The following is a 288,358-nucleotide window of genomic DNA, read 5'->3' on the forward strand; positions in this document are numbered from 1 at the left end:
GCAGTGCTTAGCTAGATAACTTATCAATATTCAGACTTATCTATTTAAGTTAATTGGATAAGTTAGAAATGCCCTATAGCAGGTCTAACTTATCAGGATATAACTTATCCAGCAGCTTTATTGCTGTATCCACGATTCCACTCATGATTTTATAGATCTCTATCATATCCCATCTCAGCCATCTCTTCTCCAAACTGAAAAGTCCAAACCTCTTTATAGGGGAGCTGTTCTATCCCCTTTATCATTTTGGTACCTTTTCCAGTTGAGCTATATCTTTTTTGAGATGTGGCAACCAGAATTGTACACAGTACTCTTAGTTGCAACATTGAGCAATACAGAAGTATTATTTATTTATGCATTTAAAATATTTTTATACTGCATACTCACAAAAAAGGTCGCAGAGGTTTACAGGTGTAAAGTCACCTACATAAATATGAAATAAAACAGTCACAGTACATTTCTATGTTGGACTCTAAGAAATGTTACATGCACCACGGGTTCATAGATAAAAATGATATTATGACATTCTCTTATTTGTTCTCCGTTCCTTTCCTAATAATTCCTAACATTCTATTTGTTTTTTTGACCGCTACCACTCACTGAGCAGAGGATTTCAAAGTATTTTCTTTAATGATGCCTAGATTATTTTCCTGGGTGATAACTCCTAATATGGAACTTAACATTGTTTAACTACAGTTTGGATTACTTTTCCCCATCTGCATAACTCTGCACTGCTCCACATTAAATTTCATCTGTCATTTGGATGCTTAGTCTCCCAGTCTTACAAGATGCTTCAGCAATTTCTCACAATCTGCTTGTGATTTAACAACTTTAAATAATTTTGTGTTGCCTGCATATTTGATCACCCTTTTCCAGATCATTTATTAATATATTAAAAAGCATGGGTCCCAGTACAGATCCCTGGGGTATTGCATCATTTACTTTCCTCATGGATATTACCTTCTATTCCATGACTGTTTAATTTTCTCAAAAGTTTCTCATACGAGACTTTATCAAATGCCTTCTGAAAATCCAAATATTCTATATCCACTGGCTCACCATTATCCACATGTTTATTAACCTTTAAAAGAAAAGGATCAGATCAGTGAAGTAAGGCCACCTTCTAATCTTCAGATACAATAGATGATTTTAATGATAGGTTACAAATTACTAGCAATAAATCTACAATTTCATTTTTTAGTTCTTTCAGAATTCTGGGGTATATAACATGACTTGCTACTCTTTAGTTTGTCAATCTTCCCTATTACATCTTCCAGTTCACTGTGATTTGTTTCAATTCCTCTGAATCATCACAATTAAATACCATTTCCAGCATGGGTATTTTCCTAAAATCCTCCTCAGTAAACACTTAAGCAAAGACTTAAATTAATCTTTCTGCTAGGATCTTGCCTTCCCTAAGTGCCCTTTTGATCTCTCAATCATCTAACTGACTCCCTAACAAGTTTCCTGTTTCAGATGTATTTGAAAAAGTTTTATTTTGAGTATTTTCCTCTATGGTCAGCTTCTTTTCAAATTCTCTTTTGCCTGCCTTATCAATATTTTGCATTAACTTTGACAATGCTTATGCTTTTTCCTATTTTCTTCAATTGGATCATCTTTTCATTTGTGAAAGAAGTTCTTTTGGATAAAACAGTCTCTGTCAGCCTTAACCTTTAATCATGTCAGCAGTCATTTGGCCTGCATGCTGCCTTTTTTAATGCATGGAATACATTTGATCTGGCTTCCAAGATGGTATTTTTAAACAATGTCCACTCTTAACCTTTGCAGCTGCACTTTTTATTTTTTCTATTTTCCTCAATTTATCAAAGTCTCCTTTTTGAAAGTTAGTGTTGAGTTAGACGGCCTCTAAAGGCCTTGCATTCTGTTGAGAAGGGTTGTTTTAGTGTGTCCTTGGGACTCAGCCCGACCCCAGACGGATCCAATACCGAACCGAGGGTTGACGGCGTGTTCCACCATGGCTGACGGTCTTACCCTCTGCCAGGCTGGCAAGCTCCCATGGCCAACAACAAAAGATGTTGGAATGTGAATGGTCCTCCGACCATTCCGAGCTCTTTCGGACCTGCTGCATGGAACAGTATGGAGCAGCAGGTTTGGCCTGAGGTCGAGGGCAGACGGGCCTTGACACAAAGATATAACAGCAGACTCAATGCACTGGCATCGCGGATGAAGACATGACACCAGAATCGATGCAACGGCATTGCGGATGAAGACAAGACACCAGGATCGAGGCAACGGCATCACGGACAAAGACAAGACACCAGGATCGATGCAACGGCATCACGGACGAAGACTTGACACCAAAGCTGATGTGAAGACATCACGGAACAGTGGTTGATGCGACGGCATCCCAGACCAGGGTCGATGCGATGACATCAGGAACGAGACGTGAAAGCAAGAGTGATGCAACGGTATCCAGGACGAGACGAGGAACTGACGATGTCCAGACGAGATGAGAAGCTGGGCAGAAGGACATTGGCACTGTCTCTCAGGGCACCCTACTCAGCCCATCAGTGGGACTGAGTCACGGACCACCCTGTCCCACTGCGCGCTCTACACAGCCCGAGGAGGCTGGTCATGGATCACGCTGGGAGCGGGACAAGCGCAGGGAAGGATCCAGTCGAAGCAGAACTCCAACGACGGAGCCAATGTCGTCCGAAGCTCCACCAACAGCTGGCAGGACATGACGGCTCAAGAGCACAGGACACCAGTCCACCTGTAGGCTAGTCCATGCTCAGGCAAGACATCATCCGAGGGACCCCCCGGCCTACAGGACCAAAAGGCTCAGGAGCGATGATGAAACAGCAAAGGGCAGAACATCGAGGAACCAGGAACAACAGTAAGCGGAGGATCAAAACAAGACACCAGGACACCTGGACGAGGACCTCAGGCACAAGACATGGCATAACATGACGAGACAACAAGAACTCCATGGAGAAGACAAAGAAGACCTGACGAAGCTCTGGCAGGCAGGAGTCTCCAGAGTGAAGCAACTCCAATGCAAGGCGAAGACTGAATGATGGAGTGGCCCTTTATAGGGCTGGGCAGGAAGTCCACTCCCTAGGTGGGGCCAGCACACTTCCTGTGCCTGGCCCTTTAAATCTTGCAGAGAGGCGCGCGCTGGTGCCTAAGGAGCAGGAAGCAGGGCTGTGCAGGACCGCGGACAGCGGCCTACACCGCCGACTCCACACGCAGACACAGGGCTGGGCCTGGACGCAAGGCCCTGAAGATGGCAGCGGCTCCAGCCACTGCAGACAGCCTCAAGGGCAGCTCCAGCTGCCAGGAAAGACCGAGGCTTTTGGCGGCCTCCAGCCGCAAAGATCAGGTGATGTCGGCGGCGGTCCCGGCCGTGCAGGGAATGTAAGGAAGTCCGCGGCTCCAGCCGCGGCGAAGAGGAGCAGCATGGGCGGCCTCCGGGCCGCAAGGGAAAACACAGTCCATGGCTCCGGCTGCGTGGGAAGCCTGACTTCTGGCAGCACCAGCCGCGTCGGGCAGAAAGCAGCATGGGGTGAGTGAGCCTGCTCTTGGGGGAACCTGCGGGCAGCGAATTCATAACAGTTAGCAATAATATTCCTTAATGTCCTCCCTCTAGTTACTGGTCAAATTTGATTACCTTATGATCACTATTGCCAAGTGGCCCCTCTACCATTACTTCTTGCACCAAATTTTGCATTACACTAAGAATTAGGTCTAAACTAGCTCCCCCTCCGTAGACCCAGTTTCTCCATGAAACAGTCATTTATTTGAACTAGAAACTTTACCTCCCTAGCATGTCCTAATATGACATTTACCCAGTCAATATTGGGGTAATTGGAATCTTCCATTATTACTGTACTGCCACATATTTTAGATCTTCTAATTTCTGTTAGCATTTCATCATCTTTCTGTTCATTCTGGCCAATTGGACAGTTCTAAACCCACACTGCTTTAATTTGTTTGTATGAAAATACAAACAAAAAACATTCTGGCCAATTGGACAGTGCTAAACCCCCACTGCTTTACTTTGTTTGTATGAAAATACAAACAAAAAACAAACTTTGAAATGTTTGTATGCTATGCCAGAAGTCTAAGAAGTAAGATGGGAGAATTAGAATGTATATTTATTTATTTAGCACTTTTATATACCGGTATAGCAGTGAATGATGACATAGACTTAATTGGCATCTCAGAGACATGGTGGAAGGAGGACAATCAATGGAACAGTGCTATACCAGGGTACAAATTATATCGCAATGACAGAGAGGAGCACCCGGGAGGCGGTGTGGTGCTTTATGTCCGGGATGGCATAGAGTCCAACAGGATAAACATCCTGCACGAGACTAAATGCACAATTGAATCTTTATGGGTAGAAATCCCTTGTGTGTTGGGGAAGACTATAGTGATAGGAGTATACTACCATCCACCTGGTCAAGATGGTGAGACTGACAGTGAAATGCTAAGAGAAATTAGGGAAGCTAACCAAATTGGTAGTGCAGTAATAATGGGAGACTTCAATTACCCCGATATTGACTGGGTAAATGTATCATCGGGACATGCTAGAGAGATAAAGTTCCTGGATGGAATAAATGATAGCTTTATGGAGCAATTGGTTCAGGAACCGACGAGAGAGGGAGCAATTTTAGATCTAATTCTCAGTGGAGAACAGGATTTGGTGAGAGAGGTAACGGTGGTGGGGCTGCTTGGCAATAGTGATCATAATATGATCAAATTTGATTTAATGACTAGAAGAGGAACAGTGTGCAAATCCAAGGCTCTCGTGCTAAACTTTCAAAAGGGAAATTTTGATAAAATGAGAAAAATTGTTGGAAAAAAAACTGAAAGGAGCAGCTACAAAAGTAAAAAGTGTGCAAGAGGTGTGGTCATTGTTAAAAAATACCATCCTAGAAGCACAATCCAGATGTATTCTACACATTAAGAAAGGTGGAAAGAAGGCAAAACGATTACCGGCATGGTTAAAAGGGGAGGTGAAAGAAGCTATTTTAGCCAAAAGATCTTCATTCAAAAATTGGAAGAAGGATCCAACAGAAGAAAATACGATAATGCATAAACGTTGGCAAGTTAAATGTAAGACATTGATAAGACAGGTTAAGAGAGAATTTGAAAAGAAGTTGGTCGTAGAGGCAAAAACTCACAGTAAAAACCTTTTTAAATATATCCGAAGCAGAAAGCCTGTGAGGGAGTCAGCTGGACCGTTAGATGATCGAGGGGATAAAGGGGTACTTAGAGAAGATAAGGCCATCGCAGAAAGATTAAATGATTTCTTTTCTTCAGTGTTTACTGAAGAGGATGTTGGGGAGGTATCCGTACTGGAGAAGGTTTTTATGGGTAATGATTCAGATGGACTGAACCAAATCACGGTGAACCTAGAAGATGTGGTAGACCTGATTGACAAACTTAAGAGTAGTAAATCACCTGGACCAGATGGTATACACCACAGAGTTCTGAAGGAACTAAAAAATGAAATTTCAGACCTATTAGTAAAAATGTGTAACCTGTCATTAAAATCATCCATTGTACCTGAAGACTGGGGATAGCTAATGTAACCCCCATATGAGATCCTTCTCATAGCTCATGACAACAACAAAGTCCTTCTCAACTTCCCAAGTTCATCCCAACTAGCCAAAACATCAGTTAATCACTCACCACATGTGAGAGACCTAGGCGTTCTGCTGGACAACCAGCTTAACTTAAAAAAAATTCATAAATAACACCACCAAAGAATGCTTTTTCAAACTGCAGGTACTAAGAAAACTCAAACCACTCCTACACCTCCGAGACTTCCGCTTAGTGCTCCAAGCTATCATCCTGTCCAAAATCGATTACAGCAACTCCCTCCTGCTGGGCCTCCCCGCCAACACAATCAAGCCGCTACAGATGGTCCAGAACGCGGCGGCCAGGATCCTTACCAACGCTAATAAAAGAGAACACATCACCCCTATCCTGCAGAACCTCCACTGGTTACCAATCAAATACAGGATTCTCTTCAAAGCTCTCATGTTGATCCACAAGGCCTTGCATAATATCTCCCCCCTCAAACTAAGCTTCCAACTACGGCCGCACATTTCGAACAGACCTATCAGAAATGCATACAAAGACACTTTGTATACCCCACCAGCTAAAACATCACTAAGGAAGCGTGCCCTGTCCACAGCTGGTCCTCCCATTTGGAACTCGCTCCCTCCAGACCTACGACAAGAACCCTGTCCTCTGGTTTTCAAAAAGAAACTCAAAACATGGCTTTTCAGTCAGGCCTTTGCAGAGAGATAACCGCCCTCAGAGGTCTCCCTGGTTCCTCCTAAGGACTACTCCAAAGCTCTCTTCACACCCCTCTCGTCCAATCACATCATATCCAACCATGGACTAGCCAACTGACTCTGAGCCCTTTTAACTTAATTGAACTAACCCTGCAACCCACAAATCCTCTAGCTCTTTAACTTCCCTTGAGCCAGAGACCATTTTCAAATACCTATGCTAGATGCCACCCTTCACACAGCCAGAATTGAGCTTTGTCTCCTTAATTTGAACCTGTAAGCCAGTCGTTTTTTTAATGTATTATTTCTTTTTTTTCTTTCTTTCCTTTGTAACCCGCCTGCTAATATGTATTAGCTTCACCCGTTACCCTTTAGCTTCTCCAGTTTTCCCATAATTTCTGCGTTCACCAATAGTATATTCGAAGTGATATCATGTATAGCCCTATGTTTTTTTGATTATACCATATTATAATTTATTTGTATAACCCTATGATTTTTTGATAATACTACATTATAATTTATTTGTTTCACATGTTCCATGTACTCGCCCCAAGGCGACAGTTCAGTTCCTATGTAAACCGGTGCGATATGTATCCTATACAGGAACATCGGTATATAAAAGTTAAAATAAATAAATAAATACATAAATAAATATTTTAAAAGGGCTCCAGGGGTGATCTGGGAAACTACAGACCGGTTAGCCTGATGTCAGTGCCAGGAAAAATAGTGGAAAGTATTCTAAACATCAAAATCACAGAACATATAGAAAGACGTGGTTTAATGGAACAAAGCCAGCCTGGCTTTACCCAAGGCAAGTCTTGCCTCACAAATCTGCTTCACTTTTTTGAAGGAGTTAATAAACATGTGGATAAAGGTGAACCTGTAGATGTAGTGTACTTGGATTTTCAGAAGGCATTTGATAAAGTTCCTCATGAGAGGCTTCTAGGAAAAATAAAAAGTCATGGGATAGGTGGCGTTGTCCTTTCGTGGATTACAAACTAGCTAAAAGACAGGAAACAGAGAGTAGGATTAAATGGACAATTTTCTCAGTGGGAGTGGGCAGTGAAGTGCCTCAGGGAGCTGTATTGGGACCCTTACTTTTCAATATATTTATAAATGATCTGGAAAGAAATACGACAAGTGAGGTAATCAAATTTGCAGATGATACAAAATTGTTCAGAGTAGTGAAATCACAAGTGGATTGTGATAAATTGCAGGAAGATCTTGTGAGGCTGGAAAATTGGGCATCAAAATGGCAGATGAAATTTAATGTGGACAAGTGCAAGGTGATGCATATAGGGAAAAATAACCCATGCTATAGTTACACAATGTTAGGTTCCATATTAGGTGCTACTACCCAAGAAAGAGATCTAGGCGTCATAGTGGATAACACATTGAAATCGTCGGTTCAGTGTGCTGCGGCAGTCAAAAAAGCAAACAGAATGTTGGGAATTATTAGAAAGGGAATGTGAATAAAATGGAAAATGTCATAATGCCTCTGTATCGCTCCATGGTGAGACCATACCTTGAATACTGTATACAATTCTGGTCCCTGTATCTAAAAAAAGATATAATTGCAATGGAGAAGGTACAGAGAAGGGCGACCAAAATGATAAAAGGAATGGAACAGCTCCCCTATGAGGAAAGACTAAAGAGTTTAGGACTTTTCAGCTTGGAGAAGAGACGGCTGAGGGGGGGATATGATAGAGGTGTTTAAAGTCATGAGAGGTCTAGAACGGTAGATGTGAATCTGTTTTTTACTCTTTCGGATAATAGAAAGACTAGGGGGCACTCCATGAAGTTAGCATGTGGCACATTTAAAACTAATTGGAGAAAGTTATTTTTCACTCAATGCACAATTAAACTCTGGAATTTTTTTGCCAGAAGATGTGGTTAGTGCAGTTAGTATAGCTGTGTTTAAAAAAGGATTGGATAAGTTATTGGAGAAGTAAATTACCTGCTATTAATTAAGTTGACTTAGATAATAACCACTGCTATTACTAGCAACGGTAACATGGAATAGACTTAGTTTTTTGGTACTTGCCAGGTTCTTATGGCCTGGATTGGCCACTGTTGGAAACAGGATGCTGGGCTTGATGGACCCTTGGTCTGACCCAGTATGGCATGTTCTTATGTTCTTATGTTCTCTCCATAAAAATTCCACAGTACATTTAATTTTCTGCAAGATCTCTACCCTGCTTGACTCTATGCCATCCTTAACATATAGAACTACCTCCTTCTACAAAGTTGATCCATCTTATCATTGTGATTGGTTATCCTTCTTCCAACAGGTCTCTGAAATGCCAATTATGTCTACCTCTTCATTCAGTGTTTTGCATTCCACTCTACCATCTTATATCCAAATTTTAAAAGGCCTGCACATATAAATCGGGGATTACATGTGTGGCTGGGCCTTGTGTGTGCCGCACACATTTTAGAATGGTCCTGGCCACACGTGAAACCCCCAATACGCACACAAGTGCCAGGCCTGCTGAAAGGGATGGGTTAGGGTGGGGTTTGGGTGTGGAGGGGCGAGCCGGGAAGTGGGCCAGGACAGTGCCATTAGATGCTCTCCCAGGGAAACATGTGGAGTTTACTTCTGCTCCAGAGGAGCAGTAAATATAAAAAAAAAAATACAAAATTGGAGTTAGGTAGGGTAGGTTTAGGGGTCAGGGAGGCGAGGGGAAGAGGGAGGAAGGATAGGGTTAGGGTTAGGGAAGTTCTCTCCTAGTCCATTTCTTAATTGGAGTGGACTGGCAGGGAACTGGGAAAAAGGCCAATCGTATTGCTGCGCATAATAGAAAAATCTCTCCCCTTGCGCATGCGAATGGGGCAGCCATCTGCACATGCACGAGCCGATCATAAAATCAAGCACGCGTGCACACATGTTATAAAATCAGCGCGTTTATGTGCATGTGCCGGGAACCGGACGCACGTGCACATCTTTTTAAATCGACCCCTTTGTTTTTTAGACTTCTGGTATTTGCATATAGACATTTCGTTCTAACATTTGATGTCAGATAAAACCCTCAAAAGTCCATCCAGTCTGCCCATCAAGTTGCTGGGTGATAACTGCTGCTTTGTTCACGTTACCTCCTTATGCCTTCTGTTACGGGTAGCAACTGTTGCTCTTTGCAGGTTACCCCCATTCAGACATGTTTCATCTAAGATTTAGCAATAGGTTACCCTTTTTGTTTTCATTTCCATCGTCTAAACATTGGGGATTCTCTGTGTTTATCCCATACCCTTTCTAATTCCAGGACCGTTCTTGTCTTCACCACTTCATCTGGGAGGGCAACCACCTCCCTTTCTGTGAACAAATATTTCCTGACATTGTTCCTGAGTCTTCCCCCACTGAGTTTCAAACCATGATTCCTAGTTCTACAGCTTCCATTCCATTGGAAAAGGTTTGATTTTTGTGCATCATTTATACCTTTCAGGAATTAAACTACATCTGTATCATATCTTTTTTGTCTTTTCTTTCCACCAGGGAATACATATTTGAGTCTTATTTCTTAAGTCTTTCCATGTAGAGCGCAGCAGGGCACACCATTTTGGTTGCCATTCTCTGGATCGTATTTCACCCTGTTTCTATCCTTTTTGAGATACAGTCTCCAAAACTAAACACAGTACTCCAGCTGAGGCCTCACCAAAGACCTCTACAAGGGCATTATTACCTCTTTTTTCCTGCTGGTTATGTCTCTTTCTATGCAGCCCAGCATCCTTCTGGCCTTAGCCACTGCCTTGTCACATTTGTACAAAGGATTAGTGTCTATAGCTATAGTTATACTCAGTGTCCCTGGTTTACTGTGGCAAATTTTTCAAGATTCTGTGGCAAGAGTTAGCAAAGTCTGTGGCAATTATGTGGCAAATTTGCATAATTTTGCTTATATTTTCATATTTATTAATATCCTTTTAAATTAAACTTTTTATAAAATCAAGTCCTTTTCTTACATTTCTGTGTTCAGTGAATTTTAGTTCTTTTTTTTTTTTGGGGGGGGGGGATGGATCTTAGTGATGGTACTGGGAAGGGAGGTTGGGGATAAATAAAAGGGGATTCAGGGGGATGGGGGATTTCCCAGAAGGAATCAGGCAGGAGATGTAGAAGGATAAGAAATGGAAGGACTTTAGAGATCCATTAGGAGGGGAGGATGGGGGAATCAGGGATCAGAGGGAAAGAGAATTAGTGGAGGAGAGGTAAGGGGGAATCAAGGAGAAAGAAGGGATCCTGTATTGGAGAAAGGGACCCAGGATCAGGAGATGGAAGGATGATTCAGTCACACCTCCTCTTCTCAACACCGATCCCTTCTTTGACATCCCTTTGTTCCCTTCATTCACAGCCTCCCATATCACCATGTTCTCTCACTACACTCACTCCTCTGATCCTTCATTCACATTAGAGATGTGAATCGGAACCGGAATCGGTTCCGATTCCAGTTCTGATTCACATGTGGGTTTTTTTTCATCGGGACTGATCGCGGTTTTGTTTATCGGCTGCGCCCGAGCCAATAAACAAAAAACCCACCCGACCCTTTAAAACTAATACCTTAGCTTCCCCCACCCTCCCGACCCCCCCAAAAACTTTTTACAGGTACCTGGTGGGCCGGTGGGGGTCCCTGGAGCGATCTCCCGCTCCCAGGCCGTCGGCTGCCACTAATCAAAATGGCGCGATGGCCCTTTGCCCTTACCATGTGACAGGGTATCCGTGCCATTGGCCGAACCCTGTCACATGGTAGGAGCACTGGATGGCAGGCGCCATCTTGTGCTCCTACCATGTGACAGGGGCCAACCAATGGCACCGGTAGCCCCTGTGACATATTAAGGGCAAAGGCTATCGGCGCCATTTTGATTACTGGTAGCCGATGGCCCGAGTGCAGGAGATCGCTCCCGGACCCCCGCTAGACCATCAGGGGCTTTTGGCAAGTCTTGGGGGACCCTCCTGACCCCCACAAGACTTGCCAAAAGTCCAGCTGGGGTCCGGGAGCGACCTCCTGCACTCGGAACTTTTGTAAATATTGGTACTCACATAGTCTATTTTATTTTTATTTTTCAGTGATAGGGTATACTGAACTAGTATCATGTTTTTCTTTGGAGAGTTGTCAGTAGCGATATCTAATATGTTTTTTAAATAATAAGTAATAATTATCTATTCTGTTAAATTATTATTGAAAGATGTATCATGTATATGTTATATTTTTTTTCTGTTTTGTTTTTTTGAGTCTATATTTTCAAAACTGGTGATGATATAAGTCAATACTCAGATTGATATACTGACTTGCAGCAGTGAGAGTTTCTTACAGCACAAAGGTAATCACTTTCTTTTATACATCAATTGCTCTTTTATATATGTTTATTTATTAATATGGACTTTATAGATATGAGGTATGGATTTAATTTTAATATAGAAACGAATACATCTTAAACAATATTTTTAAAGATTATGTACTACTGTACAAAAGTGTCTTATTATGGATGTTTTATATAAATGTTTTTATGATATAGAATATGGGACTCCAGATAACAATGGCAATTAATATGCTCTTGTGATATCTTAAAAATATTTATTCATTTTTTAATTTTTTAGCCCCTGATGCAACCTTGGTTGGCGAAACTCGGCCTGAGTCGGGCTTCTTTTAATAAAATCTTCCACGGTGTAAGGTAGTCCCTTTGTTGTTTATTGCGTTGGCTACGTGGGACCGCCTTCCGATCTGTTTTATCATAGAGTGCTGACCATGTGCATGATAGGAAAATTAGATTGTGGGAATAAACTGTAGGGAGGTCTGCACATGTATGATATGAAGAGGTTCTATTGTTAGGGTAAGTCATATAAGAGTAACACTACTTCTAAATCCGACCCAAGATGCATGTCCACTTTCAAGAATGTTAATGTAACTGAATTCCTTTTATGATGACCAAAGAATTCTTCCACTTTTGTCAGGGGAAGAGGACACAATGCCTGCATATTTTGGGGAGCTTGTATCAGAATGATACCAAAGTACAAACCTTAGATATGATCAGGCATGAATCTTTAGAATACATCAGCATGAAAATAAACAAATATCTTTATTTCATGATTTCCAGTAAATGTAGATTTTTTTTTCTTTTTTTTCTAATGAATGTAAGAAAATAGCATAGTAAATCAGGTTGTAAGTATTAGAATAATTTTCAGGCCTATCAGAGTTAATAAGGCTTCTTTAAGCTATTTTTAAATCCTTTGTTGCCATAAAACCTTGAAAAATTAAAGGACAACCAAACTGGCAACTTATTTATTTGTTTGTTGTTTATTTATTTATTTATCTATTTCAAATATCTATAGCTGTTTCATTTCAACATGGGCAAGAAAACACAAGATTTGTCTTCATGTACGGTGCTTGCTCAGATTCATAGCCTTCTATATCTCTTTACAACATTTGATCTTGTAAAGACTATGCCACAAGAAGCAGGAACCACATGCGACTCAGCTGATGTTGCATCAAGCTGTTTCCCAATGGCAGCTTAGGTTGGATTTTTCTAATACTGAGAAAATAAACGAGTGAAGTGATGAATGAAGTAGTCATGTGTTACCTAACATATTTCTGATGCTATCATTAATGCTCATAAAGTTATACTATGAACAAATTGCATCAGTATGGCAAGCACAAAACATGCATATGCTTTCCAGGCTTGTTGGCTCAGTGAACTAACATAAGCAACACAACACAGAGCTACTGCTGCTTTCTCAGAATGTTCTTCAGCATAAAAAGCTGTACAATGCTTATAAATTTCTAAGTTACATAATATTTTCACTTCACACAGATTTACTGAAACTTAAGAATTAAGCTGTAGAAACATAAGATAAAAAATTGGTATGAAATTAATATACTGTAATAGCAATTTAAGAAGTTACTTATCGGAAGGGTAGACGATGACATACACCTGAATTGCTACTTTTCTATCCTCACTGCAGGGTAAAGAAAGGATAAACTCCATACAACACTTAACAGAGGAAAATTTAACACAAGAAAAAAGAAAAAAAAACCTTAATTTAATCACAGTGATAAAAAAAAAACCCACATTGTACTGACCACTGAAATGTATCTTTCAATACAGCTTATAAATGCAAATTTTCATGGGCTTTGCATTATATCTAATCCTTTACAATCATTCTTGGCCATAGGGAAAAATTATGGTTTTGTACAAATTAACTGCATGCGTTTTGTTTTTGTTTTTAAGAAAGATTGGCATTGTATATATTAAGAGTAATTTTCAAAGCCACTTAAACAGGTAAAAAAAAGGTGCTTTACTCATGGAAATGCTTGCCCTACATGAGGGTAAAAGTACATGTGTAGCCTACACAGTAGCTATGGAATGTTTACACCCCCTTCCAAAATGTTCGCCTTTTGTTGCTTTATAGCCAGGAAGTAAAATACATTAAAACATTGTCCCATGTATCTGCACATCCTGCCTTAAAACTGCCAAGTAGAAAATATATTCCTATATTCCTTAGAAAATGAAGTAGAAATGAAAACATGGAATAGTATGATTGGATAAGTATTCACCCCCCCTTATAAATTCTGTAGCAGTTCTAAACACTTAGGGGTAGATTTTCAGACGAGCGCGAATAGCCTACTTTTGTTTGCGCTCCAGGCGCAAACAAAAGTACGCTGGATTTTAGTAGATACGCGCGTAGTCGTGCGTATCGGCTAAAATCCTGGATCGGCGCGCGCAAGGCTATCGATTTCGTATAGCCTGCGCGCGCCGAGCCGCGCAGCCTACCCCCGTTCCCTCCTAGGCCGCTCCGAAATCGGAGCGGCCTAGAAGGGAACTTTCCTTTGCCCTCCCCTCACCTTCCCCTCCCTTCCCCTACCTAACCCCCCCGCCCGGCCCTGTCTAAACCCCCATCCTACCTTTGTTGGGGGATTTACGCCTCCCGGAGGGAGGCGTAAATCCCCGCGCGCGAGCGGGACTCCTGCGCGCCGGGCCGCGACCTGGGGGCGGGTACGGAGGGCGCGGCCACGCCCCCGGGCCGTAGCCACGCCCCCGTACCCGCCCCCAAAACGCTGCCGCCACGCCCCCGAAACGCCGCGACGACCGGGCCCGCCCCCCGACACGCCCCCGACACGCCCCCCTCCGAGAACCCCGGGACTTACGCGAGTCCCGGGGCTCTGCGCGCGCCGGGAGGCCTATGTAAAATAGGCTTCCCGGCGCGCAGGGCCCTGCTCGCGTAAATCCGCCCGGTTTTGGGCGGATTTACGCGAGCAGGGCTCTGAAAATCCGCCCCTTAAAGCTCTGGTGTAACCAATTGCTTTCAAAAGCATACACCAAGGGGTAGATTTTCAGACGAGTGCGAACAAGCCTACTTTTGTTTGCGCTCCAGGCGCAAACAAAAGTACGCTGGATTTTAGTAGATACGCGCGTAGTCGCGCGTATCTACTAAAATCCTGGATCGGCGCGCGCAAGGCTATCGATTTCGTATAGCCTGCGCGCGCCGAGCCGCGCAGCCTACCCCCGTTCCCTCCTAGGCCGCTCCGAAATCGGAGCGGCCTAGAAGGGAACTTTCCTTTGCCCTCCCCTCACCTTCCCCTCCCTTCCCCTACCTAACCCACCCGCCCGGCCCTGTCTAAACCCCCATCCTACCTTTGTCGGGGGATTTACGCCTCCCGGAGGGAGGCGTAAATCCCCGCGCGCCAGCGGGCCTCCTGCGCGCCGGGCCGCGACCTGGGGGCGGGTACGGAGGGCGCGGCCACGCCCCCGGGCCGTAGCCACGCCCCCGTACCCGCCCCCAAAACGCTGCCGACACGCCCCCCGCAACGCCGCGCGCTCCGGCCCGCCCCCGACACGCCCCCCGACACGCCCACTCCGAAAACCCCGGGACTTACGCGAGTCCCGGGGTTCTGCGCGCGCCGGGAGGCCTATGTAAAATAGGCTTCCCGGCGCGCAGGGCCTGCTCGCGTAAATCCGCCGGTTTTGGGCGGATTTAGGCGAGCAGGGCTCTGAAAATCTACCCCTAAATGTCCTGGCGTGGCTTAGTCAGAGCCCTGACCTCTAGGGATGTGCAGAAGGACACAATTTGTTTCGATTCGTATTTGTTTCACTGGGACCCAAATTCATTGCATTCGTTTCGTTTTATTCGTTTTCCGATTTCCCATTAAAGTCAATGGGGAAAGTATTTGCAGCCTATTTTTGGCTGCAGAATTGGGGTTTTCTTATCAATTCAGATGAAACGTCTGGGGAGCAATCATCAGAACAAGAAAAGAGCTCCAAGGTAGACTGTGGCAAAGTGGCACCAAAGGCATGAATAGCTTAAGGCACTGTAAAGGGTCAAAGGGGTACCAGGAGTGGCAAACAAATGCCCCCAGCTGAACAGCTCATCTCCGGCGGCAGCTAGCAGCGCCAATCTTTATTTATTTATTTATTTATTTAGATTTTTTATATACCGGCATTCGAGACAGCAGTCACATCATGCTGGTTCACATAAAACAGGGGTGCAAAGTAAACATAACAATAACAAAGTGCTGAAAAGGCAGTTACATATAACAAGGTGATAAGAACTTGGCTTAGAGGAAGAGAAAGGACAGGTTATTAATTAATTAATCTTCTTTTCTTTGGCCCTGTTGGCCTGCTCTCCGGTGGCGGCTGGCTACGCTGATATTCTTTTCTTCGGTCCCGCTGGCCTGCTCTTTGGCGGCAGCTGGCAGCGCCCATCTTCTTTTCTTTGGCCCCGCTGGCCTGGTCTTGGGCGGCGGCTGGCTGCGATCTTCTTTTCTTTGGCCCGGTACCCTCAAATGTGAGCAGGAGCAGAGGAGGCCACGTGATCAGCTAGTCCGGCCCACCGGGGGAAGCCTGATCCCCTGATAGGCCAATTCGCCCCTGGTGGATACTCTCACATGGCCTTCTATTTCAAACGACCACTAAAACACCACGGCGCGAACCAAAAGAATGAAACTAATGATATGTTGCATTTGTGGGGGTTCGCCATGCGTTTTGCGGACCAACGAATGCAACGAATAGGGACCTATTAGTTGTGGATTGCGCATTCGTTCAAAACAAATGCACATCCCTACTGACCTCCAAACCTATTGAATATCTGTGGCATGACTTGAAAATCACTGTCCATCAATGCCCCTGAAGACCCTTGACAGAGTTTGAACAGTTTTGTATAGCAGAATAGTCTAAGTTGGTGGAGACCTATCCCAACAGAGTTGTAATTGCTGACGAAGTTACTTCTACCAAATATTGACTCAGGATGGTGGAGACTTATCCGAGGTGGGTGGAGGCTTTTCCAATTGTTAGATTCCGGCTATGTTTTTTGGATACGCATATGCTTTGTCCCCCAACAAAAATAATTTTGGCCCTGAAAAGAGTGGAGTATGATGTGTTAATTTGTAGAATAAATATAATGCATGTAAGTCTGATGCACTGATACAACAAAATGTGAAAAATTCAAAGAGGTATAGACTTTTGATAGCCACTCTGTGTACATATTCTGAGCGAAGGTATTCCTGGGGGTGGGGATGGAGATGTGTTTGCATTTATGTACAAGAATGTGCTCATTTTTACCCCAAAAATCTATGCACACACATTAGCAGGTGGGAAATGTATGCAGATATATTTTACAGGATAATTTTTAAATGGAGAGTATGTGTGAACTTTCTCTTTGAAAACTGGTATAAAGTCTGCAGATAACTGACTTTGAAACAATGTGGGCAGTTATAAAATTACTCCCATGACATTTATTATACAAAAACAATTTAGATTTCTATAGAGAGCAAAGGATCTTCACAGAAAGAGCCCAATTTTATAACATTGTGTTTAGGACTTCAGTCATAATTTTCAAAGGGGACTTAACACGCATAAGTCCAATTTGAAAATTAGTAAATATGTCTTGTGTGGCATGCACGTGCACATTTACATCTCTGTGGAACACACAACAAGGTGCAAGGGGTCACTATGGAAGGCCACTTAGCATTAACAATCATAATGCAATCAAATGTAATACAATCAGTGAAGGGAATAAAATAAGAAAATAATGTAGCAGCATATACCATAACTATAAAAAGGGAGTAGATATTCAAAACCCATTTAGGTGGATAACTCACAAGTGTGTCCGTATAACTTTAGACTTAACTGGCTATATTAAAAAAATATAGCTGGTTAAGTAACGTTCCTATTAAAAAAACAGCAAAAAACTAACATTGCGGCCTGTCTCCTGCCTCCCTCCCACCCAAGTTGCAGAGGCCCTATGGGGGTCGAACCAGCCACCCCTTCCCCAAAACGGCCCATTTCATATTTAAACAAAAATTCTTGAGGCCGCGAGTCCTCCCTCCTCTACCTCCTGCTCCTACTTCGCCTTTTCATTTTTTGTGTATCTCGCCGGCTCAGATCCCTCCCCCTAATGTCCACCCCGACACTTTCCCTTCTACTCCTCACCCCATACCTTTATTTGTAGTGGGTTTTCTCCAGGATCACAGTAGCCTCCTACCTCAATCCAGGACTGGCGCTTCAGCTGATACTTATGCCGTTGTTAGGCTACTACGATGGATGCATATAACCTCACTGCTACTGTCTTCTCATCCCGAAAAGCCAATCCAAGGGCCGCATTACTCCAAAGCTGAATTCTGCTTTGTCCCCAACACCATCAGTTGAGCCACACTCCAACAACCACACTGCTGCTGCCTCTCCGGCCCAAAAAGCCAATCAAAGGGCCAAAACACACCATGCAGATTCCTGCTGTTTCCCTAATACTGCCAGTTGGGCCACATTTCAGCAGTCTCATTGTTTCTTCCTTTCCATCTCAAAAAGCCAATCCAAGGGCCAAATCATACCAGCTGAGTCCTGCTGTGTCCACAACACTGCCAGTTGGGCCATACCAACAACCACACTGCTTCTGCCTTCCCAGCCCAAAAAGCCAATCCAAGGGCCAAAACAAACCATTCTGATTCCTGCTGTGTCCCCAATACTGCCAGTTGTGCCACACTCCAACAAGCACACTGCTGCTGTCTCACTGGCCTGAAAAGCCAATCCAAGGGCCACAACACAGAAATGCTTAATCCTGCTGAGTCTCTAATACCACCAGTTGAGCCACACTTCAGCAATGACACTGCTGCTTCCTTCCTGGTCTGAAAAGCCAATTCAAGGGCTAAAACACACCATGCTGATTCCTACCTTCTCCCCAATACTGCCAGTTGGGCCACACCACAAAAACCACATTGCTGCTGCCCAAAATGTCAATCCAAGGATTAAAACACACTAATGCTGAGTCCTGCTGTCTCCCCAGCACTGCCTGTTGGGCCACATTACAACAACCACACTGTTGCTGTCTCCACAGCCTGAAAAGCCAATCTAAGGGCTTCAACACACCAATGCTGAGTAGGGATGTGAATCGTTTTTTGACGATTTAAAATATCGTCCGATATATTTTAAATCGTCAAAAATCGTTAGGGCCACGATACAATACCAATCCCCCCGATTTATCGTTAAAAAATCGTAAATCGGGGGAAGGGGGAGGACAGGAAAACCGGCACACTAAAACCCCCTAAAACCCACCCCCGACCCTTTAAATTAAATCCCCCACCCTCCCGAACCCCCCCCCCAATGCTTTAAATTACCTGGGGATCCAGCGGTGGTCCAGAACGGCGGCGGTCCGGAACGGCCCCCTCAATTGAATCCTTTTGTCTTCAGCCGGCGCCATTTTGCAAAATGGCCGCCGCAAAATGGCGGCGGCCATAGACAAAAACGATTCGACGCAGGAGGTCATTCCGGACCCCCGCTGGACTTTTGGCAAGTCTTGTGGGGGTCAGGAGGCCCCCCCAAGCTGGCCAAAAGTTCCTGGGAGTCCAGCGGGGTTCAGGAAGCGATTTCTTGCCGCGAATCGTTTTCCATACGGAAAATGGCGCCGGCAGGAGATCGACTGCAGGAGGTTGTTCAGCGGGGGTTCCGGACCGCCGCTGAACGACCTCCTGCAGTCGATCTCCTGCCGGCGCCATTTTCCGTACGGAAAACGATTCGCGGCAAGAAATCGCTTCCTGAACCCCGCTGGACTCCCAGGAACTTTTGGCCAGCTTGGGGGGGCCTCCTGACCCCCACAAGACTTGCCAAAAGTCCAGCGGGGGTCCGGAACGACCTCCTGCGTCGAATCATTTTTGTCTATGGCCGCCGCCATTTTGCGGCGGCCATTTTGCAAAATGGCACCGGCTGAAGACAACAGGATTCAATTGAGGGGGCCATTCCGGACCGCCGCCGTTCTGGACCACCGCTGGATCCCCAGGTAATTTAAAGCATTTGGGGGGGGGGGTTCGGGAGGGTGGGGGATTTAATTTAAAGGGTCGGGGGTGGGTTTTAGGGGGTTTTAGTGTGTCGGCTCACGATTTTAACGATTTTCACGATAGTTTACACACCCAAACGGCAACAATACGATTCCCTCCCTTTCCCAGCCGAAATCGATCGTTAAGACGATCGAGGACACGATTCACATCTCTAATGCTGAGTCCTGCTGTGTCTCCAACACCACTAATTGGGCCACACTTCAAGAACCACACTGCTGCTTCCTTCCCAGCCCAAAAAGCTAATCAAGGGCCATAACATGATCATATTTAAAGTAATAATTGGAAAGGGGACAATAAGTAAATCTACAACTCTAACACTAAATTTTCAAAAGGGAAACTTTGATAAAATGAGGAAAATAGAAAAAAACTGAAAGGTGCAACTGCAAAGGTTAAAAGTGTTCAACAGGCATGGACATTGTTAAAAAATGCAATCCTAGATGTGCAGTCCAGATGTATTCCACGCAATAAGAAAGGAGGAAGGAAGACAAAACGATTACCGTCATGGTTAAAAGGTGAGGTGAAAGAGGCTATTTTAGCCAAAAAAAATCCTTCAAAAATTGGAAGAAGGATCCATCTGAAGAAAATAGGACAAAGCATAAGCATCGTTAAGTGTAAAACATTGATAAGACAGGCGAAGAGAGAATTTGAAATGAAGTTGGCTGAAAATATATCCGAAGCAAGAAACCTGTGAGGGAGTCGGTTGGACCGTTAGATGACTGAGCAGTAAAAGGGGCTCCTAGGAAAGATAAGGCCATTGCAGAAAGATTACATGAATTTTTTGCTTCTGTGTTTACTAACGAGGATGTTGGGGAGATACCAGTTTCAGAGATGGTTTTCAAGCGTGATGAGTCAGATGAACTGAACCAAATCACTGTGAACCTGGAAGATGTAGTAGGCCAGATTGACAAACTGAAGAGTAGCAAATCACCTGGACTGGATGGTATGCATCCTAGGGTTCTGAAGGAACTAAAAAATGAAATTTCAGATCTATTAGTTAAATATTGTGACCTATCATTAAATTCATCCATTTTACCAGAAGACTGGAGGGTGACCAATGTAACCTCAATATTTAAAAAGGGCTCCAGGGGCGATCTGGGAATCTATATACCAGTGAGCCTGACTTCAGTACTGGGAAAATAGTGGAAACTATTCTAACGGTCAAAATCACAGAGCATATAGAAAGACATGGTTTAATGGAACACAGTAAACATGGATTTACCCAAGGGAAGTTTTGCCTCACAAATCTTCATTTTTTTGAAGGGGTTAATAAACATGTGGATAAAGGTGAACAGGTAGCTGTAGTGTATTTGGATTTTCAGAAGGCGTTTGACAAAGTCCCTCATGAGAGGCTTCTAAGAAAACTAAAAAGTAATGGGATAGGAGGCAATGTCCTTTTGTGGATTACAAACTGGTTAAAAAACAGGAAACAGAGAGTAGGATTAAATGGTCAATTTTCTCAGTGGAACAGGGTAAACAGTGGAGTGCCTCAGGGGTCTGTACTTGGACCGGTGCTTTTCAATATATTTATAAATGATCTGGAAAGGAATACGATGAGTGAGATTATCAAATTTGCAAATGATACAAAATTATTCATAGTAGTTAAATCACAAGCGGATTGTGTAAATTGCAGGAGGACCTTGCAAGACAGGAAGAATAGGCATTCAAATTGCAGATGAAATTTAATGTGGACAAGTGCAAGAAAAATAACCCTTGCTATAATTACATGATGTTAGGTTCCATATTAGGATATACCACCCAGGAAAAAGATCTAGGCATCATAGTGGATAATACTTTGAAATCATTGGCTCAGTGTGCTGCATAAGTCAAAAAATAAAACAGAATGTTAGGAATCATTAGGAAGGGAATGGTTAACAAAACGAAAAATGTCATAATGCCTCTGTATCACTCCATGGTGAGACTGCACCTTGAATACTGTGTACAATTCTGGTCGCCGCATCTCAAAAAAAATATAGTTGCAATGGAGAAGGTACAGAGAAGGGCACCAAAATGATAAAGGGGATGGAGCTCTCACACAGCCACACTGGCTCACATACACACATACATGGGCTCTTACCCACACACAGGCTGTCACCCACCTACCCCTCCCCACACACACAAAGGCTCTTAACGTCCTCCCCTCACACACCCACACAGCCTCTCATCCACACATACACAGGGTCTCACCCACAAACATGAACCCAGCCTCTCATCCACACATACACAAATATTATCCACCCATCCAGGATGTAATACACACACACGCGCGCATTCACACATATACATACACCCCCACCCCCACATACAGACACTCACTCAGCCACACTCACCCACCCACCCACAGGCATCCACCCACAAAGGCTGTCACTCCTGCACACACACACACACACACACACACACAACTCACATATACATTACCCATGCACACACAGAAGCAGTCACTCACCCACCCAGCCACACAGGCAGTCACCTACACACCCAGCCACACACACACATATAGGGCCTGAGCCTCTTCTTCAGCCGCCAGCGGGATGGGGTCTGCTGGCAATCATCGTGTCCTCCTTCTAGTTTGGTCGCCAGCAGGATGAGGTCTGCTGGTGGCCACCGTGTCCGATCTCTCTCTTCAGCCACCTCTGGTCAGGCTCCACGGTGGCTTGCTGAGTTGTAGAGTGGGCAGCAGCAGAAGTCGCATTTATTGAAACATCATTTCCTGCTCCCGCGGGGTTGGTCTTGCGGTAAGAGCTGTGGGATCAGCCCCATGGCAGCAGGAGATGGCGTTTGGATGAACGCAAGTCCTGCTGCTGCCCACCCCACAACTTAGCAGGTCACAGCAGAGCCTGACCCACGGCAGCTGAAGAGAGAGATCGGACACAATAGTCACCAGCAGGCATCATCCCACTGGCAGCTGAAGAGAGAAGAAGGACATGATGGCTGCCAGTGGACCTTATCCAGCTAGTGGCTGGAGGGAGGTTGACAAGGTGTGATGCCATTGGGGGGGGGGGGGGGGGGCTGTTCATGAGGTGTGATGCCATTGATTGGATCAGGCAGAGGTTTGGTTTATCCCTGCACAATGTGATATATAAATTTGGGGTGGCACTTGCCACCCTGTAGCGACGCCCATGGGGCCCTGACCCCACGCCATTGAAGCCTGTCTTGCTGCAGCCATGACCTCTGTGACCTGACATTTCCAGCTGCAGCATCCCATGCTCAACCATATCCACTCAGGCCTGACATATCCTGCTTAAGCCTGTTTTGCTCCAACCACAATCCCTGGGACCTGACACTTCCAGCTTCAGCATGTTGTCCTCCAACCATATAAAAACAGTTTTAGCAAGGCTCAGGATCTTTAATTATTTCCAATAAACTTTGCAGTCCCTAGGAATGCTACATTTTCTACCTAAAATGATATTTCACAAATGCTACATAGACCTAAAAATGACAACAACACAGTTTTGGAGCTGTTACAGCTACACTCCTCGCTGCATTGTTCTGCTCCTAACATTCCAATTTTTAAAAAATATTAACTGATACCATTTCTGGTGCCACTGCTCCAAACCATTCTTGCCACATTATGATGCTCGCTCGCTCGCTCCGCTGCTTTATGCATGTGCAAGAACTGGCAAATGCCTTTGGGAGTATTATACGGATGTCCTTCTAGCTGCATTGCTCTGCTCCTACCATTCAAGTTCTTAAGATATACCAGCACCACTACTGCCGCTGCCATTCCAAGCCAGTCTATGTACCTGAGGGCGTTTCCTTCCTACTACTCCAGCTGTGTTTAAGGTGCTTGCCACATATCCTTCCCCTACAGTACCTGCCCACTTATCATCCTGCCCTGGTCATACATTGCATTGCAAACTTACTGAAACAATGCCTCAGGATTTCAATACCATTCTTCATCTGTCTTACTCACCTCCTTGCAATCGCTTGATCTTCCCACGGCTATCCATTCTTTTTCACACTTGCGGCACTGCTCCATGAACAGTAACTGATTTCATGGCCCACTAGCAGTTCCACTATACTGTGCACTTGGGTACCTACCTATGACCTGTCTATGATGTGCATGGCTTACTTCATGACACAAACATATCCTAATGAACTGGTGGATCAGCCAGATGCAGCCATACTTCGACAAGAAACTCTATAGTTGTCTGAATGCTCCAACGGAATGACTGACATCTCCTATGTCACTTTGCCTTAATGCTATGCCCCCTCATCCTACACCTTTGGATCCTTGTGCTACTCAGCCCTGCTGCCTTGTGCAGATTTTACACTTTGATGTTCTTCACTTCTTTCTGCCTGTACCTTACTGGCATACTCCAGCTCTTACACTTTGAGGACTTCTTGCATTTCTGGGGTGCTGCTGTGCACCTTTCCCATGCTTTTGAAATCTTGATACCACTCTGATTCTTGGTCCCTTTATCTGTACCTTGGGACTTTTCTGCCACATTTTCTGCTTCATTTGTTATCTCTTATATAGACAATCCTATCTTCCTTATGTTAAGGACTTGTTTTATTTACTTTCATTTGTTGTTAACTTAAATTTTTCTACGCTGCTCCTATGTTCACCCCCTCCTAGTTCTTACTCCCTGTTAACATGTACTTTCAAATCTGCTGTTCAATGTGAACCGGTATGATGTCCCTACTAATACCGGTATATAAAAGCATTTAAATAAATAAATAAATAAATGGTGCCTTAGGGTCTTGATGCCAATTTTGGTGCCACTTTGCCTCTCGTGATGCCTTCAACTGTTCATGACACCATTGGGCCTCATTTTCTATAGTATCGCAGGCCTGTGATACTTTAGGTAATGAGGGGCGGGGGGGGGGTCGACCCGGGGGGCGGTCCTGCGCTAGCTGGCAGCGATCGCACCGCCGCGGTGCGATCGCTGCCAGTTTCGCACCCAATAGCGCCACCATAGAAGGTGTAGCTATTGGGCGCGAATTCGGATGCAAAAAGGCCCTTACCTTTTCGGCATCCGCGGCGTCTTCGCGGAGTCAGCCCCGGTGACGCCCCAACTCCTCCTCTTCCGGGGCCGACTCTGCCCCCATCCTGGTATCGCACGCGATAAGGGATATCCTGAGAGGGACCACCAGCTAGGCTTGAGTATGGAGACAGACACACAGTTCTTTTATTAAACAGGTTTTTGAAACCACCAGAGGTGGCAGTAGTGAGCTGATATGCCCAGCAGGGCTGTAGTCCCTCAGGTACTGGAACAGCGATCCAGGATGGCTGAGCTGTTGAGAAACTGTAGAAAGTGAGTAGGCAGAGTAGGCAGAGTTCATGAACAGAACTAGATGACAAAACTCACATAAGGTCTCAAGGAAGCTCAGGAGCTGGAAAGGTTTAGGCCCTCGAGGAGCGAGTACCTGGTTCCAGGGGAAGCTCTGAGAGAGCGATGGTAACTCACAATTGTTTGTAGCAGCGATAGCTTCCAAGCAGTAGAGAATCTTCAGAGTGTCCAGGAACATGGGCCCTCGAGGAGCGAGTACCGGTTCCTATCTGTAATCTGAAAGTAAGAAAAAGAGCGAGGCCCCCAGGAGCGGGTACCTCTGGAAAGTCCGAGGAGGCAGAGTAGTTTGGGGGGAGTAGTCCGTAGGTAGTGAGACACATTCCCATACCCAACCCCTTGCTAAGTCAGTTAGATAGTGAAATAGAGACCTTTAAATATTGGAAGCGGATGATGTCATCTCAGGGGGACGCCCCTGAGGTTCGCGCTCTTGCTGGTACTTCATTCAGAGCGTGCGCACGCCCTAGGTGATCAGGCAACATGGCGGAACTGCAACGTCGAGCCAGTCCAGGGACGCCGGAGGGAGATGGCAAGGAGACGCCGCGGCATCCAGCTGTCCATCAGACCCGGAGGGAGTCGCCACACAGGTAAAGAGGGTGGAGTGAGGATGTTGAGCAGCGACGGTCGCAACAGTACTCCCTTTCAAAGGGCGATCTCCTCGTCGGGTACCAGGCTTAGGTTTAGAAGGATGCGCGATGTGGAACTGATGAAGCATCTCTTTGTCCAAGATATTGGTCTGAGGCTCCCAAGAGATTAAATCGGGGCCGAAGCCTTCCCAAATCAGAAGGTATTCAAAAGTCTTGCCTCTTTTATGAACATCCAGAATCTCTTTGATCTTAATTTCTAAGTCGTCTTCTGCATTGATGACAGGTGGATCTTGAGATTTGGAAGAATCTTGCAGAGTGTTATTGATGATATCAGCAGCAATGGATTGAGCTGCTGTGGACATCACTGAAGGTTTCAGTGGAAGTGGTGATGTTGGGGTATGTCCAAGACCCACGTCTAAAGATGACTCTCCAGTAGAAGTTGCTGAATGAGAGATGGTGTAGAATTCAGCAGTAATAAGTAGCTGCTATGGATGTCACTGAGGCTTCAGTGGAAGTGGCGATGTTGGGGTACGTCCAAAATCCACTTCAAAAGATGGTGGCATTACCAGCGGAAACAGACTAGCTGGTTGCCAGAGATATCTTCTTCGGATCTATATGTGCTGTGGCTCATCAGACACATCCTCTGAATATCTGTAATCTGAAAGTAAAGAAAAAGAGCGAGGCCCCCGAGGAGCGGGTACCTCTGGTAAGTCCGAGGAGGCAGAGTAGCTTGGGGGGAGTAGTCCGTAGGTAGCGAGACACATTCCCCTACCCAACCCCTTGCTAACTCAGTTAGATAGTGAAATAGAGACCTTTAAATATTGGAAGCAAATGACATCATCTCAGGGGGACGCCCCTGAGGTTCGCACTCTTGCTGGTACTTCAATCAGAGCGCGCGCGCGCGTGCGCCCTAGGTCATCAGGCAACATGGCGGAACTGCAATGTCGAGCCGGTCCGGGGACACCGGAGGGAGACGGCAAGGAGATGCCGCGGCAGCCAGCCATCCATCAGACCCGGAGGGAGTTGCCACACAGGTAAAGAGGGCGGAGTGAGGACATCGAGCAGCGACGGTCGCAACACCGAGAACCCCAGGATCCAGAACTCAGAATCTGCTGTATTTAGGAGAGGTGCCTTTCCCTTTGAAAGGATTGGAGGAGAAAAAGAGGTGTCAGCAAGGAAGAATGTATTCACATCCATTTCCAGGGAGCAGAGGTTGAGATGTGGTGTAAGAATTATGTATAAACTCAGGGAGAAGCACCAAGGAAGATTGATGTGATAAGGTGTCTATCAGATGCCACAAAATAGAGAGTGAAGATTAGTGAGGATTTTGGAATAGGTTTGAGGAATGGGACTTTGTTATGATTTCTGGAGATAAATGTCTTCCTTTCCATTTCCCTAGGAGGATTTGAGTAGTAACTGAAACAAGAGAAACTGGGACAACGGTTTCTGGGACAAGAGGGATTGGGAAAAGAATAATTGGTAAAAATATGAGACCTGGAACTTTTGGTGTTGATATTGTGTTGGGATAAATACCTTCCCATTCCCATGGGAAGATTGGGGACTGAAATATAGAGAGGATTTTGAAGTAAGGAGAAGTAACGAGTTACATCACTAAAGGAATTGGCTGAAATAATTGAAGAACTGGTTGACAGAGAAACAAGGTCACAAATTTATTGCAATTCAGTTTGTGATATCCAGTTGAACTATTTATACTTTTCAGTTTGTAAAGAAATCATCAATTCACTTTTGCAAACTTATCAGCAAATTGAGTTGGAAGCCACACAGTTTCCAGTCTGGTTATTGCTGCTGCTAAGAGGTTGTCAGTGCCATTTACAGGGGTGTGTGAAGAGAGACTGGAGTGCAAATAACACAAAAGAGCCTTGAAGCTGAGCTTCCCTCTACGGGGAATCCTGGAACTCAGAGTGGTATGCTATTCTGGTGAGAACTACGCAAATAGGGTCTATATTTGAGATGTCAGCCTTTTGGGCTTTTTCTGGGTTCTCCTGCCCAAGAGCTACTTCTGCATACTAGAGATGTGAATCGTGTGCCCGATCATCTTAACGATCAGGTTCGGATGGTGGGAGGGAAAAATCGGATCGTTACAAATTGTGAATTGGAATCGTTCCGATTCCAATTCACATTGTTAAATTTTTAGTGAGGCCTGAGCAGATAAACAAAACCCCACCGACCGCCCCCCCCCCAAAAATGTTAAATTACCTGGTGGTCCAGTGGGGGGGGGGGGGTCCCCGGCAGCGATCTCCTGCTCTCGGCCAGTCGGTAGCCATTTTGGCTACCACTGATAAAAAGGCGCCGATGGCCCGAAAAAAAACCCCCACCCCGACCCTTTCAAATTACCCCTTTGCTTCTCCCACCCTCCCGACCCCCCCAAAAACCTTTTAGATGTACCTGGTGGTCTAGCGGGGGGTCCAGGAGCCATCCCTTCAATCGTGCCGGTGCCGGTGCCGGTGCTGGAGGTTTCAAAATGGCGCCGATCGCCTTTGCCCTTACCTTGTCACAGGGAGCGACCGTCGCTCCCTGTGACAAGGTAAGGGCAAAGGCGATCGACTGCCAGTATGGTGCCGATCGCCTTTGCCCTTACCTTGTCACAGGGAGCGACGGTCGCTCCCTGTAACAAGTTAAGGGCAAAGGCGATCGGCGCCATTTTGAAACCTCCAGCACCGGCACCGGCACGATTGAAGGGATGGCTCCTGGACCCCCCGGTAGACCACCAGGTACATCTAAAAGGTTTTTGGGGGGGTCGGGAGGGTGGGAGAAGCAAAGGGGTAATTTGAAAAGGGTCAGGGTGGGGTTTTTTTTTCGGGCCATCGGCGCCTTTTTATCAGTGGTAGCCAAAATGGCGCCGATGGCCCGAGAGCGGGAGATCGCGCCGGGGACCCCCCCCCCCCCCCCCACTGGACCACCAGGTAATTTAACATTTTGGGGGGGGTTCGGGAGGGTGGGGGAGTGTAAGGAATTTGTTTTAAAAGGTCGGGGTGGGTTTAGAGGTTGTGTTGGTGTGCCGGTTTTCCCACCCTCCCCCAAATAATTCCCGTGCCCTATTTAACGATACAATATAAATGCTCCTGACGATAAATCGTGGGCATTTGTATTGTATCGTGTACTCCAATGGTTTAGAACGATTTTAAAATTATCGGACGATAATTTTAATCTTTCAAAAATGATTCACATCCCTACTGCATACCAGTTTTCCAGTCACAAGCCTCTCCTAGCTGCTAGTCCATGGCTATAACCTAGGAGGAACAGTGAGACACGGAGTCATAGGCTGCATGTGCCAAGACTTCAGTGCCATTTTTGTAGCTACCTCAGGTTTGCTAATGATCTCCTCTTTGATCTGTTGACACTTCTTCATGGCCCTAGACACACATACTGAAAGCACTGCAGACTGCAATGACATAACAGTAGGTCCATTTCAGTTTCATCTCCAGTTCTATACTCAGTGGTACTCCTTTGCAATGGTGGAGACCTCTATAGCAGAGGTTCCCAAACCAGTCCTGGAGGGCCCCTAGCCAGTCAGATTTTCAGGATATCCACAATAAATATGCATAAGATAAATTTGCATGCTGAGGCAGTATGAGACCTGGAACTTTTGGTGTTGATATTGTGTTGGGATAAATACCTTCCCATTCCCATGGGAAGATTGGGGACTGCATATTCATTGTGGATATCCTGAAAATATGACTGGCTAGGGGTCCTCCAGGACAGGGTTGGGAAACTCTGCTCTAGAGGAATAAACATTAAATTATTTCAATAATAATGGAATCCACATTAAGGGCCTTGACTCACAGTTATTCCTCCTATCCTGTTCTAAGACCAAACTGCAGATTATATTTACTGAATAGTTTCTACCATTTTATTTCTGGGGGAATGATATTCGGTGACAGCTGTTCATCTATGTCCAGACTTAGAAGCAGCTAAAAGTTCTACTGCTCAGAGAAAAGGAAGCTCAACAAAGGCAAGAGAGCTCCTTTGGCCTAGGATCTGAAGCAGATATATAAAAATGAACAACTTACATGTATACCCCACCACTTAGATCACTAACGGTGTTCATCTTTGACAATGAACTACTATTGGACATGCCAATAACTTCACACTCTATAAAAAGATCCTTTTGTTCCCTGCCCTGACTATTATAATACTTCTGGATACAGCGACCAGAGAATGTGCACAAATAGAACATTTATTTCTGCCTCAAAGCCTATTTCTAAAACATAAATAAGCACTTCAACAATAATTCTGTGTTTTAATGTACTATATGACTTGCTAAATGATCCATAAATGGCAAGAGTCATGCTTTCAATGTTGCTCAGTCTGTTAAGGTTAAGTACTTCATTGTTCAAAAGCTGATCTAACTGATTGTACATAAAAATTGTTTTCAGCATCCAGATAAAAAAAAAATATAACAGTCTGCTTGAGGACAAAAACTGTTGGAAAAATATTTACCTATTGAAGACCATTTACATGGCTTCTAAAGTGTCAGCTTAGGATGTTGCAGCTCATACAAAATTCAGCTACTGGTTTAATACTTCTTGTATCCTTCCACTTTTGTACAGGCTTCATTGGTTACCGGTGGCACAAAGAGATACTATTAAGCTGATCACTTTGATTTATAATACTCTTAGACTGGAAGGTCTTTAAAGAGCACCCCCCCCCCCCTTCAAGAGACTCAAAGATGTCCATTTTCCAGTAAAACGCTGTGCATATGGAACGCTCTTCCCCTGTACATTCACAATATTTCTGACTATAGAGATTTTTTTAAAACGCTAAAAGCTTTTTACTATCAGCAAGTTTTCTCTTCGGGCTCTTAGAGGCTGATATTCAACCGCTATCCAACTGAGCGAGTTAGCCAGATAAACATATCCGTTTAACTTGTCCAGGATATTCAATAGTGCAGCTGCATTGCTGAAGATACCTGGATAACTTTGAGTTAGCCAGATAAATTTATCTGGCTATCTTTAGACATGCTCAATAGCAGATCTAACATATCCAGCTAACTTAATACCTGATTTATTAAGGGTTTTTCCGATGGACACGAAATGGGAAACAAGCTTTAATGAATCTGGCCCTTAGCCGGATAATGGCTGAATATTGCCACTTATCCAGCTAAGGGGACCTCAGCAGTGGAATACCCCCATCCCGCCCACCAATTAGTCAGCTAACTAGCTGGATATAAATAGTTATCTAAGTGGCCGCTGCTGACCATGGTCGAATGTTCATATGTTGCCACTTATCCAGCTAAGGGGGTCATTTTTTAAAGCTAGCGCATGTGAAAAGGGATGTTTTGCACGCAAAAAGTCCCTTTTCGTGTGCGATAGCTAAAAAGGGGCAGAGTCGGGGCGGTGTCTGCCCCGGAAGAGGAGGAGTCAGGGCGGACGCCGCAAAGACAGCGTGGACGGCGAAAAGGTAAGGAACCTTTTCACTGCCCATTTCGCGCCAATAACACCACCTTTTATGATGGCGCTATTGGGTGTGAAAGCTGGCAGCGATCGCACCGCAGAGGTGTGATCGCTGCCGGCTTTCGCGGGACCGGCCCCCGCTTTGCCCCCCTGCACCGCACGATTCACGCCGCCGCGGTGTTTTTGAAAATATAGGCCTAAGTGGCGCAGAATATCGGGCCCTTGGAAATCCATATTCAGGGGCATTTAGCCTGGGTAACTCACAAGTTATCAAGTTAAATGCCGACTTTTGAATATTTTGGGCACTTATCTGTCTGCATGTTAGCTAGATATCTCATTATCTGGCTAAAATTTAGCCAGATAAATTGGGACTTACCAGTGGCATTTCTGGGGGGGGGGGGGGGGGGGGGGTGTTAAGTTAGCTGGCTAAGTTATTCTTATAACTCTGATATTCAGAGATAGCCAGATAACATATTCGGCTAACTCTGGCTGTTCTGTAGAGCAGCCGGAAAAATGTATCTGGCTATTTTAATGCGACTGAACTAATGAATATCCCTCCCAAGTTAACCAGATAAGCTGTGCCCCCGGTTTCCTGTGGCAAATCTTTCAAGATTCTGCAGCAAAAGCAAATTCTATGGCGGGTTTTTTAAATTTCTGTGGCAATTATGTGGTACATTTTCATAATTTTGCACATATTTTCATATTTATTAATGTACATTTTTAATTTACTTTTAAAAAATAAAGTTTTTTCCCAGATTTCTGTGTCCAGTTAATTTATTTGGCTCTTTATTGGCAGGGAAGGGGAAAGGGGAATCAAGGGGATGAAGGGGATAGGGGAAAAGGGAATCAGGAGGATGAGGCGGAACGGGGAATCAGGAGGATGAGGGGGAGAGTGGATTTTAGCGAAGAAATCTCAAGCAGGAGCAATAGAAGGATAGAGGATAGGGGAATATAGAGGCACAGGAGGGAGGGGAGGATGGAGGAACTCAGGGATCAGAGGGAAAGGGAATGAGTGGAGGAGAGGTAAGACAATTTAAGGAAAGGGAGGAGAAAGAGATCCTGGATTAGGGAAAGAGTGCCAGAATCACGAGAGGGAGGGATGATTCAATGACACCATCTGCTCAACAGCGATCCCTTCTTTTAAACCCCTCTGTTCCCCTCAGTCAGAGCCCCTTTAATCACCTCACTTTCTCTCTGTTCCCCCGACTTCAAAGGGGCGTGGGATAAACACTGTGGATCCATAAAGTCAAGAGACCGCCAATGTAGAGTGGGTGGCTCACCAGAAAGATGGCTACTGCCCGGAGACAATACCCTTATTAAATAAACATACAGATGCTTACTGTGACTCCAACATCGCTCTAAGCTTCAACGGCAAGAGGAAATGTGGAAAAAAGGATTTGCTATCACAAAGAGGGGAGTAGCTGGCTTGTTACGGCGGTTACTACCCCAAACCAAATAAGCCTAATACTTCACTTTCCAAGCATATACAGCATAGTTCTCTGCTTCAACGGCAGGGGAGAAGAAAAGAGGGTTCGCACTCACAAAGCGGGGAGTAGCTGGCTTATTACGGCGGTTACTACCCCAAACCAAATGTGCCTGATACTTCGCTTTCGATGCATATCCAGCATGGCTCTCTGCTTCATGGCATGGGAGAGGCTGATACATCAAGCATTTCCAGCATAGCTCTCTGCTTCAACAGCAGGGGAATAAGAAAAGCTGAGGCTTCACGCATATCCAGAATAGCTTCAACTGCAGGGGAGAAGAAAAAAAAAAAAAAAAAAAAGGATTCGCACTCACAAAGCAGGGAGTAGCTGGCTTGTTACGGCGGTTACTACCCTAAACCAAAAGGGCCTGATACTTCACTTTCAATGCATAACCAGCATGGCTCTCCGCTTCAACGGCAGGAGAGAAGAAAATCAACCAATAGGGGCTGTATGACATAGTCTGGGTAAAGGGAATAAACAGGGGTGTAGCTTGCTTATTGCAGCAGTTACTACCCCTACTACCCCTAACTAATCAAGCTAGGTATTTCACTTGGGTGCAGCTCCATCACTGCTCTCTACATTAATGGTGGGGGTGGAAGGGAAATAGAACCAAGAGTTAAGAGAAAATGATAAGTATGAGAGAAAAAAATGTGTGAAGCTTGCTGGGCAGACTGGATGGGCCGTTTGGTCTTCTTCTGCCGTCATTTCTATGTTTCTATGTTTCTATGTCTTCTGATCCCCCTCACTCAAACCTCACATCTCCTCCAATCTCCTCATTTTTGGCCCAGTCCCTTCACTCACTCTCCATCCTCCTCTTCTGATTCTCTCACTCACTCTTGCCCTATCCTCTTCCACCCTCTGTTCCTTTCATTCACACTTATCCCATCCACACACTTTTATCCCATCCTAATATTCACCCTCCCTCTCCCTGCTCTCCCTCCAATCCCCTCATTTTCAATATATTTATAAATGATCTGGAAAGAAATACGACGAGTGAGACAATCAAATTTGCAGATGATACAAAATTGTTCAGAGTAGTTAAATCACAAACAGATTGTGATAAATTGCAGGAAGACCTTGTGAGGCTGGAAAATTGGGCATCAAAATGGCAGATAAAATTTAATGTGGACAAGTGCAAGGTGATGCATATAGGGAAAAATAACCCATGCTATAGTTACACAATGTTGGGTTCCATATTAGGTGCTACAACCCAAGAAAGAGATCTAGGTGTCATAGTGGATAACACATTGAAATCGTTGGTACAGTGTGCTGCGGCAGTCAAAAAGCAAACAGAATGTTGGGAATTATTAGAAAGGGAATGGTGAATAAAACAGAAAATGTCATAATGCCTCTGTATCGCTCCATGGTGAGACCACACCTTGAATACTGTGTGCAATTCTGGTCGCCGCATCTCAAAAAAGATATAATTGCGATGGAGAAGGTACAGAGAAGGGCTACCAAAATGATAAGGGGAATGGAACAACTCCCCTATGAGGAAAGACTAAAGAGGTTAGGACTTTTCAGCTTGGAGAAGAGACGACTGAGGGGGGATATGATAGAGGTGTTTAAAATCATGAGAGGTCTAGAATGGGTAGATGTGAATCTGTTATTTACTCTTTCAGATAATAGAAAGACTAGGGGGCACTCCATGAAGTTAGCATATGGCACATTTAAACTAATCGGAGAAAGTTCTTTTTCACTCAACGCACAATTAAACTCTGGAATTTGTTGCCAGAGGATGTGGTTAGTGCAGTAAGTATAGCTGCGTTTAAAAAAGGATTGGATAAGTTCTTGGAGGAGAAGTCCATTACCTGCTATTAAGTTCACTTAGAGAATAGCCACTGCCATTAGCAATGGTTACATTGAATAGACTTAGTTTTTGGGTACTTGCCAGGTTCTTATGGCCTGGATTGGCCACTGTTGGAAACAGGATGCTGGGCTTGATGGACCCTTGGTCTGACCCAGTATGGCAATTTCTTATGTTCTTATGTTCCTCCCGCACCCTCTCATTCATTGTTGCCCCTCCACAACCCACCCCTAAACTATTGTGCCCCATCACCTTTCCTTCATTTACCTGTTTTCACTCCTACCTCCTACCCCATCTTCTTCCCCAGTACTTCTCACCCTCCCCCTTCCCTGTGCTGATCCAAAGGCAGGAAGAGGATTAGAGCAGTAGGAGCACATTCAGCTACTTCCTCTTCTCGTGCCGCTGGAGCCCAACTGCTTTCGACTGTGTGGCTGTGCGTTCAGCCAGGTATTTCAAAGCTGCAGTCCTGCTCCAGTGGCAAGAGAGAGGGAGGCAGACCGATGTGCTCCTGCTGCTCAAATCCTCTTCCTGCCCTCTGATCAACGTATCTGGGGGGGAGGAAGGGGTGGGGACTTAGATTGTTACCAGCAGATCACTGCAGCAAGAAAGCAAGAAGAAGCCTGATATGCTGTGGCTGTTCTAATCTGCTTCCTGACCTCAATCAGCATGCTGGGGGTGGGGGTGAAAATTAGACTGTTGGTAGCAAGGATCCCAGTCTCCTGTGGCAATTTTGCTAACGGGCAAAATATGTGGAAAGATGCAGATATTGCAGCTCATCCCATGACTGCGGAATTGCGGGAGAGCAGGGTCACTCAGATACGTTTATCTGGATAAAGGCCTGATTTACTAAGGCTTTTCTCCCATTCTGTGTCATTATAAAAACCCACAAATAAATAAATACCGTAAATAAATAAGGGAAAAATGCTAGGTAAATGAGGCCCTAAATTTGCCGGCAGGCCAGTGAATGAATATGGATCTCTTAGTGTTTTTATTCTTACTGTTAGTTACCCTTTTATTATTATGATATGCACTGCATTTTATTGTTTATGGTTGTCTCTATGTTTTCATGATGTTGGAAATTTTTATTTTGTTTTGAAATAGGCGGAATCTAAAAAAATATTGAAAATAAATAAATAAGTCATTGAAATCATTGAGCATACCAAAAAGCTTTTCCCATCTTTTTTCATGGTTCTGGAATACATTTGGAGGTCAATATTCAAAAGCCATTTAGACGGAGAACTTAAAGTTCTCCATCTAAATAGTAAGGACAATTTATTTATAGTAGGGACAATTTATTAAAAAACAATATCGGTAGGAGTCACATTTCCTTATGCAATTGGACTGCTTTTTGATTGGTTAATCAAACAATTTACAAAGCTGGAAGGAAGCACACCAGCCGCAGCCATTTTTTGAATAATATAGACATCACACACACTTGGAAGTTTCGTGGTTAAAAACAGCATGCACAGCTTGGTAAGTGGTGCTTTTCATAACCAGATAAGCGATTTGGGATTTCATCATATAATTCATAGATTTTTGTTTTAATCAAGCAGCAAAATGTCGCCTGCCCTCCTCTCCCTGACGCAGCCCATTATGGGTGAAATGCTGACGACCTCGGAAGTTAAACTCTTGAGAGAAAGGATGGCAAGCTAAGTATTTTTCTGCGCTTTAGGTTCCTTTAAACTTTTGTGATTTGCCAGGCTGGGACACTTGCACATTGTGATACTATTTTCAAGAAAGGTATAATTTTTCACAACAAAAATCCAAAATCGATTTAAAAAAGAAAATAAAAAAGAAACTACTATGATTCATTGGAGGTTTTTTAACTAAAGATGGTGCTTTGTTTTACCTAATCATAGGCAGTTATTGCTGAGATTGGGCATCTGAAGTTTTTCCTCCAAGAATAATCAAATTTTCTCACACTGTGTGCTTATGAATGATTTTCTGAATGCAATTTTTGTGACATTGATTGTATTTTGCATTTAGTTTTCTCCTGTTTTATGGTATAATAAAGTGGCCACAGGTTTTGAAAAAGCACTTTCTGGTTGTGTCTTTTCATTGTGTGGTTTTTATCTTAAGGGGTGACTAAGTAAAAGGTTTGGGACCCACATGACCTTGCATGCTAGAGTGCCATTGGCCATTTCAACTAGGCATATTTCTGGCATGCAAGACCATATGGCCTAGGCCATACAAGTGAAAGCTCATTGTATGCTCCCAAGGAAGTCAGCAAGAGCTAAATGGGAAACTCCTTATGATGGAGCTTCACTATTGGCTCCTGTTGGCTGTTCCAGAGAACATATTCTTGGGTACACCGTCTGGTGGAATAGAGGTAGAAATGCTTGGCTAGAGGTGCCATAGCTATGTCTTCACTCTGTTGGGGACCAATAGGTTGTATGCTCTGTGAAGCTCATAGTCCAGCTATAAAAATCCATTGCCCTCGTCCTTTGTGCAGATATATCACCTCTGACCAAACAATGGATCTTTTCTGTGGCTCTAGCTTCAACTTCTATCATGACATAGGTCTTTAGTGAGAAGCCCACCTGATAAGTATATACCTGTTAGCTAAGGATCATCCCTAGTTAACTGGTATTATACAGATCCACAACCCAGGCCAGTACAGGGATGGTAGTTAGTCTGTGCAAGTCTGCCTGGTCCCAACCAATAGCAGATCTCTTAGCTGTCTGCTCTTGGCCTGTGGGTGTTCTCTATCCTACACAATTCCCTCGCTCCTCCTCAGCAGCTGAGACGATGATAGAGAAGGCTGCAAGTAGACAGAGGTGCATAATCATGAGGCCGCATAGTGGACAAGTGATATGTCTCCTGTTAGTAGCTGAACCTGCCCCTATAATTTGCTGGAGCTAAGTGGCCCCTATATTATGGACCCAATACTTATGCTACTACATAAGGGTGGATCATTTGTTGGCCTAAGGCAGCGTGTACATATGGCAGAGAAGGAAATGAGTGAAGAGGGCCTTGGGAGCCAGGCTCCAGGTCTAACTAGGATAGGTTACACAGAAAAGTGCTGAAGTTGGCATCAGTCTCTAAAAATATAACCTCTCATAGGGGTGCTGGTAGGCCTCCAGCCACACCCCACCCCACACTCCACCCTGGGGTGTTCTGTGCCAGCATGTTGATGATAGCAGGGGTGGGGTGTGGCTGGAGGCCTACCAGCACCCCTATGAGAGGTTATATTTTTAGAGACTGATGCCATTTTGCCTGCCGGGACTGGGTGTGATGCAGCCAGCAGGATTCGAGCAGGGTCGATCACGTACACAGGAGGATCTGGTCCCATATCTTCCTCGTAGGCCCTCGAGAGGGTGTTGGCTCTGAGATTCTTTGCTGCTGGTCAATATTTCATCACAAAATCAAACCGATTGAAGAATAGGGACCAACGTGCCTGGCAGGAGTTCAGTCGCTGGGCTTGTCGAAGGTGCTCTAAGTTCTTGTGGTCCGAATAGACCGTGATGGTGTGTTGGGCTCCCTCCAACCACTGGCGCCATTGTTCAAAGGCCAGTTTTATGGTGAGGAGTTTCTTTTCCCTGATGTTGTAGTTCCTTTCCGTGGGGAGAAATTCCGGGAGAAGTATGAACAGGGAAAGAAGTTCCTTTTTGGGAGAGTTGGTCTAGGACTGCCCTGGCTGCGATGGTGGAAGCATCAACCTCCAGGATAAACAATCAACACACCTGTCTTGGTGTTGTGGTGTTGACCCTTGGGCCAAGGCGGGGTTGACGCTACCTACAGGGGGCAAACCCCACTGTAGGTCCCCGCTGTTGGCAGGCGGCCCGGGGTGATGCAGAAACCCTACCAGACCTTCACCACTACCAGCCCTCGTTTCCCATGGGTTGAGCCCTTGGGTGCCAGGGCCGGCTGGACTTAGGTTCGGGTCTCTGTGCGAAGGTTCCAGGTGGATGTTGGACGAAGGCAGAGTCAGATGGGCCAGAGTCAGGGCAGCGAGCAAAGGAATCCAGGAGAAAAGCCAAGGTCAGGTCAGATAGCAAGCAGGGGAATCCAGGAGACAAGTCGAGGTCAAGCCAGAAGAGCAATCCGAGGAGCAGAATGAGGACTGGAGCAGGAGCTGAATCAAGAACTGAAGTGGAACTGGATCAAGAACTGAAGCAGGAGCAACACACTACCCACGTGGAGCTGAGCCATTGCTGAGGTGATTTTGGGAGGGCTGAGCTGCTCTTATATAGGGTCTCCTGCTGATGTCATCAGATGGGGCTACGGGTGAGTTTAAAGCTTGGGGTGAGCCGCGCGTGTGCGCCTAAGGGATCCTGTGGGGGAAGGCGTGCCGACCTCAGCATCACGTTGCTGTGGAGGAGGGTGGCGGCTTCCTTCGACTGCGTCTTCAGGGCGAGGTACACAGCCTCGGTGGGGGGGAGTAGGGCTTGCCATGGAGAATGGCACAACATACAAAATGCTAAAACACCATAGGAGATGCATCCTATAGAACATCTACTCTGCTGTGATGGCCACAAGTCATGCCAGCCATGTGGACAAGCAAGGGCCTCATACCTGAATCTACCTGAAAGTTGGTAACTCTGCTTGGAATTTTCACATTCTGCAAGCTTACCTCCCTGGGAGTCTGGAGCCTAGGTGCTTTAAGGGTGGTCACAGATAGCATAAGGAGTGTAACAGCTACTAACAATTTTAACAAACCACTACTCTGCCTATTTTTTATGTACCTACAGAAAACAGAACAACATGACCAGCCCTGAGCTACACAGGCTAAGGCACAAGCAGCACCCTCACATCTCTATATTTCTCAAAGGCTATCTGTGACATGTCAGGCTAGGTGCAGAGCTTAAAACACAGCTTTGCCTTGGGTTGAATGAGGGGAACCTTTTGTTAGGTGACATGTGGGTGCTATTATATTCCTCACCAACTTACTCTGACCTATTCATTTCAGAGGTGACTTTGCAAAACATGTGAAGGCATGATAGTATCCTAGTCCCAAGGCAGCTTTCAGATACTCAGCTCAGCATTCTCGTCTAGCCTCCCCGAGCAGCCAACAGAACCAAAATGGGAGGGCCAAGGCCCTTACTTTCTGTACATGGAGAGTTGACAGGTTGCTTATCTAGTTGTAGCAGGGCCCAGTGGTGTATGGCTCTGTCCAATCCCAATGACCTATGCTAGCTTGCAATGACCTGTGAGAAGTTAGGGATTGCCACTATCTTAGACATGTGCTTTCTAAAAGGCTCTAAGTGAAGGGCTGCTAGGTCAGCATTCCGATGTCAGCACTGTCTCTGAAACAGCTGAGGCAGCGCTCTCATCAGGGTGTTTGCAGGACCATGTGACACAATGCATCTGATGTACAGGCGATTATCTCAGATGCACATGGATGTCAGCTAAAGAATGTAGCTGTCAAATGGAAAGTCTGTGATTGATACCTTAAATCTTCAACCTGTAGCTTTAGGCTGTGCCTTTAAGCAGCTGAGCTACATGTGATTTATATCATTTCTAGATCAGTTGGGGTCCATGTACAAGGCCCTGTTGGAGTTCCCTCATACCTTTGCCACTATCTCGCTCACACATGAGGCCTTGGACAGGGTCCAAGCTGTGAGGCTGGCAGGCAAGACAGTACAAGCTAGGGCAAGCTAATTATGCTGTGTTGCCAGTCCTACAGGAACACTATTGTGAGACATGGCAGTTTTAGACTCACTATTTGTAAGGAAACATTAAGCTTGCCACATGTCTTTGGTGTAATCTTTACTTTTTAAACTATAGACTTTTGCTCCTTTGTCAAGATGTAGTCTAACTAGGCATATGTGGTTTCTGTGACACAGTGAACCAGACAGAGGAGCAGTAAGTATAAGAAAGAGAGAGAGGAGCGCAATCGGAAACACTCTGCTAGGCTCTTTTCCATGGAAAGGGAAGGGATAGTTGCGGCCTAACAATTAAAGTAGCATTGTATGACGCTTTGCCGAAGCTGGCTGCCAGTCAGTGTGGGGTCTTCGACTTCTGTGGGTGGATATGAGGGATCCTTGGGTAGATCTGGAAGTATGTCTATTGGGATACCATGGTGCTGAGCAAGATTATGGAATACACAGCAGAGCAGCATTATATCCGCTACTCTGGGTGGGGCATAAATTAAAGCTCCCCCTGTTTTGTTCAAACAGCAAAATCTACTTTTGAGAACCCTGATGGTGTGTACTATGATACCGCGGGTAGAACATAAGGCCTCGTTGTACCTTGTCTTCGCCAGAGTGTTGGGAATAGACACGGGGGTGAGAAGCCAGGTCCTGCAACCATATCCCGAATCTCCTGTGGCAAACACAACACTGACTTTCTGATATCGCTGCCAACCCACATGCTAACCTAGAGCCTTAAAAGCCTTTTTCCCAAAATAAAGTCCATGGCACCTTTTTCTGTGACACTATATGAACAGTATAGCACTTGCTTATGCTGTGTTAGATCTTCCAGAATGGGAAACTGCATCTGGGATTCCTACCATATGTGTGCAAGCCTCTCACTACCAAGCTATCGCTACCCATTTGTAGCTCTCTTCAAACAGTAAAGCTGTACATGAAAGCTGCTACACATGTCACAGCAGCAAAACATCCACCTGGTGGTATGCTTGTGCAAATCCCTGGCTGTTCTGCAGTATGTCCTTCAGAGAGATACATTTGTCTGACCTGTCACAGTGAATATGATAGACCCTAAATGCACTGGCTGCAGCTTCTGTTTTACCAGTGTGATGGTCAAGACAAACTGTGGCTGACATCCTGGCTAACCGATCACTAACAGGGTACACGTGATCTGGGAGTCCCTGCAGTGTGGACACTAAAATGTTGTGATTAACAAGTGAGATTTCAACTGCGCCAAATGGGAGGATTAGCAAAGCCTATTGTTTAAAGTGAACCGTAGAAAGTGTGTGTTGTGGCTGGTCAACCACAAAGTTGTGTGGCAAATTCATTGTTTGGGTATGCAACATTATCTGGCCTCTCCAGCATGGAGAGAGAAAGCCAGCCCTGGTGCGCTTGCTTTTAGACCTAACTGTATAAGCCACTTATCATGTGTTTGATGTTATCATAAGAACATAAGAACATGCCATACTGGGTCAGACCAAGGGTCCATCAAGCCCAGCATCCTTTTTCCAATTGTTTCCTGGGCCGTCCTCTCCTTATGGGGGCAGAGGCACCAGTCCCTTGGACTGCCCAAGTCTGGTGCTTCTGTGCAGCAGTGTGCACTCACTACTCACAATGTCTTTGGAGGCCATAGATGCTGAACGCAGAGGCAAAGGGTGCTTCTGAGAGTGTACATTTGAGGTATCAGATGGTAATATCCTGCCAGCACTGATGTGCCTCTCCTCTTCAGTCACTACACAAGATGAAGCCATTCACATGTCAGCAGAGAGTGATGTCCCCACCTGTGCTCTCATATAGGGAAGCCTTCCTCTGTGATGGTGGAGAAGCATCTGTGGAGGTTGTGGAGCCATAGGAGGACAAGGCAGCATTCTGGGTGGTTTTGGACATACAAGGGGAGTCTCCCACCAGGCTGGAAAAACTACAGTAGGCTGAGAAACATGTCAGAGTGGTGATAGTGAAAATTCTGGGGAGGCAGCATCTAGGAGCCCTGTGGCTCCCAGGGAACATTCTTTGCTGACTGTGGTTGACATGGAGACATCTGTTGGAGCATCTCACTCCAGACAGCAGTCATGGACTGCAGTTTCTCCTTCAGTTCCCAAGACCCTGCATCTCCTGTCTTATAGCATTTCTTCCTGCATCACTTCCTTCAGGCCCTGTGTCTCCTGCATTAGGCCTATAAGCAATTCTACCATTCTGTCATTTTGGAACAGCATGAAGCTCTCAGCTGCAGTTCAAGGTATCTCATTCTTCTCATCTCTAGCAGAAGAATTGGCCTCTTCCATTTCTCTGACTGCCCCCTCATCAACAGCTTGTCTCAAGACATCAGAAGTAGGTTCACAGTACATGGGCATGGGTTTGTCCTGGGAAAAGCCTAGGTGTGCTACTCATCTGTTGCCACATCCCTTTCAGGCTCCTCTCTGTCAGCAGCAGACTCTGCAGACCCCCTTCTCTTCATCCTCATTCTTTTCCTCTAGACTTTCTGGCACCTCTAAGCCCTTCCCAGGCCACTGGGTCCTGGCCCATCTGAGTCATGTTCTGTGTCATCCCCTGCAAAAAGTGTACTGTAAAGTGCACAAACTGTCACTACTGACTCTTTCTATCTGGTCTTCTCTATTTCCACCCACTGAACCTTCCTTATAGACATGGAAAACAGCTAAAGGGGCCCTACTTTATGGCCTCCAGCTACTTAACAAACTTCTGGTCTAGCATTCCCTTGAGTGTCAAAGCTACCAATATGCACTTTTTATTAACCTACAAGCATGGATAGAAAGAAAACTGACAGCTAGTTGTAGCTCTTGACTGCACGCCCTATCAGTCTTTTGAACCATTGACTATCTATCTGTAAATTTGTATACATATGTACAGTTAGAAAATTTCTTACCAAGACTGCTCACCTTATTGCCTATGACAGCATGAGTTGTCCAGATCCCCAACCCCTTTCACTGCTGCCTCTGATATGGTGCCGAGGACCATCTGTTCAACTTGAGTGAAGGTTATCTGGCCGGGAGGCCCCTCTACCCTCATTCTGGCCTGTTTCTCCTTGACTTTGCATCTAAGGTTTCGCTACTTGTGACTGAGATTTTTGCATACTTCTATTATTATGGAAAAAAGCATTCAGTCTATGATGGATTTTCTCCTAGATATGCTCTTTTCTGTAGGATTCCACTTTCCTGGAATCCTTCCCATGCAAGATGTTCTGAACCTTCATAATCTCCTTGACAAGAAGGACCATCGCCCGTGGCTGCAGTTTAGGCTTCCTAAACAGGGGTCCCCTTCTTCCAGACATGGTATAATTAGGAAGGTAAGCTATGAGACCTGCCCTTATATACCTACCTTTTCTCATAAAGGCAATGTAAATATGCATATAATGGGGCAGATTTTACACACATAAATTGTTTATGTGAACTTTTATAAAATACCAATTTTTTACAAGGAATCTATTCATGCATATATTCACTGAATGCATGCATGTCCAGTAACTATAAAGAAGTGCTATATGCATTTATTTTTCTTATATGTATGTGCAGAGTTGCTCCATAAGCTATAAATTGGGTATAAGGAAAGCAAGATATGCTTGAATGATTAACTATTTAGCTCAAGCCTTGTACATTTTTTTATTGGCCTTAGTTTTTAATCTGTAAAGGTGGTATTCAATCAGAGGGAGAGACCCTTCATTCACCTATAAACAATCTTTTTTGCTACTATATGCATCCTGTGTATTAGAAGTCATCTGGGTATTAGTTTCTACAGATTCTCATTTGCTATATTTACCCTACAAATTACATTTAGTGCAATTGATGTCTGGATGGGAATCAGCTGAGGGAACTGACAGTTCAGTCTCAGCTACAGATGATTGCCATCAAATTCTGAAGGATTGCTTTGCGTGGATCCTTCTCCATTGTAAATGGTGCAGAAGGGTGAGGGGATGAGGTAATGGAAACATCAAGGAGTCCCTAAGAGCTCACATCTGGGAGTTTTAATGTAAAAACCCTCAAATACTCCTTTTGCCTACTTGTCCGGTAGAAGACAGGGATCCATGGGAAACCTACTGTATGTTCTGGTGGGCAGACTTCCAACGCCATGTGTGGCTTCCAGAGATATAAATGTTGGCATGGTAATGAAGGGATTTCCTGCTGGAAGCTGGGAGCCTTGTAGAGGTTAGCTGGCCCTTACCTCGAGGAGAGCCAGTGTAAGCAGGGAGAAGGTTAGCCATCATCACCATGGGGTAAGACTGACTTTTTGCCCTGTTGCTTTCATTGACATAATCGGCTTTTGGGAGATAGAGGTGAATGATTAGAACTTGATGCATACAGCTTGTGTTGGAAGGAGTTCCTACCTGCATCTCTATATGACACATTTTCTCTGCAGAAAAGTTTTCTGCTGGAAAAAGGGCCACTAGCTGTCATGTCCTTGTCTCCCCATTTTGTGGTGTTAGTAGTGATGCAGCTGCCAAGATGTTTCCCTCTGTAAGGTATAACATTGTGGCAGGGCTGCATTCACATCTCTGGCACTTCGAGGAGGCATGACCTTTGTGATGACTTACTGCTGTGATGCTCTCTGCCCATTACAGCAATGACATTCAGGAGAGCTAAGTATAGAATGCTGAGCCAAATAACCTGGAAATGAAACGGAGGCAGTTGTAAGGGTAGATGAGTGGAGGGGAGAGGAGAGAGCTGCATGACTAGCTACATGCAAGTCAGTGTGTGGGTGTGAGAGTGAGTGTCGTAGGCTCTCCTGAAAGGGGCTAGATTCTCGGATGACATGGTACTTTGCAGGTATAAGAAGACACGCACAAACGTAAAAAATGTAAATGAACTTTTTATAAAACTTTTTAAAATTTAAAAAAGATGTATACAGAACAAAAAGGCAGGTTTGTAATAGGAAACCCTAAGGCAATAACTATTTATATAAATTAAAGGACCCTAGAACCTATGGAGACAAATCTTGATAGGCCTAGGAGGCTGGGGGCTGTGGTTGCCTCATATTCTCAGCTCAAGAGCAGCTGTAAAATCTTCTTGAGCCTGGACAAGATACTTCACCAAATCCAAAAGCATCCTGAAGTCTGCTTGCAGCTCACAGACATCCTCCTCCATCCTCTATACTACATCCTCGATAGCTGCTAAAACCTTAAAGCTGGTGCTCCAGCCATAGAGTCACCTCTGCAGCTATGGGGTGCAGACCAGTATGAGGGGAAGCTGCCCTGCAAGCTGCTTACCTCCCTCACTCAGCAGTGGTTGGATACATCATTACCTGCATCCAGAGGTCCCAGGGCAAAATGGAAAGGAGGCTCTACAGGGGAGGGGAGAGGAAGTGGTGCCTGGTTAGGCTGAGGCCCAGAGGTAGTGGTAGCTGCTGGCTGTTTGTAGCCGGCACAGCTGCTGCTCCAGTAGGAGGGGCTGGGTGCTCTTATCCCTCCTCCTCCGCTTCCTCTTCTGATCTGGTGGGGGTTTGTGAACAGAAATAAAAGTGTGTCAGGGTGCAAGATAATGCTGACTTGAGAGAGACGCTCCTGTTCTTCTCTTTTAAGTTCCGGAGTTTATTTTTCCCCCTCTAATTCTTTATCGTGGTGAAAAGGAAGAGTCAGTTAAGGAGGGCTCCCCTGCCATCCCTTCCCCTTCCCAGAGAACCATTCCACAACTTTTGGGAGGAGTTTGAGAGCTTACAGGGCCTGGGCAGGTTCCTCATTGCCAGTGCTGGTGGAGATACGGTACCAGACCGGCTTTCAGACAGAGGCCACGCTTAGTCCTGAATGCTGTTTACCTCTTGCAGCCCCAGGCTCTGGTAGCGCTGTGCTGAGCGGAGCACCTGGTGTTGCAGAGTATGGGCTAGCAGTCAGTGTTTGAAAGGAGCCACAAAGTGCCATCAGTGCTCTCACGTTGGCTGTGGTTTCCCTGCTTCAGGGGGCTGCAGCAAGCTCCTGCGATCTGTGGGAGGTGGATACCACCTCTGCTTTCAGCGGAGAGAAGGGAGCTTGGGGAAGAAATGTTGCTTCTCCAGTCTCCAGGAGTTCCCCATACGCCTCGTGGACTTTGGCCCTAGTAAGGTCTTCAGACATTAGTCATGAAGATATTTGGCAGGTGATAACGAAGCTTGAATTAACTGTGAGTAAAAGAATGAATGATTTTGATCAGTCTCTGGAAACTGTTACAGGACAAAGCTCTGCAGTTGAAAGCTCTGCTATTGGCCATGATGGGAAGATCAAGGAGTTGGCATCTCAGTCTTTGGCTTTTCAAGAGTTTAAAGCTGCATCCGTTAAGGATAGTTCTGCTATTCATAGAAAGTTGGAAATATTTGAAAACAGATGGAGGCGTTTGAATTTGCAGATTCTCAGCCTCCCCAGATCTCCTTTAATTGGCCCTAGGGAACTTACAAAGAAGTACATGAGAGAGGTTTTATGTATATCTGAAGATTTGTAACCCCCTTTAAACAAAGCATTCTATTTGACAGTTAAGAAAAAAAGAAAAACATGTTCTGGTTACATCTCCAATTTCCTCTGAAGGTTTGGAGCTGACTGATTTTCTAGAACAATCAACTGAAGATGTGAAAGATCTTGCTACTTTGTTGATTTCATGTGCTTTTGAAGCAGATAAAAATCTCATAATGAGATTATTCCTTTGTAATATAGAAGCTTCTTTTCTGGGTCAGAACGTTTGGGTATTTTCAGATGTCTATAAACAAATGCAAAGTAGAAGAAAGTTTTCCTTCAGTTGCATGAAAATGTGTTACCTTTTTTTTTTTTTTGGGGGGGGGGGGGGGGGGAGGGGAAACAGTATTTTCTTAGATACGCTGCAAAATGCATGATTAAGCTATCCAACAGTAGATATGTCTTTTATGAACCTAATCAGCTGAAATCCTTTTTAGATGATAAAATTGCTCTGCTTCAGAGCAGGTCTGATATGGGCTGTATTAGAAGCTATATTTAGTGATTTTTGCTCTGAATGCCTTTTCTTATGTAGTACTATTTGTTTTTGAATATGCTCATCCCTTTTGTTTTACTGATGTCGGGGGGGGGGGGGGCACTATTGGGTGCGAAAGCTGGCAGCAAAAACACTGCGGTGGTGCGAAGGCTGCTGGTTTTCACAGTCCCGCCCCCCCTTCGCTCCCCCGCCCCCCATTTTCACTGGATTCACCATTCTACGATAGAATGGTGAATCCAGGCCTAGGTTTGGAGTTATTTTCAATAGTGCAGCCGCATTATGGAATATAGCCAGCTATCTTAAAGTTTAGCTAGCTAAGTTATCTGGCTAATTCTAATATTGGAATTAACTTGATAACTTAGTCGGCATCTCAATTCCTCCCAGTTACACGCCCAGAACGCCCCTAACTTATCTGGCTAAATTCTAGCCGAATAGAATTTAGCTGGATAAGTACCCAAATCTTCATTTAGGTGGATAATGTCTGAGTTATCCTGCTAAATGCTTTTGAATATGGACCTAAGTTTTTCTTTATTTTATTATTGAATTATTATGTATGTACATATTATCTTATTCTCTGTCAAGTGTTTTGCTTGCAAATTTATTAAAAAAAAAAAAAAATAAATAAATAGTTTTAAAAAAGTGTGTGTCAAGCCATTGGCTGTCTTGCCAGGTGTGGGGGAGAGGCATTTTGGAATGAGCCTGCCCCAGCAAAACCGGAAGTGTGAGCGCATGTGTTAAAACATACATGTGTACGACACTTCCTGCACATATGGACATTTGCATGCCCTTTAACTTATACATATATTTTAGAATCTGAATGGATGGATCCATGCAGATTCTAAAATACCATTGCAAATCTGCATGGACCCATATACGTATGTATATAGAACTATGCAGAGAGATGTTTGAAAGTTATCCTCCAAGCTTATAGATGCAGCAGCTCTGCTGTTCCACAAAGTCAATACTAAACAATACAAATTTATTACTGCAGAAATATGAAAAGCACAAATGCTGTGACAATAGTAAAGAAATGCTGCTATATAATTAGTATTACAGTCTCAATAGCAATAAGTAAACATCAGTTGTATGGCAACACTTGTGTTTGTTTTTATTTGGAATCATTTGCAGTCTGTACAATTGGGAAGGGGTATACTGTGGCATTATATCCTTAATTAGGCATTTGTAAAATAAACAGCAGCTGCACTTGAAAAAGGTCCAAGGTACTCAAGCCGAGAGAAGTTAGTGAGTAGTAAGTCTGGGCAGCTTGAGGTGCAATTTTAAAAAATGTGATTTCAATGTATAAAGTATAAAACCCAACATGAATCAGTAGTACAGACAACACTTACTATCTAGTAAGGGCAATAGAACCAACAGAGCAGTCCAAATTCAGAATAAAATTGTTCCTTTTAAATACATTTGGAATTGAGAAAATGACCGGGTAAGCCTTGTTGTGCTTTCTTTTCTAGTTATGAGTAGGGTTATCAGATGACTCTAGGTAATCAGGGACCTCCATTGTGCAAATTTTCAAAAGGTAATGCTCAAAAATGAACTTCTATGTAAGTTAGCCAGATATGAGTTATCTGGCTAACTTACATGGGATATTCAGCAGAACAGCTTTCATACTTATCCATTAATTTAACTGGATAACTTTGAAAATTGCTACTTATCTGGCTAAGTTAACTGGATAAGTAGTCCTGCCTCGATCTGCCCACTACTCACCCACAACTTATCTGGCTATATACTAAGCCAGATAAGTGACTTACCTGGATAAATGGCAGCAACTGAACATAGCCGGATATTCAGCAGCTGTCACTTAGCTGGATAAGTTCTATTTGTTTGGCTACGTAGCGTTTAAATATTGGCCTCCTTGTATTTCCTCACCACATCTTCTAGTGATATAGTGGATGATGCTAGATAAAGACCAAAGTGGCCCATCCAGTCTGCCCAGGTCTTCCTGTCCACACTGAAAGGATATATCTCAGCTGCCAACTGTAGAAGCTTGACAACTTGTTGTACATCATGTCTTATCTATGTCGGTTTCATAAATATTGCCGTGACTATGTGTTACTAGTATTTTTTTGTCTGATCCTGGGCCTACCAAAATCTCACAACATTTGCTTTAATAGAGACTATAATATTACACCTTTGCTGAGGAAACAGTTTGTTTTTGCAATAACAAAAGAATAATTTAATTTCACAAGATTATCTGCTGTTTCCAAGTGGTTTAACATAAGAAACGCCATATTGGGTTAGACCAAAGGCCATCAAGCCCAGCATTCTGTCTCCAGCTATGGCCAATCCAGGTCACATATACCTGATAGGATTCCAAAGAATAGATTTAGTCCTTCTTGCTTATAACCAGGATAAGCAGTAGCTTTCCCATGTTTACATGTTTAATTGTGGTTTATGGACTTATCCTCCAGGAACTTGTCTAAACACCTTTTAACCAACTACGTAACTGCTTTTATCACATCCTCTGGAAACAAATTCCACAGTTTAATTGTGCAGTAAGTGAAAAATGCTTTCTCTGATTTGATTTTAAATGAGCTAGCTATTAGCTTCATGGAGTGTCACATAGTCCTAGTACTACTGAAAAGGGTAACCTTTACCTATTTACCCTTTTCAACCCACTCATGCTTTTATAGACCTTTATGATATCTCATTTCAGCTGTCTCTTCTGCAGGCTGAAGAGCCTTAACCTACTACTACTACTACTTCTACAACCAGTTATCATTTCTAGAGTGCTATTCGATGTATGCACCTGTTTAGCCTTTCCTCACAGGGAAGCTATTCCATCACCTTTATTATTATTATTATTATTATTATTAATAAAGGCTTTTATATACCGACTTTCTTGATACAAATCAAATCAACTCGGTTTACATCGAACTAAGCAGGAACTATAAACCAACCAATCAACAAGAGACAATTTAAAAGGAGCATAAAGTTACATTATAACAAGGATGCCTTAACTGGGAGTAGGAAAAAAAGAACGGGAGAACGAAGATAAAGTACTATATTCAATAGAGTATGGGAGGGAGGCAAGGAGCCGACCTCATGATAACTTGTAAGCGTGATTTAGCGTTTGTTTATTTACATAAGTGATGGAATAATTCTAAGTCAGGCTGTTGGGCTAGAGGCGGGGAAGGCTCGGCAGAACAGCCATGTCTTTAGTTTCTTTTTAAAAGTTAGTAGACAAGTTTCCTGCCTGAGGTCCAGAGGCATGGCGTTCCAGATGGAGGGACCTGTAATAGAGAATGTCCTGTCTTTGATGTTTGAATGGTGTACAATTTTGATTGGAGGAACATGTAAGGATCCCTTGTAGGCATCCCTTAAGGGTCTGGCCGTCGAGTGCAATTTGAGAGGGTGTAGCAGATCGAGGGGTCTGATGGTGAATATTTTTGTGGATAATTGTGAGTGATTTATGGAGAATCCTGAAGTTTACTGGGAGCTAGTGAAGATCTTTTAGAATGGGATAGATATGCGCTCTCCGATTGGTATTCGTCAAAATTCTCGCCGCTGCATTTTGGAGCAACTGGAGGGGTTTTATAGTAGAAGCCGGGAGACCTTGCAAGATGGAATTGCAGTAGTCAATCTTGGAGAACAAAATGGATTGGAGGACAGATCTGAAATCGTAATGGAATAGGAGCGGTTTGAGTTTTTTGAGTACTTGTAGCTTGTAGAAGCACTCCTTTGTAGTGTGTTTTATAAATTGCTTTAGGTTCAAGTGACTATCAATTATGACTCCAAGATCTCTAGCGTGGGATATTTGTATGTTAGATTAGCAATAGTTCTGTCTTGGAAGTGTTGAGCTCCAGGTTGAGGCTTGAAAGGTGATGGTTGATCGTTTGCAGGTGAGAGTTCCATAATTTGAGTGTTGAGTCCAGTGAATTCGATATGGGGATTAAAAATTTGAACATCGTCTGCGTATATATAGAACTTAAGTTTTAGATTTGAGAGTAAATGGCAGAGAGGGAGTATGTAGATGTTAAACAGGGTGGGCGATAAGGAGGAGCCCTGGGGGACTCCGAATGGGGCATTAGTGTGAGAGGATTCCTTGTTATTGATTTTAACCTTATAGCCTCTATTGCTAAGGAAGGAGTCGAACTATCTAAGAGCTGATCCTGCAATTCCTATGTCTGATAGCCGGTTTAGAAGGGTGTTATGATTTACAGTATCGAAAGCTGCAGAGATGTCGAGAAGGGCTAGGAGGATCGATTGTCCTTTATCAAAGCCAATGTATATTTGATCAAGGAGTGAGATGAGGAGGGTTTCGGTATTGTGTTCTTTTCGGAAACCGTATTGTGACGGGTGTAGGATATTATGGTCTTCTAGGTAATTTGAAAGTTGCTTATTTATGATTTTCTCCATGATCTTAGCTACAAACGAGAGATTTGAAATGGGGCGGTAGTTGTTGAGGTCGTCCAGGTCCAGGTTCGGTTTTTTGAGTATGGGTTTGAGGGTGGCCGATTTGAGAGCATCTGGGAATATTCCATGTGAGAGGGAACAATTGATAATATCAGCTAGATATTTGGAGATGTATTCTGGTATGAGAATCAGAAATTTGGAAGGTATTTGGTCCAGAGGGTGGGTCGAAGGTTTCATTCTTTTTATCAGATTTTCCACCTCTAAAGTGTGAGTAGGATCAAAGGATTCTAAGCTTATGTCTGTGTTTGGTAGGTGGAGGGTATCCGGAAGCATTGAGTTTGAGCTGGTAGGTAATCTAGCCAGGGTGTTGGAGATTTTGTTCTGAAAGAATAAGGCCAGATCGTTGGCCTTCGATTGGGCTGTATCGTCTGGGATGGTAGGGGGAGCAGTTTTGGTGAGTTCCGATACGTACGAGAAAAGAGCCTTCGCGTCAAACATCATATCATGGATACGGTGGGCATAGAAATCTCTTTTTGTTCGAAGCGTTGCCGTTCTGTAATGGTGGAGGGCGGCTTTGTATATGGTTAGAGAATGGGGATTGGGATTCTTCCTCCATTCTTTTTCTTTCCATCTTAGGTTTTGCTTCTGGGTACGGAGCTCATTAGAGAACCATGACTGCTTGTTTTTTTGAGAAGGATTTATGTTTTTTTTTTACAGTGGGCATAAATTATTGGCTATCGTTTCAGTAATACTTTGCCAGGAGATAATAGCAGAATTGGGGTTAGATAGATCCAGGTTAGGAAGTACTTTGATTAGAGAGTTGCCGAGGTGTTCTGAAGGACATGGTTTCCTGTAGTACAGAGTGGTCGCCTGAGGGGGCGCAGAAGATCCTGTCAGTGACCTGATGGTGGAGGTGATCATGAAATGGTCTGACCATGGAACGGGGAGGCATAGAGGGGGTGAAAGTGGAATGAGGTTGGAATTTGTGAAGATAAGGTCAAGGGTATGACCTGCTTTATGTGTGGGTTGGTTGATGTATTGTTTGAAGCCCATGTCCGAGAGGGCTGATAGGAAGGCTTCGCAGTTAGAAGATCGAGGATTGGCATCGATGTGAAGATTGAAATCTCCAAGGATTATGGCTGGAGAATCTAGTTTTAAGTATTTGGCTATGATTTCCACCATAGGAGAAGCGTCTTGATCTAAAAGACCAGGGGGAGCGTAAGTGAGGAGGATTTGGAGCGACTTGGATTTGAATAAGCCTACCTCTAGTTTAGGTATAGTATTGATAGATTGTAGAGTGAGGTTTAGAATTTTTTTGGCAGCTATGAGGAGACCTCCCCCTTTTTTCTTTTTTCTGGGTAAGGAGAAGACATCATATATCTGTGTAGGAAGTTGATTTATTAAAACTGTGTCTGAGGGCTTCAGCCAGGTCTCCGTGATGGCACAGATGTCTGGCCTGGCATCAAGCAGATAGTCGTGAAGTATGTGAGTTTTTTTGGTAATTGACTGGGCATTGAATAGTGTTAAAGTGAATAGGGCCAGCCCAAGTAGTTGTGGAAAGGGGGAGATCATCACCGGAGTTAAATTTCTACTAGTTATGGGTTGGTATCGTAATGTTGGCTTCATCTTGAAGCAGGTATAGTGATGTAATGTGTGTATTGGGAATCCTAGCATCATGATAGAACTAAAGAGATCACTTTGATGGGATTTGCCAGCAGATGATATTCTATGACGTAATGGAAGTGAAGAATTGTGGAAGTATTCTTTGAGGGGATATGACTAATGAAGCATGGCAGTGCCGATCCTTAGCTGAATGAATGGTGGAGAGGCTAGATGAATGCTGAAGTGCTGGATGGATGCTGGGGTGGTTGGATGAATGCTGCGGAGCCTGGATGAATGCTGAGGTAGCTGGATGAGAGCTGAGGTAGCTGGATGAGAGCTGAGGTAGCTGAATGAATGCTGAGGTAGCTGGATGAATGCTGAGGTTGCTGGATGGGAGCTGAGGAGGCTGGATGAATGCTGAGGTAGCTGGATGAATGCTGAAGAACCTGGATGAATGCTGAGGTGGCTGGATGAGTGCTGAGGTAGCTGGATGAATGCCGGGGAGGACCTGAGTTAGGTGTGTGTAGGATTCTCAAAATGGAGTGTAGAGAGTGGCTGCCACTTCAAGGTTCTGGTGCACATGAAGGGGCGCACAAAGGGGCTAGCCCCTTTGTCGCGCGGCGCCTAGTAGGGCTCCGGTTAAAGCCCGGCAGGGCTGGCTCTGATTGGGTGGGCGCTCGTTCGGTGGGTGGGCCTTGGCGCGGTTTTAAATTTTTTTTTTTTTTGCTTTTACGTTTGTGCGGTTGTGCGGTCGGCGCTGGAGCCTCCCGGGTGGGGAGCAATTTTACTGACCTTCCCCCAGCGGGGCTTTGGCGCCAATTGCGCAGGCCTACCCCGGCTGATCCATTTCCAGCAGGCCGAAGACTGAAGAGATGGCGCCTAGCAGAGCTCCGGTTAAAGCCCAGCAGGGCTGGCTCTGCTTGGGTGGGCGCTCGTTCGGTGGGCGGGCCTTGGCGCAGTTTTCAATTTTTTTATTTTTTTGCTTTTACGTTTGTGCGGTCGCGCGGTCGGCGCTGGAGCCTCCCGGGTGGGAAGCGATTTTACTGACCTTCCCCCGGCGGGGCTTTGGCGCCAATTGCGCGGGCCTACCCCGGCTGATCCGTTTCCAGCAGGCCGAAGACTGAAGAGCGATTATAATTTTGGTTACCTTCCTCTGTACCTTTTCTAATTCTGCTACATTTTTGAAATGGTGTGACCAGAACTGCACACAATAATCAAGCCGCGGTCCTACCATGGATCTATACAGAGGCGTTATGATATTTTCTGTTTTATTTTCCATTTATTTTCTTATATCTAACAATTCCCCAGTCTTGCAAGGTCCTCTTCACAACTGACTTGTATTTTAACTGCTTTGAATAATTTTGTGTCATCTGCAGATTTGGTCATCTCACTCATCTTCCTTTTTCCAGATCAGTTATAAATATATTAAAAAGCATTGGTCTCTATATATATCCTCAGGCACTCCTCTATTTACCTTTTTTCATTGAGATAAATAACTATTCAGTCCTACTCTCTATTTTCTGTCTTTTAGCTAGTTTCCAATCCACAATAGGACATTGCTTCCTATTCCATTATTCTTTAATGTCCTGACGAGCTTCCCTTGAGGGACTTTTGAAATGCCTTTTGAAACTCCAGATACACTATGGGGCAGATTTTCAAAGGGTTATGCACGTAACCCCGAAAACCTGCTCCTGTGTGCGCCGAGCCTATTTTGCATAGGCTTGGTGACGCGCACAAGCCCTGGGATGCGCGTATGTCTCGGGGTTTTGAAAAAGGGTCGGGAAGGGGAAGGGGTTGTGGGCGGGGTGACGGTCTGGGGACGGTGCGGGGTGGGATTGCGGCCTCCGGCACAGCAGCTGTGCGAGGATGGCGCATCGGCAGCTGGCTGGTGCACGTAAGTTATGCCTGCCAGAGGGGCACTTTGATTTGGGAGGTGGGTTGGGGTTAGGGGGGTGGTGTTACAGACACATTCAGAGGTATCCATTGTAAAATTGACATCATTAAAGAATTTTAGACCGTATAAACGATGACAATTCTATCAAAAGGAGTTGATTTGTACTCTGCAATCTCTGCTAGCTGTATTGTACAAATCAACTCCTTTTCATCACTAATAAGGTCTAAAGGTGACCCCTCACACTGGTGCATTTATTGAGTGTCAGACTGACTTTTATAAAGAGTCTCTTTCTCTCTCTCTCTCTCTCCCCCCTCCCCCAGTACATGTGTTACAGCTGCAGACAGGCCCATGAAGAGTATTTGATAAAATAGCATGTATCTTTGCGCAAGGTAAGATGGGGGCGCACACGCATCACTTTTAAAATATACTGGTAAGGGGATAATTTTCAAAAGATTTACATGCTTAAATCTGGGTTTTATGCAAGTAAAAACACTTTACATGTGTAAGTGGGCTTTTGAAAATTGCTACAATATATGCTGTTGAATTGTCAATAGGTTTTACATGTGCACGTGCACTTTAAGCATGTAAATGACCTCTTGAAAATTTCCATGATTTCTGTGTAAAAAGCAATTGATCCTTTGAAAATGTGCCCCAAGATGTATACATTGGGTCTTATCTCTATTTTTTAAATGACACTTTTATTGTTGTCAGTAAGAAAAGAATAACACTTGTATGATGTACAAAAATAAAGAAAATCAGAAATATAACAATCACTGGATGACAACAATTGTTTTACAATTCGAAACAGGATGCTGGGCTTGATGGACCCTTGGTCTGACCCAGCATGGCAATTTCTTATGTTCTTATGACACCAACCTCACCCTCTCCTTATTTCTGCCCTTTTACATTTAACAAAGGCCTAGATATCAATAGATGACAAGCTTAACCATAAAGACATAGAAAGATACCCGCAGGTATATGATTAACATTAAACAAGTTTTCTCCAGTGCATATAAAGACCCCAAATTAAATCAAATTTCCGGAGATTATGTCATTTAGAGGCAGTTATTTTGCTTAATGTACAGACTGTATCTAATCTAGATAACACCCCTTTTAATGGTGGAGCATTCTTGTTTCCAAAAGCCAGGCTGCGGTGAAAATCTGTTGAATCAAAAGTTGAGAAGCAAGACTTGTACACTTGGGAGGACAATTCAGAAGAACAACCCCTGCTGGATGGCTTCTTTAAGGACCTCCAAGATGAGAGCCATCATCTGTTGCCAAAATGAATGATAGGACAGTCCCACCAAATATGAAAAAATATGGGCCCACCACATTATATCCACAGGTTTACGCACATTGTCACCCGCCATTCTCCCAGGAATAAAGCCCACCTGGTTTTGACATGAGTTGTCCAATAAAATTATTAAGATGGTCAGCTAGTATTTTGGCCAGTATTTTGAGGTCAAGGTTTATTAAGGAAATAGGTCGATAGGACCCACAAGCCATAGGGTCATGGCTAGCTTTGGCTATAATGGTAATACCTGCCACATTGGAGTCCGGAAGCAAAGACTCCCAATTCTCAAAAAATTAAATACTTTTTGCAAGTGTGCCACAATAAAAGGTGCAAATTGTTTATAAAACCTAGCGGACAATCTGTCAGGGCCGGGTGCCTTACTCACTTTAAGGTTCTTAATGGCTAAAGGATCTCTGGGCTAGAGATTTCTCTATCCATCTCTTCTCTCATATCCTCTGTCAATTTCGGTAAGGGAAGATACTGAAAATAAATCTCAATCATAACCGAAGAGATGGAAAGATCCTTACTATGTATATCTCCATAAAATGTAAGCAACCTATTCCTATTCCTAATCTCAAAAGTACTGGTCAAAATCATTCTGGTTTTATCCGTAATTTTTAATATATGATTTTGAAGGGTAAACCTTCTTTTATTTATTAGCCAACAGCTTTCCTACTTTCTCTCCTCCTTCAAAATAATTCTGTTTAACAAGTTCTAGGATATGCGTAGTGTTAGATACCTCTAATCGTTTCAACTCCTCTCTGGCACAGGAAAGCAAAGATAGGATTTGCTTGAAGCCATCTGAGACAACAATTGAATTTTATATCATAAAGTCATGCAATTTCTTTCTTTCTGTTTTTTAAGGAAGGAGGCTTGAGAAATCAAGAGGCCATGGGCATAAGCCTTCAAACAGTCCCATACTACAATAGCGGAGGAGTCGCCAGTATCATTTCTGATCAAAAAATCCTGAATATAAAACCTTGGAAACATCATATTAAAGCCCTGAGCAAAAGGTAACATCAGCGTAACCCACAAATAAGAGAGTAAGAAAAAATAAACCATGCCCATAGTTTGTGGGAAAAAGGAACAAAGCACATATGAAATTAAATACCTTTGGTATAAATTGTTTTGTCAATGGATAGAAAAATAGAAATAGTGCCCTATAAGAGTGGAAAGAAGCCCCCCGCCCCCCGAAAAACATCCTCTCATAAAACTAAACAATTCTGCTGACACTTCCACGCAGACCATCTCCACTTTCTCCAGCAGAGGAAATCTGGTCACCAGTGGAATGGAGCTCTCCCACTTCCTAGAAAAAGAAAGGTAGAAATAAGAAAAAGATAAGTGGTAAATTTTAAGACATACGCGCGGGTGTACATGTGCGTGCGCTACCCGGCGCACGCACATGTTCGCCCGATTTTATAACATGCACGCGCAGGTGAGCGCATGTTATAAAATCGGGGATCGGCGCGTGCAAGGGGGTGCACACTAGTGCATCTTGTGTGCGCCGATGCCCGCATCCTTCCCCGTTCCCTTCCCCCTACTCTATCCTTCCCACCCCTTCCCCTAATCTTCCCACCCCCTAGCCCTATTCTACCCCCTGACCTTTATTGTACCTTTTGCGCCTGCCTCCAGGTGCAAATCCATAGGATTTATGCGCGTAGGGCTTTGAAAATCTGGCCCATAGTGTATATTTGTAGTTAGGCGTATGTTATGTTATACTCCTAACTCGCTCTGCCCTGATTCGTCCAGTGTACACACATTTTTTTAATGCATACATTTTAGACATATGAGTGACTTGTACGGTTAAGCGGCAGCCGCTGAACATGGGTGAGTAATCAGCAGCTAATACTTAGCAGCATAAGTCCCGCTTATCCAGTTAAATTGCACTGAACACACTTTGAATATTAACCTCCAGGTAACTTGTTCCATAAACTAGGACTAGCAATAAAGTTTGCGTCCTTGTGTTTTGCAATCTGTGGTCAAGGAAAAATGAAACCACAAGTACATTTTGCTCTGATCAATGCAAAGTTCTAGAAGGTGTATAACAAAATAATAAATAAGTTAAACATTATAACCATCAGAATTTATAGCCTTATGAACTAGTTAGTGTTAACACTCTAGTTAACACTGCGATCTTTGAGGAACTCTCAATTTTGATGTAATCCAATTGTTCCATCTAATTCATTATGACTCTTGGGTAGATTTTTTAAAAATACGCGCGCGCGCATGGACGCGCAATTTTATAACATGATCACGTCCTCTGGCAACAGATTTCACATCTTGATAGTGTGCTGAGTAAAAAAGTACTTTCTATGATTTATTTTGAATCTGTTGGCTGTTATTTTCATGGTGTGTCCCCTTGTTTTAGTATTATTTGAAAGGGTAAATAACCATCCTTTATATACCTGTTCCACTCACTCGTAATTTAATATTAAAACTGTTTATTAAAAACATCATACAAGAGACTTGACATACATTTGAATCTCAACAAGTGTACAAAGATCACATTTTATACATATTTTATCTCCCTGCCCCCCCCCCCCCAATCTAAAACCCATTTCAAGCTTAGACAAAAGTAGTTCCGGGGATACAAGCACACCTTCTTCTCACAATATTATAGAAAATTAATCCCATCCAAATCACTTAATTTGAAAACCACAAGCAACTTTACCTCTCTCCACTCCCTCCTCCAAACCCTCATCCAGCCAGAAATTAGCATATGTGCAATCAAGTGGAATATATAGAAGTATATGATCCAACACCCTTTAGGAATACCCTAAGTCAGTAAGATATCTGACATCCTTCAGGGATAATTAAGCATTTTACTTCTGGCTACTGGGGAGAGCCGTAGCAAATAGGGATAGCATACTGCCATAAATTTTTGTTTACATTTAAAAGAGCGAGCTGTGAGTTGGTTTTCCATTATCATCAAACCATGCAAACTATTTCTCCAGGACTAATAGGAGGGAGGAGTAAAGTCACACCATGTTTGCAAAATTACTTTTTTCCCAATCAGACATGCTTTTCTAACAAATAGATTAGGGCCCCTTCCATTTATTTTGAAGGAGGCATTGATATCAAAAAGAGCCCCTTTAGCCATCAGGTTTATAGTCTGCCTCAGCACCAATACCAAGAAATGTTGTATCTTGACCCAAAAATTTTTATAAGTGGGCATAACTAGAAATTAATCCCCAATGTCCCCCTCTCTTGTTTGCACTTAACACATAACTCCGACTCCAGAAGGCCCGCTTTGTATAATCGAATAGGGGGTAAATATGCTCTATGTAAAAATTTATATTGGACTTCCTTTAGAGTCACATCCCCATCAACTGAGGGATCCTATCAAAGGAATGAGAAAGCAACTCATCATACCACTTATTAAGAAGTGCTCCATAGTCCATAGTATTCACAAGCCCAACCAGAGCTGATAAATACCCAACTGCCTGCGTTTCTCGATCTGGAAGAATTCCTCTACCTACATGGGAAACCCTCCAGTAAATTGACTCTAGACAATGCATGTGTACAGTGATATAATTGAAAATAGGCATAGAAGGGAGAGAGATTAAGCACAAAAGGGAACCACTTATAAAACATAAAGCCATTGGGGCCATAATATCATGTTGAATAAATTAGCACAGCCAGTAACTGAAAGAGGTAAATTGTTCCAAGCTAAAAACTTGTCCTTCATAGTCCTGAGCAAAGGGAGGATATTTAAATGATAGTTTGGACAAGTCAAATAGGAGCTCTATACCGAGGTAGTTAAAGGAATCCCCTGCCTAACAAAGAGGAAAATGTGTACCTCAGTGATCTCTAACTGCTGGGGCAGATGGACGCCAACGCCTCTGATTTGTAAAAATTGAGCTTAAAGCTGAGAAAGAACCAAAGCATGTAAACTTCAGCATCAATTCCTTTAAAGAGGAATGAGGTTGGTGAATATGTACAAGAATGTTGTCAGAAAAAGCTACTATTTAAACTCCTGCTTACCAATCCATATGCCTGCAGTATTAGTGATTCTCAACAAAGGTTCCAATGACAATAAGAATAATAGCGGTGAAAGAGGGCAGCCCTGTTTTGGCCCCTATGCAAAACAAATTCTGTAGTGGGTACACCATTTACCAGTATCTGCACTTTGGGGTTAGAATATAAAAGACAGACTACAACTAAACAGGTCTCTGAAAAACCAAGCTTTTCCAAAGCAAAAAAGAGGTAGTCCCAGGTAACTCTATCAAAAGCTTTTTCAGCATCGAAGCTGACAAGCATAGATGGAATGGCATGGAACTGGCTCCACATTATGGAGAATAAATCTTTATGAACATTCAGGACCAAATGCCTACTCCTAACAAAGTATACATGGTGTTCCAGCACTATGTCCGGTATAAAAAGGGCCAGACAATCAGTGAAAATCTTTGCCAGTAGCTTAAGATCAGAATTTAACAAAGAAATAGGCCAATAGGATTCCAGCAGGAGGGGATTTTTTGCTGGTGCCCAATGAGATAAGTTTAAAGAGCCTGAAGGGGAGAAGTAAACTTTCCTATCAACATTTTATAAAATTTCCCCCATAATCATTAGGTCCTATTGCCTTATAAAACGAAGCCTTCTATAAGCCAAAATAAATCTCCTGGGGACTAATGAGAGCATTCATGACCTCAAGCTGCGCTGCCATGAGCCTCAGAAGAGCAAGATTCTTGAAAAATTGCTCTCTGGCCCATTCATTACCAGATTCCTTAGAATAGAGTTGACGATAATAATCATAGAATACCTGCTAGAGCCCCTTTTTGAGAGTTAACAACTCTGTTGCCTTAATCGCAAACTGCAGCAATAAAATTAGCACCCATTTAAAGTTTAATCATATAGGCAAGTAATTTACCGATCATGCTCCCATATTGAAACAATTGAAATTTATAATAAAATATAGACTTCTGAGCCCTCTGGTGAATTAAATTGAAAGCCACTAAAGAGGATATGTAATTAGATTTTGTCAGCTCTGTTGAGTTTTTGGCCATGCATAATCTATCAATTTGCACTTGATATTCGAGTCTTAGAATTTTCTACTAACAATATCTCTACGTTGTTTAACCATAAATGCTATAATGTCCCCTTGGAGTACTGCCATGGCTGTTTCCCAATAAAGGGTGGGTTCCTCTGCATGTTGCCTTTGTGGTCATGGAATTCATTCCGTTTACATTCCAGATATCTGAAAATCTGGATCTCTTACTAGGTAAGCAGGAAATTTCCACTGCCTGCTCCCTAGCTATTCCCTCTACCAAATTATATCCACCCAAATGAGGACATGATTAGAAATTTCCAAAGGACCAAACACTCCATTAGCAACCCCTGAAAACAACTGAGTAGATACCAGTATATAGTCTATACGAGATCACGAACTGAGATACATGAGTATAATCCTGTTTAGTGGGGTGCAATGTGCGCCATGTGTCCAACAGATCTAACTTTGAACACAAAACGTTCTAGTATTATCTGTAACTTATCCAAGGCAAGATCGTGCACAAGGTTAAAGTCACCCCCACAGATGATTGTCCTCAGTTGTAGGTCCCAGAGTTTATGAAGAACATGCTTAAAAAATGCATGGCCATAAGTGTTTGGAATCAGAGGCCCCACCCAATAGGATGCCTTTGAGAATAAGAAATCACCCTCCAGGATCTTTATTTGCCAACTCAACCTGAAATGAAAGTGTTTTGTTGAGCACAATAGTGACACCTGCTTTTCTTGTGCCAGAAGAGGCCCAGTAGAACTCACCTACCCACCACCTATGCAATTTACAATGCTCAATATCATTTAGGTAGGTTCCCTGAATCATGGTGATATTGGAGTGGTACCTCTTTAATAGCTTTAAAAATATTTTGCCTTTTAACAGGGGATCCCAGACCCGAGACTTTCCAGGATGTGAATCTGATATCTTTCTTTCTTTCTTTCTTTATCTATCTATTTATTTATTTATTTAATTAACAGTTTTTCTATACCGATATTAGTAGTGACATCATATCGGTTTACATCAAACAATAGATGGAAAATACAATGAACAGGGAGAGGGGAGGGGGACAACATAGAGTAACATGTTGCAACAATGGTGTTGCAGCTAGAGGAGGCTATAATGGTGAGCCTGAAAAAGAGAACTGGAGAGGTAACATATTAACGTAATAACTTAAAAAGGCATGAGCTTAACGGTAAGGTGAGATAGGTGAGGGAATGGGGTACATGGATCTAGTCTGGATATGCCTGGTGGAAAAGCCAAGTCTTTAGCATTTTCTTGAGTTTAAAGGGGCAAGGCTCAAGGTGGAGGTTTGTAGGTAGAGCATTCCAACGAGTGGGGCCAGCAATTGATAGGGCACGATCCCTTGTTGATGTGAGGCGAGCATTCTTGAGGGATGGGATATGCAGGATACCTTTGAGGTTTGCTCTGGTTGGGCGGGAGGAGTGTGTGAAACAGAAAGGTTCATTGTTTATTCATATGGCAGTACTAAGAAAGATGGATCTGAATCAAAGAAACTAGGGCAAACCCTCTCCAACCCAACATACATAGATAGTCCCAGATAAACACGAAGAGAAAGTTGTACCTCTGACACAACAATAGGCAATCCCCCTGTTGCCTTATCTCCCTGCACATATCCCATCCCATTCCCATATCCACATCCATTAACCCAATCCTACCTTTCCTGCCCCTTAACCTTCTTACTCACCACCTCAAACCCTACCAATCACCTCCTGTTCCATGGGACAAGGTATATTAGTGATGTTATGGGGGCCTCCCAATCCTAGCATGTTTTTGTTATATTTTATAGAAGTAATTTTATGATATTTTTTAGCAGCTAATATATATATGTCTCTTTTTATTAATTTTAGCTGTTATCTCTTTTATGATATTATTGTATTTCTCTATTTTAATGTAATTGTAAACCATTGTGATGGCATTGCCCATGTGACGGTATAGAAAACCAATAAACTAAACTAACTAAAACTAAACTAATGAGCCTGCAAAAGAAAATATCCAAGATTCCCCCAAACACCAAAATAAGATCAAGTAGCAGAACTGATATAACTCACGAAAAGTCTGCAGAAAGAAGAATGTAAAACTGTCCACTATTGAAATGGAGTCCTCCTAAAATTGGGAAACCCAAACCAGAGCTTAAAGGTCACTCAAAGGACCCAGAGTTCTGAGACCAGCATAGGGTTGCACCACCAAGAGACCAAAATGTGTGTGGGGGAAGGGGGGGAAGAAAGACCCCTCAAAGTCTATACGCTTCTGTGGGACAATTAAAACTACTCACACATTAACTATAAAAAAGTAAAGTGAAAAATAGTTAAAAAACAAAACAAAACAGGGCAACCACAGTTCCAGAGCATGAAAAGCTTCACCTCAGTGTGCCTGCAGTCCACAGCCATCAAGCACAAGAAAGAGAAACTAGCAAGCAAAACAGCCGTACACTCTTCACCCAAGGACTGTAAAAAACCCTGGGCCTCTGAGGGTGTATCGTAGAGCCAGATCTACCCTCAAAGAAGACCCAGTGTTTTGCTGGGTATTGAAGTGAGAAACGTATCTTCTTTTGAAATAGAGAGGTACATATGGATGGAAAAGGCCCTGTGCAGGCCAGCCAGCTTTGCAGAGTAGTCCCGAAAGATCAATATCTTATAATCCCCCATGGCTGGATTGATACTCTTTCTGAAGGCTTGCAAGATTGCTGATTTATGTACAAAATTCACAAAACATGCAATAACTGCTCTAAGACACTCATGATTCTCTTGTCTGGGGCCTATCCGATTAGTTCTTTCAATCTGTAACTGGCCAAGGTTGTCCAGAAGTTGCAGAGCTGCCAGCAGACGCTTCTTCAAAAACTCTCGCAGTTCAGCATCAAGCAATGTTTTAGGAAGACCAATGAAACATAAAGGGGTGGATTTTCAGAGCCCTGCTCGCCTAAATCCGCCTAAATCCGGGCGGATTTAGGCGAGCAGGGCCCTGCGCGCCGGTGCGCCTATGTTCAATAGGCCTACCGGCGCACGCAGACCCCGGGACTCGCGTAAGTCCCGGGGTTTTCCGAGGGGGGCGTGTCGGGGGTGTGTCAAGGGGGCGGGCCCGATCCGCGCGGCGTTTTCGGGGCGGGCCGTAGCGTTTTGGGGGCGGGCCCAGGGGCATGGTTACGGCCCAGGGCGGTCCGGGGGCGTGGCCTCACCCTCCGGACCCGCCCCCAGGTTGCGTCCCGGCGCGCTAGCGGCCCGCTGGCGCGCGGGGATTTACGCCTCCTGAAGGGAGACGTAAATCCCCCGACAAAGGTAAGGGGGGAGTTTAGACAGGGCCGGGCGGGTGGGTTAGGTAGGGGAAGGGAGGGGAAGGTGAGGGGAGGGCAAAAGAAAGTTCCCTCCGAGGCCGTTCCGATTTCGGAGCGGCCTCGGAGGGAACGGAGGTACGCTGCGCGGCTCGGCGCTCGCCGGCTATACGGAATCGATAGCCTTGCGCGCGCCGATCCCGGATTTTAGCGGATACGTGCGGCTACGCGCGTATCTACTAAAATCCAGCGTACTTTTGTTTGCGCCTGATGCGCCAACAAAAGTACGCCAAATCGCGCTATTTGAAAATCTACCCCAAATTGTTTGGTCAGCACCGATTTTGAAGATCCTCAACGTTAGCTTCCAAAGCAGTGATCCACTCTCCCACGTTCCTCATTGTGACTGCGGCCTTGCATGCACCGCCCTCAATGTTGGACAAATGCTGCTCCAGGGTTTCCATGCATTGTGTGAAGGTCTCCACTGCACCTGATAACGCATGAATTTATTGACAATTACATCAAATTTAGCATCCAGTTTTGTGTCAAGTACCCCTTCCACAGCACAAATTACCATATTGAGCAAAGCTCTGTTCTTGATTGATGTGGGTGACACTGCTGCTTTTGCACTATCTTGGTATTGCACCGGCTTGGATTTTTCTTTTTCCCTATTAGCCAGCTGGCTGGACATGTCCCGTCTCAAAAGTCTACAAGCTGGCTCTCTTAACTTTGCTTAGAAAAAGAGAGGAGAAGCCATCCCAAGAGATAGTAAGATGGTCCGAAATCAAAGTGGATGGCGGGGAGGCCCGAGGATCAAGGCAAAAACACATCTAGCTCCTTTCATCACATCACATGACCTCTTTCATCCACTTGTGATTTTAAAATTCTCCTTTCAGCCATCTCTTTTCCAAGCTGAAAACTTCTTATTAGCCAAAATGGACATGGGTCTAAACACACAGGGGTAGCTTTTCAGAGGCTTGCGTGTAAGATACGTGCGCAACCCCCGAAAACCTACCCCTGCCTCCCCCTGCGCACGCCAAACCTATCTTGCATAGGCTCGGCGGCATGCACAAGCCCTGGGACGTGCGTAAGTCCCGGGGCTTGAAAAAATGGGCATTCCAGGGTGGGGCCGTGGGCAGGGCGCCGGCCCGGGGGCAGGAACGAGGCCTCCGGAACAGTCACCGGGCCGGGGGATGCAGAGCCGGCGCACGCAAGTTAAGCCTGCCCGGAAGCAGGCGTAACTTCTTCAATAAAGGTCAGGGGGTAGTTAGTAGGGGTGTGCATTCGGATTGACCGCATTAGTAAAACGCAACTCATATTTTTTTTTTACTTAAAAAATTGATTCGACATAAACGATCGGATTTCCCACATATCGAACATAGATATGTTCGATATGTGGGAAATCGCGATTGTTGAGCCAAAATAAAAATATAAACCCCCTCACCCTCCTTAATCCCCCCCCCCCCCGACTTACCACAACTCCCTGGTGATGGAGCGAGGAGTGAGGACGCCATTTCTGCAATCCTTGGCGAGAAGCATGTGACGTCGGCGGCACGTCGAGTGACGCCAGCGTCACGTGATTCCCGGCTCGTTCGCGCCGGACGGCTCGTTCGGCCCAAAAAGAACTTTTGGCCAGCTTGGGGGGGCCTCCTGACCCCCCCAAGCTGGCCAAAAGTTCTTTTTGGGCCGAACGAGCCGTCCGGCGCGAACGAGCCGGGAATCACGTGGCGCCGCGTCACTCGGCGCGAACAAGCCGGGAATCACGTGACGCCGACGTCACGTGATTCCCGGCAAGTTCGCGCCGGACGGCTCGTTCGGCCCAAAAAGAACTTTTGGCCAGCTTGAGGGGGTCAGGAGGCCCCCCCAAGCTGGCCAAAAGTTCTTTTTGGGCCGAACGAGCCGTCCGGCGCGAACTTGCCGGGAATCACGTGACGTCGCGTCTGAGTGACGCGGCGCCACGTGATTCCCGGCTCGTTCGCGCCGGACGGCTCGTTCGGCCCAAAAAGAACTTTTGGCCAGCTTGGGGGGGTCAGGAGGCCCCCCCAAGCTGGCCAAAAGTTCTTTTTGGGCCGAACGAGCCGTCCGGCGCGAACGAGCCGGGAATCACGTGACGCCGCGTCACTCGACGTGCCACCGACGTCACATGCTTCTCGCCAAGGATTGCAGAAATGACGTCCTCACTCCTCGCTCGATCACCAGGGAGTTGTGGTAAGTCTGGGGGGGGGATTAAGGAGGGTGAGGGGGTTTAATTTTTTTTTTTGCACATATGTACATATACCCAACTCATTGGATTTTTTTTATGTCCATATTGGCCGCAAGTGGGACCCCCTTTCGGACATAAAAAATATGAACATAAAATTTTGCTCTGCACATCCCTAGTAGTTAGGGCTGGGGGGCGGGTTAGATAGGGGAAGGGAGGGGAAGGTGTGGGGAGGCGGAAGGAAAGTTCCGTCCGAGGCCGCTCCGATTTCGGAGTAGCCTTGGAGGGAATGGAAGTAAACTGCTCGGCTCGGCGCGTGCAAGTTGCACAATTGTGCACCCCCCTGCTCGCGCCAACTCTAGATTTTATAACATGCGTGCGGTAGCGTGCGCATGTTATAAAATCGGGCATAGATTTGTTCGCGCCGGGTTGCGCGAACAAATCTACACCTGCGCACATGCTATAAAATCTGGCCCACTTGCAGCTGCCTTCACTTGAAAAAAAAAAAAAGGTTTTTGTGATGTAAAATTTCCCATTTTACTGCAGTAACATCATTCATTTCTCTAGTTTCACTTACTGCTTCATTCTTTAACGTAGGTTGAAGCAGATACTTTTTCTTGGGAAAAAGTCTGCAAGTGTTTCACAATCTGGTTTATGATCATCTAATTTGTCAGACTTTTTTTTTTAACAGATGTTTTTCATTACCAAATAATTCCCATGGTTGATTTAATGAATTCCTTATCTATTAAAATAAATAATAATAAATAAATAATATAAAGATTTTTTAGCTTCCACCATAGACAGTCTATAGGAATTCAGTGCTATCGTATACTGATCTTTATCAGATTGTTGTGAATTTCACCAGTGGCATTCACACTTGTGCGCATTCTTTCGCTGCTCAATTAACACATCTGTGAAACATGGAACTTTCTTAGGTGTTTCCTGATCAATTTCTCAGAAGCTACTTTATTATAAACCTCAACTAAAGTAGTATTCATCAACTCATCTACTATTTCTAGCTTCATAGTCTGTTTGGCTTATACCAAAATTTTCAAAGGGATTTAAGTCCCCTTTTGGTCTCACTAGCTTCTCAATGACGGTTTTTGGTTTACAGTAACACTCATCTGACATATCAAATAGAAGCAACTGGTAATCTGACCAAGGAATTAATATAATTTTAACCTTGGAGATATTCGGGTAGATTTTAAAACCCTTGCGCGCGCTGTATGCATTTTCAAAGGGGCCCGGCCATGCGCGTAACCTCAGTTACAAGCAGAAGTGTCGAGCCCAGAGAAAGGGGCAGTCAGGGGACGGGAGGGGTGGGGCTGGAGGCAGCGGGTACAGCAGCCATTTGCTGCTGTGCCGGGGAAGCGTGCACTGGCGTATGCAAGTTAATACTGCTCCAGAAGAGGAGCAAAGGGTAAAATAAAAATTTGGGGGTTAGATAGAATAGAGATAGGGGGTGGGGAGGAGAGGGGAAGAGGGAGGAAGGTTAGGTGGTTTTGAAAGTTTCCTCCCAGTCCGCACCTTAATTGGAGGGAACTGGGAAAAGGGACCATTGCGTCGCCATGCGTAAATAAAAAATCCCCCCCCCCCGCACGCACAAGTTGTGGGCCGCGCGCACATGCGAGCATGGTTGTTAAAATCCACTGTGCATGTGTGTGCGCCCCTCGTATTTTATAACATGCTCGCACCAACGTGAGCATGTTATAAAATAGCAGGGTCCATGTGTGCACGCCGGGAAGCGCATGTACATTGACATGCGCGCATAAATTGAAAAATCTACTCCTATATGCTTTGTAATAAAAAAAAACCCTCTTGAGCAAAAATTAAATCCAAAGTATGTCCAGATTCATGGGTTGCACCTTGCACTATTTGGGTCATCCCCACTGCAACCACAGAAGTGGAGATTAATGTTTTAATTGAAGTGCTGACTATGGTGCAACTCAAAATTAAGGACCTGCTTATTTTAGATTATTTTTAATTTACATGTTGACAACTGTAATTCAGTACATGCCCAAAAATATTTTACATACTTAAAACCAGATGGTAAATAAATTAAACAAAATGTCCAATTTAAAATTGTTAAATTCCCTCAGTACCTAGATTTAAACACATTGACCAACACACTTTCTTCTTTTTTCCTTCTTTAGCCATGTCTTCATACACAAAACTAGGAGGACATGTCTAAATTAAAATCAAAACATCTTTGCTTGTGTTCCAAGATTTAGTTGTAAAAAATACATCAAGATTATATAATCTTGAATAAGATCAAAGGTTTGATTATCTTTTTTTCTAACTGGTCTAACATTTATATAATCTATCTTTAATTTACTGATGTTAAGCATAACTTGTAGCTTTCGATTCATAGCAGGATACACGATACATTATGACGGTAACTTTTAAACAGCCATGCAAGTGTACATGTGCGCGCATATGCCAGCTCACACCAGTGGATGCGGCCATTTTAAACCATACACGCATATATGCGTGTATGATATAAAATCGGAGATATGCGCGTACATGTACATGCAATGTTGCATGTACATGTACATGCAATGTTGCATGGACGTGCATTTGTGCTCGCAAATGCCGGCTCTACCGCGTAAATGGGGGGATTTTATTAGATAAGCGCACTGACAAAACTACCAGTTTGCCCAGTCCATTCTCAGTTCTCCCAGGTCAAGCCTAGGACTTCCTAACCCTCCTAATTAACCTTTCTCACTTTTAGTTCCAATCCTTCAAACCTTGCTAACTACACTCATTTTTTTAAATTATACTAATTACACACCATCCTTAGCAGAAGTAAGGATATGCAGATAGGGACCCCAGCGCCCGCTTGTGCGCGTAACTAGTTGTGCTCTGTTTTAATGGTAAAATTCCAGAATGTCCAAGCCCCAACCAGACCATGCCCATGCCCTGCCCTTTCCCCCCCAAAATTTTGTGTGCACACCGGGAGATAAGCATGCACTCACGTGCTTTTTAAACTCCATGTGGCATGCACTGGCCCGAGAGACGCGTGAATCTCCCGGCTTTGGTGTGTGCCAAGATTTTAAAATGTACCCTTATGTGTGGTATAAATTATCACTTACCTTACGTCTTCTTATTCTGCCATAATGACCCTGACCTACAATTGAAATCTGGTCAAATCTTAATATTAAAAATGACAAATCTAAAAACGCATGCATGGTCCATGGAGGGGCCCCCAGGCAGGCCATTTGGTGGGCCCGTAGGTAACAGCATATTAAGCAGTGACCCACTGCGAGCCTCTCCTTTGTACTTGAGTGGTGTTGATGCTTCGTCTCGTCACCCTTCTGAAGTGGTGCGGCTTATTTTCAGGACTTGGTTTTGGATTGGGACACAGGTGCAGCTGATAGCAGTGCTTTTCTTTGCTTCAGTAGTGAATCTGCTGTTTCATCAGATTTTTATGTGCATACTGAAAAGGGGTTCTGGTGTGTGTGGGGGGTGGAGTTTCCAAAAGTGTGCATTTAAATCCACATGTACAAAGTTAGCAGGTGTAACTTCGTGCATGTATGTCATGGAGAGTTCCACGCACACCTACAGATTTTCAGAGCAAATTTAGGTGCATAAATCCACTCTGAAAATTTTGAATAAAGTCTCCAGGTAGAAAGTACCTTCAGGCTTTAGCCTATATCGCTGTTTGAAAAAAAAACTTTCTGTATTTATCACAATAACTGCTCATGCCATAGGAGCCCTATCTCAAGATTGAATATACCTGGGAAAACACGGGATTGTGAAATGGTTAAACTTTGGAATGACTTACATTTACTGAGCCTGATTTTTGAACCTACGCACGGGCGTGGATTTGTGCGCGCAATCTGGCGCGCACAAATCTATGCCTGATTTTATAACATGCGTGCGCAGCATGTAACTTTCCTTTCGCCCCCCCCACCTTTCCCTCCCTTCCCCTATCTAACCCACCCCCCAGCCCTACCTAAATCCCTCCCCACCTTTATAATTTAAGTTGCGCCAGCCGAGTGCCGGCGCCCGATCCCCAGGCCTAGCAGGCCTTTGGAGGCCTCTGGCCACGCCCCCACCCCTCCCTGGTCCGCCCACTCCCCGCCTCTTTTTTCAAGCCCTGGGATATACACGCGTCCCGGGACTTGTGCGCGTCGCCGAACGATCCCCTATCCTCACCTTCTCTGCTCCCATATGGACTTCCATTCTTGCAAGCCCCCAGACCCTTCCCTATAGACTTCTTAGCTCCCAAAGCATGGGGAAGCTACTAGGTTTGATGGTGGTGGTAGTAGCAAGCATGGAGCACAGAGACTGAGCCAGAATGTGCTCACAGGTCCCACCCCCTCCTGCTTTCCACATGGGAGATGGGCCCTAGGAGTACATGTTGGCTCAGTTTCTATGTTCAATAACTGTGGCTACTGCTGCTGGGTCCAGAAGTTTCCACCCGCTTCAGAAGCCAGGAAGTCTGGGGGAAAGCCATGAGGACTAGGAAGAGGGAGATTTAATCAGAAAGAAGGAGTCATAATACTCTGGGGGAAGGGGACAAAACAACATCAATAGTGTGACACAGATCCAGACTGAAACCTTCTGGCCTTGGCTCCTCACTTCTAGAAAGACTTCTGCACCCTTAAGTGACAGTATTCAAGTCTATAGAAGAAGGAGTTATTATTTTGCACTTGAAATTACATCAACAATACCCTAGTGCTGCAATGGGAGAACTGATTATTTCACATCATCTTTAGTAGAGAGATACACAATGTATGCAAAAAACCCTGCAAAAAGACTTTTTGTCTTTGTGATATTATTTGTGAACAGTGTTTTATTTTAATTAATATGTTCTCCATACAATTTAAAGAGAAATGAAAAGTACTGATGTTGAAAATTAGTCTGGGCAGAAGAGTGGAATGTACTTTCTAGCCAGACAATTTCTTTTTCTAAGTTTTTAGTTTGTTTTCCAATTCCTGCAACAGCGCCTGAGCAGAGCCCTCAAAACCAGCTGGCGTGCGGCGTCTCGAATCGCGCTGACATCATCCAGTGTCCGAGTAGAGCCCTCAAACCAGCTGGCGTGCTCCGTTTCGTCGAGGATTCCTATTCTGCCTGCGGCCTACTGAGGTTATCATAGCCTGCTGATGTCATCCACAGAGTGCTCAAAACCAGCTGGCATGCGCCCCTTGTCTCCACTTTCCTGAACATGGGAAGTAAAAGAAAGGGGAATATAATCGCTTCCTTGATGGCGTTGACCCCTGTTGGAGGACTATGGTTAACCGTAAATCATCATACTGCTCCTACAACCCCTCAGGTAATTGGTTCTGATGGGTCTGGGGAGGTTTCTCTAAGATTGAGATCCACCCCCACCTACTTTGTTCCAGCTACAGTCACCAGTGGAGGTAGAGGATAGTATCTCTGTTAACCTGGGTACTGTTGGTTCCATGCTCCCTGGTGTTACAGAAGAGTTACCAGCTGTTTTAATTAATCCTCTTCCTGGACCCCTTGTGGCTGTTAATTTGGACTTCACCTCTACAGAGCCTATTTTTCAGGAAACTTAGTGTTTCTAGGCTTCCAAATCCTCATTCTGTTTCCTTTGGAGATAGACCAGATAATGGAGATAGACCAGATAATGGAGGATGTCTCTTTAAAAGACATCTGGCAGATAATGCCTCAAATGGAAGCTTCTTTAATGCACACAGTTTCTCAGTTATGTACTTATTCGACTAAGATCTCCTCTTAGTCGAATAAGTTGGAATATTGAATATTGTTGGAACTTTAACAAAGACTAGAAAATATCAAGTCCAAGGTTGAATCTTGTGGTTCTCCATCATCATTGCAATTAGAACTTGTAATTAAGGAGTTTGTTTTTGCATTCTAAATTAGAACAATTAGAGAATAGGATCAGAGTTAAAAATCTTAGAATTCTCAGTTTTCTAAAAAGCAGACTTCAGTCATGTATTGAATTATTTAAAAAAATATCTAATAATTGTATTGCAGTTTTCTAAGAAAGGTTTTTTTCTAATTGGTATTAGGTTTCAGATGTTAAAAGATCTTCAAATGATAGGAATGTTTCATTTGATGGGTTTGAAGCTATCATAAATTTTGACTTGTCTTCTTTCTTGCAGAGATCACAGGACATTGTGCCTACTTGAGCTATTCTTATTGTTTCATTTATGTCAGACTCTGATAAAAATCTTGATTTCCATCAGTACTTTAAATTTGATGCCTTATTTTGTGGGTCTAAGATTCAAATATTCCTAGATATTTCTAGGGAAACACAGGAAAAGAGGAAGCTTTTTCTAAATCTGAAACAACGTGTTTCTGCTATTGGTGCTTCCTTCTTCTTCAAGTTCCCCTCTAAATGTGAGGTTGTTTATCAAAAGAATAAGTTCTCAACCTTTTTTTGGCCGGGACACACCTGACAAATGGTTCTCACATGTGTGACACACTGAACATGTGACCATCACGGGGCTAAATGTAAACATGCACTCTGCATCCACAGGAATCCCCTCAACCCCCAGCAATGAGTGCAGAGCAGATCTAGGACGTTACCCCGTACAACTCGCCATACAAAAAAGATATTCTGGTTCTGATGACATCTCAGTAAAAGCAAAACAAACTCCCTTTACTACCAGGCACAATAGCCTTCCTTATGAAAAGACAGTAATTTACCACCTATTGAGAAAACACAACAAATAAGATTGATACAAATGCCTCCTACATGCTAGTAAAATACTAGGGATGTGAATCGTGTCCTCGATCGTCTTAACGATCGATTTCGGCTGGGAGGGGGAGGGAATCGTATTGTTGCCGTTTGGGGGGGTAAAATATCGTGAAAAATCGTTTAAAAATCGTTAAAAATCGAAAAATCGAAAAATCGAAAAACCGGCACATTAAAACCCCCTAAAACCCACCCCCGACCCTTTAAATTAAATCCCCCACCCTCCCGAACCCCATCCCTCGCCGGAACATCGTGAAAAATCGAAAAATCGAAAAACCGGCACACTAAAACCCCCTAAAACCCACCCCCGACCCTTTAAATTAAATCCCCCACCCTCCCGAACCCCCCCCCAAATAACTTAAATAACCTGCGGGTCCAGCGGCGGTCCGGAACGGCAGCGGTCCGGAACGGGCTCCTGCTCCTGAATCTTGTCGTCTTCAGCCGGCGCCATTTTCCAAAATGGCGCCGAAAAATGGCGGCGGCCATAGACGAAAAAGATTGGACGGCAGGAGGTCCTTCCGGACCCCCGCTGGACTTTTGGCAAGTCTCGTGGGGGTCAGGAGGCCCCCCACAAGCTGGCCAAAAGTTCCTGGAGGTCCAGCGGGGGTCAGGGAGCGATTTCCCGCCGCGAATCGTTTTCGTACGGAAAATGGCGCCGGCAGGAGATCGACTGCAGGAGGTCGTTCAGCGAGGCGCCGGAACCCTCGCTGAACGACCTCCTGCAGTCGATCTCCTGCCGGCGCCATTTTCCGTACGGAAAATGGCGCCGGCCATACGCGTATGGCCGGCGCCATTTTCCTTACGAAAACGATTCGCGGCGGGAAATCGCTCCCTGACCCCCGCTGGACCTCCAGGAACTTTTGGCCAGCTTGTGGGGGGCCTCCTGACCCCCACGAGACTTGCCAAAAGTCCAGCGGGGGTCCGGAAGGACCTCCTGCCGTCCAATCTTTTTCGTCTATGGCCGCCGCCATTTTTCGGCGCCATTTTGGAAAATGGCGCCGGCTGAAGACGACAAGATTCAGGAGCAGGAGCCCGTTCCGGACCGCTGCCGTTCCGGACCGCCGCTGGACCCGCAGGTTATTTAAGTTATTTGGGGGGGGTTCGGGAGGGTGGGGGATTTAATTTAAAGGGTCGGGGGTGGGTTTTAGGGGGTTTTAGTGTGCCGGCTCACGATTCTAACGATTTATAACGATAAATCGTTAGAATCTGTATTGTATTGTGTTCCATAACGGTTTAAGACGATATTAAAATTATCGGACGATAATTTTAATCGTCCTAAAACGATTCACATCCCTATAAAATACCTCACCTCGGTCACACACCCAGAACTGAACTTCACCAAGTACAGAAAAACCACAAATTATAAATATGGAGACAGAAACTGGAATGGAAAACCAAAAAAAGCCACTCTGCAAGCAGTGCGAACCTGGAGAAATGGAAAGAGAAATATAGCACCTAACAGACTCTCAGGATTTGCAATAATGCACACAAACTAACCTGCAGAAAGTTACACCTGTATTATGGAACACACTCAAACAGTAACAACCCTATCTAAGAAATACAACTATTAAACCAGGCCCTAAACACTAATACATTTCCTATTGGGAAAACAGAATAATCCAAGCCCCTATAGAGCCCCAGACAGAAATAAATGTAAAGCTATACTAAAAATGTTAAAAACAGCTGCTGAATAGAATAATATCCAACAATTAAAAACTCATAAAAATTATTAAAACATGTCTAAATATCAATAAAATATTTCAAAACAGCAGACCGCATAATACCCAATAATTAAAATGGCAGTCAATCAAGAAAAATACATTTAAAAAGCCACCTTTACTTACTGTTACGCACTCCATCCGCGCCCGGCCCGCGCACGGGCCTGCTCACCTCTCTGGTTCCATGGCAGGCTCCGGGTCGGCCTTCCTAGCGGCAGCTGCAAGCTCTTCCAGGCCTCGGCATCCTGCAGCGGCAGTCGCCAGGCCTTTCACTGCGCACCAGGCCTCACGCCGGAGCTCAGCGTCCTCGGTGGCGTTGGCCACGCCCCTACACATGCGCGGACCGCCCAGCCTCTTGTAGGGACAGGGGCGGGTCCTAGCTCCGCGGCGTGTCCTGATTGATTCCCTGATATAAGGAAGTCCCTGCCTGTACTTCCTTGCCTTGGCAATCGGGTTAGTGTCTTGCTAGATTGTCACTGCGTCTGAACCTTGTTCCAGTCTTGTTCCAAGTCTCGTTCCAGGATCCATCTGTTCCAGTCTTGCTCCTGCCTTGTTCCTGCATCCTAGTTCTCCAGCGTCCTTCTGTTCCTGATCGTCTGTCCATCTCCCCGGGTAGTACCTCTGGACTGTCTCACTGGTACTGACCTCGACTTGCTCCTTGACCTGCCTGCCTGTTGCCTGCCTTCTGACCTCGGCCTGCCTGTGACCTTGTCTGACCTCTGCAACCTGACCCCTGCTTTGTTGACCACTCCTCGGACTGACTCCCGGATTCTGACCTCTGCCTACTTGACCACGTCTCCAGATTCTGGTTTCTAGCCTTGTCGTCACCTACACTGTTCTGGTCCTCCCTGCTCCATCTGACCTCCAATCTCGAACCTGACCATACTCCTGTCTATGGGCATGTTGGACTTCCATCTCTCCAGGAGACCCTTCGAGGCCCACCTAAGTCCAAGCGGCCTGGGTCCCTACGGGCTCCTCCCGGGGGGACCGCGGGCTTCCAGTGGTGAAGCTCATCCAAGTCTCTTCCAGTGCTCTGCCCCCTGGGGACAGGTGCTTCCTGGTCCCTACCAGGGAGCCATTCTCCACTGCTCCAGGACAAGGGTCCACCCCAGAGTGCAACACTTACCCTCTCCAGCAACTTTCCTACTCCTTTCCTTTCCAGGCCAATAGCACTCACCGGAAGCAGCAAGGGCTGCTGAAGCTCTGTACTCACAGTTCTCTTCCTTAGCACCCACAACTAGACACACACACAGACACACATACACACACATACACACACACACCCAATTAGACCCCACGACTAGTCTCGGTCTCTCTCATCTTCCTGACCAGTCTCTCTCTCACACAGAAACACATCACCTCCCTGACCAGTCTCTCTCTCTCAATCACACTCACATGGAATAGACTTAGTTTTAACATGGAATAGACTTAGTTTTTGGGTACTTGCCAGGTTCTTATGGCCTGGATTGGCCACTGTTGGAAACAGGATGCTGGGCTTGATGGACCCTTGGTCTGACCCAGTATAGCATGTTCTTATGTTCTCTTATATACAAGCTCTCAATCACACACAAATGCTCTCACACCCTTGCACACCAGCTTTCACCCAGGCACCGATACACACCCATAAGCTCTCACCCAGGCTTTCATTCACACCCATACACACAAGCTCTCACCCAAGCACTCATTCATACCAGCTTTCACCCTGGCACCCATTCACACACACACACACATGCTCTCACCCAGACACCCACACACATGAGCTCTCACCCATTCACACCCACAGACACAAGCTCTCACCCAGGCAGCCATTCACACCCATAGATATAAGCTCTCACCTAGGCACCCATTCACAACCACAAACACAAGCTCTCACCCAGGCACCCATTCGCACCCTCAGACACAAGCTCTCACTCAGGCACTCATTCACACACAGACACACAATCTCTCACCCAGGCACTCATTCACACCCACACATACCACCTCTCACCCAGGCACCCATTCATACCCTGAGACACAAGCTCTCACCCAGACACTCATTCACACACACAAACTCTCACCAAAAACTTCTTCTTCTTTCACTGCAGGGATGGGCTCCAGTTCCGTCATGGCTTTACTCCGGCGGGCCTTCTTTTTTCGCCACCATGGGGATGGGCTCCCGTGGTGGCCTCGGTCAGGGTCGGGTTTCCTCTTCGCCGCCATGGGGATGGGCTCCCGTGGTTGCCTTGCTTGGTCGGGGTCGGGTTTTCCTCTTCACCGCCATGGGGATGGGTTCCCGTGGCAGCCTTGCTTCGTCGGGGTTCGACACTGCCATTCCTCCCACCCCACCCTCGGGCTATGCGATGCCTGCCTCACCGGCCAATCAAGGACTTCCTCCCTTCTTCCTACTCCCACTGGCAGGTAGAAGGGAGAAAGCTTCCAATTCGCCTGTGCGGGGGCAGGCAGAATGAAGGAGGCTTCCCATTGGGCAGTGGGGATAGGAAGAAAGGAGGCTTCCAATTGGCCCACGGGGGCTGGAAAAATGGAGAAGGAAAGTACAACAGGGCAGTGGGAATCCGGGAGATAGGACACACCTGTCAATGTTTGGCGACATACTGGTGTGTCGAGACACACCAGTTGAGAAGTGCTGATTTAGAGTCTTTCCTCAATGATAAAGCACAGGTGACGGTCTATATGGGTTGGTGGAAACGCTTGGACAGTTATGCATATTGTGGCTATATTTGTTTGATTTTCCTTAATTTCTTGCTATATTATCCTCCAAGATGAGGTCTTGTGAAATTGTTACTTATATCCGTTGCCTTTGTATTTTTATTCATTTATTTTGAACTAAATCTTTAATTGTATTAGTAACCCAACTATCAATTTATGCCCCATACTAAAACTATTTTTGACAATTATATCTGTTGCGCGTCCCATCTGCGCTCGGCCCGCACACCGGCCTGCTCACCTCTCCAGCTCCTCCGGGGGTCCCGGGTCATCCTCCCCTGCTATGGTGGCAAGCACGGCTAGGCCTCGGCGTCCTGCGGCTTTGGTCGCTGGGTCTTCATCATCCAGCCAGACCTAACGGTGGGGCTCGGCATCCTCCATGGCGTCGGCCCCGATCCTAGACGCGCGGGGACCGCTCAGCTCCTCATAGGCCAGGGGTGGGTCCCCGCTCCGCGGCGTGCCCTGATTGAACCGCGTATATCAGGAAGCTCCTGTCCTGACTTCCTTGCCTTGGCAATCGGGTCAATCCTTGTGATTTCTAGTTTGCCTCTGCATTCCAGTTTGTGTTCCAGTCTCATTCCAGTCTTTGTTCCAGTCCTCTTCCAGTCTCATTCCAGTCCTCTTCCAGTGTACTTCTGTTCCAGCATCATTCTGTCTCCTTGTCTCCCCAGGTAGTACCTTTCGGACTGTCTTCTTGGTACTGACCTCGGCTTCCCTTGACTACATTTGATCACTGCCTGCCTCTGATCTTCTGCCTGCCTCCACAACCACGTCTGTTTGCTGCTTGCCTCTGACCTACTGCCTGATTACCGACCACGTCTGCACAATGCCTGGAACTGACCTCTGCCTGACCTTGACCATGTTTGATTGCCTCCTGGAACTTGACCTCTGCTTTGGCTGACTACCCACGGTCTGACTACTGGTAACTGACCTCTGCTTTGCCTGACTATCCACGGACTGATTACAGGCTCTGACCCTCGCATTGGCTGACCACGCTTTCTTGAATCTGGCCTTCATCCTTGCTATACATTCAGAGACTCTCTTTTGGCCTTCTCAGGTACCCAGGACTTCTGGCCTAAGTATTGACTGTGCACCCTTGATCATGGTGGGCACACCCCTGAACTTCTTATCAAGGAGATCCTGCGAGGCCCACCTAAGACCAGGCAGCTCAGGTACTCAAGGGCTTCACCCGGGGGTACCTAGGGTTGCTAGTGGCAAAGCTCCAGCTAGTCTCTGTCTCCTCTTGTGCTCTGCCTCCTGGTAGCAGGCGCTTTCTGGGTCTGACCAGGGAGCCTACCAATCCTGCATTAGGCCAAGGGTCCAACTCCTGGTGCAACAATATCTGAGGGTACAAAATTGATGCCTGGTGCTGACCTAAGTCCAGAAGGAGTCTCTGCTGCCTGGCATGGTTCCCTGCCTCCACAGAAGAGAGGCTGGAGGGAGGGTGAAAGACTAGAGAGAGAAAAAAATCCTAAAGCAAAGAAAAAAAAAATAAAACAAAAGCATGAAAACAAAACAAACAAAAAACAAGCAAAAATGAAAAAAAAATTCCAAAATATAGACAAAACAAGAAAAAAAATCCAATAAAGTCCAAAAGAATATTCAAAACAAAAATAACTGAGCATAAAAGCAAACACGATTAAATGGAAATATAAGCTTTTGCTCTGGCTATGAAACATTTTGGCTAGCACCCAAGTTGTCTTAATATTTTTGTACCCCTGATTACACCTCTTGATCATACCAGAGGCAAAACATGTACATGTGTTATATCACAAAATAATTCTATAAACGTCTCAATAACCCTCTATCCATCATCTAGATGTCACGGAGATCGGGGCTCAGTGATCAGGACCATCCTAGAGGGAATGTGTGTGCCTGGAGAGGCAAGGCTGAGTCACGTTTGTGGAGCCCAGGGATGGAGAGTAGCCAGGGGAACTGCATGGAACAGGACACCAAGCAGGACACCAGAAACTGGACTTTAAGACAGGAAGGTTTCTAGGACAGGAACACAGGAGCATGATTATAAGCAGGAGTACTGAAACAAGATTACAGTGGGAGCACTGATAGGAGAGGCTCACCTTCGGGCCGATACAGTAAAAACCGCGGTAGAGATAGGCTCCGAGGCGAGCGCCCGCTCTCCCGACGCGTGCCCAGGCCACTCAACTGGGCGCACGATCGAGTATTTAAATGAGGGTCCGCAGTAAAAGGAGGCACTAGGGATACTAGGGCATCCCTAGCGCCTCCATTTTGACAGAAGCGGTGGCTGTCAGCGGGTTTGACAGCTGACGCTCAATTTTTCCGGCATCGGTTCTCGAACCCGCTGACAGCCACGGGTTTGGAAAATGGACGCTGGCTAAATTGAGCATGCGTCTTCCAACCCGCGGGCAGGTTTTACTTTTTTTTTTCAATTTTTAATTTTTTTTAAATTTTGGGTCCTCCGACTTAATATCGCTATCAAATTAAGTCGGAGGGTGTACAGAAAAGCAGTTTTTTCTGCTTTTCTATACACTTTCCCTGTGCCGGCCAAAATTAACTTCTGCCTTTGGACAGGCGTTAATTTCTGAAAGTAAAATGTGCGGTTTCACTGCACATTTTACTTTCTGTATCGCGCGGGAAAAACTGTATAAGGGGTAAAAATAGCGCGTCGAAAATGCGCGGCCAAACTGGGGCTAAAGGTGTGCTCGGCCAAGCGCACCATACTGAATCGGCCCACTTGCTGGTGGCTGGAAAGAATCAGTAAGTACTGCTTGGAGAAATTTTTAAAACTTATTTATTTATTTCAGAGCTTTTATATACTGGTGTTTAGCAATTAGGCTTCATCCCAGTTTACAGTTGAACAACTTGTTACATCGAAATGACATTGGAATAGAATAGAACAGATATTTACAACTGAACGATATATGCTTATTGATCAACTATAACATTTTAACAGAGTGATAATAATAATAATTTCTAGCAACAAGCTAATAGAACGGTGTGTATGGCCTGAGGGGGGGATTGGGGTTCGGAGGCGGGAGGATCAGGTCGGAATGGGAGGTGGACAGAGGAGGGAAACAGGTGAGATGGGGATGGAGAGCAATTGGTTAGTTTAGGGTGAGTAGTTGACATGGATATTGGATGTTGTTCGAGGTCTGTCGCTTAGCCCACGCCATCTCTGAACGTTTGGCTGAATAACCATGTTTTCAGTTCTTTTTTGAAGGATTTGCTGTCATTCAGTGAGCTAAGGTATTGTGGCAAGGAGTTCCATAAGTTTGGTCCTGCTATGGAGAAGGCTCTGTTTCTAGTGTTAGTAAGCTTCGCCATAGGAAGTGAGGGTATGTCTAGGAGTAGTTTGCAAGCAGTTCTGGTAGTTCATTGGGGTTTGTGTTGTTGAATCATGTTGTTGTGTGTGGTGTTGTCTGCTTTGTACATGGCATTGCGGACTATTGTTAGGGTTTTGAATTCGATTCTCTGCTCGATTGGGAGCCAGTGGAGGTTTCTCAAAACAGGGGTGATGTAGTCTGATTTCTTCTTGCCGGTTAGGATTCTGGCTGCGGCGTTTTGTAACAGTTGCAGTGGTTTTATAGTAGATTTAGGAAGGCCAATCAGGAGTGAGTTGCAGTAATCAAGGCTGTTGAAGATCAGCGATTGTAGTACTGTTCGGAATTCATGGTGGTGAAGTAGCGGTTTTAGATGTTTCAGGATGTGAAGCTTGTGAAACCCTTCCTTAGTTTTATTTGCTATGCTCTTTTTTAGGTTAAGTTCATTGTCGAGCCAGATGCTGAGGTCCTTTGCAGCTTTTTTTAGTGGGATGTTGATGTTATCGATTTGTAGGGAGTGAGTAGCTGTAGTTTGTTCTGAGTTATTTCTTCCTATGAGGATACTTAAAAGTATCCTCATAGGAAGAAATAACTTAAAAGTATTGGGGAAGAAATACTTAAAAGTATTGGGGATAAGTATTGGGAAATACTTAAAAGTATTGGGGATAAGTAAACTATTGGGGTATATTATTTAGTGTGTTCACCATCCCTGTGAGGGAGTTGGTTGGACCGTTGGATGATCAAGGAGTTAAAGGGGCACTTAGAGAAGATTAGGCCAACGTGGAAAAATTTAATGATTTCTTTGCTTCAGTGTTTACTGAAGAGGATGTTGGAGAGATATCTGTTCCAGAGAAGGTTTTCATGGGTGATGATTCACATCAACTGAACCAAATCACGGTGAACCTGGAAGATGTGGTAGGCCTGACTGATAAACTGAAGAGTAGTAAATCACCTGGACCGGATGGTATACAGCTCAGGGTTCTGAAAGAACTAAAAAATGAAATGTCAGACCTATTTCAATTAATTTGTAACCTATCATTAAAATCTTACAATGTGCCTGAAGATTGAAAGATGGCCAATGTAACCCCAATTTTATAAAGGGCTCCAGGGGTGATCCGGGAAACTATAGACCAGTGAGCCTGACTTCAGTGCTGGGAAAAATTGTGGAAACTGTTAAAAAGAACAAAATCACAGAACATATAGATAGACATGATTTAATGGAACACATCCAGTATGGATTTACCCAAGGGAAACCTTGCATCACAAATCAGCCACATCATTTATTTATTTATTTTTCTATCACGTTTTGGATACCATTGTTCGGTTATTGCCATCACAACGGTTTACAAAGTTTCGAGGTTTTCAAAGTTTCGGTGTTTAACATTGTGTTCAAAAGGTTCATGCTATTGTTAACATTTTTAATGTGGGTGTTATAAATGTAGTTCAGATGTCAAACTGTACAGGTTATATTACATGCTTGCAAATGTCTTTATCCACATGTCTATTAATCCCTTTTTGAAGGCATGTGACAAAGTCCCTCATGAAGGCTTCTAAGAAAACTAAAAAGTCATAGGATAGGAGGTGACGTCCTTTCATGGATTGCAAACTGGTCAAAAGACAGGAAACAGAGTAGGATTAAATGGTCAGTTTTCTCAGTGGAAAAAGGTAAACAGTGAAGTGCTTCAGGGATTTGTTCTTGGACTGGTGCTTTTTAATCAACCTAATAAACGAAGGTTGACAGACGTGCCGCAAATGCGCAGTAGAGAGCAGCTCTACCGCGCATGCGAGCACGTCGGTCACAGTGTGCCTCTTAAAAATAAAAATGGCGCTGTAGGAGCGGCGGCCCGAAGACCCGGAGCGGCGGCGGCACCGGCCCGAAGACCCGGAATGGCGGCCCGAAGACCCGGAGCGGCGGCGGCACCGGCCCGAAGACCCGGAGCGACAGGAGCGGCGGCCCGAAGACCCGGGGCGGCGGCCTGAAGACCCGGAGCGGCGGGAGCGGCAGCGGCGGCCCGAAGACCCGTGCAGGAGCGGCGGCGGCACCGGCCCGAAGACCCGGAGCGGCAGGAGCGGCGGCCCGAAGACCCGGAGCGGCAGGAGCGGCGGCCCGAAGACCCGGAGCGGCGGCGGCATGCGCGCGAGGGAGGGACAGACTTCCTGTCCCTCCCTCGCGCGCATGCCGCCGCCGCTCCGGGTCTTCGGGCCGGTGCCGCCGCTCCCGCTGCTCCGGGTCTTCGGGCCGCCGCTCCTGCCGCTCCGGGTCTTTGGGCCGCTCCCGCCGCTCCGGGTCTTCGGGCCGCCGCTCCGGGTCTTCGGGGGAGATCGACTGAGGGGAGGAGGGAGGGGGGAGAGAGGAGTGACTGAGGGGAGGGGGGAGGGAGGAGTGACTCAGGGGAGGGGGGAGAGAGGAGTGACTGAGGGGAGGAGGGAGGAGTGACTCAGGGGAGGGGGGAGAGAGGAGTGACTGACTGAGGGGAGGGAGGAGTGACTGGGGGGAGGGGGAGGGAGGAGTGACTGACTGGGGGGGGAGGGAGAGAGGGGAGTGACTGAGGGAGGAGGGGGGAGTGACTGAGGGGAGGAGGGAGGGGGGGAGAGAGAGGAGTGACTGAGGGGAGAGGGGAGAGAGTGGGGGAGGTGGGAGGGAGAATGAGGGGGAAGGAAATGATCCAAAAAAAAATGTTAATGTAGCCTGTTTTAACGGGCTTAACGGCTTGTATATTTATAAATGATCTGGAAAAGGGTACAACAAGTGAGGAAATCAAATTTGCAGATGACACAAAATTATTCAGAGTAGTTAAATCACATGCAGATTGTGATACATCGCAGGAGGACCTTGAGAGACTGGAAGATTGGGCATTCAATGGCAGATGAAGTATAATGTGGACAAGTGCAAGGTGATGCATATGGAGAAAAATAACCCATGCTGTAGTTGCACAATGTTAGGTTCCACATTAGGAGTTACCACTCAGGAAAAAGATCTGGGCATTATAGCTAATATTACATTGAAATTATCAGCTTAGTATGCTGCGGCGGTCAAAAAAGCAAACAGAATGTTAAGAATTATTAGGAAGGAAATGGTTAATAAAACGGAAAATGTCATAATGACTCTGTATTGCTCCATGGTGAGACCGCACCATGAATACTGTGTACAGTTCTGGTCATCGCATCTCAAAAAAGATATAGTTGAAATGGAGAAGGTACAGAGAAGGGTGACCAAAATGATAAAGGGGATGGAACAGCTCCCCTGTGAGGAAAGGCTAAAGAGGTTAGGGATGTTCAGCTTACAGAAGAGACGGCTGAGGGGGGATATGATAGAGGGTGTCTTGGTTACATTTGTTTGTCCTGGCCATTTTTAGATCTTGATTTATTGAAATTATATTTTTATGTTATGTTTTAAATTGTGGCTCAGCTAAACCATTCCCTAGTGAGCGTAGGATGTGAAATTAGTTGGGTGTTAGAGGATTGTAATTAATTAATGAATTGATTAATTAATTTGTTTATTAGATTTAAACTCTTCTTCAACAAGTTGTTGTGTATCCTGGCTGCGGCAGGCCTCGACGCCCGGGTCCCAGACCTGGCCCTTCCGCTTTGGCAGCAGTAGGCAGCTGCCTACCCGCTCGTGCTCCTACCTCATCCCCAGGTTCCTCCGGCTGCCCTGCGGCTTCCTCTGGTCCCAGTCGGGTCTCCCTACATGTGTGCAGGGGAGACGCCGCCACCATGTAGTCTCATATCATCTTGCCTTAGGTGCATGCAAGTGCCTTCCCCAACTTTAAAGGGACCGCGGCGTGAAACCTTCCCATGGCACCAGATGATGACGCTGCTGGGCCCTGCTATTTAAGGCAGGCCCCGCCATCCGGTTTTTGTCATGTGCTTAGTTGCTACTCCTTCATGCTCCTGTTCCTGCTCCTGTGCTCGTTGTTCCAGTCCTGTGTTCCTGTTCCAGTTCCCGAGTTCCAGTACCTGTTTCCAGTTCCTGACCTTCGTTGTTCCTGTTTACCTTTTGGACGGAGTCCTGGTTTTGACCCTTGCTTGCTTCTGACTTTGCTTTAGACAGCTTCCTGGCTTTGACCCTTGCTTGTTTCTGACCACATTTTGGACGGATTTCTGGCTTTGACCCTCGCTTGCCTCTGACCATGCTTTGGATGGATTCTCTGGCTCAGACCCTTGCTCGCTCTTGACCTTGTCTCCAGCCGCCTGCCCTGACTTTAGCCTGTACTTGACCTTGTCTTCAGCCACCTGCCCTGACTTCAGCCTGAACTTGACTTTGCCTCCAGCTGTCTGTTGGACTTGGCCTTTCTTAGGCTTTTGCCTACTTACAAGCCCGAACTTAACTTGTTCCTGTTCTCTAGCCTGCCTCAGCCTGTCCGGGCTTCTGGATCCAGGCCCTGTCTTGAACTCAGCTCCTTTGGACCCTGTGTCTCTGCTGCTTCCTGGCTCCCTGCCCTGACCATCTTCGTCGGGTTCAAGCACGCGGAGGCCCACCTAACACCAGCTGGCCCAGGCTCCCAAGGTCTCAACCTGTGGGGAACGATGGCTGGTATTGGCAAAGCTCCAGTTGGTCTCCGCTTCTCGCTCTTCTCTGCCTCCCAACTGTAGGAACCTGTGGCGGCCTCCCCACGGGTAGCGTCAACTCCACCTCGGGCCAAGGGTCCACCTCCGCAACACAAGTCTTCCAAGCAAGGTACACTAATATAATCTACGAATAAAAATAATAACAATATAACAAAATATAACAACTAATTAAACTAATACAAAATATAATAAAGCAATTAAAACAGACAAACTAAAACAAAACAATCTTAACAAAAAAATAAGCCCAGTAAGATGTAAAAGAATAAAAATGACATCTTCACTCTTCCCCTTCTCCCCATTAAGCACCACAATCTACATAAATCTGGAAAAACTACGGAAAACAGCTATGCTTTAGCCTGTTTTCGAAAAACCTGTATTTTTCTAATCCATTAAAGCAAATGCAATCTGTTCCATAAAATAAGTCCAGCACAACTACAAGCATGATTCCAAAGTGGATGTCAAATGAATGGGCAATTTTCCATTAGAGGATCACCTACAATGTGACCTGGGAGGACCTCAACAAAGAAGTAGGACAATATGCCTGAATCAGATTTCTTAAATAATCTGCATCTTCTTCCTTCAAAGCTTTAAAACCTAAGCAAAACCATTTAAATTGAATCCTCTACATAAATTGATAGCCAATGAAGATCGTGTAATACAAGCATTATTCTCTCTCCATAAGCTATTCCTGAGCTGACCCAGCTGCTGCATTTTGCACAAAATGAAGGCAATAAATAAGTTAATTTGGCAACCCAACCAAATAGTCAATGCGAATCATTATCAAGACATGTATTATAAGCTTTAATTGATACCTGGTAAAGGAAATGATGGGCTAGTCTAATAAAATTAATTGTTAATTGTAAACCGATCCGATATGGTTATTTACTATGAAGGTCGGTATATAAAACTGTTAAATAAATAAATAAATAAAATTTAAATAGTTTGAACTTGGGGAGCAGTCCAGAGATTCTCATCCAATATTACCCCAACATTTCTTACATGCATGCTAGTCTGAAAGATCCACTAATCATCAAACATATTCACCAGTCTCTGCCCCCCCCCTCCCCTTTATAATCTACTCATTTAAAGGTCAGTTTTCTTCATGTTAAATGCAAAAATGTGTTATTGCTTTGCTTTTTGTATCTGAAGACGGAGGGTGGCAAATATAACCCAGATATTTAAAAAATGGATCCAGGGGTGATCCGGGAAACCATAGACCGGTGAGCCTGACTTCAGTGCAGGAAAAAATAGTAGAAACTGTTATAAAGAACAAAATCGCAGAACATATAGATATACATGATTTAATGGAACACAGCCAGTATGGATTTACCCAAGGGAAGCCTTGCCTCACAAATCACTAAAATCAGCTGCATTTTTTTGAAGGGATTAATAGACATGTGGATAAAGGTAAACCAGACACCCTAGCCCACAGGATACCCCACTTCACAAAACTACCTCCTTAAAGTGACAGCATAAACTGGAGCCGGCTGCCCCTATCACGTGACATTTTTTTAAAAAGGCAACCACCAGGTCAGGAGGCACTCTGGGCTCTCACTTGACCACCAGGGCTACTTTCGTAAGTCCAGGGAGGAACTGTAGGAAGGGCTAGGGTGAGAGGGCCTCTGGAGGTGGGAGTCAACTTTCACTGAAAGGGGAGGGGTTGGGGCAGAAGTATTATACACAAAATCTTTTTTTCACTTCTTCCATTTCCATGAGCAGCAGGAGGGTTTGGGGGGATGGGGGGGACAGGGGTTTATGGAAACCCCCCAGGGAGTTTGACATATTTGGTGGGGGCGTGTCAGTTGGGGCTGATTGGTGGCCACACAGTCTCAGGGCCACCATCATGTGGAATTCAGAGAGGAAGTAATGTCGTGGTATTTTTCCCAGCAGTATTTTACCTCCGGGAAAAATGCTGTGGGATTTACAAAGTGGCAGTGCTGAGTACCGCTGCTTAGTAAGCCCCATGGTATTGTCCCTTCTGGGAAAAATGTTGCAACTTAGTAAATGAGGCCCTTAGACTATAAGCTCCTTGCACTAGGGGATACCTACCTACTGCATCCAATTTGTAACACATCTTGAGCTTGAATTTGGTGAGATGAGTACCTAAACCCAAAATATCTTTGTACCTTATTATAGATTACCCGTTCATTTTTTCAACATGTTCCTTGTAAATCGCCTCCCCGGCGATAGTTAACTCTGTTAAATGTGAACCGGAGTGATATGTATTGTATACAGGAACTTCCGGTATATAAAAGCTAAAAATAAATAAATAAATAAATAAATATCCTTTATAAGGATAATTAATTGCTGTAAACCAGCATTGCATCTCTGTTCTGCCCTTGTTTGGCACTGTTTTCCCCAATATGAGCAAAGCAAAAGGCCATCATTCAAACTGTAGCAAGTCTACATCTCAGAAAAACATAATATATTACGTATATTCTCATATAACACTGTACCCATATGTTCAGTTACTCTAATTTTTTACACATGGCAGAAATAATAGACTCTTTTTTTTGTTTTTGCGCAACCAGCACGGTTTCCATTCTCTTCCAATTTGCCTTTGTTTGAAGTCAATGAAACAGCTTGTGTTGTTGTCAGGATAATCCTCTTTTAGCTGAAACTTTCCTCTGTTATTTCCACAAAAGAAGCATTAAGTGCACATCATTAATGCTTTAAGATATACGCTTCAGAATGTTAATGTGTGAGCCTGAAGCTTCTAAGCTATTTATTTTCTTCTAACGTATGCATCAAGACACTTTAACAGGAGTTAAATATCATAAAGGAAGGAAAAAAGAAAAGCAAAAAATGTACATGTAAAAAAACTGAAAACCTAAAAATATGAATTAGAAAGTAAAATTACTGTTCAGACTTTACTATATGTTAGTTATTATCTAAAGTACACTCTAATGCTATAAAATAAAGTGTTCTTTTCATTAAAATACAAGGGTTTATATTCAAAAGAGAAAAAGTTGCCATAGATATTTCTAAACTTACATCTTGAACTGGTTTTGCTTTCTCCACACTGTCCTTTGCTGGAGCCTTTGACTGATCATAAGGAAGTTCCAAGCAGGGAAATCCATTCAAAACATATGACTCAAGATGACAGAGTTAATTTCTCTCTTTCAAAATACTGTATCCATATAAACATACCTAGATTCTCATGTGTATCTCACAGATATATACATTTCTTATTTTATTGGAAAGGATTAATTAAAACTATAATGCAAATGGATAGGTATATTGATTTAATGTTGTTTTAGATCTGAAGAAGTAAAAAATAAATTTACCAGTAGTCTAAAACCTATTTACATACCCCACCCCTTCAACCCCCCAAAATACAATTTCGCTTAAATTTAGTTGTTTCTGTTAGGATTTGCATGTTTAGTGGTTTTTTCCAACCATTTGTTGTTAGAGATGTGCAGCCCCCAAATTTTTGGTTCAATTCATTTTCCAAACTGAAAACAAATTAAATTAAAAACCAACCCCCCAAAAAATGGACTTTTGCTAGGACCAGGCCTCAGCCCCGCATTGGGGCCTAGCTCAAGACCTGGTCCTGTTGCCATAGTGAACTCACTGTGGCAACTCTCTCTGTAATGGATAACCCCATTTTGTTGAACAGCCATTGAAATGTATGGACATACATCAAAATGCAACTGTCTTCTCTGAAGGAAGGCACTGCAGTGTATCCTTCAAGCAGATGGAGTCATTTTTCGAAGATCAATGAAGAAAGAAGACTGGTCCTAGGTATCTGGAACAGGCGTAGGTGATGTATCCAGGCCTTGGGCCAGGCCCTAGTGCTGGACCTAAGTCTAAGCCTCAGTGATGGGATCAGGCTTCATGCCAAACCCTGATACCAGCCTAGGCCTAAGCCTTAGTGACAGGACTAGGCCCTCGTGCCACGCCTAGGCATCAGTGTTGGGACCAGGCCTCACGCTGGGCCTTGGTGCTGGGCCTAAGCCTCAATGGACAGGACCAGGTCTTGGGCTGGGCCCTGGTGTTAGGCCTAATCTAAGCCTCAGCATTAAGAACAGGCCTTGGCCTGGTCCCACCAGAAACCCATTTTAAGTGCACAAATACAAAATACACAAAAATTTGAGGGTATTTGTGTAGGAGGTTCTTTTTGGTTCCTTCAATTCAGAATGAACCAAAAATGGCCTCATTCATTGCATTTTATGCAACTACTTGTTGTTAATTACCTTTACAAACCTGTGCTCAGAACGAGTTACAATTCAGGTTCAGTAAGTAGGTCCCTATGCAAGAGTACATGCAATCTAAGTTGGTGCCTAAAATAATAGAGGGTGAGGTGAATCACCCAAAGTAACAAGGAGGATCAGAGGGAGAAGCTGAATTGAACCCTGATTTCACCCTGCTATTCTAACCATTGCCAGTTAATTGTGGGATAGCAAATTACATCCATTTACTTCCTTTAACTTGCTGTACTGGTGATCAAATTTGCCTGAACTACTCAAAATGCAGTAAATACTGTGCAGTAAAGAACACTGAATAAAATCCTTAAATCTACAGCTAAATGTCTGGAGGGGGGACGGTGAGGGGAGGGGATGCAGGGGGTGGAGAAATTAAGAAATGTGCAGACATTTATTTATTTCCTGAAGGAACAACAAATAATTCCATTTTAAAGTTTTCCTGATCCCACTGACTATCTAGTGCAGTTTAAATGACTGCAACTGAATACAAACGAGTTGCATGATGAAAATAAAAACTGTTTAGGATGACATTTTTAAAACAAAAATTGTTGGAATTTCCTCATGATCTAGTCATCGAGCAGGAAATGCTTTCAGAGTTTTATTTGCTGTTTGTCTAGAAATGGCTAAACTAGAAGTCTTAAGGCCAAAGTTTAAGGGCACTAAGTTTTGCTTGGCCAAAGCACAAGCTGAGCTGGGGTGCAGTTTTGAACAAGGCAGCAGTGCATTCTTTTCTGGGCCAGAGAGCAGGGGGCACTCTTGGGTCTGGTGAATTTTCTTCAGTTCCAGGCAAACTCTTCAGTCTGCAGATAAGTGAGCACAGTTTCCCCGGACCAGGATGAAACTGAGCAGTGACAGCAGAGGGCCTGAGTAAGAAACCGGGCTTGGACATGAATTGGCATAGATGGCAGCAGATGGAATGTTTTCTCTGGAATGAGAAGAGTTTCCAAGGGTCAAACTTGAGTAGTGGCAATAACAAAAACATTTTATTCAGGCTGGATCCCCTTGTGGAGGTAACCTCTGCTTCCTTTTAGCCTTGGTTCAATACCGAGGTTTATGAGATGGTAAAATGTCTGTGTACTGCCGTTTGTGTTTTTATGTGTGTGTTACCCCTTATAAATTTGGAATGGCTGAAACGAGCTCTGTCTAGCTCTCTAAGGTAGATCCTTAGAGAAAGACATCTAATCTTTTCAACTTTTCAAAGCTGACAAGTGATTTAGGACGGGGAGGGGGCACGGCAAGGGGGCAACATTGGCAGCTTTCTCATAAATGCATACCGTTTTTGTGCGTGTTCCTGTCTCTTTTAAAACTTTGAAATGGATAGACCTACATCTTTGTGTGCAGGTAAGTCTTTTGGAGGTCATCAGACTTTTCCTCTTTTTAAAGTTGGTGAGTGATTTAGGAAAGCAAAGGAGGGGGCCAAAATTGATAGATTTGCAAAAGAAATGCATGGGGGGGGAGGGATTTGAACCAAGGTCTCTAGAATGTCACATACTAGCCTAAACACTGTAGGAAATGTACTATAGGAAACTAGATATCCCATAGCCAACCTTCTGACTGACTAGAGCAGGAAGAAACTGATGGCACAAAATAAAATAAAATTGGCTGGAATGCAGTTTTTATTAAGGCAGAACATGCCCCTTTGCCCCCATTCCACAAAAAATAGTCAAGTCTTCATTGATTCGGTCCTTGGTTAAAAAACAGCATCAAGATTATGGTTTGATAAGGTATTACCTTAATCCTAACGTATGCCATTAAAGGTAAGGCAGCACTAATAGATGTAACCCAATCCAAATTAGCTTTACCGTAACTGGAATAAGTATCAAAAAAATCTTGCATGTCCAGAGCTGACCATTTGAGAAGCTTTTTTTTTGCCTGCTGTCTTTCCTTCCCCTAGTCAGCAGGAATAAATATTGAACATCTGGGTGTCACAACATAAAGACATTATTTCATAACTTTGCTTTTGAATACTATAAAACACCTTGAATTGTGTTACAATCCTGAAACTAGTTTGGTCAAATGTAAAACCTCTGTAACTCTGTAACTCATCTGAAAAGAGTCTGGAGGCAGCTGCATCCAGTGAAACACAGTACATTGGTAGGCATGATGTAAGTCACCATAGCCTTAAATCATTTATTATTTTAAAGTGTTCCAGATTGCAGAAATGGAGTACCCTGATAGACCAGAAAAAATACAATTAGTTAAAATAAGAACTCGTAAAGTAGTTGGGCAGAGATGACAGCTTTATAAAATTGAGGGTTTCGATACACAAAACGTGGTTTCCTTCCTCAAGAAATGTGAAGCTGAAGTGACTATAAAAGAAAGAATAAATCACATATTTTAAAGCCATTGATCCAAGCAAAATGTGAAGCAATTGGTGACCCATTGTAATATGCTGTATTTGTCCTGTTGTAATGTACTGCATTCAATTTATAACTAATATCTGTTATTATCCTCAGATTTGTTTTGCACACTACTAACTATGCTATACATCTCTACTGTTTTAGCCAACCTAAAGCACCACCTATTACTATTCATAATGACCCTGTCTGTAATACCTATCCATATATTGTGCTCCATTTCCTACGCTTCACCATCCCCTTTGTTACTAGCCACTATGTCCTATTGCATCACAATGTACAAACGCTTCTATCTGTAATGCACTTTGGATTCCCTGGCTGAAAAAGCATGTCATAAATAAACATTAATGATGATGATAATTATGATTTCAATCCTATAGTTTTATGTTGTTGTTTTTTTTTTTATCAGCTGCAGTTTCCTTCTGTTCTTTTGGCTTTCCAGCAAAACTGGAACCGGGGCTGGGGTTCTGATGACATGAGCCTTTATTCATAATTAGCCAGGAACTTTTCCTCCATTTTATATTCCCCACCCCTTCCAAAATTGTTTTTAATTTATTTAGTTCACACCTTAACATATCAAGTCTGGTTACTGCAGAAACAATCCTGGCCTGGATGCTATGCATCAGGGCTCCTTCCACAACCATGCAATCATGTTCCCTGAATCTGGCCATTAAGCAACACCCTTAAGTGATGATCACAGCTCCCGCTTGTCCTGAGGGCTGTGAACATTGTATCCCCAGGGAGCAAAAAACCCAACATGAGATTGAACCAGCAATTTTCCGCATGATAGAGTGCAGTACTGCCACTGAGCCACAAGGCTAACCTAAGTCACTTTAATACTACAAAAACACATTTCCATACTCTTAAGAAACTAAACTTTGTCACATCTAAGTCCTGAAATGTATTTCTGCAATGCAAATACTAACTCCAGGATAATATGAATCGAGGTGGCCGCCCAGGCCTGGTGCTTTCTGTAGACTCGCTTCCATGCACAATGCCCCTCTCTGGCGTGATCGTCTTCCCCTCCCAGTCTCAATCCTCTTCATAACTATTCCCTCTGGTTCATCTTACTGGTGTCTGCCTCCTCCTCTGCCACTTTCAGTCTGAATATGCCATGCACCATAGTTAGCGGGATGTGTCAGCACCACACCTACAGATAAAAAAGCAGAAGATTCAAATAAGAAGCACTGCTTCCCTCCTGCCTTTAGAAGGAAGGAGCGGGAGGGACTGTTAGAGGGAGACAATAGTACTAATGAGGAATGGGAGGGGATAACTGCACAAGTGCATTTGGGTGGATGTGTGTGGTGTGTGTTGGGGCAGAGATCAGATGAAAGAAGATTATGTGTGAGGGAGGGAGGGAGGAAGGAAGGGGAATGCTGACAGATGGAGGAGTAGCCTAGTGGTTAGAGCAGGGGGGGCTATGAACCAAGAGACCAGGGTCCAAGTCCCACTGTCGCTCCTTGTGACCTTGGGCAAGTCATTTTACCCTCCATTGCCTCAGGTACAAAACTTAGATTGTAAGCCCTCTGGGGATAGAGAAATACCTACAGTACCTGAATGTTATATACTGTGAAAAGCAGAATATAAAAAAAAAAAAAAATCAAAATGATTGTGTAGACCAGGGGAATAAAAGGATCATGGTGATGGTTTTTTTTTTTTTTAATTATATGAGCTTCTTTTTAATTATATAAAAATGTTAAGGGGGTCCTGCAGGGACTCATTTAGTCAGGCCCCTGCACCTTCCTAGGTTTGGCCCTGACAATATCTAATAATATCCTGTCCACTTAATCATTTACAGGTTCTTAGAAAAAGTAGTGTGGCTGTTGTGTTAGTCCACTTGAAATATGGGTATCCTATTCATGCTCCTCCTCTAATGTAGAGAATATTATTCAATGCTGAAAATGTGGAGAAGCACAATATATTAGTGAGACAGGCCAAATGTTAAAGGCAAGAGTCAATTCACAAAGATGCAAAGTCAAATACCACAGGGAGGACCAGGCTGACACATCTTTGGGGGAGTGTTTCTCAGAACCAGACCACTGCATAAATGACCTTATGATCAGAATAATCAAAGGAAAATTTAAAACAATCCAGAACCAAAGACTTTGAATTAAAATGATTAGACACCTTGTAGCTGACAAAAAAGGACTCCGCAAAGACCTTGGTTTCCTATCACATTATGAGCCATATAAATTATACTGCCTGCCACCTGAACACCCATCAAATCCTTCTCATCCATTCTGCTCCTTCTCATTCATCCTATTACTGAAATGCCTTTTATGGTTGACTTATGGCAGCCACATTACTTTATATTTTCTAGTAATAAACAACAAAAGAGCAATATCACCCAATTCAAAAAAGAACCAAAGTTCCACTAATCAATACACATTCAAGCTCTGCATTCTCAAAGTGAACTCTAAACTTGTGTAGTAACTGAACACAGCATCAGTATTTTCTAGTATTGTCATCTTTTGTTTATTTGAATTCTGACCTGAAGAAGAGTTTTAGCTCTTGAAAACTAGTCAAGAAATGTATTGTTAATCCAATAAAAAGGTATCACCTAATACATAATTTTTGTTTTATTTGTTAACCTCTTAGATACTAATTTTGCTATTGGTAAGGTTCCATACAACACATTTTCAGGAAAAGCTGTCTAGTCACCCTTTCAGACTTGTGGTAGCCTCACTGAATCCTGTAGTAAGCAGGATGTGCACGTCATCTCTAAGCTGAAAGCAGCTGCAAATTGCTAGCTGATTGATTACCTGCTGAGAAGAGTTGAAAGTTTGAAGATGTTGAGCTTGTTGCAGGAAATAAAGCAAGCCAAAACTTAAGCTAGAAAGAGTGTTCAGGCAATATAGCTGCCAGGAAGGCAAGGTGGCACAGAGTGCCCTGCTTGGATTATAAACTGTGAATCATTGCTCTTTGAGCTATACATTTGAGCTGTGAGGGGGCAGACCTGTGTGGAAGGGGAAAAAGCAGAGCAAGAGAGAGAGAGATTGAACATAGCTCTGTTATTAACAAAGGGGCTGATGTAATAAAGCCCACTCCAAAAACAGAGGTGCTATGCTGGTGGACCCTTGGACCCAGGGGGAGGAGCCCCACAGGTCCCCACCGTTGGTAGGCAAAGCTGGTGGGAAGCAGAGGCCAGCTGGAGCTTCACCACCACTAGCCCACGTTAAACCTTAGGTTGAGCCCTCGGGTGCTGGGGCTGGCTGGACTTAGGTGGGGCCTCTGCAGCGATGGAAGTCCTGGTGAAGAAATGTAGCCAGAGCTCAGACTGAGGTTAGTATCAGGCAGAGAGCTCGAGGTTAATGTACAGGCAAAGGTCGAGGCAAGTGGCATAGCTCGTAGTCAAAGTCCAGGCAAAGGTCAAGGCAGGCAGCGTGAAGCGAAAGTCAAGGTCCAGTCCGAAGTCAAAGCCAAGATCAGACCGAAGGAACAAATGAGGAAGGCAAGGAACACAGGAGGCAGGAACTCAGAAACGGCAATCCACTATTCAGAAGCGAGGAGACCTATTGCCAAGGCAAAGGCTGAAGGCAGAATCCAACCTTATACAGTCCTGGATTGCTGATGTCATCAGCAATGGCTGCAGGGATTTTCCCGCCCGGGCCCTTTATTTATTTATCTAAAAATGTTTATATGCCACTTTTACAATATAAAAATTAATCAAAATGGTTTACATTGTTATGCCTGTCAGCTGAGGAGGCTGACTCAACTTACCCTCTCTGCCCATGATCTGACGCGTTGCTGATTAACGGGGGCTGCCGCGAGGTCAAGGGGCTTGCGACCACGTTTGAGACGCGGCGGAAACAAAGGCTCTGCCCCCAACGTCCTCTAGACACATGCAGCAAAGCCAGCCCTGGTTTTAAAGAGAACTGCTCAGGAAGGGCGGCCCTTACCAGTGACTCCGCCCCTTCCTGGGAGTATATTAGTTTGCTTCACTGCTGACTGAATTGAGTTAGCAAGGACTCGCTTGGTCTTAGCTTCTCTGCCGCTCCTACTGTTACTGGAGGTCCTCTCCACCCTCCGGGGTTTTTTTTCCCTTGGGTACCCGCTCCTCGGGGGCCCTATGCTTTCTTTACCTACTTTGTTTATTTCAGGTACCTACTCTCTGTCCAGGTACTCACTCCTCAAGGGCCTGAGTGCATATCTTGGTATCTGCTTCATCTACCATCTGCTGGAACACCATCCTCACAGCTATAAGAAGAGTGAGTAATTACCACCATCTTGCAGTACCTTACCTTCAGCCTTTCTGGCTATCTGCATTGGAACTGTTTTTCCTCCATTGTGGAACAGGACTCCTCAGCACTGCTGTAGATTGTACTCACTGCTGCCCTCTGTGGTTGCCTGTTCTACTAGCCTTCAGCTCCAAGTATTACTCACTACTGCCACCTCTGACGAACATTAGAACTGTTAATAAAATCTTTTTTCTGTGTGTGTGTCTCCAACGCTGAGCCTGACCTGTGGCCCCTCTCGGGACTTCCCCCCATGGGCGTGGTCATCTGCCACTGGTCCAAGGATCCACCCACAGCCTTTACAGTTTATAACATACATACAGTGCATACATAATAAAATAGGGGTTGGGTGCAGGAGCAAGACATCGGCGGTGTTCCAGCTGCGAAGGTTGGCTGCAGTGGCATCAGTGGCCCTGAGCCATGTTGAGCAACAGTGGTGCTGAGGGTAGCGAAGAAGAATTGTGCTGGCAGCGGCTCCCCAATGCTACTAGGGAACCTGGGCCTGCTTTCACCACGGTGGTGTGCATCAGGAAAGTGAGGCCGGCCAAGAGGCTCCATGGCTGGAAAGCGTAACAGTATCATGTTTTATTGAATTTCGCAAGCCACCTAACCAGGATGATTTGACTGAGAATATTTCAGAAGTAATAAGATAATATAGATTATAGCAATATTACACAGCTGTTTCATCATGGGTTACATGTACCACTTCGTTAGCCAATAAAATTAGTTCCCTAACAAAAAATAGGAATTAACCCACCCAAAATATGAATGCCCCTTGGTACTCTCAGGAACTTAGAGATTTAAAGAAGGGTTTATGAAAAAAAAGATGTTGGCGAAAGATTCTTAATCTTGATACCTTAGCGTCTTACCGTTGCCTACTTACTAACTACAGAACCAAACTTTCTAATGCTAAACGTGAATTCCATGCAAAAAGGATACATGATTTTATATATAATCTTAGAGTAATTTTTTCATATGTACAAGAATTGATAAAACCAAATCCCGTTTTTAACATAGACTCTACTGATATAAAATATCAAGAGTTTGCCTCTTTTAAAGATAAAACTGATAAATTAAGTAAAAATTCACAACCAATAAAGGAACAAAAGATTGTTCTTGTGAAATCAACAGATTGTTAATGGACATCATTCGAACTATATCCTCAATGGAAATAGAGTGTCTCATCAAGAAATTAAATCCTGCTATTCACCCTTTAGATGTTTTTCCAATTAAATACCTAAAATGATTTCTAATGTTATTGTAAAACCTGTAGCAGATATAGTAAATTTATCATTAGAAGAGGGGATATTACAAGATATACTAAAAACACCATTATTAAACCAATTTTGAAGAATAAGAGTTTGGATATTAATCAACCTAAGAATTTTAGGCCAATTTCCAATCTTCCGGTTTTATCTAAATTGATAGAGAAAGTAGTTCAAAAGCAACTAACAGACTTCACTGAAGATCATATCATCCTTTATCTTATTTATTTATTTGGTTTTATATACCGACATTCAAAATAGATATCACATCGGTTTACACTAAAAATAATAAAACATAAAACATGAAATAAACAATTAAATAAGCATATTAAACAATCAAATAATTAGAATTAAAAGAATCCCTCACAATTTGGTTTTCGTCCATCTTGTAGTACTGAAATACTTCTTTTATCCTTATCTGACACAATCTTTAGAGCAGTGGTTCTCAACCTTTTTTCTGTCGGGACACACCTGACAGATGGTTCTCACATGCGTGACACACTGACCCATGATCGTCACGGGGCTAGATGTAAAAGTACAGTTTGCATCCACGGGAACCCCCCTGACCCACAATAATGGATGTAAAGCAGAATTATGACATTCCCCATACAACTCACCCTACAAAAAAGATATTAGGGATGTGCAGACAAAATGTTTATGTTGATAAGTCCATAAGTTGAAGGTGAGGGTCAATTTCGGTCAATATGGACATATGGAGAATTCCATAAGTTGAGGCTATGTCCATATGTTCACCGGTTCCCTAAATAAAAATTTAAACCCCTCACCCTCCTTAATCCCCCCCCAAGACTTACCAAAACTCCCTGGTGGTCCAGCGGGGAGTCAGGAAGCCATTCCTGTATTCCTTTGCGAGGAGCACGTGACGTCGGCGTCATGTCGGAGTGACGCGGACGTCACGTGATTCACCGCGCCTCCGCTCCGGGACCCCCGTTGGACCCAACCGGAACTTTTGGCCAGCTTGGGGGGGCCTCCTGCTGCGGCAGTCAAAAAAGCAAACAGAATGTTGGGAATTATTAGAAAGGGAATGGTGAATAAAACAGAAAATGTCATAATGCCTCTGTATCGCTCCATGGTGAGACCGCACCTTGAATACTGTGTACAAAAAAGATATAATTGCGACGGAGAAGGTACAGAGAAGGGCTACCAAAATGATAAGGGGAATGGAACAGCTCCCCTATGAGGAAAGACTAAAGAGGTTAGGACTCTTCAGCTTGGAGAAGAGATGGCTGAGGGGGGATATGATAAAGGTGTTTAAAACCATGAGAGGTCTAGAACGGGTAGATGTGAATCAGTTATTTATGCTTTCGGATAATAGAAAGACTAGGGGGCAATCCATGAAGTTAGCATGTGGCACATTTAAAACTAAGCGGAGAAAGTTCTTTTTCACTCAACGCATTAAATTCTGGAATTTGTTGCCAGAGGATGTGGTTAGTGCAGTTAGTATAGCTGTGTTTAAGAAAGGATTGGATAAGTTCTTGGAGAAGTCCATTACCTGCTATTAATTGACTTAGAAATTAGCCACTGCTATTACTAGCAACGGTAACATGGAATAGACTTAGTTTTTGGGTACTTGCCAGGTTGTTATGGTCTGGATTGGCCACTGTTGGAAACAGGATGCTGGGCTTCATGGACCCTTGCTCTGACCCAGTATGGCATGTTCTTTTGTTCTTATGTTCTTAGGTGAAATGTATTTTCTAGTTCTGTTGGATTTTACCGCTGTCTTCGATACAATCGATCATAACATTTTACTCCATAGGTTACTAGAAATAGGCATTGCAGGAAAACCTTTTCATTGGTTGAAATCATTTCTTAGTAATTGTACATACAGTGTCAAAATAGGGAATTCAGTTTCGAAACAAGTGCTGCTAGAAACAGGTGTCTCACAGGGGTCCACCCTATCAGCCACCCTTTTAAATTTATACATGTTGCCAAAATGTAAACTTCTTTCTGGTTTGGGTTTAACATACTTTAGATATGCAGATGATGTACAATTTGTGGTTCTGATAACACATTCTATAGACACATTGAAATTGTTAAGTGTATATTTTTCCACCATTCAACAACTGGTTCTAAATGAGGAGAAAACTGAGATTATATTACTAAGTAATAGACCAAATAATGACCGTATCAAGACATAAACAGTTGATTATCAAATTTTATTGTAACAGATCATGCTAGAGATTTAGGTATTGTGATCGATTGTTAATTTAATATGAAAACATTAATTTCCAAAACAGTAAGGGAAGGTTTTAACAAATTTCATATTTTAAAGAACCTAAAACCTCTTTTACTTTTCAGTGATTTTAGAACTGTTTTACAATCCCTTATTTTTTCAAAGCTAGATTATTGCAACGTGCTTTTATTAGGTTTGCCTTCATCATCAATTAGACCATGTCAGTTACTGCAAAATGCGGCAGCCAGAGTTCTACCTGGATCTAAAAAATTTGACCACATTACCTCAATTTTACAAGAACTCCATTGGCTCCCCGTTACATATAGAATACAATATAAGGCACTGTGCTTAATTTATAAATCCTTGAACAATAAGAATATTGAATGGTTAAATGCATCATTACACATTCATGTTCAAAAAGAAATCTGTCAGGGAATAAGGGCCTCAACAATTCCATCACTAAAAATGGCGCGACTCAATAAAGTATGAGAAAGATGTTTACCATTAGCGGACCGAAACAATGGAACTCAATGTCAATGGAATTAAGATTAGAAACCAGTTTTTCATCTTTTAAAAAGCATCTCAAAACATGGCTGTTTAGGCAAGCATTTGAAGATATGAAAGCGAGTAATATATAACTTTGTTGGCAAGCGTTTGGGGAAGAGAATGAGAATACTTTTTAGCTAGACTGTAATGGTTATCGCTGGACTTTATTAAACCTTTTATTATTGTGTTTTATGTTTTAGATTTTATTTTATTTGATTAGCTTTGATTTTTCTTTTATTTTTTAAGAGGTTATTTATTTATTTTCTATGTCAAAGGTGTATTTTCAATGATGTATTTTATGCTATATTTAAATTTTGTAATATTTGTGCTGTATACTGATGTGATTAATCCAGAACACCGGTATATAAAACCAAATAAATAGCCTCTTCTCTAAGCCCCTCTCCTGAGGGTCTTGCCTTCCTGAGATGGGAGGCATATAGTACTGCTTGATCAGGTTTTTATCTAATATATTCGAAGCAGACTCCCAGGTATTCTCCTCCGGGCTGTATCCCTCCCAGGAAAGAAGAAATTCCCATCTCCGGCCACGTCTTCTCATGTCCAGTACTTCATGTACCTGGTACGAGGTATCACTCTCAGAAGCAATCTCTTTTGGCTGTGGCACCCTCCGAGAGGACCATGAGAGTACCAGGGGTTTCAAGAGAGAGATGTGGAAGGAATTATGTATTTTTAAAGATACAGGTAGGCGGAGTTGATACATCACTGGCCCAAGTTGTCGTATCACCGTAAATGGCCCAATATACCAAGGAGCGAGTCGCATTATTGGAATCTTGAGTTGAATACAACGGGTGCTGAGCCATACCTTTTCTCCTCGTTTGAACTGCAGTGCGCGTCTTCATTGGAGGTCAGCAAATTCTTTGGCCTTTAGACCCATTTTCTTCGGCATCTGCTGCGTATGGCTCCAGAGTTTTCTCAGCTCTTCCGCCGTCATCTGAGCTGCAGGTGAGGGTACTGTCAGAAGAAGCTGTAGAGGGGGTAGTGGCTGCTTGCCATAGATGACCTGAAATGATGATGCACCCAGGCAGTGCAAGGATGAGAGTTAAGGAAAAACTCTGCCCAAGGAAGCAGAGCCGCCCAGTCATCTTGACAGACATTAAAATAAGCCTGGAGAAAATGTTTTAGTATCCGATTTGTCCGTTCGGATTGACTATTAGCATGCAGGTGATATGCTGTGGTGAAATACAGTGTAATATTGAACTTTTTACATATGGATTGCCAATATCTTACAGTGAACTGAGTACCTCAGAGATGATGTGTTGGGGAAGTCCATGGAGACAGAACATGTGCTGAATGTAAAGTTGAGATAACTATGGAGCCATAGGGAGACCAAGCAATGGTGTGAAGTGTGCCATTTTTGAGAAATGGTAAACTACCACCCAGATGACCATATTGCCATTTGAGAGAGGTAAATCCATGACAAATTTGGTGGAGTTGTGAGTCCAAGGTTCTTTGGGGCTAGCAATGGCTGTAACAACCCCCAAGGTCATCCTGCCAATGGTTTCTACTGCACGCAGAAGGGACAAGAGTCCACATAAGCCTGAATGTCCTTCTGCATGTCAGGCCACCAGTAGAATAGTTGTAGCAATGCGAGGATCTAGGCTCATCCAGGGTGGCCTGCGATGCAGGAATTGTGGGACCAGCTTGACACTTTTTTACGGTGTTTACGAAGAACAACCATCTTCCCTGGAGGGACAGTCATGGTAGAAGTGTTGCGCTGGAGGTAGACCCTTGGGCCGAAGTGGGGTTGACCCTACTCGTAGGAGGGATCCTATAGTCCCCACCATCGGCAGGCAGAGAGGGCTGACAGATGGAGGCCAGCTGGCACTTCACCAATACCAGCCGTTGTTCACTGTGGGTTGAGCCTTTGGGTGCCAAGGCCGGATGGACTTAGGTGGCCTCCATCAGTGGTCGTCGATGGGTGGATCGATGTCAGCCCGGAGGCAGCAACTAGTGTATTAGTCCGTACTGGACAAGGCAGAGTCCCGGAGACTCGGGTGCTAATAGGAACACAGTTTGACAGAGGGCGCCTGAGCAAGAGCAGGCCGAAGCCTGAATGAACCACGTCCAGGACAAAGGCTGAAGAGGTGGCCTTAAACAAGCTGGGTTCAGGGCTGGTGGCAGTCTGGAAGCAGTGGCAAGCAAGGCTGAGGTCTGGACAAGGAGAGAGTCAGAGGATGGTCAGACGGAGCAGAAGTCCAGGGCTGGAGAGAAGCAACGGCATGGTCAAGCAATGCAGGGGCCCGGGGTTGGACAGAGGCAACGGAGTAGTCAGGCAATGCAGAGGTCCGGGGTTGGAGAGAAGCAACGGAGAAGTCAGGCAATGCAGAGGTCCAGGGTTGGAGAGAGGCAATAGCGTAGTCAGGCAATGCAGAGGTCTGGGGTTGGAGAGAGGCAACGGCGTAGTCAGGCAATGCAGAGGACCGGGGTTGGAGAGAGGCAACGGAGTAGTCAGGCAATGCAGAGGTCTGGGGTTGGAGAGAGGCAACAGAGTAGTCAGGCAATGCAGAGTTCAAACCAGGTTAGCAATCCGAAGGAACAGGAACTCAGGAACAAGAAAACAGGAACGAAGGCAATCATGATCAGGAAACAGGGACAGAAGAAGCAACGAGCACTCGACTAGTGAGGGGACTTGTTGGAAAGGCAATTAGAGAGAGTGGAGCCCAGGCTTATGTACTGAAGCTATGCCAACGTCATCATCCGGGGCCGTGGTCAGGTTCCGCCGCGGGCCCTATTAAAGGATCAGCAGTGTGTGCGCGCACCTAGGGAGGGGTGCAGCGCTGATCTGGATGGCATCTCTCCGTGGGCCACGTGGAGAGGCCTGACACAGAACATTAGGCACTGCAGCAGAGTGGGAGGCCCTGGGGGCGGCCCGAGGACAGAGCTGGCGGCCCACAGCCGCCAGAAACGAGGGACCAGGTGCTGGATCACTTTGAAAGAGGTGAAGCAGCCGAGCCGTGGGTCTACTACGGCCGACATGTGTAACAGGAAGAGAAGAGGACCCAGGCAGGGTCTATGATGTGCTGGAATGCTTCAGTGGTATCCTTGTTCAAAAAGGAGTGAGAAAGAGCATATGCTTGGACATTTTTGGCTACAGGCCTGTATTTGAGTTCAAAGTCAAAGTGGGTGAAGAAAAGTGCCCAACGGACCTGCCGAGGGTTTAGACGCTGGGCATGGTGGAGGTGCTCCAGGTTTTTATGGTCAGTATAGATGGTGATTTGATACTGAGCCCCCTCCAAACAGTGCCACCATTATTCCAATGCGAGCTTGATGTCCAGTAACTCCTTGTTACCAATGCCATAATTATGCTTAGCTGGGGAAAACTTTTAAGAGAAAAAGGAGCAAGGATGCAAGGTTCCAGAGGATGAGTGCTGGCTCAAGATGGCCTCTATTCCTTCAGAAGAGGTGTCCACATCCACAACAAAAGAATGCTGAAGGTCTGGGTGATGAGGACAGGGCTCCTGGAGAAAATCAGCCTTTAACTCTTGGAAGGCTGTTACAGCCTCAGTCAGCCTTAGTTTGGCATTGGCCCACTTGCAGGTCAGGGCAGTGAGCGGAGCTGCCTGCTCGAGTATTTGTTAATAACACTGCGATAGTAATTGACAAAGCCCAGGAACCTCTGTAGGGCTTGTAAGCAACTCAGCTGAGGCCAATCTTGTATGCACTTAAGCTTCTTGGGGTCCATGTGAAATCCTCGTTTGGAGACTATGTACCCCAAAAATGGGAAGCTTTCTTTTTCTCTAGGCACTTCTCGAGTTTGGCATAAAGTCGATTATCATGAGACAATGGAGACCTTGAGAGATGTCTTGGTGATAAGTAGACAGATATTTTGAGAAGACTAATATGTCATCTAAATATATGACTACACACTCATAGAGGAGGTCTCTGAATATCTTGTTCATCATGTTTTGAAACACGGCTGGTGCATTGCCTAATCCAAATGGCATGACCAGGTATTCATAATGGCCATCTCTGGTATTAAAAGCTGTCTTCCATTCGTCTCTCTGTTGAATGTGGATCAAGTTGTACACCTCCTGGAATTCCAATTTAGAGAAAATCTTGGCTCCTTGCAGGTGGTCAAATAACTCCGAGATCAGAGGCAAAGTGTAATGGTCCTTTCGGGTAACGGAGTTCAGACCTCGATAATCTATACATGGGCGGAGGGTCCCATCCTTCTTCGCCACAAAGAAAAATCCGGTGCCTTCTAAGGAAGTGGAGCGACAGGTGAATCCTTTATCAAAGTTCTCTTTTATATATTTAGACATGGCCTTTGTCTCTGGTAGGGACAAGGGTTAAACCCTTCCCCGAGGAGGTTTGGAACTGGGAGGCAGATCAATGGCGCAGATGAAGGGGTAAGATGTCAGCTTTCTTTTTTGAGAACACATCAGCGAATTGCGCATACTATGGAGGAAGACTAGGGGGAACCTCAGTAGTTGTGAGACATGGCCAGGTGGCTACCTTCTCTAAGCAAGTCATATGGCAGTTAGGACCCTACCATGAAAGTTGAAGAGCAGTCCAATCAAACTGCGAAGAATGTTGTTGGAGCCAAGGTAATCTCAGAAAAACAGGATGTATGGATTTATCGAGAACATGGAATGACAGGTGTTCCATGTGAGGAGAGCTGGTGTGGAGCTTCAAGGGAGTGGTAATGCGGGTAACTTTCTCTGGGAGAGGATCCCCGTAGATGGAGGAGAGAACCAAAGGAATCGGGCAGAGATCCATAGGACTCTGAAGGTGTTCCACAAGAGCTTTCATTAGGAAATTTCCACCTGCCCCTGAATCTATTAAGGCTAGCGAGCTGAATTCCTGGGTACACACAGAGACCGTCACTGGATGCATTAATGGGGGTGCTGGAGATATGAGGCCAAGGATCAGTCCCCCACTGAGTCCTAGGCCTGTGAGTTTACTGGCTTTACTAGGCTGTGAGTGATTACGTAGCTGGCCTCACCACAGTTTAGACAAAGTCCAGCCTGGCAGCGCTGAAAGCATTCTTCCGGAGTCAACCGGCCACAGCCCAGTTGCATTGGTTCCTGTCAGAGTTCTGGGGGAAGGAGAGGCTCCTGGAGGAGGACAGGGACACAGAGTGCGGTTGGTGACAGCCGTACATCTCTTAGCGAATTGTAATTCTCAAGTCTGCTCCTGGAGGCCATGGTAAATCTTCCTGGCCAACTCTATAAGGGAGTCTAGGGAGGCAGGTAGTTCATGAGCCGCTAGTTCATACTTGATTCAGGATGGATAATCCATCCAGGAAGATGGAGTGAAGGCAATCCTCTGCCCAATGAAATTCTGTGGCCAGGGTCCGAAACTCAATAGTGTAATCAGAGGGAGAACGAATGCCCTGGTGGATATGGAGGAGCTCGGAGCCGAAAGTGGCCTGGTGACCTGGGTCATAAAACACGGTCTTGAAAAGTTCCAAAAACCGTGGGAGGACATGAAAGATAGGGTCAGAGTGCTCCCACAAAGGAGAGACCCAGGCGAGTGCCTTACCATCCAACAGGGAAAGAATATAGGTCATCTTAATGGTGTCATCCTTAAACAAAAATGTATGTTGCATTGGTTGATGAATCCTCGACAGAGTTGAGGCTCCCCAGAATAGCGGAGAGGAGATGGAAGCAGTATGATGAGACTTGAGGAGGCACCAAAATGGTAGGCACTGGTGTATATGGAGTCGGCATGCCCACTGGAACAGAGGAGTCTAGGCAGGCACTGAGATGCTCCCTCAGGTCCCCAACGTTGGTAGAAAAGGCTGGTGGAAAGCAGAAGCCCAGCTGGAGTTTCACCACTACCAGCCCATGTTTCCCTTAGGTTGAGCCCTTTGGTGCCAGGGCAGACTGGACTTAGGTAGGGCCTCTGCAGCGATGGAAGTTCTGGTGAAGAAATATAGCCAGAGCTTAGGCTCAGGTTAGGAACAGGCAGTGAGCTCAAGGTCAAGGTCCAGGCAAAGTTTGAGGCAGGAGGCATAAAGCAAAGGTCAAGGTCCAGTCCAAAGTCAAAGCCAAGATCAGTCCAAAGGAATGAAGGAGGAAGGTGAGGAACATGAGAGGCAGGAACTCAGGAATGGCAATCCATTACTCAGAAGTGAGAAGACCTATTGCCAAGGCAAAGGCTGAAGGCAGGATCCAACCTTATATAGTCCTGGGTTGCTGATGTCATCAGCAAGAGCTGTGGGGCTTTTGCCGCCATGGACTCTTAAAATTTAGAAGAGAGACACTCGCGCATGCCTAGAGGTTGGGTACTGGAGCGGTGTTTCAGCCATGAAGGCTGGCTGCAGTGGCGTCGGCATCCCCGAGTCACATGGAGCAACAGCAGTGCTCAGGGTTGCGAAGTAGAAGAGTTGTGTCAGCAGCGGCTCCCCGCCGCTACCAGGGAAACTGAGCCTGCTTCTGCTGCAGTGGTGTGGCGTCAGGTAAGCAAGGCTGGCCACAGGGCTCCATGGCCGGCAAGTGTAACAAGAAGGTCTGAAAGAAACACAGTTGCACTCTTCTTCAGGCAGAAAAACATCCTTGAACACCAAAAAGAAGATCTGGGAGTGCATTTCCAAGTATGTCAGCAGCCTATCAGTGATGACCAGGATAGTGGACCAGCTGAAGCATCAATGGCAGGACACCAGGGAGGCTGTCAATGCCAAGCTGGTACAGATAGAGAGTCCAAGCACTGGATGGGAGGAGGCCCACCGTGTGACCTACAACTGATGCTGGTAGAGGAGCTGGTCCTGGGGACCCTGCAGACCTGCGGATTCGCTACAGTTTTATCTTATTTAGCAGAGGTTTTGGGAGGGGTTGGGGTGCACAGCCCAACAGGGCCATATATTAAATCTGGGGGAGGATAATCTTCCACAGGCCCCTCTAATATCTTTTTTTTTTTCAATTTTGACAGTACGGCTTAGCCAGATATTTTTGAAGATATCCAGTTCAGTAGCAAGTTATTGGCCACACAAGGCCAGATGACTAAAAAACTTAACCAGTTATGGTCATATACAGCTGGTTAGGTTTTTCAGTTATCCAACTGTATGTATCCAGATAAAATTAGGTAAGGATATTCAGCAGGAGATTTATCCCACTCACCAGTTTACTAAACATTAGGGTGATATCCCAAAAATTTATTTCATTTTTTAATTGTTTTGTGGGTGGGCCATTTTGGGTCCTCCCTGGATCATTTTTTTAATTTTCATTTCATTTAAAAACGCCTTCCAAAAAACAGAATCTTCCCCTGTTATGATTCCTGCCCGCGGAGCTACTCTCCGCGAGCAGGCCTCGCCACCCACCTGTTTCCCTTGTGGCAGGGGACACTACCAGGTGAGTCTCGTTCCGCGGCAGGATGTCGCCGACCCTGTCTCCTGCAGCCCGGAGGCCGTAGCGGTTCCTGCCTTGTTCGGCAGGGCCGGCCCCACTGAGCAGCTATCTCTCCCGATGCCTTCGCTGGGTCCCATGCGGCAGGGCCACCGCCGGCACCATCTTGCCACGGCCCTGAGCCGCCGCCGAGACCTGAGGTCTGGAAGCCGGGTCTGTCTGCCTCTTCTTAGCGGCCTGGAGCCGCCCCGGGTCGGCCTCTGTGGCAGGGAGCCACGACATCACCTTCGAGGTCTTCTTCAGACGGCAGGAGGCCGCCCTGAAGCCTGCCTGCCTGTTTCTATGTCCCCGCACTGAAGTGCAGGAGAGCACCGCTGTCTGTGCTGCTGCATCTCTCTTCAGCCTTCCTTAGGCGCCGGTGCGTGCTTCTTCACAGCATTTAAAGGGCCAGCCACAGGAAGTGTTGCTGGCTCCTCCCGATGATGACTTCCTGCTTCAGCCCTATAAAAGGGATTCTTCTTCAGTCTCTCGTCGCCTTCGGATTGAGTCTCATAGTCGTCTGTGCTCCTTCGTCAATTCAGGTCCTCCATGGTCTCCTTGCTTTGATGGCTTCGTGTTCAGTGTCTTCATGTTCCTTGTTTCCAGTCCTGATGTCGGCCAAATCTGGATGTCCTGGTTTTCAGCTGTCTTCATGTTCCAGATGTTCCTCGTCCAGGTCTTCAGCGTCTTCAGGTTCCTGACGTCCTCTGTTCCTGTCTTCAAGTTCCCGGTACCTGATGTTCTGCTTTTCTGTTGTCTCGATACCTCCTGTTCCATGTCTTCGACTCCTGAGGTCCCTCGTCCAAGCTTCCTCATGTCTCAGCCTTCCTGATGTTCCAGCTCTTCCTGATGTTTTTTCCTGTGCTCTTGAGCCTTCTCATTCTGCCAGCTCCTTGGATCTCTGGGTGACATGTTTCTGTCATGGGAGTTGCCTGCAGTGGATTCATATCCTGCGCTCCTGAGCCTTCCTGACTTGCCAGCCCCTGTGGTTCTCTGGATGACACCGGCTCCGTCATTGGAGTTTCACCTTGGCTGGATTCCTTTCCTGCACTCGTTCCGCTCTCCGCGTGGTCCGTGACCAGTCTCCTCAGGCTGTGTAGGGCGCGCAGTGGGACAGGGTGGTCCGCGACCAATCCATTGGGTCTGCCCGTGAAGGTGGGCTGTGTAGGGTGCCCTGAGAGACAGTGCCATTGTCTACCTTCCCAGCTTCTCACCTCATCTGTGATGTCTTCGCATCAGCCCTCGTTTGCGATGTCTTCGCTTCTCACCTCATTTATGATGTCTTCACTTCAGCCCTCGTCTGTGATATCTTCGCTGCTCGCCTCATTTGTGATGTCTTCACTTCAGCCCTCCTCTGTGATGTCTTCTGTGTTCCAAGGACTCCATCTGCCCTCATCCTCTGTCCGGCCTGCCGCCCATTGCCGTACCCAGTGGCAGGTCCAAAAGGGCTTGGAATGGTCGGAGGACTGTTCATCAATCAACATTGCGTTGTTGGTTGTCCGAGGCATGCAGTCCGGTTGAGGGTCAGACTTTGGCCCTAGTCCTTGCTTCAGCCTTGTCTTGCCTTGTAACCCATGCTCGCACCAGCCGCAGCCCAAGTGCTCACAACCCTGTTTTAGAGACAACCACGCCTCCGTGCCTCAGAGAGTAGCAGCTGGAGGTCGCGCTCGTAACAGAATCCAAAGGCCCTCAAGCCTTCGGGTCGTAACATCCCCAACTCTTCCTGTTTATTAAAATATTGATTCCCTTCCCACCAGTAGACCCTCCTCTCCCACACAAGCTCACCCTTCTGAGCCCCCCAGGACTCCTCAAAATTGCTCTGATGTCTAGCAGGGGGCCCAGGAACAATCTCCCACTCCCAGCCCGGCGATTGCCATTAGTCAAAATGGTGAAGGCTGCCCTTTGCCCCTATCTTGTGACAGGGGCTACCGATGCCTTGCTTTTTTTGGCTCCCCCCAAAAAATGATAGGAAAAACAACACAAAATTTATTGTTTTTCCTATCATTTTTTTAAATTCCGAAATGCAACGAAATAGTAAATATTGTCAGTGTTTCCTATTTTGTTGCAAATGACCACCCCTACTAAATAGCTTCATACACAGGCATATCATACATACACATACTCCTTATCCCTCTACACATGCATACATACCCACTACACATATTCCTACACACCTCACCATGCAAATCTACAAATTCGTCATACCTACTCTCATACCCACTCCACACACTTTTACACCCCCACACATACATAGCCATAGCCACATATCCCTCACATACACATCAATACCCGCATACCATACCAACTCCTCATAAATTTCCACTCATCTACCATTCACCTATCGAGACTTGCATCACACTCTGTACATGCCACATACACTCCTACATACTCCCACTAATCAGTTCCCCTATTCCCCAAATCCTCACAAACCCCCACACATGCTACGCCACAACTCCCATACAAGCCTACACATTCCTACACCCCATCAACCCACAACTTACACATTCCCAGGGCTGGTGCAAGGGTATTGGGCGCCCTAGGCGACCCTTGTGCTGCCGCCCTGCCCCGGTCACTCCCCCCCTACCTGTTTTATTTATTTTATTTATTTATTTAACACTTTTAATATACCGACCTTTGTGGAACACATCAGGCCGGTTTACAAAAAACTTAGGCAGGCAGAAAATACAATGAACACGGAGGGGGAGGAGGGGAGTAGGTGAGAGCAGGGAGTAGCGGGGGGTAGGGGCGAGAGCAGCTGGAAAGGATAGGGCAGCAGAACGAAATGAAAATAGGAACTCTAATTGAACGAAGAAGTAACAATGACAAGATATCGCAAAATAGTTTACAGCATTTACAAGAGTTCTTTACGAGGGGAAGGGAGGGGAAGGGGCTGGGAAACAGGAGGGTAAGTGGCAGGGGGAGGGACAAGGGAGGGTGGGGGGAGGGGAGGGGTCAACTGAAGAGGGGGGTTGACTAAATTCAAGAGTGGAGGACGGGGGGGGGGGGGGAACAGAGCTATGTTTGGTTGGATTCTGGGTAGGCTTGCTTGAAGAGCCATGTCTTGATGCCTTTTTTGAAGGTTTGCAAGAAGGGTTCAAGACGTAGGTGGGGGGGAAGTGAGTTCCATAGTGTGGGGCCGGCAATGGTGAAAGCCCTTTCTCTGGTGCTGGTGAGGTGCGCAGTTCTGAGAGGTGGAGTGTACATGGTGCCTGCAAGGGCGGTTCTGGTGGGGCGATTAGAGGTACGGAAGTGTGGTATGTTGTTGAACCATGCAGCCTTATGTTTGTGGAGGGCATTGTGAAGGATGGTGAGGGCTTTGTATTGTATGCGGTAGGGGATCGGTAGCCAGTGTAACTCCTTAAGTATAGAGGTTATGTGATCAGATTTACGGCTTTAGTTATGATTCTTGCCATAGCATTCTGTAGGATTTGTAGGGGTTTAATGGTGGAGTAGGGAAGGCCTAATAGGAGTGTGTTGCAGTAGTCGAGTTTAGCAAGGAGGGTTGTCTGCAGGACTAGTCGGAAATCCTGGGCGTGGAGGAGTGGCTTGTTTTTTAAGGATGTGGAGTTTTTAGTAGAGACTTAATGTGAGGTTTAAAGTTGAGGTGTTGGTCTAGTGCGATTCCAAGATCTCTAACAGAGGGTAGTGGTGTGCGGGTTAAGGAGGGGGCGGTGGCAGTGGGGAGGGTCGCATATTCCGGTTGATTGGAGATGATGAGGATCTCAGTTTTCGTAGCATTAAGTTCGAGGTGTAAATTGGCTAAGAGGGAGTTGATGGTGATGAGGCAGGATTCCCAGTATTGCAGGGCGTCTTTGAGAGTAGTTTGAATGGGAATGAAGATTTGAACATCATCGGCATACAGGAAAAAGTTCAGACCGAGGTCTGAGAGAAGGTGGCAGAGGGGCAGAAGGTAGATATTAAAAAGCATGGAGGATAGGGAAGATCCTTGGGGGACCCCTTGTGACAAAGGAATATGTGAGGATTCGAGTTTGTCAAGTTGTACTACATATTTTCTGTGGGTGAGATATGAGGTGAACCAAGATAGAGCCGTGTCAGCGATACCTATCTCTGCCAACCGAGAAAGAAGAATTTGGTGGTTGACAGTGTCAAAGGCTGCCGAGATGTCAAGAAGGGCAAGGAGATATGATTTCCCTTGATCCATGCCTAAGAGGATGGTGTCGATGATTGCTAAGAGGAGGTTTTCAGTATTACGACCTTTCCGGAAGCCAAATTGCGATGAGTGGAGGATATTGTGGTCCTCAAGGAAGTCAGTGAGTTGTATATTGACTACCTTCTCAAGGATCTTGGAGATGAAAGGCAAGTTGGAGATAGGCCTGTAGTTTGCTGGGTCAGCGGGGTCAAGGGTAGATGTTTTGGTGCCGACTGGGTCAGCGGGGTCAAGGGTAGATGTTTTGGTGCCGACTGTGTGCTTCTCAGGGCGCCGAGCCGTAGGGGGCGCCACGTGGTGCCGCAAGCAGGGCCTATCCCGCTCGCGGCAAAGAGAAATAGAAACAGTTGGCGCCGAAACAGGTAGGGAGGAGGGGGGGCAGGCCCTGCTTGCGGCATCACGTGGCTGCTCTTTGGTGCCCCCTACGGCTCGGCACGCTAGACGACCACCGAAGTTTGCCTAATGGACACGCCGGCCCTGCACATTCCACTCACATAACCATATACATCCCACCCATCCTTGCACAAAACACATACATACAGTTATGTACATCCTTCTCCATACAACACCACCCACTCCCAAGCACAATTCACTCTCATACACAGGTCACACTCCAACATAACCCTATCTACAAATCTATGTTGAAAAACATTCCTGAAGCAATGCCTCTACCTGCTTTCCCTACTTGTTTACAAAATGTGGGTTGGGGGTGAGAAACTGTCACTGATTTTCAACCTCTTCTTTCAGTAAAGCTTCAGTAAAGTGTATTCTGTGTTTACTGTGCCATCCTGAAAATAACATTTTCTCCAAATACTGCATATAAAACTTGCAAGATTGTAAGTTTCCAAACAAAAAATGCACTATTTAAGGGTACAACAGGCATGGGTGATAGAGCATTCAGACATAATTGTTCACAAATGAGAATTCACAGTAACTCTATTCTTGTTTTACATTGACAAATACTTTGTAAGAACACTTTAGATGTTGCCCAAAGTGTAATTCTCCTGACTTGCTGATAGTAATCAACCAATCTGCTGGGTATTAAGTACTTGTTATCTTAGTTCTGCATTTTTTTCCTTTCAGCCATATAACATGTTGCTCCCTTAACTATAGAAGCAGCCGCAAGAGCACCGACTAGAAGCCCCCCTCCTCCTCTCAGATTAGTAACATCTGTAAATGAAAATAATACACTCATTCCCATCCTATTCAACTTCCCATGAGCCTGCACATATTTTAAAAGTTTAGCTTGTTTAATTTTTGTTATGTATGTAGAAGTTTCTTCAGATATTTAGTGGGTGCTGTTGTTCCTTAGGGTTTAATTTACTAAGGCTTTTCACCCATTCAGTATCTATGAGAAAAAGGCTTAGCAAATAGCAAATCAGTGCTGTGAATTTATATACTGGAAATGATATGAAGGTTGAACTGTATTATAGATGTGATGACCCCCTTGAAATCACTACTAGATGATGGTCCTAACTTAGGATATAAGTTAGGACAGGGCTTCCCAAACTATTTGTCATTTTGACCCCATTTTACATTTGAAAATTCACATGACCCCCAGGGGATGACCGAAAATAATTAGCAGGGATGCGGTTCCCCCTCTAACATTCACTCCACTCATCCTTACCACATTCCAGCAGATTCTATCTCTCAACTTCAACCCTTTTTCTCAGCCCTTCACTCCTTCAGAGGACTCCCTCTTGCAACCTGTGCCCTTCAGCTGATCCCCTCTTACATCCTTCTAGCTCCTCTCACCCTCAAGCTCTTCTGATAAAAATTAAATGATCCTCTGTCATTTCTTTCCTCTCACCCCATCCTCCATTCCCTCCTCATACTCATTCTCTATTCCCTCTTTCTCCTCCCAGCCTTACATTCTCCTCTCCAACCTGTCTCTCATATCCCCCATGTCCTCTCGAACATTCTCCAATCTTTCATTCCCCCTTTCTTACGCTCCGGGTCCAATCCATCTCTAGCTGACCCAACCCTCAAACTCCTCCTGCATCTGATCTCTTTTTCAAACAGCCCTATCTCAAAACATCCCTATAGCCCAGGGCCAATGACAACATTTTCCTTTGGGCCCTGGGTCAAAGTGGTGAGAAGAGAGGACAGTCTGAGGACTTGGGTAACGTTTTTCTCTTGGCTAAGTTCAGTGGTAGTTGAGGAGAGAGAAGCATGTTCACCAGCCCATGCATACTCAGCCCTGCCCTTCCCTCCCCTCATTGCTGGCTCCAAGCCAAATGATGATCTGCAAGTGGCAGCGGCATTAGTAATGAAAGTCAGCATGGGGCTTGTGCATAGTGCAAGCTCACGGGCTCTATAGAAGACCCAGTCCCTCCTCATGCAAGTCTTCCTGTTGCATAGAAACTCATGCACGGGTGGGGCTGCTGCAGGGCTTGTGAGTGCATGCTAGCTCACAGGCCGCACACCGCCGTCCACTACTAATGTCGCTGCTTCTGGCACCTGAGGAATGCTGCCATTGGAGGCCCTTGTGACCCCAGCTGAAAGTGTTTTGACCCACAGTTTGGGAGTCCCTGGGCAAGGAAAGTAGGAGAGGAGTGTACCATTCCTAACAGCACCTCTTCTGAGAGTGCCGAGTTCCTGTCTGCATGACAGCAGCTGGGGAGATAGAACGGTATGGAATTTTTGGTTAGCTTTTGAAGGAGTAGGATCTGCTTCTTTTGTACCCCACCCCAGACTCCCTGAAGGGCAGGTAATAAATAGGAATAAATAAATATGAATGAATAACTAAATACATTTAGATTTGTCAGCTTACTCGTGAATATACACCTGCTCTTTATCTGGCGTAAGTGACAGTAAATGTCTTTAATGTGAAATGCTGACTGGGTGTCCTGTTTGGCTGAATTGGGGGGGGGGGGGGAGTTCAAGCTGAAGAGCCAGGAGGGTCTTGATGATTGGCAAACTGGTAGACAAATTGGTAATTTCACTGACGCACGCATGTTGGAAAATCTACCAATTTATATTCTGTAAAAGCCAATTTGGGGGGGGGGGGGGGAGGTTAATGCATGTAAATTACACAGCATAGAAAAAAAAATTAAGTTTTCAACCTCAAGTTTGTGATGCTTGCCAATATTTATCCTGCTAAGTATTTTAGAATGGATCACATAAACATGTCTTTCAAGAAAGTTGGAAGAGACTGCTCTTAATTTTGCAAATATGATACAAACTATTAAAGATGACAGAAGTCAAGTGGCACCTTATAAAGTAACCAATTTATTAAAGCATGAGCTTTCGAGGACAGGGTCCACCATCAGATGCATGCAGTGATTCAGTGTTGCCAGATAGTTCTGAAAGAAGAAGCATGCTCTGCTGGAAAAACAAATCCAATACAAGCCCAAACTCGCAAGATTTAAACTACTTTTATTAGAAAGTATTTATGCACAGAAAACACCTAAAAAACACTTTCATAACGGAGGCAAAAATTGTCACAGTTAACTAAAAAAAGGTGTGACAATCAATGACAACAGCCAGTACTTCTTCATCCTTTGTATTGTCAGCATTGTCATGAGACTTATTTCCATTGAATCGCTTCAGCTTATTACTGGCTGGCGTGAAGTTGGTACAGCAAATACCCCAGCGTCTCATTCCATTATGCACTTGCAATATTGCCCAAAGAGTTGCATTGGCCTTACGGTTTCTTGTCTTGGACTTAATTACATTTACTTAAGAGAAGATGCTCTCAACATCTGCATTACTCAGAGGCAGTGATAAGAGCGACGAAGCAATTAATGAAAAATCCCCATACGCACGTTCACTACTATCAGCTCCTCAAATCATAGTACTGGTAGCAAAAGAGGGATTACGAAATAGTTAATAAAAATGTAACTATTAGTAAGAAATGAATGCACTAAAGGAGATCATTTACAGTTTATTACAAAACTTAAATGCACATGCACTTACTATTGTATATTCCCACACTATGGTAGATAATTCATTTAGGGGGTCATTTTTCAAAATGCGATAAGGCGTTTCCGCATGCGTTAAGGGCTTATCGGACTCTCTACCTGGGTAACATCAAGCTAGGTTGAGAGAACCTTGCCCAAATCTCATCTTGGAGTGAGTTTCCTCACTTCGAAGGCCAGCAAATATTCACAAGAGACCACTGTTCTGTTCGTAGGTGTCACGTAGAATGTCACAGTGGCCCCTAACCCCCTACACTCTTACCTAATCCCCACCTCGAGTTACTAGGTGGGCCTACCATAGGGATACAAATACCTGCCTATGGGCCATGATATTATCTCTCTCTCTCTCTCTCAGTGGTTGAATGCAGGAAATACAACAGGTCTGGCACTTATTGCAGAATCTGAAATGGTATTGCAATTTGCGCTAACTTAGCTCTTTGCACAGGTAATTTGCGATAAATGCTATATTAGCATAAAACATGCCCCTTTTGCTATCGCATGCGGTACTTACCGCATTTTGATAAATCCACCCCTTAAATGGCTACAAAACTTACACACAAAAAATAAAGATGATAATACTATCTGACACAACTGGACCAAAATAAGTTCAAGTTTTAACTTCATCAGTACGTGCAGAAGAAGTCAGCTTAGATTTTCAAGGATCGTGCTTAATAAATGTTCATCCATTCACCTTGGTCACAAGAATCTGCAGTAACTTCAGCCAGGTAGACCATTCTATAAAGTAAGAGATTATGGATCCCCACTCTGAAACAAGGAAGTTTATAATATTACATGTAATTTGTACCATTAATGCCAAAAGGAAGTTCAAAGTCATAACCAGTTTACAGGCTGGAAACAAGTGGCTACCTCCCAGGGGCCTGAGGCAAGGGATGGGTTGGCACCCCCCCCCCCCCCCCCCCCACACACACACACACACTTCACCTTGCACAGGTCAAATCATCAAGAGGGGAGTCTGTATGCAGTCTGGCCCTTTTAGTGATTTGAAATGTTTCAGAAGGGTAAAGAAGGGGGATCAGAGTTCCCAGAGGAGTGGCAGAGTGATGTTTCTAGGAAGTTGGCAAACCCATCATACTCCCAGGAACCCTCAGACCTGCCTCCCACCTTTCCCCAGCATTTACCGCCTGGAAATGTGGGAGATGGGTGAATGGTGGTGGTCTGTGTGTGGCACACTATCTCCGAGCTGTTGCAACGGCATAAGGCAGACTGGGCCCTGTACAGCTTTGTGCCCACACCCACCAGCCCTCACCACCCACAATTACAAATTCTGCATTTATAATAACTAATTTGACATGAAAAAGGACATTCAAAATACAGTCTTCTGAGGTAAAGATATCTCAGCATATATTATTTGTACATGCATTGCTGTGTGCCAACCAGAAAACCCTGCAAAAAAGTAAAAAACACACTTGGAATACATATGGTATTAGACTATTACAATGCAAGTTTGGTGTGGGCTTTGTCCTCAGAAAGCCATGAGTAAACTGAATTACAGTTACAATATAGTAAGCCTTCCATAATAAAAAAAATAGCATTAATTCAAAAAAGTAAAAACCTTATCTATGAAGAGGAAACACTGCAAATATTACAGCAGGCCCTAAACACCAATACATTTCCTATTAGGAAAAGAGAACAAACCAGGCTAATATAGATCCCTACACAAACTTCACACTAGCAGGATACTTCACCTCAGTCGCACTTTTATTTATTTGTTTGTTTGTTTGTTTATTTATTTATTTATTTATTTAGAAACTTTGTAGACCACCAATTAAAAAATCTTAGTGGATAACAATAAACGCACATAATAAAATTGGCAAAATGCAAAGCAATCAACAAAATATCTAAAAGTACAGAGCACAAACAAATTAAATGTTACAAAAAATTACAAAGGCAGATTCCAAACAATAGGTAAAGCAGCATAGAAACCCATAGTAAATCAGCAATGAATTTACCAAACGCACACATGCAGTACACAGACAGACCCTCTCCCAATACAGAATAAAGAGATCATAAAGCATAAACAAACATGTAGACAAAAACTGAACTGGAAAGTACAAGCCAAACTATGGGGTAGATTTTTAAAAAAAGCGCGATCGTGTACTTTTGTTTGCGCAGCAGGCGCAAACAAAAGTACGCTGGATTTTATAAGATACGCGCATAGCCGCGCGTATCCTCTAAAATCCTGGATCGGCGCGCGCAAGGCTGCCGATTTTGGGCAGCCGGCGCGCGCCGAGCCGCGCAGCCTGCCTCCGTTCCCTCCGAGGCCGCTCCGATTTCGGAGCGGCCTCGGAGGGAACTCTCTTTCGCCCTCCCCTCACCATCCCCTCCCTTCCCCTACCTAACCCACCCCCCCGGCCCTAGCTAAACCCCCCCTACCTTTATCCATGGATTTACGCCTCCCGGAGGGAGATGTAAATCCACGCGCACCAGCGGGCTGCTGGCGCGCTGAGACCCGACCCAGGGGCGGTTCCGGAGGGCGCAGCCACGCCCCCGGAACACCCTGGCCCGAAACCACGCCCCCGGGCCCGCCCCCGAAATGCCGCGTCCCGCCCCCAAAACGCCGCGTCGTTCGGCCCCGCCCACGACACACCCCCGACACGCCCCCTTCCAAAAACCCCGGGACCTACGCGCATCCCGGGGTTCTGCGCGCGCCGGTGTGCAAGGCCCTGCTCGCGTAAATCCGGGCGGATTTACGCGAGCAGGGCCTTGAAATACCATTCCTCATAAAACATCAAACAATCAAAACATTTAAAACACTCATAATAGTACAATGATATTAATAAAAAGAATAAATGTTTCTAAACAGCTGATGAATAGAACTTTCAGTAATTAAATCTCATATAAAAATTATAAAAAAATTCAGAAATACCAATAAAACATTTCAAACCAGCAAACACATTAAATAACACCCAATAATTAAAACTAGTAAGAATAAAACAATTCCTGCTTTTCATACCTAGGAACTTTTGATTTCCACTCACCCTAAGATTTCTGTGGATTAGTGTGGGGGGAACCAGGGAGAATGAGGGAACTTTCTCCTTCCTCTCTCTCACACAAGTTCTTTCATGCTCATACATGCACTCACATACACATAGATGCTCTCTCATACATTCACATGCTCTTAACCACACCCCTGCTCTCACATTTCCTCTTTCACACACACACACACACACACACACACACACACAACACATGCCCTCTCATACATACACATGTTCTCAAGCATATCCATGGATGCTCTCTCTCGCACACATGCAGATGCTCTCACATACACAGATGCTCTCTCATACATATACATACACTTGCTTTCAGCCATAAACATTGATGCTTTCACACATGCTCACACAGGCACATGCTCTCATACCGACATGCACACACACATACAGATGCTCTCTCTCATACAACCCATGCTGTATCACATACACACCCACACATGAGGTCCACCAGGCTTAGTCTCTCCTTTCTGTTATGGTGGTGAGAGGGATGAGCTCAGCAGGCAGATGGGGGCCTCTTATTTTATTATGCTGCTGCTAGGCCTCTTCTTTCCTCCTGCCACTGGTGGGCTGTGCTCCATTGGTGGCCACAAAGCCTTTTCTCTTCCTCCTGCTCAGGCCTGGTGCTTACAGGTAGGGGGTAGGGGCGGGGGCTGACCAAAAAAGAAAGAAGAGGGCTGCCGGTGGACCCCTTGCCTCATTATAGAATCGCCCCTGGGTATAGGGTTATAACCTCCACCCTACTTGCCCTAGGACACACACACTTCCTTATCCAGGATAAAGGGTTCTGTACCCCCAGGACATACATACATACACACACACACACACACACATACACACACACACACACACACACACACACACACACACCACTCCCCTTATCAGAGGTAAAGGGTTCCAACTCCTCCAGAACACACAAATTTTCCCCTGATCCTGCGTAAACTCCTTCCCCCGCCACTTGCCCCAACACAAACACACACACACAAAACCCTTATCTGGGTAAAGGGCTCCAACACCTCTCCCCTCCAGGGCACATACACATATGCATTTCCCTTATCCCAAATAAAGGGTTCCAACTCCTCCTGGACACACATATAGAGACACACACACACAGTACCCTTATCCCAGATAGTGTTCCAACTCCTTCCCTCCATAAGAACATAAGAAAATGCCATACTGGGTCAGACCAAGGGTCCATCAAGCCCAGCATCCTGTTTCCAACAGTGGCCAATCCAGGCCATAAGAACCTGGCAAGTACCCAAAAACTAAGTCTATTCCATGTTACCATTGCTAATGGCAGTGGCTATTCTCTAAGACTAAGTGAACTTAATAGCAGGTAATGGACTTCTCCTCCAAGAACTTATCCAATCCTATTTTAAACACAGCTACACTAACTGCACTAACCACATCCTCTGGCAACAAATTCCAGAGTTTAATTGTGCGCTGAGTAAAAAAGAACTTTCTCTGATTAGTTTTAAATGTGCCCCATGCTAACTTCATGAGACAGACATACACAAAAATACCTTATCTCTGATAATGAGCTCCTACCACCCCACCCCACTCCCATCACATACTCTCCCCTTATCCCCGATAAACAGCTCCAACCCGAGCCCCGTGACACTCACATGCACAATCCCTTTACCCCGGATAAAATTATCTATATTGCCCACCTGGCCCCTGGTGACACGAACACCCCTTATCTAGGATAAAGGGCTCAAACCCCCTTAGATATGCATACACACACACCCACACTCCCTTTTTCCCTTTCTCCCGTGCACACACACATACACACACACACACACACAAAAACACTTCTCTTATGCCGGGGACAGAGTTCCAACCCCTCCAACTGGGACATGCATACACTTCTCCGAGGAGAGTTCAAATCCGCACACACTCACACCCCTCCCCCTGGAAACAGCTTCACACCCTCTCCAGCCGGGCCACATTTCTCTTCCCCAGGGTGGACAAGGGTAGATGGAGAGAAAATTGGTGGGGGCAGAACGGTAGGTTTCTAAGCTCCAGCAACCTTCCTGAGAAATGCATATCCTCACCTCCGAGTGCTCTCACATCTACCAGCTCCATAGCAGCTTGCTCCCCTGCACCTCTTTTGGTGGTACTTTCTGCCCCGCCCCTTTCACTGCTTCCGCCAACTGCCATTCTTTTCCCTAGTCGTGCGGCTCGCTACACTAGCAAGGGCCACCTCTCCCGCCGCTTCTACCCTCCTCCATTGGCTGTTTCCAAACAGATCTCCTGTCTCATTGGATTTCGACACAGTTCTCGCCCCACACAGACACGCACATTGTGGGGTAGATTTTCAGACCGTGTGAATAAGCGTACTTTTGCTGGCGCCTCAGGCGCCAGCAAAAGTACGCGGGATTTTAGTAGATACGAGCGTAGCCGCGCGTATCCGCTAAAATCCTGGATCGGCGCGCGCAAGGCTATCGATTCTGTATAGCCGGCGCGCGCCGAGCCGCGCAGCCTAACCCCGTTCCCTCCCCTCCCCTTCCCCTCCCTTCCCCTACCTAACCAACCCACCCGGCCCTGTCTAAACCCCCCCTTACCTTTGTCGGGGGATTTACGCCTCCCGGAGGGAGACGTAAATCCCTGCGCGCCAGCGGGCCGCTAGCGCGCCGGGACGAGAGCTGGGGGCGGGTCCGGAGGGCGCGGCCACGCCCCTGGACCGCCCCGGGCCGTAGCCACGCCCCGGGCCCGCCCCCGGAACGCTCCCGACACGCCCCGAAAACGCCGCGCGGTTCGGGCCCGCCCCCGACACGCCCCCCTCAGAAAACCCCGGGACTTACGAGCCCGCACCGGTAGGCCTATGTAAAATAGGCTCACCGGCGCGCAGGGCCCTGCTCGCCTAAATCCGCCCGGATTTGGGCGGATTTAGGCGAGCAGGGCTCTTAAAATCCGCCCCTGTATGTTGAGTTTGAGGCTTGCCAGCACAAAAAGTCTCCAAATTGTTTCTAGATTTACTGGAAATGTTTCTGCTTCCAGCAGGGTGAGGCAGCAGCTATAAGAGTTTGGGGGGCAGTTTTTGCTGCTTCCAAACAGATCGATACTCTAAGGCCGCGGTAGAAACAGTGCGGCAGTGTCAGGTGCACCCTCGTTCCCCACACGCACAGTTCTCTTCACCTACCGCTCGATACTCTATTCAAATTGCATGCAAATGCATGCCGCGGCTGCGAAGCCTTAGGCAAGCGTTAGGCCCGCGCAACCCATTTTATTGTATAGAGCGCCTATACAGTATCCTGGGTTCGCGGGCCTAACGCTTCACGGCCGCGCTGGTATCTGTCATTTCAAATGTCATTTCAAATGACAGGTACCAGGAAGTGGACAGTTATGTTCCCCGATGCTCGGCAAACTTTCCCCCAGCCCCCGCTCACCTGCCCTGGCAGGTGACCGTGCATTCATCCAGGCAGAGGGAGCCGGGGGCCGCTTTCGCCGCCGGCTCCCTCTGCCTGGATGAATGCACGCCCACCTGGCCTCCTTGAGCGCCGAAATCGGGAGGAGAGGAGAAGGGAGAAGGGTCTACCGTAGCAGGCCCGAGCCTTGCTACTTTTTCGTTTTTTTTGCTTCGGGAGGAGGGGACAGGACTGGGGCTGCACCGGAGACCGGACGGGGCCTTGAGCGCCGAAATCACCCCCATTTTTTACACTTTATTCCCATTTTAATTTTCTAACTCCACACTAACACCACACTAACACCAAGTAGAGGGTAGGCGGTAAACTAACAGGTTAAGGACGCGGCAAAATAGCGGGTTACAAAGGAGATAATCTGAGTGCGTGTCACAGTATCGGAGGGGAATAGCTAATTCCTTCATTATACAGCTAATTCGTTCATTTACATATCATATACATGCTGCGTGCGGAAAGGGTTATGCGTGTGTTTTAAGAAGCGCTAAGGACGCGTGAAACTGGAGACTGTATCGCTGGATCGCCTTACGCGTCCGAATTGTGCGCTCCCAGCACGTTACAGACGGGAAATCTTCAACCGCACGTTACAGTATCGACCTGAAAGTTTGCTGCCTGAAGCGGCTGCCTCACCCTGCCTCATTATAGAACCGCCCCTGCTACCTCCAGTATATGTGGGCCTCCAAGCAGCTACAAGGCAAGCAAGAGTGAACCGTGAGGGAGTCCTGGCCTGGGCAGCTCCAGCTGCAGGGAGAAGGTAGCAGACAGAGGGGGACTGGCAGCCTATCAAGCCTGAAAAAAAGGAAATAGGAAAAGAAAGAGCCCCAAAATAAGCTAACTACGAGTTGCAAAAAAAAAAGTGATTCCCCAAAAAAACAAGTCCAAACTTACTTTAAATAAATGAGGTTAGCAACACTGAGTGATGTACAAGAGATGGGTAAAATATATACAGAACAGAGAACGCATTGCATTAGAAAGGACATGGTGTGGAGAGAGTGTTAATAGCATTATAGTAGCCTACTGACAACTGAGGTAAGTGTGAAAAGACAGAATGATCTGCTAAAGGTTAAGTTCATAGATAGTTGTAGTGAGTCATGAAGCCATTGTCTCTGTTCTGACCTAGGGTGAAGGTGTTAAGTTTTTTTAATGAGTTTCAATCCAGCAGTTTCATGCTGGAGTGCTCCTTTGAAGTTTCTTTATAGGAGTATGGCAACCTTAAGGTCAGAGAGAGAATGTCCCGGAAGACTGAAATGTTCTCCTATTGGTTTCTGAATGTTGCCATTTCTAATGTCAGATTTATGTCCATTTATTCTTTTCCTTAGGGATTGACCTGTTTATTCTATGTGGAAAGCAGATGGACATTGCTGGTAGGTGATGGCATATAGTACATTGGAAGAAGAGCAGGTGAATGAGTCCCAGATGTTGTAGTTGATATTGCTGGGTCCTGAGATGCTGTTGTTCCAGTTAATATGTGGAGAGAGTTGGCATTTGGGTTTCTGGCAGGGTCTGGTTCCTGAGCTGGTGTCATTATACAAATAGGGATTGCTGGCAAGCCAGGATAGGCTTGCCACCCATGGCCTGTGAGAGGGTGGTATCATTGTCCAGGATGGGTTGCAGATCCTTGATGATATTTATTTATTTATTTATTTTATTTATATATCATCACTCTGTATACAATCGTGGTGGTTCAAAGCAGCATTAAAAAAAATACATCATCATAATGTTGCATTGGAGGTGGACCCTTGGGCCGAGGTGGGATTGACGCAACCCGTAGGTCCTACCTACAGGTCCCCATCGTCAGCAGGTGGAGTGGGCTGAAGTTAGAGGCCACTGGAGCGTCACCTATACCAGCCCTCGTTCCCTTCAGGTTGAACCTTTGGGTGCAGGGGCCGGCAGAACTTATGTGGGCCTCGAGATGAGTTAGTAAAGAGAAGGGGTTCAGCCCAGAGATAGCAGCCAATAGGTGGCGTAGTCCTACCCTGGACTGGGTTCGGTACAGGAACTCAGGTGCCAAAGGAACGGAAGGTAACTGGAGGTGCTCAAGCAAAGAAAAGCTGAAGCATTGTAAGTCCACGTCCAGAGGATAGGCGAGAGGAGGCGTCACTGACAGACTAGGATCAGAGCAGGCAGCAAGTGAAGGCCGTGGCAAACAATGTAGAACTCTGGACACGGAGAGGTCTGTAGCGTGGTCAATCAAGGCAATGGTCAGGGCATGGAAAAGGCAGGCATAGTTGGGCAAAGCTGTAGTCAGGGAACAGAGAAGACAGGTGTAGTCGGGCAAAGCTGTGGTCAGGGCATGGAGAAGGTAGGTGTAGTCAAGCGTGGCTGAGGTCCGGGACTGGAGATAGGCTGAAGAGTAGTCAGGCATAGCAGAGGTCCAGGGCTGGAGATAGGCTGAAGAGTAGTCAGGCGTAGCAGAGGTCCGGTGCTGGAGAGAGGCTGAAGAGTAGTCAAACAAAGCAGAGTCGAAATCCAAAGAGTCAGTCCAACACATAGATGAGACAGGAACAAGGAAGACAGGAACTGGGAACCACAGGAATCAGGAACATGAAGTAGAGAGGATTCTTTATCAGCAATGAGTACTTGGAGTACAAGGAGATCTGTTGCAAAGGCAATGCTATAGAGCGAGGCTTGAGCTTATATATAAACTGAAGAGTCTGACGTCAGCATCCGGGGCTGCGGCCAGGTTCCCGCTGCGGCCACTTTAAAAGAACTAGCAATGCGCGTGTGCGTGCCTAGGGAGGGGCCTGGTGCCAATGGCAGCATCTCTTTGCAGGCCACGCAGAGAGGAAGATGAGCAGGGACATCTTGGCTGGCAACACTGGGGACCTTGGCAGAGCCGGAGGCACCGGAGGCGACCCGAGGTTGGAGCTGGCGGCCCACCGCTGCCAGTGAAGAGGACCCAGGAGCTGGAGTCCGTGTAAGAAGGTGAGAGGGCACTGGAGAGGAGAGGGAGTCAGGAGGGAAGAAGGAGGGAGAGAAAGACAAAAGCATGGGGAGGGAGGAGACTAGAGACAGGAGGGCAGCACAAGAGATGAGTGCACAGAGGAGCGGGAGGGCATATTGAAAGACAAGTGGCACAAGGGGGACACAGATGAAAGGCTGAGAAGGTTTTAAGAAAAGGGGAGTGAACCACCTGTATCTGAGAGAGGAGGTTGTATTATTGGGAGTGTGCATGTGTGTATGAAAGAAGAAGTTGTGTGTTTGGGAGTGTGTGTGTGTGTGTTTGTATAAATAGGATGCTGTCAGGGGGATTTTAAAAGGCCAAGCGCATTTTCAGAGTGGCCAGGCCATACGCGTATCTCCTGGTACGCTCAGAAGTGCCGGGCCTGTAAAAAGGGGCAGTTTGGAGGTGAGGTCTAGGCGGGGCGGGGACCGGTAGAGACAGCGCCATTAGGCCCTGTCCTGGGAAGCGTGCGCCGGCAACCGGCTGCCACACGGAACTTACTACTGCTCAGGAGAGCAGGTAAGTTCCGCAACAAAATAAAATAGGGTAGGTAGGTCGGATTTAGGAGTCAGGAAGGAGAGGGGGAAAAGGGAGGAAGGTTAGGTAGAGGGATAGGAAAAGTTCCCTCCCAGTCCGCGTTGCCGTGTGTGGTTTAAAAAATCCTCCTCCCACGCTCGTGAGTGGGCACCCGCGTGCACATACGCATGCCGATACAAAATCGGGCGTGCTTGTGCGCGGGCATTGGATTTTATAACATGCGTGCGGCGACATGCGAATGTTATAAAATCGGTGTATCCATGTTGCGCACTGGGAACCACGCGCACATAGACGCCCGCACGGCCATTTAAAAATTTACCCCTATGTATGGGAAGTATGGAGGTGAGTATGTATTATAAAGGCTTTAGCTGTGATAGAGAACAAAACTGCGTGAGAGAGGCTGCGGCTGATGTCTTTATGAGGATAGTTGAAATAACATTTTCTAAAACAAAGTATATTGAAGGGGGTGCTTGAAAGCCAAGTAATGAGTGCATTTTCAGCTTCCTATCCCGCCTCCCCTCCCAGAGCATTAAATTTAGTGGGGTATCCAGTTATAGTACATGGAAAAGTTGGCCACTCTACTCAGTACTAAGAAATCATCTTCTACTTAGTAAGTTTTCTCAAATGCTTGTTGTTGAGATCTGTCTCCTGGATAAGCTCCCCACCCCAGGTCCTGGATAGCAAACATCCTGGAAAAGTTCCTAGAATCGCTTCTAGAACCCACTCCAACAACAACCAAACAGATGGGAGAAATATACTCTCCCAATGGTATGGAAAGGCGGCTGTCCTTTATTCTTCTGGCACTCTGAAAGAGCACAGCCCATCTGCTGCCTCTCCTAGCTCCCTGAGAAACATCATCTCCCTAGGACTTGAGGAGTCCTCTTTATTACATTAATTCACTGACACACCTTTTGGGGGACGGATCTTCCTTTTACCAGACACACATCTACATCCCTTAAACCTCCCACTACTGGAAGATTTTTTAAAGAATACTAGAGCCTAATCAACCCTACATGTATAAAACCCAGACATTCTGCAGACACACTCACACTAATTTATGAGAAAGGATGTTAAATCAATTCTGTGTAAAAAAGGTATATGCAGTGAATTTGGACAGTGTCAAATTTGTTTCCCCTCCACCAAGAAAAAAACCCAAATTTACTGACTTTCACAAAAATTGTAAAAAGTCACCACAATCCTCGCCAGATTCAAACAATAATTTGTCAATGGATTAGCAAATCATCTTTACAGTCAAAAACATCTGACAAGGAGACTGCGGTACATACAATCTTATTAACTCTTACAGCAGTAAGAACCTGTGGGTTGTTAAGAACATAAGAAGTTGCTATACTGGGTCAGACTGAGGGTCCATCAAGCCCAGCATCCTGTTTCCAACAGTGGCCAATCAAAGTTACAAGTACCTGGCAAGTACCCAAACATTAAATAGATTTCCATGCTACTAATGCTGGTAATAGCAATGGGGCTATTCCCTTAAAGGTGGATTTTAAAAGATGCACCAATTTTACAACATGCACGCATCACCGTGCACATGTTATAAAATTTGATACACATGCGCACGTGTGCCAGATTTTATATTGGCGCACGCATGTGTGGGCGGGTTGTGATTCACGCACACAAGGGGGGTGAATTAAAAAAAAAAACCATGTGGCGACATGAACGGCCATTCCCAGTTCCCTCCCAGTCCGCTCCAATAAAGGAGCGGACTGGGAGGCAACTTCCCTAACCTCCTACCTATTCTGCCACCCTTTCCCCCTCTCCTCTCTGACCCCTAAAATCCCTAATCCTAACTTGTTTTCTTTGTTTTAAAACTTATTTGCTCTGATGAGCTGCAGTAAGTTCTGCATCCCGGCAGCCAGCCGGTGTACACTTCCCCAGGACAGGGCTTAATGGCTGCTGTCCCAGCCAGCCTCTGCACCTGGCCCGCTCCTCTCAAAGAGCCCGGCACTTCTGCGCGTACCGGGAGATATACACGTGGCTTGGCCATTTTCAAAATGTGCTCTGCGCGTGCATGGCTTGGCCATGTGCGTATCTCCTGGTATTTGCATGCTTCGGGCTGTTAAAATTTAGCCATGAATCAACTTGATTAATAGCAATTTATAGATTTCTCTTTCAGGAACTTTTCCAAACCTTTTTTAAACCCAGCTACACTAACTTCCCTAACCACATCCTCCAGCAATGAATTCCAGAGCTTAATTGTGCATTGAGTGAAAAATAATTTTCTCCGATTTGTTTTAAATATGCTACTTGCTAACTTCATGGCGTGTCCCCTAATCCTTCAGTTATCTGAAAGAGTAAATAACTGATTCACATTTATCCGCTCTAGCTCCTTTCATGATTTTATAGACTTCTATTATATCCCCTCTGAGCCGTCTCTACAAGCTGAACAGCCCTAACTTCTGTAGCCTTTTCTTTAGAGAAACCATTCCATCCCCTTTATCATTTTGTTTGACTTTCTCTGTATCTTCTCCAGTGCAATGATATCTTTTGTTGAGATGCAGTGGCCAGAATTGCACACAGAATTCTAGGTGAGGTCTCACCATGGAACGATAAAGAAGCATTATGACATTCTCCATTTTATTCACCATTCCCTTCCTAATAATTCCTAACATTGTTTGCCTTTTTGATTGCCACAGCACACTGAGCAGACGATTCAATGTATTATCCACCATTATGCCTAGATCTTTTTCCTGGGTGGAAAGTCCTAATATCATGTAACTACAGCAGGGGTTATTTTTCCCTATATGCATCATCTTGCATTTGTCCACTTTAAATTTCATCTGCATTTAGATGCCCAGTCTTCCAGTTTTGCAAAGTCCTCCTGTAATGTATCACAATCCACATGTGATTTAACTATTCTGAATAATTTTTTTTGTCATCTGCAAATGTGATCACCTCACATGTTTTATCCCTTTCTGGATCATTTATAAATATATTGAAAACCACAGGTCCAAGTACAGATCCCTGAGGCACTCCACTGTTCATCTTTTTTCACTGAGAAAACTAACCATTTAATTCTACTTTCTGTTTCCTATCTTTTAAACAGTTTGCCTCCTATCTCATGACTTTTTAGTTTTCTTGGAAGCTTCTCATGAGGGACTTTGTCAAACACCTTCTGAAAATCCAAATACACTACATCTACTGTTTCACCTTTATCCACATGTTTATTAACCCCTTCAAAAAGTGTAGATCTGTGAGGCAAGACTTCCCTTGGATAAAGCCATGCTGACTTTGTTCCATTAAACCATGTCTTTCTATATGTTTTGTGATTTGGTTCTTCAGAATAGTTTCCACAATTTTTCCAGGCACTAAAGTCAGATTCACTGGTCAATAATTTTCTGGATCACCCCTGGAGCCCTTTTTAAATATCAGGGTTAAATTGGCCATCTTCCACTCTTCTGGCACAATGGATGATTTTAATGATAGGTTACAAATTTTTACTAATAGATCTGAAATTTCATTTTTGAATTCTTTCAGATCACTGGGGTGTATGTCAACTGGTCCAGATGATTTGCTACTCTTTAGTTTGTCAATCAGGCCTACTACATCTTCCAGGTTCACCATTATTTGGTTAAGTTCATCTGAATTATCACCCTTGAAAACTATCTCAATAACCGGTATGTCCCCAACATCCTCATTAGTAAACAGGGAAGTAAAATGTTCATTTAGTCATTCCACGATGGCCTTATCTTCTCTAAGAGCCCCTTTAACCCCTCGATCATCTAAATGACTCCCTCCCAGGTTCTCTGGGGAGCGTTGAGACCAGCAGCGCTTTTCCCCCAAAACTGAAAGTTCTTACAGGTCATGTGATCTTGATCCTGTCCATCTTGCTCAGCAATAATCCTTTTCCCCCCAGCTGGAACATATCACCAGCACAGATATACTGTACAAAATCACCTCTCAGTCAACATGTTATTAACCTCATTATCCAGCAGTTTCAAATATAGCTTGCAAAGGATCATTCACACTGTTTTAGGAGTTAATGGAACAGGAACCAAGGAAAATTCCTATTTTATTACATTCCCCATCAATCAGTGCCAACAGTCTTACCTTTATAGGGAAGAATTTGCAATAACCTAGAGAACTTTCTTCCCAAAGGCCACATGTCCTGATGCTCATTTGTCCATTCTGTAAATGGTTCATATAGGTGTGATAGATGGGATGCTATACATATCTCTTCCACAGAAGCATACACATTCTCTGCATTTGAGGCAGAGACTACCCCAAGTGGAGTTTTTTTAATGAGAAAATTCTGAAAAGACTTATGAGCTTTCTCATAAGAAACTATGATATAAGAATGAATTGCCCTTTAAATGAATGCCTAAGATGCTACTGGTAATCCTCTTTTACAAGCTCCAACAAGTTGTGCAGAAGTACACAACTTTGATTCTTGAGGGCCACACACCAGTGTGGTTTTCAGGCTATCTATAATGAGTTTTTATGAGCTATCCTGGGAACAATGGGGAAGGAGAGGAAACATTTATGGAAGAAATAGCTTGCTTTGAGGTGAAGGGATAGCAGTAGTTTGTTCTATAATTTTGGCCCATAGCAGCTGAATGCACAAAGTGCCAGTTAATCTGCCAGAGGAGGGGGAGGATAAGAGGGCCATTTGGGGGGAATGGAGTTCTCTTGTAGAAGTATAGGAGAACAGAAGCTGGGATAGGTACTCAGGGGCCAGTTGTTTAAGTTGAAAACAAGGCAAAGAGTCCTGAATTGTATCCTGGTTTGAAATGGGAGCCAGTGCAGTTACCTTACAATTGGCCTTATGTGGTCTGTAGCTTTGACTTCAATCAAAATTACGGCAGTCATGCTCTAGAGGAGGTTGAGGTGCTTGAGACTGGAATGTGAGATGCTGGTAAATAGAGAGTTGCAGTAGTGTGGTTGATGATTAAAATATGGATAATAGTAGTAAGACTGCATTTCTCGAAGTAGTTACAAAGCTGGCGAATGGGGCACATGAAAGATGTCCTAACTACCTTTCAGATGTGGGCTTCCATTGTAAAGTTATGATCAAGTTGAAACCTTAAAGGTGAATTTTAAAAGCCTGGCACATGCCAAATTTGAGAGATACATGCACAAGTAAGGCTGGCATGCACTGAGCGGATTTTAAAAGCTAAGTACACGCATACTTGCTGCTAGGTGCACAACTGAAGGTTCCAGAAAAGGGGCAGGGAATGGGCATGGGCATTCTGGGATTTCACATTGAAATCTGCACATAAATACTTATGCTCACAGGCATGTACCGGGGTCCCTTGTTGTGTAACTTTACTTCTGCTATAGATGATGTGCAAATTATAAAATAATAACAGACAGATCAATGGGGTTTTAAGAGTCAGGGCTAACAGGGGAGAAGTGAAGCTATTAAACTAGGGGGATTTGGAAGTCCTATTTCTTACCTGGGAGAACTGGGAACAAACTGGGAAAACTGATAATGGCATTGGCACACGTCTTTTAAAATCCTCCCGCATATGCAGTAGAAACAGCATTTGCGCATAGGCGCACGTTCACTTAAAATTGTACACACGTGTGCGAGGTCAGGTTATTTTATAATATGCATGCATATATGCATGTATGTTATAAAATGGCTGCGTCCCTGTGTGTGGGTTGACAAACGTGCACACATGTGCACCCGCATGCCTATTTAAAAGTTCCTATACCTGGCTCCGTACTGAGTCTTTAGGTTGTAGAGATCTTCCTGATAGGGAGAGCAGTAATAGCAAGGGATGTCCATGATGGCTTAGTCAGAAGAGTTCAGATTTGGAGGGGTTTAAGTTTAAATTTGTGTTTTTGAGCCATTCAGTTACTGCTGAAAGACGCTGATTGAGATTAGCGATAGAAGAGGTCCAGTCCAAACCTATTTTGATGCAGAGTTGGTTGTCATCAGCAAAAAGGTGACATTCTATGTTGAATGACTGCATAAGGTCCCAGATAGGACAAATAAATTTGTTTAATAGGATCAGGGAAAGTACTGAGCCCTGTGGTTCTGCACAGGTGAGGTCTTTAGGTGATAATGATGCATTGGACAATGAGGTGGAGTGGAACCTGTTATCCAGGAAAAATTCAAACCATTTGAGGGCTATGCCATCAATACCAATGTTCCTTAATCATTGAACCAGGAGCTGTGATTGACCATGCCAAAGATGGCGGAGAGATCTAGTAGAAATATGAGGGGGTTGCCACCTTTGTAGGTATATAGGTGAATACTGATATGAGGTGGGTGGCGCCCCTTATAGACTAACCAATTTATTGAGGCATGAACATTTGAGGACAGAATCCATTTCATCAGATGAATGAAATATAATACAGAGGTGGTTAAAATATTTGGGGATGGTGGTAGGGGGTGGGGGAGGAGAAACAGAGCAAAATGAAGGCATTAAATTAGGCAGGCAGGGCCTATAAGGTGCCACCCGCCTCGTGTCATTTTTGTTATACCGGGCTGACAAGGCTATCCCACTGAAGAATCAAATGGAAGGCACCAGATTCATTCGTATGAAGTGTAAATCCATCAACCTTATGAAGAAACTTGCTCAGATACAGATGGATATCTTCTTCTTATCTAAATCCAAACGATAGGACATCATCTCTAAAGGACTCAGGATAAAAAATCCTCTAAAATCCAGATACAATACAATCTATGGAGACACACTGTGGACAGAAAGTTCCCGATGCAGGGAGGAAGTTGGGGAAAGGTTATAATGTTTTGCCACAGCCCCAATGTAAGGGAGGCCGTCTGGCCATTGGCAAAAATCTAGGCCTCCTGCACTTGAGTTATAGACGAGGTAGGGCTCGTGTGAAGGGAGGCAGTAGGAGCATTTCCCGCCGCTGCAGAGATGAGGGATGAAGGGATCAATCGAATACTACATTGGTGATGCCATGGGATTAAAAAAAAAAAAAAAAGGCAGGCACATGTCACTGCTGGGAAAAATAAATCAGAGGTTCAGGCCCATAGAGCCACAGCTCCAGCTGCACAAAAAACAAAAGTAAAGAACTAAGCAGAGAGCCTCAAGGGAGCCTCCCTTTCTACCAGAAGAGTTGCTGCGAGGCCTGATATTGATCGCAGTGGCTCCGCAGATATGGGCTGCTGCGATCAACACCAGTCACGTGACTGGCCTGACTGGCCCACTGGGGCATGCTTGAAGTTCCAATAGGCCAAACTGTCCTGATTTTGAGGTTAAAGTGACCATTTGCTGTAAATATGTGAACAGACTTTCATGTGTGAATATAAATATATAATATAAAACAGTAATAATTCAACAGGAGACAAAACTGAAATGCTTAGTTTTGAAAAAGTAACTCTACCCGCAAGTAACTCTCCCCTTATTCTTGCCTTGTTTCTGTCTCTTGATTGTAGCATTATTGTCCAAATATTTAGACTGGAGGTATGTTTCTTTTGTGAAATACTATTTAGATAAGCACCCTCCCCTAGCAACTCAACCCCCCCCCCCCCCCCCCACTGCCTGTCTTGGTCAGTTTATGCAAATAGCCCAGTCAGACACAGTCTGATAAGCTTTATGACACAACAGGGAACGTGCATGGTTCTAGTTACTTCTTTTTCTATTCTGCTTTTCTCAAATAACTCAATGCGGCTTACATTAGAATATTTAATGATATATTTATAGAATACATAATACCATAAAAAAGAAATACAATGAAATATCAACCCAAACAATATATCCCCAAAACTTACATTTATACTAATCTCTCTCACAGAGGGATAGGGAAATAACTAGTACACCCTCCAATCATTAAAATACTCCCACATTAGGTAAGAGCCAACAATTCCTTACAGCAAACCTCAGGAAATGAAACAAAGTGAAGTGTTATTAAGCAGGCATACATGACTTACCTGTGCCCGCTAAAATGCTATCCTACCATTCCACTAGGGGGCAGGACTAATTCATTCATTCCCAGTGGGAGTTAAAGAATTTGCCACGTGAATAGCAGTGGGATTATCAGCAACCCAGTGTGTTCAGACATGCATACTTCAGGAAGACTGTAGTATAACATTACAGTGCTAATCCCACAGATACTTTATCTGCACAAGGTGCAGCTCCCTACTAGGGCTCATGGTGCTTCAAAATCCTGCTTGCAAGGAAGGTACATTCTCATTTATGACCCGCATTTAGTCAATTGGATAAGACACTTCCAATGCATGTGCATGGCATTTTGTCTTACAGGTTTGTACACTTCCATCAAGATATTCCCATGATGTTCACAAGTATGTACAGTATCTCTCTCTCTCTCTCTCTGTTCAAATATTACTGTTGAAAATGTCAAACCATAAAATGAAGCAGAACCAGCTCCTGCCATATTACTGAACTCATGCAATCCCAAATCTGTTCTGTTATTTCATCAGAGCTCTACCTAATTCCTATTTCACAATGTCAGTACTAAGGCCCTTTCTGAAAATATTTCCATGCATTCTTTAAGTTGCCTGAGATTTTGTCAGTTAGGAACAGTCAAACACACATGAATATCAATTTTGTTTTTGGAAGTTATTTTTTGATACCGTGCACTGAATGTGGTTTTCATATTATACCAGAGGACAAAGCTCCAAAGCACTACAGAAAGTTGCATTTCACATACAGAATACACATCCTATAAAGTACCACAGATGAGGTCTTTGATTTGCAATAAGCATGACAAGGTTTATTAGGGTTACATCACACATTGTCAAATTAACTCTGACATTATTAAGGCTAACAAGTCAATGCTAGATCAGTTTCCTTATTAACTTAAACACAGCATATGTGAAAATGGAAGGTGGGGTAAACTCTAGAACATCTGGAAAGCACCTGTTAATTTGCATGATGCTGCCATTTGTGAATATTCTTGGAGCCCTATGTTAATACTGAAACTCACTTGGAAGGTTCATTGCTGCAGAGCTATGGAAATAGTTTCCAGAAGTGTCCTTAGGAGCTGCAGAATAACTATGCCAAAAGGTGAAATATTATTAAATAACTGTCTAGAACCTGAAGATGTTCTCCATTTTACCCTTCAATTTAAATACAGTTTATACATCAAGACAACAAAAATGCTCCTTTAAAAATGTAAGCTTTCATTATAGCACGACACAGATTACATAAAATACAGTTTGGTAACAGTTTTCTGCATGCACATTTAATGAAATGAATACTTTCCCCAAAATTACTTTTGTAGAGTGTGTTTTTTTTAGCTATAACTTTGTGTTATTAAAGGAGTATAATTTTCTAAAGCATTTCCACAGGTAAAATGATGCTTTACCCAGGGAAATGGCTGCCCGGTATGCAGGTAAAGTTACAAAATGGATACGTCAAAGGGTTATGACTGGGGAAGTGTTTGCACTTACATGCATACTTTTGCATTTCCAGATGAATGGGTGTACATTTTCACAAAAAACTTTTTTTGTGTGCAAATTAGCAGGTGTAATTGTCTGTAGGCAGTTTTGGTGTGATCATTTTCAAACCGAACTTCCGTATGTAAGCTCGCTTTGAAAACTGGTGCAACGTATGCTCATTGCTCATATTTGCCGTCTACTTTATGAGGATGATTACATAAAATGCCCCAATAACATATCAAATCATATTGCATGATTTAAAAAGATATTTATCAAAAACTTAAGAAAATGTATAGATTATTTTATTTACTGTGCGCCATTGCCTAAAGATCCCTTGGTGCCAGGCAGTAATCTCATCTTCCATTAGGAAGGGCAGAGAGGAACATACCAGTCTCAACCAATAAAATGAATACCAGCCATCTACATATCTATTAAAACAACAAGGATAGGACACTATCGAGAATAGATGACTTATCCAATGATGAATACTGAAATTATAACAAAAAAATGTGCTACGGGGTATTTTACATTTTTTTCACAATATTTCTAAAATAGAAGCAAAAGGCATGGACATTCCAAAGAGTTAAGCCAATGAGATAGGAAATTTCTAAGGGACTGTTTTCCATTCAATCAAATTTCTTGGAATCAAATGTTTTATTATATTTAGCCTATAAATTAAATACTGAGGTTTAGCAATCTATGCTTTGCTGACTGATGCTGGCACACCTGGGGTTCATTCCTAGAAGTGCTGATATCTCACTATAGCATACATCCTGGAGTGCCTTATTACAATCAAATAACAGTTTATTAAAAAATGCATTTATTAGCATTTAGATCCAATCGTACTATTAAGCTGGGAAATCCATACTGGGCACACTATTAGGCAGACAATATTAAAGCAAAGATGCCATTTTATAATAACCATTAAGAAATGGCTGAGGTACATGGGGGTCAATTTTTCAAAGGGTAGAGGCATCTAGCTTTGGGATTTATATACCTAACCCATCCCCATGGAAAACTGAGTCAGGCTAAATATCTAAATTTAGGCACCTTGTTTCACAAGGCACTGTAATTTAGGAAGCTGAAAAGTGGGCAGGATTAAAGCCAGGGATAGGGTGTGGAAAACAAGTTAGGTATTTAGAAATTATTTTCAATGTTCTAACTTAGTTGGCCAAATAAATAAATTCCATTGTCTCCAAATTTCTTGTTCTCCCAATCTCTTTAAACAATCCTTCCCCTCTCTCAAGTGTTGGCATCCTCAAACCCCCCTCCCCTCCAGTATAACCTAACAAATGCTCCTCAAGCTAAACTGGGAAAGGACACAGTCATATCTCCTCCTGGCTCAGCATTCAGCATTGATCTGGCAATACTCAGCATCAATGCAACACTGGATGCCAAGACAGGAAGAGGTAGGCCTATGTCCTTCTGGTTTAGTTTGGGTGAAGGAGAATTCGAGGGAAGCTGGCATGAGGAGAGGGGCTTTTGTTTAAAGAAATCAGAAGGGACAAAATGATTAGCAAGTTTATTTTTTTGAAGTGGGGTGAGTGAAGGGCAGGGGGAGGGCAGTGAAAATCATCAGCTTGGATTTGGGGGGGGGGGGGGAACGACTTTCTTATGAGAGGATTTAGGTGGGTACCACTGAGTTTCAGTGCTAGCCAGCCAAGTTTACGTACCTAAGTCAGAGTGACTTAAATCTAGAGGCCTGCATTTTGTCTTCCTAGATTTAGGTGAACTTTTAGCCAAACTTAGGTGATCTAAGTCTGTGGCAGAAAATTTGCCTAAACCTACTTGGCCAAAATATGTCTTCAAGTTTGGGCATTCAGCATTTTTTGAAAATGCATCCCATGGTAACTATCTTATTAAAATTCAAACCTGAACCTGAAAGGACAATAGTTATAATTGTGACCATGGTCTAAATCCTGTGTCTTATAGGTGTAACATAGAAACATAGAAACATAGAAATGACGGCAGAAGAAGACCAAACGGCCCATCCAGTCTGCCCAGCAAGCTTCCCCCACCCCTTCTCTCACACTTATCTGTTTCTCTTAGCTCTTGGTTCTAATTCCCTTCCACCCCCGCCATTAATGCAGAGAGCGGTGATGGAGCTGCATCCAAGTGAAATATCTAGCTTGATTAGTTAGAGGTAGTAGGGGTAGTAACCGCCGCAATAAGCAAGCTACACCCATGCTTATTTGTTTTTACCCAGATTATGTTATACAGCCCTTATTGGTTGTTTATCTTCTCCCCTGCCGTTGAAGCAGGGAGCTATGCTGGATATGCGTGAGGTATCAGTTTTTTTTCTTCTCCCCTGCCGTTGAAGCAGAGAGCTATGCTGGATATGCATCGAAAGTGAAGTATCAGGCACATTTGGTTTGGGGTAGTAACCGCCGTAACAAGCCAGCTACTCCCCGCTTTGTGAGTGTGAATCCTTTTTTCTTCTCCCCTGCCGTTGAAGTTATGCTGGATATGCGTGAAGTATCAGTTTTTCTTTTCCCCTGCCGTTGAAGCAGAGAGCTATGCTGGAAATTCGTGATGTATCAGTCTTTCTCCCATGCCGTTGAAGCAGAGAGCCATGCTGGATATGCTTCGAGAGTGAAGTATCAGGTACATTTGGTTTGGGGTAGTAACCGCCATAACAAGCCAGCTACTCCCCGCTTTGTGAGTGCAAACCCTTTTTTCTTCTCCCCTGCCGTTTAAGCAGAGAGCTCTGCTGGATGTGTGAAGTAACAGTTTTTCTTTTCCCCTGCTGTTGAAGCAGAGAACTATGCTGGATATGCATTGAAAGTGAAAGTGAAAGTGTATATGTAGTTAATCACTACCTAATGTTCATTTAACTTCTACCCATATAGATTCAGTGGTAGATGGTGTAAAAGGGGGATTTTGTGTTGTGTTTGGTGGTTTGTGGTCTCCTGCACGTTGCTGCACTTACCTTCAGACCTGGATGAGATCTGCACCGGGGAAGACCTCTATTGGTGTGCGCGGCACCTCGCAACATTCTGTCCGCGTTCCCTGTCACGCTTCCCGTCGCTGGGCCAAGTTCCTTGGACCGCGCAGCAGACCTCTGCCCAGGCCTTGCAGCTGATGCAGCTTCTGCTTCTGGCCCTCCTAGGATCGCATGTGCACCAATGTCATCCCTCTTAAAGGGCCAGTGGTACGAAACAGCCGGTGGCACTCCCCAATGACATCATCTGGCCAGGAATATATAAGGCTGAGCTTGCCTCCCATCCGGTGCCTCAGCAATAGATCCACTAGCGTCCAGTAGAGCTAGTTGCTACAGCATTGTTCCTGCATGCCTGCTCCTGGTTCCTGGGTACCTCTTTGTGTTCCTGAGTTTTTATCTTCGTCTCCTTCGTGGTCAGTATTCAGCTTCTCATCTCTGAGCCTTTGGTGTTCTCTATTCCTGCCTGTGTTGCACCTCACCTCCTCCCTCCTCTCTGTTCTTTGTTTCCCTTGGATATATCTCTGGCTTGATTTCAGCTTGGACTCTGGCTCTGATTCTTCTCCACCTGCCACCGACCTCAGCCTGAGCCTGACCCTGTTCTTTGCGGCAGGTCCTCTTGCCATTTCTTCGTACATGCTGGCCTGCAATGACTTCATCTCCATGGATCTCCATCACCACAGAGGCCCGTACCTAAGCCAGCCAGCCCTGGCAACTTAGGGCTCAACCTACAGGGAACATGAGTGGTATTGGTGAAGCTCCAGTTGGGCCTCTGCTCCAGCCAGCTCCACCTGCTGATGGTGGGTGCCTGCGGGGCTCCTCCATATAGGTAGCGCCAAGTTCCCTTTGGTCCAAGGGTCCACATCCACAACAGATTGCCGAGGCCATGGACCCCAGCAAAAGCCACCACATTACAGACCATTCTGGGTTTGGCCCAGAAGATTCAGGAGCAACAACACTTCCTTGAGGTTCTGGCAGCCTCCATGGAGCACCTGCCTTTATTCTTAAGATTCTCTAGGCACCCCAACACCCACTATGCCAGCACCCACTGCACATCCACAGTCTACCATTCTGTTGTCAGCTCCTCCCTGTTACACCAAGGAGCCAAGCCAATGCTGGGGTTTCGTCAACCAGTGCTAAATGCACTTTGCCCTTCAATCAGCACGGTTTCCGGATGATTCAGTGAAATAAACATCCTCTCCCTTCTGGATAGCAAGGCCCTAGTCTGGACTTCTCCCCTCTGGGAATGCTCCAGTTCAATCCTTCGGGACCTCCAACATTTCATCACAGCCTTTAAGACTGTCTTTGATAGCTCTGGTTGCCAGGCGGCCTCAGGCTCGGATTTCCTCCACCTCAGCCAAGGGGATCGACTCCTCTCTCACTATGCCATTGAGTTCTGGACCCTGGTCACGGAACTCAATTGGGAAGAGGACTGTCTACACTCCATCTTTTTAGAAGGATTACAACCTCGTGTAAAAAAGATATATTGGCAGCCCGTGAACTCCCAGAGTCTCTAGAGTCATTTATTGACATGGCTAGCAGGATTGACTGCTGTATCCAGGTGCATAGCTGGGAGCTTGAACCTCCTAGAAGGTGCGTGGCCATCGACCGCCACCCTGGCACCTACTCTCTTCATCGAAATCACCTCCTTCCTCTGGGACACATGCTGAAGAGCCGATGCAATTAGAGCAAGGGCATCTGACCCCTGAAGAGTGCCTCTGGTGCTGCTAGGCTGGGCTCTGTCTCTACTGTAGCAGGCAAGGCCACCAAATAGCCCACTAACTGATAAAGCCTGTAAACTCTTGGGCCTAGGGCACAGTGGTTGTGATGGTGGGGGGCTGACCCTAAATCTTACCTCTCTGGCTTCCTCTAACTCTTCTGGTAACAATCTCCTTGGGCAAACATAACTTTACTACCTTGACTCTAGTGGATTCTGGAACAGGAAGGAATTTCATCATGAAGGCCCTTCAGATACATATATTCTTGTGCCCAGTCCCACTGGTTCTTTCATCCATCCATGGAGATCTGTTGCTGGGTAAAATTACCCGCACCACAGTTCCTGTGAAACTATGTACCGGTTCTCTCCACATCAAGCATTTGGCTTTTCACATTATAGACAAGGCCATCCACCCCATGATCCTGGGGTTAATATGGCTCCAGCAACATTCATCTCAGTTTGACTGGGCTTCCCTACAGCTTTCCCAATGGAGCCTCCACCCTTTCCTGTCTGGAAAGAGTGGAGACCCCTCAATGTCTCTTGGTGTCTGCCTTCTTGTCAGGCCTTCCTCCACAGTCCACAGAATTTGCCAATGTTTTTTCAAAGAAGAAAGCCGACTCCTTACCCCCTCACAGAGAATATGATTGTGCCATCAAATTGCTACCTAAAGCCTAACTACCCCATGGAAGGGTATACCCCTTGTCTCTTCTGGAAATGAAAGCAATGTTGGAGTATATTCAAGAGAACCTGGACAAGGGGTTCATACGTTACTCTACCTCTATGGCAGGCACAGGGTTCTTCTTCGTTGGTAAGAAGGATGGGTCTCTCCACCCCTCCATTGATTATCAGGGCCTAAATGTGATTACCAGAAAGGATTGCTATCCCGTACCATTAATCTCTGAGTTGTTTGACTGGCTGCAGGGAGCAAAAATCTTCTCCAAACTGGATCTATTGGGGGCTTACATTCTAATTCATATCTAACATGGTGACGAGTGGTAAACAGGCTTTAACAGAAGAGATGGTCACTATGAGTACCTGGTGATGCCCTTCAGCTTACGCAGTGCTCCAGCCAGGTTCCAAAACATCATGAATGAGGTCTTCCGGGATCTTTTCTATAAGTGCATTGTAGTGTACCTCAGTGATATCTTAATCTTCTCCAAGGATCTTGCGTCACATCTCTGGGATGTTTGCTGGGTACTTCGTCTCCGAACAATCAGCTGTATGCCATGCTTGAAAAATGCTTGTTTGAACAGGAAAGCCTCCCTTTTCTTGGATACATCATCTCCAGTAGGGACTTTAAAATGGACCCAAACAAACTTAAGAGTATCTAGGACTGGCCTAGATACTGATGGACACCCATAGGTCAGCCACAACTTCAAAGGCAACCCCCCTTTCCTTAATACACCACTGGATACTCCTTCAACAGCTCATCAGTGCTGCCTGCTACCTTCCCTCCAGGCACCCTAAGCTGAATGGTGCAGCCTCAGGCCTCTATTAAGGCCAAGAGAGGAGGTAAGGAGGGCAGTGGCAATCTATGGCCTACAATTAATATGGTTGGCTACTTTCTGTCTTCATGCTGCAAAAAAATTTGCAGGTTCAGCATTGCTCAGTACTTCTCTATGGACTGTGGGGAGAGGGTAAGCAATCTTCTAGGACAGTAACGCATAATCATCTCATCCTCAATATCATGTACTATTAACAGCAGAGTTTACAGATTATATTCTCCTTCTAGAAGTAGATGACGCCAGTACAAGAGAAAAAACTGCATAGCTATTCTTGAAATACCCATCCAGATGAGATTTCCTTTTTTTGAGATGCAATTGTTATGAATCAGAAAGTGGACCCCTGTTTCAAGGTAGAGTCAGTGCTACCTAAAAGGGAAGAAATCCCCTTAGGTCTCTACCGTCGAAGGGCAAAGGCCGCAGGCTGTGGTTGTGCACGAAGACTTCACCCTGGAAGCTTGAGATTCCCCCCAGGAGAAGCCCGTAGGGATCCGGCCGCTGGGACTTAGGAGACTCCCTTGAAGACTGAAGAAAAGTCTGGATGCAGGCGCCTCCTGTGGGTCGTGGGTTCCAGACAGCTGGTGCCTCCAGCAGGTCGTGGTAGTCTAAGGATGGAGTCACAGAGTAGTCCAAGGCCGGTCCGAAGGTTCGGTACCCAAGAGAGGTCGATGTCCAGTCCAAGATCAACGCGGCAGAAGGGTCCGAAGCCAGTCCAGGAGAAGTCAGGAGAAGGGTCGCAAGCCGTACCAGAATCAAGCCAGGAAAACACGCACGCTGGTCCAGAGGTCAGAAGCCAAGAGTCAATCCACGGAGCAGGGAAGCAGAGCAGGGCAAAGAACCAAGAACAAGAGCACAGGAACAAACGCAGCCAGGAATCTTGATACCAAGGCAAGGTCTGAGGATCAGACCTTGCCTTAAATGAAGGAAGTCGAGGGAGGAATCTCAGGAGGAGCCATGACAATTTCCTGTCATGGCTCCTTTAAGAATTCAAGTCAGCTGCACGCGCGGCTCATAGATAGTCAGAGGGGGAGGAGCCTACCTGGCCGAGGACCCAAGCGGCTGAGCCAGATCACAGAGGCAGTCTGTCAGAGGACCGGAAGGGACACCCGAAGCCTCGAGTGGTACAACTGGATTCAAGGGAGATAAAAGAAGCTGATTCAGGAGGGGCACTGGAGGCAGAGGTAAGGAACAGATTTTAACAACAGAAAAGGAGGTAGGGGAGATGGCTGAGGCCTGGAAACATGAAAAAAATTGTACAACCCTGTTATAGACAAAAGCTGTGGAATATGACTTACACAGTCACTGCTGATTAGGTACCTGAAAGACATTATCCCTTGACAGGTTTCCACCTGTGGTTCAACAGTGATGTAATTTCCTAATCTGGCAACAACAGGCCTTCTATGAAATAGTATTAAGCAATTAAATAAAGGAAATATAATTATTACATATTTCAACTAATCAATTCATGACCACATTTCCAGCCAAAACATCTTATCCCTTGACATAATCTGATACTGCATTTTGACAAGCTGCCTGACTATGAATTTAGCCAATGACAAAATTATACAATGTGGGCAAGTGGGCAACAGTTCCATGTAATTGCAAGGTCGTGTGTGTGTGTATATATATTGGATCTAGGCTTTAAATAAGCTTGCTACATTAAGTATCTTTCAAATGTTTTAAAATATTAGTGGTGTCACCCTTTTTTGGGGTTCTCTGATGGATATATATATTTTAAAAAATCATCAATATATTGATTTAGAAAGAAAAAGGCAGTAATCAAAAGAAGCAAAACTAATACAGGAAAATAATGAACATTAACAAAGAAAATGACAACACTGAATATTGCTCAATTAGTGCTTGAGGAGGTGGGGGAGGCTGACCATAAAAAGTATAAAAAAAAAAAATAGGAAATACTATAAATGCCTCTCCCAGGAAAAAAAAAATAGATGATGTGCACATGAGGCATTAAATGTTATCTCCTAAAGCAATTAAGGAGATGCCCCATTAGCTGAGCGGTTTGTTTGTTCTTCCAAGAACCTTTCCAATTAAGCTGATCATAGAAAACAATACCTCCCCCCCCCATATAGAACTATATTCTTTACCAGAAAGTCAAGGAAAAAATAGGCACTTAACTGGACCATTTTGAACGAATTGCAATAAACTTCTTCCTTTTTCTTCAGTAATTTACAGAAGTCAGGAAAATCCTTGACCTTCTGATTAAAAAACAATTTATTCTTATCATTAAAAAAACAAAACTCTTAAAGGTGAGTTTTAAAAGCCCAGCACACACATCAATTAGGGGATGCGCGAAGAAGCTGGGCTTGCCCTTGCCGACTGTATTTTAAAAAGTGCCCATATACAAGCGTAAAACCTGCTGTGCGCACATCTGAAAAGTTTCCAAAAAGTGGCAGGGTGTGGGCATGGTCTGGGTGGGGTCTGGCCAAGAGATGTGCACGTAAATATACGTGCCAGTGTGTGCCAAGGTCCCCTGCCTTGTAACTTTACTTCTGCTATGGATGACGTGTAAGTTATAAAATAAAAGGATCAAGCCATTTCTGAGGGGTTTATAGGGTGTACGGGAGGGGTTTATAGGGTTTACGGGGTTTATAGGGTCTACGGGAGGAGCGTAGGCTATCAAACCAAGGGGGTTTGGAGGACCTAGCTTTTAACTGGGTGAACTGGTAATGAACTGGTAAATTGGCAAAGGTGTGGGCACGCGCCCCTTTTAAAATCCCCCAACTGATGTGGTAGAAGCGAGATTTGCATGCCTGTGCACATGCCCACTTAAAATTTGGCACACATGGCCAGGCTATTTTATAACACGTGTGCATATACGCATGCAAATTATAAAATGGCTGCATCTGTGGGCATGGGCAATGCAGTGTAGGGATGTGAATCGTGTGCCCGATCATTTTAATGATCGGGTTCGGCTGGGGGGGGGGGGGGGGGGAATCTGATCGTTAGAGATGTGAATTGGGATCGGTTCCGATTCCAATTCACATCACTAATTTTTTTTAGTGAGGCCCGCGCCAATAAAAAAAACCCCACCCGACCCTTTAAAATTACCCCCTTAGCCTCCCCCACTCTTCCGACCCCCCCCCCAAAACTTTTTACACATACCTGGTGGTCCAGGGGGGCCACGGGGAGCGATCTCCTGTTCCCAGGCCATCAGCTGCGCTAAAAAAAAATGGCGCCGATGGCCCTTTGCCCTTATCATGTGACAGGGTATCCGTGCCATTGGCCGGTCCCTGTCACATGGTAGGAGCACTGGATGGCCGGCGCTTATGTTTTAAAATCCAGCCCATTATAAATAAAGAAAGAGTTTAAAAAAAATAAATCAATAAGGTTATTCTAGACACCATGTCCTCTTGCAATTGATCCACTATCTCTGATTTGAATATCAGCACGTCATGGGTAACTAGAAGAGCCATCTCCTCTACCGTCAGCCCCTACAGCTGATTGAAAAAACAGATATTGAACTCTTACAGTCAGAGGACATGCTTCAGATGAAAAAATTCAAAACTTCAGGTATCTATGCAGCATCTCTCTCAGAGTAACATCAACACTTTAGGGAATTGTTCTTTACCATCTCAAGTCTATGGCACAACCTGAGATTATTCCTAACCAAAGTTGCCTGTATAGTCTGAATAAATAAGATATTCTCCATACAATGTTGAAGGACTTCAGAATTAAGGGAAATTTATTTCTTGATCTTGTATCTTCTAAGAGATTGCACAATTGTTTCACTGTCCCAGTTAGAGAGGTTTCAGTTTGGGCTACCACAGCCCACACATCCTACAAGAAGATGTTGGCAGCAGGGCTGGTGTGTCCCATTAGGCAAAATAGGCAGTTGCCCAGGACGCCAACCATTAGAGGGCAGCAAAAAGCAGCCATGTTGGGCTGTAGGCAGAGCCTATCTTACTTGCGGCTGAGAGGAGTAGAGACTGTGGTCCACGAGTGGTGCCCATCCTGCTCGCGGTCCAGAGAAGCACAGAATCAGCTGGCTGCGAGCAGTGCCCATCCAGCTCACAGCTGAGAAAAGCAGAAACTTGGCAGGCCATGAGCAGAGTCTCAGTGAATGAAGTCAGGGCCTGGGCCAGGACCAGGAGGGGAGGGGGGGGGGGGGGGGGGCGGGCACAAGGCAGAAGGTTCGCTTAGGGCGCCTAGCACCCTTGCACCAGGCCCTGGCTGGCAGGAGCCTGAACAGCAAAATTGATCACCTCTGGAAGAGGCACTGAAATAGGCCATTCTCCCTTCCCTGACTCCTCAACTTCCATATGTAGGGGGAGAATTGTTCTTATCCCCTCCAAGGAATCCAGAGATAGAGCCAGTGGATCATCAGCTTTTTATTTTATTTATTTTTTATTTAAAATTTTTATATACCGCACGAATAAAACAGGTATCTGCCCATCTTGGTGGTTTACAGTGATACTTCTTTATTTATTTATTAATTTAAGCATTTTTATATACCGAGTTACGTTGGGAACATCACCTCGGTTTACAGGTAACTTAATGCAGCAAAAAGCTTTCCAATAAAACAGGTAACCTAATGTAGCAACAGGATAAAATATAGCAGTAAAAATAAATAACTATGTAGAAAGGGTATATATTAAAGGCATGGGGGGGATGGCGAATAGTATTAACCAAACATAAATGAGTTGCCATGGCCTGGGGGATATGTACAGGAAGATAATCATGTTCAGGAAAACAAACAACATTCAAATACAGTTTGGGTACCTCAGGTGCGGTAAATATGTATAATTGGTCTTACTAAAGTTATTGAATGTTAAACACTTTTTGTCCCTCTTGCACATTTTCCTTCTTCACTAACTGTTCCTGTTCCTCAGCAACCCATGGCTCTGGTGTGTGTTCTCCTACCTTGGGCTATTGGCATCTGATGTCATCACTTGGCAGTGCAGCCCAAGGTAGCACTGGCACCTTCCCTGATGTCAGCTGTATACATCTGCCTGTGGAGCTTATGGAAGACTCAGTGAGAGAAAAATTCAAAGCCACCTGCATCTCCTCCTTCTAAGCTCAGCCGCACTGTTGTGGCCAAACGCTGCTTTCCAAGTCACACAAATCTATCGAATCATTTAATGGTGAAGAGACTGCTGATACAGAATGCTATCCTTCGTTTCACATCCTAAAGAGAGAGGTCCAGTAAGTAAATTAGAGCTCCTAGAGTTAATATCTTGTGTCCATCATGTTGGTGACTCCTCCCCCTCATATTTTTTTTTCCTAAACTATTTGTTTTTCATGTATGATTGCCCAGAAATGCAGTGATCTTACAAATATAGCCTGCATAAATGTTATCATCTAATAATCTGCATTCTTCTCTATCTCAACAAGTTTGGAATAGATTGAAACATCAAATTGCAATTTACTTCAAAGAATTATATTTTAGCTTCCTTAGATTATGAACAGATATTAGTTTTTAAATCAAGGAATGATATGTGTTTTAATTATACCAGGTAGGAACTAATTCTCTCTCTCTTTCTCAAGATGGAAGGCAGCTTTGGGTGATATTTTTGAAGATGCACACACAGTCTCTTTTAATTTTCAAATTTTTAGGCCAGAGGCCTAGGACAGTTCAGAGTTCATGTAAGTGGATGAAGATGGCTCCTGGGTGCCATCAGGATCCCAAAGATATTAAAAGTAAGGAAGAAAGGTACATGTGCAAAGCCTAGTCATACCAAAAATTATATATATGTAACCCCCCTCTTTTCTGGGGGTCACCTTTTTCACTGCAGGGGTGAAAAAAAATGTCTGCAGCTCTAGAATAGGGTTCCTTCCACTGGGGAATAGCTTTTGCTCTGGGGCTCATGGGGAATGACACACCAGAAAAAAAAACATTGTGTCCAGTAAAGTCAGTAAATAATAAGTAATAATAATAATAATAATAATAAGTAATAAGTAAAGTCAGTAAAGTAAAGTCCAGTAAAGGCAGAGAAAATTCCAGTCATTAGCCCAGGCTGCAAACAAAAAAAAAGAGTTCACACTTCTTAATCAGTTCACAGAAACTTACACAGGTTAGTCATTCATTGTCTCAGGCTCCCAACAAGGCCCATTACTTTTCTCAGGCCCCAGATGAAACAACCTGAAGACACTTTATTTATTTATTTATTTATTTTTAATTTTTATATACCGAAGTTCTTGTAAGGACTACAAATCACTCCAGTTTACATAAAACGATGGTATGCCCAAAATAGAGAAAGGGGCTTTACATGGAACAATAGAACAGAATGCCAATTTAACATAGAAATATTAAAATATATTATAGATACAGTATAAATACAATATAAGTAAGAGAAACGTTTGAACTCAAAATCTTTGTACAGTTAAAAATCATAATAGTAAAACTCAGTGAGGAATCCCATAAATTGGGTTTATCCTCCCGTCTGGGCAGCATTAAGAGTCTGGGAAGGCTTGGTGGAAAAGCCAGGTTTTTAGCTTTTTTTGAACTCCTGATGACTTGGTTCCAGTCTTAGATCTGGGGGGAGCGCATTCCACTGGTGGGGGCCTGCTGAAGAAAGTGCTCGTTTACTCAATGATGATTTTACCTGAGGGGCATGAAGTGTGCCTTTGTATGCGCTTCTAATTGGTCTGGAAGATGTATGAGGTTGAAGTTGAGTGCTTAACATGATAGGAGCTAGTTTGTATGTCGCTTTGTGAACGATTGTGAGTACTTTATAGAGGATCCTGTGTTTAATAGGAAGCCAGTGTAGATTACGAAGGATTGGGGTGATATGGTCTCTTTTGTTAGAGTTTGTGAGAATTCTAGCGGCGGAGTTCTGTACCATCTGTAATGGTTTGATGGTATTAGTGGGGAGACCGAGAAGAAGGGAATTGCAATAATCTAGCTTAGATAGTATAATGGATTGGAGTACTGTCCTGAAGTCGGTGAAGTAAAGGAGGGGTTTTAGTTTTCTGAGGACTTGCAGTTTGTAAAAGCAGTCCTTTGTGGTGGTGTTTATGAACTTTTTTAGGTTTAGATAGTTGTCTAGCCAGGCTCCAAGGTCCCTGACGTCAGGTGAGAACATGCTGTTTGAGTTTGGTTGCGTGGGGCTTGATGAGATTGTGAGGGGGTCATGGGAGATAATGAGCATTTCTGTTTTATTGGCATTCAATACTAAGTTGAGGCTTGAGAGTAAGTCTTTAATTGGCTGTAGGCATTCATTCCAGTAGGTGATGGTTTTTTGAAGGGATTCTGTAATCGGGAGAAGGATTTGTATGTCATCTGCATAGAGGTAATGGGTAAGCTTGAGGTTTGAGAGTAGGTGGCAGAGGGGGAGGAGGTAGATATTGAAGAGGGTGGGTGAAAGTGAAGATCCTTGCGGGACTCCTTGATCTGTAAGGACTGGATGAGATTCCTTGTTGTTTATCCTGACTTTGTAGACTTCTATCCAAAACTCAGTCTTCCAGCTGTGGACTTGCCAAGGAAGAAAAGGGAACCCTGTTGACTCAGGAATCCTTCACCTCCAAGTTGCTTCTTAGCTAATCCTGGGTAAACTCCCTTTGCTTCTCCACCCTTTTCCAACTTCTAGAACTCCTAAGCCCTGAAATCCTCAAGGGCCAACTTCCAAGGCTATACTCCTCAGCCTCAGAACTCCTTTCTTTCAACTCCTTCTCTGCCTCTGCCCATGCCTTAGGGGAAGCACCTTAAATAAACCTCTCAAGACCCAACCCCTTTGCAGGAAGGAACCTACTGCCCATCACTCCCTTATGCCACACCTCCCTGATATCTCCCATACTGGAAACCATTGTGGTAGCTTGACTGGTAGTGGCTTGATAACAGCCAGAGAAAACAGGAGTCAGACTCTGGCTGTTCCTTAAATGCACTTTATTTACAGTGAAAACAAACTCAGAACAAATTTTGCAACACACCTTTACTTCTGGCATTTCACAAAAGCCAGTGCAAAGCAAAATAATCAGTTTAGACAGTTCACCTTGACGTCAGGCAACTCACAGTCTTTAAACATAACAAGTTTTAACTTTCATCAACATAGCAGGTCTTAAACTTCATACAGTTCTCTAACCTTAAAGATAGCAGGTCTTCGCATAAGCTGAGAATCTGTCAGCTCCCTGGGGTCCATCTAACCCTTCTAGGCCCTGAGGTCTTTATACTCTGGTGAAGAACTCATCTCTTCATCCAGGATTCCCTGTGAGTCTCACCCTTAAGGAGGACCAGGCATGATAGCTGTGCTCAGTCCTTTAAGGTAGTCCGAGGGAGTTTTCCATACTCTCCCTCACAGTAACCAATAATACTTTGCTAGTAAATCCTGATCCAGACAGGATTATATTATGGCATTTTTCATTTTATTCTCCATTCCTCTCCTAATAATTCCAAACATTCTTTTTGCTTTTTTGACCGCTGCCACACACTGACCCAAGGATTCCAAAGTCTATGATGCCCAGATTCTTTTCCTGGGTGGTTACTCCTAATATGGAACCTAACATCGAGTAACTAGTTTGGATTACTTTTCATCATGTGCATCACTTTGCACTTGTCCACATTAAATTTCATCTGCCATTTCAATGCCCAATCTTCGTCTAACAAGGTCCTCCTGTAATTTTTTACAATGTGCTTGTGCATTAACAACTTACCGTATATACTCGTGTATAAGTCAATCTCATGTATAAGTCGAGGGTATTTTTTTGGACCCCAAAATCAAGAATTATCTGTCACCTGTGGATAAGTTGAGGGTAAAACCTAGGGGGCTTATGAAATAGTGAAATCACACTAAGAAACAAATTGATAACTTAAAAAAAAATCACTTTTATTTATTTTTCAAAAACAGAATAAATTGTCTCTTTTAATCAAATCCTTCTAAGGTCAATTTTTTCATTGTTGGACTGTTTGAATAAATTGTGGAACTGTTCTTTGGTGATGCCATCAGCATAAATGTTGTCTTCGCTGTCTCCATCTGTTGAATCAACATCCAATGGTGATTCGTCTTTGTCTTCATAGATGGCATCATTTTCTGATCCATCCATAGCACTGCTAATGCCGCATTTCAGGAATGATTTCTTGACCATTTCTGGTGGAATTGATTCCCATGCATCCTTTACCCATTTCACTACCAAATCAATGTCTGGTGTTATCAGATTCCCTTCTTTTGTTAACTTTGTTTGATCAGAACACATCCATTGTTGCCACAAATGCCACACTTGGGCCTTGAAAGGCTTGTTGAGACAGACATCTAATGGCTGGAGCATTGATTGATTGATTTATTTATTTATTTAAATTCTTTTGCTATACCGATACTCAAGACGCGGTCTTATCGTACCGGTTTACAATATAACATGGGGAAACCAATTAACAGTATAGAAGGTAAAGTTACATTAAACAGGGAGCGAAAAACATGGGAGCTGGAAGACAGGAAAGATTTTAAACGCTAACAACTGGAGAGAGATAAAATAATGATAATAGTCAATGAGAAACGCTAGAGTAGCAGGACATCAAACAGATTGATTGAACTTGGATTGTGGATTTAACTTAGGTGATAATTGACGTAATGTATCTTGTGGATGGAGGGCAAAGCATGGGGAGGTAGGCATGGGGGTGGGTGAAGGTGGGGGAGGGGCAAGAACAGAGATGGGGAGGGGGGGAGGAGTAAGAGAAGAGGTGGGGGGTGAGCGTCAATGTTGGATTGGTAAAAGTTCCTTCAGCGGTAAGCTTGTGTGAACAGCCAGGTTTTCAATTTCTTTCTGAAGGAAAGATGGCATTCTTCCAGACGTAAGTCAGGGGGAAGAGAATTCCAATGGATCGGACCCGCAGTTGAGATTGCTCGCTTCAGAATGGAGTTGTGGACCATGGATTTGTTAGGGGGGGCCTTGAGGGAGCCTTTGTAGGCTGATCTAATCGGCCTTACTGAAGTGTGCAGTTTGAGAGGGATGGTGAGTTGGAGTGTGGATTGCTGGTATACTGATTTGTGGATGATGGTGAGAGCCTTGAATAATATTCTATATTGGATGGCCAATGAAGGATTTTTAGGATCGGTGTGATGTGGTCCTTACGACGTGTGTTGGTGAGGATCCTGGCTGCTGCGTTTTGCAACATCTGTAGGGGTTTAGTAGAAGAGGCGGGGAGACCGAGTAGTAGAGCGTTGCAATAGTCTACTAATGCGATTGCCATTTTCTTTGCATGGACCTTCACATCCTCTGTTATATGTACACGGAACATATCCCATACCAATAGTGATGATCGTTTTCTTAGCCTAACCATACATCACACAGCCACCATTTTGCTCCATCGATCCAGCCTTTAGGATGAATGAACAGTTACGCCTGCTGGAATTTTTAGGTTCTTTGGCATCATTTTCCTCTTGAATATTACTACTGGATGCAGATTTGTGCCATCTGCCAGGCAAGACAGGACCACCATGAAATGGGTCTTTTCATGACCAGTTGTTTTTACAAATATGATCTTCTCACCAACGCCAGCTACAGTATGATTGCCAGGCATATCAAATGTCATTGGTGTTTCATCCATATTATCACTGTTATTCATATCAAAATGATTCTTTAATCTCTGCCAAATAATGAATTTATGGAACGAACAGATCTTGTCATCAAGCTCTTTAGGCAGTTTCTATGAAATCTTTGTGCACTGATGAAGGCACGATCCATATCGGTTCATGAACCGCGAACACCAACCAGACGATGCTGTGAATTCTTTCAGACCTTCATTCGCTGAATATTTTTCTTATTTTGCCATTTAAAGGGCACAAATCCTAATTCTCAAGCGAGTCACAATGTAGCCATTCTGTCTGCATTCCAGTCATGCAAATCCTTTTCCATCCGTCAAAAGGCACAATTTTGAAACGTAAGGCTTTCTTTGATTTTGGCATTTCTGGCAGCTTTTCTTCATTTTTTCTCCAATCTTTGACGAGTTTTTCGCTAGTATCAAATTCTCTTGCAGCTACACAATTATTGGCCTCCTTTGCATGTTCTTTAACCTTCAGTTTCAGTGATGCAGTGTAAGATGCTCTCTTTTTCATCTCAGCGCTCATTTTCCTGAGGGTAAGTTGTCATTATTCTAATAGCTATCCCAGCTATCTGAATCCTTCTCTCCCTCCCCCATGGCTGCCTGCTTTCCCTGTTTCAATAATTCCCTCCCTCCCCCATGTCAAAACCCCAAACCAGCCCCAACCTATCAAAGCCCCCCCACCCTCCCTCCTTCCCTCCCTCTCCATGTCAAAAAACAAAACCAGCACTAAAAGTCCATGGTGGTCCAGCAGGGTCCCAAGAATGATCTCCCGCTCCCAGGCCATCAACTGCCAGTAAATCCCTTCCTCCCCCCATGGCTGCCCTTCCTGTTCAATCCTTCCCTCCCTTCCGAAACCCCCCAGACTCATTGAAGTCCTTGGTGGTCCAGTAGGGAGCCCAGGCATGATCTCCTGCTCCCAGGCCCTCGGATGCCAGAAATTAAAATAGCGCCCGTGGCCCTTTGCCCTTACCATGTGACAGGGACTACTGGTGCCATTGGAGGGAGGGATTGAACAGGGAGGGCAGCCATGGGGGGGGGAGGGAGGGAGGAATTTACTGGTACTAGCAGCCGACGGCCTGGACCTGGGAGCGGGAGATCGCTCGTGGGCCCCCCACTGGACCACCACTGACTTTTGGTGAGTTTTGGGAGGGGGGGTCAGGAAGGTGGGTGGGCTGTGTACAACATGCATACAGTATGCATGTATAAGTCGAGCCATCTAATTTATGCTGATTTCTTGGCATAAATTTCTTGACTTATACATGTGTATATACGGTAGAATAATTTTGTGCCATCTGCAAATTTGAACATGCGATATTCCCCTTTCCAGATCATTTATAAATATATTAAAAAGCACTGGTTCTAGTATAGATCCCTAAGGCATTCCATTGTTTACCCTTCTCCACTGAGAAAACTAATCATTTAGACCTATTCTCTGTTTCCTTTTAACCACTTTGCAATTCACAATAGGACATTGCCTCCTATCCTGTCACCTTTTATTTTTTTCTGGAGTTTCTCATGGGGCACTTTGTCAAATGCCTTTTGAAAATCCAAATATACTACATAATGTATATCATTATCCTCATGTTTATTATCCTTCAAAAAATGTAGCAGATACTGCTACAGGATACTGCCTGCCCTCTATTGTTGTTGAGAAGGGGGTGTTTAGTGTGTCCTTGGGCCTCAGCCTGACCCCAGATGAATCCAGGGCCGAACCGAGGGTTGATGGCGTGTCCCAGATGGCAAAACACGATCTTACCCTCTGCAGGGCCTGCAAGCTCCCAGAGCCAACAACAGATGATGTTGGTAGGGGAACGGTCCTCCGACTGTTCCGAGCCCTTTCGGACCTGCCTTTTGAATCGGCAAGGAGCAGCAGGCCGGCCTGAGGTTGAGGGCAAACGGAGGCCTAGACACGTAGACAGGACTAAGATGGATGCGAGGGCATCTCGGACGAGACTGGGTTGATGCGACGGCATCACAAGCATGACGAGGAACTTGATCCAAACAAGACAAGACATAAGGCAGGAGGACAATGGCACTGTCTCTCAGGGCGCCCTACTCAGCCCACCCGCGGGCCTGAGTCGCGGACCACCCTGTCCCAGGAGAGCGGGACAAGCGCAGGGAAGACCCAGGCATGGAGGAACTCCAATGACGAAGCCAGTGTCATCCGAGGCTCCACCCATGGCTGGCAGGAACAGAGGCTCAGGAGCACTGGGACGAATCCCACCTGCAGGCCTCTCCATTCTTGGGCACGACATCAACCGAGAACCACGGCTCTGCAGGAACGGAAGGCTCAGGAGCACCAGACGAAGACGCAGGGAAGAACATCCTGGACAGGCAGACACATCAGGACGTGGAAGATCATGACGGAACATCAGGACATGGTCAGGGACCTCAGGCAAGACATCAAGACATGAAGACGTGGTACGAAGGCAGACAAGATGAGGAGCTCCACGAAGAACAGAAGACCTTACAAGGCTCTGGCAGGCAGGAGCCTCTAGAGGGAAGTTAATCTGATGCAAGGCAAAGACAGATTGAAGTTGAAGTCCTTTTATAGGGCTGCAGACCGGCGACTCCCTGGGAGGAGTTTGGCAGGCCCACACCTAGCTGGCCCTATAACTACGGAGAAGTGCTGCGGGCCGGCCCCTAGGGAGAAGGACGTGGCTCAAACCAGGAAGTTCATGCAAACACAAGCAGCCTCAGGCAGGCCGCAAGGACATAGAGGCCTCCCAGGCCCTGGAGCAAATCCTGGACAGTTCGCAGGTGAGACCCTGGCTTGGAGTGGCCTCCAGGAAGAGGTAAGGAGCCTCCCGTGGCACCGCCACAGGAGGGTTCATAACAATTGTCTTCTTCCAGAAATAACATCCATGATGTATGTGGTGCAATCCCATGAGGATATCTGACAAAGATGCTCTCCCATAGTATCAACCTAAAATCAGTGAATATCAACATCCACAAAAGAAATTACATCCCTTTAGTCATCAAAACTGGTGCTGTGCCCAATGATACTGGCCATTACTGGCTTGGCGTATGGCAATTCTTCTTGGGAACATACTCAACCATAATCTTTGCAAGAAACAGAGACAGGACCTACCTCAATAAACAAGACCCCACACTGGGAGATGCTAAAATAGCAAATCCAAGGCATAAAACATTTATGACATATATTCTATTATACTTTCCACTGAAGTAGGTACTATATATGTGAAATGTGAACACAAATTTATAACACATCAGTTCATGGCAAAATGTCACTTAACTCTCTTTAGCTGAATTTTATTAGAACAGCATCATTAAACAAATGCAGCGTAAATAATAGAAAATTATTAGACTTCAGGAAAGAATAGTAACTTTCAGAGCGCCCTCTGTCTTTGTTTCACAGTCACATTTTGGATTAAAGCAGAGATGTGCGGTTCAAGGGTTAGCATATTTTGAACTTCTGAACTAAGTATGAATGTGCATCATCTAATGTCTAGTGTGCCAAGCCAAATTACATGTTACAACTAAACTAGTCACAGGAGAGACAGTCCTTTCGTATCAAACACCAATGTCCTGTCCCACTCATCATTTAAAAGTACGGTATAACATTTTTGAAATTTTTTATTTTGCAAACTATTTCCAGACACAAAAATGGTTACTTTTTTCTTTATATAAGGCAGGTCAGTTAGAAAAAAAAAAAAGGAAAATTTACTAATGCTTGTGAGATAAGCTGGGACTATGTTAGACAGAAAGAAGCGATAACTAATTAGGCCACATCGAATTAACAACTTTTTCAAATTGTATTGCTGCTACCTGCCCACTTACTAAAATCCCCATCCAAAACCCTTCCCCGCAATGATGACGGCAGTCAAGAGTACAATTTGAACCAAATATCTGACCTTGAAATGACTGAACAGCAAAGTTACTGAATTTTTCAAAAGTTAGAAGTTTGTAGAAGACACACTGGGGTAGTCATCATCTTAGATAAAAACAGAAGAGTTCTGGAAGAGATGTATTAAAGAAATGCAATACAGCAACCCATCTGTGACTTTTCTGCCAAGCAAAATTTCTCTATCTAATTTTCCCTTTCACTTGTTTTCTTTTCTCAGTGCAGAAATGCTGTGAGGAGCAATCTTGCTGCATGGAAATTGATATACAATCATCCTGAAAAATGTTGCTAATTATTGTGGTTGTGGTACATAACCACTGCTGTCAGAAGTAAAGCCAGTCTTTCATGTTTGGACTAATACCTTAACTTGCTGAACCATCAAAGATATAGCTGTTGTATCACTCCTGTTTCTGACGTGTGAGCATTATGGTATTCATTCAGTATAAAGCATAATGGACCTGATATATCAAGGACTTTTCCAAAGCATACATGCATTCTGTATAAATCACTCAGGCACAATATGTTCAGTGCCGGTGGAAGTCACAGGCGAACTAAGTGGTTGCCTAGGGTGCCACAGACTTGGGGGTGGTCGCCTAGTGCTTCCACTGGCCCTGATTGGCATCGGCGGGGCTGGAAAAAATAAGGTTTGGAGGCAAAGCTGCAGAGGCTAGGCTAGGGTAGCCCAAAGAAGCAGAAACAGGGGGAGTGTCAACTAGGTCCATGGGGCTGGAAAAAAGGAGGACTCCAGAGGCGGAGCAGCATTACCTGGGCCTGCATGTCCCAATAAGCAGCAGTAGTGTTGGCGGGCCACACAGCCTGAAGAAGAAGCAGCAGCATCTGTGCCAATGGGGCCAGAAGATAGGAGGACTCGAGAGGAGAAGCAGCAAGGGCTGGGCCAGCACATACCAAAGAATTAGCAGGCGTGTAAGCATCAGTTGGACCTGCAAGGCTGGAAGAAAGAAGAAATCAGAAGCCAGAGCAGCATTGGCCTGGAGTGTGGCTCGAAGGAGCAGAATCAACAGTAGCATCAACTGGGCCACATTGCTGAAGACAGGAACAGGAGCAGTGTAAGCCCCACAAGGAGAGAGAGAGGTGGTGTCCTGATGGTGGAGGCTGTCCAAAGAGGAGGCTGCTGCCACTTGCTCTGGAGAGAGCAAAGAGTGAGTGAGTGAGTGTGTATGTGACTCCTGGCTGAGGTAATCCATGGGCTACATTCAATTCCAAGGGCTGAAAATATTCAAACTTACCATACAGTTCTTAAGTCCTTCTGTCTGAGTTCCAAGATTCCCTGTCAGAGGGGGCCAGGGTAGCAAATTATTCTCCAAGGCCCTGAGTATTGTTAAGACTGACTGCATAAAACAATAATAATCATGCTAGAAGCTGATTGTGGTTTCCAACTTAACTTTACTGACAATTGAAGCTTAAATAATGAAAATTACTTTCAAATCCTCATGCAATCCAATCCAGTTACATGTTGGGCTCTTCAATAAATCTGTGACTTTGTAATTCCTAATGCCTCTTTTCTTTCATTTTGCATTTTTTCCATTCCTGATCCTTGCCAATTGAAAAGAAGTTTAGAAGCTCCTTCCCAAATTTCAGGATTCAGCTTTCGCTAATCCAGTTCAGATGACACACTTTAAAGCTCTATAAGGCATTCCTTTGTCCAGATGAAGAGAAGGTACTTCTTACTCCCCAGTTCAGTCTCCTCTCTTCATTATCCAGAAGATATCATAGGGGCCGAAGCAATAAATGTGTGCAGAAAACAGGTGCTTAGTGTTGAGCGCCAGTTTTCCTAATGTGCACCCAGCCACCTCTCCTGGGCTCACGATCCAATATTAAAATGTGAGGTCACACTAAAAAGTAGGCACTAGGGACAAATATGCATCCCTTGCACCTCCTCGACATAGTGCACAGGAGAGGTGGCTCAATCTACGAGCGTCTGTTTTCTCCCACTACTGGCATATTCACGCCCTGGGTTGGCATAAAATTTGCGACACTGCAAAGGTGCATTGGCTGCATGGAAAATTTATTAGCTCGTGGAGATTAACAGCCTCATCTACATGAATTTCCATGAGATGAGTGCTATTAGCTACGCGGTGATTTGGATGCACATTTTGGATGTGTTAATCCCCATATTGGATCAGGGGTTATAGACGCACATCCAAAACGCGCTTCCAATTGCGTGTTAAGCCATACCCAGCGGCTAGTGACAGTATTGTATTGGCCCCATAGTTGTTAATACTAGATGGGTGCCACTGGTTTTCTCTGGTCCAACGTCCCCTCCTTCCAGGAATGAATGAAGATTCTAGTGACCTTCACGGGTCAAAGGGGCTCTCAGGAAGGGAGGCTCCTACTTGCCTTTTAGATGGTAACACTGAGTCCCTGGGTCCTTGTTAACTCAGGCAGAGGGTAGAAATAAACCCAGTTTCCAAAGGTAACCCATAATGAGGAAAAGAAAGGTGGATAGAACTTCTTCCTCACAACAAAAAGGTTAAAAGTTGGAATCATTAAGATGAGAGAAAGGCACCTTTTCTTCTAGTCTGTGCCCCAAGTTTTTTTCAAGAAACCTAAAAGTCTTTTTCCCAAAAATAAAACAAAAGCCAGGAGCAAGTATGGTAGCATGCAGCCTCTGGAAAGGGTAACTCAAAAGACACACCTACAAAATGTTACCTTGGCGTGAAATTTTCAAATCTGCGCGCGGGCGTACATGTGCGCGAGCTACCCGGAGGCAGGTTGCGCGCACCGGCACCCTGCCAGCACACGATCCTCTGACACAGTGGCAAATGGCCGCTGTGCCGGAGGCCTCTGTCCCCGCCCTCTGATAGCCCCGTCCCCGGACTGCCCCTTTAGTTAAGCCCCGGGTTTAGATGCAACCCGGGGCTTTATGCATGTTGCCGGGCCTTTATAAAATAGACCCGGCGTGCGTAAGCCGATTTACGCACGTAGAGCTTTTAAAATCCGGTCTTTAGGTTTTTATAGGCAAGGACGCCAACATTAAATTATCCCACATTGGGGAGCTAGAACTTGACTGAAAATATTCTTTTCTCTACCCACAGGGATGGTAACTTTGAAATGAGCGCATGTGTGCCCAAATACTCAGAAATATTAAATAGGGTTACCAACTGACTCCAGATTTTTCAAGACAGGTTAATCCAGTCCTGGTTTAATTGTATTTCCTGCACAGACTAGTAGCTCTGGTGCTCCTATTGATTCCTCTGAGAAAAGTCCATGTAGTCAGTGATGTAAAATCTAGAGATGTGAATCATGTCCTCGATCGTCTTAACGATCGATTTCGGCTGGGAGGGGGAGGGAATCGTATTGTTGCCGTTTGGGTGTTTAAAGTATCGTGAAAATCGTGAAAATCGTGAGCCGGCACACTAAAACCCCCTAAAACCCACCCCCGACCCTTTAAATTAAATCCCCCACCCTCCCGAACCCCCCCCAAATTCCTTAAATTACCTGGGGGTCCAGCGGTGGTCCGGAACGGCAGCGGTCCAGAACGGCCTCCTGCAATTGAATCGTGTTGTCTTCAGCCGGCGCCATTTTTCAAAATGGCGGCGGCCATAGACCAACACGATTCGACTGCAGGAGGTCGTTCCGGACCCCCGCTGGACTTTTGGCAAGTCTTGTGGGGGTCAGGAGGCCCCCCCAAGCTGAACAAAAGTCCCTGGGGGTCCAGCGGGGGTCCGGAAAACGATCTCCTGCCGCGAATCGTTTTCCGTACGGAAAATGGCGCCGGCAGGAGATCGACTGCACGAGGTCATGCAGCGGGGGTTCCGGACCGCCGCTGAACGACCTCCTGCAGTCGATCTCCTGCCGGCACCATTTTCCGTACGGAAAACGATTCGCGGCAGGAGATCGTTTTCCGGACCCCCGCTGGACCCCCAGGGACTTTTGGCCAGCTTGGGGGGGCCTCCTGACTCCCACAAGACTTGCCAAAAGTCCAGCGGGGGTCCGGAATGACCTCCTGCAGTTGAATCGTGTTGGTCTATGGCCGCCGCCATTTTGCGCCGCCATTTTGAAAAATGGCGCCGGCTGAAGACAACACGATTCAATTGCAGGAGGCCGTTCCGGACCACTGCTGTTCCGGACCGCCGCTGGACCCCCAGGTAATTTAAGGCATTTGGGGGGGGGTTCGGGAGGGTGGGGGATTTAATTTAAAGGGTCGGGGGTGGGTTTTAGGGGGTTTTAGTGTGCCGGTTTTCCTGCCCTCCCCCTTCCCCCGATTTACGATTTTTTGATGATAAATTGGGGGAATTGGTATTGTATCGTGGCCCTAACGATTTTTGACGATTTAAAATATATCGGACGATATTTTAAATCGTCAAAAAACGATTCACATCCCTAGTAAAATCAGGATCGGATTAGTCTGTCCTGAAAATCTGGATCCACTTGGTAACCCTAATTTTAAATTGTCCATGCAAGTGCATACGTATAATTTGAAATACACCTAAGAGGTAATTTTGAAAGGAGTTACACATGTAAATGTAACAAGCTATCATAGCAATTTTAAAAAGCCATTTATGTTTTGAAAAGTGCACTTACACATGAATATCCTAAGGACAATTAAATTTCATATATTGTAGCAATGTTCAAAAGCCCACCTACATGGGTAAAGTGCATTTACATGTGTAAAACCCAATTTTAAGTGTGTAAATGCTATTGAAAATCAAACCCTTAGCACACGTATGAGTGCTCCTAATTTTAAGTGGTTACACGAGCAATCGTTATTCGCATATCTTCCTTAGGAATTTGTCAGCTTTAGGGGTAGATTTTCAAAAACGGCGCGTTCGTATACTTTTGTTGGCGCTCCAGGCGCCAACAAAAGTACGCGGGATTTTAGTAGATACGCGCGTAGCCGCTAAAATCCTGGATCGGCGCGCGCAAGGCTGCCTATTCCGTGTAGCCGGCGCGCGCCGAGCCGCGCAGCCTGCCGCCATTCCCTCCAAGGCCGCTCTGAAATCGGAGCGGCCTCGGAGGGAATTCGCTAACGCCCTCCCCTCACCTTCCCCTCCCTTCCTCTACCTAACCCACCCCCCCCCCGGCCCTGTCTAAACCCCCCCTACCTTTGTTGGGGGATTTACGCCTCCCAGAAGGAGAAGTAAATCCCCGTGCGCCAGCGGGCCGCTGGCGCGCCTAGATGCGACCCGGGGGCGGTTCCGGAGGGCGCGGCCACGCCCCCGGACCGCCCGGGCCTAAACCACGCCCCCGGGCCCGCCCCTAAACACCGTGTCCCGCCCCGAAAACGGCACGCCGCTTGGCCCCGCCCCCGACAAGCCCCCTCGGAAAACCCCGGGACTTACGCGAGTCCCGGGGTTCTGCGCGCGCCGGCGGCCTATGCTCGCGTAAATCCACCCGGATTTACGCGAGCAGGGCTCTTAAAATCCGCCCCTTAATGCGCACAGCTAAGCTGATTTTATAATATGTGCGCATGAAGGAAATAGCCAGTTTGACCAATTAGTCCACCTCCTGGTTCTTCAGCCTGCACTTCCCCCAGTTTATCCAGACCACACACCAGTCGTTTTAGGTCTAAAATGAGTTTTTTTCAGGCTTACACCTCATCAAGAGCAAGAATCAGTTGTTTACTTTTTCAAAAAGTACAAAACTAGGTGACATTCAACAACGTTACTAGGTGATACATTTAAGACAAATAGGAGAAAATACTTTTTTACTCAATGCATATTTAAATTCTGGAATTTGTTGCCAGAGGATGTGATGAAAACTGTTAGTATAGCTGGATTTAAAAGAGATTTGGGCAAGTTCCTGCAAGAAAAGTCCATAAATCATGAGTTTTCAATTCCCATGCGGAAATCTATTGCTTACCTCTAGGATAAGCAGCATGGAACCTGTCAACCTTTTGGAATCCTTCTGGGTACTTCTGATATGGATTGCCCACTGTTGGAAATAGAATACTGGGCTTGATTGGTATTTGGTCTGACCCATTATGACAGATCCTTTGTTCTTAAGTTAGTACAGTTATGGTCTGAATTTACCGCAAGCCAAAAATTACATTGGGAACTAAATCCATATACTGGTTAAAATAGAGGATCGTAGAGAGTGCAGAAAAAATTATAGTCCTATTTCAAAATATTTATCATTTTATTCAAAAAAACTCCTGACTTTTGAACAAACTCATATTTGAACAATCACCTTGATTGTTAAAATATAATATTTATCATTTTATTCAAAAAAACTCCTTTTTTTAAAATAAAATGATAAATATTATGAAATAGTAAGGACTATAATTTTTTCTGCACTCTCCTCGATCCTCTGAATTTACAGCAAGCATACTTAGGAATGGTGCAAGGGTATTAAGCATCCTATATGAACCTTACAAACTGGTACCCCCTAACCACCAGGTATCCTCATACACAATTAAAAAGTATGCGTTTATAATATATTTTACATGAAAAAGGACATTCTGAGGTACAAATACCACTTATAACAATATATATATTATATAAACACTTCCTATTAGGAAAACAGAACAAATCAGGCTGCTGTATATTCCAGCACAGAAACAACCTGCTAGCAGAATAGCTCACCGCAGTCATACATGCAACCTTGCCAAAAACAGAATAAAGAGACCATAGGTATAAACATAAATATGAAGAAAAAAATTGAACTGGAAGCTTCAAGAAGCCAGATGCTGTATGCAATGCAACAATGCAAAGGCAGAATCACCACCATTCCTCAGAAATCATTAAACAATAAAATCAAGATATATAAAACATCAATCATAATCATAAAACCATACTAATAAAGAGAATAGTTGACAAATAGAAAAACAACCCATAATTAAAAATCATATACAAGTTTTGAAAATTTCCCAGACACCAATAAAATATTTCCAAACAGCAGACACATCAAATAACACTCAATAATTAAACCTAAAAATGATTTAAAAATCTCCCGCTTTCAATACCTGAGAACCTTTGATTTCCAATCACCCTGAGAGTTTCATGGATGTGGAAGAAAGGATGGTGGTGCACAAATGTTCTCTCTCTCTTGCACACATACTCACTCTCCAATATACACATGCTCGCTTGCTCACACATACACACACACACACTCTGTCTTACACACATATTTCTCACATGCTTTCACACACAAATCACATGCTCTCTCTCATACACACGTGGGGCAGTTTTTAAAATGTTCGCGCGTGGCCTACATTTGTGTGCACGATTTTATAACAGGCACGTGCAGCCGCATGTATCTTCTAAAATCAGGGGTCGGCATGCGCAAGGGGGTGCACACTAGTGCACCTTGTGTGCGCCGAGCCCTAGGGGAGACCAAATGGCTTTTCCCCATTCCCTCTGAGGCTGCTCTGAAATCAAAGTGGCCTTGGAGGGAACTTTCCTTTCCCCCCCACCTTCCCCTCCCTTCCCCTACCTGTCCTGCCCCCCAGCCCTAAAGAACCACACCCCCCCCCGTCCCTTTGTCGTGGAAGTTATGCCTGCCAGAGGCACAGCGGCCCTGCAGAGGCCTCTGGCCATGCCCCCCACCCCACCCCTGGACTGCCCATTTTTTCAAGCCCCGGGACTTACACGCGTCCCGGGGCTTTACGCTACGCGTACCGCAGGGCCTTTTGAAAATAGGCCCAGTGCGCGTAACTCCCCCTACACGCGTAAATCTTTTAAAATCTTCCCCACGCTCTCTCACATGCTCTCTATAACATGATCTTACATACACACACTTGCTTTCTCACTTACACATGCTCTCTCACACACACACATGCTCTTATATATACACGGTCACCTACTCATTCACACATACATACTCTCACATGTTCTGTCTGTCTCTTACATGCTTTCACGCATGCACATATACTCACACTCTCCCACACATGTACATGCTCATTCACACTCACTCACATAGATATGCTCTCTCTCTCACACTCACACACACACACACACACACACACATTCCACTCATTATTTTATCTCCTCTCAGCCATCTCTTCTCCAAGCTGAAGAGTCCTAATGTCTTTAGCCTTTATCATTTTGGTTGCTTTCTCTGACCTTTTTCTAATTCCGCTATATCTTTCTTGAGATGCGGTGATCAAAACTGCACACAATACTCAAGGTGCAGTCACACTATTGAGCGATACAGAAATATTATGATATTCTCTGTTTTATTATCCATTTCTTTTCTAATAAATCCTAGCATTTTATTTACTTTTTTGGCTGCTGCCACACACTGAGCAGAGCATTCCTGCATATTAACAAAAGGGTAGCAATCGACCCTATGTCCATCCATACAGAGAAACGGGTTACTAGAAAAATAAACAAATACAGTTCTGAGTGGGGTTCAAAATAAACAATTTAACTTGAAAATGAGTATCCAAGTCAGAACTGAAAAAACTAAAAATAGCATAAAAAAAGATTAAAGTGATAAAAACCATTGTTTCCTTGTCCATTCCAGATCTCCTTACAAGTCTCCTCTCTCCTGCACCCCTATCCATATTGAGGAACCCTTCCCCTTAAAGAGTAGGGTAATTGGAGTATAGTTCCAGCATATACTGGCCAAAAGTTGGAAAAAGATCCCCAAGCTCAAAATCTTAACCAAGTCCAACTGGTCAAAAATAAAACTAAACTGCATCTAACTCTCAAAACTTCTAGGTCTCTTGCGTTCTCTAGTCAAGAGTCCCAACTTCTTCTCACCCTTGCTTTCTCTGTTCGCTCAGGCAAATAGTCTTTGATTGTAGCCTAGGGAATGCCGTTCCCTCCAGACTGTATCAATCTTTTTTCACAAATCTTTCTCCTAGCTGCTCCAAAAGTCCCAAATGTTGATCAAGTTCTCCAGGGATGAGGAAAAGATCCAGTAGTCCAGCTCCTCCTCCTACTCCATTCTCCAACCCACTGAAGACTAGGGATGTGAATCGTTTTAGGACGATTAAAATTATCGTCCGATAATTTTAATATCGTCTTAAACCGTTATGGAACACAATACAATACAGATTCTAACGATTTATCGTTATAAATTGTTAGAATCGTGAGCCGGCACACTAAAACCCCCTAAAACCCACCCCCGACCCTTTAAATTAAATCCCCCACCCTCCCGAACCCCCCCCAAATAACTTAAATAACCTGCGGGTCCAGCGGCGGTCCGGAACGGCAGCGGTCCGGAACGGGCTCCTGCTCCTGCATCTTGTCGTCTTCGGCCGGCGCCATTTTCCAAAATGGCGCCGAAAAATGGCGGCGGCCATAGACGAAAAAGATTGGACGGCAGGAGGTCCTTCCGGACCCCCGCTGGACTTTTGGCAAGTCTCGTGGGGGTCAGGAGGCCCCCCACAAGCTGGCCAAAAGTTCCTGGAGGTCCAGCGGGGGTCAGGGAGCGATTTCCCGCCGCGAATCGTTTTCGTACGGAAAATGGCGCCGGCCATACGCGTATGGCCGGCGCCATTTTCCGTACTGGAAAATGGCGCCGGCAGGAGATCGACTGCAGGAGGTCGTTCAGCGAGGCGCCGGAACCCTCGCTGAACGACCTCCTGCAGTCGATCTCCTGCCGGCGCCATTTTCCGTACGAAAATGATTCGCGGCGGGAAATCGCTCCCTGACCCCCGCTGGACCTCCAGGAACTTTTGGCCAGCTTGTGGGGGGCCTCCTGACCCCCACGAGACTTGCCAAAAGTCCAGCGGGGGTCCGGAAGGACCTCCTGCCGTCCAATCTTTTTCGTCTATGGCCGCCGCCATTTTTCGGCGCCATTTTGGAAAATGGCGCCGGCCGAAGACGACAAGATGCAGGAGCAGGAGCCCGTTCCGGACCGCTGCCGTTCCGGACCGCCGCTGGACCCGCAGGTTATTTAAGTTATTTGGGGGTGGGGGATTTAATTTAAAGGGTCGGGGGTGGGTTTTAGGGGGTTTTAATGTGCCGGTTTTTCGATTTTTCGATTTTTCGATTTTTTAACGATTTTCACGATTTTTCACGATATTTTACCCCCCCAAACGGCAACAATACGATTCCCTCCCCCTCCCAGCCGAAATCGATCGTTAAGACGATCGAGGACACGATTCACATCCCTACTGAAGACTGAGCACGCTCATGGGGATTTTTATATCCCACACAAGCCTTGCCCCCAAAAGGTGGGTTATGGCAAAGGGAAGAATCCCAAATATCAAAAACTCCCTCCCACTGCCCACTGTTGGAAAAATTACTTGGGAGCAAATGTTAATGACTGCCAAAGCCCCGTCACATATATCTATCTATATATTTAGTAATTTTGTTCTTTAAAATAATTTCAAACATTTTTCCCAGCACTGACATCAGGCCTACTAACAGTAGGTCTGCAATTTAATTTTTCAGTTCTTTCAGCACTCTAGGATGTATACTATCTGGTCCAGGTGATTTTCTACTCTTTAGGCATGGTGGTTCTCTATACATAGGGAGGGTTCTTTTCTAACAGCTTGCATGTAAAAAGTAGATGCAGACTTCAACCTGAATTTTCAGAACAGACTTAATATGCATACATCTGCTTTGAAAATGTGTATGTTTATGCAGAATCCTGTATGGCATATGTGCAAAGGTTTGTACCTGCATGGGAGCTGCTGTAAATGTGTACATTTTGAAAATTGAATGTATTTGTGCAAATGGTTCACCACCCCAACTCTGCCCCCAGGAACACCACTTTCTAGTGCATATACAATTATTGCTCCGCATACTTTTACTCACACAACTCCCAGGACAATTTTCATTTATGCACATAAAATCTCAATTCTATTTTTGAGCATCAGGCCAATTGTAAAATATGACGTGAAAATATCTTTCCACTACATATGAAAAACGCCATTGACTCAACTGAAACCTGTTTCAGTGTGCATCTATGATTTATGGCTGGAAAATGCTGAATTACATAATCTAATGGGTCTATTTGGCCTTTTCTAGCACAATCCACTATAAGCAGGAGATACAAGCTAGTTTCAATCAAGGATTGGCCACTGTTGGAAACAGAATGCTAGGCTTGATGGACCCTTGGTCTGACCCAGTATGGCATGTTCTTATGTTCTTAAGTCATACAGATTTCAATGATAAATGCCAAATTGTACAATAAAATCATGTCACATTTAGTATGGCAATGGCATAAGTACCGAGATAAAATAAACATCAAGATCTACCAGTATACTGTATATATTCTTGTTGCACTAATAAAGTAGTAAAACCAAGTCAGTTGTTTTTCTTTATCACCTTACGTTTATTTACTCTACAAAACAGACTGTAGACAAGACCTGATTTGTCTGAAACCGAGCAAATAAAACAACGCACGTAATTCCCAGACATGTCAATAGTTCATAATTCACAAGCAGGTTGGTAACAATGAATGTGCATGCCTTCACATCTATAAAGTATGCACTGAAGGCAAAAAATATTAAAATGTCTGAAGCACTGCCATCGTGGTAAAGTACCCCCAAATATAAAGATATTTCTATCCTATAGAAATTAAATTTAACCCATTGATATTTCCATTTATTTTCTATTACATGATGGCATCAACTGTACATGAAATGCTAAAGAGGTCATATATGGGCAAGCTTTCAATTTCATCACAAAGTTCTGGCAAAGAAAGCCTTTGGTTTTATGATTTATTGTATTACTAGAATCCTTTGATGGCATTACTGCTTTGTAATTCAGTTTCCCATTCATCATATACTCTATGTGCTCCAACATGTAATTTTTCTCTCTCTCTCTCTATATATATATATACATTCACATAATTTATGAAAGCAAGTCTTGGAATGTCTGAGAAACTGAGTGATTAACAACTGACTGACTCACCACACTTTCCAGTACAACTGTACGGACCACATCAGATCTCTGAGATCATTGCAGTCCTCTAAAATAGAATGCTTATAAGCAGTACCATAAAAAAGATCCTAGGTGCATATTGGACAGCTCGTACCAGATCCTTGTCTGCCTGTGCCTAAACACCCACATCATGGAAATTTTAACATTGGCCAGTTTGGTCCTTTTTGGTTTGCAAGAGACATGTACCAGCATAGAAAGTTTGAATTGAATCTTTAATTAATTTGATCTTATAGATCTTAAAGTCTAAATCCTGTTGGAATAAGCAATTTCATATGAACATGCATGTTCCTCACAAGTTTTCCAGGGGTAGGTCTGTGATGGTCAATGTGTTTTTTTTCATTGTCATTTCCATGTGGTCATTCCCTCAAAGTCTGGTCCCACAAATGTCATAGTATTTTCTCCTCTAAGGTACCTGCTCTTTAAAGCCATAGTAAGATCTTTCCCAATCTCAATGGACTGCTCTATAGAAGAATCTTGATGGTCCAACCCTTAAAAATGGGTAAGATCTGTTGCCACAGTAGCCTGGAATGCCACTTGACTTCCACACCCTTTCGGGGACGTTATGCTAGGGGTTTGCCTCAATCAAAAAGTGATCTGGGAGACTCAAGTCCAAAGAGTAGTCCTGCTGAGGACATGGTCAATCAAATATACAACTTAACTTGCACAAAATGTAACTATTTCTCTTCCCTTTTGTCAAGAAACAATTTGCTTCTTATACTTGTTTTCAATCATAAAGAACATGAATCACAAAATGCACTGTCCTGCTGCGCAAAATCAAATTTCTATGTCAAAAGACCCTGAAAATTATAAGCCTCTGGTGTATTAGAACTTTGTAGTTTGCAAAACCTAGCACCAAGATGGCTCCCATGGGGCCCTCTGTTCAGTCTGTCTGCCTGCAATGATGTTGGCCACGAGAAGCTCGCATACAGGCACCCTTCATTCATTGCTGGATTGGGAACACTGACTGGTTGACTATGGCTCAAGACAATGATGTTGTTGAGGCAACTTTTATTTTTCCAGTGCACAGGAATGGCATTCTGGAATCTGCTTGCTATGGTCCCTTCCAGAATGGCAGCAGAAGACTCAGGGTAAACACTGATGTGCTGGAGGGAGCTCCAGGGGCATTCAAAAGCCTCTTGTTAAGTCTTATGTACACAGTGACTCATTGCGCTGTAGCAGAACTGGCATAAGGCCTGAGGTAAGAAATTGGTAGAACCTCACTGGGTGGGAAGGACAGACAGTGCTATGATGAAACTCAAGCTTCTGGTTTGAAGCTGCTAGTCTCAATTAAAATGGCCGAGCAGTAGTTGCAACATGTCCTGACTACTGGGAAGTGAGCTACCCATATATCTGTCGGTAAATATATTATATCCTGTTAGGTATTTCTTTTTTTCATGGCTATCATATATGTAACGCCATCTCTGGGTAACCACACATCACCGAAGGGGCCATAAAAGTAATTTGCATTCTCTTTGGTCCAATGGCTAGCTCAAACCCTTTCACAAAGTCTCTTTCCCCAGGGCTTGGTTCTTTTACTGTCAGGAGGGGGCAGGGATGGGGGTGGGGAGGATGGCTCTTCCAGGGTCCTAGGTGGCAGGGGTGATACTGTTATTTTTCCCTGGGAGATTTATGCCTTTTCTATCCTTTTGTTGGATGTGAGTGCCAAACAAACAACTCCGGTGACTATGGTTGAGTGTCCAAACTAAACTTTAATGAAAGTGTATTCTGAATGGTGACTGGTACAGTTCTCATCAGATCTAATCTCACAGGTGGCAGTTACAGTTTGTTCTCTTTGTATCTGTGTAAGGGTCTCTTTTTCTTTTCCAGGGCAAGGGACACCCTCAACATCCAGGGCTTGGATAAATGAGGATCCCGAGTGGGCATGGGTATCTTTGGGCAGAAAGAAACCCTCCAAATGAATAACACGGTCTCTGCACAGAATTCCAGATTTCTCTCTCCCAGGGATGAAGACTCCTAGTGGGGGTCCTCAGTTGTACTTCGATATTGATCTTACTCATGCAGGGGCAGATTGTAGAAAAATATCAGTCCCGGGGATTTTTTTTTTTTTAAACAGGCCCATGTGATTCAATGACTCCCAAAAGCACAGCAAGCTGACCCTAGAGAGGTACATTATCTGCCCTGGAACACAGATGCCTCTACTGTCAGACTTGAGCCCAAAAATCTCCAACACCAGGGATACTTGCCCCTTCCCCAATTTCACACTTACCTTCACCCAATCCTCAAGTTCCTGCTTTAATCCCCAACCCCACCCCTAGCTTTTTTTTTTTGCAGGTAATCTTAACTTACCTATAGGCTACAGCTGGTGCATTCAGCTGCTGGATTCTGCAGCACTTTGTTGTCCTGGTGATGGTGGCAGAGCTGCAATGTGATGGTCCCAGCCAGCCCCTCTCTCCTTCATCACAGCTTTTTTTTTTTTTTTAACTTTACTGGATTCACTGAGACCAGAAAAAACTCACTTTCTTGTCCCAGGGCAGTGCTGTTTTCAGTCACAGGGCTGTCTACCAGTGCTTGCACACCCCCACTTCCCCTTCTTCCATCTCTGAGGCTACAGGCAGTTTCAACTGGATGGAAACAAAGCTCTGGTACTGCAGGACTGGCAATAGACTGCTTTTTTTTCTCCCTAGGAAGGGCCCTGGGGCTTATAGCTCATCCAGATAGTAAAAAAGAAAAAATAAAGGAGGTGGGAGAGACAGGAAGGCGGGCTGGAGCCAGGACACTGCAGCTCCGACTGGAGCATCAACGAGAGGCAGGCCAAAGGCAGGCAGTGCTCTGACCGGAAAACAGAGTAGCATTTAATTTTTTTTTTTTTTCAAATATATGCAGCAGGCAGGGGTCATCAAGGTGCTGGCTTGCCTGTAACAAGTACCAGTCTGCCTTTGCTCCCTCCAAAATTGAAGCCTAGCACATGTCTGCACACAAAGACAAGGAGCTAACTGCTAGTGTTGCTGAGCTGCCAAAAAAGCAGAAAAGTCTGAGTGGAAATGACACGTGACCAACCTAACCGGCCCACCGGGGCATGCCCGATCCCCCAGATAGGCCAATCCGCCCCTGTACTCATGGATAGCCAATGTCTCTATCAATCTATTTTACTTTTCTTGAATCCCACGATGGAAGGGATTCACTTGGAACATGAAGCCCTTGATGTTCCTCTGAAGGGCAGGAAGAGGGGCATCAAAGCTCTTCCTCTCAGTTCTTCTAATAAAGTGTCCTTTGCCCAAATAACCAATTCAAAACACTGGAATGTCCATACAATGGGTCTCTACCATACCTCTGTCCTCGAGGAGGTTGCAGTGGGGTAGGTCTTCCCTATCCTGAGCCCCCCCCCAGGGAAAGGTTTCCTCATGACATTCCTCCAGGCAAACACTCAGGGATCTCATAGGCTTCCTACAACAACAGCTTCAAAAATCCTGAAAAACAACCTGAAAGCCCACCAAACAGCCAAGTAGTGGACTGCAAGGCAGCTTCCCAGCCTTGCCCAGGGACTACAGGCAGGTAATGTTTCATGCAAGTTTATTTGTATTTATGCTGTGAACCATTATGATTGTTATCAGAATCGGTATACAAAATAATATAAATAAATAAATAATACAATTTAAATTATGCCTAAGCCCAAGGGTAGGCCCAAAAATCCAACCAATGACTAAACTCCAACTTCCTCCTAACTCACAAACCAAACTGCACTACTCCCAGAGCTCTCTGGGGAGAGCTGCTTTTATTTTCTATCCAAGGGAATGGCCATCCCAGCACCCTCAAAGGGTTGGTCTGTATACAAATGGTACCTCCCCCTAATTATCAACCTAAATAAAGAAGTTCACGCAGGGCTTAATGGTAATGAGTCCAGAGGGCCATTACATATATTTATAGGAAGGATATTTTGAATTTCAGTAAATAAAACACTTACTACTATACTGAATACATCAATTTAAGGGGGTCATTTATTAAAGATTTTCTCCCATTTTATGTCTATGGGAAAAATACTTAGTAAATAGGCCCCTACGTTTGATAAAACCACCCACTATTTGACAAGAAGCAGGAGCAGATTCAATCATCTGGACAATATGTAAATCACAATCATGCTTGCACTGCATAATGTGGTTTAATCATAGACAGTCACAGCACACTTTCAGTCAGGGTCAAGCATCAATCAATCATGGAAAGAAGCCAAAAAGCGGTAGGAAACGCCCCCCCATGGTTTTGAAGAACCAGCAAATTAACAATAGAAACATTCTTCTCAAATTTTAGACCTGCATATTATATATTCAATTTTCATAAAGAAGTTGGTGTCTGGTCTGAATGTACATTTATTTATTTATTTAAAACATATATTCTGCATTTTCTCAACAAAGCGGATTATATCTATAACATAAAATTATCTTGTCACATTAAAACATCATTACAGACAATACAGTATTCAACAATTTTAAAACTTAATAATCTTGTCTGCCTCTTTGTTTACAACAATCAACCCTGAATATGCTTTCCTAAACAATTGTGTTTTAAGCCCCTTATGAAACCTCATCAGATCTGTTTCTAATCTTAACAGGACAGGTAGGTCATTCTAGAGCTTTGGCCTGACAACTGAACAAGTTCTCAGTCTAGTACAGTGTAACTGATGAGCTTTCGCTGATGGAACCACCAGCATCTAATGAGCTTTCAGTCTTAAGGCCTGAGCTAGAACATAAGGGACTAACAGCTGATGTAAGTAAAATGGTCCAGTCTCGAAGCACCTTAAATATGAGCATTAAGAATTTAAACTTTGATTTGATAGAGACTGGCAAACAGTGCAACCTCAATGGAGCAGGAATAATATATTTCCTTCTACCTAATCCAAGAATTAGCCTTGCTGCAGCATTTTTGAACTATTTACAATACATACTGAGGTCAATATTCAAGAGCCATTTAGATGGATAACTGAAAAGTTATCCAACTAAATGGCTGGTATATTCAGTGGCACGACTATGCCACTGATACCCTACTAGTTAGCTGGTTAAGTTTATCTTGCTAACTAACCGAGCTGCTAAGCAGCTGAATTTTGCCTCCATAGATGGTTCTTGGGAAGCCCCAAATAAACAACATTATAATTGTCTTTAGTCGACAAGACTAAACCTTGAACTACCATCCAAAAGTCATTAGCAGTAAGAAAAAACCTCAGATGCCAGTCTTAACTTAAAAAGTCCAGCTTTAAAATCTGCCTTATCAGTAGCTTAAAGGATATTTAGGTATTGAAAAGAATGACTGAAGTGGAAAAGCCTTCTCCTCAATTAAAAATGGTGGCATATTTTCCAGGGGTATATTTCGGCTAACTCACAACAGTTTGGTCCTAGATAAATTTCAGGCTAGCTCCTTTCTGGTCATTCTTGCTTTTATCCTTAGGACACTTTTGGACATTTGACAATATATAGTTTGGACTGTATCTATAACTGGAAAATCAAGTTGAATATCATCAGCATAAAATGTAAAGATTATCCCTAGTGACCTAAATAAATAGGCTAAAGGGGCTAGATAAACATTAAAAAGGGCAGTGCGAGGCAGAAATTAGGGATTTATATTCTGATAGTATCTCATTTATTTTTACCTTAAAAGTACAAACAGAAAGAAAAGATTTAAACCAATTAATCACTGTACCCTCTATGCCAATTGAGAATAACCTAGAAAGTAAAATATCATGAGATAGAGTATCAAATGCTGATGAAACATCCAAAAGCATTTCATTTATAGACCTCCCCTAATGTATCTGTCACTAAGGTGAACAAAGTCTCTTTCCCAAGGTGGGCCCTAAATCCACATTGATCTGGATCCAGGATTTTATTATCCTCTAAGTAGTCCCTGAATTATTTTAGAATACATTTTTCAATAATTTTTGCTACACTTGGCAGATTAGAAATAGGTCTGTAATTGGTTAGATGTTTTTTTATCAGTTGTCTTTTTTGTACTGGTATAATCCTAGATTTTTTTTAGAGGTTCAGGAAGTATTTCTTCTCTAAATATTAACAATATTACAGTGATATCTTTAGGTATTTGAATCGGCCAAAAATGACATGGATCAAGCAGAAAAGGGTCACAACAAGAAAGAGCCTGCAGTTCGGAAAACCAACGTGCTAAACAAATTGCCACCATAAAAACCTGTCTTCAAGGTAAGCAGCCGCAAGGAAAGAGTACACGGGGCTGAAAGGTTGGACCAAATTAAGGCCCCACAAAGGCACCAGAAGCCACAAAGGGGGACGAAGATACTTAACTCTCTTCAAGAACTGGGACACATAGGGATGGGAAGACAAAGGCCCTCCACTGACTCGCCCCCTATAACAAGCAAGGGCTGCAACTTGAATCTTCAAGGTGAAGGGTGAAGCCTTTACACAATTCATCCTGTAAGAATTCCAAAATTAAAGGAATATCCACCTTGAGAGGTTGAGAACTTTGCTCAGATCAAGAGGCCTTGAAAACTCTCCAAATCCTTACAAAGGCTAGAGAAGTAGAAAATTTCCTGGCCTGAAGTAAGGTGGAAGTCATGGTAGATGAATAGCCACTCTTTAACAACTGAGCCCTTTCACTGGCCAAACCGTAAGACAAAACCAACCCAGATCGCTATGTAGAATGGGTGCCTGCTGCAAAATATCCTTCTGAGGCAGTAGCCTGAGGGGACTTCCCACCAGCAGACTCTGGAGATTGACCCAATCCAGAGCCACCAAAAGGATGGATTTGGTTTGACTTGCATTATTCCAGGTGATCTTGCCTATCAGAGGCCAGGGCAGGAATGCATACAGCAGGTCATCATGTGGACAATCCTGAACAAAAGTGTCAATGCCCAGTGCTTTTGGGTTCCGTTTGTGACTGAAAAATTGTGGAACATTTGCGTTGTCATAGGTAGCCAACAAGTTTAGGTCTGGGCAGCCCTAGAGCTTAGGGATGTGCATTCGTTTCACACGTTTCCTATACAAGCATGTAATATGAAATGAATGCACATCTAATTGGCATGTAATGGGAAATGTATGAAATGAATTAAACGAATGAAACAAATGCACATCCCTACTAGAGCTCCACAAGGAGCTGAAAGGCTTCATCCTTCAGCTCCCATTCTCCTGAGTCCAAGTTTCTCTTGCTAAGGAAATTGACTCTGATATTGTCCTTTCTGGCAATGTGAGAGACGGATATGCCTAGAAGTTGTTGCTATGCCCACACCATGATCTCATCTATCTCTTCCGACATTGTTGACTTGGTGCCACCCTGATGATAGATTTAAGACACTGTTGTCACATTGCCTGACATTATCCGGACTACCTGAGCCTCCAGTTGCTCAGTGAACCACAAGCATGCTAGCTGAACCACCTATGCTTCCAATTGGTTGATGTTCCACTGTCGCTCCTCGGCATTCCAGCAACTTTGCACCATCAACTCCTGTCAGTAAGCCCCCCACACAGAAGACTCACATCTGTCGTGAGCACCAACCAATCTGGCATCTCCATTGAAACTTACTTCTTGAGATGATCCGCCTGCAACCACTGCTGTAACTGAGTCCTCACTTTCAATGGTAGAAGCCTCACCACATAGTCTTGTGACTGTGGGTTCCATCGGGAAAGCAACACATGTTGAAGAGGTCACATATGTGCCCTTGCTCAGGGATCTACTTCCAATGCGAAAGCCATCAATCCCAGGACCTGTAGATAAAACCACACTGTTGGGCGAATAGTGTTTGCCAGGGTTCAGACTCAATCAACCTTTGGATCTGACTCTCCAGCAGAAACACTCTGCTCTGCTTCATATTGAAGCGAACCCCAAGATATTCCAGAGTCTGAGAAAACTGCAAACTGCTGTTGGCAAGGTTTACCACCCAGCTTAGTTCCTGAAGCAATGAAACTACCTTGTGAGAAGCCCAGAGACTCTCTTCCATGCTCTTGGCTTGAATCAACCAGTCGTTCAGATACTGGTGAACCAGAATGCCGTTCCTGCGCAAGGCTGCCGCTACCACCACCATGATCTTGGAGAAGGTCCTGGGCAAAGTGGCCAGCCCGAAGGCAAAGCCTGAAACTGGTAATGATGATCCAGAATGGCAAACCATAGGAATCATTGATGTTCCCAATGAATGGGGATATGCAGATATGCCTCTGTCAGATCCAGAGATGTAAGGAATTCCCTGATTGTACTGTCAATATGACAGAGTGCACTGTTTCCATTCTGAAATGAGTGAGCTGCTAATGATGACTGACTCCCTTGAGATCCAGGATGGGCTGAAAGTGTTGGAATCTGCTATGCTGATGGGAGGAGCAAGCAGATGGGAGTTGACAATCTGTAGATTATGCTCCTCCAGAGGGGAGGAGTTGGCAATCTATTGTAATCTGCTGCTGGATACTCCTGTAGAGGGAGGAGTTTAGCAATCTGTTAGGAGTCACCATGTGTAGTTGCAATCTGTTAGGAACTGGCTCCCATGGAAGGAGGAGTTTAGCAATCTGATATGCTCTGTAGGCGGAACTAGCAATCTTGTTATGATATAGACTGTTCAGTTGGAAATCTGTACCAGCGGAGTGATAGAGAGGGTACTCAGCTGGAAAGGAATGTAAATAGGTGAATCCTTGGGCTGATGGCAGATGGCAGGAGGAAATCCTGAGAGGGACCACCAGCTAGGCTTGGTATGGAGACAGACACAGATAGTACTTTTATTAGACAGGTTAGTAGGACCACCAGAGGTGGCAGTAGTGAACTGATATGCCCGGCAGGGCTGAAGTCCCTCAGATACTGGAACTGCAATCCCAGGTTCTCTGAGCTGTAGAAAGACTATAGATAGTGAGTAATCAGGGTATGCAGTATACATAGCCAGTAATAGATGACAATCTCACATAGGGTCTTAAAGAAGCTCAGTAGCTGGAAAGGGTTAGACCCTCGAGGAGCAAGTACCTGGTTCCAGGGAAAGCTCTGAGAGAGTGGTGGTAACTCACGAATGTCTGTATCTGCAATAGCTTCCAGGCAGTAGAGAATCTTCAGAGTGTTTAGGAACATGGGCCCTCGAGGAGCGAGTACCGGTTCCTATCTGCAATCTGAAATAGATAAAAGAGAGCGAGGCCCCCGAGGAGCGGGTACCTCTGGTAAGTCCGAGGAGGCAGAGTAGCTTGGGAGTAAAGCTGAAGCAATCCCCTTGCTAACTCAAATCGTAAGCGAAAGTGAAGACCTTTTATGTTGGAAGCGGATGTCGTCAATGCAGGGGGACACCCCTGAGGTTCGCGCCCTTGCTGGTACATACTTTGGACCGCGTGCGCACGCGCCCTACGTCATCAGGAATATGGCGGATCCGCAGCATCAAGCCAGTCTGGGTATGCCGGAGAGAAGCGGCATGGAGACGCCGCGGCACAAGCCGTCCATCAGACCCGGAGGGAGTCGCCACAGAGGTAGAGAGGGTGGAGTAAGGGAGAAGAGCAGCCACGAATGCAACAGAAAGGACCCTTCTTTCTTCGGCACACCAAAATAAATGGAATAACGGCTCATATTTTGCTGCGATTCAGGAACGAGAATCACAGCTTTCAGATCCAACAGCCTTTGCAATGTAGTTCCCACTGCTATCCTCTTCTGAGGGGAGTTGCAAAGAGATATCATAAAGGCATCTGGAGGAATGCAAAGAAATTCTAGAGCATAGCTGTCCCTTACCACTTTGAGGACCCACTGATCCAAAGCAATCTGAACCCACCTGTGATAAAAATGAGATAGGCACCCACCTATCTCTTGCACCTACAGGTGAACCCACAAATCTTCATTGAGAAGATCAAGGGCCTCCATTTCCAAAGCCCGCATCCTTCTGAATCCTTCTGGGGCAAAAGGACTGAGATCTACCAAAGGGATGGGATGTCTTAGAAGAATCTTCACACTAAGGATGAAATTGCTGGTAGTCTCGAGAGTGGCCACTTGCCCAATATTTCAAGAACTGGCTTATCCTCTGGCAAGCGAGGGACCTGGACGCCCCCCAATTTATTTGCCATTTTTCCAACTCACTGCCAAACAAATGTGAACCCTTGAAGGGTAGCTTGGTGAGATTGGACTTAGAAATAGTATCTGCTGATCAGTTGTGAAGCCACAGCTGCCAACTAGCCACTATAACAGAAGCAGCTCCTCTGGCGGCTGTGCGTACCAAGTCACAGCCAGCATTAGCTAAGAAGGCACAACAAGAAGCAATGTGCAAATTCATCGCCACTGCCTCAAAGGGTGCTTAAGGATAACCTGAATCCTCCTAATCTGAGCATCCTTAAGAGCTGCTCCTCCTTCCACTGGGATGGTAGCTCATTTAGTGACAGAACACACCAAAGCATCAACCTTCAGGAAATGCAACTGTGCTCTGGTCTGCGGATCCAAGGTGTGTAAACTTGCCAAGGCACGCTCCCCTTTAAAGCTTACCTCTTGTGCACTCCATTCAAGGTTAATCAACTCTTGAATCACATCCAGGAAGGGAAAGAAACATGAAGCCTTGCATAGGATGACCAATATGGGGTTCTTCTTCTGGACATCTGATGTGTCACTCCCAGCCACTCTGAAGGTCTTCAAAGTTTGAGAAATCAGGCTCAACAACTCATCTCTATGAAAGAAACAGAAAAGAGTCCTCTGTGGCTACAAATCTGGGGACATTTCCCCTTCCTCAATAAGGAGCCACCACCAATATTATCAATGTCATTCTGATCCACATCTATTTGAACCTTGTCAGGACGTGCTGCACCATGGCACTTGCCCATGGTGGCAGACACAGGGAACTCTGAGCACACAAACCTAATTTAGCAGGTATTGTCAATTCAGAAGAATGCCTCTGTAGAACAGTCTGTAATATCTGGAAGAATTCTACCCAGGAAAAGGAGGATGGCTCCATAGCAGGTCCCATGGGCCCAAACCTCACATCCTGAGAGCATGTCTCCCCTGAAGACGACTCAGCCAGTGGAGCAACCGAAGGAGGGGACACCCGTGTCATGTCGTCTGCAGTTCCAATCCCCTCAGACCATAGAGATGGACCATAGTGAAATCCCCATGAGCATCCAGGCATCGCTGACATAGGCTTGCAGAAAGTTCTGGCAGTATCAGCCTGATGTGATATGCAGCACAAATAGATAAGTGCTTAGACTTCTTTGCTGCTGGTGCCATGGTTGGTATGCACTCAATACAGATGCAAAGATCTGTGCCCAACTAGACGCAGAAAATGTGCATCCAGGAACACGTGCATCTAAAGCATACCCAACTAGGTGCACAAAATGTGCGTCCAGAAAAAAAAGATGCCCAGCAACAAGCGCATAAAGAGAGTGCCCTATACTGAATGAACAGAATGTGCATCTAGAAAAAATGCTAAGCCACATGCACACAAAAGGAGACTTGAATGTAGACATACAATGAGGGGCACAGGAGTGCCCCGACAACACACATAAAAAACATGCAAAATTACTGTCGCGACCCACTATGGACCAAGAAGGAGAAGCCTAAGAGTGGGGCCTAGCCAAAAGGCTTCTCAACCCACCATGCCTGAACTGTGTCCACACCTCACAGAATTCCCCAGAGATGTGGGCGGGAGAAGCTGAATGCTGAGGAAGAAGACCCGGTAGGAAGACTCCTCACTAAAGAGTTTCTTTCTCTTTTTTTTTTTTATTATGAAGTAAAAACTTTTACCTGAGCTCAGCCCTCCCTGGCTGAGAGCAGGAACGGGTCTTGGCTAAGGGGGGCGAGGGCAAAAGCCTTCACCACCGAGCCTCTCTCTGCCTGCAACCACTTCTTTTTTTTTTAAGTCCATGCAAACCAAGGCTACTGGATTGAAGGGTCTCTACTGAGAGAGGGACCGAACGGTATCAATTCAGGAGGCAAGCAGTGCTATATAATCGTCTCATCTTCTGGTTATCTTCTTCTTTGTTTTTTTTTTTTACATGCAATTTCCAGTAGGGAAATGCATGTCCACCATCTGCTGGAGACAGAGAATGCTGGTGGGCTGATGTTGGGGCTGGAATATATATCCATGACATCAGCTTCCTTTTCTGTCTCCATCTGCTGGTAGAGGAGCAAACCCCATTGCTGGGGATTGGCCTGCCTGAATGGGAAGAATGATACAATTTGGCTGAAATCTAGGACTTCCGTAACATTCCATAACATTCCGTAAAATCCTCAAGAGGACCTCAAGAGGACCAGTTATTGGTCCATCGTCATGAAAATTAAAATCACCTACAATTATAAACTTGTAATTTTCCGCTGCTAGTAAAAGCACCAATATTTCAACAAGATCTGCTAGCTGAATTCCCTCTGTGCCTGGAGGTTGATACACTAAAGATTACACTAGTTAGTCAAAAATTATAACAAGTGCTTCATAACCTTTGGCTGGCAAGGGAAACTTGCATACATAACCCAACTGATTTTTAAAAATAACATGCACTATTTTCCTAATATCTCCACCTTACCTATTAACTCTTGGCTGATGTACAAATTGATAGCTATTTGGACACATCTCATGTAGGACCATGGCATTGGCATCACCAAGCTATGTTTCTATTAGACATATTATCAGCAATCAGAGTGTATTATCAACAATCAGATCATGTATTACATGAGTTTTGATTTAAAAGAACAAGCATTTAACAAACCCCATTTAAGTTCCATACTAACAGAGGGAGCTTCCCTATAGTTAAATAACAATCCTTGGGTATTTCTGTTGATTAAACTGTTAAAAAGATTCAATACAAAATTCACTGGGAGAGGGAAGGAAATGTTTCATTTCTATACAGAATATATTGAATGCTTGGTAAGCATGATATATTCTGGTGTATAAAAAAATTGCTATAAAAAAACAGTATATATGACAATTTACTCGTAGAAATGTTTGGGGAACCAAGTCCATACAAGTTTTCTAAAACATTTGTTTTGATATGACAAATATGAATAAACTGTATTTCAGTAACAAAATATGAGAAACATTGTTATTTAAGCTGTATCTTATTACATTTTAATAAACTTTACTACGTGAAAAAGAGTAGTATCACTTTCTAAGGTGAAATCATTGGCTCAGTGTGTCATTGTGGTCAAAAAAGCAAACAGAATGATAGGAATTATTAGGAAGGGAATGGAGAATAAAACGATTGATGTCATAGTGCCTAATGCCTCTGTATCACTCCATGGTGAGATCGCACCTTGAAAACTGGGTGCAATTCTGGTCGCCACAGTTAAAAAAAGATAGAGTTTAATTGGAGAAAGTACAGAGAAGGGCAACCAAAATGATAAAGGGCATGGAACAGCTGCCCTATGAGGAAAGACTAAAGAGGTTAGGGCTGTTCAGGTTGGAGAAGAGACAGCTGAGGGGGGATATGATAGAGGTCTACAAAATCATGAAAGGACTTGAACCGGTAAATGTAAATCGGTTATTATCAGACAATAAAAGGACTAGGGAGTACTCAATAAAATTAGCAAGTATCTCATTTAAAAGAAATCAGAGAAAACTATTTTTCACTCAATGCATAATTAAGCTCTGGAGTCAGGAATTCAGTGCCAGAAAATGTGGTTACGGCAATTAATGTAATTGGGTTTAAAAAAGGTTTCAATACGTTTCTAGAGGAGAAGTCCATAAATTGCTATTAATCAATAAGGAATAGTAGCTTGGGATTTATTTAATATTTAGGTACTTGCCAGGTACTTGTGACTTGGATTGGCCACTGTTAGAAACAGGATACTGGGCTTGATGGACCCTTGGTCTGACCCAGTATGGCATGTCTTAAGTTTCCAGAATGTTTCTTTTGAAACATTCTGGAAACAACTAAACAATGTAGGTTTGGCAGCATGAGGTCAATTCTCCAAAACTGTATCTTATATGCCAATCAAGGCTCAGAGGACTGGTCATGATCATGCATCCAGTTCAGCACACACCTGGGAGTTTACAGTATCCCAAGCACTTAAGCCCTATGTCATCTCTATTTCTGCCTCCTCCTCCTGCAGTTGGCAATATTGAAATAGGTACCCAACTAATAAGGTCATTTTTCAAATCGTGATAGGGCTTTATTGCGGGCGTTAGGGCCCTAACACCCATGATAACACCATAACACATGTGATAAATAACACATCACGAGATGTGTATGCAAATTTATTTATTTATTTATTTATTTATTTAGTGTTTTTATTATGCCGGCATTCATGACAGGTATCACATCATGCCGGTTTACATTTAACAGGGTGTGAAAAATACAGAGAAATACAAATAACTAAAACAAGTGCATGGTTAGAAAAATTGCAGTTACAATAAAACAGGGAAGTGCACGACTGAGAGCAGAAGAGAAAGTAGAAGAAGGAGTTTAACTGAGAGCAAATTATTTACAATGTAGTAGAATTAATGTAGTGAAGGAGATTGTTAACAGTGTGTGGGTAATGTCTGATAGTAAATGGCTGGTAAGGTAAGGATCAGTTGAGGTCTGGAAAGGCTTTCTTAAAAAGCCATGTTTTCAGCCTTTTCCTGAACGTCGGTAGGCACGGTTTCTTTCGCAGGTCGGATGGGATGGAGTTCCATAATGGTGGTCCTGCTGTTGAGAAGGCTCTGTCTTTGAGGGATTTGTGTTGAAAGGTTTTGGCGTGTGGAACATGAAGTGATTCTTTATAAGACTCTCTGATGGGTCTGGAGGAGGTATGTTTTTTGAAAGGAATTTGTAAGTTGAGTGGAGCGTGGTGATGGATGACTTTGTAAATGGTAGTGATGGACTTGTAAATGATTCTGTAGTGAATTGGCAACTAATGTAGGTCTTTGAGGATTGGGGAGATGTGGTCAATTCTCCTAGAGTTAGTCAAAATTCTGGCTGCTGTATTCTGCACTAGAGATGTGAATCGTGTGATCGATCGTCTTAACGATCGATTTCGGCTGGGGGGGGGAGGGAATCGGATCGTCGCGGTTTTGTTTCTTTAAATATCATGTAAATCGTAAATCGGGGGAGGGCGGGAAAACCGGCACACTAAAACATCCCTAAAACCCACCCCAACCCTTTAAAATAAATCCCCCACCCTCCCGAACCCCCCCCAAAATGCCTTAAATTACCTGGGGTCCAGAGGGGGGGTCCCGGTGTGATCTTTTACTCTCGGGCCTCCGGTGCGCTGTAGAATGGCGCCGTATGGCCGGCGCCATTTTGTATGGCAAAACGATTCGATGCAGGAGGTCGTTCCCGGACCCCTGCTGGACTTTTGGCAAGTCTTGTGGGGGTCAGGAGGCCCCCCCAAGCTGGCCAAAAGTCCCTGGGGTTCCAGCGGGGGTCCGGGAGCGATCTCCTACGCTCCTGACGTCGGGGGACAAAAAACAAAATGGCGCCGGCGCTACCTTTGCCCTGTCATATGACAGGGCAAAGGTAGCGCCGGCGCCGTTTCTACAACGCACCGGAGGCCCGAGAGTAAAAGATCACACCAGGACCCCCCCACTGGACCCCAGGTAATTTAAGGCATTTTGGGGGGGTTCGGGGGGGTGGGGGATTTATTTTAAAGGGTCGGGGTGGGTTTTAGGGTTGTTTTAGTGTGCCGGTTTTCCCGCCCTCCCCCGATTTACGATTTACATGATATTTAAAGAAACAAAACCGCGCCGATCCGATTCCCTCCCCCCCCCAGCCGAAATCGATTGTTAAGACGATCGATCACACGATTCACATCTCTAGTGCAGAATACAGCAGCCAGAATTCTGATTAACTCTAGGAGAATTGACCACATCTCCCCAATCAAATTTAGGCTCTTAGGTAGAAAGCTGAAATCCAGAACCTCCAGGGTAGCATTCTCTGAAATACTCCCTGTTCCACACGCAGGCCCCAAGAGGCAGGCAGTTAGTGCAGCTGGATTCAAAAAAGGTTTGGCTAAGTTCTTGGAGGAGAAGTCCATTAACTGCTATTAATCCAGTTTACTTAGGGAATAGCCACTGCTATTAATTGCATCAGTAGCATGGGATCTTCTTGGTGTTTGGGTACTTGCCAGGTTCTTGTGGCCTGGTTTGGCCTCTGTTGGAGACAGGATGCTGGGCTTGCTGGACCCTCGGTCTGACCCAATATGGCGATTTCTTATGTTCTTATGTCTAGGATGTTTCCATACTCTGTTTTTTCCCAAGTTTATTATGCTGTTTTGTAATGACATTTTGTTGTATTTAAGTACACAAGAAATCACCATACTGGGTCAGACCGAGGGTCAACAAGCCCAGCATCCTGTTCCCAACAGTGACCAATCCAGGTTACAATCAATACCTGGCAAGTACCCAAAGATTAAATAGAGCCCGTGCTACTAATGCCGGTAATAAGCAGTGGCTATTTCCTAAGTCAACTTGACTAATAGCAGTTTATGGACTTTTCTTCTAAGAACTTGTCCAAACCTTTTTTAAACCCATATAAGTTAACTGCCTTAACCATGTCCTCTGGCAATGAATTCCAGAGCTTAATTATGCGTTAAGTAAAAAGAATGTTCTTCAATTTGTTTTAAATGTGCTACTTGATAACTTCATGGCGTGCCCCCTAGTCCTTTTACAATTGGAAAGAGTAAGCAACCGATTTACTTACTCCCATTCTAGTCCTCTAATGATTTTATAGACCATCATATCCCCTCTCAGTGGTCTCTTCTCTTAATTATGCAAACTGCTTTGGGGAGCTATTCATGGAAGGTAATCTATAAATGTAAAGATGAAATGAAAAACAAAGGTTTGAGTTTGGCATCTGGTAGAGGTATACAATTTACTCTATGCTTTATCCACGCATAAGGTACTCTACATAGTCTAGTGTTCCTAAAGAAGTGGACATAATTTCTTTTACAGTTAATATGCCTGGTTGGGTTAAACTGGTATTCTACTACTCTTTCCCTGCATCTCTGTGCTGATTTTCTAATGGGATTAATTCAAGCTTTGCACTTCTGGCACCAGGAAATGAAGGGCATGTTTTTATTCTGGGCACAAAAGATTCCAGCATTACACAGCCCAAATGGTAAAATCCAGCAGCATTTTGCTGTCAGACCAACCCTCCCAAAACACAGGGGGTTTTGTCCCCCCAATAGGAGCATGATTACAGATTAAACAAGGGAGCAGTCCTCCAAGTAGAATCTACTCATCAGTCCCATGGAAATGTGGTTCAAGGTATTTTTAAGCTTGATCCTTTGGAATGCATATAGCTTCTCTCACTGTCATTCCAATAAATTAGGGCTGCAGATTGTGAAAAAGTCTTGTTTAGGAAAAGGGATCTATGGGGTCATGATGAATCCCCAAAGAGCATCCAGGCATCCTTCCACTAGGACAGCACTACACATTCTCTCTCTCCCATTTGTCTGGAGAAGACTCTAGACTTCTCTCAGGGTCCTGATATAACTTCTGTTGTCAAAGCATAGATGATATAAATAAAAAGCTTTGCACTGGACTGCACCATGCCCTGTGTGATGGAATGGATTTAGCATAAATAAGACAAAAATGTCATATATTCCTATTAAATATAAAAAAAGAGAATGAAAACATATTGTTGAAGGAAAGAAAGGAGAAGACAGAAAAAAGAGAGAAGAAGATTTAATAAGCAAGACATGAGACACCAGAAAGAGAAAGAGAAGAAAAGGATGGTGATAGAACCAAAACTGAGAATAAGAAAGAGAACATGATCCAGAAAATAAACCCAGAAGCAACAAAGGGAGGAAAACAATTTTCTAAAAGAGAATATTAAGTAATTAATGTAACCTCTCTGATGCTGAACCTGGATAACAATTCCAGAGGCCATATCTCAAATATCTATTAATGGTGGAACACTGTGGTAATGACTGGAAGGGGGACAATATATAAATCTACAGCTCTAACACTAAACTTTAAAAAGGGAAACTTTGATAAAATTAGGAAAATAGTTAAAAAAATGAAGGGTGCATCTGCAAAAGTTAAAAATGTATAACAGGCATAGATATTGTTTAAAAATGACTTCTTAGAAGGACAGTCCAGATGTGTTCCATGCATTAAGAAAAATGGATGAAGGCCAAATGATTACCAGCATGTTTAAAAGGTGAGGTGAAAGAGGCTATTTTAGCCAAAAAATTGTCCTTCATAACTGGAAGAAGGATCAATCTGAAGATAACAGGAAATAGCATAAGCATTGTCAGGTTAAGTGTAAAACATTGATATGACAGACTAAGAGAGAATTTTAAATAAAGTTGGCTGTAGCAACAAAATCTTATAATAAAAACATTTTAAAATATATCCAAAGCAGAAAACCTGTGAGGGAGTCAGTTGGACTGTTAGATGATAGAGAGGTTAAAGGGGCTCTTAGGGAAGATAAGGCCACTGCAGAAAGACTAAATTAATTCTTTGCTTCTGTGTTTACTGAAGAGGATGTTGGGGAGATACTCGTTCCAGGGAGGTTTTCATGGGTAATGATTCAGATGGACTGAACCAAATCATGGTGAACCTAGAAGATGTGGTAGGCTTGATAGACAAACTGAAGAGTAGTAAATCACCTGGACCAGATGGTATACACCCCAGGGTTCTGAAGGAACTAAAAAATGAAATTTCAGATCTATTGGTAAAAATTGTAACCTATCATTAAAATCGTCCATTGTACCTGAAGACTGGAGGGTGGCCAATGTAACCCTGATATTTAAAAAGAGCTCCAATGGCAATCTGGGAAACTATAAACCAGTGAGCCTGACTTTAGTATGAGGGAAAATAGTGTAAACAATTATAAACAGAACATAGGGGGTGCTGTTGAGCATTCATGGTAGCAGACATATTCTGGTGAAGATCTGCTCACTTGGGAGCTAATCCCATCTTTTATCGTGTCCCTGACTCCCTCGGCTTGGATAAAGATTGATATGGGGGTGGCTGGATAGCTTTGCCTTCAGGAGCTGACCATAATTGTCCAGTAACCCTGTCAAGATAGAAGAAAGATGGAGAAAGATGTCTCTCAGGTTCACACGTAGTACTCAAGACAAGCCTATTACTGATTTCTGCTGGGAGGCTGGTGAGTTGGATAATGCATCCGCCGGTGTAAAGGAGAAAACTAATGGTGGGGTTGGTGGTTTGGTAGCGGCTTCTGACCAAGATATGATGACGACAATTCTAAAAGAAATTCGAGGGCTGAGGTCAGCTGCATAGTAATTTTTTGCACAGGGTAGCGAAAAAGCTAGCACAAACCCTGGTGGGGAGGTAGGGGTTGGGTATTCAGTAATATGTATATTGTGTTTTCCTTGTCAGCAATATTTCCCATCTGCGGAGATGGCTTGGGGCAGTTGTGGAGAGTATAAGATTCCAAGATGCCGTAAAGCAATGAAGTGGTGTGAGAATTTGCAGGCTGAGGATCTCTGTGCAGATACCTTTGCAGTTTACAAGTTTAGCATCACTGTTGCCATAGAAGACCTATGTGCAGAGACTTTTGTACTTCATAAGCCCAGCATTATTGTAGCCTCGAGACAGCTCCGAGAATGGGGATGTGAGGAGAGGGTGTGGTAGTAGCAGGGGTGGAGGAGGAGGAGGAAGGGATTTGGGAGGGGTGCTTTGGGTAAAGGGGGGGGGACAAAATATTCTCAGGAGATGGTTGTAAAGTGGGGGATTTCTAGGTCCAGACAGTTGTCCCACCCAGAGGTATCCCACTGGTATTTAGGAAGGGAAGGGTTGCCAGGGCAAGATTGTCCTGGTGGTCTGGCTATTATAAAGGTAAAGAATGCTGCTTAGTTTGTTTGTTTAGGTTAACATGTTTGTAGCGAAGGTGGGTTGTTGGATGGGGGTGGGGTGGTTATTGGGAGGTGGGTGGGGGGGAGTATGTGTTTGTAAAACCAGATGAATGCACACTGCATGTTATCAGTTTTACGGGCCAGGACTCGGGCTGTTATGGTCTTGATGGATTTAAGGGAGTCACTATTGTCCATGCATAAGCAAATTATTACCCAGTCATGGGACAGATTAAGATAGTCTCTTTGAATATCAGGGGCATTTCATATCATATTAAGAGAAAACAATTATTACAGTTCCTTAAGGGAGCACAAGTGCAGATTGCACTGCTACAAGAGACACATTTAACTATTGTCGAATACGATAAATTGAAAATGGACTGGGCAAGTGTGGGTGACACCATACACATCACAGAATGGGGGGATGTATATTCTAATACACAAGAATTTACCACTACAAGTATTTGATTACATGTTTCATTTGATAGATATTTGGAGAATTACTTATCCATCCTTTTGTGACTACACGTCATTCTCCCAGGCATATAGCCACATAAGCTATTTCCTGTGCATTGATTGATTATTATCCAAAGTTTCTGAGTGTGGTATATTACATTGTTATTTTTATGATCATCATCCAGTGTCTATTGACACTGATGGGGCAAAGGGGAACGGTGGGATTGTGGAAATTAAGTCTTTCTCTTTTGGAGAAAAATGATTTTAAGGATCTAGTGGAGAGTGTCCTTGATGTCTTTGATTCTCATCAGAGCTCAGAGGGTTATGATCCCGTTTTGAGGTAGAATACGCTCAATGTGGTGTTGAAAGGGACTATAATTGGTTACATTAGCCATTTAAAACAGATAAATTTGGCAGAGGAGGCCCAGCTGGAAAAGGAGATAAAGGAGTTGGAGAAGGGACATAAGGAGTTGGAGAAGGGACATAAGTGTTCGGACAAAAATGATCAGTTGCAGGGTTGAGGGATAATCTTAGAGCCCTTCAAGTAGGGAAAACAGAGATGGCATTATGTTATACTAAACAAAAATACTATGAAAATAGTAACAAGACAGGTCATCTGGTAGCTAGGGCAGTACAGAAGAGACAATCATGGACCCAAATATTCAAGCTACAGCTGGAATCTGGGAAATTAGATTCAGACAGTAAAGGGATGGAAGAGATCGTGCGAGCATTCTACACAAAATTGTATGGGGAATCTTTGCATCCTGGTCAGGAGAGGGTAGATGACTTTTTGAATAATCTAGATCTTCAAACATTGATGGCAGAAATGGCGCATGATCTCAAAGTGCATATTTCTGGGATGGAAGTTCAGAAAGCGATTAGTAGTTTGTTATCAGGCAAATGTCCAGACCCAGATGGCTATTACATTGGCTTCTTTAAGAAGTTTAGTGGTCTATTTCTGCCAAGACTGACAGATCTTCTTAATTTTCTTAGAGATTCTCCAACCTCTGTAGCAAATTTAAACAATGCCCATGTTATGCTGTTATATAAACAGAAATGGAATGAGTTGGATGTGGAATCCTGTAGACCCATATCACTCCTCAATTCAGATGTTAATTATTAGCTAAAATACTAAAATATAGAACACTCATTGCATTTACTTGCAGCTAAGGAACAATTTGCATAAAATGAAAGGGGAAACATGGGCCTCTCCAACTCTGAGCTCTGTGGAGCACTTTGTAAGTGACCCTTCTATTGAGGGGAGGTTCATATCTCACATTTATAATGGAAAACAGATACGAATGAGCTTCCAGAGAAAATTTCCTCTATGATACAGAAGTGGAATGAGCTTTTGCAGCTTACATTGGATGACACTGACTGGGACAAGATTTGGTTGGTGGCCCATTCCTTTTTCATGTGTGCAAAGAGGGTTGTCCTTATGGTTAAGTTGTTGCACAGCGTATATTAACACCCAACCCTTTCACTACCTTCTCACGCTCCACCTCCCTGCTAAACTGGCAAGGCTGTGGGCTGGATGGCATGTATCTGCATGACTGGTGGTCGTGCCCTTCAGTACTATCTTTTTGGGGGGATGTAGAGTGAGAGATTAGTTTGATATGTAAAACCCAATTTTCATTAATGCTCAGTTTGGGATTACTAGGCTACTGGCATTATGTAGATACTATTTTAAATGGTCAGAACAAAATTCTAATTAACCATTGTGTTCATGCAGCTCAGCATACCATTGCATTAGCATGGAAGGGGACATCCAATAAATTTCAATGGCAGTCACAACTAACTGATATTGCACTTATAGAGAAGTTTACGGACTTGTTGCGGGGGAAACTGGACAAATATGACAAAATCTGGGGATAGTATTAGACATATTTGAAAAAGTAATCTTTGCCAATGGTGAATGGGGGAGGGGGGGTTTCATGGTCATTGTATGGGTCAGATGGATCTGTTGACTGGATATGTTATGACCAGAGTAGTGGACCCTTGGGCCTGCCATGCAGAGAGGTGATAGAATGTGAGGTGGACTCCGCAGAGATGGAAAGGCCGGGAAGCGGCACGGAGCTGGGAGACCGAGCAGGAGCTTCACCCTGGAAGCCCGAGGTCCCCCCTGGGGAGCCCGTGAGGACCCGGACCACTGGGACTTAGGTGGGGTCTCCCGGGATGACGGGTCAGCAGCGTGAAGATGATGCAAGTACTGGGCAGGCGGCAAAGAAGGAACACCAACAGACGAATTGGAGTCAGGAGCCAGGAAGTCAAACCGAGGGTGAGGCTAGGCTAGAATTGGAACTGAGAACTGGAGCAGGAGCGGGAGCGGAGACTGAAACAGGAATGGAGCTGGATGAGGAAAGGAAGCTGGATCAGGAACGGAAGCTGGAACAAGGCTAGAGCAGGAACAAAGGCAGGACCAAGGTGAAGCAGGAATGGAACAGCAACTAGCTACTCTCAGGGAGTGAACCTCGTTGCAAGGCGATCCTCTGGAGCAGGGACAGGGTTTAAATACCCTGCCGGCATCTGACATCACTCTGGGGGCCGGCCAAGCTTTCCCGTGCCTGCAGCTTTAAGAGCTGCCTCTTCGAGGGCGTGCGTACTTTGTGGGCGGGGCCAGGCTGGAGAGCTCGACGGCGTCTCCCTCATGGAGACGCCGCAGCAGGGATAGGCCTGTACAAGCCTGGAATGGTGCCAGGGAGGCCGGCTGGAGCTCGGGGTCGGCAGCGAGGGTAAGAGCCTCCTCACGGGGGTCGTGACCGGGATCGCAACAGTAACCCCCCTCTTACGCCGCCTCCCCGGAGGACCAGGTTTCCCAGGGTGGTCTTGGTGGAACTGTAGAAGAAGTGATTTGTCCAGGATGCTGCAGGCAGGTTCCCAGGTATTGTCTTCAGGACCACATCCCTCCCAGGAGAGAAGATACGCCCATCTACAATGAGAAAAACGAACATCCAGTACTTCATGAACTTAATAGATCGTGTCCATGATGGAGGGTGTCTCCGAGGATTCAGGTATGTCCCGATGGAACTTGGAGAGAATTACTGGTTTGAGAAGAGAGACATGGAATACATTATGTACTTGGGTGCCAAACGTTTGGAGGGTAAGCGTAGGTGAATGTTCTTGGTGCTTAGCCAAACCTTGTCTCCCGACAGGAAGACTGGAGCTGGCCGACGATGGCAGTCAGCAAACTGCTTTGCTGATGTTGCGGACTGTTACCTCTGGATCATGTTCCAGAGCTTGTGAAGCCGTTGTGCTGTCATTTGGGTGGCTGGAGAAGGAACTGTTACTGGCAGTGGTAAAGGTATCTGAGGTTGTTTCCCATTTACCAGCAGAAAGGGGGTTTGCCTTGTGGCACCATGAGTATGGTTATTATAAGAGAACTCAGCCCATGGTAGCAAGGTCACCCAGTTATCCTGACTTTCATTGGTGAAGGTTCGTAAGAAGGTTTTCAGGGAACGGTTGGTGCGTGCCGCCTGTCCGTTGCTCTGTGGGTGGAATGCCATGGTGAGATCTAACTGAACCCCAAACATCTTGCATAGGGCCCTCCAATATCTTGTGGTGAATTGTGGGCCTCTATCAGAAACAATATGTGCCGGCAGGCCATGTGCTTGGAAGATTTGTTGCAAGAAGAGTTGAGCCAATTCCGGAGCCGAGGGCAATTTGGGCAGAGCAACAATGTGGGCCATCTTAGAAAACCGGTCCACAGTTACTCAGATTACAGTCTTTCCTCCTGACAGGGGTAAGTCCACTACAAAGTCCGTGGCAAGGTGGGTCCAGGGTTCCACGGGAATGGGTAGAGGTTGAAGTAACCCCACGGACGACCTGCTAGTGGTTTCTGTTTGGCAGAGGTGGGACAGGAACTGACGTAAAGGTTGACATCCTGCCTCATGAGAGGCCACCAATAGTATTGTGTCAAGAGATTCAGAGTTCGAGCTCTACTGGAGTGCCTGGCAGTGAGAGAGTCATGAGCCCATGACAATACTTTCCTTCTGTGCCGGCGGGGTACTACCGTTTTGCCTCCTGCTGTGACCATGGTGCTGGCTAAAGTGACTCTTGCTGGGTCGAGAATGTATTGGGGAGAACTGATCTCCTCCTCCGGCTCAGTGATGCGAGATAGAGCATCCACTTGCACATTCTTTGTTGCTGGCCGGTAATGCAGGGAGAAATTGAAGCGACTGAAAAACAAAGACCAGTGGGCCTGTCTGGGGTCTAGACGCTGGGCCCGACACAGGAACTCCAGGTTCTTATGATCCGTGTATACTATAACAGGATGTTGGGCTCCCTCCAACCACTGCCGCCACTCCTCGAATGCCAGTTTGATGGCCAGTAGCTCTTTGTCGCGGATCCCATAGTTTTTTCTGCATCTGAGAATTTTCAGGAAAAGTAAGAGCAAGGGATTAACCTCCCACTCCTAGAGGTCTGGCTGAGAACTGCATCCACGGTGAGATCAGAGGCATCTACCTCCATGATGAATGGTCTTAGCGGATCCAGGAGATGTAGGCAGGTGTCTTCCAAAAATGCTTCTTTCAGGACCATAAATGCTTGGCATGCTTCTGAAGGCCAATTCTTTGCGTCCGCCCCTTTCCTTGCGGGAGTAGTGTGGGATGAACTGCCTATAGAAATTAGCGAATCCTAAGAATCGTTGAAGCGCTTTTACTCCTATGGGTTGAGTCCAGTCTCGGATGGCGGATACCTTTTCTGGGTCCATCCTGAACCCCGTGGCTGAAACAATGTAACCCAAGAAAGGAAGTGATTCTTGCTTGAAGAGGCATTTCTCAAACTTCGCGAACAACCGATTCTCCCTCAAAATCTGCAGTACTTGTCTCACGTGTTGACGATGAGTCTTCAGATCCTTAGAGTAGATCAGTACATCATCTAGACAGACAATGACGGATGAATTGAGCATCTCTCGTAGTAGGGGTATGCATTCGTTTTCGCCATATTGGCGATCCGCAACGTATATTGCACTAATCGTAGTATTCGTGGGGAAGCGAAACGTATCGCGATTCCCCACGAATACACGAATCTTCACCGAATTATGCGGCCACCTAAATACAAATTTAAACAAGCCCCTCACCCTCCTGATACCCCCCAAGACTTACCAAAACTCCCTGGTGGTCCAGCGAGGGGTCCGGGAGCCATCCTCTGCACTCACACCCTCGATGCTGGTTTCATCATGGCACTGATAGCCTTTGTCACAGGGGCTACTGGTGCCATTGGTCAGCCCCTGTCACATGGCTATCAGCACCATCTTGTGCTCCTACCATGTGACAGGGGCCGACCAATGGCACCGGTAGCCCCTGTGACATAGTATGGGCAAAGGCTATCGGTGCCATTTTGAGTACTGGCATCGGATGGCTGGAGTGCAGGAGGTCGCTCCGGGACCCCCGTTGGACCCACAGGGACTTTTGCCAGCTTGGGGGGGGGGGGGGGCCTCGTGACCCCCACAAGACTTGCCAAAAGTCCAGTATGTAAAAAATGAAAAAATAATTAGTATAAGAGGATATGAGATATTTGTGAGAATAAATATATGTATGTCCTTATGTGTTGATAGATGACTTAGGGAATAGCCATAGCCACTGCAATATTTGGGTACTTGCCAGGTATTCGTTGTAACCTGGATTGGCCACTGTTGAAAACAGTATGCTGGGCTTGATGGGCTTAATCTGACCTGGTATGGCAACTTCTTATTTTCTTATGTTCTTAAGCTATAATGTGCAATTTGTGGGGTTTTCTGCATGAAGGGAAAGCATACCTTCATGGCCTTTTGCATTGCTTAGCTTTAAGACCCAGTATTATATGATATATAAAGCAGTGGTAATCATAAATTAGTCATAACTCAATAAGACACATGAGAGTTTTTGTTGGTTTCCAACTTTTCTCTTTACTAGGGATGTGAATCGTTTTTTAACGATTAAAATTATTGTCCGATAATGTTAATATCGTCTTAAATCGTTATAGAACACAATACAATAGAAATTCTAACGATTTATCGTTAAAAATCGTTTAATCGTGTTAGTGCGCACTAACGGGAGTTAGTGCGCACTAACTGAAAATGATACAAATTGACACTTTCCAGGTCAGTAAAGGTCAGTTAGGAATGACTATGTGTTCCTATTGGCTGGCTGCCCTCTTATCTATTGATATTAACCAGGTTCCCACTGAGGTGATGGTTGGGGGGATGGGAAATGGAAATGGAAACTCAGGAACACTAACAGAAAATGATACAAATTATTGACACTTTCCAGGTCAGTAAAGGTCAGTTAGGAATGAATATGTATTCCTATTGGCTGGCTGCCCTCTTATCTATTGATGTTACCAAGGTTCCAACTGAGGTGATGGCTGGGGGGATGGGAAATGGAAACTGTTGGTACTTGACAAAAAAAGTAATGTGATCAGTCAATATGACTAGAACCTGTGCCCTATTCCTGATACCAGGGGTGTTGTGATCTTCCTGCACTCAGTGCCCTATCCCTGATACCAGCCTGAGACAGCTCCCTCCCTGCATTACTAGTGAGAGGCTGGCTTCACAGACAGGGGGGAGCTGCCTGACCCTCACTCCTGACTTCCCCCATGTCCCAGCCAGTGAATGGTGTGTGGGTGAGGGGGGGGGGGGGAGGATGGTGAAGTCTGAGACAGCTCCCTCCCTGCATTACTAGTGAGAGGCTGGCTTCACAGACAGGGGGGAGCTGCCTGACCCTCACTCCTGACTTCCCCCATGTCCCAGCCAGTGAATGGTTTGTGGGTGAGGGGGTGGGGGAGGATGGTGAAGTCTGAGACAGCTCCCTCCCTGCATTACTAGTGAGAGGCTGGCTTCACAGACAGGGGGGAGCTGCCTGACCCTCACTCCTGACTTCCCCCATGTCCCAGCTAGTGAATGGTGTGTGGGTGAGGGGGGGGAGGATGGTGAAGTCTGAGACAGCTCCCTCCCTGCATTACTAGTGAGAGGCTGGCTTCACAGACAGGGGGGAGCTGCCTGACCCTCACTCCTGACTTCCCCCATGTCCCAGCTAGTGAATGGTGTGTGGGTGAGGGGGGGGGGGGGAAGGATGGTGAAGTCTGAGACAGCTCCCTCCCTGCATTACTAGTGAGAGGCTGGCTTCACAGACAGGGGGGAGCTGCCTGACCCTCACTCCTCCGGGGTATTGTGATCTTCCTGCACACAGTGCCCTATCCCTGATACCAGGGGTGTTGTGATCTTCCTGCATGCAGTGCCCTATCCCTATTAATACCAGGAGTGTTGTGATCTTCCTGCACGCAGTGCCCTATCCCTAATACCAGGGGTGTTGTGATCTTCCTGCATGCAGTGCCCTATCCCTGATACCGGGATGTGTGCAAGAAGATCACAACACCCCCGGTATCAGGAATAGGGCACTGTGTGCAGGAAGATCACAACACCCCCAGTATCAGGAATAGGGCACTGTGTGCAGGAAGATCACAACACCCCTGGTATTAGGGATAGGGCACTGTGTGCAGGAAGATCACAACACTCCTGGTATTAATAGGGATAGGGCACTGTGTACATGAAGATCACAACACCCCTGGTGTCAGGGTTAGGGCACTGTGTGCAAGAAGATCACAACACTCCTGGTATTAATAGGGATAGGGCACTGTGTGCAGGAAGATCACAACACCCCTGGTGTCAGGGTTAGGGCACTGTGTGCAGGAAGATCACAACACTCCTGGTATTAATAGGGATAGGGCATTGTGTGCAGGAAGATCACAACACCCCTGGTGCCAGGGTTAGGGCACTGTGTGCAGGAAGATCACAACACTCCTGGTATTAATAGGGATAGGGCACTGTGTGCAGGAAGATCACAACACCCCTGGTGCCAGGGTTAGGGCACTGTGTGCAGGAAGATCACAACACTCCTGGTATTAATAGGGATAGGGCACTGTGTACATGAAGATCATAACACCCCTGGTGCCAGGGTTAGGGCACTGTGTGCAAGAAGATCACAACACTCCTGGTATTAATAGGGATAGGGCACTGTGTGCAGGAAGATCACAACACCCCTGGTGTCAGGGTTAGGGCACTGTGTGCAGGAAGATCACAACACTCCTGGTATTAATAGGGATAGGGCACTGTGTGCAGGAAGATCACAACACCCCTGGTGCCAGGGTTAGGGCACTGTGTGCAGGAAGATCACAACACTCCTGGTATTAATAGGGATAGGGCACTGTGTGCAGGAAGATCACAACACCCCTGGTGCCAGGGTTAGGGCACTGTGTGCAGGAAGATCACAACACTCCTGGTATTAATAGGGATAGGGCACTGTGTGCATGAAGATCACAACACCCCTGGTGCCAGGGTTAGGGCACTGTGTGCAAGAAGATCACAACACTCCTGGTATTAATAGGGATAGGGCACTGTGTGCAGGAAGATCACAACACCCCTGGTGTCAGGGTTAGGGCACTGTGTGCAGGAAGATCACAACACCCCTGGTGCCAGGGTTAGGGCACTGTGTGCAGGAAGATCACAACACTCCTGGTATTAATAGGGATAGGGCACTGTGTGCAGGAAGATCACAACACCCCTGGTGCCAGGGTTAGGGCACTGTGTGCAGGAAGATCACAACACTCCTGGTATTAATAGGGATAGGGCACTGTGTGCAGGAAGATCACAATACCCCTGGTATCAGGGTTAGGGCACAAGTTCTAGTCACATTGACTGATCACATTACTTGTTTTGTCAAGCTACCAACTGTTTCCATTTCCCATCCCCCATATACTGTCAGTGGGAACCTTGTTAACATGAATAAATAAGAGGGCAGCCAATAGGAATACATATTCATTCCTAAACTGACCTTAACTGACCTGAAAAGTGTCAAATTGTATCATTTTCAGTTAGTGCGCACTAACTCGAGTTAGTGCGCACTAATCGGAAAAAACGATTTTTAACGAATTTTTAACTAAAAAATCGTGCCTAACACGATTTTCTTGCCCTGCCACACGATTTCTATCGTTAAGACGATATGGAACACGATTCACATTCCTACTCTTTACTGATAAGATGAAATTGATGAAATAAAGTTCTATACAGCTGATATATTCTCTTTGAAGATTGTACAAGTACTTCTCAAATAAATTTGTGACTTCTTTAAAGTCTTGTGTGAGTTCATTATGAGAAAAGCAAATTGGTAAAGTCAATACATTAATGATTTCTTCTCTCCCATTGGATATAGGACAAGTATTTGCCTTCCTTCTGAATTCCCTTTAATGGAATGTATCTTACACAGTCATTTTAACTCCTACCTCCTTGTAATTTTCTCCTTGAAATTCCTTAGTTTCCTCACTATCTGAGAAGCACAAGTCCTTTTCCTTCTTTCTTATTATCATGAAGATATATGTAGCTCCTCTTCTCCTCATCTTTTGAAGATATGCATGGATCCAGTTGGGGTCCACTCTAAGTCCCCTCTCCTTTTTCCTTTCCATAGGATGGGTGGAAGTCATCCTCTCATTGGATCTTGGTGATCTTAGATCCCTCTTGCATGAAGTGAACCTCTCCCAGGTGATAGTAGAGCAAAAATTAAATTAGCTTTACTAAGTTGCTGGGTACTCTAAACTTAAAAACATAATTTATTTATTTATTCATCATTTCTATACCACAGTATCACAAACACAAAGCTCAATGCGGTTTACAAACCAAATAGGTACATACATAAAAATCATTAGAACTAACAATACAACACCAACATCACTGTAGTAACCATACTGTCTGTGCACTTAGTGGTTGAACATGCCTACAAATTATCCAGATCTATTTTCCCCAAAGTATCTTTGGAACAGCCTTGTTTTTAGTGATTTTTTAAACGTGGTGGTCATTGCCTCAATTCTTAATTTCTCTGGCATACCATTCTATAGTATCGGGCTTAAGAATGGATTGGAAAGGTGGGAAGAAACTCCCATCCAGGTAACATGCCCCATGGAGACAGAAGTTAATCAATAGAAAAATTAGAGAACTTCATAGGACATGCTGTCTCTCCAAAATCAAAAGCGGAATCCACAGGGTAAAATGGTGCACTGGCTCCAAGTACCAGAGGTACATGCCACTACCATCTTCCACATGAAGGAGCTGTAAACCTACAATGTCATCTTTAGGTCTCTACCCAAACAAAATGGTATATTCTTCTACTTAACTCTAGTAAGGGACTAAAAGGATCCCTACATTAATGTTATATATGCTGTGGCTCAATGCATACAGTTGCGACCTGTATGCATTCTCTTATGAAGGGTTAGAAAAAATGAATTTGATTTGCTAATTTGACTTTATCCAATGTGTAATTGTCTTCTGTGCTTGAGAAAATTTGTACCGGGTCATTAATATTTTGTAGTAACAAAAACAAAAATACCCAGGAAATGTAGGCTTTCAGGTTTTGAACAGTTACAATGAAACAGTGATGGAATTTAGGTATGATGAATTTACTTCCTTATACTCCATTATGTGATTAGTTTTTAAATTCATTATAGAACTCCCCTCAGGTTTCCAAATATTAAGTGAACTAAACTGACATCCACTGCAAGCCTTCAATTTACCTATTGTGTGTGTGTGTGGAAGGGGGGGGGGGGGGGGGGGACGACGACACTGGGAAATCTCCCCAAGAAAAATACATTTTAATAAATGGTCTCAAAATATGCAATTGCTTGATACCCCAAAAATGCATTGGTCCATATTCAGAGGAGTTTGTCCTGATATACTGGGACTTAATGAACAAACCCGGGATCTGAATTTCCTGCTGGTCTCAACTCCCTCAGGTTATTCAGCCAAGTGATTAGCTGGATACAATTTAGCCAGATAACTTGTGGCTGTTCCAGGGGTGTTCTGCAGCTGGCCTAACTTTTCAGAATAGTTTACCTAGATACCTCTGAAATTCCGGTAAGTTATACGGATAACTCTGGTCGTGCCTCAGAGCAGTCCTTACTCAGCTATATTCTGAATATAGTGGGGCAAATTTAAAAAAAAAACCCAACCCTCAAGGTAAGCAGTACTGAACCCCTATGCTCTCACTCGCAAAATAATGTACAAAAATCTTGGTGCTTGGTGCTAGATCTTCTTCCACCCTGCCCCCTCACACTCTTCCAACCTCCTAAATTAATTTTTCAAAAGACTCACACAGTAGGGGCCCCAGACCCCACTACACAAGATATTTAAATTGAAAGACTGGATGCAAGCCCCCTACTCCCCCCATCCCACCCCTCCGGAACCCACCCAGACCTCCCATGCTGGCCAGAGCAATAGAGTCTTACATCTGGCAGTATGTTCCATATGGCTTTGACAACAATGCACATAGCGGGATAAGCAGCTTTTTAAGATTGTTCCGGCTAAGTAGCACTTTTTAAAAAAAAATATCTGGCTATCTTACATAGCTGAATAAGTCCAGAAAGCACTAATTAGATGGTCAAGTAGCATTTTTTAGATTTACCTGGCTAAGCAGCGCCTGCTGTCACTTACCCGGATAAGTCAGAACGTATCCGGAAAAGTGCCACTACTTATCCAGATAATTTCAAACTTGCAGTGTTTGTAGTTTTTACATAAGCGAGCATGTCTGCATGCATATAGCCTCGTATTTTTTAACCTGCACATATCTTTTGCATATAAGCGTATAAAGAGGAGACATAAAGAGTAGGGATGTGCAGAGCAAAATTTTATGTTCATATTTTTTATGTCCGAAAGGGGGTCCCACTTGCGGCCAATATGGACATAAAAAAAATCCAATGAGTTGGGTATATGTACATATGTGCAAAAAAAAAATTTAAACCCCCTCACCCTCCTTAATCCCCCCCCCAGACTTACCACAACTCCCTGGTGATCGAGCGAGGAGTGAGGACGTCATTTCTGCAATCCTTGGCGAGAAGCATGTGATGTCGGTGGCACGTCGAGTGACGCGGCGTCACGTGATTCCCGGCGAGTTCGCGCCGGACGGCTCGTTCGGCCCAAAAAGAACTTTTGGCCAGCTTGGGGGGGCCTCCTGACCCCCTCAAGCTGGCCAAAAGTTCTTTTTGGGCCGAACGAGCTGTCCGGCGCGAACTTGCCGGGAATCACGTGGCGCCGCGTCACTCAGACGCGGCGTCACGTGATTCCCGGCTCGTTCGCGCCGGACGGCTCGTTCGGCCCAAAAAGAACTTTTGGCCAGCTTGGGGGGGCCTCCTGACCCCCCCAAGCTGGCCAAAAGTTCTTTTTGGGCCGAACGAGCCGTCCGGCGCGAACGAGCCGGGAATCACGTGACGCCGACGTCACGTGATTCCCGGCAAGTTCGCGCCGGACGGCTCGTTCGGCCCAAAAAGAACTTTTGGCCAGCTTGGGGGGGCCTCCTGACCCCCTCAAGCTGGCCAAAAGTTCTTTTTGGGCCGAACGAGCCGTCCGGCGCGAACTTGCCGGGAATCACGTGACGTCGCGTCTGAGTGACGCGGCGCCACGTGATTCCCGGCTCGTTTGCGCCGGACGGCTCGTTCGGCCCAAAAAGAACTTTTGGCCAGCTTGGGGGGGCCTCCTGACCCCCCCAAGCTGGCCAAAAGTTCTTTTTGGGCCGAACGAGCCGTCCGGCGCGAACGAGCTGGGAATCACGTGACGCCGGCGTCACTCGACGTGCCGCCGACGTCACATGCTTCTCGCCAAGGATTGCAGAAATGGCGTCCTCACTCCTCGCTCGATCACCAGGGAGTTGTGGTAAGTCTGGGGGGGGGGATTAAGGAGGGTGAGGGGGTTTAAATTTTTATTTTGGCTCAACAATCGCGATTTCCCACATATCGAACATATCTATGTTCGATATGTGGGAAATCCGATCGTTTATGTCGAATCAATTTTTTAAGTAAAAAAAAAATATGAGTTGCGTTTTACTAATGCGGTCAATCCGAATGCACACCCCTAATAAAGAGGTATAAAGAGGAGGCAGCAAAACACTGCACGGAGAGGCAGTAGCCACAGAGGCATTCATGGAGCGGGATGCCAGTGGCCAGTGGTTGGTGTTCCACCTTCACGGAGCGGAAGGATGGAGGGCTGCCATCTCCAAATTAAAAAAAGAAAAAAAACCAACAAAAAAACAGGGATGGGTTCATGGGCTATAGGTATTACCAATTATTAGGCTTATTCAATTACCAATTATTAGGCATTTCAATATTAGATGATAGTTAATGTGACCTTCAAGGCATACTTCACTTTCAATGCATATCCAGCATAGCTCCCTGCTACAACAGCAGGGGAGAAGAAAAACTAATACTTCACGCATACCCAGCATTGCTCTCTGCTTCAAGGCAGGGGAGAAGTAAAACTAATACTTCACGCATATCTCTGCTTCAACGGCAGAGAGCTATGCTGCCGCTTAACCAACTAATCAAACTTAATATTTCAGTTGGAAGCAGCTCCATCACTGCTCTCTACATTAATGGTGGGGGTGAAAGGGAAATAGAACCTAAGGTTACTAAGAGCCAAGAGAAACAGATAAGTATGAGAAAAAAGAAGTGTGAAGCTTGCTGGGCAGACTGGATGGGCCGATTGGTCTTCTTCTGCCGTCATTTTCTATGTTTCTATGTTTCATATGTTACCTGTGTATATGGGCATATGCGAACAGTTTTGAAACTATCCTCCCTGTTGCTGACATTGTCTATGTCATTTCAAACTGAACCACACACTTATATTCCATCAGTGTTGCTGTCATAGCAATGCGGGAAGTGGCCAAAGTGATACAACTTCCGCTCTGGCTGGGCTTGGAAGTTTGAGAGGGTCCATGGAGTTGGAAGGGCGGCAGTGGGGGTTCCAGATGGGATGGGAGGATGGGATAAGGGGATGAGGGGATCCACAACTGGGCTTTCAATATGAATATCTTGGGTGGTGCGTCCTCAGGTCTCTACTACACAAAATTTCTTTAAAATTATTTTGGTAGGTTGTGGGGGGGGGGGGGTGGAGGAGGGATCCAGCATTGTGTAAACATTTTTGAACTTAATGTTGAGGGATAGGGGGCAGGGAGATCAGTATTGCTTGCATTCCATTTTTAACACTTTTACGTAACCAGCTATATACAAAACAGCTAGTTAACTTCTGAATTAGCCAAGTAAAGTTAACGCTACCCGTATAACTTTGGTGCTTGACGGTCTACTGAATATTGGACTCCACAGTTTCTTCTGCTGGTTCATTCAAGTTTTAGTGGGTAAATGACAGTAGAGCTCGGGTATCTGATGCATGGATTAAGAAAGTCAAATTTCTAAATTTGAGAGAAAATTCCATAAAACTAAGCTGGCATACCAATCTTTACACAAAAATAAAATCCTTTGATGCAACACTACAAGCACCATGCACATTACATACGTTTTAGCATAATGCCTTCATTAGGTGTGACCAGCACAGGAGTTCACTCATCTGAAATTGTTTTACTCTATTTTTCATAAAACTGTCCTGGGTCTACCACAGGTATTAACACTGATAAGTATTACAAACAATATACCCGTGTGTTTCAATGAAATTAGTGTTCAATTTTTATTCTTTAACAAACCTTTAAAAACATAAAACATCATCTATTTATATCAACCATACACACCACATTCACTCATACAACAATAGACTATTAAAATCTGACAATACAAACTTGTTACACTTTAACAATACAACAATATTGCAACATTCCCTAATTTACAATGTAAACGTACTCCTCATTTATTAAATATCCCAATATCCCAATTTCTACCTCTACTACATTTAACACAAGTTCCTTTACTATTATAAACAACCATTTGTAATTGGAATTCCTCATTAAATTGCTATTATTATTTTCATGTGATTCATAAATTGCATCCCAACACAATCAATATTACAATTTCTTTACTTGCATCCCATTAGAGTTCCTTATTAAGTTGCTGTTCTTTTTTTCATAAATTTCATAACTTGTATCCCAACATAATCAATATTACAATTTCTTTAATTGCATCCCGACAGGAAGCTCCTGTTTCTCCCGTTGGTTTCTTCAGGGGATTTTGTTCACACAATGATTTTCACTCACTGAAATGCTGAAATTTGGGCAGTGCTGTTGAGATTCATGAGTGAAAATCATTGTGTGAACAAAATCCCCTGAAGAAACCAACTGGAGAAACAGGAGCTTCCTGTCGGGATGCAATTAAAGAAATTGTAATATTGATTATGTTGGGATACAAGTTATGAAATTTATGAAAAAAAGAACAGCAACTTAATAAGGAACTCTAATGGGATGCAAGTAAAGAAATTGTAATATTGATTGTGTTGGGATGCAATTTATGAATCACATGAAAATAATAATAGCAATTTAATGAGGAATTCCAATTACAAATGATTGTTTATAATAGTAAAGGAACTTGTGTTAAATGTAGTAGAGGTAGAAATTGGGATATTGGGATATTTAATAAATGAGGAGTACGTTTACATTGTAAATTAGGGAATGTTGCAATATTGTTGTATTGTTAAAGTGTAACAAGTTTGTATTGTCAGATTTTAATAGTCTATTGTTGTATGAGTGAATGTGGTGTGTATGGTTGATATAAATAGATGATGTTTTATGTTTTTAAAGGTTTGTTAAAGAATAAAAATTGAACACAAATTTCATTGTAATACACGGGTATATTGTTTGTAATACTTACTCTATTTTTCAACATTGTCTCCCTGTGGGAAGTTACTTAAATATATTCCTTGAAAAATCAGATGTCTAATAAAGTCAATAGAAATTCATTCCTCAATTTTTATCACACAGTCAAAGTGTATTTCTGCCAGAAAGATAAATAGATCATAATCGTCACGAAGACTTCTGGGTTTTAAATAATTTGATTTCTAAATTCATAAAGCTTTTTTTCTCCAGTAATAATTTTTCTACTTTCTTATTGCTTTAAAGAGGGAAGAAGGGTATGTGAACAATGGCATAGGAACAATTGTTTAGGCCCCAGTGCTGGCCCCCTTTCCACCCCTGAGAGTTCTGAGTTGGCCATACAGCATAAGGATTTCTTGGAAAGAAACTTGGACTAAAACAAAAGGTGCCTTTCTAACATCTTTATGATTCCAGCTTTTAACCCTTTTGTTTGAAAAAGAAGTTCTAGCCACCTTTCTTTTCCTCATTTTGGGTTACCTTTTGGAAACTGGGTTTATTTTTACCCTCTGCCTGAGTTCCCAAGGACCCAGTGTTTTATTCATATACACAAATGAACCTGGGCATGTCCACACATATAAGACATAATCTATATTACATAAAAACTCATTTTGGTTTGACAATTCATTTCACAGGCCATAGTTATTCATCTGGTTCATTTGAAACACAAAAAACAATATTCAGTTTTTTTTTGTTTGATTTGCTTTACATGAAAGTCAAAGGGGAAAGGTCCAAGACTGGACCTGGGCCTAAGCTTAGGCCCAACATTGGGCCCTGAACTGAGGCTGGTTTTTACATAAGCCCAATACCAGAGCCCAACTTAGGCCGGGTCCCATTTCTGGAGCCTGGGCCTAGGCTATGTAAAAGTCTGAGGCCTAGGTTTGAAGATCCAGGAGCAGGCCTTCCGGCAACTTCTTTCTTGATCCAACAACTAAAAATGACGTTCTCCACCTGGAAAACACACCACAGTGACTTAACTGTGGCATCTTTCTTCAGAGTGGACAGTGCCATTTTTCTTTATGGCCTCGCAAAGGACTTCAGGCCTAGACCTGGACCTTAGCAACTGAGACTTAGACCACGGCCTAAGCCCAGAGCCTAGCCTTGGTAATGGGATCCTGCCTTGTCCCAGTCCCAGGCCTGGGTATAGGCCTGGGTCATGGTGACTTGGCCCCAGAGTTAGACCTGGGCCTAGACCTCAGGTCTAGATCTGGGCCTCAGTAACTGGGACCTGGCGTCAGGCCTAGGCCTAGCCTGGCATCGTACTCATGCCTAGGTTTCAGAAACAGGACCTGGCCTCAGGATGGTCTCTGGTATTGGGCCCGATTATTTATTTATTTTTTTGCATGATTACAAAAGTACTTGAAAATTTTCAGGCATTTTTGTCCAAGGCTAATTTTCATTTTTCATCATTCATATGAACCGAAATTGGCGTTATTCATTGTATTTTGCATATTCATTCAAAACAAATGCACATCCCTAACACTGAGCAGATCTCTGACAGATAACACCTTGCTTTGATATAAATGAACTACAATTTATCTTTTTTTCAGAATGGATACAATTGGCTAGAATTATCCTGACCTTCTTGAAATATTGATCCATCATATTTATAATCTTCTTTGATAATGGGCAATCCATCTAACCCTTTCTCCTCTTTTCTCCTTCCATTTTTCTGAGTTAATAAATCTTTTTATTCTCTGCATGGGCTTGTTTTGCTAATCACAAAGAAGTTGGTAATTATAACTCTCCCCCACCCCTAATTCAAGAAAACTATTAAAGAAATCACATAACTTTCTCTCAACCAAAACAAATGTTTGTTGCAAAATATCTCAATACACTCACATGTAATAGCAAACAAAGATTCTATAAAGGGGTATCCTAAAGTCAGCTACTTACTTGATAATTTCCTTTCCTCTAGTAAGGGCAGGTCAGTCCCAATGAGTGAGATGGAGATGGAGCAAGAGCTGACGTCATGGCTATATAGTCCCTTTCCTACATCAGCCCACCAGTATCCTCTTGAAAAGCCAAATTGTGGACAAAACTGATTATACTTGAACAAGGCAGGCAGGGAGATAGACTGATTCAAATGAAATTCTGAAACCACTTATGGGAAAAAGGAGGGCACAGACTGAAGTTGAACCGTACCCAGAGTCATACAGAGAAAAGGCTCGTGGCAGGAAAGAGCCTGCAGCTCAGAGACCTGAAGTGCTGATCAGATTGCTATCAGAAAAACTGTCTTCAAAGTAAGCAGCTGCAAGGAAAGAATATGTAGCAGTCAAAAGGATGGACCTACTAACAACTCAAGGACCAAGTTAAGGTCCCACAGAGGCACCGGAAGCCACAACGGGGGACAAAGATGCGAGAAACGGGCCCTATATCAAACCAGGGCTGCAATTTGAACCTTCAAGGTGTTCAGGACCAAACTCTTAAGCAAACCCTTAAGCAACCCTTAAGGAGTATCCACCTTGAGCAGTCTCAAAGGTCCTCCAAACTCTAACATAGGCTAGAAAAGTAGAACATTTCTGGGCCCAAAATAGAGTGGAAATTACCCCGCTTCAACAACTGAGACCTTTCAATGGCCAAACCATAAGACAGAATCTACCTGGATCCTCATGTAGAATGGGTCCCTGACATAACAGATCAGTCAGAGATGGTAGCCTGAGGGGACTACCTACCAGAAGCCTCTGGAGATCAGCATACCATGGCCTTCAAGCCCCATCCGGAGCCACTAAAAGGACAAAGTTGGTTTGACGTGCAATCTTCTAGTCCAACCTGCCTATCAGAGGCCAGGGTAAAAATAGATACAAAGGGGCGCTGTGTGGCCACTCCTGAATAAGAGCGTCGATGCCCATTGATTTTAGGTCCCGCCTTTGACTGAAGAAGTATGGAACCTTTGCATTGTTGAAGGTCACCAATAGGTCTAGATCTGGTAGGCCCCAGCTGTTCACGAGGAGTTGAAAGGCCTCATCTGCCAGCTCCCATTCTCTTGGGTTCAAGTTTCTCCTGGTGAGGAAATCAGCTCTGATATTATCCTTTCTGGCAATGTGAAAGGCGGATATGCTTAGGAGATGCTGCTCCACCAATACCATGAATGCATCTATCTCCTCCTGTTGACTCTTGGTTCCATCCTGATGATTGATGTAAGCTACCTTCGTTGCATTGTTGGACATTATCTGAACTGCCTGAGTCTCTATCTGCTCGATTAACTGCAGGCACGTCAACCGAACCACTCGTGCCTCCAGTCTGTTGATGTACCACTGCTGCTCTGTTGCATTCCAGCACCCTTGCACTACCAACTTCTGACAATGAGCCCCCCAGACCTGGAGGATCACATCTGTTGTACCAACCAATCTGGCATTATCAGGGAAATTTCCTTCCTGAGATGATTCGCGTGTAACCACTAGTCCAACTTGGATCTCACTTCTAATGGAAGGAGCAGCCTCACTGCCTAGTTCTGCAACTGTGGACACCATCATAAGAGCAGTGTACACTGAAGAGGTTGCACAATGTGCCCTTGCCCAGGGAACCTCTTCTAATGTGGCAGCCATCAACCCCAGGACCTGTAGATAAGACCACATGGTCAGACAAACAGAGTTCTTCAGGGACTGAACTCGCAGCATCAAAGTGTGGATCCGAGACCCCGGCAGAAATACTCTGCCCTGCCTTGTATCGAATCAAACCCCGAGATACTCCAGGGTCTGAGATGGCTGCAGATTGCTCTTGGCCAGATTCACCACCAAGTCTAATTCCTGTAGCATGGAAACCACCCTGTGGGAAGCATGAAGACTCTCTTCTACTGTCTTAGCTTGAACTAGAATGCCCTTCTTGCGAAGGGCCACTGCTACCACCACCATGACCTTGGAAAAGGTCCAGGGTGCCATGGCTAGTCCGAAAAACAAGGCCTGGAACTGGTAATGACGTTCCAGGATAGCAAATCAAAGGAAATGCTGATGTTCTTGAGGATGGGAATAGCCATTATGACCGAGTGCACTGTTTGCATCCTGAAATGTGTTACTCGTAGATGTTGGTTGATGCCCTTGAGATCCAGTATGGGCGGAAATGACCCTTCCTTCTTGGGCACAGCAAAATAAATGGAATAATGGCCCATATTTTGCTGCGATTCGGGAATGAGAATCACCGCTTCTACTTCTACCCTCTTCTGAGAGGACTTGCATGGAAAGACCATGAAGGCATTCAGAGGAATGCAAAGAAATTAAAGAGCATACTCATCTTGAATCACTTCGAGAACCTATTGATCCAAAGTAATCTGGACCACCAGTGATAAAAACGGGATAGGCGACCACCTATCTACTGCATCACCAGGTGAGCCCACAAACCTTCATTGGGAAGAACGAGGGGCTCCACCTGTGGAGCCTGCATCCTTTCGAGGTCCTTAGGGGGTGAAAGCACTGAGACCTGTGTAAGGGACAGGACCTCTGGGAAGAACCTCCCCTATAAGGTCAAAAACGCCAGTAGTTTCGAGAGCGGCCAGTCACCCGAAAAGACCAGGCTATGGGTTTCTTGTCCTCTGGCAATCAAGGCACCTGGGTCTGTCTCCATTTACTTGCCATTTTTTCCAATTCACTACCAAACAAAAGCGAGACTTTGAAGGGCAGCTTGGTAAGATTGGACTTTGAAATAGTATCTGCAGGCCACTGGCACAGCCACAATGCCTGCCGCAATAACTGAAGCAGTTCCTCTGGTGACTGTGTATACCAGGTCACAGCCCACATCAGCCAAGAAGGTGGTCCCCGGTCCTACCATAGATACAAGATCGACCCAGCGCCACCAGATTCTTGACAGACCTAAGGTAGCCTGAGCTGCCAAGTTGCAACAAGAAGTAATTTGCAAAGCCTTCCGCAATGCCTCAAAGGCTTGCTTTAAGGTAGCCTCAATCCTCCTATCCTGAGCATCCTTCAGTGCCACAGCTTCCTCTACTAAGATGGTGGTCCATTTCATGACAGAACACACCAAGGCATCCACCTTAGGGAAACACAACTGCTCTCTGGCCTGCAGATCCAAGAAGTATAAACCTGCCAAGATGCATCCCCCTTTAAAAGATGCCTCTGGCGCACTCTATTCCATATCAATCAACTCCTGGATTGCATCCAGGAGGGGGAAAAAAATCAAGAAGCCTTGCACTGGGTGACCAAAATAGGATCCTTGTTTTGCGTCCCTAAGGAGTCAGGCCCAGCCACTTTGAGGGTATTCAAAGTCTGAGAGTTCAAACCTGGCAACTCATCTCTCTGAAAGAAATGGAGAAGAGTTATATGGCTTCAAATCTGGGGAAATGTCCCCTTCCTCACCAGGAGAGCCATCCCCATTATTATCGGTAACATTATGATCTACCTGCATTTGAGCTCTGTCAGACCACACTGCATGATGGCACTTGACTGTGGAGATAGGCGGAGGAGCACTCAGAGTACATGGAGCCACTTTAGTAGGTACTGCCAACTCAGAAGACTGGCTCTATAGAAATGTCTGCAAATCCTGGAAGAATTCTACCCAGGAAAAGAAGGATGGGTCTATTCCAGGCCCCACTGGCCGGAACCTGATATTCTGAGAGCTAGTGTCCCCTGAGGACTTGACCCATGGAGCAAGCAAGGGAGGGAACATCCCTGTTGTGTCTCTCTTGGTCCTACTCTCCTGAGACTGAGGAGATGGACTATTGCCGTCAAAATCAGAAGGAAGCAAATCTCCCTGAGCATCCAGGCTGTGCTGACCCAGGCTAAAAAAAAGCTCCAGCTGAATAGCCCTAATGTGGCATGCAGCATAAATAGATAGGCGCTTAAACCTCTTCACTACGGGCACCATGGCCGTAAGCTTGAGGACCGATAAAGGCTTGTGCCTAGATTATCTATGTGTATAAACCATGCCCAAACTGGACACACAAAAAATGTGTGTCCAAGCACATGCATCTAGGCTGCTCATCTAACTGGGTGCCAACATTGGATGCCTAGTACTGACGCCTAAGCTGGATGTACAAGTTGTGTGTCCAGAAGAAAGAATGCCCAAATTGGATGCCCAGGTGAGAACGGACGAATACATGGATGTGCAGGCACGTGCCAATGGCCTTCAGCAAAAAATGGCTACCACGCATCGAAATAGGAGAATCCTGGGAGCTGGGCCCAGCAAATGGCTGCTAACCCTGTCATGCCTGCACTATCTCCTCATCTATTAGAAGTCCCCAGAGATGTAAGTGGGACAACTGAACGTCAAGGAAACAGACCCTTCTCCTACTTTCTTCCTTTTAGCTGTCTATTTTTTTTTTTAAGTAAAAAAACTTTTACCTGAGCTCGGCTCTCCCTGGCTGAGAGCAGGAATGGGTCCCGGTTTTGGTGGGGCGAGGGCTAAAACCTTCACCACCAAGCCTTTCTTGGCCTGCAACTGCTAATTCAAATTTAGGTCCATGCCAGTCATGGTTACCGGACTGAGGGTACTATAGTGAGGGAGGGACCGCATGGTATCACCTCAGGAGCAAGCAGTGCTACATAGATATCTCGTCTTTCTGATATCTCCTTTCCACTCTTTCTTCTTTTTTTTTTTACTCACAAGCAATCTCCCGAAGGGAAATGCATGTCCATTATTGCTGGAGAAGGAGAATACTATCAGGCTGATGTCAGAATGGGACTATAAAGCCATGATATCAGTTTTTGCTCTGTCTCCATCTGCTGGTAGAGGTGCATAATCCACTCATTGGGCCTGACCTGCCCGAATGCTAAGGAAAGACTTCATACCTTTAATGGGCAGTGCTGGTCCTCTCATTGATATACCCCAGACAGTCAATTTTTATAAATTGTATGGGGCGGATTTTCAGAGCCCTGCTCGCCTAAATCCGCCCAAAACCGGGCGGATTTAGGCGAGCAGGGCCCTGCGCGCCGGGAAGCCTATTTTACATAGGCCTCCCGGCGCGCGCAGAGCCCCGGGACTCGCGTAAGTCCCGGGGTTCTCGGAGGGGGGCGTGTCGGGGGCGTGTCGGGGGGCGGGCCCGGTCGTGGCGGCGTTCCGGGGGCGTGTCGGCAGCGTTTTGGGGGCGGGTACGGGGCGTGGCTACGGCCCGGGGGCGTGGCCGCGCCCTCCGTACCCGCCCCCAGGTCGCGGCCCGGCGCGCAGCAGGCCCGCTGGCGCGCGGGGATTTACGTCTCCCTCCGGGAGGCGTAAATCCCCCGACAAAGGTAAGGGGGGGGTGTAGACAGGGCCGGGCGGGTGGGTTAGGTAGGGGAAGGGAGGGGAAGGTGAGGGGAGGGCAAAGGAAAGTTCCCTCCGAGGCCGCTCCGATTTCGGAGCGGCCTTGGAGGGAACGGGGGGAGGCAGCGCGGCTCGGCGCGCGCAGGCTATACAAAATCGATAGCCTTGCGCGCGCCGATCCAGGATTTTAGTGGATACGCGCGGCTCCGCGCGTATCTACTAAAATCCAGCGTACTTTTGCTTGAGTCTGATGCGCAAGCAAAAGTAGGCTGATCGCGCTTCTTTTAAAATCTACCCCTATATGTGTAAATAAAACAGCCTGATAGCATAAAATTCTCAACCGATCACTAGTGCACATATAAAATTTATAAAAATTGACTGTCCTGGGTATATGATTGACAGGACCTGCACCGCCTGTTAAGGATTTGAAGTGCTTTTCCAGCTTGCTGATACCCCTTCATAAAATCATTGTTTGTTATTACATATGGGTGTACTGAGATATTTTGCTACTGACTTTTGTTTTGGTTGAGTCATCAATTTAAAGAGGTAGTGGCACTAGGAATTATTGAGCCACAACTTTCTCAGACATATATCTTCATCACTGACAATTCTTCTCATTGCTAAGAAATTATAAATAATGAAGTCCTTTCTTCAATAAATCTGGATTATAGCTATCAAAATGCAAGAGAATCCCAATCAGTATATTTTTAAGAGTAGCATCATAACATAATTCCATGATGTTTAAGAAACATCAAGAAATGTTACTACAGTTATACTGAAATGACTCTCAAATCTGATATTATTATTATTATGTCAGAGTGTTTTTAATGACTGATTTGTGCTGTATTATTTGTGCATGTTATACTTTGTAACCTACCCTGTACTATTGTATAGAAAGTGGCGGGATCTAAAATAGTTCAAATAAATATATAAATATTTGGATGAATGTCATTCATGTATAAAGTTTATTAAAGAGGTTTCATCTCTTATTACATTTCTGTAATAAAATGTATGGGTTTTATAAAAAAAAAATCCCTAGAAAGGTTTCCATATGATGGGGTTAAACTAGCCCATCTTCTAGAGATGTAAAAATGTATTTAAGTGTGAAAATTGTTTTTCAACTACTAATTCTAACAGCTGTACCAGAAAATTTACCAGCGGATACCCACATCATCCATCAGTTCTATCCGCTTAAGCTATCAGTGTATAAAAATGGAATATCCATGGTAATCGGAAATATCTTATTTCCCACTTTGTTCAATAGGAATATTTTATCGATATCTGTTATGTCCCTAAACAAAGATCTTAAATTCTGAACCAAGAGCTGTATGAAGACTGACATGTGGACAGTGGCTGTGTCAAAAATCCATTACTACTATCGAGATGGAAAAATCTTGCACACCTTGTGCCTGGCCCCTGGGTTTCCGAGAAAAGCCACTGCTGAAGTTGTGGCACGCAGCAGCCTCCTGCCCCAGGAAGTTAGGGAAGGAAATAAGTGGAGGGAGAAGGAGTGAATTAGAGGGAGGGAGAAAATGAATGGAAAGGAATGCAAAACCCAAAAAGGCAAAACAAGCAAAAATAAATGAAAAAATAGAAGGAACTAAAATTAAAAATTAGGAAAATAGGAAATTATAATAAGAAAAAGGATTTTGCCTTGGTTCATAAACATTTTGATTGGTGCCCACATTTTCAAAATCTGTAGTCATACTACAAATTACAGGGCACCCAGGAGGCTTGATAATATCCTCCTCACAGTTTGATCAAAATTTAGTTTTGGGGTTGGCCCAATGCAGAGGATCTGGGTCAGGTCTTCTGCTCCCGAGGATTGTTGTTGCTGCAATGATTTTACTACAATTAAGTTGGAACATAAAATAAGAGAAATGCCACTGGTATGAAGGCTTATGCTGCTGGATCCTAATCCCGATTTTGGCTAAAATAGAAGTCCACAAAAAGGAGAAAAATACTGGGCATCACCCCATCCCAGAAAATTGTTCTTCCATTGCTATTCAATCAAGCTGTAGCAATATATTATAACATCAGCTTTCATTTGGGGCTTTAAAGTGGAGTCTGGATATCCTGTATACTATAAAATAATGCAGCCACCTCAACTGAATGTTTTTCAGTCTTTTTCGAACCTGGAAGTGTTTAATATTTTCCATTAATGCAACTTATTTACACACAGACACACACACACATCTATTATATAATTTGTGTGTGTATGCTGATACCATGAAACCAAATAGTTTACAAAATTCATTCTGCTAAAATTCAACAGTTTTACAGACACTAATTGACTTTGCATGATTCCCTGCTCCATACCAGCTCCAAACTGTAGATAAGATTTGTAGTCGCTGCTTGCTTACAATAAAAAAAAAAAAAAAAGCCAATTACTGGAGGAGAGTGGAGACCTAAAAGAAAAGGAATTCATTCAGGCTATGTGCCTGAAAAGCAATTCAGACTTTTTGGATTACGTCACTTGTAGCAGTCTGTGATTTGTTCCAATTGATGTCATTTGTTCATAAAGCCATTATTTGAAAGGGCACTGCAACTCATATGTACTTCTTTCTCATCCCTTCCCCTGAACATACTAACACCTGACATCTCAAGCAGACTTAAAACTCAAAAATGTTATGAGGCCTGATATCCATATTTTTAAAAAAAATTAAACATCAGACTTCAGGAATAAATTAATAGTTCATTAAAAAAAAAGAGAGATGCTGCCTCATCAGAGAAACTGGAATAGTTCTTGTCCTCCTGCTCATGCAATGACCTTGGACAACTCAGATCAGAGCGTGTGGGATTTAGTAACTCTTTTCCTGAATGGATGGGGGATGAGGTAATGCTATTCAGAGAGGCTGAGCACTGAAACATTACATGGAAAACTCAAATATGCCAGCCCCAGTTCTAATCTCTGTAATTATATTTAACTGGGTCAATGCAATTTCTGAACTTCAGCTACTTGCTTCTATGCTGAAAGATAAAGTGCCAGAGTTCCCAGGCTTAGTGGATTTCACATTGACACTAGAAAAAGCAACCCCACAAGGCTAAAAAAGGGACTTTGAACAGTGTATAAGCTGCGCATCATGTGATTACATAGAACTAAAGATTTTCTGATTGCAGACTTGCCGGTAAACCTTTCCACCTCCAACTCCTCATGGCATGGCAAACATCTAAACAACTCACCCACGATTCCCTGCTCACCTCCTATGTCTAACACAGGAGAAAGAGCAGCAGCTAATTTCTTAACATGATTAACAGATTTCCAGCACATTTTTAGATCTCCAAGGACTGTAAAATGAATATGCGGTGATGTTTAAGAAAAGCAACACGTCATGTTGAAATAGATTGAAATCATTTTAGGAGGTCAGGGAAAAAGCAGGGCCTTTTATGCCTGAAAGAAGAGCCAAAAAAAAAGGTTCCTTGTGTCCTGTTAAAACTTGACGGAAAGCATTTCCTTGAAATTAGCGGGTTAAAGAACCAGAGCAAAGAGGCTCTGCCTTGTGAAAAGCAGAAAGTAAGAGAAACAATATCAGACATGACCAATAACATTCTGTGTCATGATCAGGATTATCCAAAGGCTCAGCAGTTTGTCTTCAATAAGATTTCCACAGTCCTTCATGACAAATGCTGGAAGCCAAACAATTATTTGGCAAAAGTATTTTTTTAGGACGCCACACATGCATTTTAGTATTTCATTTATTCAAAATAAGAGCCATTTATACAGGTTTATGCATACCATCTAAGAAAGAGAGAAAATTTAAGTGGGGGTGTTTCCGAAGTAATTAAAAACTCTCCAACAATTTGTTATTGAATGAAGTCCAAATTTTAAACAAACAAAATAACAGGCTTATAAGGATATATAATATAATATAGTGGGGGTTTAATAATATTCTTACCTTTCATATGCTTGCTGGTTGTCAGAAATTCCAATTTGTGTCTTGATCTAAATAGAATAAAATAAAATAAAACCTTAAGCAGCAGCATATGCAAAGAAGACTCAGATTAGACTATAAAATCTTAGAGACAACAAAGATGGCATGAACAAATGATATTTGTATTATTATTTGACAGGATGATTAAAATAGTAGCAACAAAATCATTATATTGAAACGTTTATTTTTCATTATGTGATCTCAAAAACAGTGACGTTATTCACACCATTAGACTATCCAGAATAATAAGTGATTTGCTTTATATTTGTGATTCTATCTCTCTGCAGTATACGTTGCTTGTGTTGATATTAATTGGTCTGTGTAATTCTTTTTGTCATCTGACAAGAGCAATTGTATTGTATTAGGAGGAATATAAGCATTTTTAACTCAGTAAATAAATACATAGTCATTTGTACTTTTTGCGGATAATAAAGGACTGGCATGTTCAATAATTTAAACTTCAGAAGTAGAAAATAAGAAACTCGACATCCCATTTTGAGGTTTAGAATTCAAAAGCTAGTTGCCGTCATTATTCTGAAGGTTTTGATGTTACAAAAGGAGTTGTCTTCATGGGAACAACAACTAATAAAGTTTCTTCTCCAAGTCAAACACTTATGGATTACATGCTGGGAATTGCTCAGATGCATAAAACAGTTACGGACAGATTAACAGAAGGAATGGAGCTTTTGTTCCAACTTCTGCCACGCACATGGAAACTTTAGAGGAAGAATTTAAACATGCTAAGTTTGAAATCCTTATCTTCAAAACAGCGCTGATAAGGCAGGCCAATATCCTTGAAATGCTTTCCTTTTCTTACCAGGTCTTAGCTTACCTCCCATGTTCAAGAAAAGCAAATGAAACCAGGGTAGCCTGGAAATCTGAAATCTTTTGTGCACAGTCTTACTTCTCTGCCTTCTTTTCCGTTTTGCTGCCATCTACTGACAATATTTTTTTTAGCCAGTGGAGAAAAAAAAAGCCATCACAAATGTCTCCTGTTGAGTAGAAGAACTGTGAAACTCATTTTCCGTGTTTGAGGCCAACCAATCAGACACTATACTTCCAGGTCAAATATTTTGAAAAGCTACAAACTATATCTAGAGGTCAATCTGACATTTTTGGCTCCGTAAAAGGAGGACTCTAAGTCCTTTGAGTATAATTTCACCAATGGCTGTTTTACCATCTGAAACACAAAAAGAAAAACACAATATGATTTGAGCATGGCCTAGTAATCAGTATTATTTACGGTTCCTAGATGGAAACTTTTATCACCTAATCATTGTATTATGTGGTCTGTAATGTACCACTTATTTTTCAATAATATTTTTAATAGTCACACTGAATTACATAATAGATCACAAGCACAGAAGAATGTATTTTGCAACTAAAAATCCTTAATTTTTTCAGTTTTTTTATTATGATCATTTATTCCACTGCCCTTTTAATGTATTTTATGCAATAAAAACTGCTTATTAATTTGGTTTCTACATCAGTCTGCACAGACCAATGATGCATGGAGGCGTCTTAGTGGCCCCACGCTGGCTGAAGAGCAGCAGGGAAAGAGGCACAGAGCTGCAGAGAAAGCCGATGGGAGGGAGGCGACTGCGGCAATGAGGAAGGAGTCAGCAGTGGCAGCAGTGATGTAATTTCCAGCATGGCCAAAACAAGAGAAGGCACCATTGATCCTGTGCTGCAGCCAGCCATAGTAAGAGAGGCTTCTGTGGGGTGGGAGGGAGTGGAGATTGAGAGAGAGACTGTGCTGTGTGGGGATTAAGGGATCAGAGGCTGCTGCTGCTGCTGCTGCTGTGTTAGGGTTGGGGCATCAGAGGTTGCTGCTGCAGCTCCACTGGAGAAGGGAAGTAGGGAATCAGAGTCTTTTGCAGTGGGGAAGTTGAGGGAGATGCTGCAACTCTGTGTAGGGGGTGGAAGTTGAGAGAGAGGGAGTCACAGGACACTTTGGCGACAGCTGTGATTTCGGACAGGGTATGCCTGGCAGCATCAAGCACATAAAGTGGAAAGATGTTCCAGCAGCAGATTTAGGGAACAAACCGGGTGGGGAGGAAGGCAGGCTGTATACTTCAGAGATTCCTCTGGGAGAGTCTCTTGCTACTGGCACCCAAATCAAAGTTTTGGCACTTCTGCAGCTCAGGCCAAAGGGAGCTGCCACAAATGCAGTTCGGGCCTGGCCCGAGAACTGTGATACCCCAGTTCAAGCCCAGGTGAAGGGAGCAAACCAGCAACAGGAGGAGGGGCCAGGGAGACTAAAATGGAAATCGGGATCAGAAGAGACTAGGAAGCAGCTTAGGGCACTGGGAGACTCAAAGGAGGAAGTAGTGTTGACTTTCTGGCAAGCCAAGCCAGGTCGCTGACCTGGAACTTATTTGAACTGCAGCACATTTCTTCATTTTCCACACTATAACTAGAGTGGAAGGTAGAGACCACTGCTGGTCCTAACCGGTTACTTTTATTTTATATTCAAGAAAACCAGCAGTAGAAGGGGAGGAAGGAAAGACGCTTAGCAGGGGTAGGCTGAAAGGAAGGGGAGGGAAGAAGCTAGAGAGAAGGAAGAATCTTGGTGTGGGTCTCAAAAGAGGTGTGAGAACAGCTGGGGGCAGGGGGAACCGCAGGGAAAGAACATAAAATGGGCTATTTTAGCTTATCATGCAATGCTAGGCTTGTTTTCAATATTTCATTGCTTTATCCATTGTTTTCTATAATCTCTTTGGGGGCGTTCATATACAGGAGCTCTTAGGGTTTTGTTTTTTTTAATTTAAATTTTATTGTGTAAACAACAAACATAGACATCCAATATATCAACTACCAGCCAAAGCATAGTGTATATAATTTTTACATGTTAACATACAACTATTAGGGTTCTTAATAGTCATGGTCGAGTAAATGCTGTAGTGGACAAGCGAGATGACCTAACCTGCTGCTAGGGACTCCAGGGAACTCTTCTTTGATGACGTTACAGTCCATGCTTCTTTAGGATACCACTGTATTGCTGCATAAGGGAACTGAGCACTGGTGTAATGAACTCATACCACGCCAGGACCTTTGGCTCCAAAATCAAGTCAATGTATTTACACAAATCGGTTCTTTATAAGAATCCCATCCACAGATGTCAATAGTTCTTGAGCTACAGCAAGATTAGCAGCAAACCCATTTCCACTATAAAACTTTTCTTTCTAAGCTGATTGAACCTGTTTAAACTTTATGTGCACTTCCTGGGCCACTACAGATGGTTGCTGAGTCCATGCTTATTTGAGCTGATTGCAAGCACTGCACTGATATAAGTCCCAGAAAGAGCCAGAAGGTTCAAGCATTCCAGGTCTGAGGCTTTCAGAGCCCTGGGCTGGAAGAATGAATTACAGTCAGCAGATGGAGGAAGGCTGAAAGAACTCAGGAGGAAAGGATATTCTTAAAGCTGGTTCTGCATCTTTCTTTTAGTCCCAGCTTAAGAGAAGGTGTAACACCCTCATTTTACTAAAAACACATAGTTACGCTTTTGCATAAAATGTAATTCTGGGCTACTGCATCTAAATCTTGTCCAATTTGCTATCCAATCTGCTATGTCCTGTCCTGTGTGGACTAGGAAGTGAGACCTCTAGTGAGGGGAGAAAGTCTCAAAAAGAGTCTGTGTGAGAGACTGCTAAGAGTAGGGTCTATTTCAGGGAGCTGGTGAGAGCTGCTCCGCATCCATTAATTTCAACTGATTCAACCTGTGCACTGTAGATTACAGGTGCCAGATACATGCCTGCGAGCCCAGGACTGTAGTAAGTCTTTTTTGTGTTGTGATGTTACTTGTCTTCTCTACTACTGAATCCTACTATATGTGAGTACTGGACTGAAAACTTCCTCACTTTTGAGTTGTGTTGTGTGACTTCTGTAAACAAAGGAAAGATCTTTCAGAACACCAATCCACGGGGGAGTTCTGTGTCTGGGAGAGAGCGGGCCGCTGTGCTGAGTGTTGCTCTCCGAGTTTCAAGAACAAAAGAAGATCAATGTAATTTTTGCAACTGTGAGTAAACCCTGTGTTTCAACACCTATAAGCTATCTAAGACCCAGGTGTTGCACAAATTTGGCACCCAACCAAACAGGGACTTGGGGCAGAGAAACTAAACTGTTACAGGTTTTTGTGCAATTTGGCTATTTTGTTAACATGGAGAATCCAAGAAAATGGCCGGTGCATTTGCCATTTCTGCTCAGAGAGTCCAAGGATGGGCATACCCTGGATGACATGCTGTGATGTATCAACCTCTATGTGATCAGGTGCTACGGCATTCTGCCTAAGGCAGCAGAAAGCAAAGAGCTGAAAGTTCGAGGTCTGCTCTGAGTATCTCTTTTGAGACTGCCTGATACAGCACTTTACCTCCGCTTGATCCTGCACATGTTTCACCGCCAGAGCTGCATTGCTTCCCGGCCGGCACCATGTCTGAATCCGCATGGCCTGGGGTGGGAGATGGCCTCTTGCTGTCATGCCATAAGTGCAGCCAGGCCACCGCTTCTGTCAAGGTCCTATACGCTATCCCCAAGGTTGGAAGTCACAAATAACCTCCCGTATGTCATCTGAGAGGTAGAGTGTCCTTATCCATCAAAGTGATGGGATGGGGGGAGGGGTTTGAGGCAGCAGTGAGTTTTGGGAGTGCCATTCCATCCTGCGATCTATGCCAGTGATCCTGCAGCGCATGAAGTACCAGGCCAATTTATGCAAAAAGTATTCTGTACCCATGCCTGGAGGCCAGAAAAAATACTATACAGTTCATCACATTATGCCAGATGGGAGTACTGTAGCTACCACACCTAGAGCAGTATAAGTGAGATGAAGCCGAAATCAACAGAAGGATTTTATTTCTCTTTTCTGTGTTTGTATGTGTTCTTTTGCAGATAAAAACCAGAAGACGATGTTGAAGAAGATGCAAAAAGTATTTTTTTTTAAATAAAGGTATGAAAGGAAAGAAAAGAAAATAAGAGAACCATAAGAACTGTTCTTACTATACTGAGATTTACTTTTTAAATTATGGATGTTTATTGTTACTCCGCAAGAACTGTGGAGTGTGCGAGAAATAAATTATTATTATTATTTCTTATGAAAAATATTATGTTTTATTAAGTTTTGCAAAAAATGGTGTTCCAGCAAAGAGCAACACTTGAATGTATGCTATAAGTTAAATGAGATGTCTTAATTAAATATTTCTGCAGATGAATGTTTTAGGGATTTAAGAGGTTTTAGATAATTCACTGTTGTTGGAGAAAGAATGTCCTTATAAATGTGGTGAATTAAAAACTTCACATACATTGCAAGTGTCATCATTGGTAATATTTTTAGATTGACAGGTTACTTTGGATAAGGAATTTTCCAAGTTCTTAGGAGGGAATGTAAAATATCTCTTTTATGCATGTGTCCTGGTTGCAGTAAATGTTAACATTTTTCCTTTTCTGCTGGCTTTGCATAGTACTCTGGAGCCAGATATGAGGTCTGGGCCATAACATACCACAAGGGACCATGGGATCAGATATTGAGGTCTAGACCACATCACTGAGTCCTGTACAGAATTTAAACTATCTTATTCATTGTGAAATTGTAGAATTGTCACAATTTTATAACTTTACTTTTTGTGCTGGATTTGCAATAACCTGAGGCCAGATTTATTTATTTATTTGATTTGAATTTTATTCCACTTTTCAGATATATGTGCCTGGGTCTGTGAATGGCCATGGGGTCAGACATATGCATCTGGCCCATGCCACTGAATTGGATACGGACATTTAAAATGTTTTTTAATTATAAATGTGATATAAATAATATGGTGTCTGATTGTTAATATTTTCTTTTGATATCATGCTGCTACTGGAGTGGTATGTTTGAACCAAGCCATTTAGTAACACATAATTCTCCTTTTGCAGAAAAAAATCAGTTATGGGTGTATGGTGTAAAAGGGCACTACTGTGTCCTTAAATCTTGTCAACTGCAATGTCCTGTTTGGAGGAGTCTCAGAGAGATTCTGTGTAAGAGAGTGCTGAGAGAAGGTACTGGTTCGAGTAGCTGGTGAGAACTGCTCAATTGATAAGCTGAGAATAAGGTTGCTTCCTGCCTTCATGCCATGAGGAGCAGGCTAATCCAGTTCTGGTTTTACCCTATTGTATGCAGACACTTGCAGTTCTGATTTTCTTAGATAAATCAATGGGACAATTTAGTCTTCCATAGAAATCCACAACAAGGGGTTTATTGTGGTGGGGCTACTAAGCAACAGCAATCATAATGCAATCAAATATGACATAATCACTGGAGGGAGGGCATTAAATAAAACTACTGAAGTATATAACTTTAAAAAGGGAGACTATGATAGGATGTGGCATGGACATTGTTTAAAAATGAACACTAAACCCCTCTGTGAAATATTGTATTTATTGTCTTTTTTCAATAGGTATTCCTTCTCAATATACAACATTGCCAAGTGGAAACACATCTAATATTACAATATTGGAACCTTCATAATCATAGTCTGTATACATTGCCTCTTGCTCTGACTGCAAACCTCAGTCCCTGAAACCATAAAGGTATTCTTTAAACAATTTTTGATTGCAAATAAAACAAGTTCAACTTATCTTTAGAACACTGAAGAATCAATAATCGCCTTGACTCCAAAATGCTGCTACCCCCACTGAAAGATGGCCAAATGCTATAACCCCAAATGTTTATGACCTGAAGATGACCGAGCACTACATCTTCAAAGAATGTTTCCTGACAAGGTCTGTGTTTCGGAAGTTTCTTCTTCCTGCCTCAGGGGGAACCAGTTATTAACATTGCTCAGCATGGCCTATGTTACTCAGGCCCCCTGAAAGTATTTCTCAGCATATTCCATGTTGCTCAGATGAGATCTCGTAGTCCTTGTTGTGCAGTCGGACATGTTTTCTCCTTTTGGCCATGCAGATGACTCTCTCCATTTCCTTCCCTGCCTCATGGGCTGATAGGCAAGAAGGTGACAACTTTCTTCATCTGTAGCACAGCTGGAAATCTTCCTCCTTCTGGCCGCACAGCTGACTCCACTTCCTTCCCACCTGCATGGCACAGGTGACTATTTCTGGTGCCCACAGGTCGCTTCTTTAACTTACTTGGTGTTTTCAGATATTGGCCTGGAGACCCAGCGATTCCTTTAGAATTCTAGAATCTCTGGGCCAAATCCAGAGAGTTCCCAGTGTAACCCCCTGTTATGCCCGTTGGTCGCAGACGGCTGCGACCTCTCATACTCACCTCCTTTTTCCCTGTACCGTCAATCCTAGGAAGAATGGCAGCCTACACCAACCAATGCTGACCTCCCTGGTGTCCTCGGGATGACGTGGGTGCTGCCGACTGCCACCTTGTCTCCAGAATCACCTAAGGTGCGCTCGCACAAGGGCCTCCTTTGTACACGTCATGGCGGGAACCTCAGGGGCGTCCCCTCCGGATGACATCAACTCGCTGCTGTACTTAACTTGACCGGCCCTCTGCTGCTACGAGTTAGCAAGGAGTTCCCTTGTTGCTGAATCCGCTCCATTCTTGGACTTCCAGTTCCAGATTCCTCTCTTGGCATGTGGACGCTCTGGGTACCTGCTCCTTGGGGCCCCTTCTGCGTTCCTGGCTATCTGCTCCTTGGAGGGCCATACCGTTTCCTTTTCAGTAGAAGTTGTTCCAGTATACTCTGAGCTGCAGGGTATTGCCGCACCAGCTACAAGATCCACTTCCGGGTTCCTGCACCTTAGTCTTCTCATCATCATCATCTTCAGTACAGACATCCTCAGCATTCCCTGCTCTGTGGGCCACTACCGGATCTGCACTTCTGAGGTAATCTCTACTCATCTGAAGGGACTTCCTGGTGTACCCCGCTCTGCGGGCCACTACCGGATCTTCACATCAGTGGTATCACCCAGGGTATACCCCACTGCTCAGAACTGTACTTATTTGCATCCCCCGCTCTGCATGCTCTGCCTTTCCTTCCCAATAAAGTCTCTATCATGCAGCTGTGTCCTACGCCGCTGAGACTGCGGCTACCGATGGTGAGGCTCACAGGGCTCCTCCCTGTGGGTGGAGACACTTCTCATCTCGGCCAGGGTTCACATCCTTACAAAAACATAACACCCCCTCTTGGTTTGAGAGTCCCTAATGCAGGGATTACAGCAGGGCTGTCTTCACTCTCCTGGGCCTCTTATAATCTCTTGCACAAAATGTCAGCATTGGGGGCTGGACTTCTCCAGCAGGAAGGAGGTTTAAGCCTCTGGGATCCTAGTTGCTGTGGCAGTGCAATGAGGCTGCACAGTTATTCTTTGCTCAATACTCACAGAAAGGCGTTTGCTGATCCAAAAGGGCACACTTGAATAAAGGCTCAGAGTCCAAGTTTAGTGTGTTACGCCCGTCGGTCGCAGAAGGCTGTGACCACTACTGATCACTTCTTTTTTTGCTACTTTATCACCATTGGGGAAAGTGGTGGCCTCCGCCAGCTACCGCCGACCTTCCTGGCATTCCCGGGACAGCGTGGGCGCTGCCTTTGGGATCACCTAGGTGTGTGCGTGCGCTCACGGGCCAATCTTAAGCACGTCATGGCAGGAACCTCGGGGGCGTCCCCTCCGGATGACCTCAGAGAAGCAGATAACTTGGTCAGGATACGGCAGGGCGAAGAATGCAAACCCACATTTAACACCCGTGACGGTCATTTTGAATATTTAGTAATGCAGTTTGGCCTCTGCATTGCCCCAGCAGTATTTCAAAATATGATGAACGAAATCTTCAGGGACATGCTTTACAGCTGTGTAGTATACGTGGATGACATTCTAGTTTTCGCGCAAGACCGTCAGAGCCATTATTTGGATGTCACCAACGTCTTACAAAGATTGAGGGACAACCAGTTGTATGCCAAACTGGAAAAATGCTCCTTTCACCAGGAGTCTGTTACCTTTTTGGGCTATGTGGTCTCCATCCAGGGATTCCAGATGGATCCACAAAAGCAAGAGTATTCGGGTTTGGCCGCAACCCACAGATCTTAAGGCACTTTGAAGATTCTTGGGTTTCACCAATCACTGCAGGCCATTCATCCACCATTATTCAACATTGACCACCCCACTTACAGCTATGACTCAAAAGGGAACCAATCCCACTCAGTGGTCCCCTGAAGCCGTGACCGTTTCCAAGAACTCAAGGAGGCATTCCTACAAGAACTGTGCTTATGTCACCTGGATCCCCAACGACCCTTCATCATCGAAGTGGACGCTTCAGACGTCAGTGTGGTGCAGTCCTCAGGCAACACTCAGCCAATCACACCTTGCATCCATGTTCATTTTTCTCCCGACACTTCTCCCCTGCGGAGCGTAATTACAGAATTGGGGACAAGGAATTGCTGGTGATTAAATTAGCCTTTGAGGAATGGCGTCCATGGCTCGAGGGAGCGCAGCACTGACCACAAGAACCTCGAGTACTTACATCATGCCCAACGCCTGAATCACAGGCAGGCTCGCTGGTCCCTATTTTTTACCAGGTTCAATTTCCTCTTGCGATAACGGCCAGCAGATAAAAACAACTGAGCCGATGCACTCTCCCGGGAGAAGTAGGTACAGGGTACCTGTCCAACGGGGGCCTTACCCCCGTTGGACAGCTGACTTAGAACGGCACTGGCAGCCATGTTGGAGGCGTCAACCTTCACAATAAACTGGCGTTGCAGGTCCGGGTGGTGAAGGCATGTATCCTGGAGGAAGGTGTTCTTTAACTCCTGGAAGGCTTGTTGTGCTGCTGTGGGCCAATTCTTCGCATCCGCTCCCTTTTTAGTGAGAGCCGTGAGAGGCGCCACTATGCGGGAGTAGTGTGGAATGAACTGCCGGTAAAAATTGGCAAACCCCAGGAACTGTTGGAGTGCCTTCACTCCCACTGGTTGAGGCTAATCCTCAATTGCTGTGACCTTCTCTGGGTCCATATGGAAGCCTGTGGATGATACGATGTACCCAAAAAAGGGTAGCGACTCCTGCTCAAACAGGCACTTCTCGAATTTTGCGTAAAATTGGTTATCTCTGAGTTTCTGTAGTACACGGAGGACATCATAGCGATGTGTTTCCAAGTCCTTGGCATAAATGAGCACATCGTCAAGGTAAACAATTACCGAGGTATGTAGCATCTCCCTCAGAACCTCGTTCATGAGGTTCTGAAAAATTGCCGGGGCATTGCAGAGACCGAAGGTTATGACCAGGTATTCGTAGTGGCCATCCCTTTTGTTAAAAGTGGTCTTCCATTCGTCTCCCGGCCGAATCCTCACTAGATTATATGCCCCACGGAGATCCAACTTAGTGAACACCTTGGCCCCCTGTAATCTGTCCAGAAGTTCCGGAATCAAGGGCAAAGGATACCGGTCTCACCGGGTAATGCTGTTCTGGCCACGGTAATCTATGCAGGGTTGGAGGGACCTGTCCTTTTTTGCTACGAAGAAGAACCCCACTCCAGCCGGGGATTTGGATGGTCGAATGAACCCTCGGTCCAGGTTTTCCCGGATATATGCGGACATGGCCTGTCTCTCAGGAAGGGACAATGGGTATACCCGGCGTGCTATACCTGGGAGCAAGTTAATCGCACAATCGAAGGGGCGGTGCTCCGGGAGGATCTCCGCTTTCTCTTTAGAAAAGACATCGAGGTAGTCTTGGTAGTGGGGTGGCAGTGCCAAGGAAGTCATCAGCAGAGGTACCGGTGGTCGAGGGACAGCGGCCAAACAGGAGTTGAAGCACGAGGGCCCCCAGGACGCCACCTGGAGGGTATTCCATGAAATTACAGGAGAGTGCTTCCGCAGCCAAGGTAGCCCCAGGATGACCGGGTGCATGAACTTTTCCAGGATGAGGAACGAAATCTCCTCCACATGCAGAATACCAGTGTGTAGCGTGAGAGGCTTGGTACAAGTAGCGATGGTTCCTGGAGGAAGTGTCCCCTGAATAGAAGACACACAGAGAGAGGGTCTTTGAGGTTGAACCCCAATCTGGAGTTGCTGGACCAAGACTTTGAGTATGAAGTTCCCCCCCAGCTCCAGAGTCGCAGGGCTAGCAATTTGAACTCTCCTTCAGGAAGGAGTAAGGTACCAGGACGGTGCACGGGGAGACAGAGGTTGTGTGGCCTAGGGTTAGCTCCCCGACTGTCCCTAGGTCCGAGCGTTTCCCAGATGCTTGCTACAGCAGGCAAGGAAATGGCCCTTGCCACCGCAATACAGGCACAGGCCCAGAGACTGACGTCTCCTCCTTTCTTCTTGAGAGATAGGCCCCCGGCCCACCTGCATGGGTTTGGGATCTTGAGCCCCCGGAGAGGCAGAAGGGGAGTGCCCGCTTCAGGAAGGTGTGGTTCCGGAGCTCCTGGGTCTGTGAGCAGACCTCCTCTCCCGGAACCGGTGTTGGATGCGGCGGTCCATGCGGCCCGCTAGATCAATGAGATCATTCAAGTCGTCCGGGAGATCTCTGGCCGCCAACTCATCCTGAAGTCTTGGGGAGAGACATTCCAAAAAGATGCCGTGCAGGCTATCACTTCCCCAGTTCAATTCAGCGGCAAGGGTCTGAAAGTCCACGGCATGTTCAGCCAAAGGCTGGTTACCCTGACGCAGCTGGAGCAGTTCTGATGCAGCAGTAGGTTTACGGAAGGACTCATCGAAGACCCGCCGAAAGGCGGTGACAAACTGTACCAGATTGTCCAGGCGGGAGTCCTGACATTCCCAGAGGTTGGAGGCCCACACCAGGGATCTCCCATCCAGCAGGGAGATAATATAGCTTGTCTTGACCCGGTCCGTCGGGAACTGAACTGGAAGGAGATTGAATCGAATATAGCACTGGTTCAGGAACCCTTGGCAAAGTTTTGCGTCCCCTGAAAAGTGCGAGGGTGCTGGCATCTGTATGGGTTCTGCTGATCCGGTATTTGTCCTAGCTCCAGGTACCAGGGAACTGGAAGCAGTGGCTCCGCCAACGCGGTCAGCTAGTCCCTGCACTGTTGCCATCAGGGAGTCGAGGCACATTTGCTGCTGTTGCAGCCTCTGTGCAATACCCGGGATGGCTTTCAAGCCTGCAAGATCCGCTGGGTCCATGGCCTTGCAAACTGTTATGGTCGTGGACCCTTGGGCCGGCTGAGACTGTAGATGGTATACTGTGGGATCCCGCAGGAAGCGTCTCAGCCATGAGGCAGTGCTGAAGATACTCTGAAGAAGACTTCACCACTGGAAGTCCGCAGTCCCCCCAGGAGGAGCCCGTAGGAACCCAGACCTCTTGAACTTAGGCGGGACTCTATGCGACCAAGGATCCGGGCAGCGGCCGAAGAGGTGGACGATGAGGCTGACTGAGCCCAGGAGGCTGGAAGGATCTTAACCCTCAGAAGCCCGCGGCTCCCCGTGAGGAGTCCGTGAGAGCCTGAGCCGCTGGAACTTAGCAGAATCCTCTGGGCCAGTGAGTACTGGATACCTGAGGAGGTGGAAGAGGCTGAAGACGGAGTCCAAGAACGAAGCCAGGTCAGATGCCAGAAGTCTGAAGAAGTGATCCAAGATCTGGACGCAGCAACTAGTAGCTCAGGGGAATGAGAGAACCTCATTGCAAGGCTCCGTCCTAGTCAAGCTGCAGGGTTTAAATACCTGCAGAGTCTGACATCATCCAGGGCGTCCTCTTGAATTTCCCGCGCTGGCCCCTTTAAAGCCTCAGCCCACGGGCACGCGCGTGCCTAGGGGGCGGGGCTAAGAGCGTCGAGTCAGCAGCATCTCCCTCGCACAGGGAGAGCCACGGCAGGCTGCAGATCAGGCCTACACGGACATCCGTGCGGGCCGGGCCGGCCCCGAGGTAGGAGGAGGGACCGGGGCATGGCCCTGTCCCTTAACACAAATTATTATATACCCTTTTCTGATCAAATTGACAAATAAAAGCAGTGTACTATCATTTTAAAACAATTTAAGAACATAAGAATTTGCCATATTGGGTCAGAAAGAGGGTCCATCAAGTCCTGCATCCTGTTTTCAACAGTGTGGGATACAAAACAGTCTAGCATACAAAACAATAATTTCTTCAGGTAACTGAATGTTAAGATTGTCTTTTCTTATTCTCAGATTTATAGAAATTCAAATACCAGTAGCCTTCAAGGATAGGATAACAATTTCCCAGGGACTTTAATTATAGAAACGAGCAACCTCAAGTCAAGTGGTGGCTCTCCACCCTGAAGGACATCTAGGGGCTTCTGTCTAGATGTTCCTGCCCACAACTGTTGGGAATCCTTTGGCTTCTGAAACTGGAAACTAGTTTGGAGCCAGGCCACATGTATATCTGTAACACTTCAGTCTGTTGTCAAACTTAGACCCATGTCTAAGGTCAAGTCCAAAAGCAAAGCATGTTCAAACAGCTTTGTCTGAATTATCAAGAAGGCTGTTCACCCTGTAAAAATGTTGCTAGCAGTAATATTGTTATGAGTTGACAGTTGCTTGATTTTGAATGTAAATATTATTGCCCTTAACATAAGGCTTGGGGGTAATCGGCACAAAGCAGAAGGTTTGTGCCGATTACCTCCGTGCAGGTTACCCCCAGAAACATGTGGGTAACCTGCACGGAGAAGCAGTTACTACTATAAGAAGCTTGCTGGGCAAACTGAATGGACTATTTGATCTTTTTCTTCCATCAATACTATGTTACTATGTCAGGAACTTGTCCAAATTGCAAAACCCACTCTCCAATGTTCTTAATTTTTCTTTCAAGCTCTGGATTCCAAAAGCCTCCTCAACCTATCTTGAGGACCTACTCAAAAACTCTCCAAAACCCTTGCCACCAACCCTCTCCATTAACCCTCTCAATATCTCTTAACATTCTGTGAGTTCCAAGGATGTGTGTGTATGTGGAAAAATGAGCATGTAAGTGAACAGGTGTGTGAGTGACAATGAGCATGTAAGAGAGTGTGTGTGGGAGAATCAGCATATGTGTGCATAAAGTTAATGTTAGAGTGTGTGAGTCTATAAAATAATGTCTGTTTGCACTCCCCTTACTCCCTCCCCACTAATCCATGAGAATCTCAGGGTGACTTGAAATCAAAACTTCCCAGGTATGCCATTAAGTCTTTCAATATATTGGAAGCCTCATCCATGTACTCCATTTCAGCCTAGACTCTGGCTTGGGCTGGTTCAAGCTATCTGGAATTGCTCAGGTGAAGAGTTAGCATACCCGGAGAGGTTCCAAAGTTATGGTAGACCCCAGGCATTGGACAGGAACTAGGAGGTGGTGATGTAGGCCCGATGGTGGCTCAGGATACAGAACAGGAATTTCTGGGACAACTGGACCAGGAACAGAGGCCCGTCAAACAGAATTTCCATGATGCAGATACTAAGGAGTTTGTTGGAGTAGCAAAGGTATATTTTTCTTGTGCTGCTTATATCCAGGCTTAAATTTAGTCCACACCCACTGCGGGTCCAATAGGGAGCTCTGGAGGCATGTCTACATCTCTTGGGTATGCAGGATAAGTATACTAAGACTTCTTAGCTCAACAGACTCTGTGGCTGGTGGCTGTTGACTGTTCCCAGCCTGGACTTCTTAGGATCATGGGTTTAAACACTGTTGGCCCTCACAATAAACTACACAAGATAGGGCTCTTCCACTTAAAAAAGAGACAAACCAGAGGGGACTCAACAGAAGTTCATATATTAAAATCAGGTGTGGGATGGAACGCATAAATATAGGACAATTATTTAAGCTTTCAAATAATACTAAAACAAAGAGGCACTCCATGACCCTAATAATCAGCAGGTTTAAAACAAATCATAAAAAGTACTTTTTCCTCTCATTGCACAATCAAGCTGTGGAATCTGTTGTCAGAAGACATGGTCAAGGTAACTAGCATGGTTTGAAAAAGCTTTGGACAAATTCTTGGAGGATACATTTACTTATTTATTTATTTATTGCCATTTGAATGCTGCCTAGTACTCCGAAGCTCTAGATAGCTAGCAATACAACATATATAATAATTAAAACAGCTAACACAACAATGAAAAAAGTGACAATATGGACAAGCTAGGGAAAAAAAAGCCTTAAAAACAAAGCAAAAAATAAATTACAGAAAAGCCTGCCTAAACAAATTTGTTTTCGAAGCCACTTTGAAGCTTTTAGTACAATATAACAAGCACAGCTCCTGAGGAAGAGATTTCCAAAAAGTCAGATCTGCCACAGAGAAAGCTCTCTCGTGTTTCTTCTAATCTGGCATGATGAATCATGGAGTCATTCAATAAGCCTCCCTGGGCAGACCGCAAGGCATTTGTCGGATTATATAGATGCAAAATAGCATTATATGGCTGCCTGCTTTTTCTTGGAGGAGAGGGTCACTAGCGTGAGGCCCATTTTCATTGTTGATTTCTTACCTCGTGGAAGCCAGTGCACCGCAAGGAAGCCGGAACACCTCGCAGCGATCGCTTCCTGCATCCGGGGCCAGCCAGGTGACGTCAGGAGGAGGAGCCGGGTAGGCATAAAAACCAGCCTACGCCGGCGAGAGACGCTGCCTGCTTTTTCTTGGAGGAGAGGGTCACTAGCGTGAGGCCCATTTTCATTGTTGATTTCTTACCTCGTGGAAGCCAGTGCACCGCAAGGAAGCCGGAACACCTCGCAGCGATCGCTTCCTGCATCCGGGGCCAGCCAGGTGACATCAGGAGGAGGAGCCGGGTAGGCATAAAAACCAGCCTATGCCGGCGAGAGACGCTGCCTGCTTTTTCTTGGAGGAGAGGGTCACTAGCGTGAGGCCCATTTTCATTGTTGATTTCTTACCTCGTGGAAGCCAGTGCACCGCAAGGAAGCCGGAACACCTCGCAGCGATCGCTTCCTGCATCCGGGGCCAGCTAGGTGACATCAGGAGGAGGAGGAGCCGGGTAGGCATAAAAACCAGCCTACGCCGGCGCGACGCCGCCGGCGTGTGGCTTGTCCCGGCTTAGCCCGGCGCAGAACGGCCTGAACGGGGACTATCGAGTAAAGCAGCCCTAGAGATCAACAAAGCTAAGTATAGTTTGTTATTGCCCTTCTGAAACTGTCCTTTCTGGGTATTTTTCTTAGCTATGCCTCACACAAAGAGGAAAGCTAAGATTAGAGACGTTTCCTTTACATCATCTCTTATAAAAACTTTGCAACCCAGAATAGTTGAATGTTTCAAAAGAGTGCCCACATCAACCCCGGAGGGGGCCGCTAATGATTCATTTGTGGAGCGGGAAAAGGATCATTTGGCCACAGAAACATCATTAACCCCAGGGGCCCCAGAGAAACCAGAGTCCCTTCCAGCAATGGTAGCTGGAATATCGCCTGTAAAAGATCTTAACACCACTATGGGGAGGGTTTTGAATAACGTTAAACCTATAAGTTTGGACAGTTCTGGAAACATGGACCTACAAACCCCCCAATTGGTACCAGGTGAGGAGGGACCCTTCAATCCGCATAAATTGGAAGATCAAGCAGTTGGACCTGAAGACATATCTGTTAATAGTACCTCAAAAATTCTCCTTAGAAGAATTGGGGTTAATAATGTTAAAAATGCAAAAATCTATTAATTGTTTAATGAAATCAGTACAAGATGCTTTGAAAAATGATGTTAGTACTAAGGAAAAAATGGCAAAGATGGTGACTAATGTGAATGAGTTTGGGAAGAAACTAGAGGGTGCACAGGAAGTACAAATTAACATAATAAAATCTATAGAGGAACATCAAGGGAAATTAGAGAATTTAGAAAATCTGAATAGGAGAACGAATTTAAGATTTTTGAATTTTCCCAAAACCCATCTGATAACATCTGGGGAGTTAGTAAATAGTTATTTAAAAAATGTATTAAGATACTCGGATGACTCTCTGCCAACTATTCTAAAGAGTTACTATCTTCAGCAATCACAAAATGGAGAGTTAGTGGAGAGTAAAGAAAATTTAGATCTGATAGAATTTATCGAGAAATCCTTTGAGTCAAAAATTAATGTAAGATCTACTTTATTAGTACAATTTCTATCTCCGGTAGAAAGAGATACAGTATTGAGATTACATTTTAAATATCAAAAAATAGATTTCTATGGATCCCATATCAGGATCTTCCCGGATGTGGTACGCACAACTCAATCACATAGAAGAAAATTCATTGAAATGCGAAGTGAGGCTATTGAGAAAGGTGCCCAATTTGTATTAAAGTACCCCTGCAAATGCCATATTAGATTTGGGAAAGACAAATATGTCTTTAATGATCCAAATCAGCTTAGGGTGTATTTGGATACACATTCATAATGATGTGATAAGATTGAAGGGGGGGAAAGTTTGAAATATGTGGACAGCAATAAGTATTTCTTTAAATCTTTCTCTATTGAATCACTCCAAATTTATTCTTAGCAGTAAATTGAATCTCTAGTTTACTTATTTTATTTCCTGGGAGAATAGAATGAAGTTATAAAAAGTAAGTTGTCAATTTTTAATTGGAATAATAATTGCTGTGTAACTTATTTCTATGTTTTTACTTGAGTGTATAAACAATTGAAATGCAATAAAAATAAAATTTAAAAAAAAACAAAATAGCATTATATATATACCGTTTTCGGATCAAATTGACAAATCAAAGCAGTGTACTATCATTTTAAAACAATTTAAGAACAAGAATTTGCCATATTGAGTCAGAATGAGGGTCCATCAAGTCCAGCATCCTGTTTTCAACAGTGGCCAGTCCAGGATACAAAATAATAAATTCTTCAGGTAACTGAATGTTAAGATTGTCTCTTCTTATTCTCAGATTTGTGGAAATTCAAATATCAGAAGGCCTTGAAGGCTAGAATAACAATTTCCCAGGGACTTGAATTATGGACCCAGGGTCCCACAAGACTTGCCAAAAGTCCCTGGTGGTCCAGCGGGGGTCCGGGAGTGATCTCCTGAACTTGGGCCGTTGGCTGCCAGTAATCAAAATGGCGCCGATAGCCTTTGCCCTTACTAGGTCACAGGGGTTACTGGTGCCATTGGTCGGCCCCTGTCACATGGTAGGAGCACAAGATGGCGCCGGCCATCCATTTGCTCCTACCAAATCCATTGCTCCTACCAAATCCATTGCTTCCAACTTTCTGACATTATCAAGAACATTTGTCTTCCAGAAGCCTGATCAATACTGAGCTTGTAGAGATTCAGGCCCATAAGTGACACAGATCCCTAGATGGTTTCAGAGAACTCTTACTCCAATTGATCATCCATGCTCTTATAACAAGTAGACCACCTTGTGGATCTCACAGCATTCAGATGCATTCTTCCCCTAATTTGGATGTAATTCTGATATATAAGAAGATAAAGAAACCCTGCAATTTTACATGAACCGCAAGGGTTACCAGCACTTCATAAACACTCTGGTGTCCAAGGAAAAGCAGGATGGCAATGCTAAAATGAGTGTAAAAATGAGTGGAAGCAATGCTAAAATGAGTGTAAAAATGAGTGGAAGCAAATGCTAAAATGAGTGGAAGCAATGCTAAAATGAGTGTAAAAATGAGTGGAAGCAATGCTAAAATGAGCGTAAAAATGAGTGGAAGCAAATCCATCTCTGCTACTTAGCAGCCATTGCTGCTGCAGCGGTGCTGATCTACCTCTCACCTACTCCCTGCTGCTGCTAATGATGCAGCCATAGACAGGGGCAGGGGCGGGGGCTTGCCTCAGTGGGCCAGTCGGGCCAGTCACCTAGTTGCGGGGCTAACTTGAATTGGTATGATTTTCTTTGAATATCGGTATATAAAAATATATAAATAAATTAAAATAACTCGTGCCAGGTCGCACGGAGGAAAAGAAGATGCCATTCTTGGCCATGCCGCAGAAAAGATGTCAACTGGGCCGCGGAAAAGATGAAGACCCTTGTCAGCCGGGCTGTGCAGCAGGAAAGAAAGAGGCCCCTGTTGGTCGGGCCGTGCAGCTGAAGAGAAGAGGCTACTGTCATTCGGGCTGCCTGAACTTCCCTTTTTTGCCTTGCAGTCCAGTTGACAGTGGCCTCTTTTCTTCAGCCATGTGACTGAAGCGAAGAGACCCCTGTCACAGGCCGATGTAATACAGGGATCCAGCCCCTACAAGAAGATGGCGGTGGCAGAATGCACTTATGATAGGCCCTCAGGGGTCCCAGGTCCCGTGGGAAAGAAGACACTGGTGACAGTTGGAATTATGATGTGCCCATGGGGATAACAGCCCCAGCAAGCAGAAAGAAGATAGCAGCAGCGGCACAGATTTATGACCCGCCCGTGCTGATCCCAGGCCCCACTGGCAAGACGACAACACCAACAGCAGCTAGACTTGTCTGTGGGGATCCTGGGCCGGCGCTGGATTTTGACATGCCTGCGGAGATCCTACATCCCGCGGGCAGGAAGAAAGAAGAGACCTGGTGTGTGGGGTTTAAGGGAAGGGGGCGGTTGACTATGAGTGAGATGGGAATGGAAGGGAAAGGATTGAGTGAAAAGGGTAGAGAGAAGGGGCAGGGAAGGTAGGAGGTAAGGAACATTTGAGAAGGAGAGAAGGAAAGGAAGGGGACTGAGAGAGTGAGAAGATGAAAAGGAAGAGAAGGGGGTGAGTGAGAAGGAAGGAAGGGGAAGGGGAGCATGTGAGCATGTGGAAAATAAGCCGGTGAGTGAGCTTGTATGAGCGAGCTTATATGAGTCAGAGTATGTGTGTATGTGAGAGTGTGAGAAAGCTTGTGTGTGAAAGAGCACGTGAGTGTGTGTGAGAGAGCATATGGGAATGTGAGCAAATATGTCAGACCATGTGAGAGTGAGCGTGTGTGTGTGACAGTATGTGTAAATGTGAACAAACTTGTATGTGAGAATGAGCATATATTTATTTATTTATTTATTTAAGGTTTTTCTATACCGGCATTCATGAAAGCATTCACATCATGCCGGTTTACATGAAACAGGGGTGTGAAGAAACAACCAAGAACATAAATAAACGTGAAGAAGAGATGCAGTTACAATTAACAGGGGCTGATAACTGGGAGGGGGAAAATAGAAAGAGAAAGAGGAGGTTAATTATATACAATAGTACAGTATATATACACAATCCGAAATATACAGTTGCTGAGTGGAGTCTTTAATGGTGGGCATGTTAAGTGGAGTTCGGGAAGGCTTACATATATTGGGGTAGATTTTAAAAGAAGCGCGATCAGCCTACTTTTGCTTGCGCATCAGACTCAAGCAAAAGTACGCTGGATTTTAGTAGATACGCGCGGAGCCGCGCGTATCCACTAAAATCCTGGATCGGCGCGCGCAAGGCTATCGATTTTGTATAGCCTGCGCGCGCCGAGCCGCGCTGCCTCCCCCCGTTCCCTCCAAGGCCGCTCCGAAATCGGAGCGGCCTCGGAGGGAACTTTCCTTTGCCCTCCCCTCACCTTACCCTCCCTTCCCCTACCTAACCCACCCACCCGGTCCTGTCTACACCCCCCCCTTACCTTTGTCGGGGGATTTACGCCTCCCGGAGGGAGACGTAAATCCCCGCGCGCCAGCGGGCCTGCTGCGTGCCGGGCCGTGACCTGGGGGCGGGTACGGAGGGCGCGGCCACGCCCCCGGGCCGTAGCCACGCCCCCGTACCCGCCCCCAAAACGCTGCCGACACGCCCCCGGAACACCGCGACGACCGGGCCCGCCCCCCCCGACACGCCCCCGACACGCCCCCCTCCGAGAACCCCGGACTTACGCGAGTCCCGGGGCTCTGCGCGCGCCGGGAGGCCTATGTAAAATAGGCTTCCCGGCGCGCAGGGCCCTGCTCGCGTAAATCCGCCCGGTTTTGGGCGGATTTACGCGAGCAGGGCTCTGAAAATCCGCCCCATTAAGTGGATATATGTTAAGTAATATATCTTAATATATATATATATTATATATAATTATATAATATATATTATGTTATATATTATATAATTAAATATATATATATATATATATATATATATATATATATATAGTAATATATATTATGTTAAGTAATATACTTAATATACATATATTAAGTGGATATATATGTTAAGTGGAGTTCGGGAAGGCTTATATATATTAGAAAGTGTGTGTATATGAGAGAGAATGTACAAAGTTGTGTGTAGTCCTCACCGCTTCCCCTGCTAATCCATGACAACTTCAGGGTGATTGGAAATCAAAGCTCTCAGGTATGGAAAGCTGGGAATTTTTTTATTCTTATTAATTTTAATTATTTTTGGATGTTATTTGATGTGTCTGCTGTATTGTCATTTTATTGATGTTTGGGAACTTTTAAATTTAATGAATTATTATGAAATTAATTTTAAAATGTTATTCTATTTATCAATTGTCTTAAAATATGTTTTTTATTAGTATGGTTTTATTATTATGAGCGATGTTTTATATTTCCTGATTTTATTGTTTTACGAGGAATGGTGATATCTCTGTTTTTCCATTATTGCACTGCATACAGAGTCTGGATTTTTGCAATTTCCAATTCAGTTTTTGTCTGGATATTTCTGTTTTTACTTTATGATACTTTATTCTGTATTTGGTGAATATCTGTGTTCTAATATATGATGGAATTGTTGTTCTGCTATTGTGTAATTTCTATTTAGGGATCTAGAACAACTTGCCTTGCTCTTTTTCTTAATATTTATTTATTTATTTAAGACTTTTATATACCGACTTTCTTGATACAAATCAAATCAACTCGGTTTACATCAAACAAGCAGTTAACCATAACCAATTAACAAAAGACAAAATAATAGGGGATGTATTATTTTTTTAGGGCCTGGTGTAATATTTGTATTGTTGCATTTTCATGGGTAGGATTCTTACTTTTTGAATGCTGGATGTTAGTGCAATTTTGGTAAGGGAAGATTACTATATTATAATTGTAATTCAGTTTATACATGACTTTCTTGAGGACTAAGCCCAAACCAAACACATTTTACAAGAAGCCTAATACCATATGGGCTCCAAGTGTCTTTTTGTAGCATCTCCTCACTGGCATCACAGCAGTGCCATGTTGTTGTAAGTGATATTTTTATATCAGAAGACTGTACTTTGAAAGTCCTTTTTCCTGTAAAATCTGTTGTTGTTATGCATAGTTTTTAATTGTGTATGGTGAGAGCTTTGTTATGATTATTGGTGTTTGGGTGGATCCTTGGACACTGTGGCAGCTGACCACACCCATGGGGGGCAGTCCCATGAGGGACCACAGTGTCAGGCTAAACTCCAGACAGACAAACACAGATTTGAATCTTTTATTAAACAGTATATGGAACCACCAGAGGTGGCAGTAGTGAGTAGTGGTTGTAGATCCCAGCTGGGCACGTCTCTCACAGAACGCTAGAACAGCGGATCCTCTGTAGGCAGAGTAGCTTAGGAACAGAGAGCAAATCCCATCCGTACGAATTACGTTGCTAACTCAATGAGCTAGCAAATGTAGTAGGCAGATATACCCTGGAGTCGTGACGTCAGAGCAGGGGGACACCCCTGAGGTTTGTGCCAACGTGGAAATAAAGATGAGGGCGGTGCGCGTGCGCGTGCTCTAGAGGTACCTTGAAGGAGAATGGCGGGAGGCAGCACCAAAGCCGGTCCGGGGATGCCGGAGTGGTCGACAAGCAGATGCCGCGGCGGCCATCAGTCCAAAGTGAGCGGGAGGAGCCGCAAGTAGAGAGAGGTAGGCGGGGTGAAGCCGTTGAAGACCGACGGATGCAACAGTACCCCCCTTCAAAGGACGGCCTCCAGCCCTTTTACCAGGGTTAGGTTTGTGTGGATGTATCTGATGAAATTGAAGAAGCATCTCTTTGTCCAGGATATTTGCCATCGGCTCCCAAGAATTTTCTTCGGGGCCATAACCTTCCCAAGACAGAAGGTATTCCCGAGTTTTGCCACGTCTTCTTACAGCCAGAATAGCTTCAACCTTATATTCAAGGTCTTCTTCTGTGGTAATAGAAGTTGGTTCTGGAGACTTGGGTGAGAACTTACTGAGAATCAGAAGTTTCAAAAGTGGAACATCGAATGCGTTGTGGATTTTCAATCCAGGCAGTAACTTCAGACTGTACGTAATGTTGCCAAGATGTCATAGAATTGGAAATGGTCTAACGTAGCGTGGAGCAAATTGAGTAGAAGGCAACTTTAGTCTCAAGTGCTTAGTTGACTGCCAGCCTTTGTCACCAGGTAGAAATACAGGCGCTTTAGAAAGATGAGCGTCGTATGATTTCTTTGCTCATTCACCTGCTTTGGTTAGCATGTCTTTAGTCTGAATCCATAATTGATGGATATCATCAGCAGTGGATTGAGCTGCTGGGGAAAACACTGAGAGAGTCAGTGGAAGTGGTGGTGAAGGTAGTCGTCCATAAACCACTTCGAATGTGTTGATCCAGTGGATGACGCTGGATGTCAGTTAATGGCGAATTCTGCCCATGGCAACAGTTCGGCCCAGTTATTCTGATGGCAACTCACATAAGCACGAATGAACTGTTTTAGGGTCCTATTCATCCTCTCAGTTTGGCCATTTGATTGGGGATGATAGGCAGATGTATAATCCAGAGAAATGTCAAATAGCTTGCACAAAGCCTTCCAGAATTTTGCCGTGAATTGCGATCCTCTATCTGAGACAATGTGATTCGGTAGGCCATGTAGGCGAAAGTTGTGGACAATGAAGAGTTTAGCAAGCTCCAAGGCTGAGGGTAAGCCAGGCAGCACCATGAAATGGGCCATCTTACTGAAACGGTCAACTGTCACCCAGATAGTATTCATTCCTTCAGAAGGAGGCAGATCAACTACAAAGTCTGTAGCGATGTGAGTCCATGGCTCTTCCGGAACTGGCAGTGGTTGCAGCAATCCTCAAGGCTGACCAGAAGTAGGCTTATGTTTGGCACAGTTTGAGCATGATGATACATAGGCGTATATGTCTTCCTTGATAGTAGGCCACCAATAGTACTTTTGTAATTTCAGCAGGGTACGGCGCTGACCAGGATGGCCAGCCAGCTTGGAATCATGAGCCCAGTGTAATAGTTTTCTTCTGAGATTCTTCGGTACAATCGTTTTACCGGCAGGCACGGAATGGGTAGCCTCCAAGATGACTTTCTTCGGGTCGATGATATGCTGTGGTTCTTCAGGAACATCCTCAGAGAGGAAAGAGCGAGACAGGGCATCTGCTCTGGTATTCTTGTCTCCGGGACGGTATTTGAGCACAAAGTCAAAGCGATTAAAAAACAATGACCATCTGGCTTATCTGTGGTTAAGACGTCGTGCATGACGGAGATACTCTAGATTCTTATGGTCCGAGAATACGGTAATTTGATGTTGGGCGCCTTTGAGCCAAGGCCGCCATTCCTCGAATGCCATCTTAATAGCCAGGAGCTCTTTATCTCCGATCTCATAGTTCCTCTTTGCAGGAGAAAAGCGCCATGAGAAAAAGGAGCAAGGATGTAAGGCTTTAGAATCTCCAGTTTGGCTCAACATGGCTCCTACTCCAACATCTGAAGCGTCAACCTGCATGATGAAGGGTCTGTTGGGGTCTGGGTGACGCAGACATGACTTGGTGGAAAAGAAAGTCTTTAATTTCTCGAATGCGGAAATGGCTTCCGAAGAGCACTTTGAAGCATTGGCCCCTTTCCGTGTCATCGCAGTTAAGGGCACTGTTAAAGAAGAATAGTTCTTTATAAAGTTTCCATAGTAGTTTGTAAACCCCAAAAATCGTCTCAGGGCCTTCAGACTGGTAGGTTGAGACCAATTCTTGATACTCTCTAATTTTTGGGGATCCATCTGGAAGCCTTGTTTCGATACGATGTAGCCAAGAAAAGGCACAGATTCTTTGTAAAACTTGAATTTCGACAATTTGACGTAGAGACGGTGTTCTCGAAGTCTCAGTAATACTTGTTTGACATCTGCTAGATGAGTAGGCATATCTTGTGAAAAGATCAAGATGTCATCTAGGTAGACAACGACACATTTGTACAGAAGGTCCCGCAGAATGTCATTCATCATGTTTTGAAACACGGCGGGGGCTTTGTATAGGCCGAAAGGCAACAACAAATATTCAAAATGGCCGTCTTGAGTGTTGAATGCTGTTTTCCACTCGTCGCCTTCGTGAATGCGAACCAAGTTATAGGCTCCCTTCAGGTCAAGTTTTGAGAATATCTTGGCTTCTTGAAGTCGATCAAACAGCTCTGAGATCAGAGGTAAGGGATATCGGTCTTTAATCGTGATCTCGTTCAGACCTCGATAATCGATACAAGGACGCAGTGTACCGTCCTTCTTCCCCACGAAGAAGAAGCCTGCACCCGCAGAATTCTTAGATGGTCTAATGAAACCCTTTTATAAATTCTCCTCAATATACTCCGACATGGCTTTATTCTCCACCATCGACAGAGGGTAGACATGTCCTTTAGGAGGTTCAGCATTAGGTTTCAGTCTTATGGTGGAGTCATAAGTTCTATGTGGCAGAAGGATGTCAGCAGCTTCTTTGGAGAACACATCATGAAATGATACATACTGAGGCGGCAGTCCTGGCATCACTGGAGTAGTAGGCATACAGAGAATAGGAGTAACCTCCTTTAAGCATTTGCCATGGCATTCTGGGCCCCAACGGGAGAGTTCCAATGTGGCCCAATTGAATTGTGGCATATGCAACTGCAACCAGGGTAACCCCAGAATGATAGGGTGCATGGCCTTCTCCAACACAAAGAAGGAAATCAGTTTGGTATGGAGAGCGCCGGTGCGGAGGGATACCGATTCGGTACAACAGGTAACAGCACCCGGTAAAGGCTCCCCATGTATAGATGATAAGAGTAGTGGAGTCTTCATAGTGGTGAGGGGAATCCTCAAGTGTTCCACTAAACGTTGAAGAATAAAATTACCTCCTGCCCCTGAGTCCACCAGGGCAAGAGTCTGAAACTCCAACGGTCCGCAGATCAGAGAGGGAGAGAGAGCGGAGGAGAGGGTGTAGTGAGGCCTAAGAAGAGTCCTCCCGCAGGACTTAGGCCCGTTGGTTTCCTGGACATATCGGGCATGTTTGGACTGCATGACCAGCTTGACCACAGTACATGCACAATCCATTCCTCTTCCGAAGTCTTCTCTCTATGGAGGTCAGGTGACTGCGACCAAGTTGCATCAGTTCTTCCCCATTGGCAACGGGAGTGCAGGTTTAGCACAAACTTCCTTCTGAACAGGCCCTTTACAAGACTTGAGTTCTTGCATCTTATCATGAAGCCGGTGATCAATTCTAGTAGCCAAGGCTACTAGCTCATCTAGCGAGTCAGGTGTTTCACGAGCAGCCAGCTCGTCCTTCAAGCGGGAATCCAAACCCTTGAAGAAGAGAGTTTTCAGGCATCTAGGGTCCCAATATAATTCAGTTGCAAGAGTCTTGAACTCTATAGCGAAATCAGCCAGGGGTCGGTTGCCTTGCTTCAGGTCCACCAATGTAGAACCAGCAACAGTATACCAGGCAGAATCATCAAAAACGGATTTAAACAAGTCCATAAATCCGTCAATATCCTGAAGTATAGGGTCTTTGTGTTTCCACAGAGCGGAAGCCGAAGTCAGAGCCCTTCCATCCAGGTAGGACAGAATATAAGCAGTCGGCGTAGGCTGTGGGGAACTGAGTAGGTTGCAATGCAAAATGCATACAACACTGGTTTAAGAAACCTCTTGTTCTGTGAATCTCTCCAGAAAAACGTACTGGAGCGGCAAGAGGCACAATAGTCTTTATAGTTACTTCAGGTAACTGACCTTCATTACTGTGTGTGCAGCTGATGAAACGCAGTAGTTTATTTCTCCAATGCGTTTTGTTGTTCAGCAATGCACCGGGCCAGGCCTGGAATGGCCTGCAAAGCATTGAGCTGAGCCAGATCCATGGAGTTAACAATCTGTTATGGTTATTGGTGTTTGGGTGGATCCTTGGACACTGTGGCAGCTGACCACACCCATGGGGGGCAGTCTCGTGAGGGACCACAGTGACTGGCTAAACTCCGGACAGACAAACACAGATTTGAATCTTTTATTAAACAGTATATGGAACCACCAGAGGTGGCAGTAGTGAGTAGTGGTTGTAGAGCCCGGCTGGGCGCGTCTCTCACAGAACGCTGGAACAGCGGATCCTCTGTAGGCAGAGTAGCTTAGGAACGGAGATCGAATCCCATCTGTACGAATTCCGTTGCTAACTCAACGAGCTAGCAAATGTAGTAGGCAGATATATCCTGGAGTCATGACGTCAGAACAGGGGGACGCTCCTGAGGTTCACGCCAACGTGGAAATAAAGATGAGGGCGGCGTGCGCGCACGCACCCTAGAGGTACCTTGATGGAGAATGGCAGGAGGCAGCACCAAAGCCGGTCCGGGGACGCCGGAGAGGTCGGCAAGCAGACTCTGCGGCGGCCACCAGTCCAAGGTGAGAGGGAGGAGTCGCAAGTAGAGAGAGGTAGGCGGGGCGAAGCTGTCAAAGATTGACGGATGCAACAAGCTTGGGGTGGGGCAGAGCAAGGCTGTAAGGTTTAGGGATGTGCAGCAGGGACGGATTCGTCCCATTCGGTATTCGAATTTGTGGGGAGCCAAATCTGTTGCATCCGTTCTCGGGGGACCCCGATCCATTCATTAGTTATGTATATATTCATTTCCCAAAAAAATCCCATCCCAACCCTTTACATTTAATTAACTACAACCCCCACCCTCCTGACCCCCCCAAGACATACCAAAAGTCCTTGGTGGTCCAGCGGGGGTCCTGGCGCGATCTCCTGCACTCGGGCTGGCGCCATCTTGTGCTCCTACCATGTGACAGGGGCCGACCAATGGCACCGGTAGCCCCTGTGACATAGTGAGGGCAAAGGCTATCGGCGCCATTTTGAATACCAGCAGCTGACAGCCTGAGTGCAGGAGATCGCTCCAGGACCCCTGCTGGACCACCAGGGACTTTTGGTAAGTCTTGGGGGGGGGGGGGGTCAGTAGGGTGGGGGATTTATTCGTTAGATACGTTGTATTCGTGGGGGTTCGCCATACGATTCGTGACCCCACGAATACAACGAATAGGGAATATACGTGGCGGATTGCCAATACTTCGAAAATGAATGCCCACCCCTAGTAAGGTTCACCAAGCACCTAATACCCTTGCATTGGCCGTAACAGAGTACGCCACGCATAGACCCTCATCATTCGTCCATCTCCTATTTCTCCAGGGTGCAAATGCTGGGGAATGGTGGGATGTAGATGGTAGGGTTAAGAAGTGTGGCAGGATTGCCAGTTTCTTAGGAATATCCCTAACATTCTTATCTGCCATACCTCTGGGAACTCTCATCCCTGCCTGTGCACTTCCCATCATTTAAAATCAGCAAGAGGACCAGACTCCAAGGGGGACTCCATCTCCTTGCTATTTCAGTGATTTGCCCTACACTGCACTGTGCCTTGGGGTGGAGGGAGCACCATGTCTTCCCTCGCCTCAAGCAGCATATTACCTTGCGCCACCCATGGCTGCACCTAAATGGCTGCATGGCCATACACTCACGAGCTGTGCAGCAAGAAGGCTGTTGGGTCAATGGAGCCACATGGCTGAAGAAATAAGGCTGATGTTCCTTGGAGAGAGAGAGAGAGGGAGTGAGTATGTGTATGAGTAAATAGAATATAAGACAGAATGTGTTTGTATGTGTGAGAGGTGATGCAGAGGCCCAAGGAGCAGGTTTCTGTTACTGATATATTCTGGGGAGAGAGAGAGAGCATATGTGTGACCAAATAGCATGTAAGAGAGCATGTGGGTGAACATGTGTAGGAGTATGTGTGCACGTGAGCAAATAGCATGTAAGACTGCATGGGTATGTGCAGGCCTGAGGAAGCCTCTGTTTTTATATTCTGGGGAGAGAGAGAGTATGCATGAGAGAGAATGTATGTGCATTTATGTGTGTGAATGTATGTGTGAGAGAGAGAATGTGAGAGCATATGTGAGAGAAAGATATGTATGTATATGCAAGAGAGCATATGAGAGAGAACATGTGTATGAGGGTGTGTGAGTAAGCAAGTATGTGTGTGTGTGTGTGTGTGTGTGTGTGTGTGTGTGTGTATGTGTGTTGGAGAATATGGGTATGTGAGAGAGAGAGGAGAAAGTTGTACCGCTCCCTCCCTGAACTAAACCCTGACAATCTCAGGGTGACTTGAAATCAAAACTTATTAGTTTTAATAATTGGGTGTTATTTGATGTCTTCTGTTTTTAAATATTTTATTTATTTGGTTTATTTTCAGCTTTTAAGGGTATTTGGGAATAACTAAAAAATAATCATTGGGTATTCTTTTCATCAGCTGTCTTGAATTTTCTTTTTATGATTTTGGTTTTACTATTATGATTGATGGTTCATATATCTTGATTTTACTGTTGATGTTTAATGAGCAATAGTGATGTTTCTGTTTTTACATTGTGGCAGTGCCTACAGAGTCTGTCTTGTTACAGTTTATAATTCAGTTTTTGTCTGCTTGTTTCTAGTTATACTTTGTCTCTTTATTCTGTATTTTGTGAGGGTCCAACTGTATTCTACATGTATGACTGAGGTGAGGTATTTTGCTAGCATGTAGTTTCAGCTTGGCTTGTTCTGTTTTCCTAATATCAGGTGTGTTGATATTTTAAGAGACTGGTGCAATATTTGAAGGGTTGCCTTTTCATAGTAGGGTTGTTACTATTTGACTGCTGGCAGTTAGTGCGCTTTTCGTATGGGATGTTTACTATATTTAATTAAGTTTACCTAAAGCTTTCTGAGGGCCAGCATGCTTTACAATAGTCTCAATACCATATGACTGCAGGTGTCTTTTTTGCAGAGTTTTCCAGTTGGTACCACAGTAGTGCACGTAAATAATATACATGTTTTAAGTATTATTTTTCCCTTAGAATTGTGAATATTCTTTTTCATGTAAAATATATTACTATAAATGCATATTTTTAATTTATTTATGGGAAGGGTGGGAGTAGGTGCATGTGCAAAGCTATACGTTTCGCCTATGTCACCTAATACCCTCGCACCAGCTCTGGCTAAACTGGCTCCATAAGAGAAAGCAGGATTCCATCTGGAGCTGTGCTACTTTGGGTTAATGGCTCTCCACAGTCTTGGCTAGGGCTTAATTTTCTGTTTTAATAAGCCACTTCTTGTCCCCTCTCCCCTGGAGTCAGTAGGTAGAGCAGAGTCTGGGGAACCATAAAAGCAGCAGACTGTGTAGCCTGCACTAGAGTGGTGGGAGGGTTGCGTAGAAGTGGAGGAAAGATACAGGCACAGTTCGGAAGGGGTAAGGCAGGAAAAAATGCCTATGAGGTGTTGGGGAGACTTCTGTCTGAGCTGACTGCACTGAGCTCTGAGAGAAGCAGCTGGCCCTGGAACCAGTGAGTCTCTTAGAGAATGAGATTGGGAAAGGGAGGGGGCTGCTGCAGAATGGGGAAGAGCTGGCAGCAAGCAAGAATTTTACACCACGATGCAGCAGTGCTGGACTGGGGGCAATCACTGTGTGAGCACATAAGGAGCAGTATAACAATAGCAAGTCAGAGAGAGTGTTTGTGTGTCTGTGTCAGAGAGAGTGAGACATACACACCCATACACACTTTGAGATAGAGAGTGTGTGTGTGGGTATCTTTGTCTCTGACACAGATACACACACACTTTCAGTGTGGCTGGCAGTGTCAAGAGCCATAGAAGGAATCCAGAATATATCTCTATAAGAGATATAAGCAGATATGAAGGGGGCCCAAACAATTTGCATGGATGGAATGGGGGCTGCAACTCTGCTCACCCATGGTCTCTTGAATGTGTTCAACTTCATAGTTATTTAGGAAAGATTAAGTTTATTTTGGAGATATTTTGGCTCAATTCTGCTGGGTTTCAGGGTTGACTTAGTGTGCTTTTGGAAACTGTTAATACACGTGCTGCAGGGAAAGTGCATGAAAGCGTCAGGTACCCCATGGGCTAGTTTTGAAAAAAATCCCCTAGGCCAATATTTTCCTGCAATCCACCCCTGGGCACAGAGCAAGGCTACTAGCTCCTATAACCTGCCCTCTATCTCCCTACCCGTGAGTGTGCGCAGGCACAGGAAGGAGATAGAGCAATGAGAGAAGAGGTGGGCCTGCTGGAGGGGTATGGACATTAAAAAATTCCATATGTATGAGAGGAACCTGAGAAACGAGAGGAGAGAGAGAGCGAGAGAGAGAGACATGAATCTGTGAATGTGATAAGTTATTACTGGCCCAATTTTCAAAGATATCCGGTAATCTAGCTTATCCAGATAACTTAGAAGGGATATTTAGCTGCATAGCTATGCTGCTGAATATGACTAGATAAGTTCTAGATATCCGGATAAGTTGTATCTGGATAACTTTAGACCTGCTATTGAACGGGTCTAACTTATTCAGTTAATTTAACTGGATCAGGCTGAATACTGGCACTTATTTGGTTAAGATAACTGGATAAATAGTGCTGCCCCAATTCGCCCATTCTCTGCTCATTGACTATTCGGTTATCTACTTAGCTGGATAAGTGACTTATCCGGTTAAGTGGTACCCTTTGAACATAGCCGGATATTCAGCGGCCACCATTTAGTTCTAAACATGCTTTCAGTATCTTGCCCTATATATTTAAATGTCAGATTAAGGCTATTCTGTGCAATTTAGAGGTAGCAGAGTCCAAGGCTCTGCAGATGGGTGGCTTGGACTTTCTAGAGGGGAGGTCCCTCTTCTGGAAATTCATTCCTGCAGTGACCTTACAAGGGTCCATGGATTTCTTTGACTTAGAGACCTTCAACTCCTTCATGATGTTAAACACTGAGGGGCGGATTTTAAGAGCCCTGCTCGCCTAAATCCGCCCAAATCCAGGCGGATTTAGACGAGCAGGGCCCTGCGCGCCGGTGAGCCTATTTTACATAGGCTCCCCGGCGCGCGCAGACCCCGGGACTCGCGTAAGTCCCGGGGTTCTCCGAGGGGGGCGTGTCGGGGGGGGCGGGCCCGGTCGTCGCGGCGTTTAGGGGGCGTGTCGGCAGCGTTTTGGGGGCGGGTCCGGGGGCGTGGTTACGGCCCGGGGCAGTCCGGGGGCGTGGCCGCGCCCTCCGTACCCGCCCCCAGGTCGCGTCCCGCCGCGCAACCGGCCCGCTGGCGCGCGGGGATTTACGTCTCCCTCCGGGAGGCATAAATCCCCCGACAAAGGTAAGGGGGGGGTTTAGACAGGGCCGGGCGGGTGGGTTAGGTAGGGGAAGGGAGGGGAAGGTGAGGGGAGGGCGTTAGAGGATTCCCTCCAAGGCCGCTCCGATTTCGGAGCGGCCTTGGAGGGAACGGGGGTAGGCTGCGCGGCTCGGCGCTCGCCGGCTATACGTAATTGATAGCCTTGCGCGCGCCGATCCAGGATTTTAGCGGATACGCGCGGCTCCACGCGTATCTACTAAAATCCCGCGTACTTTTGTTTGCGCCTGGAGCGCCAACAAAAGCACGCCAACGCGCCTTGTTTGAAAATCTACCCCTGAGTCTTTGGATCCTGGGGAACTCAGGTAGATGGTAAAATAAAACCAAACAGTGAGGAAGGAAGGCTGGGTAAAACTTCCTTCACCCAAACTCAAAATTGGACAAGACTTGGCTGTTAGGAGCACGGGGGCACGGACCTATCTCAACGGGGTTGGATCATAGCGCGGCTCAGGGAGGAGCCCCAAGACACACTGCGAGAAGTGAGGAGGTATGAGCACGGGCAGAGCAGGAGCAAGACTGGACTGAAAACAAGGCAATGAATATCTGGAACAGGAACATGCACCAATGAGACCCAGCAACGCAATGCTGGTCTTGAGAGTAGACCTCCAGCCACTCGATAGCCCTTCCGGACCCGCCGCTTGGGAACGATGAGTGCGTGAGGCCAGACGGAGGCTGAGGGCAGGAACAAGAAGACTCAGATGAAGACTCAGGATACTTGGAGGACTCAGACATAGACTTGGATACTCGGAGGACTCAGACAAGGACTCAGGATACTCGGAAGACTCAGACAAGGATTCAGGTTGCTCATAAAACTTAGACAAGGATTCAGGTTACTAAGAGGTCTTATGCAAGGATTCAGGAGAAAGTACTAGATGAGTGCTACATCGCAGCGTGCCCTACACAGCTGCCCATGGCTGGTCGCGGACCATGTTGAAAGCAAAGCAGACTCCAGATGAGGCAATGGAACTTGAAACCAGGACATGGTGAAGATTCAGGAGAGGCCTGCACCGGGGTGCGCCCTACACAGCCATCTGTGGCTGGTCACGGACCACGCTGAAGTGGAGCAGGTTCTGCCAGAGTCTTAGGCATGGATGGAAGCAGGCACAAGGAACTCTGAAGACCGGGACAGGATTCAAGATTCAGGATTCAAGACTCAGGATTCTCAGAAGCAAGGCATTAAAAACAGGAGCCTTCTGGAGGCTTGCGCTGCAGACAAGAAGAAGGCCTTGTACCATGAGGCGCCCTTCACAGCCCCTCATGGGCTGGTCACGACCATGACCACGGTACACCAGGAAGGGTGAACAGATGAAGGTCCTGGAAACTGGATGAAGAGCTGAAGATGAGACGGACGGAGTCAGGACAGGAAAATTGGACATCAGGAACATGGAACATGGTACCTCAGCACATGGAACATCAGGACATCTGGACACGGAACATCTAGACATCAGGATATTAGGAGAACTGGACATCTGGAACATCAGGAACAAGAAACAGATGACGAGGGAGCTCTGATGAGGGACAAGACCAGGAACATCAAGGTGATGAAGTTCAGGAACATGAAGAATATGGAACGAAGATCCATCAAGGCACAGGAAGACCACGAAGGACCTGGATCAGGGAGAAGACCTCAGAAGCTATGAAGACCAGATCCGAAGGAACTGAGGCTAGACCCTTTTATAGGGCTGGTCCGGTGAAGATTGATGACAACACTGGAAAGGGCCACGGGCTTTTCCCGCCGCTGGCCCTTTAAAAACTTAAGAGAGGCACAGCTGCGCACTTAGAGAGGGGCAGGACCACGGACAGCATAGGCGGCATCCATGCTGCAAAGAAGAGCAAGCAGGAGTGGCATTAGACTGCGAAACGAAGGCCTGATGTCAGCAGCCTTCTGCCGCAAGAGGAAATCCCAGCGGGGGCTTCCCTGCTGCTGAGGCGGCATCACAGTGGCAGCTCCAGCCGTGAAGATGAAGGAAGGCATTGGGCGGGCTTGGCATGCCGTGAGGGACTGCGTCGGCGGCCTGGCTGAAGGTAAGAGACTGCCTGAGGCTTGGCCCGCAGGCAGAATCCTAACATTGGCATCATTAAAATTGGGAAAAAGATACTTGTTCTCCTTCTCTAGTTACAGGTCTCCTTACATGAGTCCTAAAAGTCCTTTGCCAAGAGAACACAACAAAATCGGGAGAGGGAATAGGAACATCCTGCCTCCTGTTAGAGCTAACTAAAAGTCCACACTTCAACATGGCGATAATAGTTTTTATAGACTCAGGACTCCACCATTGAAACATCCCATATAGGAGAGCTATGCCCAATCAAATATACTCCTGTTCCCCCAGCAAAATTGGTGTAATCCTTTTAATAGAGACCCAGTAGGACTTTCCACAGTTATATGTATTCTGTCTCTGCTATGTGTTTCCTATTTCAGCTTTAACAGATAACTTAACTTGATTCTTACTCACAGACAGAGGAGGCCATTTCTTTAATCCAAACTTACAGGTAAAACAATATCTTATTGTGCTTAAAATGAAGAAAACAGCAATCAGCATAGCTTGAGCCACGGAAATAAGACCAGGTAAAATGAGAATAATTTTGCTGGGTTGACCAGATTAGCTGCTGATCCACATAGACCTGACCAGTACTGACCAGTGCTGACTGCAAACCATAAGGCAGAAAACTCCCAGGCACCCCTTCTTCCAGTCAGACATGAATCCTTTAGAGCTAGGTGCACTGAATACAGCAAAAGCTGTGAACACACAGGATAACCACCAAGAAAATGCATGAAATAGGTCTGCATGCACTGCTTCTATTGTATGCAGATCCATCTCATGTATCATCATGGTGAAGATCTTGAATATCAGACTGGACAGAGCCCCCAAGGTCTGGGTTGAGAACCACTGATCTGGAGTACCAAAGCCTAAAGCCCGAATTTTAAAAAGCCAGTGTGCATAAAATCCGGGGGATACATGTGTGGCCGGGTTGTGTGCGCATCGTGTGCATTTTAGAAATGGCCCATCTATGCGTATATCTCCTAGTATATGCAAATGTGGCAGGCCCGGGGTGGGGTCTGGATAGGAGGGGTGGGGCTGACCAGGACAGCAGCCATTAAGCCTTGTCCCAGGGAAGCGCACACCGGCAGCTACCGGTGTGCCAAAGTTACTTCTGCTCAGAAGGAGCAGTAAGTAATAAAACAAAAAAATTGGGGCTAGCTAGGTAGGGGTTAGCAGTCAGGGAGGCGAGGGAAAAAGGTAGGAAGGGTAATTAGGAGGATAGGAATGTTCCCTCCCAGTCCACTCCTTAATTGGAGTGGACTGGGAGGGAACTGGGAAAACCCTACTTACGTTGCCACTCATACTTTTTAAAAATCCTCCCCGTTGCTCATGGGAAAGGTCACTCGCCCGCACATGCATGCGCGGACATTAAAATCTGGCATGCATGTGTGTGTGGGAATCGTATTTTATAACATGCACGCGCCGACACGAGCATGTTAAAAACTAGCTGCGTCCATGTGCAGGTGCTGGGAACCGCACACACATGGACGCCCGCACGTGTTTTCGAAAATCAACCTCTAAGTGTAACACATGCTCCAAAATGGACACGCTTGGCTTACTACTCCTTAGCAAAAAACCTGGACAATTATCAGATATGAAAAGACCCTGCTCAAAGACTGAAGCAGAAGGGCTGACCCATACCAATTTCCAATTAAAAATACTACTGTTGGAGCTGGCCTAGTGGCTCAGTAGTAATTTAATTTAATTTAATTTAATTTAAAATCTTTTCTATACCATCGTTAAGATATATATCATCATAACGGTTTACAATAAGGCACATAAATTAATGTTGCTAAATGTATTAAATTATATCAACTACACAGGTGCCATCAAGTTACGGTAACATAATGATAGTAGTACTGTACTCTGCCACTCAAAGCATTCTGGGTTCAAGTTTCAGTTCAAATTGCCTGGTCCCCATATTGACCAAAGCTGAAGATGCAGTCATGGCAGCAATTATAACCCATAGTGGGAAAGAAGTCACAGTCATTATTCTATGGTGACACCTAGTGGCTGGATTTAGGCCCTGTGATGATTACAAGGGTCCAAAGACTGCTGCTGAAATGACTGGACTAAAGAAAATTGAAATTTAGAGGGGATATAAAATAAGGAAACAAATCCCTGTGTAATTTGCAAATGAGGACTCATGTTGCCAGTTCCCAGAACTGGTTCTGATTAAGCTGGAAGTCTAAAGGAGTAGAAGGAAATTGCTGGGTCAAATACAAAGATGCTACTATTTCAGGTTTGATGTTCCTGGGCTTTTTTTGTGTGCATCACTTATGAGAGTTTTTCCATCACTGCTATATGGAAATGTTTTAAAATTCAATACCCAGTATTGTAAGGATGGGCCAACCACACTGTCATCACACGGCTGGTCTCACTCACCCGTGTCTCTACAGCAGAACACCACCATCTCCGTGCCACGCTGTTGCCTCTTAGGCATGTACGCATGCACCTCTTCCTCCCTTATTGGTGCCGTGGTGGGAAACTGGCCATGGCACCAGATGATTACTTCACTGCCAACAGCCTATTTAAATTCTATTGCTCCTGCATACTGGCACCTCAACAATAGGTCATCCTGACATGCTTCAGCCTGCAGTGCACATTGATTCATCTTCTTGTCCTGCTCCTTGCCTCATCCTTGCCTGTTCCAGTCCTGCTCTTTGCCTCCTGTTCCAGTCTTTGTCTTGTCATGTTCCTCATCCCTTTCCTGGCTCTCCGTTGCCTTCCTGCCTTGTCCTGTCTCTGTCCTATTCCCGCCTTGCCTCACTCTAGTCCTCATCCTGCTCTTGCCTTGCTCCTACCTGCTCCCTGATCTCTGCTTCCTGCTCTCCTTCTGATGGACCTCTAGTGCTTGATCCTTGAATGGATTCTGACCTTGTGTGATTGCTGTCTGCCTTGACTTCTGCCTGGTTACTGATTTTGCCTGATCTCCACTTACCCTGAACTCTGCCTGGATATTGACCTTGTCTGACTGCCACCTGCCTCAATCTCTAAACATTATTTATTTATTTATTTATTTATTTATGTATTTATTTATTTAAAGGCTTTTATATACCGATGTTCATATACTAGTACATACCGCGTCGGTTTAGATAGAACCAAAGTTGGAAATTACATCAAACAAGTGGGTACAAATAACAGGGATAACTTCATAAGAACTTAGAACTTATAGATAAAGCAGAGAACAAGAATTAAATTATTATAAATCATTATAAATAAATACCCATAATTGCAAATAATTACAAATAACAGTCAACAAAAAGTTGGGTTTACATCTGACTTAATAAGCATGAGTGCAGCATAACGTACATCTAACAGGTGGAATTATGAGGCAAAGTTATAAGATGAAATAGTTACGGCATCAGACATCTAGCGTAAGGGATTATGAAATGCGAGAATAAGTCTAGCCCGATGTAGCTTCTTCACCACCTGCCCTGACCTTGGTCTGGATACCAATGCTGCTTGACTCCCACCTGCCCCGACCTTGTTGTGCCTATCTGCTTTCCAAGGGAGGCATGCACTGCCTCCATTGTATGCAAATCTATCTCATGCATATTCATTGTGGATATCCTTAAAACCTGGCCTGTTTGTAGCACTCAAGGATTGGAGTTCACCATCACTGGCCTAGGTCCTGCCAGCCCCAGAACCCAAAAGTTCAATCTGCAGGGAAAGGAGTTGGTATAGATGAAACTCAGACCTAGTTCCAGCTTGAGCATGTCTGCCTGCTGTCGGCGTAGGTCTAGCCAGTTTGCCTGCTGGGCTGCGTCAGTTACATTACAGCCTGAGGGCTGACATTCCACTGACAGATTCTAAGTGTCTGCGGCAATAACACATCTAACTACTAGGAGGAGCTAAGAGGCTGATATTCAAATGAAGCTGAGTACCTACATTTATGCACCTAAATCAATATTAGGTTCTTTATTTCAACCGAAATTAGAAGCCTAAATTTTCAATTGAAAATTATCCTACATTTATGCATCTAAAGCTTAAAATTTTAAAATTACACTGGGCATTACTCATTGCATTGCTCTATAACTAAGCACCACTTCTTGCAATTTGTTCTGACACACTCTTCAGTTTATTGAATTGTTAAATTATCAGGGAAAATTTTCAAAGATGTTTGATTTAGTTGCCTAAATTAGGTGCATAGTGCTGAAAATCAGTGCTAAGCACCTAACTTTTTTTCTCTGTCCTTGCCCCTGTAACCATTCACCATTTACCATTTAGGCCCATAAATTTAGGGACCTAATAAAGGCTACTAAATTTAGGACCTCGGCCTTACTAACTTTGTAAAAGAGACAATTTAGGAGTCTAACTTGTTGAATATTGACCTCTAAGTAACTAGCCTAGGTTTGCTAAAGTAAATATTCTCTCTTTGCAGATCCAAATGTACAGCCATTTAATTTGTTAAATGGAAAGTGTTTGCCCATGATTTTAGAACAGTCTTGAATGAACTTCCAGGTAGAAGCAATTATAAAGGTGTGGTGTAGTGTATAAGGTGTAGTTTTTAAGGTTTAATATGAAAGGTATGTGTAATATTAAAGTGGTGATTTACATCCACAGGGAATTTGATTAAGGGTTGTGTTAATGTGAGCTGTGAAGGTTTCATTGATCTAAAGATCATCTTTTAATCAAAGGGTGTTGCAAACATTCTTTGACAGACAGTTTGGTACAGCTCCTAAAGGCATGTTTTAGGAGAAAGTTGTAACTGGGTTTTTCTCCAGTCACACAGACAGAAGGAGGATATAGCTATCACCCTCTCCAGGGGTGATTGGGGAGAAGCAGGAGATCAAGCAGAGATACTCTCCCAGTGAGTCAGGAAGCCTGAGGGAAAAAAAAAGATCTATGGTTGGTGTTGTGAAGAGTGAAGAAAAAGACAACTGTAACTGTGGTGGGAACTTGCTTGAACCAGGAGGCAAACTGTGCGAGTAGTAACTTGCTATGGGGCTCGATTGATTCCTGTCTAGAAACAGAGGGATTTCTTTCTTGAGCTGATCAGGATACTGGGTGTATGGAAAGAAACAGGGCCTGGTTAGGCGGAAAAAAATATGAGATCTGTGGAATTTATACAAGTATGTGAGATTTTGGCATGTCCTTTTTGACTTTACTGTTTCACTTTTGTTTGATTGAAGACCTCTGTGAAATAAACTGTTTTTTTTTAGTTTGGAGCACATATTTGTGGAATGGACATTGGACTTATTTAGTGGTGCAGAGGTGTGTGTGTGTGTCCTTGGCCCAGACTAGCCTGCCTCCAGCCCACGGCCCACAAAATACTTTTGTCTTTTTCCTCATTTTGGGTGGGTTCATCCCATGCCCCCCAGAGCTGAGAAGGTGGCCCCAATGGACCAGAGATTACAAAGGCATGTCCACCATATATGAAAGACAATGCCAGGTATTCCACAGTCCTCCAATAGAAGTTAGAACTTGTCTTGTAAATTGATGCAAGTCTGGATGGTGCTAGATACCATCCATAGATTACTTAGTATGCATTCTCCATGCAAATTGTTTGCTTCTTTCACAAATCCTTTTTCATTTTTTGAATGACATTTCCAAACCAAACTCTATGTTCTCATGTTAGCAAAGGTCTTGAAAATGCATTGTGTAGGTTATTCAAATGTGTGCTTCATCTCAAAAAATATTTGCATGGGAGGGTAATTTTCAGCAGCCTTTAGATGACTGAAGTCTGTGTGTAGACTTTAGCCCAAATTTTCAAAGTGATTTTCATGTGTGCTGGAAACAGTGGCAACATATATGTATACTTTTGTACTTGCTCAAGAGCATGTGTAAATGTGTGCATGCAGAGTTTTCGCGCATACTTTTGAAAACCAAACGTGTGCACATAAATGGTTTCCCCACTCTGACTTCAACCCCAGAACGCCTCTTTGAAGTGTACGTAAAAGTACTTGCCAAATCACTTTTGCGCATATTTTTACATGCAAACCCTCGCTCCCCCTGGGCAATTTTGAAAAGGTCGTTTACATTTTATGTGCATAAACATCTTTGAAAATTTTCCCTGATAATTTAACAATTCAATAAACTAAAGAGAGTGTCAGAACAAATTACAAGAAGTGGTGCTTAGATATAGAGCAATGTAATGAGTATATATTATTGTTTAGAGATGATCAACGTAGACAGATATGCTATTAACTTCTGGATGTGAAAAGACAAGTTTACTTGTAAGAACTGAACCACTTCCATGTTTTATCTGGATTGAATCTAAATTCCTCCTCCTACTAGTTTGGCTCATTTTCAGATTGGCAGTATAGTTTTGCAAAGTTCATGAACTGATGAATGAAAGGGCTTTTCATATTGGGGGCTAATGGAAAGAAAAAGCTCAATATTTCTGGTCTGTTATGGTAGAAGTTGTCGTTCATTTACCTTCATAAGCTGCAAAATTAGGTCAGAGATGGGACAAATCAGCTGTTAATCTGGTTAGGAAGCAGAGAAAAGATTCGGTGATGACGAAGAATGATCGAGTAGAGTCAATTTTTCTAGATATTTTGACTAAACTAAATATATGGATGTTTGAAAACAACTATAATAACAGAGGCTGGTATAGCAGATATATTTTAAGCATGGTAGTCGCTTAGCCACCAACTGATCAAAAATGAAGGCTAAATCAGTTTTTCTTATTACTGTTGGTGACTGTATTTCTCCCCAAGTACCTCTGTGATGTATTCATAGTTTGGATATCCACTGATGAAAAGTGTTGGCCAAATAATTTTTTATGGTCATCACTGATCACTTTGGCGAGGAGGTCAACCCCCCTGTGGAGAAAGTTCGGTTTCCTCGTCTGGCCTGCATGTCCTTGAGACATGGTAGCAATGGAAAGACAAGCAGCTGTCTCCCTCCTTTTATCCCCGCAAAGGCAACTAATGTATGTGTACTTATGTGGGTAAGTGGGCAGGATTTCCGTGGGTAAATGTTACACGCATAACCAATTAAAATACAAAGCATTGTAACGCATGTATATGGCTGCTCGTGTTATTGCAGAATCTTACCTGGGTAACCTCTATGGCTATGCAGTGATGGCAAACGCTGACTCCTCTATGGCCAGGTTCACCCCCCTCCCCCCAAAGCTATCTGGGATTCCTAATTTACACAATGCTAGTGCAGAAGATGCATGATTGTGTAAAGAGTGGTAGTTTAATTGGTTGGATGCTAACTCCATCTTTTCTGCCACTTTGCTTGCCATCACAGGGTTCATCTAGTGAGAAAGCTATGTGGACCACACCAGCAAGATTTCTGTCTATCAGTAAATACAACCTCATGTTGGGAATATGTGTCTCCTAGCCCTTTATCACAGAACATTTGCAGCCCACCTTGTATTCTCTCCAAGTGTGTGCTCCTGCCCCTTCCCATTCTTCTTGCCTCTTTAAAATGATTTATTTATTTATTTATTTTTAACTTTTATATACCGACATTCTTGCATTAAATGCAAATCATGCCGGTTTACAGTGAAACAGAAAAAGCAGGAAAAAATTCCTTAGTCGAATACAATGAAACAGCTTAGTTAACAAAGGAAACATAAAAATAAATTTTTACATATACACAAAGGTTTGCACGAAAGGGTGCATAAAGAGGAGAGCCCCTTTGAAGGCGCGCGACGCCTGGTGTTCAGGCTGTCTTAACTGTCCAATGTTAGTGAGTCATGGGGGGGAGGGTCTAATGATGTGAAAGAGATGCCAATTACACTTCACAACAACCTCCAGCTATGACGTTTCCTGCGAGGATTGCCTTCAGTCTGGGAACTTGGTACCTCCTTGGTTTGAACCATATGTGGAAGAGCTTCAGATGTGTAGATCACAAGACCAGCAAGGAATGGCTGCTGTAACAGGCTAACAAAAGCTCCAAAAGCTGCATAGCTTACTTTTCAAGTATGGTACTGGTGGACTTGAATCGGTAGGTTTTTCACAGCTATTGTTTAGGTTACTCTCTGAAGGGATACCTTGTTGCCATCCATCTGCTGAATAGTTAGGCCTTTTCATGAAGGCAAGCCCTTGTGAAGCAGGAGAGAGGTAGACTGCATAATGTTCCTTGATGGCAAATAGGCCTAGCCACTGAATGGAAACAAATCTGTAGTATTTATTCATTGTCACATGTGTCACTAAGGGGACACTGACTGTATTTTATACACCTTTACCAATACCCTTACACATATAGCACAGTAAGACTGCTGGTGAATGGGACTGCAGAATGTCTAGATTCAGGGGGAGAAGGAGAATAGGGAGAAAGATGCTGGATGTTTTCTACCACTCTTCCTCCTCTAATAATTCTTGAGCATGCATCTCTCTCTCCAGCCTTTACCATTTATAATTGCCAGTGCTCCTGATTTCCACCATCTCAATAGTGGACCAAGGCACTTAAGTGTGGCCCCCATGTCCCTGGACTGCTGCCCCCTCCTCTCCCTTCTTTCCTTAATCTGCATGCTTGTCCACTTCACCATCACACAAAATGTTGTTCCCTCTAATTACTCCCATGACCTAAAGCACAGAAAAAAACGTACCTGCTGTTCTTCTTCACTTTTCCCTCTGATGCCTTGTTTTCCCCACCCCCCTTCCCCAGATGTACCATCCTTGTTCTTTCACTTTCAGCTTCATGGTCACCAGCAATATAGGGAGCAGGGCCTGGCATGCTAGCCTAAAAAACATGTAGGCCACACGCCCAGGGCTAGCTGAGCTGTGGCACTGACAAGTAGTAACTTCCTTCAAAGTTGCAGAGTAAGGCAAAAGATATTCCTTGGTGTCTATGATCTGTCCTTTGTCATTTTCAACACTCAATTACCACATTTCTCTTCTGGGTCCAGCTATGCAAAATGAGAGATTGTGGAGAAGGGGAAACTGAGGAAAGTACTTGAAGAAGAATGCCCCTTCTGCACTAAAATAGTCACAGAGGTCAATATTCAAAGCCATTTAGAGGGATAACTCACAAGTTAGCCATGTAACTCCAAGCTATCCATTTAAATGTTTACTTTTGAATATTCACTTCATGGAAACTATCAGTGCACAGGTACACACAGACTTACTGGGTCATTTAGCATTTCGCGTTAGGGCCTTATCGTGCGCAATAACATTGTAACATGTGCGATAACACCATAACGTGTGCGATAACTAATGCAATGTAAAATGCGTATACAAATTAAAAATTGAGTATTCAAGTGGAAGGAGTTTGGGCAGAGTAAATGGAAATGAGGGTCTACTAGCGCGGAGTGTGATAGCGTAATGCACACTATTGCGGGATTTAACGTCAGAAATAACTACACCTTTTTTGTTTTTGCAGTTGATAATATTCTGGATTAAATAATTAAATAATGAAAATTAATGGAACAGTTTTGCACAAGAGAAAGGAATGTGTTTTTGTTTTTAACAGGCAAAACAGGCCTTGCATGAGAAACGAAAGCAGTTTGTGTGGAGCCAGCTCAAGGCCTAGCATACCAAGATAACGGTACTTTTACATCATTAGTTTAGGTAAAGGTTGAGTAATTCTGCACTCCAAAAAAGGAAGCTATCCCAAAACAAGAAAGAAAAAACGTTGTAACAGTATTAGTATATAAGGATGTAACGTATAGCTTAGAAACTGAGAAGGCTTTGGCAATACGTCACTATTAAACACACCAAGTCACTTCCAGGAAACCTGTATCTTCTCCTATATTCTTCTTCTGGCTTTCCTTTGCTTATTATAATAAAGAGTATTATTGAGAAATATAAAGATTGTGAGTGGCTTTCTATAACAAACCAGCCTGTGCAGTGAAACCTGTGCCACGAGCCTCAGATAGTAAATTGGGAACTTCTTGTGAGGTAAGAAAGGTAAAGTCCCTGCCCTGCTGGTAAGGCAGGTAGGGAACTCGATAGTCTCTGAGACAGCCGCCCTCGGGACTATAAACATTTGGTGCCATGACTCGGATTGTTTGGCAGCTGACGAAATGACAGGTGCCATCACTGGGGTAAGTTTCAGTTTTGTTTTATTATGCGCTCTACTTATTAGTTTAGTGATATGTGCATTTCTTACTTAAAATAATACATTTTTGTTCAGAGAGGGCTGTCCCCATCCCGGCAGTAGTACAAATGCCTACACCAATTGCACAAGTAATTAATTACCCTAATAAAAAGCAGATTCTGAAATGTCATAATAGCTCAGCCAGCACATTCCAGCCCGGAGACGTTCCCTCTCTCCTTATAGCAGAAAATTTGGTTTTTGATGATCATGTTACAGCATCTGAAATAGCCCAGGAGCAACAGCATAGTGCTACCACAACTCCTGCTGTTCCTTACAAGACCCCCTATAGGAAACCACCTCGAGGCTTTAGCCAATGTGGAGGAGAGCGATGGCACCCCCATCCCCATTTGGATATCACCTCAGAGGAGAAACCCAAAATTGATTTGCTGGCGCTGTGGAGAACAAGGACACTTTTCCCGTGAGTGTCATAAGTGGACAAGTAAGATACTTTTAAAACCCTGGGGATGCAAAGAGCGGAACACTTTTTCTCCCGCCGAGAGCCCTTAATAGATTTAGAGGTTTTTTTTCCTTCTTCATAGCTGCAGGAGCTGTTATGCTTAGCTTTAGCATACCCCATCCTTAGGAATTCACTTATCTCAGTAGTAGGAAAAAACAAAAAGAGAAAAAAAAAAGGGAATAAAAAAAAAGAGAAAAAAACTAGAAGCACAGAGCAGGCAGTTTGTATAGAGTTAAAGCGTGAAGCAAACGTAAAGCTTTTATTAATGATGAGATTCAGCAACAATTTGCTTTGATTCATTTTAGGTTATTGAGATGCTTATCTTAGATGCATATGTAATCTGTCCTTTATTTTCATTTACGTTTTGCTGAATTCTTGTTTCATTACCGACTGTTACATAGTAGCTTAAAGTTGGTAATTTGTTTTTCCTAAAGCATTCTACATTTAAATTTATTATGTCACAAGGTACAGGAAAGTTACAAGTATTACCAAGTAGCAGTTTTTTCTTCCCAAAATTTCTCTCTTCCTCCTTACTAGAGCATAGAGCAAGTAAGTTTAGAACTTGAAAGGACAAGGCAATTAAGGGTTAACAACAGACGATCAGTAGCAGGGGGGGGGGGGGGGGGGGGGGGGGATTTCGAGCCAGCATGGGGGAATACAGAGAAGTGGTTTTTTTCCAAGAGACGACGAACAGAAAAGAAAAGAACTCCATTCAATGAATCAATCCTTTAAGTTTAGAAACAGATTCATGAAGAATTTAAAGATATTAAGAATAATAATAGCCTTAATTTAGCAAGAAAGTTTAATTTTGTTTTCAGTGAATAAAAAAATCTGTGTCTTGCCAGTGTAGGAAATGCGAAGTTGAAAAGGCTTTTTCCTTCTGGAAGAAGATTTGTTTGTTTAAATAGAGCATCATTATTGGAAGTTATTTGAAGGTGTGCATATGTGAATAAGATGGAGTTGTGTCATGGTAATGTTAAAAAGAAAGAGAATTTAGATTGTTTTGAAAGTACAGAGAGACATTGAAAATGTTACGATTCCTTGGCATGCAATCACTGGTGGGGGTTGGTACAAAGCATTATCATACTGGCACACTTAAAGCAACCCCTCATGCCTTTTTTTTTTGCAAATCTAAATTGATTTAATTAAATTGTATAGTAGAATTTATTCTCCAAGGTTAGAAATCTAAAAATGGTATTATTCCACAGAGCAACTTGCGGTAGTACCTCCTAGAAGCATAACAATAGAAATAAGGAAGTAGTTAAAAATTTCACTTTAATCATTATTTTAATAATTTTGTTGTATGCCAGATTTTATTTTCCAGATTGACAGCCTTCCTGCCATGAAAGATGTGAAGCTGACATTTTTTTCAAACATTTTTCCCAGTTTATTTTCTTTTTCTTTTTAAACAGAACTCTGATTTTTGTTTTATTCTGGATCGATCCAAATATTTTCCAAACACTTTTGGGTCTAATTTTTGAGCTCAGATATTGTTCATTGTTTGTCTTCTGTCTTTTGTCTTTTATGTTATGAGTTCTATGTAATATCTGAGTACCTGAGTTGTTTGTGGTTCTGATTATTGCAAATTACCTTATAATAAAGTGGGAACATTATATAGATTAGAGTTATAGTCATAATGGAATCTTCTCATTGATTAATTTGTATTTGTGTTGCTCTCATATTAGGTTTTTTTTTTTATCCATAAACACACATATCTCACTTAATAAAGACTTAAGAGGCTATGCTTCGATGACAAAATAAATACACCATACTGAGAGAACTGAATACACCATTGATTTTCAGAAATCATCCCATCAAGCGTTTTCTATGCCTTTACCACAGAAGTCATGCCTTTGGCACAGAGGACATCTTGCACCCTTCATTATATGAACTGAACTGTTGCTACTTCTTGCCTGATTTTATCTTGGTGTTTGTTTTGCTCTAAGCCTTATTAGATGTTGTTCCCTTGCTTAGATGAGAATGTATTATCCTTTGCTCAAAGATTACAATCAGTATTATCCTTTATTAGATGCACTTAGTTATACCTTTTGCTCAACCTGCAGTAGCTGCTGAAATAGGAATGGCTATTAAAAGATTGCAATCAGTAGTGCATGTAGTGAAAGCTTTGCAACAAACTGTTGACTTACTATTGTTTCTATGTATAACCGACATGGCTTAGATTATATGCTTGCAGCACAGGATGGCTTATGCACTATTGTAAACAGTTCAGAGTATTTTGAGAGAGGATTAACAGTGCCAATGGGACATTCTCTTTTCCTGGTTCTCTAGGCCTTGATAGTTTTATTTTGTTTTTATCCTATGCTTACTGTTATGTTTCTGTCTCCCATGCCTTTGCTCATGCCTGTAACTCCGATCAAGGATGCCTTTCATTATCTCTCAGAATACCGTTGTGCAAATCCAATATGCAGAGCCATGTGCTCCTGATCCAGAAACCCCTATGTAAACCTGTTGGTAAAAACAGTATGCTAAGGCAAGGACGAGTAAGATCTGGTGAGCTCACCACTAGGATGGGCAGTGCTGGGCAACCTAAGACAGCCAGATATGGGCAATTTGGAGTGAAGAATTAGTAGCGCTAATTCTTCAAGAGGGGAATGATAATAACCTGGATTAAATAATTAATAATGAAAATTAATGGAACAGTTTTGCACAAGAGAAAGGAATGTGTTTTTGTTTTTAACAGGCAAAACAGGCCTTGTATGAGAAACAAAAGCAGTTTGTGTGGAGCCAGCTCAAGGCCTAGCATACCAAGATAACGGTACTTTTACATCATTAGTTTAGGTAAAGGTTGAATAATTCTGCACTCCAAAAAAGGGAGCTATCCCAAAACAAGAGAGAAAATACGTAACAGTATTAGTATATAAGGATGTACGTATAGCTTAGAAACTGAAAAGGCTTTGGCAATACGTCACTATTAGATGCTCCAAGTCACTCCCAGGAAACCTGTATCTTTCCTGTATTCTTCTTCTTGCTTTCCTTTGCTTACTATAATAAAGAGTATTATTGAGAAATATAAAGATTGTGAGTGTTTTTCTATAACAAACCAGCCTGCGCAATGAAACCTCTGAGTGCCACGAGCCTCAGATAGTAAATTGGGAACTTCTTGTGAGGTAAGAAAGGTAAAGTCCCTGCCCTGCTGTTAAGACAGGTAGGGAACTAGATAGTCTCTGAGACAGCCGCCCTCGAGACTATAAACACAGTACAGTGAAAAAACTATTTATCGCGTTCCCGTGGCCGATATCGTGGATCGTGGGTATTATCACAGCGATTATCCCGGGTGATAAAAAGAGGAATTATAACAGACATACCTACCAGGCCTTCCTGCCCCAACAAAAATACCTGTTCTTACCTTGCCTAGCTTCCTAAAGTCATAATGCATGTGGCAAGTTTAATTGTTGGGGGATACTGGATGCTTCAGGAGGCTTACTGCAGACAACAACAAGCAGAACAACAACAACCTCAAGAACAGGCAAGGCCTGTTTCAAGCCCTCCTAGGGAAGACCCTGCCCTGCAGGCAGAGGCATGGGCCCCACAGGGTCAGGGCCCAGGGCAGCACCTGCCACCCATGTGGCCACAGCAGAGGAGATACAGGGAGTATATCTTTCCTCCATGAACATCCTTGCTGGGCATGCCAGAAGACTATGTGGTTTGCAAATATCACCTCAGCTGTCGGGCTATCCTGGAATTATATGAAGATATCTGAGGGGATTTGGATCTGGTCACTGAAAGGACCCACACTGTGCCTGGCCTCACCAAACTGTTGGCCACCCTGTATTTATTTATTTATTTATAAAATACTTATATACTGTCGTTCAAACTGGCCATCACAATGGTTTCCAAACATAAAATGCAAATAAAAGAACAGTTACATTTACATAATACACAACTACTAAATTATTATATAAAACACAAATAAAAATAACCAGATATGAGATCGCTCCTTTAAAATAGATTAAATTAAACAAAATAAAACACCATAAAATGAATTCATTATAAAACAATATAAAGTAATCTAAAATGCATAATATTTAAGTACTTTTATGTCTCTCACTCTCATGGCAACCAGTCCTTCCAAACAACAGTAGGGGTCACGGGGGGAATGTCCCAAACCACTTTTTCATGCTGTGTGAACCAGTCATCACAGCAGTTTCTGATTGCATTAATTGCTACATAGCATTTCCTCGGAACAGGCAGGAATTGATGGACTTGAAGAGAGGCTTTTATGCCTTCGTAAACTTTCCCAATGTTCTGGGAGCTATCGATGTGATGGCCCGCTTTCCTAGATCCACTCACGATGCCCACATTCTATCACAATCCAGAATTCATGACCACTTCCAGCAAGGACACATCACTGCGGGATAGGGATGTGGAGCCATAAAGTTTTCGTTGCATTCGTGATACGTATTCGTGGGGGGGTCAATTCCGTTTCATGCGGAAGTATGGAGAATTCCATAAGTTGTCGATCTGTCAATACGTTACTATGGCGAGTTGTCCCAGCTAAAATTAAAATTAAATAAAAACCCCCACCCTCCTGACCCCCCCAAGACTTACCAAAACTCCCTGGTTGTCCAGCGGCGAATCCAGAAGCCATCCCTGCATTCTCACACCCACATTTGCCGGTTTCATCATGACGCCGATAGCCTGTGTCACAAGGGCTACCGGTGCCATTGGTCAGTCCCTGTCACATGGTCACCGGCGCCATCTTGTGCTCCTACCATGTGACAGGGGCTGACCAATGGCACCGGTAGCCCCTGTGACATAGTATGGGCAAAGGCTATCGGCGCCATTTTGAGTCCTGGCATCGGATGGCAGGTCGCTTTGGGACCCCCGTTGGACCCACAGGGACTTTTAGCCAGCTTGGGGGGGCCTCCTGACCCCCACAAGACTTGCCAAAAGTCCAGCGGGGGTCCAGGAGTGACCTCGTGCACGCCGTCCGTCCGATGCCAATACTCAAAATGGCGCCGATCGCCTTTGCCCTCACTATGTCACACAAAGGCGATCGGCGCCATTTTGAGATGCAATCGCCTTTGCCCTTTGCCTTTGCGTCTCAAAATGGCGCCGATCGCCTTTGTGTGACATAGTGAGGGCAAAGGCGATCGGCGCCATTTTGAGACTAAAAATCGCCGTCTGATGCCAATACGCAAAATGGCGCCGATCGACTTTGCCCTCACTATGTGTGACATAGTGAGGGCAAAGGCGATCGGCGCGTTGGCGTACTTTTGTTGGCACTCCAGGCGCCAACAAAAGTACGCTGGATTTTAGTAGATACGAGCGTAGCCGCGCGTATCCGCTAAAATCCTGGATCGGCGTGCGCAAGGCCGCGCAGCCTGCCTCCATTCCCTCCGAGGCCGCTCCGAAATCGGAGCGGCCTCGGAGGGAATTCGCTAACGCCCTCCCCTCACCTTCCCCTCCCTTCCTCTACCTAACCCACCCCCCCCCCGGCCCTGTCTAAACCCCCCCTACCTTTGTTGGGGGATTTACACCTCCCAGAGGGAGAAGTAAATCCCCGCGCGCCAGCGGGCCACTGGCGTGCCTAGACGCGACCCGGGGGCGGTTCCGGAGGGCATGGCCACGCCCCCGAACCGCCCCGGGCCTAAACCACTCCCCCGGGCCCGCCCCCGAAACGCCGCATCCCGCCCCGAAAACGGCGTGCCGCTCGGCCCCGCCCCCGACACGCCCCCCCTTGGAAAACCCCGGGACTTACGCGAGTCCCGGGGCTCTGCGCGCGCCGGTAGGCCTATTGAACATAGGCGCACCGGCGCGCAGGGCCCTGCTCGCATCAATCCGGGCGGATTTACGCGAGCACGGCTCTTAAAATCCGCCCCTATGTGTGACATAGTGAGGGCAAAGGTGATCGGCGCCATTTTGAGTATTGTCATCGGACGGACGGCGTGCATGAGGTCACTCCCGGACCCCCGCTGGACTTTTGGCAAGTCTTGTGGGGGTCAGGAGGCCCCCCCAAGCTGGCCTAAAGTCCCTGTGGGTCCAACGGGGGTCCTGGAGCGACCTGCCGTTCGATGCCAGGACTCAAAATGGCGCCGATAGCCTTTGCCCATACTATGTCACAGGGGCTACCGGTGCCATTGGTCAGCCCCTGTCATATGGTAGGAGCACAAGATGGTGCCGGTGACCATGTGACAGGGACTGACCAATGGCACCGGTAGCCCCTGTGACACAGGCTATCAGCATCATGATGAAACTGGCAAACATGGGTGTGAGAATGCAGGGATGGCTTCTGGACTCGCCGCTGGACCACTAGGGAGTTTTGGTAAGTCTTGGGGGGGTCAGGAGGGTGGGGGGTTTAAATTTTTATTTAGGAGGCCGAATAAAACAGAAATCTGTTTAATACGTGGGGAGTCGCGATGCGTTTCGCCTCCCCACGTATTTAACAGATAGGACAAAATAAGTTGCGGATTACAAATACGTGGAAAACGGCTGCACACCTCTACTGCGGGATGGCTTCTAGGTAGTAAGCTAACCAACACTTCTAACATACATAGTTCCCAGCTATCTTTTTGTCAGCCTTACATGTATGCTCCACAGCAGGGCTCCTGTTTACTTGGCCAGTGAGCTGTGCCACAATGAAACACAGAAGGAATATGTTATTCTGATTTTCTATGTCTTCTATGAAAGGATTTGAACAAGTTAATGTAAATTGGTTATTTACTCTCTCAGATAATAGAAGGACCAGGGGACACTCCATGAGGTTAGAAAGTAGCTCATCTAAAACCAAATGAAGAAAATTATTTTTTCACTCAGCGCATAGTTAAGCTTTGGAATTCATTGCCAAAGGATGTGGTTTAATCAGTTAGTGTAACTGGGTTTTAAAAAGGTTTGGATAAGTTCCTAGAGGAAAAATCCATTAACTGCTATTAATTATTAAGCAATAGTAGCTTGAGATTTATTTAGTGTTTGGATACTTGCCTCTACCAGTGACTTGGATTGGTCATTGTTGAAAATAGGATACTGGACCTGATGGACCCTTGGTCTGACCCAGTATTCAATATCTTATGTTCTTGTGAAATGGGCTTTCCAAATGAGACTATCCCATTCAGTACTAGGGATGTGAATCATTTTTTGACGATTTAAAATATCGTCCGATATATTTTAAATCGTCAAAAATCGTTAGGGCCACGATACAATACCAATTCCCCCGATTTATCGTCAAAAAATCGTAAATCGGGGGAAGGGGGAGGGCAGGAAAACCGGCACACTAAAACACCCTAAAACCCACCCCGACCCTTTAAATGAAATCCCCCACCCTCCCGAACCCCCCCCAAATGCCTTAAATTACCTGGGGGTCCAGCGGCACACTAAAACACGGCACACTAAAACCCCCTAAAACCTACCCCGACCCATTTTCCGGCAGGAGGCCGTTCAGCGGGGGTCCGGAACCCTCGCTGAATGACCTCCTGCAGTCGATCTCCTGCCGGCGCCATTTTCCGTACGGAAAACGATTCGCGGCAGGAAATCGCTCCCGGACCCCGCTGGACCCCCAGGAACTTTTGGCCAGCTTGGGGGGGCCTTCTGACCCCCACAAGACTTGCCAAAAGTCCAGCGGGGGTCCGGAACGACCTCCTGCATCGAATCGTTTTGGTCTATGGCCGCCGCCATTTTGCGACGGCCATTTTGCAAAATGGCGCCGGCTGAAGACTACACGATTTAGTGTGCCGCTTTTCCTGCTCTTCCCCTTCCCCCGATTTAGCTACGGACCGCCGCTACGGAGGTAATTTAAGGCTACGGACCCCCAGGTAATTTAAGGCATTGGGGGGGGGGGGGGTTCGGGAGGGTGGGGGATTTAATTTAAAGGGTCGGGGTGGGTTTTAGGGGGTTTTAGTGTGCCGTGTTTTAGTGTGCCGTGTTTTAGTGTGCCGCTGGACCCCCAGGTAATTTAAGGCATTTGGGGGGGGGTTTCGGAAGGGTGGGGGATTTAATTTAAAGGGTCGGGGGTGGGTTTTAGGGGGTTTTAGTGTGCCGGCTCACGATTTTAGCGATTTTCACGATACTTTACACACCCAAACGGCAACAATACGATTCCCTCCCCCTCCCAGCCGAAATCGATCGTTAAGACGATCGAGGACACGATTCACATCTCTATTCAGTACATGGAAATGGTTTCACAATAGGAGCAGAGAGTTATAGTAAGTTGAGGGTTGTTTTTTATAGAATAAATTTACCATATCCTGTACATGAACTCTGGCTATTGAATTTCCTGATTTTGTCATTTTGGATGAGTTCCCTCTTACAACTCTAACATTGTATGACATTCTGTACAGTAAATGGTTTCTCTTGAGGATCTTTTGTCTTATGTCAGTATTTCTTCCTCTGCATGAGAGCTTTTTTGGAAAAACCTCCCCAGTGTAATCAACCTTTCAAGCTGAGATTATGGAGGGATTGTATGCCCACTGATTGTGCCATTCTAATGTATGTGTGTGGGGGAACACAGAGACAATGCTGCACTATCTGTGTGGACTAGTTCTGACACTGATTAGCTTAGTGACAGGCTCCACAGCATAACCTGGTATATTTCAGCCTCTGACCTGCCCTCTGGGCTCACATTGTGCCCACTGCCCAGGCACAGAGACAAACTCAGTAACAGCTCTGCAAGCAACTATCCACACTCTTCCCCCAGCCTCCACAAAGGTCGAAAAGAACAGCAAGACAGGTCTAGTGGCACAGAGGTTCTGATGCAGTGCCTGCCTGGCTACTGTGTTACTAGCATCAGCATTCTAAGGCAGTATATAAAGGGGGAATGAAGAAGAAAAGGTGGCATTAAAAACCTCAAGGCAAGCACTGATAAAAGGGATAAGCAGCACAAACAGTGGCTTCAAGATAACAAAACAGCATGATAGGTAAATATTAGCCCACTAGACTGGCAAGAGCAACTCATGGTGTTAGGTCTGGGGTATGACAGCAAGGCACAGTGGCACAAAGACTGAAGGCGCTAGGTGGAATTTGGATTTTCTTGTGAAATGGACTTTCAAAATGAAAATATCACATTTATTTATTTATTTTATTTGCAAGCTTTTATATACCGAAGTTTAGCTAAAGGCCTTCACTCCGGTTTACAGGTATAACAACGTATTACAAGCGAAACACAACTGGTATAACATAGATATGTACAGTTTATAACATCGGATGCAAATTGGTTATATATAACAGCTTATATAGCAACATATTGGGGCGGATTTTAAAACGAGCGCGAATAGCCTACTTTTGTTTGCGCTCCAGGCGCAAACAAAAGTACGCTGGATTTTAGTAGATACGCGCGGAGCCGCGCGTATCCGCTAAAATCCTGGATCGGCGCGCGCAAGGCTATCGATTTCGTATAGCCAGCGCGCGCCGAGCCGCACAGCCTACCCCCGTTCCCTCCAAGGCCGCTCCGAAATCGGAGCGGCCTCGGAGGGAACTTTCCTTTGCCCTCCCCTCACCTTCCCCTCCCTTCCCCTACCTAACCCACCCACCCGGCCCTGTCTAAACCCCCCCTTACCTTTGTCGGGGGATTTACGCCTCCCAGAGGGAGGCGTAAATCCCCGCGCGTCAGCGGGCCTCCTGCGCGCCGGGACGCGACCTGGGGGCAGGTCCGGAGGGCGCGGCCACGCCCCCGGGCCGCCCCGGGCCGTAGCCACGCCCCCGGAACGCTCCCGACACGCCCCGAAAACGCCGCGCGGTTCGGGCCCGCCCCCCGACACGCCCCCCGACATGCCCCCTCCGAAAACCCCGGGACTTACGCGAGTCCCGGGGCTCTGCGCGCGCCGGTAGGCCTATGTAAAATAGGCTTCCTGGTGCGCAGGGCCCTGCTCGCGTAAATCCGCCCGGTTTTGGGCGGATTTACGCGAGCAGGGCTCTGAAAATCCGCCCCATTGGGTATATCATCAGTTACAAAGAGATTAACTATTCGTTTAGTATATGGAGATAGTTTCACAATAATAGGATTGTTTTTTATAGAAAAAAATTCCCATGTCCTGTATTTGAACTCTGGCTGTTGCATTTTCTGATTTTGTGATTTTGCATGAGCTCTCACTATTCTAATCTCTTATGACATTCAGTACAGTAAATGGTTTCTCTTAAGCATATTTTGTCTTGTGCCAGTATTTCTTCCTCTAAATGAGGGCATTTTTGGAAAAACCTCCCTAGTGTAATCAACCTTTCAAACAGGGTGGAAGAAACAAGCTAAGATTGTGGAAGGGCTTCAACATAGGTGCACGACTACTTCTTTTGGTTGTTGCTGGCACTGCCAACCAATTAATTTTGGAAACATTTCCTTTACCTGCTCTGCTTTTCCCTATCCTTAACATAGTTGATTCTGCCACCGGAGATATGGCTATTAAAATGATTTAATATTTCTCAGTAGTACCATAATGTCTGCTGACTGTACCACACTAATATGTGTGTGCGGAGAACACAGATACAATGCTGCCCTGAGTGTCACACTGTGTACTAGTTCTCTGGCACTGCTGAGTTTAGTGGTAAGCTTCACAACACAGCCTGGTATGCTTCCGTCTCTGCTCTGCCCTCAGTACTCACTCTGCCCAATAGGGATGGCACACTTTTTTTTTTGTTGCCGTTTCGTTTTTGGGTCCGGGGTGAGCCATTTCGGTCCACTCCCCGAACCCAAAAACTTTTTTTTTGGAAAAACCCAAAAAAACAAAAAACTCCCACCCCCAACCCTTCAAATTATTTAACTATAATCCCCCCCCCCCACCCTCCCGACTCCCCCCCCCCCCCAAGACATGCTGAAAGTCCCTGGTGGTCCAGTGGGGGTCACGGGAGTGATCTCCCCCTCTCAGGCCATCGGCCACTCCAAACCTTTTACATGTACCTGGTGGTCTAGCGGGGGGTCCGGGAGCCATCCCTTCAATCATACCCTCGGTGCCGGTGCTGGACTGGTTTTTCAAAATGGTGCCGATCGCCTTTGCCCTCACTATGTCACAGGGAGCGACGGTCGCTCCCTGTGACATAGTGAGGGCAAAGGCGATCGGCGCCATACTGGCAGTCGATCGCCTTTGCCATAGTGAGGGCAAAGGCGATCGGCACCATTTTGAAACCAGTCCAGCACCGGCACCGGCACCGAGGGTATGATTGAAGGGATGGCTCCCGGACCCCCCGCTAGACCACTAGGTACATGTAAAAGGTTTTTGGGGGGGTCGGGAGGGTGGGAGAAGCAAAGGGGTAATTTGTAAAGGGTCGGGGTGGGTTTTTTTTATCTGGCCATCGGCGCCATTTTTATCAGTGGTAGCCAAAATGGCGCCGATGGCCCGAGAGCGGGAGATCGCACCGGGACCCCCCACCCCCCACTGGACCACCAGGTAATTTAACATTTTGGGGGTGTTCAGGAGGGTGGGGGAGGGTAAAGGATTGATTTTAAAGGGTCAGGGTGGGTTTAGGGGTTGTTTTGGTGTGCCAGTTTTCCCGCCCTCTCCCCAAATAATTCCCGTACTCGATTTAACGATTTTTCAAGAGGGAATTCCTATTGTATCGAGTCCCTTACCGATTAATGACAATTTTAAAATTATCGGACGATAATTTAAATCGTTAAAAAACGATTCACATCCCTAGTATTAATGTATTCACTATATATCTGGTAGTGACCTACAAGGGAATGATCAAACTCTTGATAAGTTGTAGGAAATTTCTGTTTAAGTTCAAAGGCTGATTTAAAAAAAAAAAAAATTAAGTGTGAAAGTGACATCTGCCTATAAATTAAAGGATGAGCTAGGGGTGGGAAATACAAACACACAAATTTCTGTTTGTTGCCTGACTTTGACTACCTATTTAAAACAAAACACCCAAACACACTAAATAATATACCCCAATAGTTTATTTTTCCCCAATATTTTTAAGTTTTAAAAATTTCTCCAAGTAGTACTTACCGATTCTTTCCAGCCACTAGCAAGGTGATCCTCTCCTCTCAGTGCTCCCACCAAATTCCACCCTGTACCTTGGGTATCTTCGTGCCACTCAATCTTGCTTCCGTGTCCAGATCTTAAATCTTGCAGCTCTCTTCTTTGCCACTGTGCCTCGTTGTCGTACTACAAAGCTTATACCTGGAGTTGTGTTTATCAGTCTGGGGAGGCTGCTTTGCTCCTCTCATGATGCTTTAGAGTCTCGAAGCCATTCTTTGTGCTGCTTGGCCCTTTTATCAGTGTCCACCTTGGGGTTTTATTCTGCCACCTTTTCTGCTTTGTTCCCCCTTCATGCTGCCTTATAAAGCTGATGCCACTTTTGGTGTCAGTTTGCCACTTGAGATGCCTTCAAGTGGCAAACCTTGTAAACTGCTTAAAACTTCGGATTCTGTGGGGTGAAAAAAGTGGCACAGAAATCTAATTAAATAAAAAATAAAAAACGTATATAAGAATTTTAAATAAATAAATAAGAATCATGGGTTCATGTCACTGTTGCAGGTATCCTGGTTTGGAGGGTTTCTTTCCACTTTTGCTATTTTTTGTCTCCTCTCACAATGATTTGGAGAACTCCTGCCAATGCTGGTACTTCTTTGCCCTTTTACAGAGTCTTAGGTTATTCGTGCCACTTTTGGTGCCACTATCAGGTATCCAGGATTTGTTTTAGGTACCTTGCAGTTCTTTTCCCTTCTGTTGATTTCTTCCCACAAGTTTGAAAGCAATTGATTTGAAAACCCTAATTTTGGAGCCCAATATAGGATGTAATGTTTTCCCCTTTGACTTTAATAGCAAATGAAAAATGAATGAAACTAAAAAACAATTCTTTTCCTTTTGAAACTAAGGAAATTAATTGGGTCCTTGGCACCAGGACCTCTGGATCCCTGCCTCGTCTGGACCTGCTTCGGTCCCTCCGATACCTCTGCTGGTCCCTGGCTACCTGCTACAACATCCACTGGGAGTTGTCTGACAGAGGCCCGCCTAAGGCCAGTCAGCCCCGGCACCCAAGGGCTCAACCCGCGGGGAACGTGGGCAGGTTTTGGCAAAGCTCTAGTCGGCCTCCAAGTCCTAGTCTGCTCTGCCTCCCGATGGTGGGGATCCATGGGGCTTGTCCCAAGGGTAGCATTAACCCTACCTCGGGCCAAGTGTCCACCACCAGCGCAACAGGTTGCCAAGGCCATGGACTCAGCAGAGCCATCCGCCCTCCAGGCCATTTCAGGCCTGGTTCTGAAGATCCAGGAACAGCAGCGGTTCTTAGAGGTGCTAGTCTCCTCCGTCAAGCGTTTCCATGTCCGTCTAGATACCCATGCCTGTCCTACAGCACAGACGTCTGCACCTTCCAGCCCTCAGCCTTCACCTTCACCCTCCAGGGCTCTACTGGCCCTGCCCACTTCACCCTGTTTCAATGGGGACCCCAGGCTCTGCAGAGGATTTATCAACCAGTGCTATATGCAATTCGCTCTGCAGCCTTCTATCTTTCAGGATGAGTTTATGAAAGTTACCTTCATTCTTTCACGTCTAGAAGGCAAGGCGCTGGCATGGGCATCTCCCTTATGGGAGCATTCGGACTCTCTCCTCCAAGAGCTGTCACATTTCGTATCTGTCTTTCGCCGGCCCTTCGACCCGGGGAGGCAGGCTGTAGCTAGTTCCAGTCTCCTACGTTTGTGGCAAGGCCACGAGCTCTCAACAAATACACAATCAAGTTCTGAACTCTTGTCACAGAATTGGCTTGGTAAGAGGATTTCCTCTGAGCCATTTATCTGGATGGTTTGTCATCTCAACTTAAGGATGAGCTCGCAGTCCGTAAGCTACCATCCTCCCTTGAAGACCTTATCAAAGTTGCAGGTCGCATCGACCATTGCCTCCAGGAGCATCACCGAGAAGCTCGGAAGCCCCAATGTCCCACTGTGGAACATTCTCGCTCTCCACCTGCAGCAGGGTCCACCCCCAGTGGAGCCCCATCGTCTACCAAAGTGGAAGAACCCATGCAGCTGGGCCGAGGGTACCTGTCCCCGGAGGAACGCCTCAGACGGAGGCAGTCGGGTCTGTGCCTGTACTGTGGGGCTTAGGGCCACCACCTCTTGTCTTGTCCCATCCATCCGGGAAACTCCCAGGCCTAAGTTCAGTTTGGGTCCTGAACTTGGCTGCTACTACTCTGGCCCCTTAATTATCACTGCCAGTCACCCTGTTCTGGGACTCTCTCTTTCCCTGCCTTGGCTCTGATTGACTCGGGAGCAGATGGAAATTTCATCATCAAGGACCTGGTGCACCTCCTAGGCATTTCCACTCGCACTATTGAGACACCACTACGCATTCCCTCCATCCATGGTGACCCGCTTCCTGGAAGGAGCTCCCAAGTGACAGAACCCATCCGTCTCCTCACTTGAGTTCTCCACGAAGAGGAGGCCGAGCTCTTCCTTCTTGAGAAGTCTATCCATCCAGTGGTCTTGGGATTACCGTGGCTCCAGTGCCACTCACCCCAGTTTGACTGGGGAAACTTACAGCTCACCGAATGGAGCCCAGCCTGTCGTCAGATATGCCTCAAAAGGGTGGCACCCTCCCCCACGATTCCCCTCGCTGTGGCTGCTTCTAGTCTTCTTCCTATATATGCTGACTTCAAGGACGTATTTTCTAAGCAGAAGGCAGATATACTTCTGTCCCTTTGCAAGTTTGATTGTCCCATCGAGTTGCTACCTGGCAGTACGCCTCTTAGGGGTAGGACTTACCCTCTGTCTGCGCCCGAAACCCGAACAATGTCAGAGTATATCCAAGAGAACCTGCCTAAAGGTTTCATCCTTCCCTCAAAACAAACCGGAAGCCGATCCAATATAGCTATGTAGCGACCAAGAAGGATGAGATTGGTGTATTGTAAAAAACTTTATTCACAGTATATCAGCCCGATTCTGGCCGAGTTTCACTCTATGGGTAGAGCTGCCTCAGGGGCTAATATAATTAAAACATACATACAATGTAAACAAACATTAAAAAACAAATATAGATGTTATGACCACAAAAAACCATAAATAATATAAAAAGTCAAATGAATACATTATATGCATGCTACTTAAGGCAGGGCCCTCCATTCGTTCCTTGCCTTGGCAACAGGTCTCCACGCTTGTCGTGTGCTCATTTCTCATTCTAGTTCCTGACTTAGTTCCTGGTTTCTGTTCCTGACTTCATTCCTGGTCCCAGTTCCTGACTCCGTTCCTGATTTCTCTCTAGGCTTGTTTGGACTGACTATTGGCTTTGACCTTTACTAAGTTTGGACCACGCTCAGGACTGACTACTAGCTTTGACCTCTGCTATGTTTGAACCACACTCAGGACTGATTACTGGATTTGACCCTCGCTTTGTTGGAACTACGCTCAGGACTGATTACTGGCTTTGAACCTTGTTTCATTGGACTTCGCTCAGGACAGATTCCTGTCCTTGGCTCTTGCTTCACTGCACCTCAACTAGCTCTGCCGCCTGCCCCGACTCCAGCCTGTTCCCGACCTCACCTTCGTTATCTCCTTGGACTTGGCCTTGTCAGGCTCTGGCCTTCTGCTGCCTGGGCATCACTTGTTTTTGTTTCTGGCCCGTCCTTGGTGCCCGGGCTTCTGGATCCCTGCCTTGTCCTGACCTGCTTTGGTCCCTCCGATACCTCTGCTAGTCCCTGGCTACCTACTACAACATCCACTGGGAGTCATCTGATGGAGGCCTGCCTAGGACCAGCTGGCCCTGGACCCAAGGGCTCAACCTGCAAGGAATATGGGCTGGTATTGGTGAAGCTTCAGTTGCCTCCGTCTCCTAGTCTGCTCCGCCTCCTGATGGTGGGGAACCATAGGGCTTGCCCTACGGGTAGCATCAACCCCAGCTCAGGCCAAGGGTCCACCACCAGCACAACACAAATTAGCAGGTGCAATTGTGTACAGGTAGTTTTGGTGGAATAATTTTCTAACGAAAAGTATCCCCATTATTTTCTCTTTAAAAACTGGTATAAAGCATGCAGGTAATTAATTTTAATTTTATGGGCTTTTACTAAATTAACCCCCTCCCACCCCTACTCCCCAAAACTCCCTCTAGATTTCATCTACAATATTACATTTATTTTGTCTGTGATTGACATTTGCTCTGCTCTAATCTTGTACATATTTTTTATACTTTCTCATTTACTGAAAGATAGCAAAGCTTCTTCCATTTTCAATAAGGTAGTAAGCATCCCTGAAAAGTGTTCTGGTCACTATGGTAGCAGACAGGTACTGTCTGGATTACAGAGTAAATGTTAAGAGGACAGCCAGAAAAAGTTAGCCAGACAGAGAGGGAGAAAGTAGATAATCTTTATTTATCAGTTTAATGGCTCTTATGTGCCAACATCCTAATGGCCTTGCTGCTTGCTAAATCAACAAGCAGCTCTGCAGCATACCAACTGCATGCATTCAAAACTATGGTGCTGAAAGTTGTGATTAACTATGTGTTACAGTTACATTATTTGTCCTAAAATGATGTGACGTAATTCATTTTTGTAGTACACCTAAGTGACTGGCCTGGGAGCCCTTATATAAACTGATTACTTTATGTTAAACAAATACAAAATTGGCATTTAAAGCCAACACAGAAGGCTCTCAGAACTCAATCTGTTTTTCAAGTACCCCTAAAACACCAGTGGCCTCATGAATCCAAAGGAAAAAAAAACACTATGAGGGCAAACCAAACAAATCTCAACAATCTTTGAATCCTCTAGTAGTTCTTTATGTCACCTTCAAGAAATCCAGCATCCAAATTATCCAATTACCCACTGGTGTGCAATATTTTAAAACCTTGAATGATATCCCATAGTTATTAAGCTTGCATTTAATTTAATTTGAAATTTAAATGCCATCTTCCATGACTGTTCAGTTATTCCAAAGCAGATTACAAGAATGTTATATGGGAAATCCCAACTATTGGACACCAATACATTTAGGGTGAATGTTCAAAATATTACTTACATAAAATTGAGCATATACATGTGTAAGTAGCCTCTACTCACATATTCTGTATTTTATAAAAGTAAAAATATGCACGCATTTTCACGTTTGTGTGCACATATAGTACAGAAAAAAGGGGTGGTCTAGGAGGGTTCCAGAGAAGAACCAACGCAAGCACATGCAAGTTGCTATTTTAAAAGACATGCACGTACATTTGCCAGCTTACATATTTTTACACCTGCTAATTGTCCGGTATAAGAGATATTTTGGGGCAGATTTTAAAAGCCCTACGCGCGTAAATCCAGCTGGATTTACACGCGCAGGGGGGTTACGCACGCCGAGCCCGGCGACGCACGTAAGCCCCGGGACACGCGTATGTCCCGGGACTTGAAAAAAGGGGTGGTCTGGGGCAGGACAGGGGCGCAGCCAGAGGCCTTCATAGGGCTGCTAGGCTGGGGGATCGCGCGCCGGCACTCGGCCAGCAGGTCGGGGGGGGGGGGGGTTTTAGGTAGGGCTGGGGGGCAGGTTAGGTAGGGGAAGGTAGGGGAAGGTGGGGGGGGGGGGGCCGAAGGAAAGTTCCATCCGAGGCCGCTCCGATTTTGGAGCTGCCTCAGAGGGAACAGGGAAAGTCATTGGGGCTCCCCTAGGGCTCGGCGCGTGCAAGGTGCACCCCTTTGTGCGTGCTGACCCCGGATTTTATAACATGCACACGGCTGCGCTCGCATGTTATAAAATCGAGCATAGATTTGTGAGTGCCTGGTTGCACGCACAAATCTATGCCCGTGTGTTGGTATTAAAATCTGCCCCTTGGTCTCGATGACCTTGAGAAAGACTGGGTGATGTGGTGGACTAATTGACAAAGTGATTAATTTCATTTAGGCATATGTTTTAAAATTGGAAACTTATGTGCATAAATTGGGACTTACACAAATAAGTCTTTCTTTACTTTCATGTGTAAAATATATGCACATACATATTTAAAATAGGAAAAGTACATGCATTCAATGCATTCATATACGTGATTTCAATGTATTGCATGTATTCATGTGCAAGCATACATACATGTATATGTTGCGGGGTAGATATATGCATATTTTATAAAACATGCATAGATTATTTATTTATTTATTTATTTATTTATTTATTTAACATTTTTATATACCGACATTCATGAAAAAATATCATATCATATCGGTTTACAAGGAGCATAGAGGGGGACAGATAACTCATGAACTAATTACAACGAGGAAGAAGTAAGTGCAAGAGAGTTATGTTCTTATCTAGATGTGGCTGATGCTATGTGTCTATTGTTAGCCCTGGTTGGGGAAGGCTTGACTGAACAGCCTTCCCCATAATACACATGGATTTTAAAATACTTGTGTAGATCTGCCATAGTCATATAGGCATGTATATGCTGCCATGTGCATTTGCTTTAAAGTTATCCTCTTTTGAGGGTAATTTTATAGCAGCCCATGGAGGGCTGAAGTCTGTGTGTAGACAGTATGTGCAGGCTTCAGCCTGAATTTTCAAAGTGGACTTATGTGCTGCATATACACACACAATCTATACCTGCTTGGGAGCAGATATTTAATGTACACATACATAAGAGAGATTACTTTAAGTTTAATACACTGAGCAATTGGAAGCCAGTGCAAGGAAATTAACAGGAGGGAAGCTTGTTCCCATTTCCTACTACCCATAATTGTTCTACCTGCAGTATTTTTGAGTATCTGTAGTTTGGAAAGTGTTTTTGGATAGGCACACATAAATGGAGTTAGTGTACTCTACAGCAGGTGTGTTAGTAGTACTGACTGTATGACAATGTTGAAGTCTGCTGGCTGTAGAAAGTCATGTAGTTGCTTCACCAAGTGAAAATACTAGAAGACCTTTGTTACTGCTGCCAATTGGCTCTCCAAAGTCAATGCTAATTCAAGAAATATTCCTAGGCTTTGACTTCTGGTAGAAGGCACAGAGTTATGTCTTCCAAAGTTAACAGAGGGACATTTGCTGGCCATGATGAATGATCCAGCCACAGAACCTACTACTAGCCATCTAGTTAGATATTGCTGTAAGGTACTGGCTTAGAACTGCCATTGTTCTAGCCCATGTTTTCATGGAGGAAGGAGGATCTATATATCATCCACATAAATGTATACTTTGAGTCTGAAGTTTCTTATGATGTTGCCCAGGGGTTGGAGGTATACATTGAATAGAATGGGGGATAATTAAAATTATTGAAGGACTCTCCATAGAATGGGTAAATGTTCTGAAGATGTATAATCCTGAGATATCATCTTAAATCTGTTAACTTCAATATCACATCAGCAAGCTCTCTGTTCCCCCTCCATCGCAATCCTCATCCCACATCTCTATCCTTAGTATGATCCTCTCCTGGGTTTCCTCTCTCCTGTTAGCAGGAAGAGAGCAACATTTCAATCCTGAATCTGCCTCCTCCTCTGCCAGCTTTAATCTGAAATTTGAACCATACAGGGCAACAGTTACACAGGACCCACCGGCACCATGCATTCAGAGTTCAGACTGAAGTCAGCAAAGTTATGGAAGACATGGGCAAGAAGCACTGCTCCTTCTATAGGGGTAGGGGAGGGGAAGGAAGGGTAGGAGTGGGGAGAAGAGTCACACATAATTTAAGTAGGGATATGCAGAGGAAAACTTCTTGTTCGGTTCATTCATTCATTTCATAGGCTACCTAAATTTGTTTCATTAGTTTCAAACAAAACAAATTTTGTTTCATTAGTTTTCTGTTTTACATTAACGTCGGTGGGGAAAGCAATGTAGCCTATTTTAGGCTCCCAAATTGAAATTCTCTAATCATTTCTAATGAAACTGGTGGATAGACAAAATCAGAAGGAGAAGGCATGCCAACGAATCAAGACTAGGTTAACATTGCACCAAAAGTGGCATGAAGAGCCCAGGGACTTGCAATGGAGCAAACCAATTACCAGCAGTGGCAGAAGTTCTCCAAGGCACCATCAGAGGAGCAAAAAAGCAGCAAGAGTGGCAAGAACAACTCAAGGGCACAAAAGAGGGCACCAACAACTATGGCATAAACCCTCGAAGGCAGCACAAGAGGTATCCTTGGTACCAGAGTGGCATCAATATCCTAAGGCACCATGAAGGGGGAATGAAGCAGAGAAGGTGGCCCAAAACTCCCCAGGCAGTGATAAAGGGACAAAGCAGAACAAGGAGTGGTATTACCAAACTAAGACATCAGTGTGTTAATATCACACAAAGCATCCCCCCTATATTGGCAAGAACACCCTAAGGTGTAGAGCAGGGGTCGAGAACCTTTTTGGCTGAGAGAGACATGAACGCCACATATTTTAAAATGTAATTCTGTGAGAGCCATACTAACTACAATGCCCCCGAAGACCTGCCAAATTAATTTACTACAACCCCCCACCATCCTGACCCCCCCCCCAGACCTCCAAAATTAATTTACTACAACCCCCCACCCTCCTGACCCCCCAAGACCTGCCAAAAGTCCCTGGTGGTCCAGTGGGGGTCCGGGAGCGATCTCCTGGACTTGGGCTGTCGGCTGCCAGTAGTCAAAATGGCGCTGATGGCCCTTTGCCCTCACTATGTCACTGGGGTCGACCAATGGCAGCGGTATCCCCTGTGACATAGTAAAGGCAAGGGGCCATCAACGCCATTTTGATTACTGGCAGCCAACTTCCAAAGTGAAGGGAAAATCCTCAAATATTTCCTTATTTTAACCCTTCCCCAACTTTAGGCAACTTTAGCTACCATATGGCTTCAAAATATAAAAAATCATGATTGGACCAATAATTACCTAAGGAGCTCCCCAAGGGGTGATCTACCCCTGTGGCAAGCTGTCTTTTAAGAGCAGCCTGCAAGGTTGGTGGAAGGGTGCAGATTCAGTTTCCCCAGAGTTGGCTGGTCAGTGGCAGGAAAGCATCAACACAGCTTCCAGTAGGGAGAGGATCTTGGTAGCAAAACTCCTCTCCCCCAACACAGCACATCAACTTCCTGGAGTACTCTTCCTTCCTATGACATACCATCTTTTAAGGATAGCCTGCAATAACATCAGAGAGCAGTGTCAGAGTTCCCAGAGTTGACAGAGGAAGCATGTAGATGCTGACAGCTTTTTCTGTCATTTAGAGATGTCCTAATAACTACAACAACAATATCAAAGAGTAGAAGTCAGTGTGAACAAACCTTCTCTACAGAGCTGATATGCTGAAACAGGACTTATGATGTCCCTCTAAAGTTTGTTTGACAGAAGGAACCAGCAAAGATACAGTTAACTGCTCAATAATGCCACTGAGTTCTAGTAGACATGCAGCAATAAACAGGAGAACTCTGGAGAACATTTAAGATATACAACCAGGAGATATTCTGTCCCTGTAGGAGACACAATTTGGGATTTTATTCTAAGCACATATGGTAACCATTGGACATACTAGCTAATCAGTGTTACCCCCTGATGGGGGATGGTCATCTCTGATATAAATTGAATAATCAAATATATCTCTCAAGTCCAACTACTGTTTTTCTCCAAGGATTTCTCTAAGATTTTACGTGAAATAGTGAAATATTCCTTAAAAAGTACCAAACAGTGCACATTTACATGCAATAGTGAAAATTCTCAAAGAAACATATCTAGACAGTGCACAATCATCAAGAACATGTGATTAAAATTTGCCATGAATCAGACATAATAGCATAGGAAATTATGCATGCTGTCTATGGCATAGTTCTGAGGGCCTTTATTCATTTACAATCATCCACTATAATATATTTACAATGCTTGACATTTGCGAGTGATTACTTTTGTCTTAACATGCTCATATAACCTGCTATCCAGTGGCTCTTCAGTAATACTGCATCAAAAAACTAGGAAATCTCAATTCACAACAAACATTGATTATACTCCAGGTCTCCCCAACCCTGATCATCAGGTACCTCAACAGACTATAAAACATGCATCCCATTTTCGGGAGTCTGTCTACATGGATACTTTGCCTTTTATGGCTGATCAGCATCTTCAAAGAAAATTACATTCAGATACACTAGGGGGTAGATTTTTAAAAAGTACGCTGGATTTTATAAGAAACGCGCATAGCCGTGCGTATCCTCTAAAATCCTGGATCGGCGCGCGCAAGGCTGCCGATTTTGGGCAGCCGGTGTGCGCCGAGCCGCGCAGCCTGCCTCCGTTCCCTCCGAGGCCGCTCCGAAATCGGAGCGGCCTCGGAGGGAACTCTCTTTCGCCCTCCCCTCACCTTCCCCTCCCTTCCTCTACCTAACCCACCCTGCCCAAGCCCTATCTAAACCCCCCCCCTTTATCCATGGATTTACGCCTCCCGGAGGGAGACGTAAATCCACGCACGCCAGCGGGCTGCTGGCACGCCGAGACCCGACCCGGGGGCAGTTCCGGAGGGCGCGGCCATGCCCCCGGAACGCCCCGGCCCGAACCACGCCCCCGGGCCCGCCCCGAAACACCGCGTCCCGCCCCCAAAACGCCGCGTCATTCGGCCCCGCCCCCGACATGCCCCCGACACGCCCCTTCCAAAAACCCCGGGACCTACGCGCGTCCCGGGGTTCTGCGCGCGCCGGCTGCCTATGGAAAATAGGCGCGCATAGCCCTGCTCGCGTAAATCCGGGCGGATTTACGCGAGCAGGGCTTTTAAAATCTGCCCGTAGGTATTTATTTACCTGTTCCCAGAGGGTTTACAATCTAAAGGGCCTACTTTCCCATAGACATTAAATGAAAGAAAATTTTTAATAAATAACCCCCTAAATTTGTACCTGAGGGAAAAGAGGATAAAGTGGCTTACCTAAAGTCAGAAGGAGTTTCAGCAGGATTTGAACCCTGGCATACAACATGCTATTCTAACCACTAGGCTGCTACTCCTATTAAATGCCAAGGTTTTACCCTTCTTTTCCTGAGACACCAATTTAAGGCCTGATGGATATTTATTTATTTATTTATTTATTTATTTATTTAGAGACTTTTATATACCGGTATTAGTAGGGACATCATACCGGTTCACATTTGAATTGCAGGTTTGAAAGTACATATTAACAGGGAGAAAGAACTGGGAGGGGGATAACACAAGAGCAGCGTAGAAATGTAGCTTAACAACAGGCGAACATAAAAGCTTAACAACAGGTGAACATAAAAGCTTAACAACAGGCGAACATAGAGCTCCTTAATATAAGAAATATAGGATAGTCTATATGGGAGATAGTATAGAATCGTAGGAGGGAGGGGGAGGGCTAATCCGGATAGGCTTGTTTAAATAACCATGTTTCTAACTTCTTTTTAAATTTGATGGTGCATGGTTCAAGGCATAAGTTTGGAGGGAGGGAGTTCCAGAGTAAAGGGCCAGCAATTGAGAGGGCATGGTCGCGTGTAGAGGAGAGGTGGGCTGTTTTAAGGGAGGGTACTAGTAGAGTGCCTTTGCTGGCAGTTCTGGTGGGCCGGGTAGACTGATGAGTCTTAAAAGGAATGTCTAGCCAGTTGGAATTGTGAACGTGAATGGATGTATGTACAATGGTCAGGGTTTTGTAGTAAATTCGGGAGGGGATAGGGAGCCAGTGTAAGTCTTTAAGGATAGAGTGATGTGTTCAGATTTACGGGTATTTGAGATGATTCTAGCAGTCGCATTTTGTAACATTTGTAGGGGTTTTATTGTGGAGTAGGGGAGCCCTAGGAAGAGTGAGTTACAATAGTCCAATTTAGAGGAGATAGTGACTTGGATCATTGTGCGGAAGTCTTGGGTGTATAGTAGTGGTTTAAGTTTTTTTTAGGACATTGAGTTTGAAGAAACCTTCTTTAAGTATGGAGCTGATGTATTTCTTCATGCTGAGTTGTTGATCAAGGAGAACTCCAAGGTCCCTTATGAAGGGTTGGGCTGTGGTGATGTTGAGATTGGACGGGGGGGGGGGGGGGGGGGGGAAGAGAGCGGGGGGAAATAAGTAGAAGTTCAGTTTTGTTGGTGTTGAGTGCGAGGTGGAGGTTGGTGAGTAGAGAGTTGATGGCCGTGAGGCAGTTTTCCCAGTGCCTCAGGTTGTCAGAGATAGAATTGTGAATAGGTATGGTGATCTGGACATCATCTGCATATAGATAGAAATTTAGTTTGAGTTCAGAGAGAAGCTGGCAGAGTGGGGTGAGGTAGATGTTGAAAAGGGTGGATGAGAGTAATGAACCTTGTGGGACTCCTTGTTGTAGAGGATGGGGGACGGATAAGACATTACCAATTTTAACAGAGAACTTTCTGTTCGAGAGGTAGGATTTGAACCAGGCAAGGGCTAGGCCTGAGATGCCAATGCTTTCTAGACGAGTAAGGAGGTGATTATGGCAGATGGTGTCGAAAGCCTCAGAGATATCAAGGAGGGTGAGGAGGTAGCTGTGACCTTGGTCCATTCCTCTCAGGAGGTGGTCAGATAGGGTGAGAAGTAGCGATTCAGTGTTGAAATGTTTCCAAAAGCTGAATTGTGAGACTTGGAGGATCGAGTGGTTTCAAGATAGTCCATAAGTTGTGTATTAACAACTCTTTCAATAAGCTTGGCAATAAATGGGAGGTTTGAGATAGGGCAGAAATTGGAAGGGTCTTTCGGGTCTAGGGAGGGCTTCTTGAGGAGAGGTTTGACTACCGCATGTTTGAGTATGTCATGGACAGTCTCATGGGAGAATGAGCAGTTAATGATGTCTGTTATGGCTTGGGCTATGGAGTTAGGGACGGCCAATAGTGCTTTAGGGGGGATGGTGTCATTGGGGTGGGAGGCAGGTTTGAGTTTTTTGAGGATGGTTTCTACTTCTTTGGGAGAAGTATAGTCGAGGGCAGTCATTGCGGGCTGGGAGGGTGCAGGGTAGGTGGAGAGGGAGGAGGGGGGTGGGTTGGGGGAGGCGGGGAATCTGGAGAGAAGGTTTGTTATTTTGCTCTGGAAGTAGGTAGCAAGTTCTTTGCATTTGGAAGCTGCATCAGAGTCAGGTATAGTGGGACAGATGGACTTAGTGAGACTTGAGACATACGAGAAGAGCGCTTTGGGATTGAATCTGTAATCATGGATTTTCATAGCGTAGAAATCACGTTTGTGTTTTAGAGTTGTGAGTCTGTAGCAGTGTAATGCCGTTTGTAGATGGTAGAATGCTGAGTGGTTGGGTCCTTACGCCATTTTCTCTCTTTTTGTCTGAGTTCATTTTTTAGGGTTTTTAGCTCAGATGTATACCATGGATTTGCGTGTTTGGAGGAGGTGCTTATGACACGTATGGAGATAGGGCAGAGTTTGTTGGTGATGTCAGCCGTGAGGTTGTTCCAGGATTCTAGCGCTGAGTCAGAGTCAGAACAAACTAGGTTGGGTAAGGCGGCAGCTAGTTCATTGCTGGGACAAGATTTTCTGGATATTATAGTAGTGCAGTGGGCATTGTTGCAAGGGGGGAGGCTTTGATGGAGAGAAGGCCTTCCATTAGATAGTGGTCGGACCAGGGAAAGGGTGCAGGTGGGGGTAGTGGTGGAGAGGACAGCAGAGTTGATGAACATCAGATCCAGTGTGTGTCCTGCTTTGTGGGTGGCAGATGTAATCATTTGTTGAAATCCTATCACGTGGAGGGACTTTATGAAGGCTTCACATGACGAGGAGGGGGGTAGGGAATCTACATGGAGATTAAAGTCTCCGAGGATGATGGAGGGGATATCAGCACTGATTTAGTCAACAATGAATTCAATAGGGGGAGAGGGGTTGGAGTCGAGGAGTGCAGGAGGGGAGTATACTAGACAGATTTGCAATTCGGCAGACCTGAAAAGACTTATTTCAAGTTTGGGGGGGGTGACTACATGAATGGGTTTGAGGTTTAGATGTTTCTTAGCTGCAAGGAGGAGGCCTCCTCCTCTTTTCTTGGGTCTAGGGATAGAGAATATCTCATAAGAAGAGGTAGGGAGTTGGTTGATGAGTACGGCATCAATATCTTTGAACCATGTCTCAGTGACAGCACAGATGTCTGGTTTGCAATCGATTAGCAGGTCGTTGAGAATAGGTGTCTTTTTAGAGAGAGATTGTATGTTAAAGAGTATTATGGAGAGAGTGGTGAGGCCTAGGAGTTGCGTCAGGGGAGAGGTGAGGATGGGGATTACGGATTTGCACAAGGGGGAAGGATAGTGGGTGGGGGAGGGTGATAGTCTGGAGAGAGGAAAGTGTATGTGAGGGATAGGGTATGTTGCCATTTACGGAGGGGGTAGACAAAGGAGGAGGTTTTGAAGGGTGTGGTGATTACAGGGGGCAGATAGGTAGAGAGGCAGTAAATAGTACAATGGGGGATCTTGGCACTGAAAATCGAGAAGTGGGAGTTTGCATAGAGAGTCAAAAGTAGTTACAATTAGCAGGGATATGTCCAGTTGTGAAGACGTCCAGTCGGTCGGTGCAGGGCTTGCCGTCAGTTCTGTGGTGTGGAAGGGCACACTAAGGGGCGCACCAAGGGGCAAGCTCCTTGGTCGCACTCCTTAGGCGCGCGTCACCTGTGTGAGAGGGAGAGAATATAAAATGCAGAATCCTTTAAGCTTCTCTGATGTGTTTCAGTGGGGGAGGGGTTAGCAACCTCGTGGTGGAGGGAAGGGCCCGATCGGAGGGCTGGGTGCAGGGGAACACAATCCAAGCCCTGAGTCCTGGCTTGGAGAGCAGATATCGGCTGAGACACAGGCTACATTAGGTGGCTTTCATACCCTATGTCGCACTGCATAATTGCATGCTGCAGCATACCGACGTGTGCATTACCAGAATAAGACTGAAAAATTCAAAAAGTGGATACGTTAATATAACAACATCAACCTTGCGGGCATGTGATAAGCCCTGCTAACGTTTATTGCCCCTGAGGCAACTCTCGACCAAAGATGTTCTTTAGCCTGGCTCTTCCTCTACACTGCCTCAAGACTTGAAAAGTTGCAGTAGCAGGATAATCAGATGAGGGGAATACTGAGCTGTTTGTGAGAGCAAGGTTTAGAGCATCAACAAGTACCAATGGCAAAAACAAGATCTATTGATGTCAGCTCTAATAAGATTTTGGACATTATGGCATTTAAACCTGGTGTGTTGAAAGACTGGCATTGAAAGGGATGGTACCAGTGCATTTGCAGATGTTTTTTAAGCAAATGTAACTTTCATTTGCATCTATTCTAGAAGAAGCTTTGGAATTCAGAAAAGGTCTTAACTGAACTGGGTCATAGAAAATATACCTTTTAGCATATTCAATCATTTACAAGGAAATAAAGCAAACCTCAGTGCCACTAGACCATGCACATAACAAGAATCTTTTTCCTTCTGTCTTGTGTCGCTTTAGGTGATATAATCTGGGAAAATCTAAATTCCATGGCCTAGAAAAAAAAAACTGTTTACTATGATAAAACAAACACAGTATCCTATTCCATCTGATTCAAAGACAAAAGTCACTAACAATGTAGGTCTGCTGACCTTCTAGGTTGTAAATCTCTCCATTACATCATTGAGGTCCAGGATATCCATAGAGAGATAGCCCCCTCCCTAAGTCACCTGTCAGCATTACAATCCTCTTCCCTGCTGGTAGGTAATATATTTTATTAACAAGAGGTATAGCAACTTCTGAGATCTTAAGGGCTTCCAGAAGATATTTTTTGAGCATGTCTCTGGGAGATAAGACATCAGGTTTAGGGAAATTAAGAAAGCACTGATTTACATGTCTAACATTGCTTTCTAATTGCTTCCCTTCCACTGAGCAGCAAGTTTTCCTATTATCAGGGCTACATTTGTAGCCTGTAGTGGCTCTGAGTGAGGCTCAAAAGCTATAATAGATACATAGAAACATAGAAATGACGGCAGAAGGAAGAAGACCAAACGGCCCCATCCAGTCTCCCCAGCAAGCGTTCACACTTATTTTTCTCATGCTTATCTGTTACTCTGACTGCTGAGGTTAGGGCCCTTATTGGTAACTTTTGGGTTCTAATTTCCTTCCACCCCTGCCATTGATGTAGAGAGCAGTGCTGGAGCTGCATCAAAGTGAAGTATCAAGCCTAACTGGTTAGGGGAGTAACCGCCACAAAAAGCAAGCTACTCCCACGCTTATTTGTTTACCTAGCCTGTGCAATTTAGTCCTTGTTGGTTGTTGTTTAAATATAAATCCTCTTTTCTTCATTCCTAGTATGCTCATCAAGGAGCAGCCCTTATGTTTGAGCCTGCATTTGCAATTTTTCAGTCAAAACTGTGATGTTTTGAGAGCATTCAAATATAGCATGTTCTAAAAGAGCCAAAGGAGACCAAATTGAGTCCAGAGTTACAAGAGATGGCCTCCTAAGATTGCTCCTTTACTTCAAAGTAGCATCATTAGATGAGATAACGGGAGAACTTGCAGAGGTTATCGCAGCAATCTGCACCCTGTGGGTATTCAAAACTCCTCTAACCGCTCCTGGAGAGTGCCTGCTCTTCAAAACCAGCCTCTGAATTTGCTTTGGCTATAGCAGTATTTCATTTGTCTCTGCTGTCAGCCCTGGAGTCAAAGAGTCATGTGCAGAGCTTCCCCCTATCAATGTCTTCTTATCATCTTTTGTGGAAGCCAGTTCATCACTGCGCTCATTGAAACTTTTACGTAAGAACATAAGATATGCCATATTGGGTCAAAGTGACAAGTAATTGGCAAGATCCCAAACATTAAACAGTTCCCATGCTACTAATGCCAGGAACAAGCAGTGGCCATTCCCTATTGATTAATAGCAGTTTATGAGCTTCTCCTCCAGGAACTTATCCAAACTTTTTTTAAACCCAGCTACACTAGCTGCCTTAACCACATCCTCTGGCAACAAACTCCACAGCTTAATGTTTGCAGCCAGGAAACAAGAGGGCTTCTTGAGCATCAGGACGCAAGGGTCAATGTCTGGCTGGGGAGCTGCTCCTGAACCAACCCTGGCAATGGAGTTTTTCTAATGCCGCAAGCTCTGGCCCCACATAGAAAAAAACAATCCATGGAAGATCGAGAAGGTAATATGGGTGGGGGACCTTTTTATTATTTGTATACTGTTTTATTTTTTACCTGTATTTCATATTTTATTTGTAAATCACCTTGATTGTTTTAAAGAAGGCTGATAAAATTATAAACATCAATAAACCTAAACTAAATATACACCTCACATTATCCTTTTGTTTCACTGTCATATAAGGAAAGAAGAACATTTATTTACTAAACTATTAAAGAAAGGCTAGGAGCCCTGACTATGTGCTGTGCTCAGGATGATGCCATTTTGAATCCCTGATGTTGATTTCTTTTTTTTTTTTTGCAGTCACATAGTTGTATAGTACATGCTTGTGGTTGAACACAGTAGATAGGAACACGTATGGTTATTAGTATAATGATTTCATCAAAGTTTTCCATTTATGCTGCCACAGCTATTTCTGTTATATTGAAAACTGCTGCTTTTACATTAGCTGAAACCCTATTTGTCTTATGCTAACCACTATAACAATTATGCTTATTTAGTAGATTAAACCAATATTTACCTGTTTATTTTACTTAAAACACTATTATAATGATGGTCAGGTAAGTGCTTGTTTGGGTTACAGCCTCTTCCATGTAAATGCCAGATATAGTTGTCAGCCTTCTTAGAGCTAATTTACATCTATACATGACATTTGGTGTATGCTTGCTAGACTCTCCTATATATCCTCCTTATCTAGCCCCGTGTCAGTTTACATTACCTTTGGTTTTCTCTTTCCATCCTCCAGCTGACTCAGCTGCTTCCTGAGCATGACTGAATTTAAGATTTTCAATACTGTTATTAACTGGATAACTTTATTAATTGGGTTTTCTTTCTTTTTATTTTAGACTTTGAATTAAGGTTTACCATATATTACAAGAATAATTAGCATTAAGGAAATAAAACATACAAAGTGAGAATTCCAAGCTAGATTACAAACTAAGTAATCAAAAGGAAAAAATTGAACAAGGCAATTAACTTAACATATGCATTAGGGCTGTTTAGCTTGGAGAAGAGA

General features: G+C 44.7%; 1 long non-coding RNA gene across 1 annotated transcript; it reads right to left on the bottom strand.

The window, feature by feature from the left end:
- Positions 1–91,500: 91,500 nt before the first annotated feature.
- LOC115089496 lies at positions 91,501–214,710 on the bottom strand. The gene is made up of 4 exons (XR_003856116.1): positions 214,693–214,710; positions 213,840–213,886; positions 92,761–92,984; positions 91,501–91,786 (listed from the first exon to the last, which is right to left on the bottom strand). It is a non-coding gene; the product is annotated as an uncharacterized LOC115089496 (long non-coding RNA).
- Positions 214,711–288,358: the final 73,648 nt, after the last annotated feature.

The sequence above is a fragment of the Rhinatrema bivittatum genome, chromosome 4 (assembly GCF_901001135.1).
Source record: "Rhinatrema bivittatum chromosome 4, aRhiBiv1.1, whole genome shotgun sequence".
NCBI classification, from domain to species: Eukaryota; Metazoa; Chordata; class Amphibia; order Gymnophiona; family Rhinatrematidae; genus Rhinatrema; species Rhinatrema bivittatum.